The sequence below is a fragment of the Platalea leucorodia genome (assembly GCF_965183815.1).
Source record: "Platalea leucorodia genome assembly, chromosome: 2".
Classification (NCBI taxonomy): Eukaryota; Metazoa; Chordata; class Aves; order Pelecaniformes; family Threskiornithidae; genus Platalea; species Platalea leucorodia.
In genome coordinates, this window is record NC_138824.1 from 93,815,140 (window position 1) to 94,103,497 (window position 288,358).

Below are 288,358 nucleotides of genomic sequence, written 5' to 3' on the forward strand. Positions count from 1 at the left end.
GACTGTAAGAAATGAAGCATTGTTTTAAGTAATTACTGGTTATTTATACAACCAGAAAAATGAACAAACTCTGTTTTCCTATGACTTGGAACAAATCAAACCCACAGAAAAAATAAGGGGTTCTTTGTTTGTGGTGGTGGTGGTGTGTGTTTGTTAAGTTAGCAGCACCTGTGTGGGGGGAAACAAGATCACAGAGAGAGACAGCCAAGTAAGCGTGCATACAAGAGATCTGGCCAGTGGCTGTAGTGGAGAGGAATAACGTTTAAGATTATACAACATCCAGTTTAAGATTTTTTAATCCAGTTTATTAAATATTGCTTTTTGGGGACATGTTTACAACAAGCCCAAATAAATTGTTTAAGGATTCAAAGCAGTCATATTAAAATACAGCTTCAATATAAAGTTTGTCACAGTTTTACAGTATTCAAAAATGACAGACCTGCCTTAAAAAAAGACTATTACACCAAAACATAAGAAAAACAGGAAAACAAACAAGTTTGGCATTTTCATAATCTTTATAGTATAAAACAGAATATTAAATCTATTACCAGCAAGCTGATACTTCAATCTATTACCTAGTCTGAAGTGTCTCCCATTAAAACACACTATACAACAGCACTATACAAAAGTCGTGGTGATACTCATTTGATGAAAGTGCATCCCTGAAAGTTTGCCAGTTTATTATAGTTAGCTCTTAAAAAAAAAAAAAAAAAGGTAAACTCAAAACGTCCTCTTTTAACTGAAGGCTTTACTTTTTGTTTTGGTTTTTTTTTTGTTTTTGTTTTTGTTTTTTTTTGCGGTTTTGTCTCACTTTCAGCCTTCTTTTAAAAGTGTCTAGGGACGCCCACCAGGGGGCAGCGTAAGATTAACCATCAAATCACGAACGGCTGCAAATATTGTGCATTCACCTGGAACAGGGAAAAGAGACAGGTTAGCATCGCGCCGCCGCCGGGCCCTCGCGCCCAACACGCTCGCCCCGACCACGCCGCCGCGGCTACCGCCCCGCAACGGGCAGGGGGTGGCGAGACGGGGGCCACCGCCACTCGCAAATCCCAGCGACCTCCAAGGACGTCGGGATTTGGAAGGATTTTAACCCAAGTAGCTGCGGCTTTCCCAGCGGGACCGCTCTTGTTGGCCATGACGTTGCAAGCAGCTCTTAACTTTTGGTCGGTTTTGAATGTCTGATTGAATTTATACTAGAATTTATCACACATGGCACCGCGATCCGAATTTTTCTGTATGTTGTTAATTAAAAGCACTACATCTTATAAAGGAAAAAAAACCCCCAACTTTTTCAAGTTCTATTTGTATTGATTAAGAGCAGAAACGAAACATTTCAAAAGACTAAAGTCTGAAACAGCTGGAAGATGTTTTCTGTCCTAAGCCTAGTTTTGGAAACATTTCTAATTCCAAGACTGGGCAAAAGTCAGAAGTTTGCTTCTTTCAACCAAATCGCCCTGGCTCTACCCTTGACATCTAAACTGCAAAATAAAATACAGAGCAAATGGACTTTTGTTTCAAACAGCCAAGATCTAATACAGAGAGGAAAAACCACCCACAGCTGTCTCGAGTTTTGAATACCAGCATTTTTTGACAAAAACACACACACATTCTGAAAGAGCTTAAAAAAGTTAAAACCAACAGAAGCAAAAGGGTTTAATTAGAATAACAAAAGGTGAAGTATTAGGCAGCTGTGACTTTCATCTACTGTTTCCTAGTAAGAGATTAGATTAATAGCCACTATCGTACCCAGGTCGCTGTGGGTTGAATTTTTCCTGCACATTTCAAAGAACATCAATTAGAAGACATTGAATGTTGTTGCTGAAGGAGGAACAGTGTGAGCAAAGAGTAAGAGCAGAGCCTGTTGGGATGCATTAATCCTAACTGCCAAACTAGGGACTTCCAAAATTCTTTTGGGCAAGTCATTATCATATCAAAGCTATAAATCTGGGCTAAATACCATCCACTGCATCACTGAAAATCAGACACTGAAAAATGCTTAGTCATGAAGTGCTTTAAGAAATATCACGAGTCCCTTGAGCTCCTCTCTAAGGGTCACCTCCAGCATCTGTAGGGACTTTCATTTCCTTACCAGACTGATGTCCACTACGTAATGCAGGTTGTAGACTTACAGCTCAAGTTTAACCCTATTATTCCAGGGCATTGATTCCACCTCAGTTCATATAATTATTTCCCCAAAAGAAAATATTTTTCCCATGGAGGCACGGAGGTAAAGCGATCTCAGAAAGACAACGTACTCACAACGAGTCAACATTTTACTGTTAAACACAGCAGAATGTGTTTGCCCACAGATCTGAAAAGAAAACTCTTCCAGAAGAACTTACTTTTCAGGCACTACCATTTTATTAAGAGGAAAATTAAGCTGAATACAAAATACTTTCTCACAAAGAGAGAAAGGTAAAAAAGATACAGCCAAAACGAGGCAACACTGATTACGGGTTACAATGAAAGTGCCAGTAATATCATACGTGCATGATGGGAAGCCCTGGTCCTTTCTGACTGAAACAGTGAAAAATTCACTTAACCAAGCAAGTTGCAATTAGTGCAGCAGAAGAGCTAACACAGGTAGGAAAATCCAGGGTACAGCACAATAACATCAGAAGAGAAAGGATATGCAGCTGGGATGTCCCATGTACTGCTGTTCTAACAGTTGTCTCCCAACTATCTACTTTCATCTGTTGGCTCTCCTATCACCTTTCAATGGCAAAGAAAAGAAGGTATCTTGTTCTCTTTTATCACATATAATAATATAAATTTTGACAGTAAGAACACAGGAAACTGCGTTTCAAGTGTCCTCAGGGAAGATCCTACTTTGGCTGGGTGGTGGTAATAAATAAATAAATAAATCCATACCGACTCATTCTCTCTTTTAGAAGTCAGAGGAAAGACTACTAGCAATGTCCTCTGCTCAGCCAGCTACATTCTTCTTTGCCTGGATAAGGTGCTGCTTGAGGCCACAAGCTCTTTTTATACGCATTTTTTCTCTGTCTATACTCTGCTCCACGTGCTGCATTCCCAAACTACTTCAAAACTCCTGTGACAAACAAAAATTGCCTATCCTGATCTATCTAATGATCATCAGAAGACATCTCACCTGGGATACTCAAAAGCAGCTTTGACAATTACTCCCTATGCTGTGGTATTTTGTGGAGGGTTTACCTTAAAACACAACTTAGTGCATAACACACAGCAAAACAAGTATCTACCCTTTTCCACACTAGGGAAACTCAGCGGGGAAGCACCTTCCAGAAGAAACACCCGAAGTTTAGTTAGTGTCTCTTGAAATAAAAGTGCTATACAAACAACAGTTCTGTACCACATACAGAACTCTTACAGGTAGCCCCACACGCCCTCAAGGCTATTCTCTCTCCTATTTACCTACACTATTACTATATATTAAACAGAAAATGCATGTTAATTTAGATCTCATCACAATTTTCAGAAACGTATGCATATCCACACCAATTTAAGATAAACATTGCTCATGTTCTAGCAGTCGAAATAAACCATCAAGCATAGTTAAAATTACCGCATAACAACGAGATGAATAATTATACAGAATAGAAGCAGAACTCAACTGCTGGATTCACAACTTAAATCTATTCACTGAGTTATTGGAAAAAGGCTTTGTTCTTCAGCACGTAACTACAGCAGAACTGAAAGTTATTGTTCTTATGAGCCATCTGTGTATTAGGACCCCAAACCACTGCTTACAGACAACATGCTGCCCAAAGAACCTGCTACTGTTGTTCAATGTTTCAGATATCAAAAAAAAAAAAGCATGACAAACAAGAGGGAAAGCAAAGCACGATGTTGCTCACAGTGCACTACCTACGGGCCAATGAACATTCAGAACAACCTATTTAGCTCACACACTTCACAGCACATTTGGTGGACAGAACTGTATGCGCCTCTGTTAGTGTACGCACTGACAAAGGAGTATACAATTACTCAAATTACTTTTTAATCATTCACAGCACGTGGACAAGTTCTGATAGCTATTTTAACATCCCTTTATATTCTACTGTTAAGCTCAATAACTTCATAATTAACCATGAAAACTGATACTTGACCATAGCGTATTTCTTGTGACTCATTCTGGGCCCAATCGTTAAGAAGTATGACTCCTACTGTGCAGCAAGAGTTGGGCCAACAAGGGGTGCATTCTATCACTTGGGCAGAACAGCAAAATCCAGCCTGAATCATCAGCGTAACCTTCTGCTGTGTTGCCAATACTTGCTATTAAGTTATGTACTGCCTGTCACATCGGGAGTTTGTAATCACTAAAGAGGTACGATAGAAACAAAGAAGAATTCAGACTTAAGAGAAGTTTAGTTTTACACTGGAGATTTGTCACAGATGTCTGGGTGAAGAGAATATATCTACTGGACATGTACAGTACCTGGTCGTGGTGAATTCAGTTCAGCAAACCTCTTTAGAATATTGCTAACCATCATTGGAGCAGCAACAGAAGAGTTCTGCTGCCTGGGAATGTCAGCCTGTTGCGTTGTACCCGAAGCCATATCATAAATAATTGGGACAATAATACTAACAGCTTCCTGTGGGACTGTTGTTTTCTGTGTTAGCTGGAGCTGTGGGAAAAAACAAAAAGCGTGTTAAATTGAATGATCATGTACTTCAGCACAACTTCTGATACAGTTAAATACTCTAGGCCTACAGACAGCATGCACTTCCACCCCCTCAGTTTTCAGACATCAATTTTGTAACAGAGAAGTTATCAATCAAGTGTAGACTATTTTCTTCTCAAAAGCACCCTACAGTGAGAATTGCCTCAGAGATGACATTAATATAGATTTGCTCTAAACATCTGATTCCTGCTATCCTTTCCCAGCACCACTAGTATGTATATCACTTAATCTAGGTGGTTAGTGCCTCAAAGAAGAACAAAACACCCAGAAGTTGAGCACTCCAAGATACCCGCAGCCCAGGGGAACTGAACTTTATATATTGTCAACATCTCTCCAAGAACACAAAACATGGAGCATTGCTGTGCTTTTATAGGAGGGAGAATAGGAATACTAACTGAACTTATTACAGAAGAGATGCACGCAAATCTAGGCTTCCAAACGGCAGAACATTTTTAGCTATTACAGCTGTCAGATATAGCATGCTTGTGTTTTGCTACTAACCCGTGATGATTTCAAAGACACGCAGCCCACAAAATTTTAAAACAGATAGCTCTACTTACAAAAAACAACATTTTGGATTTCAGCACAACAGCAGGTGTTCCTGGAGGCGCAATTGGCGGTGCACTGGGAGGAATTGTTAAACAAAACTGCACATTCCACTTCAGCTGACTTGCCTGATCAGGGAACTGTTTAGAAAGAGCAGCACAGAGAAAGAACCGCAAAGGTCTCACGTCAGTGACATACATGGCTATGAACTAGGGAAGAGTTAGAATGTAGAATGTGCCTCTCTAGCTCAACTTGCAGATGTTGCCAGGTTTACCATAGGGCAGAATAACTCTGAAAGAATTGAGCATAGGGCAAACAAGAATACAATCAGAAAGATTCCAGCCAGCCTATGCATGTGCCTATTGTGCAGTAACGTGCCTGCAATTTCTCAAAAGTTTAAAGGAGAAATTTTGGGAGTTTCCAGGAGAGCTAGTAGTAAAATGAAAACTTCTTTGTTAACACTAAATAACATATATATAAATTGAGAGTAATTTATATGTTCATAGATAAAGATACAGCCCCCCTTTTTTTTTAATATAATAACCAAAGCTGAGTGAACTAAATAGAACGGTTAACTTACCAGCTCAAGTTTCATGATGTGTACGCAGTCCCTGAGGATATGTGTTGGAGCCCCTAGTAATTTTGTGAAGGCTATTAGGGTGTTTGCTTTAAAAGGTGGTCCTGCAACCTAAAGAAAGACACTGTTTAGTACTGCCTATTTAGATAATAGCTATATCATTTAACACGATAACCAGCATGCACAGCTGTTAATTTAATATTTTGCAGCCCTTAGACATGCAAATGAAAGTCAGCAGTACCACTCAAAACACGACCAGAGATTAAAAGCCATGCACAAAAATTTAAACATCAATAATTTGAGTACATACCCTTGTTTCAAAGAACTTCTCCAGAACTTGTAACTCTTCTGATTTCCACTGTCCTGTATTTTCAGGTGTTACTTTCAGTTGCAAGGTCTGGTTGGTTTTGGGATTGAGAGCAACCCTACACTTCAGTGCCTCCGTCTTAAACATAATTACACCTGGTTCATTGGAGTTTATTAACTGTAGCTGCATAAAAAGAAGTATCACATTCAATCAATCATTCGTTAAATAGCACACACGCGCGCGCACACACACACACACACACATATATTCAGTCCCAAGACTGTAGAGATCAATCTGCCCTCTTTCCACAAACACATGGTATTTGTATACAGGTAAAATTGCCTTGAGAATGAAGCTTATGCACGATTTGGCTTCTTCCTCTGTCACTGAATCAATGCCAAAGAAGTGAAGAGGCGCACATTGTCTGTCCCAAACCCTAAAGCAACATTCCCGACTGAGTAGTTCAGTTATTGTCAACCAGTAACTAATTTCTTGGGCAATCCTACCAAGTAGTGGCATCCACAGTAACCCTGTGGCTGTTCCAGTTAACTCCCAAAGGACACGCTAAACTCACAGAAGCCGTGGCATCTGAAAATCTGGTCATAGTCTTGCTATCATATTAGTTACCAAATTTCACCTGACCAAACAGGCTTTCCACTTTTAATTTGTGTGGAAAAGAAACAGAACTAAATGCTTTTCCTAAATTTTGACACTTTAGATGGCAAGATTCAGAAGTATAGCACAAGTCCAACAGCAAATGCTTATTATATTTGAAGCATTTCAGTTTGTGCCTGATTTGAAAGACAAGGAGTATAGAAGCATGAAAAAGAACAGTTGTGAAGTCATACTCACAGGTCAATATTAAAACAACCTAAACCGTACCGTTTCCTGTTGTATGATCCTCTGAAGATGCCTCCTCATAATAACTGATCCAAGGAATCGCTCAAGAGGGGAGCAAAGATAGCTGCCAGCCAGTCCCGGCACAAGCCCAGGGGTAGGAGAGGGCAACAGCAGAATATTCAAGGCACTGTGGGTGAGGACTGTAGGTATGGATGCAGCCCAAGAGCGCTGAGGTAGTTTACGAGGTGGAGGCATGCTAGTCGGCATTGCTTGGGAACCTATTGATAAGGAAAAAGTACTTGCAGTAAGGAAGGATTTAAAGCTGAAACATAAGGTATGTGTTCACTGTATTTGTTACCACTATACAAGCAATGAGTTCTCTGGGCCAAAGCTTAATCCTTCTTATTTAAGAATTTGGCTGCCTAGTGGTAGGCAACAGATAAAGTCAAAGAATTAGAGTTTTGACCCTCCACCCATGCAGAGTCTCAGTAACATTAAAATCCTACTCCCTTTTCTTCTTTCTGCAGCATGCCAGCAGACAGCAGGTTTGTACAACAAAGTCAATGAGATGTAAAGATGGCTAAATCAGTCGTGCAAGAGCAGCATTACAACTTTATGATGTGAAAAGTTAGTATTTGGGTAGGCAAATATGCCTATCATTGCTTTCATTCAGAAGAATTTTCTCTCAGTCGTGGAGCTCAATAGTTTAAGACTAATTTCTGCAGTGCAACAAGAGATATCAATACTGCTGAAGTTTATGCTGTATGATTTAATTCGTTTTCCAATTTGTTACAGAAGACTTGAACGAGGACAAAATAAAGGCTTCATTTCCTCTACTACACAAGGGCAGTAAGAACTGTTAGGCTGACACACAAAACTACCAAAAAGAATAGAACTAGAAATGTTAAACATGAGTGTTTCACAGTCATAACACTGATAAAAAAACCTACTTGTTCCAGCTCGTGGGGAATGAGAGGCATCTGGGACAGGTGAATGAAGGGAAGGGTTGGCTGGTGACATTCCAGGCATTCGTGCTGCTGGTGATGGACCAGAGACCTGGGGAGATCCTGGCCAGTTCCCTGCACGCTGACTGGGTGACATCATGGTGTATGGTGAGCTTGGGTCTATGGTACCTACAGATGTTACAAGACCGTTACTATTTTTTTTAAAAAGTACAAGGTTTTTCTAATCTAGAAATCTAAAAAAATGCTTACCAAAATCTGTAAGGCATGAAAGTGTCTGCCAGCTTTTAGACTACGTTTTACAACAATATAAAAAACATAATGGCTGTTGGGGAGAATCAAGGTACAGATTCAAGGGTTTTCTGGCTGTATTTTTTGGAAAAGTAAAATAAAATTGAATGTTAAGGCAAAATCAGCATGTTCAACACATAATGGGGTCTAAACTAAAAAGAGCTCTTGCCTACAGACTTGGATTTCTACTGCTCCTTAGCAAATGAAAGCCTCAGCTAGATTGTTCCTTATCTATTCAGTATCTTGCAGTTAGGTCTGCAAAAGTATCTTTGGTTTTGTACTCCACTATAAAGACTGATCAGAACATGCTTCTTAAACATTCTGTTGTATATCTATCTCACTTTGTTCATCTTGACAGTTAAATCGGTTGTGAATGGTTTCCAATGTACTGTAATTACAACAAACAATTGTTTTGGCAGCTTTCAAAAAAACTTAATAAAGGAAACAACCAAAAGACATGTTGCTCCCATATATGTATGTCAAACCAGCAAGACTCTGACAATGTTTTCAAATTGCAAATATTTGAATTTCTAACCTGTTCCAGTTATTTTTCCAGGAAATGCAAGCACTGAAAATACATTAACTAATCTAACAAGAGACAATGCTCATTAAAAGCTGGAGCCGTTGTTCTGCTACAAGACCACACGGAATTTCCCCACATTAGTAAGCAGGAAAGAGTGACTGATAGTCAATTTTTAAAATGTTAGGAACACCTCAACATGCCATGCAGCTACTTTTGACTACTGTTAAAAGTTACACCACATGTACAAAACCAGCTACTTAAGCCAATTACAAAACATGAATTTTTCTCAACTACCTTAAGTCTGCTCCAGAAGACAATTTCAAGAAGCAAATGTGCTCTCCCTGTCACTATATATCCACCTGCCAGTAAAGAACTCACCATGTGGGCTGGCAAAGTTAGCTGTTTGTCCCATTGTGATTCCAAGAGAAGAAGGTGAAGGAGTTGGACCAAAGGATGCTGGTGATGGTGCTCTTAAGGCTCCGCTAGGTGAGCTTGCAGCATGCAAATTTCCTAATCAAAGACATCATGTCACTCAACATACACATTTCCCATTTTTCTGTTATAATTCTTTCTATCAGCTGCTACAGCAATCTCCCTTTTTAGGAAGACAGCAAACAAGATTCATGATAATTTGTTTTTGCACTCAAAGGCTGTATTTTATACATGCATGAGCGTTATATTTTCCAGATTGATTCACCACACAAAGGAAACTTTCCAAGATATTTGGCTTGAAGAATGGCATTTCCCCCCTGCCCAGCCCTTCCCCAAATTTAAATATTTTCAGCTGTTGCACTATAACAGCTGGGAGCAGAAAGCAGAGCTTTGGTGATGAAAAGCTCTTCTGAAAAAGCAGGTATTTAAAATTAACAGGTTTTGATCTGAGCAAGCTGTAAGCAGTAAGAATGAAACGGTCCCAAATATTACCCAGCTAAAGACGACAGTGTCACTGAAATTTTTTTTTTTAGCTTCAAAATGTACTTTCCAAAACAGGCATGGCAGGACTTGGCTTTGCTATTTTTCCACAATATAAGGTGCATTCTCTTGGCTAACGGAGCTAAACACAGCTCATATAACAGAAAAAGCATGCACACACAAAAAGAGCTGCGTGTGTATTTCCAGTACATGATTAGCACACAAGCGCTCAGCCATCTTACCTGGTGACTGTGTGTGCATCATAGATGGAGATGGCGTCACTGTGTTGTGATAGGAGGTGGGTGGTGAAGTAAGAGGATACGCTCCCGATGCTCCTGCCTGTTTTGCAAATGGCTGAAATTGTCAACACAGGACAATGAAAATCTTTTCATTTTGTGCTAAAACTAAAGCCAAATACATGCAGGAGAATACTAATGAGAGTTTGGTCCCCACCTATGAAATCTGATAGGTCCATCAACATAGTCATTTGATTCTTTGTATCACCTTGTTCAGTGCTCACTATTTTTTTCAGGGACTTTTTGCAGTTTTTCCTCAAGACATAACACCTCTGCACCTCATTCCTTTTTATCTGCCACCCTAAAACAGAGAAGCCTGCTGACTCCCCCTCCCATCTTTTATCTTAAACAGTCTCTTTCCCTCCCTCAGTCCTTTGCTTCTAAGGCAGGAAGTCTCACGTAACCTTCCAAAGCTGCTGTTCATATGCTATGGGCTGTTTACACTGGAATGAGAAACGGCAAAATAAATTAATACATTTTGCCCCAAGGGGAATTCCACAGCAGAGCCGTTTTATAGTCTCCCTTGCCATTTTTCACTGCTAATCCTTTTAGAATGTAAGTTCTTAAAAACCTACAGTTGTGGAAGACAATAAACATTTCTTATTTTGCCTGGAGGGTACCTGTTGTTGTGGTTGCTGCGGTGGCTGCTGGGGTTGAAGCTGTGATATCAAAGAATCCATCATGTCTCCTCCAATGGGAGAAGGTGGGTTATCGTCTTCATTTACAGATCGTCTTCGTGCATCCTGATTGCTGTCAACAAACATGTTCAGGAATGTCTGGGGAAAAATCAGTTTTGTTAGCAGTTTCCCCATTTAAATTTGATTACATAAATGAGCACAGTATTTACTGAGCTCTAATACCATCTTTATTAGCTACAGCACTTAAGAAACAGGAAGGTCTCTAGAACAAACTACTAGTGGGCATTCATTATATACAGTATGAATAGTTTGCAAAATATATCAATTCATAAATAGACCTTCTCAGTGGATATTTAAGCTTAATTTCCTTTTTCTTTTAAAAAAGGGGTCTTGCATCACCACCAAACAAGAAACCTTGCTCGTTAACACGAAATAATTGAAATACCAACATTTTTCTTTTTTCCTTAAAAATAAGGAAAAGCCTTCATCTGGAAATAGCTGTTCCAGAACAACTCATCAGTGTCCAGAACCTACTGGGCTGTTGTACCACACCTACAACTACCCTGTTTGGGCAAGAACACTCAGGTCACCTCCTCCATAGCATTCTCTTGTACCCAGAGGAATCTGCCAACCCTCTTGAATAACTTCCTCCCCTACCTTCCCAATTTCATTCTCTTATACTTTTCCACTGGTATCTACAATCCCCTTACTCTTCCCATTAGCCTTTCACTTAGAATTCCTGAAAGAGGTAGATGTTTAGGATCAGCTAAATGCAGTACCAGAGAATCAGTGTTCAGTTGCAACTGTCAAAAGAAAAAAATAGCAAACTATCCTATTTCACAATGGCTGCCACTTTCCAGTATAACTAGCACTGGTACAATCTGCTCTCAGCTAAGGTATTCTGTCAGAGTGTGCACAGATTCATTTTTCAGGAACAGCAAACCAGCATTGCATTCAGAAGCAAAGCCACAAGCTCTGGCCACACACCGATGGAAACCATTTTAAAAGAGACGTTTCTGTCTAGAACCATCTGACATGGGACATTTCCTCACTTGCAACATATGAACACTGTCCTGCCACACAACATAGTTTGTGAGGAGCAGTTGTTGTTAATCCTGGAGAATACATCTAGCCTGGTCACAAAGCTTCAGCAAGTTTTAGCAAAAGGATGTCTGAAGTAGCCTCTATGTTACTTTATTACATAGATAAGACCCCCCCCCCCCGACATTTGATGCTAGTTTTCTTCAAGGAAATGTTTTAATTCAAACTAATTAACAAATCTACTTATAAATCAGAAAACTCCTTCTGTGCTCAGAATTTTGGAAGGATTGCAGCTCTTCACAAAAACAGTTTCACAAAACTCTTCACATCAGATCCATACTTCAAGTTAGAGGCTCACTTATTTACAACATGCCAGAAAAGACAGAAACAGTCACCTTTAATCCAGGCGCAGGATAAAAGCCTTCAACTATTTTGCTGTTGTCAAAGAGACTGTACGCCCCATCACGTATCGCTACAACACCACGACTCCGGCAGTAGATGTCAATGCAGTACAGATTCCTAAAAGCCAGTCTGATATGTGTGGGTGACTGTGGCAGAATTGAGAAACACTGATAGGCAGTGTTGGTGCGTTGAGTCAGACCCAGCATGGGCACAGTTGGAAGTTTGTTGATAGCATTTAATGGAGCCTGAGTGTCAAACAAAACCTGAGAGAGAACAGATAGCAAGAGATCAGGTAGCTTACCTTTAAGTAAAGGTCAGGGAAAATGGGGCATAGGGGGGATATAATCTTCCCCAAGCCACCTTCTGCCAATGAGATCCATAAACAATCATAACACATACATGTAATTTTGAAGAGAACAGTTTAATCAGAATTCAGCTCTTAATTATGTTGCACTTTTCTCGAGAGAAGTTTTTAAAACGTTACCTGTAACAACTGCACCACATTTGGTGTTTTATTAAACATCTCCTGGAGCTGGTGCAGAATTGTGTTGTGACAATTACTGCAACCTGAGTTTGGGCCAACAGTTCCCAGTGAAATGTGGAACTTCTGGAGTATGGAGTTCCACTGAATGCTGATCTGCAATATCAAGAACACAAAATGGTCTTGGAAACTAGAACAACTACGAGGTTATAACAAGAAAGCTGGTCTGCTGTCTTTTTTCAAACCTCAACAGATTCCTAACTCACCTTCCTCAAAAGTTGTTGAGGTTCTGAAAAAAAAAGTGCTGTTAGCTTTAACATCCATTTAGCTAACTGGATTGCTGGCAACCAGAAAACTGGGAAATTACTTTAGCAAGTCAATCAGAAAGAACAAAAGCCTTTTCTGCCAAAGGTCAGATAGAGAAAATTAAACGTGAGAGGTTCATGATGCAGAGAACTGATTAATGAATTGCTGGAAGTGGACTGGTTTTCTGTCATATCACACAAAACTGAGAACTGGACATGCTAATATGTAGAAAAGTAACATGCAAAATCCACACTGCTACTCTTGCTACTTATTAACTGTCTCAATAAAATGCACATAGAAATACTCTTAAAAATTCAGCTTAGAACATGAACACAAAAACCTTCCAGGAAGCAAATTTCAAGTGCATCAGCTACTTTGCACCAGTTGCACACAAAAATACATTCTTAGTCTGTAATAAATGTGCACTTACTTCCTCCTCTACCTTGTATTTAATGCAAAGGTGTGAGCAAGTACACAATTATCAAAGTAATTAATAAGCTGTAAATTCAAATACTAAAGTGTAAGCTAGAGTTCTGAACAAGGGAACAGCACTACTACAAAATAATTAAGGACCGCCTCATTTGAAAGCACAGTACTACATTTAAAACTGTTACTAAGGCAGCATTAAGCAAGCACTCAGCTTATGTATATCTATATATCCCAGTATACAACAGTGACCAGAAGCAGCACTTAAGGTAAGTTTGTCAGAAAAAGGCTGCCACACAAGCTTTCATCAATCAGGAGCACACAACCATCCTTCCCACAATTAGAAGCATCTTATACAAATTCTCAAAAATTCTGAACATCTAGTAACCTAGCAAATTAGTAATCTGGCACCCTCTGCTTCTGTCTTTTCTACATCCATGAATATTAATAATAATGCAATACAAGGAAATATTTTGTAGCACAATTTTGAGAACTCTAGGCCTGCCCATTCTGTTTTCAAATACACATTTTAAGTGCACTTAGGAGTTACTTACTGAGCTCCCCTTGGTAGTTCCATAACAAAGGATAAGTTTTCGGTAATTGTAGATACGAACTTCTGAGAAAATGTTTAAGTGGTTGGGTATGTCTTTGAAGAGAGGAGGGAAAAGAGTTAGAGTGAGAAAACCATAGCAATTCATGAACACATAATTTTAATGAAAAGGAGATGATTTCTGTACCTGGTAAGGATCGTGCAAACTCCAGGACACATTCATACAGCCGAGCAATACTGTTCCAGTCATTAAGGAACATCTCAACAACTTTGCGACCTCCAACTGGTTCAGATAACTGGTTTTCATACGTCAGGTAAACATGACGGGTTGGTCCTGCAGTGTTAGGAAATGGTAAATACTGAGTAAACTAGTGGTTCCTAAACTGTGGTTTACAGACTGAGAGAGAACTGTGGCAAGTGACCAGGAAGCATATTCAAATAATAAAAGTGCATCAACTCAGCAGTCAAAATTTTGATTCAGGTGCACTGTGGTTTATTAAAAATCTTAAGAGCAGACAGTTGTCCAGTAAAACCAAGACCTTAGAACTACTGAAACAGACAATGTAAAACTCAAAGAGACAAAATTTACCAGTCTTCCCAAATAAAACTTACCTTGCTCCCTGGATGAAGTGCTATTAAGTGGACAGTTTGCAAACACCAGCTCAGCCACCCATGTGCGATTATTTCTACCTTGTAATCGGAAAGTGCAATCAAGAAGAGATCGGTCCAGAGCCTTCTGTGTTTCCTCGTTTACACCTTTACAGGGAGGAATTCTATTCATGAAGAAAAAAGGATCTCAATTATACACAGTACAGTTCCAAAACTAAAACTACTACTTTCTAACATATCTTGAAGGACTTCCAAGTCTGGACATGAAAGAATGAACAAATCAACAGCAAAGATAGCTGGACTGCACAGTGAGATATCCTATTCCTCTTCCAGGACTGCAATAAATGCATTACAAAAGCACTCTGAGTTAAGACCAATTTTTATATGGATTCAACACCTGCAAATTACAAACTGCTAAGGGATCTGTTGAATTGCCCTGATCTCCTGGTGAAAGTAAGAGCACACCGATATAAAGCTTTTATACAGAGAAACAAACCAAAAAAGATGAAAATAAATTAAGTTCTGTGGCAACCTGAATTCATAAATTAGTTTATGTTCTAGAACAAGCTCACTCTAAATGCAATGAACAACCTGCCAGTTATCTTAGTACCCCCTAATTTATTCATATCCCAATTGGATTTGGGAATTGAGCTCAGGGAACAGACTAAATAAAGCTTAAGTAAAAACATGCCGAACTTTTTCAAATCCCTTGAGGGTCTATCCGGAAATTTCATGTACCACCCTTAACTTCAGCTCACCAGTTCTCAGTACTTCTCTGCTCATATGCAAAGTTAAAAAGGTAGGTCCTGATGCATTTAGAGACCGATGCCTTTACATGACTGTACATTTCTGCAGCATAAAAGAAGTTAAGAAGGTTTTAATCTAGAAGGTGTCTTTGGGGTTTTCTTTTTAATGTTTTAAACTGATACAATCTGTTTTACTTCATAACACAATCCAAAGTTTAACTGGTGAGACTTGAAGTAGGCTCCAAGAGGTGTGAAAAACTGTATGGACTGTCAGGTAGAAAGTACTGTAGTCGATAGTTGCAGGTCCAATTAGTGGCTGGCATTCCTTAGGGTTAACACCAAGGCCAATACTATTTAACAATTTCAATAACCTATGTGATGCAAAGGAATAGCAAGTTAGCAAGTTTGCAGGTGACACCAAACTGAAGGGAGCACTTAACATGCTGGAGGACAGGGCTGCCATTCAGAGAGACTTCAGCTGGCTGGAGGAATGAGTTAACAGGAACCTCATGAAGTTCAATGAAAACAAATGCAAAGTCCTGTGCTTGGGCATAAATAACCTCAAGCAACAGCACAGAGTGGGGACTGACTGGCTGGGTAACAGCTCTGCAGAAAAAGAACTTGGGGGCCTGGAAGACAGACCTAACAGGAGTCAGCAGCGTGCCCTTGCAGCAATGACAGACCGCTGCATCCTGGGCTGTATTAGCCAGGCAATCAAGTGACTACTCCCCTCTAGTCAGCATTTGAGATCGCTGTGCCCAGGGACGGCACAAAAACCCTTCGAGATTGGAAAATGCAGCTGATCAGCCCTGCTTTGAGCAGGAGGCTGTACCAGATGACCTCCACAGGTCCCTTCCACTCTTAAGTTACTGTACAATTCTCAGATGTTTCCTCTACAAGTTTTTTACCATGCAATTGTCTTTTCTGGGATTCCTTGCATTTTCCTCTGCAGTAAAACATACTGGTAATTGTCAAATAACACATGGAGTATGTAGGCCTCTGATCTGATCTAAAATTGCAATTACATGTTCATGCATCATCACCGTATCTTCCTTAGTGCTGCCTGGATTTTAGCATTGAGAACTGTCAGACTGTTTTCAGAGCTCCTCAGTTTAGGCCAATGAAGGAAACAAATTATAGTTGGCTCTGTGTCTAATCTTATTTTCTTCTTTCTCCAGCACTGCTTCACATGAGAATGCAAGCCACACAATAATTAAAAAAAAACCAAAAAAAACCACACCAAAAAAACCAAACCCAAACACAAACCAAAACCCAAAAAACCCAAACCCCAAAATCCCCCCCTGCCCCAATATTTTTAGTGTTACTCTCCAAACAATCCTTTTTTTCTCTCAAGCCTATATACAGTAATAAATTGGAACACAGGAGCATATCTTCTTACTTTAATAAACGTATTGCATGGCTGAAGCCATCTCCTTCTACTTGTACTCCTTGGTGAGGAATGTCCATATTAGATAACTAGGAATGAACAAGAAAAATGTTATCCCAAGCAAAAAGTCAAGCAAAATAACTGTAACTTTTTCAAGGATTTTTTTTTTTTTTCCCCCCTAACAGTGACAGATGTTTCACATCCTCGAGCACTGGAAAGCCAAAAAAAGTCTGTGCAAATCTGGTATAAAGTTGTCTCCCACCCCCTCCCACAAGCATGTCTTTCATCCTCTGATTTTTCCCTTTTCCCTCAACTTTTCAAGCTTTTTGCAGTGCTTGGTATTAGAGAACCAGCTACAACAAGACTAGAGCAACCCAGTGTAGAACATCAATCACCTGGGCTCAGCTGGCAGGGGAACTCCAAAGTGAACAAATGACCACAAGTTTGCCAAATACTCGCATCTAGCCAAGAGAATCAGTAGTAGAGGGGAAGAAGGAAACAAAATATTTCTTAATACATACCTCCAGACGAAGCCCTATAAATGGCATATTTGTATCACACATGGCTACAATATGAGCTAGCACTTTATTGAAGGCACACATTTCTCCCGACCGTTTTGGTTTCTTAGGTTCTATGGAACATGGATCACCAGATAACTAGAATTAAAATAAAGACAAAAGTACTTGCACATTTGGTGTAAACGTTTAGAAAAGATGTCAGAGAATAATCTTATTCATCCAAGTTTTAAATGAATCACACTCTGAGTACAAACTGCTGAAAGGATCTCGTCCACTTCAGGACTGAAGCAGTACAGTTAAAGTAATTTTATAATCACCTTCTTCCTTAAAACAGTATTTACATATGACTAAGCCATGTCAGCCTGACCCCAAGAAGTAACTCTTATCAGCCCCTGCAAGTCTTTCAAAGACTACATCTACGTAGCACAAAGCATATCATGCAGATACCAGTGCTCTGTGTATACCAGCTACTCTAGCTACCTCAGCACAGTGCTCTGCCTTGGCTCTTCAGAACAGCTGAGAAGGCCTGGCATGAATTAAAAGACAACTGTTACAAAACAGTTTCCCAACACCTCCCTAGGCAAGCAGTCCAGACAACCAAGCCGTAATACAAGTAAGGTGTCAGCCATACAAACTTTTGAAACAATGCTACTAAAGCTGGTATTGATGCTCAGAACGTTTGCTTAGCTTTCATGCTCTATAACTAGCCCGACAGCTTTTGAAGCACATACCTTGCGCTTGACACCACTTTTCAGTTGTTTCCCACTTTTTGTGTCTAGTACCAGCTCTTCAATGTTTGGTTTGAACTGCTGTAGTAAAAGTGCAGTAGCAGGGCTGTCATCTCCTTCAGCATAGCTCACAGAGAGAAAGTGGTACTTATACTCTAGTTCTGTGGGGTTGCCAGGAACATCAAACATCTCCACAACCTATATTTAAACAAAACAACAAATTGAGAAGACCCTTAAGCTAAGAATATGTCTACATCAGTTCCTATCCATCCCCTCCCCAAGACAAGACATTAGGCTTTTTCAAGATATTAATACTCCGGCTAGGAAAGGGATCCAAGAAGAGAAGGAAGACTAAACTTTCAGGAAACATAAAGAGAGTGGGAAGGCTGCCAAGTAATAAACCTTTAGGTCCCCTCCTCTATGCTTAACAAACCCACTGGATGAGAGAAGGGAGGGAGAGGGGAGAGCCCAGGATTACATCACTTGGTTCCTAATGTTAGAGTTAACAGTACAAACTGTCTGGTATATCCATGTCTGGGAGCAAAAGATAAGACGCATTTTTCAGTTACTTACAATGTAGTACTGTGGAAGGCGAGTGAGTTTGATAAACAGTTTGTGTTTGGAAAGGCTTCCCACTGGATGGCTAGCATAATTAGCTAGTTGAAGAGTCTCACTGCTCACTGTAGGCAGATGTTTTATAGACTGTTTGCAACGTTGCTGTCCAAGCCAGAACCTTGCATTGAAATAAAGGTATTAGTACCCTGAGACTGTTTTAAATTATTCTAGTATACTGCTGTTTAGAGCATTAGTGTCAAATTAAGAGTCAGTTGTATTACAAGTCAACATCTATCACTGCTGCACAAGTTATACACAGAAAATTACACAGAAAATTTCATGAGTTTATATTTTCTTATTACTATCTTTACATATTGTCTTCAGCTTGAGTAACAGACAGCTGTTAATTTAAGAAGAAAAGCCCTGAAATTATTTGCTGAAGGAATACATAAATAAATTTTTATACAACACAAATAAAATTACAATATAAAAGAGAAGGGACTATTTAAAAAACATGCAGATTACAGTTATTTTACAATTTGGAATCTTCAATTATTTTTCTGTATAGAAAAGAAAATCTTTGCTCCTATATGCTGGTAAGCAATACAGTAAAAAAAGTCACGAAGTTGGATTAACGTCACTCTGGATTATGTTATAAACAAACTCATTCAACTGAATAAGTTTGGACATGAAGAACCACATGCAAGACACCAAATTTATTCTAATGTTTGGAAGTAAACTTGGTCTACTCCAAGGGATTTTGGCTATACTGGCAAGGCCAGAAAGCCTGGCTAGGCTTGAATGGGGCTCAGAAACGCATGGCTTGCTTTTTCAGTCAAACTTCCACTGAAAACAGCAGTGGAAAGTGTGGGTGCTCAGCATCTCTCCATCATGACACACCACGTTTATTCTTGTAGATACATGTTAGATATAGCTGTTCTAAAAGACATTTTGTGGGACTGCCTAGCTTCCTCAAAAACCGTAGCACTACCTAAGCCATTATCTCGAGTACATTATTTATAACAAAGGGAGGTTGATTAGTTTCTCCAGGGTGCCAGCGCTTCATGCGTCATCATGCTTCTTTTAGAAGCAACATTCCTCAAATAGAGGTTTCACCCTGCAATTAGCTCAGAGTACTGGGAATTTCCAAAACGACAGAGGAGGTGGAACTTGGTTTTCATGCAGATGCAAACTGCACTTGTATTATTTGCTAAGACCTCTTATGGGAGCCAAATGTATCTTGTGCCTAAATCTCAGGGCTTTATGGAAGCAAGATTAGAGGTTTAAACCAGCAAGGGCTGAAGTGTTAGAAGATAAACAGATATCATTTAAATCATCCTAGGCCACTTCCTTGTTTTGCCTCTATTGTGAGAAGGGGGATCATTCTTGATGAGAAACAAGCAGAGTTCAGCTGTAGAAACAGAGTGGAATAAAGGACATAATGAATATGAACACAAACCGAGATCCTCAGTAAGCAAGTGGTCTGCTACTCACTTGAAGTGAAAAGACTTCATGCAGAGTGTGCACATAGCAACGCATGAGGCTACGTGTAAGGAGGCAGACTAAAGGAGGACTATGGAATCAACTCCAAGCAAAAGCAGAATTTCCTCCACCCATTTAGAGGAGATGGCAAATACTCAAACTTGCTTACAGCAGGGAGAAAGAGTATTCCCTACTGCGGTAAAACACAAAGCCATGCAAGTGTGATCACCCAAAATACAAATATGGTGATTTATTCTACGCAAACTAAGTGAATCATTCAAGTCTCTTACTTGAGCTGCTGGAGCCAAGGAATGATACGCTTCATATCATCATTAACAGACTTCTCTATGTCATCAAGCGTCAGTTGATCTACAAGAACATTACATGAGTGAATAGTCTTAACATCTGCTCTTCAAACAAAATTTTGACCTTTTAATGGAATTGTCTCATCTAATTTAACAAACAATTAATCACAGAATCATAGAACAGCCTAGGTTGGAAGGGACCTCAAAGGATCATCTGGTCCAACCTTTCATGGAAAAGGAAGCCTATATCTAATACCCTGTCCATTTGCATCTTGAAAACCTCCAGTGATGGCAACTCCACCACGTCCCTGGGGGGACTGGGGACTCCACCATGTCCCTGAGGGGTTGTTCCAGTGATTGATTGTTTTCACTGTAAAAAATTCCTTATATTGAGATGAAACCTCTCCTGGTGCAACTTGTAATTGTTGCCCCTTGTCTTCTCCATGTGGCTCATTTTGGAGAGGTTAAGATACACAACATATGATCCATAATGCTTGTAAAACCACAGCAGCATGTTATTAGGCAAATAAACTAAAGAAACTCACTTCTTTCCTTAAGTAATCTGAAACCTGAAGTTAAGACTTGAATGGTGACTCAAGATGTATAAGGTCACATAATACAATTCTCAATCAGGTCCATATGAAATGACTGCATCCATTAACATCACAACCCAGGAATCGTGAGTCATAAAGAACATGCACTGCAATGATGCCTAACAATATTTAGTCTGTTGTCCTCTTAAAATATAGCTAACTGAACTGTGACTCTTAAGCACAAAGATCCACTTCTCTGTTGCTCAAACTCAAATACCTAGATGATGACCCAAGTGCGTTGTTCGTTTGCATTACCCTTATTTACTTACAGAACTTTAAAGATTTGACAAAATTGTTCACACAAAATTACCTCATAGTGCAGGATACTTGCAAGATATTAAATACAACCTGGTTTTGCACCTACTTACCAACACCATACAGCATCAGCTGAAACATTCCAGAGTGGAGATCAACAAATACATGTAGGCACTCTGATCGACCACATGGTTCCAAAATTGGAATTACAAGTGTTGGAAGAGCCGTCTCAATGAATGCTGAACAAAAATTGATGTTAATAATTTGACACAAAACTCAAGCTCATCATATTAAAACTTAGCCCATTATAATCACAAAACCTGTTTGTTTTATAGAAGCAATCTTCACTTGCACATTATTATACTGGTAACATAAAGAGGGAACTGAATATAAAAATTTATCTGTGAAAATAGTGCTAGTAACAAGCCAATCAGAAAAGACAGACCAAATTTGAAGGAGATGATTAATCCTTGAATATCTTTTAACTCACTGCTTCACAATTATAAGCTCAATTTGAATCCCAGTAGTTTCAACAACAGCTTAAGCAAAGTCTCATCCAAAGCTAGCTCAAGACAGTGAAGGATTTGCTTTCAATTCTGAACAAATACAAGTTTTACAGTAGACACCTTTTAACCCTTCCACCCAGACTATAATATTCTACCAGCTTCATCTATTATACTGCATGAGTATTTTACAGTTATCAATGCAGAATAATTTAAGGCTAAGTCTTGTTAATTCTGAACACATCTCCCTTTATTTTTTCATATTTTTAATTTAAATTAAAGAAAACAAGAACCACCAAGAAAAAAGGACACTGTTCCTAGGCACAAATGGAAATCAACTTGAAAGAAACTTCAGTAGAGAACACATACAATTGTCATTAACATTGTAGCTCTTAAGAATGGCTTTCAGCTCCTGGAGTTTTTGATGAGATCTTGCATGGACACTGTCTATTAGGAGTTTTTCTATTGATAGGTGGTCAATCTGTAAAAAAGGAATGTACTTGAGCAAGTTCAAATTGGATGTGTAGACTTTATGCATTAGCACACTGGAACAAAGCTACGTAACTTAATAAAACAATCACTTAAGAAAGAATTTGCTCAGAACTGTGGTGAACCAAATGAACTATTAACTTAAGTATTTGGATCACTATAAAATACAACAAACTAACAAAAAATTCTGTCTGTGCAGCAGGCAGTGGGAGAGTTTTTGAGAGAAAACTGGAAGAAAATGTAAAAGAAAAGAAGTTTCACAAACGATGCCGTTACCACTCCCTGTGCAGACCTACTTGTTCTGGATCAAGGCCGGAGTATTTTCCAGCTTAGCGGGCACCCATTTATAACTAGCTTAAGCTAAGGCAAGAAGACAAACAAAAAACCAAACCAAAACCAAACCACAACCACTGCCCCCACCAACACCACTCTATTAGAATACGGTTGCCTCTACACAAACACATATGTAGCCGTAGCATGAAATACAACACACTAGTTTTAGTCCTGCTAATGGGGTAACAATGCAGTCAGTGAATATAAGCAACCCTACTGAACCCAGGAGTATCTAGAGGCTTGTTGCACTGACGGTGCTGAAGCTTATGCCACCACTTATATTAACTGTAGCTTACTTGCGCAACTTAAATTACAGCATTTGCATTTACATCCATTCACATTACAGTCATATTATTTACATACTTTGCATAAGCAAAGCTGTAGATTACCGCAAAACCTTTTTCTACTTAACCTCACATTGCTTTGAAAACTGTTCAAGGTGAATTAAATTCAAATTTTATTCTAGCATAAGAGATAAATGCAGAAGGGGTTTATATCAGAACAGAATTATACAGAATTTCAGTACATGCCTTCGTATATACCAGAATGACCTTCCCCTAATGACTAGCTTTCCAAGACAAGGCCTTAAAAATCAAATGTTTATCCATCCACAACAGCATTTCAACTCAGCAGCTGCTATGAGTCAAGTCTTCCTCACAAACAAGTGACTAAAGGTTCTACAGCTACATCCAATTTTCAGTAGGTTAATGTATAATAACCTGCTTAGACAAACATATTTGTTCATGCCGTTGTTTTATACAGTATCTTAAATAAACAGAAACACAGTGTGCTATCTACGTCATTACAGCCGAGATCATTATTCAAACACTAGAACAGCAGTGTATATACCATAGCTGATAAATTTTTTAAGCTCAGAGCAAGTAGTTATTAAGGGAGTCAGCATTAACTTTAATAAATCGCAAATGTACAGTGGCCTCATATCTTAAGCTACAGTCTGTAGACCTGATTCAGTGAGCTTAGATTGCATCAGCTCCAGTGGAACTTCAGCAGATGTTTTAGATGAAGCACGTTTTCCTGGATTTAGGCATAAATACAGTATCTTTGCTAAATTAACTGTATATTTAGTAGCCTAAATAATTTACGCTATTAAATGAATAAATTTAGTATATATTTACTATACTAATAGTAGAATTTCTACTCTAGAAATAGAGTAGAAGGCTACTATACTCCACTAAGTTTCCCACATTCCTCTGTTGCCCAAACTTTGAAGTTCTTGACATTCACCATAGAGAGACTTGTCTGTCAGACTTGGTAAACGAGATGGGCCAGGAGGCTCAAATATAAAGTATGTACAGTAGGTGAAGGCTATCATCAGTAGAAGGTTCTGTAAGACAAGTGAAGAATCTGAGCTGGAGAGTTTTTCCCTGTTGAAAAAACGGTACTGAAAGTTTGAAAACTACACCATTTACTCCAGCTTATTAACTCTCAAAACACCCAAACACAGTAAGAAATAATGACAAACACGCATCCTGGTATATCACAGCCAGACTTGCTGAGGAACTTACAGAAGACTTTTTATAAAACCTAGAGTGCAGTTTCTCTTAGATATCATTAACCAAGATCTAGAATTATCACCAGTGAAGCCTTATCCAAGTAGGAAGTCGACTGCAGTTACTCATTTCGGATCATTTCAACAATCCCACCTTTAACATATGGGAATTTGAACAATACAAAGGCACATTCAAATAGGCCACATGACATAATCTGGTTAGTGATCATGTAAAACCAAGCTTAACACTTGTAACAAGCAAACCACATTAGCTCTTTTGCACAAGATTTCCAAATCATGATGTAAGATTTTCTAAAGTGAACAGCACTGCTGGGTAGCGAACTCAAGCAACACAGGGAATCTGATTTTCAGAGGAAGTTTACACAGCACCTCCAAGACAGGAAAGGGAAGAACTGGCTCTCTATAAAGCATTTCAAGCCAAACACTAAACGTAACTGAAGATTTGCTGTTGTTTCCCCCCAGCCTCAGCATTCGGTCTCGTAAGTGGTATATAATGCAATGTAAAGTAGGTGTAATTTTTAAGATGAAGTCAAGGCCAATAATTTATAACAACAATTTTATGTCCCAACATAAATACACCACAACCTAGAGTAACTGCTGACTAGAAATCTTAGAAAAGAGCTCTTTAAATAGAATCAAAGTGAAACAAACTGACAATGCAAAGCATTTTTACGTTTTTGATTTATAAAACTAGATGCCTACTGCAAAGCAAACTTTTACCTTCATGGCTCTTTCCATCAGTTTGGAATCACAGGCTGGCAGTGGAGGCTCATGAGATATTTGTAAGGGTTTTGAGACATCAGTCTCATCAATCTTAATAGTGACCTTATGAACAGATGCGGTCCCAGTTTTCCTGCCAAGCACCTGTTGGCTTAAAATAAAGAGAACAATTAAACCATGTAACTGGAACAGCAGAAAATATGCTTTTCAGTAGCTAATCTTTGATTCTGAGAGTTCTGCATAAAAATAAGATTACGTCAGCTGAACTAAAAACCAAGCATTTGTTTTAGTTTACATTTTAATGCAGAACTGTTGGTAAATTTTAACTACATAAAGAAGTTTTAGATGGCTGCAAATTCAACACAATCAGAAGAGCATTTGGATTGCTTTTTTAAATTTTATCTAGTGCAAGTCAAGCAATAAATACAGTGAAAGACTGACAAAGAATTGTCTAATTCATTTATTGAGTTAGATATCCACATAAATACCAGCTGATTATGACTGTATCCATCGTTCTCCTGTACAATAATGTATATCCCTCACTTCTTTGCAAGTCAAGTAGCATGTTTAGGTACTTAATTACAAGAATTTAGGAATCTCACATCGAAAAGAAAGTACAATTCTGAAAATTCTGGCTCAAGCTTAGTAAATGAAAACCCTCCTATTATTTCAGTTATTGTTTGTTAACAGTCCTTTTAAAATTAACTTACTTCCAAACAGAGAGCGAGAGACATTTCCCTGCGTGATATCGTTCCACTTGCACAAGGTCACCCCAGCGCTCTCGAATCAGCATTAGTGTTTGTGAATGCAAGACTTCCAACTGAAGTGCTAAGCAGAAGGAGTCTAACGAATGGAGTTAAGAAAACATAAGACCTCCAAAGAGTCTGTACACTACGTAAATCCATTTGTCACAAAAGTCAGACAAGATGCTGTCTGAAAACACACTAATATACTAATCTAGAGATAAAGACACATGAACAGCATCAAATATTTCTCAAAGGTTTTTTGTTTTTTTTTTTTTGTTTTTTTTTTTTAAAACTCTTGTCTAGGGCAGAGTGTTAGACAGTAGTGTCACAATGGCTTTGTTTTACAGATTTTAACTCTGATCATCTTTTAGGGAAAAGAGGATTACTGACAAAGAAATTCAATTCACCCTATAGTTAACACTAACCCCATCTTCCATGGTCATCCTAAAATAACATGATTCTATTTGTTTCTGCAGAAACTGTTTAACTGAAAACTGTTTCACATTGTCAAGCAATTTGCCCTTTGCACACAGAAAGTCGCTGCACTACTTCCTGCACACGCTATGTCCCATTTTATTATTCACACAGGTGTAATACAGTTAACACACCATCATCACCTTACTGCAGTTCTTGGCAGTAAGAATTGTCAGCTCCCATACCTTCCAAGTCAACACTGTAGTCTTATCTCTGAAATTAGCACATGCAGCCAGCTGCTGCTGCACTGACTTACCACACAACCTGCTGTCTTGAGTACCTCACCTTTACCTTTGATGATTAATTGTGTAAAATCAAATTTTACATGCTGGCATGCGAGAATAACTGTTTCCAAGGCCATCGTTTTTACTCCACGTCCAGACATTTTCCTCTAGCTTAACAGGGAAACCCATTTTTCTTCACCTCCAGCTGCCTGGAAGAGCAAGGCTACATTACACAGCTTATTCAGAAGCAACTTTCAGAAGGATACGCAGACAGCTGTACATGTCCTGAAGTGGCTTTTCATCAGCAAACAGCCGTGACTGGACCAACTGATGGATGAAGTTGATCTGCATGCTGTGAACCAAGGCTCGACCATCTTACATGAATTAAAAATAATTCACATTAGACATCAGGAAAATAGGTATTTAAAATGATTAAATAAAACAATAAATTAAAAAGAAAAAAGATACAACTGTATTGAGCAATTTCCATATCAGAATTTCTAACAAAATAACAAAAACCTTGGTTTACTCTGGAAATGTCAGTCAGTCTACTACACTGTCACAGTCTACCATTGTTAAGGTATCAAATGCATATAGTGCAAGGTGAAAACAGAAGAAGTACATACAGCTTCATTATCTTAAGTTGTGATATGCAAAAGACCCTGTATAAACAAGACCTATATAGCATCAGAGATGAACATCATGTTAAAAGAAAGTGTAAAGGTTTGATTTTTTTTACCACCAGTTTCCTTGTCTTCAACCAAAATTTCCAGTTTGAGAAGGCGCCAGGGGATGTCAGGGTCATCACCCATCACTGTCAAGGTGGCCTCAAACTCACCCTCAACTCGGAACTTCACACGGCCATTGGCTAAGGAAGAAAAAAAAAAAAAAAAAAAAAAAAGTTTTATTTCACTCAGTCTCCTAAGATGCCTCAAAATATCAGTGTGGTAGCTCCTGGCACTGACAATGGATTACTTCCCTACAGCTTCTGCTCTGTTGTGTGTATTTCTGTGCAACTCACAGTTGCTTCTGCAACAGAACCAGTGTCAGTAAGCAGCATGGACAGACATCCCTGTCCCAAACTGTCCTGAACAGAGTACTTTAGTCAAGATAATTTGTTAACACTTGTGCTACTATAATACAGAGTAACACTGAGCTGACTACCCACCTGACAAGTTACACAAACAAAACGCCTAGCTTAATTTTTCCAATTCTTTGCTATGTGAACAATGAATACTTTAAGCAATATTCAAAAGAGGTTCAGAACACGATCCCAGCCCAGGCTGAAATCTAGTCCTGGAAACACATCTCACTGCAAACCATTTATTTAACATTAAAATATTAGAACTCCGTTTTCACATGAGGAAGATAATCTTTTGCATAATTCATATATATGCACACAAGAAAAGATTATGTACACTATTTATCTGATTGACATATATATTCTCACACCTTTGTGAACATTGCTATCAGTTTCAAGAACCGGGAGCAAAGACTGTCAAAACTATGTAAGCAAGGTCATAAAGAGAATGAGTGGCAGAGCAAACAATTTAGTACAAGTCCTTACTATAGACTGCGGGTCAACTTTCTTCTCAATCACTTAACAAAATATGCCATATACCGTTACAATTCTAGACATATAGAAATATTCCTACAGAAATTTTAATGACATTAACTCACAAAGTTTCATCTTCAAAAGCATCCCACACATGCTCTTAAAACAAACCAAACCCCAAACCAGAAATTAAGTCATTGAAATGTTTAGTTAACTGAAAAATCTGAAGAGCTCAGACATATATCCATTTATACTTCCATTAGATAAAAATGGCTCTAATAATGATATTGCAAGCATTCACATAGGGACCAATGAAAATTAAGATTTTTCAGAAACATCTTTGATCTAGGTCTGCAGGGTATGGTTTACAGATGGCTAACCTTGTCTTAGTTAAAAGCATGACCTAGATCCATTCCAGTCCTATTCTGTGCGATTCTGCAATAACCTAGTCCAGTTTATAGCCATCCTTCCCGTAACAAAGGTAGTCTTAATGTCTACCACTACTTGGGCTAAATGAAAACAGAGATCTGAAAACACATTAAGAGATCTGGCACCGCAGTGAGCCACAGAACAAACGGCATGCATAACTATGAACAGATTCTATGCATAAAGATGAATATCAAAACAGATTATAAAAGCAACATTAGAGTGACTTGTTTAAGCTAAAGTTCAAAGAGTTCCTATAGAAAGACCTAACAGTTTAATTAAATTACATTTTAAAATTAACTTAAGGTAAAGCAGTTACATTGTTAGGCCTAAGACTCTTTCATAACACATTTGCTGAAAGAGCAAGACAATGTCTACAACCTTTTGCCACTACCTGCACAGGATTTCTTCTTGAAAGTAAGTAATATTTCAGCAATATTATCGGTGCTTTCATTTTTCAAAAGGGGAAAGACATATTTTGATGTCATACAGAGACAGGATCCCAGTCTTAACAGATTGAGCATGCCTAGAAGTCTCACTTAAGCTATCTTTTAGCTTGGCTTTAACACCAAAGCAACAGTTTTAAATCAGCCTGCAATAACGTATTCTTCAAAAAGTAATTCCAGTTCTTACCAACTGTAAGATTTGCCAGCTGTGGAGGGAGATCTGTAGTCACTAGTCGATGTCGAAGAATCTGGTTTAGCTGATGAAGTGTGGTTTGCTTCTCACTCTTTGTTATTGGGTCAGGAGGGATTATTTTATCCTGTTAAAATAAACATGAACAAGTCTACATATCTTAAACATGTATAATACATTGACAGTAGGAACAGTGAAAATTAACCAGACTAGAAGTCTGAAAATATAAATACTAAAGGCCATTACACACAAATGAAGTTTTGTATCTTACATTCAGATTTGTTTTCTAGTCGATTACATTTTACCTGAGACTGACCACTGAATAAAATTGCTAAACTTGGAACATTTAAATAAATTCAGTGCCTTACGTCAGGCTAAACTTGTTTTTAAATACGAAGATTTGAAAGCCAATCCTTATCTGCAGCTGTAGATCTAAGTCACAGGTACTACTGTTTATATTACGTCACAAAATCCTGTTATTCTGCATTTTATCAGCAAGAAAAGGCAGCAGCATTAAAGAGAGCTGTAAGTATTTCAGTACATTTCCAAATAGAGGGAAAACCTCTAAGAACAAGAGATGTCAGTACCTCCTTTTCACACTTCATTTTTCTAGGATGGTGGCTTACCATGTGCAAATACTTAAAGAACCAGAGAAGAAGAGTTGTTACCATACTCATCCTAGATGCAGGATGCATTTAAATGGAGTGAATGTTTTACTGGGAAAGCATAACTTGTCCAAATAGGAAGGGCTCTGCATGAGAAACCGATACTACAGAGACTTGGCAGTAGGCCTGTATTAAACTACAGTTCCATTTGCACGTAGATAATCAGGTTCATTAACATGCATTTGATACTGTACTGGGGATTCCCACCCCCCCTGCCGCAGACATATGGTAGCATTATTTACCCTAATGCAGGTAGGCAGGCGCGGGTATGATCCAGTTGTCAGAACATCAATAGCATATGGGATAGCAAAACTAGGTAGACGAGCGTGAACCAAAGCATCTCTAGCTAGCGATGCCAGACGATCAGCAGTGTCCACAAACAGAATGGCCTGCTGATCCAAAAAACTTGATATCATCTGTAGAGGACAAGGAGGAAGGGAGGGGAAAAAAAAAGAAAAAAGATACGTGTCCAAAAAATGCACAAATCAATGCCCCTTTATATTTAGTTCATCTAGTACACATGACTGAGATGATTTTATCTGTCACTTCCAATTCAAGTAATCACATCTATAGAACAAAGAAAGAATGAATATTCTGGCCATTTCTTACATTCGTATGCAAGGATGCTTTAAATCTGCATGCCATTTCTGATGCTGTGGAGGATCTGTAAAGCCTCACAGCTCTTTATCTGATGATTGCTACTGGAATGCAACCATACTTGTTTGTAATCACTCAGGGCTTGTTTTTTGCAACATTCTGGACTTTATTCTTATTTAACCAAGAGCAGGATGAAAGTGATAATAAGAACTAACACACTGAGATCACCATCTTCCCTGTTCTGTCACCTAACCCCAAAGCAGTCCTGAAACTCTGTGCAGACAACCCTTTCACTTTTTGCCACTGATGAGTTTTTGGGGACATGAACTGTTAAAAGACAAGATTATACAATTTCTAAACAGGAAGAAATTGGTTATAATTTAATATTCATTTGCCTATGAAATAGTTTGGTTTTTTTTTTAACTTCTATAGTAAGGAGAAGTTAGGGTCTACCAAAATCCCACATCACTTAGAGATTATTTCATACCAAACTCTATTGCTAACTTACCGCACATTTTTCCACTTTTCCAGCATTATTAGCCCATTTGACTAAGGCTAACAAACGAACAAACAGTTGACGAGTGCGACTTGCAAACTGCACTATTTCTATTTTTCTGGAAAAAAAACAAATGTACATTAAGCCAATGCTCAGATATATAATAAAGCTGCAATTTAACTCTGTGCCAATAAAAAAAAGCTGTGAAGATAACTTCTAATGCTATTAATGAAAGCATCACTAATATATGGATTGTTTGATTAGAACATGGAAAAAAAAAAAAATAGCTCACTGTTCTGAATACCTAAATGCTAACTACATACGTAGATTCTAACCAATCAAGACTGTCTGGGGAAACAAAAAAAGCATACTCACATGAATTAATTACTGATTTTAAGAGAAACAATTCCATAGCCAACTCAACTGAATTATTTTTATACCTTTTAGAGGATTTCCCCAGGGCTTATAATTAAGTTTAAAGTAGACAAGACAATATACCTAAGGGTTACAGGACCTGGCAGTAACATTACACCGACATTCACTAAAAAAAAAAAAACCACAAAAAAACCCAAAAACAAACCACCAAACAAAAAACCCCCACAAAACCAGATACTAAATAAAATATCACTCTAGTAATTTTAAGATGTCTTTACATGGTATGTTACAATATGCTAGCATTTTGCCAGGAAATGGGGTGGTGGTGGGGAAGACCACACACCCCCCCTTTTACTTTCCTCTCCATTACTGCCTTGCAAAGAAATTAGGATAAGGAGAAATTACTGATAGTCAATATTCCTCCCACTGTGCTTTGTATGAGATACTCAAAATGAGGCAGTGTATGTTTGCATGTCTTAAGAGTCATTTTTCATAAAAGAGAACGTACTAGGGCACACCCAGATTTTCCCCGTTTATTACAGATCTACATTGTAGATGCATTAGACAAGACACGCAGATGTACAACATAGATCTGTAATACCATACACCCTGAAATACCATTTAATCTACTGTTTATAGAGGTTTTCCTCCCTTTCTACATGTTCGATTCACTAATTTCATCATGGTTTTCTAATTACTTTGAAAAAAACCCCAAATCCAAGATGTTTTCCTGATATGGTTTTCTAAAGCAACAAAAGCATTTGGACAAAATGAACATTAATCAGTGCAACAGATATTGGCCTCTACCGAACAGAAGTTGCACTTCCTTCTGATCCTAATCTGTAAAACACATACTCATAATATAGATAGAGCCTGTTTCTGCTGAAAGTGTTGGTGTAATGAGGTTAACTCTTTTGTGCAATACATAAAGCATAATCTGCTTGTAGCAGATGAACATTTAGGCCAGAAGCACAACTAATACCATCTGGTCGGGTTTCTTGCATTACATACTACAAACCTCATCCAAGAACTTGGGCATTCAGCCAATAACTTCTCTGCGTTCTAGAGCATATGTTTTAGAATGGCATTCAGCCTGATATTAAGATTTCAAGTGGTGGACAAACCGCTATATGTACATACTGCTCTAATAGTAACTACACTATGAAAACAAGATGTTGAGAATTTGGAAAGATTCAGAAAAACTTCATGGGATTTGAAAGATGTCTACAGTGAGACTTTAGAAAGCCAGTAATCTCTCAGACAAACTTCATACAAAAGTTGCTAAAATCTAGTAGTTACAACAATCAAACTTCTGTGGTGAAAACAGGACAATAGCAAGAAAAATTCAAACTGATGTTCTGTGACCAGAAATCACAGGTAGACAAATCCCTCCCCCACCCCCCCCCAAAAACAGGAAAAAGCACAGCAATTTAATAATGATAATTATTGATAAAACTAGACACACTATTCCACTAACTGTCCCATTAATACCACATGTATGAAGTTACAGAAGACTTGTTACTTCTACTTGACAGAATCCTGCTTCCAGAACCATCATCCCTGAATAACAACTGCGTTGGGAATTCAGATCCACCTACTTCTCTACTAAGAACCCGAAGTCTTTCAATTTTGCTGTGTTCCTTTGTCCCTCATTATATATACAGGACCTTATGCTGGGCTGCACAAAAAATTTTGTTCAAGGAAGGTGAAACTTAAGGAAAAAGTACATTTACAAGGCCTATAAAAGCAAAGCAAAGCACATTAAAAAGCTTTCTAGTGGCCACGGTACTCAGTTCATTCTTTACCTTCTGATCTCAGAGGTTTCAGATCCTTCAGACTAGCGGCTGAGTCTGGGGGAGTGAAGCATTAGCTACAGTAGAAGAATATCAAGTTAAGGTCCACTTAAGCAAGCTTGACATACAAGAGTCCATTGGAGTAGATGGGATGCATCCAAGGGTGCTGAGGGAGCTGACCTATGCCGCTGTAAAGTTGCTCTCTATCATTTTCAAAAGGCCATAGTGATCAAAGGTCTTGATGACTGCAAAAAGGCAAACATCATGCCCTTCGTCAAGAAGGTCAAGAAGGATCTAGGGACCTATAGGCCAACTGGCCTAAGTTCAATTAAGAAGAAAATTCATAGAACAAATCTTTCCAGAAGCTATGACCAGATAAATAATGAACATGAAAGCAGCCTGGGAACAGCCAGCACAGATTTGCCAAGGGCAAACCATCCCTGATCAATGCAATTGCCTGTGACCAAGGGGAGAACAGAAGATCCATTTAAATTGACTTTCACACAGCTTTTGACAAGATCTCCCATAGCATCCTTGAAGCCAAGCTGGTGAGATATGGCATGGGTGGAGTGGACCACGAGGTAGATGAAAAACTGGCTGCACTACCAGGAATAAAAGGCTGTGATTGGCTATCAGCTGGATTTCTTTAATGCTGGTTACTAGTGGTGTTCCTTAAGGGTCAATACTTGGGCCTATTCAATTTATCACCTGCATCAACAACCTGCATGATGTGAAGGAACGCACTCTTTGGAAGTTTGCAGGAGGGAGCAGGAGGAGAACTGGTGGGAGCAAACAGAGGGACCTCAGCTGGCTGGAGGAACTGTGTGACAGGAACCTCATGAAGTTCAGCAAAACCACAGGCAAAGTCCTGCATCTGGAATCAAACCATCTCATCTAACAGCACAGGCTGGGTACTAAGCAGCAGCTGGGCAGCAGCTCTGCAGAAGTGGACCTGGGCCTCCTGATGGACAGGTGAGCAGGCATCAGCAACATGCCCATGCAACAACGACAGGCTGTATTAGCACTGGTGCAGCCTAGGTCAAGGAAGGGGATTATTCACCTTGAGTCAGCACTTGTGAGACTGCATCTGAAGCACTATGTCCAGTTTTATACTCCCTAGCCAAGAAAGATACTGCTGTACAGAAGCGGGTCAGGGGCTGGAACACATGACAGACAAGGAGGGGCTGAGGAAGCTGTGTTTGTTTATGCTTAAGAAGAGAAGGTTATGGTGAGATCCTACTGTAGTCTTCAAATATCTAAAGGGGTGTTATAGAGAAGATGGAACCAGACTCTTCTCAAAAGTGCAAAAGGCTGAGGGATAACAGCCACCAACTAAAACAGTGAAAAAAGTAGTTAAACATTACAAGAACAAAGAAAGAAACACACAGAGAGGCGGATGAAGTAAGTTGCCCAGAAAGGTTCCAGGATTTTCATCCTTGAAGATATTTAAAACTCAACTGGATATGACCCTGAGCAACTTGAACCAACTTTGAAACTGTCTTTTACTTCAAGCAGAGGGTTGGACTAGCTATCTCCAAAGTACCATTCCAACCAAAACTATTATCTGTGTCTATGAAAGGAGTGAAATAACAGTGATTTTGTCGTTAGAAAAGAATGAAACTCAATGTTTCACAAAAATTAGGTATGTAATTGCACTGTTGTTGAAGTCACAAATAACACATTCTTACAACAGTTCTGAATGCTTTTTTTTTTTTAATCTTGTGTGATAGAGCGTTTGCTGCGAGTTTGAAAAGTAACAGTCTTGTTCACAAACTACTGCAAAACCAGTAGGAAAACTGCCTGGTTTTAGGAAAACAGTATGTTTATGTAGTTCTTGGAAGTATTTTAACAATAATTCTCTTTTAAATATTTCTCAGCAGGAACTGTTCATTCAGTAATGCAGGTTTAAGGTTTTACTTTCCATTTCCCCATAACAGAAGACAGGGCCTTGCAAAGTCATTATAATCCAAGTTCCAGTTAAATCTTATATGGCCATTACTGTATTTAGATAAAAGTTTCCCACATGTTACAGTTTATTAGAGGATAAAAAGGAAAAGATAAAAGAATACTGAGCAAAAAAAGGTCTCCGTTATAAAGAAGCAAGCCCCTGGATTTCCCCCAGAACTCATCACTATTAATTTTACACCACAGTACTAATGTTTTTTTAATCCAACCACTTCTTTCTTGTTGCAAGAGTGATTTATTGCTATCATTGATAAATAATAAATGACCCTTTACAAAGAAAAGCCATATTATACTACAATGCATAATTTTCTATCAGTTTTTCTTATCACAGCATCTTTTAGCTAGGCACTATGGTAACGATCTTAGATTTTATGTGAACTTTATTAGAGGATAATACCATCACATCTTCACCAAAGCATGTATGCCATGTCAGCAGGCTAGCTTCAAGAAACAGAGTTTGAAGCCCAACTACTGCTGCCATTACCGCTCTCAAAGTTAGGAAAAACAGAATAACCTGGATAATTAAACTACCTTCCTTAGAGATTTCCTCCAAGAGCTAGAAAGCCACTTCATCAAGAAGAGTTGTAAGTCAAAACTAACAAAGATGTGAACATTTAATTTCGAGACAATTTCAATTGCAGGACATTCTTTGTCACCGTTGAAGGCTGTCTTATTTTCTTTTATCTGTAATCCATTAGGACTTAAGATGTTGCTCCAGACCTGTGTGCTGCACAAAGTAGATTCCAGCTTTACCAAGAAATGCTAAACATCTAGATGGGAGAAGCCCCCCCCCCCCCCAGTATGAGGGAGCTCTGGACCTAAGTTGAATGTAATTTCCTCAGCAAATAGAGTGATAATTAAAAAGAAACAAACACAACTCAGATTGTTTCTCTTCATAAAATATTGTGCATAAGGAAATGGAGCACAAGGAATCATCCCAGGTTATGATTCCCTGAAAATGGGATTAATTCCACAACATGTTCTGAGAGTTTTGGAAGATTTGAGATAACTGAATTAATGATCATCCTGGTACACAGAAATCTTTGTTAACATTCTTAGGAATATCATAGCTGCTACATGTCTCCAAAGAAAATTAGGTCAATTAGCATGTCAACACAAATAACAAAGGAAATAATTTCCTGACAACTTCCATAAAATTTATTCAAAGAAACAAAAAAGTAAATCAAGTTCTTTCATCTTGGGGAGTGGGATGGGGGGGGGGGGGAAGGCCTATTCTGGTCTCTTACATTTGTTTTCTAATAATCTTCACATTTCAAAAACACATAGGACAGAAGCAGAAAACAGTGCTCATGATAAGAAAGATCAGGTAACATGGAAAAAAGCAGAAAAGAGGTTTTTACCTTGTTTTAATTGTTGAACTGCTTCTTCTGAACAAAAAGTTTCTTTATCACACTAACTAGTATCTATTTAGGTTCTCCAGTTCCCTTTCACATCAGCTTTACTGTCACTTCATTGCTTCAAGATTCATGAAGAGAAAAATGCCCTTAACAGAGTTCACCTACTATAACAGCAACATTATGTTACTGAACACTGCAACAACAAAAAAAGCCCAAACAACAACAAAACCAAAACCCAACAAAAACTAATATTGCCACTGATGCTGAGAAAAATCTTGAAACTATGTAGTGACAGCAAGAGAGACAAGGCTTATTTTCTTGCATAAAATCTAAAATTAGGAGAAAAATATTTTATTTAAACAGTTCTATATTAAACTTAACATCCTAAATAAAGTTTATGTTTTAACATGCATTACAGACTGTCTTATTGTAACTCACCTTTCCATATCAGTCTTTCTTGGTAATCTATATTAAAAAGGAGAAGGAAAAAAAAAAAAAAAAAAAAAAGCAGTGTATTATATATTGTTCTATTACATTTCAGACTACTTGAAATTGTTAGTAACCTTCAACTAAGTACAAGAAAAACTTCTATGTACCTATAAAGAGCATTTCAAAATTTCCACAACTGTAAATATTTCCTAAATACAATGAAATTACATGTTTGATAAAGCAGCCTAGTTAAGGAGGGGAAAAACCCAATAAAATCAGGTGTATAATAGCACCACAGGGCACCTGCCACTACTCTGTACCAGGTAAGCTGGAACTGGTCAAATTAATTGAAAAGCTTGATGAAGGGTGTTGAAATCCCAAGACTTCTGCTAATCTAGTGAGCCACACAGCATCACTGCCTGTGCTTTGTAATTGATGACTCTCACTAATCATCCATTACTAGAGTTAATTAATTCATAGTAGCAATCCTAGAACATCTGCAGCAGGTGTTAAAATTGGCTGTTTCCTGACTTGCCTGAAATGAGTTTCTCTTCCTTTTTTAATCAATCTAAAAGTGGAGAAATGCCACACTCCAGAACTTTATCAACAACCTGTGTTACAAATACTACCGCAGAGAAGGGACTGTATTTCTGTAATGTTCTAGAGGTATCACAGGCATCTCATTGAAAAAGTTGGGTTTTTTATTCTGGGACTAGGTTGGTGTTAGTAAAAGAATGAGAAATCATTTTTTTGGAGGGAAAGAGGATAATACTTTCCAGCTGGGCTTTCTACTAGCCAAATCCATACTTTATGGGGAAATACAGTGGAAAAATCTAGCTCACTCTGCTTTTGGAGGGGACATCACATAGCTTATAAACTACTTACTGAATCAAAGTGCCTAAAACATTCCCCATGTGTTGTTCACACCACTCATTTTGTTTTGTACTTTAATGATGTACTTAAGTCAAAAGGACCTGTTCTACACCTTAAAACAAGAATAAAAGACATCACAGGCACATGCTCCTACAAGAACGCATACAGTATCAATTGCTGTCTACACATACCATAAACATACAGGAAAGACTTCTTGACTGACATTTTAGAAGTTCTTCCAAAGCAAACTAAAGTTCTAAAACTTCTCATCCTTCCCAGAGTTTGAACACTCTTAACCCCAAGTCAAGCAAAACTCTGTTTGCATACTTACCAGATATGGTACTTTACAAGAACTATACCTATTTTTTTCCATTTGTTCTGTATGTCACTTCTTAAAACATACAGGTTCCCCACAAGAACCTCTAAGGTTAAACAAACTAAAAGGGAAACAGGTTTATTCAGAGCCCAAATGCTTTCATTGAAGTTTTTCTTGGCCCAAAAACATTCCTTTGTTTTGCCACTTCAAACACAACAACATCAGCACAGCACATCGTAAAGCAAATGTAAATAACTTATTTTCTTTCTCCAAAATAATCAAATGGTATTTGAAAAAGCAGACAGGTAACTCAAGGAGTTTCAGCATCCGAAAACATCTTAGTTTCGCATGTTTCAGTTTCGTGTATTTTGTTATCAGCACAGCCGCTACAGTTGGGTTTTTGACAGTAACTTGGGGGCAAACGTAAGCATTTACCCACACAATCTGCATTCAGCTGCTCTGCACTCCTCACCATCATTTTCTCTCTTTATGACAGATCACTCGGCAGCTTTCGCTAGGCCCCTGAACACACCCCGATGCAGAGACAAACCTGCACGAAGAGGGCATTTCCCCGGGGTGGGAGAAGGGGAAGAAGCAACCACCTCTCCCCACTCCAGCCCGGCCGGGGTCCGGGACAGACCCCCGGCGAGGCCGCCTCGTCCTCCCGGATGCTGGGAGGCGGCACTGCTAGCCCTGGCAGCGGGCCGAGGGGGAACGTGGGGCACTCACAGGTCGGCCAGCACGGTCAGCTCGGCGTAGGTCCGGTGCAGGAGGAAGTCGATGAGGGTGCTGAGCCGGTAGCCGGGGCTGGCGGCGGCTGTCACGGCCCCGGGGGCCGGCGGGGCCGGGGCTGACGCGGGGCCCCCGCCGGCCGGCACCAGCTGGTTGCTCTCCAGCTGCACCGGCGCCATGGCGGCGGCAGCAGCAGCGCCTCAACCCCGGGCAGGAACCGCTCGGCAGCCCGGGGCGGCCGGCGCTCCCGGCGGCACCGGCACCCACCCCGACTCGCCCCGCACGGAGAGAGCGGGGAGGCCGCGGGCGGGCGCGGGCCCCGGCGCGGGGGCGAGCGGGCGACGGCACCGAGGGGGGCTCGGCAGCGCTCAGAGCCCGCTTGGCGCAGGGGCCGCCGCCATGTTGGGGGCACGGAACCGGAAGCGAACAGCTGTGGCGGACCGGAAAGAGAACCTTTCCGGGAAAACCGAACTCGGGGGGAGCGGGCGGGGCCGGCAGGTGGCGGCGGCGGCGGCGGGGGGCGCGCGCCGGCTGCGGAGCCGTTAGGGCGGGGCGTCGCCGCCGCCGCCTGAGGGCCAGCGCGCGGGGCCGGGCGGCGGGCGGGCCGGCACGGCACGGCACGGCACGGCACGGCTCGGCTCGGCACACCTCTCCGGAGGCCCCGGGCGAGGTGGGAAGAAGGTGGCCTGCGGCTGGGAGGCCGGCGTTGCGCGTCCTGCGCCGGTCTGGTGCCGGGGAGGCCGGAGGGGCCGAGCCTGGCCGCCTCGTCGTGGGGCAGGGCGAGGCGGGGGAGGCGCGGCCGGGCGGGGAAATGGCGCCGCGCTGGGGAACGAGCGTGTCGGGGGAAGGGCTGGAGCCGGCTGCCTTCCCCGATGGGCTTCCCGGCAGCGCCGCGGTTGGAACATCTGTAAGAGAACGGGGAGAAAAACGAGGATGGCCCTCCCGTTGTATCTGCCCGCGTTAACGAAATACGCGGTGAAGGAGAAGCAGATTACAGACTTAGCGTCTCAGAGAGCCTTTGATGCGGTTCTTCAGGCTGTCAAGGAAGCACCGGTCTGTGCTAGGCGCTGGGCTGGCTAATCCCTTTCTAATGACTTGGGAAATGTGAAGCATTTGTGAAGGGTGCAAAGCGATGCCAGGTAATCGACGCTAGAAGTAGCTAGCTATACATCCTCCTTTAAAGCTCGGAGCAATGAGCAGCAGTGGTCGGTGGGATCTGGTGATACACACAAAACTGTGAGAACTTTTGCATATTTCCATCTTCCAGATTAACTGACACTTCTGAAGGGAGAGGGAAGGTCTGTAAAGAATTGAAGATGGTTTTTTTTATGCACTGGTTACCAAAGTGGATTTTGTAATGAAAGGAACAGTATAAATCCTGAGTGTTTTGTATGGTGATTCACTCAAGTGTTAAATCATAAACTCTTGCCTTAATGTTTACAAAGAAATCGACAAAATAGGCACGTTGTAGGCAATAAATATCCAAACCTGTCAAAGTTTAATAAAAAAGGTCCTACTTAGTCCTACTTGTTTTGTATTAAATGTAGACTTTTAAAAAACTCTTCTCTTACTCATCTTTTCCCAAGGGGAAAGTAAACAAGAAAAGGAAACGTTTTCAACATGAGAAATGTGTAATCAACGGTTTAATTAAAAAAAAGGGGGGTGGGGCATCTATGCCAGCAACAAGAATAGTCAGTTGTATTCCTAGGGGAGCAGGTTTCTCGCTCCAGGTTATGAGCTGGTTGCCAGCTGACAAGGAGCAGCTTCGCTGGCAGGCAAGCTCTCTCATAGCCTCTGTGGAGCATAAAACAGAGTACTGAGCAAGATGGACTGTTAACTTCAGGCTGGCACGCAAGTGCCTGCGTTGCTGTGCAGGCTGCCGGCTGATGCCTCAGCTCTAAGGGGAGAAGAGACACCACCACCTGTAGTGGAGTGCTGTGCTTCACCCATCCGGGTGGGAAGGGGCTGGATGGCTACCGCTGTGAGCCCTGCCAGCCTGCAATTTTGCAGGCTGCTTCAGTGGCATAGAGATGAACCTGTGAGCCTTAGAGCAGGGGGTGGGTGCTGATAGTGGTTTGGGAATTTTTTACTCCTAAAATCACTGAAATGTGTTTAGACCTAAGTTTTGCATTTGTTTCTTTTTTTTTTTTTTTTTTAGGTTAATGGAGGGTTTTATCACTAAAGGTGAAGGAAATGTCTACTTTGTGCTGTTTAAAAAATGAATCTATAAAGGATGGAATGACAAATGCTGTCTGGATCATATTTTGCTACAAAAAAGTTACTCATTTAGTGTAAGTTCTTGCCTCCCCATTGCAAAGATGCATTTTTCCAAATGTATGAAAATGATTTTTTTCCTTTATATGCACAAATAAATGCAACGTACCCATTTTATGGCCAACTAGTTGCACTGTTGAAGAAAATACCAACTTACATGCACTGGAATGCAATTAGGCTGTCTATGAGAACTATAACTTAGAAACACAGGCTTTTTTATTGTTCTTTTCCCTTCTTCCCATCTCTTCTCTTCCAATTTAGTCCGTAATAAAATTCCGATTGATTTCAGCAGCACAGGCTCAGACTTTGTTGATGGAAAGGCAGGTAGGAAATTGTCGTGATGCAATTCGACTTTGCCTCTGTTAGATCTGTTCTTGCTTGGAGAAGCTCTGGTCTTCGTGAATTTTTCAGTCTTGGCTGGGGAGGGGGGATATCCTCAGCTCGGCTGCCTTTCTCCACTTCTCTTGGAGAGGGGAGGTTAATCAGAGCTGCGGCAGGGATCACGCTGAGCTCTCCTCTCACATGGCTGCATAGGAAAGAAGCTCTTGATGCTGTTTTCAAAGAAAGGAGGAGCAGCCACAGAGAAATTTCAGAAGGTCAAGGCTTACGCTTGTGCGCGCACAACAATCATGCTACTGGAAGACTTGGCAAGATGAGTTGTTTTAGCAGTAAGCTGGAGATGAGTATTGGGAGTTCAAAAATCAGGTGACTGTAAAAAGAAATATATATGTTTGCTGCTTCTTGTTGCCTTTCTGAGGTTGGCAGCGCTACCACTCTTTGATACAAGCGCTTCTAAGAAGGATGAGCATTGTGTCTAAATTTAAAACCCCAGCTTGCAGGAATTGGAAATAGGTTTCAGAAGTCTATTGGAGTGGCAAAAGCAAAACTATAGGAGGGAGAAAGCTGGGGCAGTGGGGTTGCTGGAAAGAGTAACAGGACTTCTGGGGGACAGAGGGCTCCCTGCACAGTGCTCTCACGTGGACCTGGTGAATTGCACAGTTGTTAGGTAGACTGTAGATCACCCCTGTATAATGTATCATTCTCCCTAAGGGTGACGAACAAAGCTGGATTTTTCAAGCCATAAAAAAGGATGATGAAGCTTCAGTTCTGATCGGGGCTGTTTGTCCCTAAAATCTTACAGATCCTCAATTTCTTAACATTTAAGTGCATGGATGAAAAATGGTATATCTGATTGAGGACTGCCATTGTGGACTGCAGGTCAGGCCTCCAGTCCTTATATAGGCAAATTTGTTGCACGTAGATAATGAAATGTTTTAAATCAATACTTCAAGGTAAATAGCACTCTCTAAATGCAATTGTCCAAATAACAAACCGGACTCCAGCTACAATACAATGGTGCATTTCAGGAGAATAGTCAGGCAGAAGTAATGAATAATGCTGAAACGTAATCCAAATTGTATTCTTTCGTACAGTAGTGCGTATCACTAAATTATATGCCCTGGGAGATTCATTGTGAGTTACAGAATTTTGCAGTTTGCAAGGGTAAAAGGATAACTCAGCATAAAATATAATCTGATTTTATTTGACAGGTGTGGTTTATTTTTCTGTTTATAGTTGCTCAACCATAGTTGATCTGTTTCTATACTGTCTAGTTAGAGGGATTATGATATTTTATAAAAAATTCTGAATCTGCTGTTGAGGACTTTTTAAAAGCAGTGACATTTTAACAATCTTAATTACTGTCGCGCTTTCCTGTTGGCTCTTTGCTAAGACATAGGCAGTGCCCATTTGTGGGGCTGAGAAGGATGGCTGTGTCATGTGGGTTTTTCAGGCTACTTAAATACAGGTTTCTACTGTATTTGCATTTGTGTTCATTCTCTTAATTCAGCAGTTTTCAATCTTCTGCTGTTTAAAGCTGATGACAAATTTTCTAGTAGTAATGGGAAGAGACCAGGCTTGGTAAGTCTCATGCATGCAGTTGGCTCTCGCCTCAGGCTTTCTTGCAGACAGGCAATACCTCGGACACACATGCAGTGTGGCACTGGGACCCCTGTCCAGCTGAGTGACCTGATGTGCGGGGCCTGGCTGGCCCATATATTCAGCTTGATGACCGGCTCTACCTGGCTCATCTCGTCATGGAGAATGGGCAGGGTCTTTGAGCCGCTGGGGAACTGGGGAAGCGCCTGGCAGGAGGATGTGGTAGGCACACAGGGGAATCGGGGTGATGCCCTTGCGGGGGGCTGCCCAGCATTGCAACCCGTCTCCAGACTCAGCCTGGCCAGCTCCTGCTATGTGCATCGTGTCCTCCGCTGTGTGATAGACGTCTGTCAGGTTGCATGAGCAGCACGGCAGTCGCTACATTAGGACTGTACTGCTGTTGTAATGCACTGCTTCGTCTGGCTTAAAAGACATCTGTGCTCAAGAAAGGCTTGGGCATTCCCAGCCCAGGAGTACTGCCAAATTAGTGCAGACGGCACTGAAGAATCAGAACATCAGCTTCGCCTTCCAACATTGTTATTAATATACTTTGTGACTCCAGGCAAGCCATTTCTTCTCCATGCCTCAGCTTCCCCACTTGTGAAATAGCTATAGTAGTGATTGTACCCCTCTGTACAAGGATATTTATCCAAGCATGCAGCCAAATATTTTAAATTGGCTCCTCTTTGTTACCATAACGGGGAGCCTAGAAGCCTAGCTTCAGATAGGGATGTGTTGGTCGATCAAAACCTGTTGATATTTAGCCGAGGAGCTAACAGTGTTACAGAGCTAACGGGAAGGACAGCAGATGACTTTCTATTTCCAGAGAAGTTAAACATTTACTGTTCTTTGGAGCCGTGGGACAAATGTTCAGTGGGAGGGAGGTAGACCGTATCACACTCTACAAGACAGCCTCCTAGCTATCCTGTGTTTGTGTGGTTTAGAGCTTGGTCATTCCATTTCTCTGTCAGTTTTTTTATCAGAGAACTGTTTAATCACACAGGAACCTTCTGGACTTGACATTTAATCATTCTTTTAATAATAAAAAATAATAGCACAGAAATGTAGTGCAAAGATTTCTTGTTAATCACTTGATTTATAAAGTGTTGCGACATTTAGCAATATTATATCCAAATGCCTATATAAATTATGAGTAATAAGAGTTTGATATCTTTCATCCTTTTCAGAAGACATCGGAGAATCAGATATGGTGTGGGAGAGTTCCCACACATAATATCAGTTATTGCAATGCTGCATATTATGAACTTAGAAAGCTTCAACCTTGTATTCAATAAAAGTTAAGGTATGTATTTAAATTCTTACGAGATATCATGCATCACTATACATCAAACACATACCAATAGCCAAAAAATATTTAGACTTTTCCATTGTAGCACTTGCATGAACATAAGACTTCTTCTATGATAAAAGTTATTAGTGATTACGTTATTTGTTGACAATTCAGTACTTACTGACACAAATTGCTGGTTTGTGAATTGTACAGGGCTGTTGTACCTACAGTAGAGCATTCTTTGCAAAAGTGTGTGTGTGTGTGTTAAGAGGAAGGGGGTTTGTAGCTGGTTACTGCGCAAGTGCTCTGCTTTATTTCTTTTTATTAAAAGGGGTACAGAGGCAACCAATTCGAAAAAACAACCTATAAGTTTTGAAGTGATAAGTTATTTCTCTTTTTTGATCTATGTTGTTTATAGGATTAAGTTTGGCAACTATGTTTTGGAATGGTAGAAAACATAGTAACAGATTGAGAGTTTTCTGTCAGTCAGTCACGGTTTGTGAGACAGCATGCCACTGTAAGACAGAGAATCTCTTGTGCAGCATGTAGTAAAGTACACTACAGCTCTAATTATACGTTGTGAACGACTTAAGAAAAGAAACATTCTCCAAGTCATAAAATAGAATCTTTGATTTTATTTGAATTTACAAAGGTCCCCTTTCTTACAGTAACACAAAATGGATTATTTTTCAAATGCTGAACATAACTGTATTAGTCTGAGCTTCTTTTGGGCCTTCTTTACTAATAATGTTGATATCCACTGTAAATTTTAAATTAGTTTATCTCTGTCAGACTGGAACTAAAGCTAGCTACAGGCCTTGCTATCCTCAAGAGAGTGTATTTTCATTATTATTATAATTAAGTTAATTACAGCTCAATTTACTATTTCAACCGTACAAGCTGCATTTTTTTCTGTGGGTAAAAAATGCTTTGTTCACACGTAGTTCTAAAATAGGAGCAAAACAGTAATATCCTTTCTGGATCCCCCATCTTTGAAAAGCTAACAAAGGAGAAAGAACCCCTGATCTAGTGCATGGCAGTGAAGTGATGAATTGCACTGTTCAATCATTGATTTGAACAACTTGACAATATCATCCGTAACCTGAGATTTCTCCCTGTTTAAGACTCCCCGAGTGTTACTCACAGAATTTGAAAAAATACACGTATGCAGGAAAAATACAAAGTGAGCACTTATTTCAACATGAAAGTACTTTTGGCCAAAAGGGTTTATCTGTACAAACACCTAAAGAGATGGAGAGAATATCAGGGAAGTAGATCTGATTAGTCATACCCAGTGGGAGAAGGACTGCAGCTGTGAAGTATTCTGTCCTAAACTTAGAAGTAGACAGCTCGATTGTATTTAACTGCTGCTGGCTAATACATTCAGACAGTGCAAACTCTCACGCTCTTCGAAAGACAAGGGTGGGCACCAGAACATGCTTGATTGCAAACGCTTTGTAGATGGGCAGCTGTGGTCAGATAACATTTAAATGCTGACCCTCACTCTCAGAAGTAAGGACACACAGAATTATGCCTGAGCTGCTATTCTCCACCAGACTTCGGATGTGAAGGGAGTTGTCTTGAGTTTCTGGGCTAAGATGCTATCCAAGAAGTTTCCTTCTTGCACAGCTTCTAGAACAAGCTGATTTTTTTTCAGAAAGGATAAATCAGCATTTTTTGTAGCAGTTAGGAAAAACTTACCTAAACTCCACCTATGTCACAAAGCTCTGAGATGTCAGCTCTGGCAGAAGGGGATGCTAGAATGGGTTTGGCTCCAGGGACTGAAGAGCTGATTACAGGTTTAGCTGCGTGACTGCAAACTTGGTTGACTGTTAGTGAACTCCAGCGACTCCTCACTGTCTCTTAAAATTGAAAGAAAAGTACAGTGAAAAGGCAGAATGTTACATCTGTAGTAATGCAGGAGTAACGGTCCTCTGGTGGATTATAAGATGTTTTGCTTACGGACAAGAGGGGCAGCTTGCTCTCAGATGCCATAGGGGCATGGACACAGGCAGCAATTCGGGCCAGTGCCAGTTTTGAAAGATTAGACAATGTAGATTGAGGGTGGAATCACCTCTGTTCAAGGATCCTAGTTCTCCTGGAAACACGAACTTCTTACACCTAACTAAATACGTCATGTTGTGCCAAAGGGATATGCAGTGCTTTGTGTGGGGTCAGGCAGCACCTGGCTGAGCAGTTGTTTAGAGATTTTTGTGAGGCACAGACCACATCCTGAGATGTGCATATAGCCCACCATTCGTGCAACTTAGATTTTAGCTTAGAAGAAGAAGGTTCCCAGCCCCGCTGATTGCAAAGGTCATTGACAGCCTGGGGCTTGTTGCAGTGCTGTCCGAGTCTGCAAAAGGCTAAAAATTTTTACCTTTCTGTACAGCTTTGGGAGGCAGAAGACACAGTAGAAACTCCGTAAGTCCTAGCAACATTTTGTTAAGTTGAGGTTCAGCCAGGAAAGCTGTAGCTCCTTCTGTCTTTTGTTTGTGTGTTTTTAGGAAATTATCTGATCCCGAAAACGGGCACTTCTTGTGAGAATGTCTTCTCAACAGAAAATACAGCACTGTACAATGGTGCCGTAGCACACACTGAATAAATCACATGGGGAAATGACTGAGCCTCACCTCTCTACGTCACTTATTAAAATTGGTTCCTTCAGGCTTGAGAGCATGATTGGAAAGAAGAGCAATAGCAAAGCTATCTCTCTCCCTCTAGTGCCTACAGAGCCAGACTTTTCAGTGTGACAGCTCAAAGTAAGACTGAGAGAGATGCAGGAAAAAAAAAAAAGTGTCTTTCTGCAATGTATTTGGGACAAGCAAATGCACATTCACAGCTAATTTTAAGCAGCCTTCAGAATGCAGTATAACACCTTATTAACTCACTTGTACTTAATCCTTGCATTCTGGTATTTTTAGAAGCCGTCATGCAATTCAGCAGTACTTTCAGCCCATATCTCCTTTGTAATGGATGACACTGCTCTATTTCTCATTTTAATTTAGAATTCCCTTTCTGACAATAAGCCTTGCTCACACACAAAAGTTATACTTATTTAACTGAATTAATTTAGAAATGGAATTAGTTAAACATGCGCACTTTTCATTCTCCTCCCCCTAATGTGGCCTTCTTAATTGGGCTAAAGAGTGGCTTTTGTTGCAGTCTAGGTGGAACTGGTAAAGGCCTGCCTTCACCGCTTGGCCCTGTCTGATTCTCTGCAGCATGATGAGAGTTTGGTCTAGTTGAACGTCTTGCAATCTGAAACTGTAGGAGGGTAAAGTCACCTTCATAGATTTAGGGCTCTTTGCCAGAGCCTTGACCAATTTTGTAGTGCAAGTACCCCTGCAAGTACTGGATCGCAGCAGTTTGAATGGATGGGGTTTGAGGCTTTTGAAGACACCGCCTCTTCCTTCAATGGCTTATTATTTTTTGATCACATGGGAGCTCGGGGTACAGCTGTATCAAGTGTAAACAGCCCTATTTTGTCTGCGCCTGGTTTTATCTTGATCCAGTATCTCCCAGCCAGGAGGCTTAAGTTAGCTTTGGGCTGCCTCTAATGAGCTGCAAATGAAAACAAAGTCCTCTAAACCATGGTTTCTCTCTGTTACGTATTATCTAATCAGAGCTCTCCGGAACAGGCCTTTGGAAACTTGTTCTCTGCACAAGCATAGGAACTAGACTTATCAGGTAGTTTGTGTTAAGGCTGCTCTGGAGTAGAGAGAAACTTAGAGAAGTCTTTTTGATGATTTTTTTTTTTTTTTTCTAAATGTATAATGCGCTTACTTACAGAGACATACACAAAACCCCCTCTTTCTCTCGTAGAGCACTAGTCAGAGGTACAGTACATAAAATACCAGTACAGCAAGAGGTAAGAATTTAGAACAAGGGACAGTAATGCCCCACTGAACATTTTCTGGAGGAAAACAAGGAATGCAAAACAAAACCAGTTTCTCTTCCTTTGGCTTGCTAGAATGTAGATAAAAAGAAAACTAACATTTCTAGGAATGGGTTTATGTACATGGGAAAGCTGCTGGGAAATCAGTGAACATAGGTACTTAAAACATTATTAGTCTGCACTGTTGCCTGCGTAGATCCTTTCATTCCATATGCAGAGTGTCCTTTTGCAGTTTAGCTTAATCTGTTTCTAAAAGGTGGAAGAAAAGAGACCACATGGTCTTCTAGTGCAGAATATCTGCTGCAGAATAGCTGGTCAGACCCATTTCTCTATGCAAAGAAGCTCTATCTTAATTGCAGTTAATCCAGTCAGAAAAGAGCAACAAATCTCTATGCATAAGAGGTATTTATCAGTCTAAAATGTGACAAGAAAACAATGAAAACTTCCCCAGAGGGTGCTGAGTCTAAGCCCTCATCTGGAGCTCTCCCTTCATTTTACTCCAAAGTTTGTCTGTTAAAGAGATTCACAACTTATGTTTGTGTTATATCACTGCTTTGTTTGTAACATTACATTGCATGAGGAAATTGTTTCTAGGACTTCACTGTGCTGATAAATTGTATACCCACCTCTTGGAGAGGGAGGCAAAAGAACAAGTGAATGAAACAGCAAGTGTTTATCCACTGTAAGTATTTTGCATGGGTGCCTGAGTATGGGAGAACTTAGACTCTGTGCACGCTCTGAACTGCATCTAATCTTGAACTGCATCTAATGCCCAAAGGAGCTGATGTGAATAGAGCTCCTGTGCACATGCACAGACACGGGTAGTGGAGGTGTGTGTCTGTGTACACAGTACATAGCAGCAGGGAGGGCTGAACCTGACCATTCTCTCCTATGATAAGAGTCATAAATCACAATATTCAGAAAGTGCAGGAGAAGTAGCAAAGAGCACTGAAGATGGGGGCTGTCATCCTTCCCTCCCCCCTGCAAAGTAGGAAAGCCTGTCTTCTAGCCCAGAACAATTTCATTCGATAGTCTTAGTCCTTCCCTTCAGAGCACTGTTTCATTTTCAAACACAAAACTCTTAAACTATCTTGAAGTGATTAACTCCTAAGCAGAGCAACCTGCAAATGGTATTTCTTCCGTCTGACTCCACCGTCTCAGTATGTCAGCCGGCCTTCCCTACTCTCCTAATTTTTTTAAGGAGTCATCTGAGCCCTTTCTCTCAACTGATAATCTTCTGCAGCCCACAAATAAGTGTTCTTAAAATGGGTCCATCTCTGAACAGATGTGGTTTGCCTTAACATGTGTGATGCTGCAACAGGAAACTAACTTGCTACAGAGCCAGACTCACTATTTACAGTAGTCCTGGACCATGGGTAGAAACTTGTGACAAATTTTGACTCAGAAAAAAAATATGTTAGTCATAGGAAAAAGGGAGAAAGTTAGAGAAATGAAGAAACTGTAGGAAGTTGGAGGAAGCCAGACTGCTTTTAAATCGAGGCAGGAGAAATGTGATCCATAACTTGTCATGACTGATGGGAATGAGAGCTAACTAGGATACTGATTAGGCCACTGGAGGACTCTGGTTGAAGGAGCCTTACAAAAAGGTGCTTTTTATTGAACCTATTGCTAGGGCAGGCACCTACTGCTTCATATCTGTAGTTCAGACTATATTTTTCCATATGCATTCTGAATGTAAAAAGTTATAATGAAGATAGGAAATGAATGTATTTCTGCTTAACCCGTGAAGAGAGGCTGAGAGCCTCGCCAAAATAAAATATCTTCCACAAATTTTGTAATGAGAATAGAGATTACATTTTGCGGGACTCAAAGGTCTCCACTTAGTATGTAATCTTGCACCCTTTGGAGTGTGCACTCTGCATGTGCTTCTATCACAGCCTGAGAATAAAGGGCTGGGGCAGAGCACATAATTTCTTACTGTCACAGGAGAAGCAGAAATGACAAAAGCGTTTCCAGTACATTGCTAGGAGAATGCTGAGATGCCATGTGTACATTCAAAAATTACTCTTCTAAACAGAGAGAGGACCTGCAATTTCTGTAATTGCTGGTTTGGTGTTTGTGTCCACAGATCAAAAGAAAGGGAGCTCTCCTCCTGTTAGGTAAGGGAGGATGGTGGTATCAGTAGGGACAAACTACCAATCCAAGATGAAGGGCATAGGGAGAAGTCCTCTTTGTTTTGGAAGAAAAATGGGAATTGGTTGTGCTCATTACTCAAAAAGTCTTGCTTTAGTCTCTTCCTTTTTTCTTTGTGTAATCTGTACTTCACACATTTACAGAGTATAAGATTATCTCTTTTGGCCTCCTATGTATCACAGACCCCTCAGTTTCACTGAACTAACCCTGTTACTGAGCATAACATGTTCAATGAAGTATACCTTGTCTTTGATCTAGCGTATCTTGAAGAAAGTGTCCAGTCTTGGTCTGAAGATATCAAAAGATATCAAAAGAACTGTGCTGCTTTTGGCTTCACTTATGCACTCCTCCACTAGACTCCATAACAGGGCAGGTCATAATTGATACTTAATGGTTTTCAGTGTTTCACATATTTGCTGTAACATCCCGAGAGACAGATTTTCCTACAGGTATAGAGTGCTGTGCTTGAAGGGGCTTGCTATAACACTCTCATGCTACGCATTGTGGTAGAACATGCCAGCTGAGCATAGAAGGGAAAGAAAATGAAATATAAATTCACTACTGCATAGCTAGAACAGCGAGGATAAATTCCCTCTATTTCCAGGCATCCGTATTATATTCCCAACTAGGGATACCATTAGTGGAGGCAAACTGAGCTCTTTTGATCAGTTTCTGCTGTGAAAAGGGTCAATCCTCCTTGCTCTTCACACTCCCTCCTACATGGTCCTGACTCACCCTTGGGCTGACTTTCATGTTCACTGAGCTGATCCAGCTCATTAACCCATCAGAAAACTGTCCCTTTTTTACTTCTCTGGATTTATTTCCTGCCAGTTCAGTGAGCTGAATCAGCTCAGCAAGGGGTCAGGTGAGTGTCAAAAGTGCTGTAAGGAAGCATGAGTGGGCAACATAGAGGTGGAATTAGGGGAAGGAAGAAGAAAAAGACAGGAGAAAGCACTCAAGGTGAAGGAAGAGGAAAAAGACAGGAAAAAGCATGCAAGGTGAAGGAACAAGACTGCTTCCTTCAATGACAGAAAGCCTTAAGATCAGCTAATCTCACCATGTCGACCACATCTTTAGAAAGGTAATTTCCTTAGAGTTCCTGTGGAGGCAATGTAGAAAAGGGAGTTTCTTTAGAGGGTGGTTAAAAAGGAAATAAAGGGAAGTAATCTAATTTAGATGCATAGGTTAGGCAATGTAAACATGCCTGTTCTTTATTGCAAAGGCCCCTGTGGATTAAAGCTTTAAAACACAGTTAATGACTCAATGACTGAATGCTGAGAAAACAAAAAAAATGGTCTTTAAATGCAGAAGTAGTCTTCTGAGAGCTCTAAAAGGCATCAAGTACAATCAGAAAGACCACATATGTCCAGAGAACAGAGCATGAGCACCAGGTAAATCAGCTGTGGGAATCAGTGTTGATCAAAGGCTGATGAAGCTGATGTCACTTGGAATTTGCTCAGGCTCTGCCTGAGGAGAAAATTAGGAACGATCTTCCAGCGTACATCTTGTTTTCAGCAGTTTCCCCTCCCATTCCTTGCATGCCGCCAGCTCTTCCCCTAACTTTGTTTCTCTCTTGCTCTTTTCACTTCTGCCATTATTTGTAAAACTACTACTGAAAATGACCTACATAAATAAATAAATTGAATGAATAAATTATGAGGGAGAGAATGAATGTGTGAGTGCATGTAGGTGGATGACACAGAGAACCAGGCTGGTGGGAGCAGCAGGAGCTATCAGTTCATTTGCTGTCAGCAGCAGAGCCCCAGGGAGGGTAAGGACATTAAGTACCTGATTGTGGAGGGTGCTCCGTGCCTTCATCTTCTGTCATTTTTGGAGATAATTGAAAGCATTTCCATACCTTGCCAGTAGAGGCTTCAAGGAAGGAAGAAGAGGGCAGCAGCCTAAACCTGTGATTTTCAGCCTTTTTTTTTAGTCTGCAGATCCCTAAAAATTTCTCTCCTGTAACGAATCTTTTCAAAATTACCTTTCATGGAGCCTTTTAAAATAATCAATGGACCCTCAGGGGCCTGTGCAACTGAGTTGCTGGCTTTCAGATAATGCGACACAGGAGAAACTTCCCTCTTGCAAGAGCAAGGCTGGAAGTGTAATTTCAGAGTTGATATTGGTTGTATCCTCTCAGGTACAACCTCTTCTCCATGGAAGACACTAGCCATTATGTTAATCAAATAGCTGAGCCACTGGCCCCTTTCCATGCCACCGAACCCTGGGACATTTTTTGTCCGAGAGCATGAGGTGAACCCCGCAGTGCAGAAGGGGTGCAATGCCCCCTTGAGATTTGCCACATCTTGCCCCAGAGATGAAATGTGCCCATTGCGCTGTGTTGTAGAGCCACACATGCTGGCAGCTTTCCTCTTCAGGATAGGGTATATACAGCTGGAATTCAACTTGTTGCAGAAAGACATTTGTGTTATTAAACGGATAAATATAGGAAAAAAAAGTGGTTTAATTATCAGTGGCGTTTGCAGTAAATACTTAGCAATCCTGACCCTGCGGCAGTCCTCTCTTTTTTTTCTGAAGTAGTTAAAATTTTTGTATGATATTTCCAGAGTATAAGATTGTCTTATCGTACCTGGTAGATTGATCATCTTTTTAAAGAATGCTTGGAGATATGCATCCATATCTGAGTATTTTGTATGCATATGATTTCCTCTCACCTTCTTTAAGTATGTGGCTCTATAGCATTCTTCGTAGGAGTCTAGGTGTCCCTCACAAATGGTAAATAGTAGGGCTAGAGCTAAAGAAATGGTCTTGAATTTTCCTTGAAAACAAGTGTAGCTTGTTCCTGATCACTTCTAAAAGATCCAGTTGTTGCCCTGACACAAACTTACTCTTTACAGTTGTCCATTGGAGCTATTGTGGGATATCCAAATGACACGCTGTGCAGCCAGCCCTTAGGTAGATTATCCACTCCCTTGGAGAGCACTGGAAAGGAAAATAGTATTTTTCAATTTTTTGCAGTATTCAGGGTAGCAGCAGAGGAGAGAATAGGATATAAAGGATGAGGTATTGTTGGTTGCAGGCTGTGCCTTTGAGAAGATGTGATGTTCTGAGTTGATTTTCACTTTAAACTTGGCAATTGTATATGCAGGAATAGGGAATTACAATAATAAAGACTGGAAATCATAAATACCCTTATAACTCTGGTCAAGTGCAAATCCCTCAGATGGTAAGAAAGGTCTGCCTATCAGTCACAGGTAGAACAGTCTCTACAGATTGCTCTACAGTGATTGCTCTTTATCAACCCTTTATTCAGCTGTAAGATGCTGTTAACATATAAAGTAGGCCAGGTCGTCATCTGACTGTTATTGGCAGCCAGTCCTGCAACTGAGTCTAGGGTTTGTTGCAGATGTGTGTGTAAGTCCAAGGTTACCTAAGTTAATGCAAGAAGAAGAAGGAGAGAATTAAAAGGAAAATCTGGGCAGTTGCACCAGAAACCTCTTAAACATGAATCCAGGAGCCTCCAGAATGACTTGTGAACATCAGTACCAAGTCAAAAGACATCACCCTCCATTCCTGCAGAAAATACTGCTTTCTGTAGGACCTGATTGCTCAACATCACTTACATACCGCATGGGCTTGCTTTGTGCCAGGGTGACCGAAGGGGCTGTGCAGCAGCAGGGCCAGCCCTACCAAGGGGGTTTGAGCCTGGGACTGTGGACTGTGGCCGGTACTGATGCAGAAGCTGTGCTCCTTGCTGCCCTGGATGTGCCACAACCTTTCTGTATCTTTCCTTGCCTTGGATGTCTTCTGTTCATCCTCACAGCATAATGCCTTGAAGCAATGGAAGAGGAGGCGAGTCTTGGCCATAGACTGATATGGGCAGCAGTAAAAATGCTGCCCTGTTAGACATTATGCACGTTATCTTTGATTTGATCCCTTCTTCAGGTGTCTGAAAACAATAGAAATAATAAGAGCATCTACATGACACAGAACCTTGCATCCCATTTTCAGAGAGAACTGGGCCATACAAATACTTAAGGCCTCACTGACAGTGGGCCAGATCTTGTAGAATATTTAGGGGGGACACCAAATACTGTGCTTAGTGAGATTTCTAGGATTTCATTACTTAAGGTTCACATTGATTTAAGAGTAGGTGCCTAACGATGTAAGCACTTTTATAAATCTATCAAGTGTGCATTTGTATGTGTAGATGTCTAAATATTTATCTTTGTACGGCACTTAGTAACTCTGAAAATAAGGCTTGCTATCCAGCTCCAGTCCAGAAGCCTGTACATTCATGTAAATGCGGCACTGCTTCTCAGCGGGGGTTATTAAGTCTGGCACCACATGGAGCTAACTCAGACATATGACTTCTCAACCAGAACTGCACTTGGATGCTTTTAAAAATGCTACCTTGTTCAGCTAGAACAACAGAAGTGGAGTTAGAACACCACCCTGTCAGTGTCCTCTGCTTCTTAGGGTAAGGATTATCTTCACGTCACTGTGTTGAGTACAGCATCCATGAGAAACAACAGAGGCAATTGCTCTGCACTCTTTTCCAGGTATAAAATTGTGAGCTTCCTTGTATGTTTCTCAGTTCTTGACTCTAAAAAAAAACTATTAAAAAAGCTTAAAAGGATCAGAGATGACATGTTATTTACACATCTATATGAAGTTAAATAATTCACACTGCCTCAGCCTCCTTGCCTGATAATCAGGACAGCAATATGGAATAGTATTGCTTCTCCCTTTCACCTCCACTCTCTCCATCAGTGCTGCAATCCGGTACTCAGAGCACCATGCTGAATACAGATTTTCTTTTTCTGCTATGCTTATTTCCTTTAAGGCATTTTTTTGCCTCTTGTGGATTGACAGACTTATCAACACTGGCTAAGATTCATTTAATATGCCTAACATAAGCCTAACAGTATCCTGTCCTGTCTCTCTGTATTCTTTTCTCAGAAAGAATTGGGTTTAGCTGCAATTATTTGCATTATCTGCTTAAATATTTAGCAAATGCAATAGTTTGGTAGTCAGGCATTGCTGTATTCTATTCCGGATTTTAACTCTATAAGTCAATTCCTCAGCTGCCTCGTGGGATTTTTGTTTTGTTTTTCCTCCTGGTTATCATGAGACGATATCCCCAGGAAGCAGGAACACAGCAGCACCTGGGGCTGGATGCTGCACTCGTGTGCGTGTGGCTCTGGCAGAGATGTGGAGGGGGATCTGCACACAGCAGGCCTGCAGAATCAATCCCAGATGCCAAATGGGGAGATCACTATCACACAGCAAGGCTTTGAATTTTCGTTTTTCATTCATTAAAAGGTAGTCAGAAAGAAAGAAGCTCCATTCTCATCCTCCCAAGTGCTGCCATGCTCACCCATATGCATGCACATACACTGCTGCCTTTATAGTTAATAGCAAGGGATATAGCAGCACAGTAAGGAGAGAACGGTACCAAATACACCTGGATTATAGAGTATATTTTTATGAATCCTGTTGCAGAATGATCATTCCTATTTTTTTTAGGTTTTAGTATCTTGCAAAAAATATTTCTTCTCCTTTCTCTGTCCATTTTAAAATCTCTTCTGTCATTAGGCAAAATGTTTCCCTTACTAATCCCCACAGGTACAGTCCCAGTTTGCTGCAGATTCTCTGCTGGCTGTCCTGGCTTTTCCCCAAATCATCACAAACTGTTATTTCGAATGTGCTGACCTACGTGTAGGAGTACTCTCCCAGGCTACCACAACCGTCCTATGAGCAAGACTCGATGGAGCAGCTAGCCCTCGGGCAGCAGCATGCACAGGCGTTTGAGAGTCATCCCTTTAATCTGAGGTTACAGGCCACTTCCAAGTGCTGGTGGACAGAGTGCAGGCAAGACTGTCAAAGGTGCCAGCTGAATGCAGAGCAGTCACATGAATATCACCTCTTGGTGATAATAGCAGAGGAAAAAATGCCTTTACTCCCTGTGAAGACCATGGCAAGGCATGCCCAACTCACCCACAGTCCTGAAAACAAATGGAGAAAAGGAAAGACTTGCATTTCTTTCCCCTTCTTGCTGTTTATAAAATTGTCTCTAACACATTCCAGCGCTCCATGTTCTGTTTCCGATAGATACACAAAAGCTTGCAAAAGGTAACTTTGTCCAGCTTCCAAGCTAGTGCAAGACCGTATCTGGGACATCCTGGGTTTTATGCCCTTAATATTGACACATCAGACTATGTGACGTCAGACGATATCCTGCCTGCAGCTTCCCAAAGTTACTGGGAAAGCTTTGTGGAAGAATGCGTCTTTTTACAGAGTGTGTCACCAACAGACAGCAGTGACACTGTCACTCTTAAGGAGGTGACAGTGTTCCTAACTCAACAGCATGTTCGCCTTGGTGCATGTGTTCGGACTTAAAAGTTAAAAAACGCTGCTTAGAGTTCTCTAGAATTCTCTCAGTGTATAACTGATACTGGCACATCAGGGACACAATTAACATTCTGCTCGCGTGGAATGGAAATATTAAAAAAATGCCTTCAACTCATTCCTAGTACTTTTTATTTATCATTCACCAAATGTACACTTTTTAAATTGTAAGACTTGCCTTACTGTAGTACCATTTTTAGATTGTTTTTAAAGGTTTTTTTTTTCCCATGTCTCTGGTTAACATATCCCAATTTGCAAACAAACTTTGTTTCATTCTGGTGGACTATGCCCAAATTTAATTGGCATCACCTGGGGTGATGGAGCCATTATCAGTCCGTATACATGTACGTACTTCATTCATGAAAGCAGCAGTCTCAGCTCTTAGGAACAGCCCTTTCTCTGCCATTAGATAAATGGCTAGGGAAAGTCCCCGCACAAGGTAAGTCTCTTAGGAGCACTCCTTGAGCATTCAGAGTTACAGAGCAGCATTCGCCTTCTTTGGCAAAAGCTGTCTCTGATCTTCAGGAGAGCATGTAGAAGTGCATACAGGGCAAAAGCAACGAGCAATTGTAGTCCTTGTAGTTTGCAGGCAGATACTTGTCCCTGTAAAAAGAATATCCTTATGATACGGGAAATCTGTCCCAGGAACATAAGAACAGGCAAATCCTTGAGCTATAGACTGCTAGAGACAGGGAAATGTTGGGAATATGCTTGCCCTCTTTTTTTAAACTTTTCTAGGCGTCCAGGTTTGGCCGTTATTGGAGAAAGGGGTGCTAGGCCAGGTAGACTATAGGTCTAAGTCAGTGGGATGTTTGTTATTAGAAGTGGTTAATGCCTGAAAGAACCAGGTGATCAGGAAACCATTTTTTTCATGCATTTTTGCATCTCCATTGGCTTCAGCTGAGGTGATAGGTCTCAGATCAGAATCAAGCCAACGGCTGAGAAGTGTTTTGTCAGCACAAGCAAGTATTTTCTGTTCCTTTTTCAAATTGTATGACTCCACTGAATAGCCTCCATAAGCTATTTCACCATTAAGAAGCAAGTATAAGCCACATACTGTGGATTACATGCTCTGTCGTGGTCAAAGGGTAGCAGATGGAAATGAAAGTTGGTTAAGCAACCAATTAGGAGAAGGTGCTTGTCATATAACAAAAAGAAGTGACTCATGCAATGTTCCCTTCCCCCTCAGTCACTATATGAATCACCTCACCTGTGTCCAAGGAAAGGTTGGTTCAGTTTCTCAGTTCTTGGATGAGTTTTCAATTTAAAAGCGCTGCAGGATCAGGACATTAGTTAGCGTGAAGAGTTGTACAAGCTGTTATTCAGTTTTAGCGTGTGACTACAGTACAATTCTATTAGAACTCTGTCTCAAATATGCTTAGTGTGATAAACATACATCTTGACTAGCTCTCACTCACTGCCGACACAGATTTTCCTCTTCCAAACTCGTATGGTGCTCTCTCTTGCTCTGCCTTGCTATTTGTAATTGCTTGCCTTAAAAATGAAGAGTGAGGAAACAACATTTTTGCTGGAGGATGACGTTTGGACTAATTTTAAGAGGTCCAAGGAATTGGAATTAATAAAATATTACTCTTCATGATATCAGCTACAAACCCATCCCAATTAGGCTAAGAGGGCCATTAACTTTTTTTTGCTTCTCCTTCATATTTGGGCTGTACTGATCTCTTCCCTGTATCATTCAGAAGTTAAAGGGAGAATAAGTGCTGCTCTGGAAAACTTCAACTTGTCAGAAGTGACACGGTGTTGGTACCAGGAAGGCTTCTTTCATCCCATCGCCTGGCTTTTCCATGACTCTCCTCCTGCTCCCAGCCCCATCTATTTCCATATTACAGGCTTGTTACCAGGGACTGGAAGAGTATGGGAAGAAATTCATCCTAGTATGGATTTATTTCAAGGCACATTTCTGTCATTCCCATTTTATCTTGATCTTCTGTTAACTATCGTAAGATAAAATCCGGCAGCTTGACATTTTTATTGTGTTTTCCACAAAACAGGTTGAGTTAACCTATGTGGGATTCCCGCACGTAACTTACCCAGCTAATTTATGTGGAAAATACCAACTCTGTTGTCCTAGCTTGGATTTGAGTTTGAATTAGCTACCTCAGTGTTAGAGCAAACGTAATTTCAAAATGAAGACACGCTTTTTCCCCATCTGAAGTAGTTTGTCTTCCTGCACAGATGCAATATAAGGGAACTTATATATATATATCTTTCTGTTGTTTTATTTTCCTCTTTTCAGTTGTACACTCAAAAAGCAGGGGGTGAATGGAAAAGAAATGCCCTGGCAAATCTGGTCACTCTCATTACTATACCTGCCAAATGAATATGGAGGCAGTGAACCTTTTAAAATAAGGTGTGTAGCTTCCATACACAGGATCATGCTTGATATTTTAAAACAAAATCCACCTATTTCTGTTTGCATCTCATGCAAGACTGCACACATCCTGGAAAAATCAATTGAAGGGTTTCTGTGTTATGAAACATAGGCACTTTTATTTTAATTATTGCACTTAGCTTAAGGCTGTGCTTCTCTGTGACTGCCTAACCTGGATCTGTTAAAACTCCTTTACAACTCAGAATTCAACAGCATTAGCAGTTTTGATTGCACTAAATTGTTATTGGAAATGCTTGTGCTGAGTCTGACTTCAGATATAACTAAAGCAACCAGAATGTAGCTCTTCCTATGGATTATTTAGCCTGAATACAAATTAATAAGGATGCAATCCTCCATCTTTATGCTAAAAAATGTATTTGCTTATTCGGAGGGGCCAGAAAGTAAGTTGTGGTGAATGAAGTGGAAAGAGCACTTTTGCCCACTGGAGTATTGGTCTGAGATTGAACAAAATCATTGACAGTTTTACTAGGGAGGGTTTGAAGAAGCCCATCAAAATGTCTGCACACAGACTGGCCCTGCAGCATAGGAGCAGCAGAATGCACTGCCACAAGGGAGATCTGTCTAGGTATTTATACCATGCTCATTGCCATGGTAACAGAAAGCCTTATGAAATGTAGACATTACATACAGAAGTGTTTGTGCTTTCCTGCCTCTGTCACACTCACTCTTTCCTTCCCCCCCAACACTGGTGCTTTTATGGATGCTTTTATAGCGAGGGGGCCCAGTGTCAGAGAGTGACTTGCATTGATTCCCAAAACATTGGGATTCCTGGTCCAGACTGGTCCAGTGCCCCACTGGATCCTCCAGTCCTGCAGCCATCCACCCATCACAGATGTTCCTGAGCCCCCCAACTGTGCCTGGCAATTTCAGCATATGGTAAGAAGCCCCTCAGTGATATCTGAAGGGCATAGCTGTGGAGAAGGATCACCCAGACTGAACTCATAGCACGTCTCCTGCCTCCCCAGGGACACAGGACATGGCAGCCACAGGGCAGGATGCACTAACCTCAGTTATGTGGCGATCTGCCAGGCGTATTGAGCAGTTATGAAGGGGTGAGTACAAGAGTCATGTCCTTACTTCTATACTGTGAGGAAACACTGATGCAACACCATGCTGCTCTCTAAACATTAAAATGGTTTAGAGCTTGGATGTGCCCACCTCCACACAGCCGAGTGTGGTTTTCAAACTCTGGACCAGCACGCATTGGGGATTTCCTGCTTCTTTAGAGAAAACATTTCCTAGTTGAGCAGCTGCATCCCAGAATCATTCAAGATGGGAACCCTTCTTTCTGTGTTCATATCTGGCACTGACCATGTGAATTTTAGATAGATGTTAATCATGCTTTTGTACCTCCATACCTCACTGGCATGTTGTGAGACTTTTTTTCATTAATATCACTCTAAAAGTGCCTGGGAGCTTATCGAATGAAGCTGATACCAATAAAAGTATCCTAACTGACTTTAAAAAGAAATTAGTCTATTTCTGCTTCTGCCTATAAATGAGATCCACCCTAAGAGTTGGGGAATTGTTAAGCTTTGGCCCTCTTAACCCCTGTCTATATAATTTGCAAAGCTGGGTTTAACATGCTTCAAGTTAATATGCTGATACAACCAAATTTTCTAAAGAAAAAGGCTGACTATGGGTCTTCAGAAGGAACTATTTAGAAATGCTCTGCTTAGTTTTATGGCATTCTGTTGTACTAGCCAAGAAAAATGCAAACCCAGGTTTTGGGCATTTTGGAGCAGTTAGAGTCAGGAGTGCTGTGGAAGGAAAGTGGACATTACCTCTTGCTTACTGTGGACTTCTTCTCCATGCTATAAAATACCACTGTGATGCGTTTCAAAGTTTCATACTTCACTCTCCTTGACCAGATGGAGAGTTTATGAATGGCAGGGAAATTAGGAATCCAGGAGATTCTGGAATGGGGAATTGAGATGTCTAAAGCCAATGGAAAGGTGCATTGCAATTACAGTATATTGTTGTTTTTCTGAATCTGTTAGTCTATTGGTTTAAAAATGCTTGTATTGTTAACATAGTACTTCTTCTGCTGTAGCTACACACTTAAGTAGGCATGATACAACACCAGAAATTGCTACCTAGAGATCTGGTATTTTGTACACAGTATGATTTCTAATTGCTTGAATAATACTGCACAACAGAATAATTTCTTACTCAGTGAGAGTTGTTTCTCACTGCTTGAGATATAATAACCTCTTGGGAAGTCACGGAGCTGCAAACTATAATGATCTATATAGAGCATTTTTGCTCAGTCTGTACTCTTAAAATGCTTAGCATTCAGAAACAAATGAATCAGGAGAAACTGGTAAAGTAAGTTGCAGCAACTGAATGAGATGGCTCTTCAGAATTATATATAGAACCCTTTTTAGACGCCCACAGTCCCTATATTAAAAACAGTGATTCAGAAAATCAGCCAGCAGATTCCTCAACCAAAGTATTGTGTGTAATTTTTGCAGTCCACATTTAAAAAGACGCATTGTTTACAAGAATGAAATGAGCATTACAAGACACTTTTTCAGTAAAGCTGTTTTGTGGTGTAGTCTCTTTACTTGGATAAGAGATCTTTTTATGTTGCTATTTTTAATACACCAGTTTAATTTGTTATATGCATCCATGCATTTATAAAACCAAATTTTCTTCTCAGAAATATATATGAAACACTTCACCCATAAATGTACACAGTAGTATTAAAAAAAAACAACAGAGTGAGCCTGAAAAGAATAGCAAAACCATGTATCCAATGCCTACAGCAAAGAACCTGGGGTTGGGAAGCTATTGTGGTTAAGCCTACCAGCAAGTCAAGTATTTGCCATCCAAATCCAGAATCACCTTTTGCTTTTTAAAAGATGTGTACCACACTCACTGAGCAGGACTGAAGGGGCTGACTGCAGCCCGAACTCCGTGCATCGCTCTTCCAGCCCTCCTTACAGGTGAGGGGCCACTTGCAGCATTTCAGTTTGTCGGTCAAACCACAATAGGCAAATGTTAGTTAAATTCCCTGGAGGGACAAAGCTGTTTTTTCTCATCAGCTGAGTTGAGCTAAGGGGGAGGTCTCTCTGAAATGATACCACCTACTCCCCTGGCATAGGACCTCCCAGGGCTGGGAAAGTGCCTTAAGACCTCAGTGCCAAGGACCCAGCTGGCATCAGGACCTGGTACAGGGGCAGTGGCTGCCCTGGCCACATTCCCCAGCAAGGTTTAGGATACAGTCCGGAATAGGAGCTGTAACATTATTTAGAAAGCTGCAGCTTTTCTGTATGAAGGCATTCTCGCTTCTTGCCAAGCAGTGAGACAGGTCAGGGTAAGAAGTCTGCAATACACAAGTCTCCTGCAATACACAAGTGAACCCAAACAGGATCCCCGTCAGGGGAGACCCACAGACCCAGTCCTGAGTTCCAGGAGTCGGACTGCAGCTGCTCTTTGCACAAGGAGCCAAGAGGATTTTGCGTCCTTTCCCTTTCCTTATTCCTCATTCACGGCAGGGTGAGAGGTTGCTGATCCAGTACATGCAACGCTGATGGTGACTCTGCACGTTACGTAGGCACTTCAGTAGACTGGAAGCTAAGGCAGTCCCAAGTGCAAGCTAATACATTTTGACAGGTCACATATCCCAAAACAATTTTATATTGGTGTATATTGATGAGCCTAGGACTATTTTTTATAAAGTTCTCAGTGTTATTGACCCACCTGCCTAGGAGCGTGAGCCTAGGTTGCAAAGCTCCGAGCAGACCAATAGCTTGGTACCAACAGTGGTCACCCCACTTGCCCAGACCGAGAAGCTGTTGTGCAAGAGCTGACGGCCCTGATGGCAGCTGCCTGGAGCAAGGCGAAAATTCCCCAGAGGGGAAACCCTCCTTCTCCACCAGAGAAAAACAGCATATGACCATTCTGAATGCCCTTGCCCAGCTGAGTATTTCATTTTTGTTCTGAATTATTTTCGAGACTCAGTACGCAGCAATACTGATGGTGGCTGTGCATATCATATGTAGACTGCAAGCTGAGGAACAACTCAAAAAAAGATACACCCTAAGGAATTTTTAGGCAATTAGGGTTACCTATTTGGACTGAAGAACTGTAGCTATTTATTCCCTTCCTGGCTCCTCTGCTCAAACATCAGTGGAGGAACTTTCTAAAGCATCAGTCACTGTTTCAGTCACTGTTTCATCCACTGCTATCTATGATCTTTCTCTGGACAGAATAAATGGTGGGAAGGGCTTTTCTGGATGGAAACTAAGAGTACCTCTGGTACTTCAGAGAAACAACAAGCCTTTGTTTCCCTTCTAGTGTTAGCAAGGAAGAGAGGCCTGCCATATAGGATACGACATAACTAAAAGTAGCTGTCATGTAGGATGAAAGGGAGGTCAAGAATAAGGTACATATTCGCAATAAATTTCTTTGCTGTTTCAGACTAGAAATCAGTGCTGTGCCATCTTCTGAGTTAATGTGGAGATCAGGCTTTACTGGACACTAACACAAAGGGAGAAACCGTAGCGCAAGGGCAGTTACTGGCAGAGTTCCCATAGACGTTAAGGAAAGGCAGAACTCATACCGAAGGAATTTAAAGCAGTTGGTTATATTTTGAGTGTGGCCTCTTGTGTACTATTTCTCCAGCGCTTTTCAAAATGAAGCTGGTGCTTGCAGAAAGGGCTGTCTTGCAGGCCTCCATTCCCCTGCAGAAAATCCCCTGGCCATGCATTAGCAAGACAAGGCTCCCTATGCAGTCCCCTTCTAGTCTGTCTCAGGCCTGTGCTGGATCAACCTGCTTTTAAAGTAAGCATTAGACCCAGGCAGTGCTTGACCTCTGCAGAAATTACCAGCAAATGGAACAGCAGTTTAGATAATTTGGCCCAGTGGAAGTCACGCAGCTAAGATCTGAGATGGTCACCTGTGTATGAACAGTCCAGGGGGATTTCAGGAGGCACCGGGCTAAGTCCACACTGGTGATGAAGACAGGAGATAGCCAAGTTTTATTGTATTGCTGTCACTTGGGGAATTAAAACCCTTGGAGGTGGCACTGGGAAGAAATGAAGTGTCAGCCCTCAGAGAAAGCTGTATTTAAGGAGAAGGAAATTCCCCTAATAAATCTTTCACTTGCTCTCTCTGAGATTGTGTCAGCCTGCCACAAGTCTGCAATACTTTTCTCTAAAACTCCACATAACCCAGAGCTAGACAAACAAACAGCACTTCTGCAAAATGCACTAGGTCCTAGCAAGCGACAATTGTCTCGTTCACCCTATGCGGGATACGCGGGAGGTATCCCGCCTGTGTGTTGATTTGTGGGAAGGGCTGCGTTTAAAACTGGGCTCTGACTGTCTTAACTGCCCAGTGTGGGGCATTGTGCGGGGTTGTATAATCTGAATGAAAGACCTTATTGTAATGGGTGCTGCTTATGGCATAGAAATTTGTTGTGAGATTTTCAGGCCGAAGTCTCCTGTTAACACTATCCCAACACTATGCTATTTGTGCATAGCTTGTGCCTGGTTCCCTTAGGGAGCTATCAGAAGACAATCCAAATGAAAGATGACTATGCTGGAAAGGAAAAAAGAAAAGAAAACCAGTGCATGGATTGCAAAAGTAGAGGTGTACTGGAAACCCCACCATCTTTTACTCTAGCCTTTCTACAACGCAGGGTTACATCTACAGAGCATAGCATTTTTCTTTCTTCTATTATACGTTCTTACCCAGCAATTTTGTATTTAATGGTAAGTGCATGAAGAATATTAATGCATACATAAATTAGGACAAAAGCCCAAAGTTGATAAAGCCCGATGTAGACAGTCTGGAGCATTAAAGAAGAAACCAGGGGAATAAACGTAAAAGATCAAGACCTGAGTTGGACTAAAAATGGTTTAAACCTATGTCTGGACTACCAAAATATCTACAGTCACGTTAGATCACATTTCAGATATTTGGAAGGAATACAAAGTTTCCTCTGTTAGTAAATTATTCCCTTAACTGTCCACTACAGAGTTTCTTTCATTTCCTCTCCCAAACATCTGGCAGTTGATGCTGCAGAAGCCCACAGTCAGCAAGATACGCAAGCAGGGGCCTAACTTTAGTTCATGAGTCATCTCCGTGGCTCCAGTGGGACAGTTCAGGTGGTTAAAGTTAAGCATGTACTTAAGTACTTCGCTGAAAGGAAATGAATCTGTGCCAGCAAGAGGTTACTGCCTAGGTGGAGAACTGGTCGGCTGCCTAATGGCGTATCCTTAACTGTTTATAAAAGGGATTCGTTTAAAACGTAATTAAAAGACACACCCCTGCTATGAGAGCAGCGATTCCTAAAGAATTTAAGAAAGCGGACCGCTGTCAGCCTTTACAGCCTCTCACAGGCCCCTCGTTACTGTCGAGCTGTTAACTTTAATCAGGTTCAGCAGAGCAGGGAGCTATCGCTCACCCTCGCCTTACTGGGCTCAGTGGGTCTGCGGCTCACGGATAGAAAACCCCTGCTCCACAAGTGGGATGCCTGCTCTGTTACAAAAGTTCTGCTTTTCTGTTAGTAACAGTTCAGCTACTGATCTATAACTACGTTTCCAGGCAAAAATTTCAGTCAATAGAGTCATCATTCGCCAGCAGCCGTTTCCACTGCAGAGGCACGAAAACAGAGCCCTTCCTCTCCGTCACCCAAACATTCATGGACCTTAAAAATCCCTATTTTTTTAAATTCTGTTTGGAGCCATTTTATCGAGGCCACGGTGAGTGCATTCTCTGAAGCCCAGATCACCACAAGGCCTGCAATTTATCCTGCTCAGGCTGCGGTCCTGTCTCTGCGACACCCCGAGGGTTTGCTTTCCCTCTGGTTCTGCCACTACAAACCCAAGCGCAGGTAACCAGCTGGTGGGTTAGGTGGGCTTCGGGCTTTGCAGTAGGCATTTCTGAGCAGCGCTCACTCAGAATACAAGACTTGTATCATCATGCCTATACACGAGCTGTATGATGCTTCCAAATAACCCTTTTAATAAAATTGGATGCTTATTTGTATCTGAAAGAATGGTTTCAAAACTCTTTTTAAGAGCATCTGTGTCACCAGTAATTAATTTTTTTCTGAACATAAAAAATGAAATTTAACTTTTGCCAAATATAGAACAATTTTTCCTAAGCCCTAATATCTATGTAGTATTTCTCCTTTCACATTTTTTCCCAACCTGTCAAAATCATAAGACTGAAAATTATAAAGCCAGCAGCTTTGCTAGAAAATGTCAGGCAGCCACACATTTTTCAGAAGAACAACAGAGTCTATTTTATGCTGGGCAGCATTGTTTAAAATTGAGTTTCAGAAGTCCCCAGTTTTTCATTTCCAAGTCAAGGCTAATGGAGAAATTTCACTTCCAAAGGCAAGATATGGAGCAACTGAAAACAGGGATTTAGAAAAGAACTGCCATCTCAGCAATCATTTTGAACATTAGTATCTTCTGACATTTTAATACTGGTGGCAGTGATTCACCTAGCAGAGAGACTTAATTAGGATTTTTTTGCATGTCTTTCAAATACTAAGCATCAATCATTAGTCTTTCATGTCTCCGTTTTTTCCTCCACAGGGTCTCTATAAGCTCTCAGGGTTTCTCTCATCTATTGAATTATCATGCACTATGGACTTTCTTATTTACTCCCCATTAAGCATTAAGCAAACTTTTTCCTCCTTCAGTAGTTTTATTCTGTGCCTATTGAGCACGGCCTGAATCGGAGACATGTTCCTGGGGTGGAGGAACCCAGCTAATGCCACGTAGTGGTGTCTCCATTTCTACCCGGCTGTAAACTGCATCGCTCAGAGGCTGAGGTCATGTACAGAAAAGGCAGATTGTAGCACAACTGGTTAAGAAAATGAGTATGAAGATAAGTAACAGCATTAGAGGCAACTATAGAAGAAAACTTTGAGTTGCCATCTTTAAGAGACGTTCGCTCAGGGCACTTTTTTTCATACAGTGCATGGAAAGGTGGCTTTGGCCAGATCCTGGGGAATGGATGCAAGGGAGTATTGTCACACACTAATGCTCTCCTGCTGCTAAGCAAATATCACGGCCTTTATTTGAATACACATGCATAATAAATCCTTGGCAAACGACCCACAAAAACTACCAACAGTTTCCTTGAAATTAAGAACATCCAAGTATTTCTCCATTGCAAGAAATTTTCACTGCAATGTCTCCTTTCTAGCTGAAGAGCCCTTTCCAGTCCTGCCACACAACGAATTGCCCACCTTCCTTTTAAATTGCCGCTGGCAAAACCCCGGGTGGCAGCCTGCCATCCTGGGCTGGGGAGGTGCCTGACTTCATTTCAAGGCAGGCAGGGGGAAGACGATTCACGCTGTGGGAGAGGAGCAGCATTGAAACAGCAAATGGAAATGTCCTACCGTGGCAGAGAAGCCTAGTGGTGGAGTCAAGAAGCGAGGCCGTTCTCTCCACAAGACCATCTGCACCATTTAAATACATATATATTCCTTGCAGGTGTGTTTCCTGCGTATTTTGGCTAGAGGAAATAAGGTAGCAGGGAATACAAAAGGGTCAGGCAAAGGACTTGTGTCAAATTACAGCTTGCACAGCTGTCCCTAGAGCAAGACTAGGCTGCCCAAAGAAGACTGTGGAGGAGAGGAAGGCTGTCTAGTAGAAGAAATTCTTCTTTCTGCTCCCTTTCCCCCAGCATCTCTTTTCCATTCTCATACCTTTCCCCAGACTCCTCTGTCCTGCTTCCATTCCTTAGAGTAACTTCAAAAAAGTTCTTGTAGTTTGTCACCAATCTTGTCACTATTTCCTACACAACTGAGTGGAGAGTATAGCCTGAGTATGAATGCTGAACATCTTGCAGCACAGTCTGGATTTAGCCTTTTGCATCCCTGATTTCCCCTCTTGTCCCCACCGTGCCCCCATTCAGGTGCTTCAGACCGAATGTGTCTGTAGCATGGTCACACAGGCTGCTGCTGAGAGCTGTCAATGAGCTCTTCTTCTAGCAGACATTTATTTATGATCCAACAGGCATATATACTCCATAAAACTTCTTCTTTAAAAGCATTTTCCTTTACATTATCCAAAGTGATTGTTTAATACTAGCCTAAATTTACTCACCTGAAATGCATACCTGAACTTATGCATCTATCACATCTGCCACAGACAGAATCATAGCAATCTGCTGGATTACTGGTCTCTAGAGACATGGTTTATCACTCCAAACACTTGAAAATGTTTCTACAGGGCAAAGGCTTATATCCGGGCTAATTACTTATCTAATGCAAAATTTTCTGAGGATCGCTTCCATTTAGAGAAGAGGTCAAAAAAAAAACCAAAACCTCTCAAAAAATTAATTTTCAATTGCTCTGTGCAAAAGGAATGCAAGAGTGTTTGACGCAGTAGTCATACTAATGTGCTCCCTAAGTCTGTCTGGAATAGGAAAGGAATATAAACAAATTATTTCATACAGTGTAGTTCTGTCTCTGACGGAGAGGAAGTGAAACTGTGCAATGACACTATTTAACCCTTGGAGGATCAAATAGTAGTAGCCTGGCTTAAATGACAGCATTGTTTTGCATGTTTTCTTGTCCCAGGCAGAGGTAGAGGCAAGGGGATACACAGTCTTCTCAAGGAGAAAGAAGCTGTCAGAGTGTATGCCTACCTCCTTTCAAAAATGTTACAGGACTGCATTTTTTTTTATAAAACCAGATAAATGTCATTATGCCATGGCCAGTTGTGTCCTCTCATTTAAACTAAACAGCAGATAAAGCCCAGATTTAAGGAGGGAGAAGAACTTGTTCTTAAACATGTATTTTACACTTACTTACATAAACATCTCAGACATGTTAAGTATAAATGTAATTTGAATATACTACATACTATTTAATAAAATAATGCAAGGGAAGTTTAGCAATCTGTGATGAAGTGTGACTGTTTAAAAAACTCTCTGAAGAGTGTTTATTGCCATTAATATGCTAAGTAGCCCATCACCAACAGCCCCAGAATGAGCGAGTGGAAATCCGCAGTCAAAACCTTCGCCGAAAGAAATAAAACGTACAGACATCAAGGTCAAGCACAATAGGTACCAATGCTGGTACTGCAGCTGTACAAAAGTCCAACCTGTGCACTCTGTTGACAAAACATTCCTACTGCGGGTACTGCGAAGTCGACAAACCCTCGCTTCTCACTGCTACAGCAGAACCACCACCCCTTGGAGGAAATGAGTGCTATCGATGGAAGGGCTATGGTGCTAGTGTAACTGTGTCTGCATAAGGGGTTTCTTCTGGCAACAAGGAATACTTCGCCTCTTTTTACCCCCAGGAGACGTAGGTGTGTTGGCAGCCTCTTAGAGCTGGCAAAACACTGGAACGGAGGCCTGGGCTTCCACACTGAACAGTACAGTGCTATTTCTCAAGAATTATCACCTTGAGGATTTACGCAGCCCTAAATGTAGATTAATGTTCAGAATAAAAAACAACTAGCATCTACCTTTGGCTTTAAAGGGAGCCAAATAACACTTTTCTAAATAAAAAATACATCATAAGATGCTAATGGCAAAACAAACCAAAACAAACTTCATTACAGGTGTCAAAGCTTAGCTGTAAAGAAGCAGCTGTGTGGTCAGCATCACACTGCATAGAAATATCTGCGTCAGTCCAGAACAAAGCTGAATTTGTGGCAATTTTCTTCTTTCAAAAGCTTTTTGTTCTTTGTCTTCCGGAGAATGGAATGCAGTTCCTTCTTTCATCACTACCTTTCTCTCTGAGTCTGATGCAATTTTTAGTTATTGCTTTGCAATGAGAATGTGTTTATGATTCTGCAAACATGGAGAAATATGTTGCTCACATTTCCTCATCCTCCAGGTCTCGGGAGAGAAATGGTGGGATTCCTCTGGCCAAACGTGCGCTCCAGCAAGCCACTGAAGGCTCTCTGCAGTGTCAGCTGGAAAGAAGCAGGCCCTCGTAGGGCACAACTCTCTCATTTAAAAATAGTTGCCTATGCAGAATTTAGCCCCTTTAAAATTTCAGAGAAGTATTTATCACCTTTAGGTGTGTGTATCTACACCAGGATGGGATGAACTGCATCCTAAAAGGGCTTGCTTCTCTTCAGTTGACTACAAAGGGAGCCTTGCAAGCTACATCAGCGTAGCTGTAGAGGTCTAAAGTTAGAAGAGACCTGTCTTGTCCCAAAATGTCCTTCTACCTCGGCCTCTTCTGTAACACCGCTGCACAGGCACGCACGCTTAGCATGTGCTTTATATTTCTGTAATTCTAGTTTAGCATCCCTGACTGCATTTGACAAGAACCCAGCTGCAGGCTGGCCTACACACAGAGGTCTAAGCTCTTCAGGTCTACCCCTGCAGCTAATGGGACTCACCCCATAATGGGAACACTTCCTTTACAGCTGCAGGTAATGCTAGCCTTAAATGAGAAGGCAACTGCATTAACAGCGTGACAATAGAATGAAGCAATGGCAGATGGCCATGTTACCGCCCGTCAGGTAGCTGCTGGTAAATCGATCCCACACACTCACATAGCCAGCCTCAACGGTGGCATGGTGTAACTCAAGGTGTGGTTTGACATTACAGTGAAGCCTGTCTAACAACCTGATGCAGCTGAAAAGGCAGTCCCGCTCCCCTTCTGCTGTGCCCAGCTCCTGTTCCCACCCTTCCTCCTCCTCGCTGACACTGGGGCTCCTCCAGCGCTGTTGGGTGTCAGTTAAAACTCACCCTTCAGCAGAAGGGATTTGCTTTCTGCCGTTTTGGCTCCCTGGGCTGGCTGACATCAGCGTCAAAGCAGCACTGATGGGGAGGGCAGGAAGGCACAGACGAGGCCAGAAGGACGGGAAGGGGCAGGGACTGCCCTGGCTTGAACCTCCAGGGAGAGGTTTTCTATCAAGGCACAATACCTTTCAGTTGAAGCATGCTCAGAACAAGTCACCTTCCCTCAGGTGATGTAAAGTAACATGTTCAACTACAGTAACTTTATTGCTTTACCTTGAACTTCTGCTTCCCAGCCTCCTAAAACATTAGAGTGTTTCCTCTAAAGGAGGCCAGTGTTGCCCTTTGATGTGCTAGATGTGCTCCCACCGAGCATGGGAAGCCTTCTTCTCTGAGGTGGAAATAACAGGTAGAGTTCAAAACCTCGAGACTATTACATGCTCATCCGCTGCCTTTTCTGCTTCAGAGCTTGCACTGATGGCAGATGGAAGCCTACAAACCCTGCCTAGCCCATTGTCTCCCATTCCATCTGCCTGCAAAATGGCAATGTAGTAGAGCTAGCAGGTGAGCCATGAAACAGCAGTGACCACTAGGCCTTTCTTCTATGAAAACGGGTTGTGGTTTTCTGAGTGCCCTTAATACTAATTTACGATTAATCTGTAATCTTTTTGAGTAACTGTTGCTTTGTTACCACTTTTTCATTCTTGGCATTATAAAAGGAGATTCATTTGACTACTTTGTGTAGTTTGAAATGGTTGCCAGTCTGTCATCCCTTTTCCTGTCCTGTTACTTTGGTATCTGGAACCAATAATGGACCAGCAAAGTAGCTGGTGGGAAAACTGCACGCAAGAGCCAGAGCTTAGTTAAGTCAAGCCTAAGTCCTATCCCAGGGACCTCAAATAAAGGTTCAATAAAAAGGCAGGTATGGGACCAAAGACCATGCTGAGTCAGAGAGGTCACTGCTGTTGTCATGGTCGTTTTCATGACCATTACGACTTCTCTGCCCTGATCCAAAAAGCACCGACACAAAGCCAGGGGCTGGGGTCTTTTTTGTTCAATGATTTGGATAGCCCAATTTCTCTTGTATCTATGCTTGTGATAAAGCCAGTCTGAAAGACTTTTAACCAGATTTGCTGTGGAGGTCATTTGCCGACACTTGGTTCTCTGGCAGCCCTGAGGAAAAGAGCACGTGGCCCCAGTCTGCTTCCCGTGGGGCTGCTCTGTCTGCGCTCAGAGCAGACAGTGGTGGGGAGGCCCTTGCAAGTCTCTTCTCCCTCTGGAAAGAGATGAGACGCGGTAGATCCTGCCCCTCATCCCAGGAGGTTCCCCTCAGGTCCCAGGTTGCCTGGTAGCAGCTTCTGATCAACTCCACTCCTGAGCAACACATCCGCATCCATCTCAGGAGCAGTTACCATCCCCAAATCCTCCAGGCTGCCCTGATTTTCCTATACCACTTATTAATGTTTATAATTACAAATTAAGTGGGCCTACTGAGTTTGTAATGAAGGCAAATTTTTAAATGCTGTAATCAAAGAACTTTCAATTGGATTAAGACTTCAGTGTGCTAGTGGTTTAGTTACAGGAACATGTAAGCACAAATAAGCTTTTGGTTTACTCCTGTCTTTCAGATAGGCCACAGCAAAGTCTTTCTGCCCATTTGTTATCGCTGAATATTTGATGCTAACTGTGGGTTGAACCCCAGTGGCCGGGACTCCTACGTGGCATCCCAGGGAGTGAGAGTCAGCCCCGGACATGCTCAGCTCCCAGGGTGAGATGCCACTAGATGCACTTGGCAAACATGACAAATATCAGTGATTGTGAAGAATTCCTTAGGAGGAGGCATCATGTGAAAGAAAAGGTTGAACTGAAGGGTGTACTGTTTGACAAACACTCCAAGTCAGCACAGCCACTGAAAGATGTTGTCCTGCTCTCCCCTTGCCTCCAACCATCATACTTAGCCATGCTACCTCCTTCCCTCTGCCAGCAAAATTGGTTCTATATCCACATGGCAAAATAGCATCAGGAGATTGTTATGGTTGAAAGCAACCTGTTTTCTTTCTTTTTTTTTCCCAGCTGTATCAGTTCCTTGAGCAACTGCACAAATATTTACAATAGTGTGAAGAAACAGGGAGCCCCGGGACAGGGACAAGATGCTGGGGGTGAGCAGAACCACTTAGTGTGTTGGGAGTGCCAGCATCTGTCTGCTTAAATGTTGGTCAAGTGGAATCCTAAGGAGAAAGGTGAGAATGACTGTCAGCAGACGTTTAAAGGTGGTTATTAAGCTCAAGTCCTACAAAGACAAATTGTTGCTAGAATTTGGTAAATGTTAATTACTTCTGCACTGCTGCTCTAGAAAGGGCAATGTGTTTAAACAGCATTAGAAAATGTGGTCTATCAAACAGGCTTCAAACAGTCCCTGTTGGCAAGCCTCCTAATTTGGGGCACAGTGAGATGTCGTGCTGCAAAGGAGATCTGAGCAATAAGCAAAACACATTGGGACTTTAGTTTCAGTTCTGCTTTGTCTTGTTTGCAGCCCAATCCTTTTCTAGTTACAGTCTTTGAACTTCTCCCAAGCCCACACAAGGACTGGTTGGTAGGCAGGATGTGCTGCAACTGCCAGAGAGATTAATTGAAAGAGAAATGTAGATGAACACCATCAGCTGCACACACACACACACGTATCAATTTAACTACTTCAATTTAGAAAAGATTGAGATAAATTGGTACAGTCTTCTTTTTGGACAAGATTAGAATGTATACGTCTTTGGCTTGTCAGGTGCAAAACCAGAGAGCTTTTGAACTACACCACCACCAAAAAAGGGAAACTGCGGCTGTGGCTCTATACCAGTTATAAGACGTTGTTATAACCAAATAGGTATAAAAATAGCTAGGAGCTGCCTATATTTTTGCAGAAATTACCTCTACATACAGCATACTGAGTTTAATTGTAGTTGATAGCATTTTTCTAGTATCAAAGTAATAGTTTTATTTCGCTGTGGGGTGTTTTGCTTCATCTGTGTAGGATGTATTTGCATTGATGTCCTAGTCCCATTGAAGCCACTAAAAAGCTGTCAATGATTTCAGGATGACCAGGAATTCACATTAAATGCTCAACCACAATGCAAAAAGAATTTAACAAATGCAACTCTGTAGTCATTGAATTTTGACTGTTACAAAATTCCTGAGATTTCACGGACTTGTGTATTACATTTACTCAGTGTACAGGTAAGAGGTACAAACAGAAATGTGCTACTATTTCAAACAAAACCAAACAAATAGCCTTGACCAAGCTTAAGAAGCTATGAATGGATCCAAGTGCAATTTACCTTCATTATAAAGACTCAGCACTGAAACATGGGTTCTCTGCTGATGAGCATACTAGAAATTATTCCAGCTCCATTTTCAGATATTGATAATAATGATACTAAATTATGTTTTAGAATTATATCGATTATATAGTATTAGTACATATTACATTTAACATTAAAATTATAATCTTAATAGTTCATAATAACAACAACAACAATCATCATCATCATCATCTTTTGTCTCTCTTTGAAGGGGCAAATGGAATAAAAGCTAAAGGGTGAGAGTTATCTGTACAAACGTAGATGGTAGAATATGTGTTGCTTTCAGAGAGAGGCCCTTTGGCTGCTTTTAGGCAGTGCAGAGACAGGTGCCATGGGAGTGATTGCCCTCAGTCTAGAGCAGCTCAAACGAACCTACTTTGCCACTTTTTACACTCCTAAATGTCCACAGGGACACCACCCAATGTTTTATTTACTTAGTAAATTTGAGCAGAGATCCGACATTGGTCTTTCCAAGAGGAGAGAAAACCGCAGTTTTGTCAAGTGTGACTGAAAATAGGAAATTATGATGGCAACAGCTGCTCAGCCTGACCTCTATGTGCTGCCACAGGCATCCGTGAACACATTTAGGGGGAAAGGGAAAAGCAGCGTTTGTTAAATTGATTTATTTGTGTTAGCTATACCATATAAAAGTCCCGGCAGTCAGATTACCTCTCTTAACAGGGCGGTGAGAGTGCGCATCCCCTGAGGTGCTGAACCAAAATCATCACCTTCACCCGGGAGCCCCTGAGGGGACACGGGGAAGTTTCAAATCCATCGACAGCTGCTGGAGGGGAAGTTTAAATAAACTGTGTGCTTCCTCAGCACTAAATCCTCCCTCTTGTGAAATGCCTGCAGATGACAGCAAAGCGGATTTTTCATGAGGTTAAAGTCACTTGAAGGATTCATGTGAATCCTTTATGGGTTTTGCTTTCGTTTTAAGTATGACTGAATTTTATGGTATAATCACACCAACTCTTTCATTTTAAATTTGGTTTCAAGTCTTGCACCAAGGGATGGTTTCTGTCGCTATGTCTATAGTTAGTGAAAGGCACGTTTACCCTCTAAGCTGTGTCACAAACTGATACAACACTTTATAGACCCCCTTTTCACAATATTTAGCTCCTCAGACAATAAGCAAATACTTCACTCTTCTAGAGGAGTTTCATTTCCTTCTTATGTACATTACCTCAAGAATGATTAAACTTCGGGCTTATTTTGCAAAATGCAATTTCCGCTTCATCCAGCAGCTCTCGGTGGCTCGTCTATAGGGTTGCGTGGCATGGAGTCAGTGCTGGCAGCCCCGCTCACCCACGAGGATGCCCCTGCCACATCCCAAAGGGCGCGAGGAAGAAACTTTCTCCTTCGCCTTTCTCAGAAGGACGTGGCAGGAAAGAGGGGGCTCGGAGCTACCCTCTTTGGAAGAACAAACAAGACATCAGCTGCTCCCTGAGGTCTCCCTGGGAAACGCACAGCTTACAGGCGCTCTGGGTATCGCGGTTCCTCTCCATAAATGTTGCCTAAAAATAGAGCTGAAATGTGACTGTTCAAGATATAGCCTTGTGGTAAACAAGGAAATTGAGCACATAGCCATGCAAGGCTTTGTTTATTTTTCTATCATGGCATGTAAACTGTTAAAATCTATTGATTGTAGCTTCTTATTTCAGGGACAATTGCCAATAAGTTTAAGAAAACCTTCTGTTGTTCCACTGATCTAGCTTGCTGCAGATCTCATGGGCTATTTGCATGTTTACAAGCTTTCTTCCAGTAGGCACTTTGATTCCTTTAGCTTATAATGTAAATAAATATATTTGTAGATATATGCCAAGTAGTATAAACATTTATATTATGATTGCGTAAAATTGTCCATTATAACTTAATTTTCAGTTGCCTATGACTTGGGCAAACATTTTCCAGTTTTTACATCAGGTTAAAAGTATAAGTTAATTTTCAAGGCAAAAAAACCCCAACCCACAACCAAACAAAACCCCCACAAACAGCTCAGCCATTTCAAAATGCTGAAACACAAGCAGTCTAGCTAACATTAACCATTTCCCTCTAAATTTATGTTGCTTAAACATTTCTAAAGATAATCGGGAATCAGCAGTTGTGGACTTCACAGAAACATCTTTTGCTTTCTGTAAGAAAGCCCATTCACAGACTTGACAGACTCATAAGTCTTTGACGTGTATGATGGGTTTGCTCAGAGCCACAGGGTACATCACACACTGGACCTGCCACAAAGAACTGAGTCTCTCAGGGAGGACATACACAAAATTGATGATGCTTTTCCAGGCTTGCATCACCATCAGAACCATGATTCTGACATTTCCAAACCCGTGAACATCTGAATTTGCAACCTGAAGGATCCTTTAGCTCAGCTTGCAGCGTAGGCATTACCTGGTGTGTTTGCACGCATGCCCACAGCTGTTTGCCATCCATACCTAAAGTGTTCTATGACACTTTGGAGAAAGGCTGCTCAGGAGGGACTGGTGGGGCAGATTCTTGAGGTCCTAGCAATAACAGATCTAGAAAGCCTAATGACCAGCCTCTCTCCTTTCCCAGCTTCCTCCGGATGTGCACAGCTGCATCCTCCCACAGGAGGGGGAGGAGGGGTGAGACAGAGATGTGCGAGACAGTTGACCCCAGCTATCAAAAAAAGCTGCTGCCCTCCCTTGTTTAGAAATGAACACAGGCTGAACTTGCAAGACTTGCTTTAATGATATCTGCTGTAACCTGCCTTCCCACTTATCCATTATATATTGTGAAAGCAGCACATCCCAAGTAAGAAGACTCAAATGCTGCCGAACCTTCTTTGGGACAACTCTCTGTATCTCCTGTACACTCCTCCTTAGCCTCTACTTCTTGGGAGCTGGGATACTTTATTTTACCATATGTGCTCTTTAACCCTGGCAGCTGTTCTCCACAGCTCACCTGTGCCCCGTCAAGCTCAGGAGGTCCCCTGACATGCAGGTACCCAGTCAGAAGACCATGCAGAGATTCTCAAGAGTGCACGGAAGAAAGACTCCAGGAACCTCATTTTTTGCCACACCACCACAGTTGTTCACCATTATCGTGCCATTTCTGGCACCTCTGGCTATTGATAGCACTGACAGTTGGCACTGGGAGCAGATTAAACATGTTGAGCAGCAATACTGCAAGGTGGAAGCCATAAACTGGGCTGCTTTCCTTCTCTAATACCAAAGCATCACAGACAGCCCAGAAAAGGTAGAAAGAGGACAAAAACAAGAGTATGGAGACTTGCTCAATGAGGATTCAGCAATGTCTATGTTGAAGGATTGTAAAAGGTCATGTGAGCCTTTACAGACAGGCAATGTCTCACTCACACAAGTTTTTTTATGGAGCTTGCATCCCGTGTCTTGCTGTCCTGCCTCCTCTCAGCATGCCTGACATGTTTCCCACCTAGTGTAGTATCTTTGGTTCCCTCATCACCACTTCCCTTATGGATATCTATCAGTAGCTCAGATCCTTCCATGAAGGAGTGGTTTATTCCCTAAACCCATCCATCATACTCTCGGCTTCATCTCATTTCTCTAGCATTCTTGTTGTTTCTCCTCCCAGCTTGGGAAGACGATGCCCACACATTTGTCATGCAGCAGGAATGTCAGCCAGTCCATGAAGGTAGCCGGGAGGGCAAACTTTGTGGTTTTTCCCGTGCAACTGACTGACCCTCCCCCCCCACCGATTTGTCATGCTTTCATCTGGCTCTGAAAAATCCCGGCTGAGTATTACAGTGGGACTGCACACCAGTCTGAGATGTCTCTTCTTTTCTGTTCAGATTTTTCACGGGTATTTGTCTTTAGTGTCTCACCTGGAAAAGGATCTAGGAGCCTAACCTTAAAATTAAAGCCTTGCTAGGTACTGCCCAAAACCTGTGTTATGGACATCCAACTTTACATTTTAAAAAAATCATGGTGCCGAGTGCAGTAATGTTTACAGATGTCTTTTTACTAAATTTACACCTACAGGTTTTGCACAGCCAATCTCACAAATGACAAACACAGGCCTACTAAAAATAAGCTGAAAACTGCACAGAGGAACAAGGCTGGGACGGAAAGGATTTTGTTGCTGTTGTTGTTAAGGATGGCGTGAACGAGGGGAAGCAGTGAATGCACTGTCTTTCACTGCCTCGGCAGGACAAGAGCTGTGAAGGGGCCTAGGCATGCTCAGTGCCACAGACGAGAAAATGAGGGGGCTGCCGATGACATGCTCTCCGGCATGCAAAAGAGGAACAGAGACTACAAGAAGACGCCACAGGGAAGGAAGAAGTAAATACAGAGATGGTTGGAGAGTCCCTGGAACAGGGGAGGAGTGGGAAGGCGTGAGGCTGGGAATTCACTGAATCCTCTGTGCAGTCACTCTGGTCACAGCTTCGCCTCCCTTCTCCCTGGGGTGGACAGCAGGAAACTGGGTTATGCTCCCACAACTTCTAGCTGCATATGCGCACGCCCAGGGAAAGGCTGTAGCTAGATCAGGCAGGGAACCTATGGGATGATGCAGTGTGGATAAATGGAAATTTTGCCCAGTTCAAACTGTCAGGACAGAAGACAAGGTATGAGCATTCAATGGGGTTAGATGTACTCCTGACTATATGCAATATGTATATTTTTAGTGCCTCAGTCCTAAGAATATAGCATTCTTAAAGCATGGTATAAGGCAAGAATCAGAACAGCTATTATCCCTTGTCCTTTCAAATGGGCAGACCTTGTCAGCAAAGTCCCTCCCTAAGCAAGAGGGGCCAGAAGGACATGAGAAACTAAAGGTCCAGGGCAGCTGGAGTGAAGAAAGGGAAACCAAAGAGAGAAAAGGGATCCCCCCAGTGAACCACACATATGGAGGCAGAAGGGCACAAGGGATGGGGCAGGGGGGAGAAAGGGACATAGTTATGATGAGTGGCATGGGAGATGTAATTGTGTCATTGAAGGTCAGAGAAGAAAAGGGCATGTGCAAAAAGAGGCCAACAGGACTGCTGAAGGGGGAGACCATGCAGGAAGAATTGGGTGATGAGATCTCCTTGGAAAGACGAGTGGTGGTGTGGTACTGGCTTTCACAGCACTCTGGGCAGGAAAGCTTGATTTACAGCTCTATGACTTGCACATACATCCAGCGGCTGAAACTGCCTTAGAAGTACAAACCTATGTCTCCCAAGTAGCAATTATTTCCTCTGGACAATAAAGAAGCTCAGAAGTTGTTATTGTTCATGCTGAGGAATTTGGCACTGGCAGTAGCTGTTATCATCGCGTGCATTTACAAGGGTCCCCATCACCAGCAGTACCTGAGCGCACAAGGAAGTTGACAGAGTTGAGGCTGCCAGGTGCAAACCTGCCTACGGTGTGTAATGTTTATTGCTAACAATCTTGTAGCTCATTTGAGACAGCCTCTGCCCATACTGCTGTACGCTATGTACTGAAAAGAAAGCTTCCAGCACACACATTTAATTTGCGTTCGTAATGGGAGATTATAATTTTAAAATATTTGTCAAGAATCATCAAGAGCTATGCCGGAAATTATTTGTACATCAAAAGCATTTATAAAGTGCAGGCGGCTGCCTGGAAAAGATGATTTTTAGATTGCAAATACTGTGGTATCATGACAGCTTTTCACTGAGAGTTGTAGCACGTGCATTTGTACTTTTACTATAAATCCTTGTTCAGCTGCTGAAGGAGCTAAAGCCATTCTTAGGTTCTCTAAAAGATCTTTTCAATTCTCAGCTCTCCCTGTGGGAGACTGGAGGCCAGCTATTCTTTCCACTTGAAGAGTAGGTACCTAGAATTCTTGACAAGTAATGTTCTTTGTAAGCAGACAAAAGTAGGCTAAAAGCAAAGACGCTTGTTAGGAGTTATTTCACTACATATAGAAACTGAGAATTGTTGGTTCTTATCCTAACTTGTCATCCCATTTCTAACATATGCTAAGGACTGTTAATCTTGAAGAAAAGACCTTTTTCATAAGCAAAAAAAAATCATATTTTTATTGCTTGTAAGAGAGAATATAAAACATCACTAATGAAATTATTCAACAAAGCCAAATAATGTGTTTAAGTGCTCACCCATGAAAATTTAAAATATTCACTCATTTTATGTGTCAGTGGATGAAAAGTAACCCCTCTAGAACTATGTTTATAACAATCTTTCCCCATTTTTGTGTAGAAGGTGTTCTCAGGTGTGTTCTGGACATGGCTGGTAAATGTGATGGGCAGCGTGATCCTAATGCAGAACCCAAACCTTCGTCCTTAAGACTGTACCCAAGAAGTCACATCTGCAGGCCATGACGGATCAGAGGAGTTAAAAAGAACTCCTGAAGAGCCAGTAACTTACCTCAGTCATTGCTAAAGTGCTAAGCTTCCTACAAAGTTTTCCAAAACATCCAGCCTCCCCACAGAATAAAAAAAATCAGTAAAGCAGCAGAAAACAACCATTCTAAATCCTTATTACAAGCCCTGTTAAACTTTTAAATATGTCTGATTTTGTTTGTGTAGCCAGAGTGTGTTTCTCAGTGCCTAATTTTATCTCAGGAGACTTAGTCGCTGAAATCAGTATTTACTGCAATGATTCAGTAGAACCACTAAGACAGACATGTCTATAGAATCACAGCATCTTAATAATTTATTTTAAAAGACATCAATTCTAAGAATTGGGATGTGAGAAATATAAGCCTGAAATTGTCCACCCTAATTTATGTGCACCGGACAAAGTTTACTACCATAAATGAGCACCTGTAAAGCAACACCATCACACACACCATTTTTATCATTCCTTTAGATCGCATTAGATTAACAACAGTTTAGGAATCATTCATCACTTGTCATCTAATAATATGGTTTTTAGGTTATATGAAAAAGAGGAAAACTATCACCAACATTATCCACATGATATATTCTTTATGCCATCAGCTCTCCATTATCTAGGACAACCTGAGCCTGAGAGACCCCATGGACAGGAAAACCCGGTGGCAGTGCTGTTGCAGATCCGAGAATCACACTGGCATCTCCATACCACATTCCAGTTTCTGCAAATGCTCATTAGTCGAGCCGGCTCCTCACAGATAAGATACAGAAATATGACTGTACCAGTGACACAGTCTACTCATGGCTGAATAATTTTCCCACAGGCTTTGAGGAGTGAATGATCTTAGCAGTTAGACTCTTAGAAACTTAATTTTTTAAGCCTTAGTCAATGGTCTTGATACGGTATCTTCCTTGTCAACACAGAAGAAAGAAGTGATCCCTTTATTTTCTAATATTATTTCTTTATTTTGCTGCTTTTCTCAATGTTACATTTTAAACTGGCCTTTGAGGATGAGAAACAGCTGCATGCCATCCTAGAGGCAATTAATGAATCCAGCGCATGATTTTTTTAATTTTCATTATTGTTTGATTTTGATTTTCATGATCTGTTTGTTGTACATTTGTTGAGGACCAATTAAATTATTGTTTAAGCTGGAAGGCACTCCTAACATGGCATAAAATATTAAACATGCTTATATTTTCATAATGTAATACGAATCTCCTTTCTAAGCCAGATCCCATCTGTTAAGACAACTTCTTAGATCTTTCTAATGTACATCCACCTTCAAATCAGGATAATTGGAGATTGCTAGACCTACCATAGCACGTAGAAGCAACGAGGAGTTGTCTTCGTGTTTTAGCGTGCAATTTGTACAATAACTGAGGGAATTAATGTATGTGCTGGTTTCAGCTGGGACAGAGTTAATTTTCTTCCTAGTAGCTGGCATAGTGCTGTGGTTTGGATTTAGGATGAGAATAATGTTGATAACACACTGAGGATGTAGTTGTTGCTGAGCAGTGCTTACACCAGTCAAGGACTTTCCAGCTTCCCATGCTCTGCCCGGTGCACAAGAAGCTGGGAGGGGGCACAGCCGGGACAGCTGGCCCAGACTGGCCAAAGGGCTATGCCATACCATATGGCGTCATGCTCAGTATATAAACTGGGGGGAGTTGGCCGGGGGGCAGCGATCGCTGCTCAGGAACTGGCTGGGCATCGGTCAGCAGGTGGTGAGCAATTGCATTGTGCATCTCGTTTTGTATATTCTTTTATCATTATTATTATTTTCCCTTCCTTTTCTGTCCTATTAAATTGTCTTTCTCTCAACCGACAAGTTTTACCTTTTTTCTGATTCTCTCCCCCATCCCACTGGCAGGGGGAGAGAGCGAACAGCTGTGTGGTGTTTAGCTGCCTGCCGGCTTAAACCATGACAATGTAATTTGATTTCCTGTGTGTTTGTGTTCTTCATCTTTAGATCCTCTCTCTCATGGAGATAACCTCAGGCAGATAGTCCTCTGGTCTATACATCCTCTCCTAAAGGCACCCCTCAGCTGGGCAGCTGGCCTGGTGGTACCACGTGCCTGCCCTGAGGTACAGCATGGCCACCTCCCCACCACATGGCGCTCAGATAATAAGAGGGTTGCCATGAACATCCAGAGCAATGCTTTTGTAAAATTACACCAAAGGTACATGCTGTGCACCCTGGGTAAGGCCTGCTTGGATACAGTTAGACAGTTATGTGGGACTGCAGGGCTCAGCCTGGTAGGGTCTCACTCCTGCTGCCGGAGTGAGCAGCTCCTGAACCAGGCTACTCCTGAGCCCTACAGAGGTTTTGTCTTGGAGGAAGCTCGTTGCTCACCCCAGAAAGATTGCTCCAGAGTGGACTAAGATATGTGCTACACGGGGCAGCCGGGGTAGCAGAGCCCAGGAGCATCTGTAGAGCTGCATGACTGGATAATGCAAATGTAGCCCATGGTGCTCACCATCACACGCACAGCTCTCCCCACCACCGACACCCCATTGCTTCACCTTAAAAAAATTGCCACCCTCCCTGGCCACTGGCTGAGCAAGAGGAAGCCTGCAGTGGGCCTGGGTGCAAGCCATCACCAGCCGTCGTCCGGGCCAGGGGTGACAACCCGCTCCCCTCTCCCAGCAGGATGCTGAGCTGGTCGCTTCCTTCTACCCAGTCATTCATGATATCTGCAGGAACGAGATATCTTCCTGACCTCTTTGGGCCGTGGGTTTCAAACACATCTGAGGGAGCCAGGGACTAATAGAGCAATTGCACGTATCTCAGTTTCTTAGAAAAGTCAAATAAAATGAAGCCAAAAAAGGTGGAAATTAAGTTTGCCATCCTGATGTCCCAAACAAGAAAAATACAAGACCCCCCAACTGTCTTGAAGTGCCCCTTCTCACAAAATAAAATAACACCTTAATGAAAATCTTAATGACTCATGCTTTTCTTTCTTTTAGCTTTTCCCATGTTAGTGAGAGTCAAGGAGACTTTAGAACAAATTACTTCTTTTTTGTTTGCTTGTTTTTTATTCAGTTCCTTCCTAGTACCCTACATTTTGAGCTCTTATATTTTAAGTGAGGTAATTTTGTCATCTGCCAGTTCATCACATTAATGCTTTCATTAATAGAAAGGCAAAACCTGATGCATTTCCTTTTATGTGTTTGGAGTGAATTCTCCAGGATAAAAAAACCAACACCTTCTTGCTGGTTGCATTAGCAATATTTTACCCTTTGCATTTGTCATTTATTATAATCTTTTCTCCTGCACTCTCTCATTTCTTACTAGAAATGCGCGCTTTTTTCATGGTAGATACTGTTTCTCGTCACTGTGTTTTATCACTGGCAAAAACAGAGCAGGAGTGCAGCTGGTGGAATTTAGGGTTTTTTAAGCAAACCCTTTGTTTTTCTTTCATACTTACGTAGAAATAGCTCTTTAATAAGCCTTATTTTGCAGAGACACTCCAGCACTATGTGGGGAGCTCCCTTTGGTGATACACTGCTGACTCTCGCATACCATTCTGCCTTGCAATCTACGCAGAAAATCATGAAGTCCTTACATTCCATACAGGAGAAGATTTTACTTGGAAAGATGGACAGAGCTGTCCACCCTAGCCTTCTCCAGTCCCACCAAGCATGTGATCAGAAGCAAACTCCTTGTGGTCTAAAGTATACCAATCACCTCTAGACTGCATCTAATCAAACAATGTAAACTCGGCAACTCTTGTCCATCACAACTGCAGTGGAAGAACCAACTATAATATAATATACCAGCTATAATATAGTAATCCTGGACCCTATCCCTGAGTGTCCAGAAATGTAATACACTTCATCCAGTGCATGATAGCAAGCAAAGGAAAGTAAATAACTATTGTGCCCCGGGAAGAATTCACACAAAACACCTAGAGAGGAAGAAACACCTACTTGCCAGTGGGTGAATGTTTTTCGCAAAAGGATCATTTCATCCTAATCCTTCAGTTCTGACCCTCAGGAAAAACCTCCTGAAGATGAGCCTGGGAACTATGAGCTCATTTATAACTGCACAATCCCAGAAGCCAGAGACTTAAAAGAGATATATTTTCGACATTTTATAAACTCTCTTCTCCACTGTTAACCTCTCCGTACTCTACAGGTTATAATGTATGAGTCTCTCTTTTTTCCCCCAGGAGGCAGCAAGCCTGAAATTTCTCCATCTCTTATGCATTTTCCCCTCTCCTGCAGTATGCCCCATACTTCACAGGTACTGATCATCTTTATTTTTAAGTGATGATCTAATTGGTACGTAACCAGCTAAACTCTGAGCAATCATTCTCAGTTCATATTTATCTTATAGACTCATAGAATCATGGAATGGTTTGGGTTGAAAGGGACCTTTAAAGATCATCTAGTCCAGCCCCCAGATCTTTGAAATCTGTTGCTATTATTTCAGTCCTGAAGAATGGCTTCGTATGTTTGAAAGATTGTCTGAATTCTTCAACTATGACAGTTGGCATGTTAAAAAACTATTTTCTCTTCCTACAAGCCTCAGAGCTGCAGCAAAATAGTCTATCATCTTTATCTGATATTCATAATCAATATATTTATGCATTGTTAAGGTGCTAGAAAAGCCACACTATATAATTATTTCTTAGTTAATGATTAAGCATGCACAGCATGTAATCACTTAACAATACACAACATACACATCTATGACAGGGAAGGACTTAAGGTTGTGGATTTTCTTTTCACATTTACTCCAGCTGTGTAGTTGTACCATCGCATTATACACTTTTATATATTTATTTAATACTTCTAATAAAATTGACACTGATAACTCATATTTTGATTTCCATGGGATAAATCTTTTAACTATAATTTGCCTATGTTAAATATGTCACCCATTTTTACTGTACAAAATAACAGAATTTATACATTATTTCAACTTGCTGTGCTAGGGATATCTATGAAGTCAAAGAAAGTTCTCTGTATACACAGAAGGAATAACAAGTCAAAGCTAATTAGCGCGGTGAGAACCTGGGAGGAGAATTTGCTTACTGTCTGAAATTTTCCACGTCTTGGGTGAGCTGATCAAGCAATACATGCTTTGTGACAAGCCGCAAGGCTGATTATACTCTTGTGTTTTGTATTTGTTTTAAATAATATTTCCCTGTTAATATGCAGTAGTTTCCTAAATGAATGTGTAGTGCTTACTTACGCAGAAATAATACTTTTTTCCCTCGTTTACAAGACAGTTGGTTTTAAAATTCTACATTCATAGAAGCTGAGTATTGCACTCAATGGTAAGTAATTTTTCGCCCCTTTACTCCACAGTAGGTTTTAGTGGGAGAAACTTCCTTAAGAGATATGCGCCAAAACAGAGGAAAAGACGCTGGTGTACTACAGTTATGTGGGAAAGTTAGATAGGTAATTGTAATATTTATTAAGCTTAAGCTTTTATAAAAGCTAAAACTATTAGTTTGTATTTAATCAGACAAAGAAATAAGGGATTTAGCAAGAATAACAGAGCTTTCTAGCATGTTCAAGATTCAGCATGTTGTGTTCAGGTGTACCAAATTGGAACGTGGGATGAGAGAATCCAAGCAATATTTATCGAAAACAAGCAACTTATTCTTCCTTTATATTTTTTTTTTATCCAGCCAATATGAGAGCAAATATTCTCAATAAGAAATTTAGATGGTCTTTCATGAACACATGAAAGAAAGACGAGAAAGGCAATATGTTTCCTATTATTTCTCTGCTTCTGTTGCTGTCCCTCAGTATAACATGAAGACAATCTGAAGTCTATAAATGCACTCCAAATTAAATTTAATAGTGTTACAGTTGTAATCCTCAGTTTCTGAGCTATCTTTTTGGTCTTTAACGAAGAGATTACAGAGTTAGAAAACAACATTCCTTCCAGAAAATTAAGAAACAGAGTTTGAGAAAACTCTTTTCCAGATGGTTTTCAATTAATCGGGTACTTATCCTAGATAGTAAGAAGTACCAATATGACTTAAAATAGTTGATACTAAATTTTGCCATTAAGGGCATCTATATGGCTTTCAAGGATGACTTTTGCTCACCATTAAAAGTAAGTGAACAAAAAGGATCAGCCACATGTAGAAATTGAAAAAAACCCAAGGATAATCTTGATGAATTCTTCACCTGTATGAAACTGAGGTAGTCTATCATGTACTGGTTCTTGCAAGCACCATTGGCATCTAAATTCAGCATCCTTAAGGCAACTCCAAGACGCTACACCTGAAAAATGCATGCAGCATGATGAGCCCCACATTCCTTGAGTCTAGTTTACAATTTTAAAACAATTCTTCAAAGAATAAATTTATGTGTAGCTCCCAAGAACAATTTGGACCCAAAATTTTCAATCTACAGATGAAACAATGGTCATCTTGTAATTTCTACTCCCTGATACAATGAATTAAGCCTTTGAAGGAGGGAAATGAGGAATAATGCTTGACGGAAGTCAAACAGTGAGTATCTTCATGTGCAGGACAGATACTCACTTAGAAGATCAGCCATTTCCTGAACAGCTGACCAAAACTCGAATCGTACAAATGTCCATGAACACTAAGCAAAGGGCACAAACAGTTGAATCAAACAGCTGTTTGCTATTAGCATGAGTGTTCTCAAGTACTACGTAGGTAATATTTGGACAGTGTATCCCATTGTTTAGGATAAGTTAAAGAAACCGTTCTCTGGAAAGAATTGTTTCTGCTCAGACTCCCGTTATCGCATCTCTTTTCTCACCCTATCTTTCTCTCCCGTTAGCTGCCATGGCACCTCATCTATGTCTGGTAAAACAGATAAGTGGTTGTCATCAACCCCACTACGTGAATTACTCATTATATCTGCTCTCTGAACACTTCAGATGCTCTGAGCAGCCCATTTCTCTTCCTCTGGCCCGGGCAGTTTGTAATCCACTTGCAGTCTGCGTGCTGACTAAGGGAAACGTGAGTTGCAGGGTTCCTCCTGGCCCTGACCACAGGCGCTCGCTTGTTAGCGGGCTCCTTGCTCAGCTTGCTTACAGCTGCAAAACTCACTTCTGGGCAGACACCCGCCTTGTTGAGAACCCAAATTTCATATCACCGAACGCTGGCAGGCTGAAAGTTACGTAGCCATTCACACTTTCTCCGCAGCTATGGGAGAAAGGAAAGCAGCTCCGGAGGGCAATGGTGGAGCGGGGTGAGCCGCGCTCGGGGAGCACCTGCCTTTCCCCATGGACCGCCCAGGGACGCCAGGCAGCCGCATCCAACAAGGGGCCCCATTTGTAGTGGTTACAACCCGGCGAGATGCATCTAGCCAAAACGACTATTGCTTAATGTGTGAGGAGCCTCATTCTCCTTTGAAATAGAGACAGACTTATGATGGATTTAGTCCATTAAGTAGGGGCTAGAGCTGTGCTAAACTGCAATCGGCCGCAGTCTTTCAGCCATATGTTTTTGATACTTGTAACATGCCTTGAATTAAGGTTCAAGGAAAACTTCAAAGTCTACTACTGCTCAGTGAAATGAATACTACTAATGGCATTAATCCATGGACTTCAGTTGGACTCTCCACCTGAGAAGAGTAAGGAATTAGTCTTTTGTGATGATGTATAGTCACAAATTAAAATCCTTAAGAACTGCTGGCATTTTGGTTCATCTACTAAAAATCTCATTCAGAGAAAAGAAAAAAAAACCCAGCACAAAACATGGATGATTTAAGATTTTTTCTGTCATTTCAGAAAATAAAGGAGTAACTACTTTTGTCTCTGGGAAATTAATACGTTATTTTGTTCATTTTTGTTTTGTTCTGTATTTTCCGTTAAAGATTTTAACATTTTCTGTTACAGATTTAAAAATATAGAAGCACCCCTAAACATGTATTGCTACATGTTCACGTAAAAGTACAAACAATTAAAGGGACATTATGATCTAAAATCTGACTCTCATTTTAACTTAGGAAATAACCAGTAATAAGTTTAAAAGCAGAAGAAATACAGAGTTCTAGTAGTTAAGATTTCAAAAAGAAAAGTAACTTGTTGGTATCAGATTTGTCCATTTGGTCTCAATTTGTAACTGAGAGCAGTGCAAAAGATAGAAGTAGTGACAAGTCAATTGGACTTTTAAAGTGTGTTTTGCTTAATATGCAAAAAGGCAAAACACAAAAATAAACTTCTGTTTACAGCATAAACTTTGGCTTTTGTCCCTTGATGTTATTTCCATATATTTAGATCCTGAATTATATTTACCTTCCCAAAACAATAAAATTAAAAAAATAAATGGAAAAGAATTAGTGTGCTGAGAAAAAGCAGATTGCCTCTGGATGATAAAGGATCTACTTAGGTACTGTTTCAATAGACCAACTGATATGTCTAGTAAAAACAGACAAGCTTTGATGCATACAAGCCTGTTTTCAGATCTAATAAAAGATATTACCTCTCCTTACAAGTTCTGGCTTGCTTATTGCCTTATACCATTCTGGCTACAAAGACAGTGCTATTGCTCAAACATTATTACTACTACTAACCTCCCAGCTAAAATAACACTACTACTGCAAAAGTCCTAGTATGAGTTACTGCATATTTATAAAAAATAATTTAAATGTACGTAATCTCTCAGCAAGGCTATATGGCTACATAAAATACAATATGGTATAAAGTTTATCTGCATTATGTTCTGAAGTGACCTGTCACAGTGAGATAATGGAATCGCAATATAATTGCAGTAACAAAAATTCAGTCTTTACAAATCAGCAGTGTAAACTGACATTTGCTTACTACACTGTTTCATGAAAAGACAAGTAATGATTTTTTTAGAGAAGTTTTTGACAATGGAAATTATTTTTGCAGGTAACTGGCAATAAAATATAGATAGCCGAGAAAAACTTCTGGCAAAAAAGAAGAGTGGAGTGACAAACACGTAACTAAAGGTTCCAAAATCCTACCACTTTGCATGCTGCACTGTTAAATTCCTCTTTAGACTGGGGGAAAAAAAAAAAAATCTTCGATCCCAAGAACGAAAAAGCAAACACGTTTTACAAAATTACATACTTCCTTCCTGTACATATTTTTAGATTTAAGCCTTTCTGACAAGGTATTTTATAAAGCGTGGATAAAACTATTGATACAAGGTCTGAAATGGATCTGTGCTTTGGTTCAAAGCACGTTACCGTGTTTGTTTCAAATTTTGTCGTTTACTCTTAAATAATCTTTTTCTATTGTTTCTTTCTCCCTGATCACACCTCTGTCTTTTTTTTCCCCACTTCAAAACTGCAGTCGTAGCCTTTCTCCTATCAGACTACTCTGTTTTGAAACTTTTAATGGTTTCCTAATGATACTGGTTTCACATAATCCTGTTGTCTACTTGTCCCTCTGCCTAGCAGTGCCCCTTGAGCCTTTCAGCCCATTTCAATAAACTTTGAACGAGGGATAAGGGCTTCCAAGGAGACATTAATTCCTACAGATTTTAGGAAGACTGTTACAAGAGGAGGAAGAAAGGCAAAAGAAGTGCCCGCTGTTGGAAAGGTAAGTACAATTTAGTTACTATACCTCCTGCTTGCTATTAGCTAATTAAGCTCCTGACTAGTCCAGCGTATTTAACATAAAACAGGCACTTTAGCATGTGAGGGATGTAATTCAAGGTTGGAGGGAGATCAGGGTTGGAAGGGTGTAAGATGCTCAGCCTTAGGAAAAGAAGCCGTTTCAGTTCTACTGTGCACATGGCAACTCTTGTGTTTAGAAACCCAATGTATGCGAACATTACTATCACATAATATGTAACGGATATAATTTTGTGAACAGTCTCCTTCAAGTTTATACTGGTGCAATGACACTCCGTGTGCAGAGATGCATTCAGAAAAACTGATAAAATGGTAGTAGTTCATGAATCTACAGAATTTCTTGCAGTTTTTTGACAACGTTCTCATCTAGCACACTTAGGAATAACACTGACAAGTTTTAAGAACAATTCCCTTCTTCCCTCACTCTACTCCTAAGGCTGGAAGGAAGTCAGACTTCTTCAAGGTTCATGTGGATGAAGAGGACCATATGGTTGTCAAATCAATTTGTTGAACTCTGTCCAAATCGTATGAGACGGATGCTTTTCACGTGGACACCACATGGTTTATCTGAGGACAGGTCGGCTAGGAACCAACCAGACAGGAAAAATAAAGTGTTCTGAATTGCTCCCTCTCCGAAAGATGGATGAGATATACACTTTTGGGCCTGTAAATAGAAGTTTTCACAACCAGTCTCTGTGATATTTGGTAGACACACGCAGAATTTCTGTTTATGCTATTCATTTAACCCTTATTTGAACAACCAAATGAATAACAGGAAAATGCCACACCATATTTTTCTTATCATAAGAATTGTTCCTAATCAGACACCATTCTTTCTTCCATGTAAGAGACCACAGGTCCCTACAAAGTCTTTTTATTATCAAATTTCTATGATTTCTACATAAGCATGCATTCTTTTGTACCTGTAAGTAGTATAGTAAGGAGCATAAATGGGGTTTAACTGCTTCTATGAGTCTTTCAAGAGTGACATTACGCTCACTCCAACATCACTGTTAGCATCTTATACAACCAGAAATCAAAAGTGGAAAGATGGAAAGTTATGACTATGAAGAGAAGTCTTATATTGATGTGAGGAATGGTAATTAAAGCAGCCATCTTGGGAGAAACTAAAATGAAATGTCCATACTTGACCTTTATTTGTAACAGAAAAGAGATATAGCATCACTCCAGAACAGTTTTTGCAACTTCTTGATACATTACTTCTATGGACTTTTTTTTCCTAATTTTGAACGTTAATTGATATGTATAGTAAGTACTGTCTGATACCTCAGGGTGACACCCCCCCCTCCCCCCCCGACAGTATTAAACTCAGGATAGTATAGAAGGTAGAGATTACATCTGAGTTTTGGAATACATACACAATAGCTAAAGCTTTAAATTTACTGCATTTGGATTCTGGCTTTGTTCCATATAGAAAAGCCTAAATATATGGTGTCTAGATATAGTAATTATATGGTAAACACTTTAAACCCATCTTAATTATTTGTTATTGGAATAACTTTATTGGGTTTCACTTATCAATTTAAGGGATGCAGAGGGCAAAGTTCTCACTGAGCTGCTTGGCATTTTCCCATCAGATACACTAATCACCTGCCACGTCGGCTAGAAAATATATATGTATCAGGGCCCTGAGGGCACTAACAGGGCCCCTCGGCAGCCGCCCCTGGGACCTCCCCCTGCCCCTGCCCAGGACCCCATTTCAGCCCAGCCAAGCACAGATGCGCCCGATGCCTGGGGCTGGGGCTGCCCCGGCTGCTCCTGGCTGGGGCAGTGGGACAGGACTGGGCTGCCAGGGCCTGCTCGGACACCCTGGGGAGCCCCCGATGCTCCCAGCTCCCAGGGGAAAAGCTGGCCCCTGGGGCGCCCTGATGAAACCCGTTTCCCGCGGGGAAGATCTCTGCACATCCCTGGAACCGTCTTTCATTTTCATCGCGCCTTACCCAACCAACGGTACACCACGACACGTGCGCCGAGTGCGAGAGCATCAGCCACTGTCCACCACTCGTGTTGTATTTGGGATTCATTATTTCCAGTATGAAAATATCATTTAATCATCTATGTAATGTTCTGTTACCACTACGCTATAATTACGCTTTACATTAGAAATGACAATTGTGAAAAATAGTTCTTTTCTGAAAGGGATGACATCCTATGATCTGATGTTGCACAAAATGACATATAGCCGCACATCATCGTTGCCAAAACACTATCCAAAATATATGCTGCATAAACCAAAGACTCGGGCAAGTGCAAAGTACTCTTTTCCTTACTGGCACTCACACACAGGCTTAAATAAGTCAACAAAAAATTATGTAAACCAAGGGCACTACTTGTGCTTAAGTGATTTACTGGATTGGGCCCAAAAATACTGAAAATGGTGCAAGATTGATCACTGACGTGATCCCTTATAACAAATCTTAATGTCCACGCAGTAACTTGTTTGATTTTCAAGCAGTATTTGATTTTCTTTTTAAAAGAAACTTTCCTTATCTGCTACACTGCCTGTTTTGTTTTCTGAGAGTTGGTAGATACTATATAACGCAGCATCGAAGGGGCTGAACCAGAAGGAAAAAAAAGATCTTTCATTGGTTTGTGGTAAAATTCTGCTTTCTCTCTTCTGTTATTGCTCTTTTATGCTACCCAGTTGCAAAGCTCCATAGCATTACTCTGCATCAGCAATGTTGCAAGTTTAATTTTCGCCTACGGAGCAGCACGGTGCCAATCAGAGTTTAAGAACTGGGGATAAATGCATCTATTAACATCCAGCTCTTCTAAATTCCGAATCATTCCCTCACCAAAATGTTTTGTTTTTCACTTCTTTGAGGTTAGCCAATGAACAACATAATCAGCTAGTTTGTAACTGGTTTCACTTTTTGTTTGATAGGTTGACTGCAGCACCTGAGCTGCGAAGCTTGGAGGGAAACGCTTCCATTCCCCACATTTTCGCACTGAATTAAAAATGTTGCAAAAGCATTTCTAATCATACCAAGGGCTGTGTACAGAAGGGAATCAACCCGAAGGACCACTGAGGAATAAAGTAGTCTCTCATAGTTCTCTGCGTGGACACTTACTTCAGAACAACTAGTGAGTTTTGTGAGCGCCTACTGACTTCTGTCTTCATGCCACGGATACTCTTCAATCGGCAATCTCTCTCATAACCTTTTGTTTCCCTGGTTGCTGCAGAAAGATAAACCAGTAACATTTATTTGCAGTATCAGGGGCAGGGGGGAAGCGTCAATCTTTTCCAAAGGGAAAGCAGTGTCGTACAAGATGAGCCACGGCAATGCTCCCCAGAGAACTCCGGAAGCCCGAGCGAAGAGGGACGGGCACAGATTTTTGTTTGGGAGAACGGGAAGAATTCCCCCGTCAGAGGCCTGGTGTGCAGTTTGCTTGTTCAGTAACCACAAAATGCCATTGCCGTCCCAATATCTTCTTTTATTTGGTGCCATAAATAGCTCTGTCTGCTTCAGCCTATCGTGACCTTTGACTAGCACGGCTACAAGCCACTGCTGGTCTGTCAAAGCCCTTCAGAACATACTTTTAAAACAGGAAGGAGGTCAAATATAAAAGCAAGAGCATAAACATGCAGTTGTGTGGGGTTTTTTCCCATACAAGTGCAAAATTCCTCTCTATCTCATTACGCTTCTGCAAACTGTACATAAAGTAGAATCTAAAACTCAGAAGAATACCACCAAAGGTCCCGGAAAGCTGAAGAGGAATCGGTTCTTAGTTTGTTCCAAACCTAAGGTTTACACTTAAATTAATCAGAACTTCTACTCCTTCTCTTGGCTGAAGGAACCTTTCTTCAGAAGAGGGAATACTTGCTACAAGTCGTACCGGTATTGTTTCCACAAGTATTGTTTGTATCTTTTTTTTTTTTTTGTTGTTGACTTTTACCTGAACTGACAGTCCATTTCTTGGTGGACAATTGCCCACATTATAAAAATCCACTGATGTGTCACCGTTTGGCTCTGCCAAAAAAGCCATAGTAGTTAGAAGGAACACAGTATTTGGCCTGTCATTACAACAGGGGTCTACTTAACAATAAAAAGAAATGGACATCAATAAGCACAGCAGTTTATTTTCAAGGATAAGAAGTGTCAAAAAATATAAAACTACAATTGTTTGAGGCGCCCTTGGGCCTCTGTAAGTCATCATAAACAGCGAAGAGCTCAAGGGAGAATTGCGGCAGGCAAGGGAAGTTAAATGCATCATAGGTGCAGTAATTTTTAACGCTTTTCCAGGAGAACAAACTGGATAAATTGGAAATAGGAAGGAAAGCCCCAAGTAATTGATAAGGGACAAAAAAGGAGAAAGGAGGCCACAGTAACAGGCTCAGGGGCATGAAAATCACTGAGATAAAAGGGCTGTTCTACGATTACACATATTTCTAACCCAAACATGAACAGGCTTACACTTACACAGATTTTCACCATGGTTATGGCTTTTTTTTTATTGTTGGTGAAGAAAATGCATGTAAAACTATTCTTTCCATTGCATTTGTACAGCAATGAAGCAGCTGCATCCTCTGTTTTGTTTACTGAGTGGTTAATGCAGAGACGTACTTCAGATTTCCTTCCCAAATAATACAACCTAGTGATTAGCAGAAAAAAGGACTAACTCTAACTTTGTTAAAATAGGAAATAACAGTAGATAGCACCACTTGGTTTTGAGCTCTAGCTTTTTACAGAAAAACACCCGCCCACAGCTCCTGCAATGAGCAACTGGTATTTTAGTCTTTGTCACTGCGCGGTCCAAAAGATAAACATTTTGCACAAGAGCTAAGGCTGTTAGCCGTAGCCTCTTGAGCAAATTCCAACCCATGCGACCTAAATTCCTCCTGCGTTTTCAGCTGGATACTGTATTTTTCACTTCCTGCTCTGAAATTCTTGAACGATGTCGTTAAAAAGAGACTTTGACCTTGGAATACTGACAAACAAAACAAAAAATTAAGCACCGTTTCAGGTACTCCCCAAGTTCCCCACGTCTGCCAAATTTCTGTCCTTCCGCAAGGAATGCTTTCGCATTTTTTCCGGGTTTTAAATCCAGGTTTAAAGTCTCCCCGATTGCTATATAAAGCATCTACATGGACAGGGATTCTATGGACTTCACACTCTATGAAGCAGTCACGCACATAAATGTAAACGTATCGAAAGAAGGAACAAGAGCGACAAAAGATCCGTTCGGCTTTTTCAAACGCTGGTGTCCCCTAACCAGGTATGTGTGCTGGGGGAGGCAGCGCGTCAGTGAAGAATGAAGTCACCCCTGCGTGCACCTCTGTCGGCTCCGAGGCCTTGCCCAAAGCCCCGTGTCGGACGGCGGGGCCGAGGCCTAGAGGGGGCCGAGGCCCCGGGGAAGGCCCAGCCGTAGCTGAGCGGACCGGTGCACAGGCCGCAGCCACCGCACACGCAGCGGACAGCCGCGCCTCTCCCCGCGGCCCCGGGCGGTGAGCGGCCACGCCGCGCCGCCAGGACACACCGCAACCGCCAGCGCCGCCCGCCTCTGCCCCCCTCCCCCGGCTTTGTCCGCCCGTCCTCCCGCACGGCGACCCGAGGGCGGAGCGGAGCGGAGCGGCGCCGCCCGCCGCCGCGGAAAGGCCGCCCCCGGCCCCGCCGGGCCCAAGGGGACGCGCCGGACCAACGGCCCCAACCGCCGCCCCCGCCCCGACGGGGCCCAGCGCGGCGGCAGCAGCGGCGGGGAGGGGAGGGCCGGGCCGGGCCGGGCCCAGACGGCAGCGGCCGCGCTGACGTCATTATCCGGGCCCTCCGCGCGGTTCGCCCGGCGGGTCACAATGGAACCCGCTCGAGCCCAACCGACGTGAAACGGCCGCGCGCGCGCGCGCACACACACTCACCCCCCCCCCCCCCGCGCCTTCCTCGCGCGCGCGCGCGCTCCCCGGCCGCACACAGAGGGGTGGGGGCAGGCGGGCCGCGGCCCGGGCCTCGCCGCTGCGGCGTGAGTGACAGCCCGGGGGGCCGGGGGCGGGGAGCGCGTCACGCCGTGCGGCTGCCGGAGCCGCCGCTGCCGCCGCGCTTAGGTCGGGGCCTGCGGCGCGGAAGGCTCTGCCGGGGCCGCCATCTTGCCCAGGGCCCCGCCAGACGGAGGTGCGCTGCCGCCGCCGGGAGCGCGAGGAGCCGCCGCCGCGTCTCGCCTGGCTCCCTCCCCCCTCCCCCGCCCTCCCCTCCCCCCGCACGCACGGAGCCGTCAGCGCAGAGCGCTCCAGCCGCCCGGGCCGGCCCCTCCGCTGCCACCTTCCTTCCTGCCGCCCGCCCGCCTGCCCCCGCGCCCCGCCGCCGCTGCCGCCCAGCCGAGCCCCGGGCCCCGGCGAGAGGCGCGGGGTGCGTGTGCGCCCCCTCCCCCGCGTGCGCCCGGTCCCCGGACGGGGCGGAGCGGAGCGCGCAGGCCCCGGCCAAGCCCCAGCCGGAGCCGAAGCCCGGGGCCGCCGGGCAGGAGCTGGTGACGCAGGAAAAACGCCCCGGCGGTGCCGCCGGCGCCGGAGAGAGCGGAGCGGCCCGGGCCGGGATCCGAAGCGCGGGCAGCGGCGGCGGCTTCGCCCTCCCTCTTCTCGTCGCAGTCCACGGCGCCCGCCCGGGGGGGGGAGCGGGGAAGCGGAGCCGCCCCCTCAGCCAGCCGGCTGCACGCCCGGGATCGCGGGGCCTGGCATGAGACTCTGCCCTGCTGGCTGCCTGGGATGAGGCAGTCCCCGGCCGCGCTCCTTCGGCAGCACCCAGGAGGGCACCGGGCCGTCGCAGCAGCAGCCGCGGGACAAGGGGAAGCCGTGCGGGGGTGAGTGGCGGAGCGCCGTGCCCGGGCGGGGCCGGGGGCCGGAGCCCGGAGCCGAGGCCGAGGCCGGGAGGCGGCGAGGCGAAGCGGCTGCGCGGGGGCAGCTGTTTGTGCTGCAGCCCGGCCGCCGCCGCGCCGAGCGGAGCGGAGGGAGGCGCTCCCCGGGGATGGGGCTCCCCGGGTCGGGGTGCGGTGCGGCGCGGCGGGGAGGAGGGGGCGAGCCGGGCCCCGGCGGGGCGGGGAGCGGGGGTGGGGGGGTGGGGATAACGGGCGGCGGGCGGCGGCAGCGCCTCCCTCGCAGCCCCCGGCGTGCGGCCCTGCATCGCGGGTGTTTTGGAGGGCAAGGGAAAATGGCTGACGGCTCCTCATCCTCTCCCCGGCTGCCGGGGGGTGGAAGCGCTCTCCCCGCCCCGCGCCCCTCGGGGGGCTCTGCCAGCCGCCGGGCGGCCCCTCCCGCCCTCCCCCCCGCTGTCGCCGGGCGAGGAGGGCCCGGCGGCTCCCCGCAGCGCTGCACCCAGCTTTGCCTCCCCTGCTTCTCGCTTCCCTTCGCACCGAACGCCATTACTGAGGTGGAGTGATTGGAGCCGTGTAGGCCCGGGCGACGCCTGGAAGTAAGGCCCTGCCGAGGCGCCTTTCCTACGGGCTCAATGAAAACCGCCAGCACCAGCTCCTTCACGCCCGCTGTAAACATTATTAACGCGTAGGCCACTCCTCTGGTCTCGGCTTCCAGCAACCCTGTTTCGATGCCCAAAAAATGTTTGTGGCTTTTCGCATCTTCTTCCTCTAGTTCACCCTGCCGCTTCTCCTCAAAGTTACGTCTTGGGGCTTGTCTGTTGCGATTTATTTTGGGCGATATAACCCCCTCTCCTCGTAGTTGCGTGCAGTTTGGCCGCGGTTATTCTCTTATTGTCCCCAAGAAAACGGAGGATTTCACCAGTTGGATGGGTCGTGGGGTTTTTTTTTTTGTGTGTTGGTAGTCACTGTATTAACATGTGCTGTCCCACTTTGTGCGGCATTGTTTGTATACAGAGAGAATAGCCTTTGAAAATTATTTATGTGGTTCTTAAGTGATTTTGTTCTCATAGAAGCATCCAAAAATGTTGAGGTGGTTTTTAAGATGCCATATTTCGTTTCCAGGTTGCTCCCTCAGAAGTCCAGTTAACTATTTTGAAGATGTTACAATAACACACAACAGCACGGGGAAAAAAAAGTCTTTCAGAAAAGAATTGTTCTAATTAAATGTTCAAAGGACTTCCAGGCTCACTGTAGACATATTGTGTCTGTCTCAGCTGTCTTCATGTTGTCTGTACAACTTGATTTATATTCAGAGTTCGGCAGTTGCATTCGTATCACTGGACGTTTATATCGGCCCGAAGACCCTCTGAAGTCCCAGGCTCAAAGCTAGCACAAGGCCCACTTTTGCTGACCTAGTTGCAGAACTGGGACCTGTATTTTTAAAAAGTTGTTGAATCTAGGTATTAATATGTAGTGTTAAGTATACTAGTGGCAACACTTGTTAGGAGAGACGGCCTAGGTAACCTGTGTTTTTCAGCAGGCTTCTCCAATGCCTGACAAATGGTTATTAAAATTGTTACGTTTAGGAAGGGACTATTGATGGGTGTCTGGAGGATTGACCTTTATTGATTATGGAAGTGAAATGGTGTCTCTAGTAAGACAGATTTAGGGGTGACTGAGATCTGTAGGCAGCTAACTTTATTCTTGATATTTTAAGGTTTTACTTTGAGAAATTGTCAGAACTCATCACCATAAATGTTCCTGATCAAGTAACATGTTTATTTCAGCAAAACCCAAGTGATACATGAGGCTGTTGGGATTTTTTTTTTTCTTCTTTGTTTGCTTGGGTTTTGGTGTTTGGTTTTTTTTTAAAATAATGCTTTTAATTCTTTGAGTTGAAGTAATGTTTATTCTTTGAACCAACAAAGTACAGTAGCTAATACCAGGAATTTTGGGGAAGCGTATAAAATACATGTATTGATTATTCTGTTGCAATACCCTGGACAACGGTGATGCTTAATGACAGCTTTGAACGAAAAACATAATTATAAAGCTGCAGTGGAAGAAACTCAAGTATCAGCATGTTTTTTTTGTGGGGGGATAGGACAGGGGGAAATCTAGCTAAAAATAAATATAAGATTGTATCATAGTAACTTTTTTCTCTCTCTCTGATATCTTTTGTACTTCTCTTTCATGTAGGTTTTCTTAATAGTATTTCTTTTGGGTAGCCTCTGTCTTAATCTTTCCAGGCTGCTGCTTCATGTCTTGCAGAATTTGCCCTTGCGGTGATACTTCTGCCCATTGAATTGACAGGAAGACTACATCTGGAGGTGGTAATCAATAAGGATAGTGGTAGCAAAACTGTTTACTCTTTCTGTATCTGTGGAACACTGTCATCCTTACATAAACATTTTATTTCCCACATGATGGTGCATTTGTACTCAGAAATAGACTGGTGCAACTACTGTGTTCTAAATGCACGCTTCTAGGTTTATGCATTTTATTAATATTCTGGAATTCTTACAAGTGAGACTCAGGATAAACAAAAATAGTGTATTAGTGTCTAGTCAACAAAATTAAACAGACTTTTAAGAAAGCAGAGGTACCTGTAATACCTCTGTTTCAAGACATCTTACATTTAAAATTGAAATTAGTTTAGGACTTTTCAATATGAATAAAACTTTGGGTAAAAATGGATAAGAATTCAGTTCTTTATTAGTTTGAAGAAATTACTTTTAAATGGCTTTAAAGTTATGTTTCTGTCAGGTGTGTATTAAAAATATATTAAGTTCCATGGGAAATACTTGTGTCCTTCCTGCTCCGGTTTAGAAATCAGTTCAGAACTTACTTCAGGTATTTGAATGGCAAGTGCTTTTGTGTTAGGCAGTACTCTGAGTATATATACTTTTTTTTTTTTTTCCCCTCAGAAATACTGTTTTATATATCCTAAGAGATCTAAACACTGTAGGTATATTTTGAAAACATCCTGAGCAGGATAGCCTCATCTGTGAAGTAGATGAATGAAAGGTGCCCCGTACTGTTTTTCACTTAAAGCATGGTTTATTTATTTTTTTTAAAAACAAGTCAAACCCCGCAACCCCCCCAAAACTATTACACTTACTTTAATTGTTTTTCTTGTAATCACAAACATTGTTTAATCGAACCGGTAGTCTTGCTTATCCAGGACTTGCAGAGACCAGTGTGAAGTGGTTGTCTGAAGGTGTAAGAAACTCAGCAGAGTTTTGTGTTCGCTTGAAAAGCTGTACATGTGAATGCTGTCGTGTCCTTTAGAAAATTGTTTCCTGGATGTTAGCATTAGTATTAATCTGAACATGTGCACGTGGTTTCTTTTGTTCAGGTATCTGAAGTTTTTCTTATAACCTGGATGTGTCTCCTCTTGAAACTCTGTGTAGCTGCATCCAGTTTTATTATCCATATCGCCTTTGTTTAAAATCAGAGTTCAAAATTTAAAGCTGTACTTCAGGGTATGTTTTGGGAACGCAGCTTGATAATGTCTATCTTTTGTTGTAGTACCTTGCCTTTTGCAAAGCTAGCAATGCTGTGTGCTGTTGCTGTAGACTTGTGTTGTATCATACATGAAGTTTGTGGTAAATAAATACATAACTTTTTTTTTTTTTTTTTTACATAACTGAGCTTTGTTATGCATACTGACTCCCTGACACAAACCTAGTGAAAAAAGAATTAAAAATTAAGCTGTACTGGTATACAGGCCCTTTACCATTAGTGCAGAACATTTGCCACAATATGCATTTTGTTGATTTTTCTTAAGAGATTCTTATTCTGCAATATGCAGTAGTGACGAATGTCAGTTGCTTAGCTGTCTTGCCAAGCGGTTGGTTATGTTTAGGAAGAGCAGTTGGGTAAACCTTTGTATTGCAGAATGGTTGTTAAAAGTGTCTTTCCATAGCAGAGGCAAGGGATGGAAAGAAGGTCTTTCATAAGCATATGCTTGCATGCAGTGAGACTTGAATTTTTCTACCTGGGAAGTCTGAGCTACTTTGGATTCATGTGTTAGAAAAATGCAGTGACGTTTTTCATATTATTAAATCTAGTTTTTCTTCTCTTATTAATGTAGGAACATTTTAAAGTTCTCACACTGTTACAATGAATTACAGTTTTGTAATGAGTTATCTTTTTGAAACAGTTATGTTATATTGGCTGTCTCTGTTACGCATAAGGCTGTAGCATGACTTGAGAATATAGTTAACAGAGGTTCCCTCTGCACTTAGTGACAGAACCATGTTTTGATTTACATCTTCTTGTTAGAGTGTTGAATAGATAGACAATGGCAGAAAGCCATTCTGTCATGACTTTGCACCCTCAAAATGTCAACTACTGCATTTCAATGTCCACTTGAGCCCATTGGTGCTTTGAGGACTTTCTGTAGATATGGTTTGGTAAAATCATTTAAAATATTGAGTGTTGGTAAGGTTACAGGAGAGCGGTTAATAACTTTCCCCACAATAGAGGAGAGGAGGAAAGTAAATAAGGTCTTAAAGTAGCCAGTTGTGACTTAGTGCAAAATCTTTTTTCCTTTTTTTTTTTTTTTTTTTTTTTTTGCTTAAGGGAGCTTAACAGCACAGTCAGTTTCTTTTGCATTTTCTGTTGTGAATTTTCTGATATTTGCTTCATTTTATAAGAAGCCATTAGTTACTCGTTTTATTTGAGAGTTGAATTCAATCTGCTTGATATCAAAGCTTTTTAGTTGCCAGCTGTTGCCGTGTTTTCAAATAAAATGCTGGGAATAAAAACCATTTGGATACATGTATGTTCACAGGCTTGCTATCTAAGGGAAACATTACTGGTGTATGATTTTCTTAAAGGATTAGTTAGTATTAACTGTAAGAATGATTACTTGGTTCTGGTTAACTTCTTTGTGTTAGTACACCTCCAAGAGAGATCCACGGCATGTAGATTTAAAATCTAGTCATTTTTTGAATGCTAGTATTTTCAACTTTTTTTATGAAGTTAAAATGAAGGCTGCTTTAGCAGCTATCAGGATATATGTTATTGTGGATAGCATATATAGGATATATGGATAGCTATCAGGAATGTTATTGTGGGAAGCTTTTATTTGTAGCATCCTTGATCTGCTTACAAAAACAGTATGTAACCCTGTTCTGTGATTTAGTTTTCCTTACACATGTAACCTCCAACAGAAAAATGTGATTTTCTTGCATACAGATCGTTGCATGGACATCTTGGCAAATCATACTGTTTGGTAGTTAGCGTTTAGCCATGAATTCACTCATAAGAGGGGAATTCCACATTGCATCATTCCTTAAAGATGTACATCTGTGAATGGAGAACTCTCACAGAAGAAACCCTTTTTCCAAATTTATTTTTTTAAGCTGAGATTCAAGAATATGTTGAAGCAAGACACCAACATGTGACTCCTTAATGTTTGCTTATGTCCTGTGAAAGACTTCCCTAGTATTTTTTTTTTTTTTAACAGAAGTGTTGTTCCAATGAGTGCTTCAAAATAATGAAAAAGTACATAGAGGGAGTTTCAGGGCTAACTTTTTGTTAAGCTTTCATGTAAAATACCCAAACCCAAGTAATAGAAAATTGTCCATGGAAGAGCCTTTGTTTAAGACAAGTAACACTTTTGTAACAGCTGAGTGGCAACATGGAATGACACAAAAATGTACATTATAAATTCCATAGGCTTCAATCCTTAAGTCACTGAATTGCCGCTTAACCTTTTCTTTAGCTTCAGTGGGACTAGGTGTGGGAAGAGGAAAAGGTATTGTTTTGTGTTAGGGTGGTCTTAGCTATAATACTCTGAAATGGTGAAAGAAGAAAAAGGAGATTGCTGAGGAATGTGTTCAGTAAAAAAAAAAAAATCGTAGTGATGTGTGCCAGGTAGGATCCCTCTGTTACCAGACAGGCTTTTTGGGTTGGAGGGGAGTGTCCTTGCTAGCACTGCGGCGTGGGATGGTGGTGACAGGCCTGTATTGGCTGCGGGTGGAACTTTGGTTTTCTTGTTCAGAAATGAAAATTGACACCGAGGGGAAGAAAAGTCTCTTACTTTTCTAATGTAAGATGAGAATGAACATTGTTGTCAAAATACACTGGCATCTCAGTAAATGAGCCTTGCATCTTTTGGTGTTTGATTTTTCTGCTGTCTTAGCAATGAAGTACTTCAGTGTGTTTTTGAATAAGTTTCAACAGAACAAGTCCCTGAATTTGAAAGTTAAATAAGAAAGGTGGATCTGCTTAGCTTAATTTTTAGGTGAATAGGTTGGTGAAAGACCAAAATTTTTATAAACTAAAAGCTTAAACTATAGTTTAAACTATATTTTATATTAGACTTTGTATATTTCTAATTTAGAAATAAAATGTTAATTGTTTGGTGATTTCCAGCATTTCCTTTTAATGCATTTTTCTGAATCCTTTAGCTCTGAGGATTTCCTTTTTTTTTTTTTTTTTGATGGTAACATAAATTCTCTGGAGCTTGAAGATGAAAACTTCAGTGACTTGTTCTACAGTTTCAGGCTCCAGTTTTGCACAGCCCTCCGTATGCCTTGACCTGTCTTCCAGACAGTGCTTTATTAATCACAATGGGACTGTAAAATCCCAGGTCTTTTCCTGACTGCTTATAATTGTGTGTTTGTGCGTGCACACACAGATACAATGGGACATTTTTTTAAGGTGATGTACTGACCTTTTTTCCCTGGGTGAGATAGTAACATCAGATTTCTTAAGTGCTTTATAGCTCTCTTGGTGTGTCGGAGTTTCTTCATGATAGTTCTGGTAATTAGACAGGACGATAACCTCCAGATTGCCTGAAAATTCTTACTGTTTGTATTCTTGTATCAGTTTAGCCAGATTGCTGTGGTTGACAGTTTGTAACGTGTCTAGTGAAGATGAAACATGAATTCCCCGTATGGTATTTGAGAAGCCATTAATTCCTTTTCCTTTCCTTCCATATTTTAGGATTGGGAAAAGGGAATTTTTTTTATAAAATGAAAAGCTCTGAAGTGAAATGAAAAACTTCATTTTCGTCAGTGGCAATGGATGCAGCAAGGTTAGCATAGCGGTAGTGAAACCTTGCTGTAAGGTAATGTGTATTCAGCCATGGAACAAAACCCCATGTGATCAGTATCAGCCTCTGGTTAGCAGGTGTATGACTGAAGTTTTTCACTTACCTGCACCATCCTAAGATTTTTGAGCAGATGAAGGAGGGTTTGGTAATGCACCCTGTCATGAATTTTCCTTTTTCTTTGTATCACTTTCCTGATAATGGAATGAATATTTAGAATCAGTAACAACTCTGGATATGGTGCCTGGAGGCAACTGGATGAGGACAGTGAATGACCAACATGTTGTTAGTTTAGTTTTGTTGTTGGCAAGCAGTAGCCAAAATGAGAGTTTGATTTGGAGATGCAAATGCACTGTGTTGATTGATCCTTAGGTGGTACTTTGGAAGATCATTTTTTTCGAAAATTGAAATTGTACTCGATACCTGATAGGCTTTTTGTTTATATCTTTTATATTAGGTGCGAGTATTGCACAGGAAGAAGAATGTTGTAGAAGTTGTATACACTATCTAGACCAGCAGCAAGTAACTAACAGTTGAGAATCAAAATCTCTCCTGTGAGAGCTGCTTCACACTTTTAAGTATGTGCTTGCTGTATACTACACCTAAAATACAGTTTGAGAGGTTTTCAGTGTTGATGAGCCACTGTGGTTCTTCACGGGTCTGAAAGTATGATAAATAGTAGTATTTCACACTTACAATGAAGACTAACCCTTCAGTTTTACTTTCGATTATTCTAACAGCAAAATTTTGCTTTAAATGTGAGTTTATCATTGTATGTCATTTAACTTCTAAATGACAGTTGTCCACTAGAATTCTTTATTCCATATCTCTCTAACATAACCAGGTTCTCTAGTGTATTTGATGAATTTAAGTTCTTTTCTCAGAACTTCTGTGCCAGAAATGGGGGGCGGGGGGAGAAAGCCTTAACAACCATGTTGATGTTTAAACTGTTTAAACAGTTCAGCTGCAACAGTTTTTTCCATCTATAGGAATTATGAAGACATTATTTTTGGGGTACATTTCTGTAGACTGGTACAGTAGATATAAAAAACTTTACTTCTTTCACAAGCTCTGGAAGTGTTTGTTTTCTCTGAAGATACTTTCTTGTGATTTTTGATATGTTTTCTTTTAATAAGACATGAGGATTTTTTTAGTTTAAATTTGTGTAGTTTGCTCCTACTTGCCTGTTTGGTCTGGTGTTATTAGTCTACTTTAAAGGAAACGCTGTGGTGAGATTTTATTGATCTGATAAAATTAGTGTCTATTGTTTAACCTTTTTTTCTTTTCCTTCCTGAATATCTTCTGTTTAATTCATTATGTGTTTTCTCATGCCATTTTTCCTTGAAAATGTTACTTATGAATTCAGAGTGCCCAATTGTTTTAGTGGATATCTTCCTTTGGACTTTTTTTCCCCCCTCTCTTATACTTCTGGGTAGCTAGTGCTTCTAGGTAACTAATGTTTTGTTTCACCAAAATTGGTGAGGTTAGGTTAGGTGTTTGGAGAGACTTTCTTGCTGGGAAGAAAGTGTCTTCTTTACAGAAAACAGCTTGTCACAGGCTGTGTATAATCAGTTGTTTTTTCTTCTTTGCTGAATTTGTAAATATGAGGTTGATGTTTGAGGTACCTTATTTTTGCTCAGATGCTTTATCAAATGCAAGTCAACAGTTTGGTTTCTCCCCCCCACCCCAAGTTAAACCATAAATTGAGTTTGGATAGGAGTTATTTTTTTCTCAGCTATAGTATGTATTATTTCATCAGGACTTGGGGTTTGTAGTATTTCAGAGCAGATTCCTCAGCAGAACTAAAAGCTTGATTTTTAAAATGCTTCCATTATTCATTTTTCAGTTGAATTATCAGATGGCTCAGTGAAGTTACTTAAAAATTGTGTGTGGTGAAAAACAAATGATGCAAAGAACCTTGGAAAAAATGCATGTCATGATCTATTCAAGCATTTTACCATTTAAGGGGGATGTTTTCACTTGAGCCATGGGTAATTTAAGAAGATTCCTCTAAGTTTACATGAAAGTGGAAAATGAGGAAATACAAGAATGAAACTTGTCATTAAACCAGTGGGGTTCTCCCTCCCCCCCCAATTATGAACTCTTCCTTCCGTTGGATCTTTGACTCATTCTGTCTGGAAGATGGATTGAAATGGATTGTTGTTCAGGATTTTATCTTTCAAATTCATTCTGTAAATGCTTGTGTTACAGCAGTCTAAATCTCATGCTGAGTAGAATTATTACTCTGTTAATAAACTCGATAGGTGCTTTTCACTCTCAGCCTGTACATTTCCCAAACGGTAACGTATTATTTCTTGCATCATTCTGTAAATTAAAAGGCTTGTGTTGGTCTTTTGTTTTATTGCTGAGCCACAGAGGCTGTAAACTTAAGAAGTATCTCCTGTCATAACTTTCCAACAGAGTTTTGTTAGATGTTCAGGTGTTACAGACACAGTTTATGTTGGCTTAAGTCGCTGTTGTGCTCCCTCGCTCTTCCTCAGTTTTGCCTTTATCTCAGTACCCAGAAAAATGAGAGAAGGATGAAGAGGTTAATGTGAAAAAAATCTGTGATTTCTCCAGCAATGTATATGAACAAGACACAGACAGAATTAACTTCTTGGGGGTTCCATATAGCTGCCTTATAACCCAGAGATTTCCCTTTGACATTTGCCGTTCTGTTTATTTTCTTGTAAAACATCATTTAACTTCTGCAACAAATAAGGTATGGACAATTTTTCTTCCTGGTGCCTCAGCTGATTACTGTTTACCCAGGGGATTTAGTTTGATGGAAGCAAACTTTAGTTTGATGGAAATGAAATTACAGTGGAAACCAGATTACTCTGAAAATCCCAAATTATGTAGGAGAAAAATGACAAACTGAGCCTTTGACAAATTTAGAAAGCATATTCTCTCTGTCTCTCTCACACAGACACAAAATTTTGTTATATGAAAATTTCTTCTGCTAAAAAGTACCAAGATGTTGACTGTCACAGTGGATACAGCTGTTGTACTCAGTTACTTATACTCTGTTGTCTCTAATTCCATTTTTTTTGACCTGAATTTTCAGATAATATTTGAATTGTGCAGTCTTGTTACAGTTTCATAACTCTGGCCTTTTTTTTTTTTTTTTTGGCCAGCAGAAGTAAATTTTTTGCCAGCCTGTGTGTTTTACATCATCTGCATTACCTGCTGTAGCTTTGTCACTGATTTATATACTTGAGGTCAGATTATTCAAAGTGTTACTGCGAAGTTAATTTTTCTGACTCAGTGTGATCTGTTAAGTATTCCACTGGCTTTATCATAATTTCCAGGGCAAAGACAGTTTTTTGCCTTCACCTTCTTAGACTTCTCTCACTTAGCCTTATTTGCTCTGGCTACTTAATATTTCTTTCGTGACTGAACTTGTGCTGTTCATGAACTGACATTCCTGGCATTTATCATATACTGAACAGCTTTCTCTGTGTGCATTTTCCTGCGATATCCATTATGCTTGAGAAAAATTTTGATCTTTATGACACTTCGGTGTTGTCAAGACTCATCTCTGCTCTAATGTATGTGAACCTTGGTTGCTATCACAGCTAAATATGTGCTAACTATAATTATCCATATTCTGTTTCCTTCCTTTTTCCTCCTCTTTCAGCATGTATTTCATGGTAGATTTGCACTGATGCTAAAAGAGTTGGTTCTATCCGTGGTTATGTATTCTTCCTGCTTCTCATGCCATTGTTAGTGTTCATCTGGCGTGAGATGCAGCTGAAAACTAAAATGATTTTCATTCCTTTCCCCCAGTTACCTTTCAGCCAGATTGGCTTCTTGATCTGGCTGACTACGTAGTGATGCAAGGGCTAATACTAGTGGTGAGAAGGTGGTTAGGATGAAAGTGAGCAAGATCACCCTCCTTCTCTTCTTGTGACAGTGGAGACTTACCTGGTTTCAAACAGACTGTGAAGCTGTACCTTCAGCTAAGGCTTGTCCACAGGCAGAAATACAATGAAACTTCTGTTCTAAAATTTATCAGGATGTAATACTCTTACTGGGGAATAAGATTGCTGTTTCTCACTGAGATTCCAATGATGGAAGCAGAAAAGATCCACGTACAGGCTGTGGTGGCAAAACTACCTTATGAGAATTCTGTCGCTGTCACTTTGTGCTAGTTTAAGCACTGTCTCCCAGAAGAACAGTTACGGTATTCCTCTTGTCTTTCTTGGACTGTTGGTGGATTCAGCTGAAAACTGGTATCTTTGTAGTCTATTCTGTGTACCGAAGGGAGGTGCTCTTTAGCAAGGGGTGTTATGGGATTTAGCAATTAACCATTTTCAGTGCAGGGAGATTAGTAGTAATGTATGTTTTGTATTTTTTTGGGGGTGGGGTGGGTTGTGGTTTTTTTTTTTTTTTGAATGACTTTTTGGTTTTCAGGCAGAGCTGTAACGAGTTTTTAAACACATCCTCAGTCCTTAGGATGTGGTAGTAGTTGATCATTATCTCCTGCATTTCTCAATAAAGAACGTTATGACATGCTTTTTGATAGGTTTTATAGATAAAAGAATATTAAGTTTCTGGGACAGTGGAGTCACTTTTTGGTTCTGGGGGGGAGTGGGTGTAGTGGAAATAATTCTGCTGTTTCCAGCCCTGCTTTGTTGTTAATACACCTTCTAGGGGCTTCCTTGCTTGTTCCTATCCAACTTCCTCTGCTGTTTACCTTCTTGCATTTATATCAAACTACAGCCTTCGTTGTGTTGGCAGAAGGAGCATTAAGACAGAAGACAAAACTGCTGTTCTTGTTGCCACTTCTTATTTCCCTGCAGAGAGGCCAGGATTTTTAAGGGGAGTTGTTATACACGTTCTCTGGAGCAGAGAGATCGTTTTCGGTGATTTTTTGAGCATGCAGTCTGCTTGGGCAGATGGCTTGTATGAGTTTATTTGGAATGGAGCACGTTTAAGGCAGACAGTCTTTAAAAGAATTAGCTATCAGCTTATAACAGCTCTAGTGAGCTTGTGCAAGCTTGATTTTTTCAGAGCAAGTATCTTCTGACTGAAATGGTTGTAAGGCAACAGGAAATGGCAAAATGTTTACTTGCAGGTAGCTAGCATGGAACTGTACAAAAATCTCCAAGCTGAGTCAGGCAGTTGGTACATTGAAAACTAGTTGGAAGTTTTGGCTAAGTTTTTTAAGCAGTTACGAAGAAGCTTATTGAAACATGAATTTTAATGCTGATATCACTTTCTTTTGTATTTGAGACATTTTAAATTATGCTTGATGATGATGATGGTAGTGTTTGAGTTCCTGTGCTTAGTTTATACTTTCTGATCAAACATTACGTGAAAAGCAGAATTTAAAAAAAGGGGGGGGGATTAAAGCTAGTACAGTAATGGGAATACTTAGATTGTTTGAATTTAAAGCATTTCAAAATACCTAGATATTTCACAAAGTTAATTTTGTCATGATTCAAGGATGTAAAATGCTTCCAACTTAATATCTGTTTTAGATGTTGTACCATGCTTTAATTTTTGCAGTTAACCAAGCAGTAAGTTGTGTTAATTTTATACTTTGAGGGAAAATTTCTGTAATGTGTTGATAATGTCACAGAATATTAGGAGTATAGACTAATAATAATTATTATTATTAGTTAATTAGTTAATGAAATAATAATTTTCTTCAGTGTAACGTTTAACATAGTTTAAAGAAGCCCTTAAATTCTCCATAGAAAACATGAAGGGAGTCAGAAGGGGCTAGCCTGATTTTTGCAGGCTAACTTTAAACTTCACTTTTGTAACAGAAGCTTTATAGTATAATTGTGGTAGTGGCATTGGGTACTTCACACTATAGTGATATGTCAGGTGCTGTGTATAAGCATGATTTAACAAAGAATAGCGTGCAAGTAAAATGTAGAAATAACATTGTAGTAATATCCATAATTCATTGACTGAATGGCTTTATACAACATTTCAAATATTTATAGTGCTGAGTTTCGCAAAGCCTTAAGTGGAGTATACTATAAATAATTTCATGTTTTAAAGCCACAAGTGGAATGAACCTGGAAGATGCCATTATGCCGCCCTTCAAATACTTGAGAAAGAATGACAGTAGCGAAAGCCATTCAGCTTCTACCAGTAACCTGGTACAATGTATGAACCTCATCAGAAATAACAGAAGCCACAACGTATTTGTGTATCTCAGGGGGAAACCAAGGCTAGGGATGCCACTGAACATGAGAAATGATGATTTGGACATTTGTACGGTTCGGCAGGGTCTTCCAAGGATGGAACATTAAAGTGTTACTTCCTTTTTCGCTCTGTTCCCCAGGAAGAATTGAAGTTGTTCAAAGGGAGCGGTTTTGTTTAAACTTTTTTCATTAAGTTTTTAGATTTTTGTCTGCAGTTAATGTTACCTGTAATCCTTAGGCAGTTGGACTAGAGGATGACTCTAGGTCCCTTACAGCTGAAAAAAATAATTCTGTTCTTAAACATTCTATTCATTGGAGGAGGAGGTGGATAGTTTTAGCTTCATCAAGCCTGCCTACAAAATTGTGCTAAAAAAATCTGAGATTTCTTTGTGAGCCCTGCAGCAAAAAAAGAACACAGCTTCCAAGGAAGTTTCAAAGGTCAGCAGAGCTAGAGGATAAAGGTTCTTAACAATTATTAAGGGTTTGAGCCCAACTCCCCAAAAGAATTGAGATATTTTGTGGCTGCTTTTTGGAATTTACAAAACTCATGTTCTTCTCTAGTTAACCTCAAGACCTGATTTACAGAGAAATTGTAGAATCTAATGCAACCTAAAATAACAATAAAAAATTCCTGCATAAGTTGCAGAACTAAGGTTCTGGATATGTATTAGTGGTTTCACTGCTACCCTCACAATATCAGAATCAAACCCCAAAGCTTTTATGAAGGTAAAAGTCTAAGGATTTGATGATGAAAGAAAGGAGTGTCCATTCCTAAAGATGGAATTGAAGGAGCTTCTGAAGTGGTTAAGAAACTGGAGTTTGCAGTTTGGAGGAAAAATCTGTGTAGATGCATCAACATTTGTTTATTGTTGTCAGCCCGAATGTGAGTATTACAGACTTCTTGCAGCAAATCTGAACAAAACGAAAAAAACCCAGTCTTTCCTGTGAAATGATGTAATGTCCAAACACAGATGGAATCAAGTAGGCTTAAGGTACTGCAAAGTGTAGTATTGATGACATTCGTCTCACAAAGATGAAACAGAAGTGAGACTGTCAGTTTTTTACAAACAAAATTTGTGGCCTTGTTTTAATTTGCTTTAGTACTTCAAAGATGGGTACTGCTCAACACAAAACCATAAATGTAATAGACCATTTTCTTATGTTAGCAGAGTTGTGTAACAGGTTACATGTTAACAAAATCAGATTTGATTTTTTTGTTTTAACGTTGCCTTGTAGCTAGTACACTTCTTGGGTTGCGTGAATTGACTTTCTTGCTGAGTTCTTGCTTTCAAGAAAACTAGACTTTGGTAAAAATGGTGTTTACTGCTCTTTCTCTGGCCTGATTGAACTCCTTTTTAAGAGCCTTTTGCTGAAGTGGTTTTTTGGCTTTGTTTTTTATTGCTGAAGACTTACCAGTATTCTTTCCCGTGCATAGCTGGTAGTAATTTTTTTTACGCCCTACTATTACTGCTTTTGTTGCAAACCTATTAAATCTAGACCTTCCTCCCCGTTTAGTTCTGTATTTGGTCTACTATTTTGTATCTGCTGTCTGCTTTAATTTCCAACACAAAACCATAACAATGTCACTTAGGTACTTAGTTCCTCATGTGTTGGAAGATCAATTCCTAACCCCTTTCAGTGGGAGAATTGCAATGGATGGAAATACTGCTTCATTGTTACCCCGTGTTCTGGGAATGCATTCAGCATCTTCCCTTCTTGCTTGCTATGAAAAATAGTGTTACTGAATATATTACTCCTTATCATTTACGCTTTTATAGTTATGTTTAAAGATGGTTTCTGTGTATGGACATTATTTTTAATTGAAAGTGTAGCTATAGATAGTTGGTAGTGGTATCAGCTGGTCTTCTTAGCTCTGTGTGCTATTTCAAACAGCCAAGAAATGTTTTCTTGCATGATTAGCTGAAGATTTTGCAAAACACGCATTTTAGATGTATTGGTTCTGTTCTTGAAGTCTACTGCTTAAAAGCTCTTAGCATGAAATAATATCTTAATATCTTTATAACTTTGGGCTTCAGAACTGAAGAGGAAATACTGTGTCATGTGTAGAAAATTGTGTACCTCTTTTCAAAAGGTGTAGGTAAAAGGCAGGTCCTCACTGCTTTTTCTGATTTTGTTTACGTGCTTGATTGATTGGCAATTATTGCTTTTTTGAAAAGAAAATGTCAGTTACAAATATAATTCGTATAGTACTTGCCTGCTGCCTTCTCAGTTCTTTTCCTCCTTTGACAAGCCCAAAAGTTGAGGAGACTAGAAATAGCAGTCTGAAAAGGACATCTTTATTCCCTTACTGGAAGGTAATAAGATAAATGGCAGTTGGAAACCCCAGAACAACTAGGCTGCCTTGGAAGTGGATGGTCTCTGGTGTTCTGTCCTGTGGCCAGTCTTGTAATGGGTTCAGATATTTGATTCGGCATGTTGCACTCTCATCTCGCTGTGGCAGCTAATTGGTGTGGAGGGTATGTTTGTTGCTACTTATTTTTTTTCTAGATGTAAAAGGCTGTAATTCACAAGTTTCTTATCAGTTCTGCAGCCAAAATTATATGCTCCTGTTAAAAAGACAACAGTTGTGAGATGTATTCTTGCTACAAACATGCAATTGTGGTGTTCACATGCAGTTGCTTTTCTAGAATAATCATGCTTCTACTCATGTTTCCCAAGATACACAAAGTTTTCTGTATGTCCTTTTTTCGTAGGTGAATGACCTGACACTTCCCTATGTTAGTGCACATTTTACTGTGCCAAGCTTACCAGATGATCCAGATTACTCTGTGACATGTTCTCATTGTTATCACCCCATTAGTTTGTGTGCCATGTGCAAAATTTATTAATAATGTCATAGTTTTGTCTATGTTATTGGTAATATTGAATAGTATGGGACTGAGAATTGATATGTGAAGGGTTTGGCTAGGAATGTTGTCCCTGTTTGTTAAAATCGTGTTAATAATTCTGGTTTCAACCAGTACAGATAATTTTTTCTTCCCAACCTGTTTTGTTTACTGTAAACTTAATCAGACAAGCATGTAAAAATGTAGTACAGAAATTCAGGTAGTTTCTAACATCTTTCATGTTTATGATAAAGAAAAGTATTAAATTGATCTTACTTGTTACACTGTAGGAAGTTGCATTAATGACTATGAGTTTCACTAAAGGGGTTTGTGCCCAGAGATGGTAGTCTGATTTCTTCTCTCCATTCCCCCTATTCCTCTTCCCCTTCCTTTCTGTGCTATGTTGGACTGTATCCTGTTTTTCAAGATCTAGTAGAAGTTATGTCTGTAGATTTCTTTGGATTCTTGACCATATCATAGAACTCTTGAGTGCAGCTCATGTGGGTTTCCTGATTTTAAAATAGTTAGCATAAGTTGTTTTAATATATTACATTATAAATATTGGAAACTGAGATTTTTGTTATGACATTGATGCATCTTTTGTGTTTAGATTCAGAGCAGAAATGCTACTTAATATCATGACAGAAGAGGCTGAGATGTTTAACATTTATTTAATGATTTATATGGTGGTTGCTAGGATGTTTTAAATGTATTAATTGTGAATGATAATTGTGTGTGTGCTAGGAAATACACATTAGCTGAAAAATAAGGATAATCAGTTAGAATAAATTTGGAGACCATGTGTCAAATGAATTGCATGAAGAAAAAAAATTATTTTGGGATACATCATTCTGTTTTGTTAATATACTGCAATATGTTTACCCAAAACTAACTTTGGTTTAAGTGCAAGAAAAATGAGGTGTTGTTTTCTACCTGCATTGGTATACAAACCTCTGTGTTCTCCTGAAATGTCTTTAAAGACTCATTCCACTAGGAAACTGAACCTGTTGCTGTCACTCTCCAGTTATTTTCTGAACCACTGCTAGATATTGTTATAACTAATAAAAAGGAAAACTTTCAGTGCCAGTACAGAAACACAGTTTACGTCTGTCTGCTCTTAGGAACAATATTAATTGGCAAGAATTGCAGGCTGTATTCTGCACATCCTCATGCAGAGAAAATGTGGAGATGAGTACTGCTGTGTAAACTTAGGTGTCTGGCCTGTTGTGTCTTTCAGACTTTGTAATACATCCCATTTTGTACATTCACAAAGCTCTTAGTTCCCCTTTTATAGTGTGCTTCAGCAACTAGTAGGAAGCCATTGATACCTCAGTGCTCAGAAATTTTTAAATTCCCTCTATTCCCTAGTGCTTTGCTGTAAAAATTAATGTCTTGCTGAGAAAAGCCTTCATTACTTAAGTGAAATTAAGCCTATATTTTTTTGCTACCTGTAATACTGAGAATGTATTTTGATTTTTCCCATTGACTTTTGAGCATCCAATAATAATTCTCTTTGTAGCACAAAGGCAGAGCAGTCAATTTGAGTATGAACTAACGTGAAAAGTTAATTATCCCTTTTTTAAATGAAGTAAGATTAAATCTCTTAAAACAAAGTCTAATAGCGTAACATTTTGCAATTACTAGCATTTGGATTAATGTTTTAAGGAACAAACAGGGTTCTTAAAGTGTTCTGGACAGTGAACTTTGCTGTATAGCTTGGAGAGGTGTAACTATTACAGGCATTTTAGAACCGGATCAACAGCTTGAAGTATGTGATATGGCCATGACCAAACTATAGATTTAATAATCAGAAATAAGGAACCAAGAACATTAATTAGTCTTTGGTGCAAACTTTAGACGTGCTATTTTCTTGAAGTAGTGATAAGTAGACATGATATACTATTAATTACTCTATAGATGATAGAGTATTAGCTGCAGATGTGTGTATTCTTTGTAATCTAGAACATTATTTAAATGTAAACATTAAACCATGATTTGTCCTTGCTTATAGTGTTCTACTGCTGCCTCTAAAGGGCTGAGGTTGCAGTTGGACCCGCAATATCAACTCAATCCTAATCGGCTTTTTTGCCAAGAACACATTTTTTGGGTTGCAGAAGGGCAGCCTCCTGCATAAATAAACTGTAGCATAATTGGAAAAAAGTATAGCATTGTGTTGCTTAGCAGCATGAGCTTGAATCTGACTCTTGTCTGAAACAAATGTGCATACTGAAGTTCTTGGATCTGATTATTTTTTTTAGATTTTAGTTTTGAGGTTGTTTCCTGTTGTAGCTCATTCTTTTAATACAAGGTAAAAGGAAGCCTTGCCCACTTCTTTGCATTTTCATTGTGAATTCAAGAAAAGGGCTGCATAGTAAGTGATAGTCATAGATCTAAACATTTCACCAATTTTTAAAATAGATGTTAGCATTTTCCAGATAGAAGTAACTTACCAAGTTTGCTTTTCTTAGGTTATAGTACATGCATTTACCGGTGCTTTTTTAATTTGCTTAACTTCATTCTGTTCTTGGAAAGTCTGGTTTATTTTACTGTAGTGACCAAAATTCTCATCTCCCAGCATAAAACCCCACATAACCTAGCTACTTACCAGTGCCTCAAATGTAGTTTCTTAATCACTTGGAAATGTTTAAAACAAGAATTTAAATAATAGAATTGCAGGGGCTGTAGATTTTATGTCCCTCCTCCTTCTGCCACTGAGATATATTGAATATCATTAAGGATATAGTTTCATACCAGTTGAACCAGTGTCACTCCCACTGAAGACTCCTGAGAGTGAAGGAATGGCCGTACTGGGTGAGAGGCCCAGTCTTGCTCAGCGCTCTGTCCATGACAGCAGCCTGAAACGTGCGCATGGCAGCAAGGCCACAGCTCACTGAAGGGAACGCGGTTCATTGTCCTAACACTTGCTGGTTTTGTACCTAAGGCATTGACTGCTTGCTTTCTTGGTGCTGTATGTTTGGCATTCTTCGCTCTTTACTGTCCCACGAGCAAAACACTCCTCCTTCAGAACAGGAACTGAAATGGACATTTAGGTTCGGTAGCCAGAACTAAGTGTATGATCTGAAGACCTGACCTCTTGTTACGTTATCTGGGGAAAAAGCATCATGTACCTTAAGTAACCAGTGGTACACTATCTAACCGTTAAATGCCCCAAGAATTATTGGCAGGTGAATCTCTTTTAGAGAAAGATACCTGTTGCTGCTGTCCAGTTCCCTTGCAGGGCCTGACCTTCATCAATTATTGCCTTGAATTAAGGTAGTCCTTTGAGTGGTGTAAAGGATTTCCTTGGTTTTTTTGAAGTCTTTTGGGAAATTATTGAATTGAAGTCTTTTGGGAAATTATTCCAAACAAGAAATTAATATGTTTTGAATGTGTCAGTTTTGTTGCCTTGATGTGCAGGGCCAAATACTGGCTTCTCAGCCTTAGCTTAAACACAGTTTGCTTTGGTTAGAATTTCTTGGGCTCCACGCTTGGCATTTCAATAAGAATTTTATATCACGACTGAAACACCTTTGATGGAAGGAGGTCAGCTTTAGCCAGAGAAGCCCGAGGAGAGACTTGACTTCTAATCACCTGAAAAGGGAATCTGAGAACCGTAAACTTAGGCTACCTGTTACACCTGAAACAGTTAAATGTAGTCAGATTCTGCTCTTCAATCAGTATGTCTCAAGTCCGGTTACATGAGAAAACAGTACCATTGTCCAGTTTTCTGTTTGGAATTTTTTTTTTTTTAAAGATGAAATAATCCACATGGTTTTGCTGTAACAGAGCTATATTAAATAAAAAAAAATGCTCTTTGTATCATTAACCCTTCTATGTCTAGTTGTGTGGTTTGGGGGTTGGGTTTTGTTTGTTTGTTTGTTTGTTGGGTTTTTTTTAATAGTGATGGGAGAAATACTGAATTCTCTATCCCTGTTCTTGAATTATGCCACATACATGCGTATTTTAGTTCTCTTAACACAGGGTGTAAATATGGCATTTTCATGTCTTTGAGGTTGTTGAACTTTTTTTTCCCCAAATCTCATTCACATTAAGGCTTCAATCTTTGAATGTCCTCAGAACTTTAAATTTTCAACCAGACCTCTGCATAAGTTCCCCGGTGCTCTAAAATATGGGCGAAAGACAGTAGCATCAGGCTGTCACACCTGTAAGTCATACAGTACAGATAATATTCATATTTGTTGCTCAAGGAGGAGGAAACATCAGTGCTTAAAACTAGCATTTTCTGCAGCATTCCTCTACAGTCTCTTCAGCATAGAATGCTGTGTAGCTGGTACTTGAAGATCTGAATGCATTTAGATGACTCCTTTGAGACCATATTTACGGGGTTGAGAGTTGTGGTCCCTCTGCTTTGCCCTTGACCTGACAATAAGCTTTCTTTTGGAAGTTCACTTTCTGTGCTTGCTTAAATTCATGTTGAATGGTAGGTGTAGGAGCATCTTGTACGAAGTGAAGTCACATACCATTAAGTAGATGTAGCTTAGCTACACTTAATCTCAATGCTAAGCTTTGAAGTTTAAAAAAAAAAAAAATCCTGAAAGAGCTGAAGTATACATCCCTTTTTATTTTGTCATATGATATTGAGGGCGAATAGAATTGTACGTTTGCATGGATGTTCCCCATGTTCCAGAAGCTTAAGCTGCCAAGCGTCTTAATTTCACATGTATGATGTGGAAAGATCAACAAAAAAGGTTACTTGAAGTAACCTGTTTTTCAGTGAGAATAGTTTTAGTTCATAACAATTACTGAAAATCTTGTCTTTTACTGTATCACTTAGAAATTTATTGCTTTGAAATAATGTGTTGGAGCCTGATGCAGGTGACTAAGTCCCATGCACGCTCACTTCTTTACTAGGAGAAGGAATCTAAATTAATTGTCTTTGTAATAGAAACTATTTGAAATAACCTTTTCTCTGATTGCTGCTTATCAGGTATGTTTTAGAGATTGAAAGTTAGACACTTCTTGCTCTGCTGAATAGTAGCTTAATGACAAGTTTTTCATTAATCGTTGAATACATTTCAGTTTTAGTGCATGTCAGTGTTAATGAGCAAATTGCTGGGACCACCAGTTTTCTATTCTGGTTATATAAATAATTTTCTCCTTCCTGAAAGACACCAGGCACAGAGAAGAAAGAAAATGATAAATGTGTGGGGATGTGTATAGATTGTAACTGCTGAATTAGGTCAGTGTTACAGTTTTGGGGGAGGTGTTTCTAGATGAGAAGGCGTTTTGATTGAAATTAAGGAATAGGGTAGAAGGTTAGATTCAAGTGTAGAATTTTTAGACTAGAATCACGTTATAACCCTTGTGATGAGTCAGTATTTATTAGGATTTTAAGAAGGCAGTTCCCAGAATCTTAGATGAAACAAATCTGTGATACCTTTCAACCTAAAATTTGTATTGCTGCAGTTAAGCTTTTTTTGCAGTACAGCACTTATGATGAAAAAGCACATTTTCTGTGAGATCCCGTTAAGATAGGAACGTCATTCTATAAATATTTTTTTTTTTCTTGGCATAGTCATATGATTTTTAGAAAGCTCTGTTATTACATGTTGAATAGACTAGTATCCTGGCATATGTTGTTACCACACTGCAAAGTAGATTTTTGTGGCATATGTCCTCAGTTGTGTATAACCAGAAAGCTTTAAAGAAAGGAAGAATAGGTCTGTGTCCCTAGATAGGGCTTAGGTAATGCTCATGAATAATAAATTGTATTTTGAGGTCTGCTACTGTCACCTGTCACCTCGCATTTGCTTTTTTCTGAGACTCTCTAAGTAGCTAATTTAGGAGACAGGCTGTATGTATTGGGGTATTTCAGTTACTTTTGAGGAGATGATGTTGAGAAACTCGGATGAAAGCTGTTCTAGAAGTCAACTGTATTAGAAAATGATGTATGTTCCTTGATCATTGTGTGCTAAAATGCCGTCCTTTGTATTTGCTCTTACATGTTATCCTGTAACAGAGCAATATGTACATACTTGCTTCTTATCTAGCACTTACCCAGGAGCCTATGTCTGATGTTTTTTTCCTGCCCTTTGAAAAGATGCTTGATTTCTTTCTTCCCCAAGCAAAATTAACCTGTTCTGCCACACAGGCACGGGGTTGCTGGCTGTGGAAGCTGAGGTGAGGCTCAGATCTGCAGCTGTGCTGAATGCTTGAGCCTGGAAGCAGAGGCCTCTCCCGGAGGGCAGTGCCGTGCCCGGCGTCCTCTGCGCAGTCTGCTGGTGCTCTGTTGGAATGCTGCTTGCAGCTGGTGGCGTCTTCGAAATGGGAGCATGCGGAGGCAAAAAAATGATAGTTGTCTTTTCCTGGTGTTACTAAAATTACAAGGAGTCAGGTGAAGCAAAAGCTTGACTTATAATTTAGTGGTGAATCAGAGTGACATAAGGAGATGGCAAAAGCATGGCAAATTGGAATTTGCTCAGTTGGCAATCAAAAGCAAATGTCAGCGGGATTCATTTGACCCAGTCTTCCTAGCCTCATACATTGCTTGATTATCAATGGACTAGCTAATTTGACATATAATAGGCGTCTGTCTCCATCTTGACACTGTATCAAAACATCCATTCAAAGCTTTGGGTAAAGGTGATAGATTTTTTTTAACATGGCTTAGTGTGCTGAATCCAAAATCAAATATAGTAGAAGTGAGATGTATATAAAAATTTAATATAGAGTCTCCACTGGAATTCAGCCGGACACAGGTAGTTTAAATTGTTTCTGGTGGACTGTCCATATTCTCAAAACCAAGGTGTTGCTGCATCAGATTACATTTGTTTATAAATAATCAAATTAATTATAAATAGGTGTAAAGGCTATTCTTGAGCTGAGCCGAACTGCCTTGGTGAGTTTTAACTCTAAAAAATTGAAATTGAATAGTCTGAATTAAAGAGGTGATGAGAATTCGAAATTCCGTGGTTAATCAGTTCTAGAAAGATGAAAGCAGTAGTGTGTTCTCTGTGGGCATGCAGTTTGGTATTTTCTCTAAAACATAAATGGTTAAATCAGTGGCTGAAAACAGGACTGGTAAATTACTCTGTTCTAGTACTGTTTAAAATGCATAAACTGGATGATGATTTGTGCTTACAAAAACATGTTTGTATACTCTGTAATTAGAAGGAAAATACCTGAACAAGGATATCCTTGCAGTTTAGAATGTGCAGATACTACAAGAAGCAATTGGACCATTTATTGGAGATGGGGGTTTTTTAGTTAGCTGCAGCATAACTTGGAAGTTGCTTTTGTATCTCTGAGGACACCACACAGATGGGGGGGAGACTTGATGAACTCACTTAAGAAGTTGGCCTTGTCTTATGCACATGGCTAAGCTAAGTGAACCTTCTCTGGAGGCCTGGAAACACACTTTCCTGGGAATGCAATTTAAGTAATATACATAGAGTACCCTGATTAGAGTCTTAAGCAAACCGTCTCTAAATAAGAGGAAGAAAAAGATATGTTAGTCCTTTATGTAAATGTTCTGTATTTACTAGTGCCTACAAAATTCTGTAATTTTTGTTACACAGATTTTGTTTCACTCTGAATTTACAAGATTTTTGAATAAGTTGGTTATTTCAGTAGTAGTTTTCTTGTACCTACTAGTTAAATTATGTCACTCGCCTTGAGCAGAAAGGAATTTACAAGAATGCTTTGCCCAGACCCTTCAGTGAAGCACAGAGGCAAAATCTGAGGGTAGATCCACACTAGTGTAAGTCAGTCTAACAGGAGAGCTGCAGTTTTGTCCTGGCTCCCTGGCTGGCATTAGGATGAGTACTCTCTGGCCTTGAGGTACGCTACTTCAGGTAATTAAAGAAACTGAAAAATAATCAGTCTTTGTAAAGTGGGGGGGGCAGTGTTGTTGTTGTTTCCTTTAGTACTCTGAAGTGACTCACTTCATGATAGTTCAGCCAGAGGCATTAGAATAAGAAAGAGATGAGATTGAAGCAGCTTGCACTTGATGTAAGTTATTGTGGAACCACAGCTGACAGTGGTCACTTCTTTCTGCAGTTTAAGCCAAGCTAGACCGGGATTGCTGCTGAAAGGAGCTGTTTAACCCTTTTTTCCTGCTTCTTAGCTACCTCACTCAGTGTGCCAGCACAAGTTTTTGTGTGGTGGTATTGTTTGCCAGACTTGTTAAGGAAGAGTGGTGGTGATTAAGGAAGGTTTATTGTGGTGGTAGTTGGTTTAGGGCTTTTGAAAAGCACAGTGTATGTTGGCAGAAGTTTGATTTCATTGGTTTATGCAAGTACCTAGAAGCCTCAATCAGGTAGTGCAGGGAAACTGACTGCATTGAACTGCAGTAGACTGCAGTGTGTGTGTGTGTAGATGTGTGCGTGTGTATATATATATATATATGCGTGTGTGTGTGTGTGTGTATATATATGGCAGGAAACTTAGTCTTGCTAATACTTTCTACCTAGTGATCTTTCTAAACATCAATAGAAAACAAATAAATACTCAGGAGGGCATTTAGAAAAGAGCACCAGTTAAAGTAAGTTAATTTTTAAAATTGCATTTAAAAAATTAGTTTCTTCCTAAAGAAAATTTGAGTTGGTAATGTCTTTGTTCTGGACTTAGCAGGCTTACTAAGTCCTATGAATATGAATTCTGAAGGGTGGGGATAGGGTACCATTGACTGTATTCAAAGAATATAGCTTTGTTCAAAAGTGAACATTATTTTAATGACAATATTAGAGATCTCTAAATTTGTTGGTGCTGTTGATATTGAAGCCTGGGCAGGGGAGGAATAGTGTATTAAATCAAAATTTCTATTGTATATGTAACGGCTTGCAAATTTGCACAGTTTAGGAAAGGATTTAAAATCTTGGAGAAAGATAACAGCATTGAAAATTAATTTGAGATGTCATAATAAAACACTTACAAATATGCATAGTGTTGCAGCAGAAATTTCACTCTAACTTGTTAACTTGAAGCTTTTGCTGATTGAATAGGGAACTTAGCACTGCCAAATGAATCTTGCTGAAAGCTCATACAATTCTTTCTACCACCCTACTTGGCTTTTGAACTTTCTGAGTACTGTTGTTGATTTACGTGGTGCTTGGAAGTCTGAGTTGCTCTGGAAAATTACATTTCGTCTTCCGTGGTTATACGGTGCCCTGTGGTATAGAGTGGAATTGCTGTTATAATTTAGTGCAACTTTTTATTTCTGTGTTTGACACAATGAAGTTGAAATACATAGTGATTATTGAACTGTTGGTATATCATTATTACAAGATCAACCAGTAAATCTGATGTCAGAATTTTTTTTCATATAATCCACTGAAATACTTGGTGGGGATGTGATGGGCTTTGTAATAGGCCTGAAAGGCCAGTGGACCCAGGCTTTCATAGACACGTGCTGGAAGAAGGGAATACAGGTCCAGTGCCCTGGGTAAATACTGATGCTAATAGAAGAAGTTTGGCTGCAGGGTCTCTATCAGTCTTAGGCTGCGGTAGAATCAATTGCTAACTCCTTCTCAGACATCTGCAGTTAGCGTCAGGAGAAGCGTATTGGAAAAGATGGCAAATTTGGCTGTTCATGCTCTTAACCAGATCCTTGATCAGCACCTTGGGTTCAAATTGAAAATCTACTTCAGCAATTCAAGCACAACAGAGTCGGAGTAAACAGCTGCATTTTGGATGTGTGTCAGTTTCTCAGTGGTGTAGAGGTAATTATCAGTGTAATTTTTACTTAGAACATTAAAATCATGTTAAATATTTCAAATGTTACCTTCTTCTGATGTCAGTTGTACTCAATAAAAAGAAATACTAAGTCTAAAATAAAAGATTCTTTATAGCAGTGTATTTGGTTTTGCAGTGTTCTTTTCCAAGTATGGATTGCTTTTATATGCATGTGTCAATACAGCATATTGTCTTTTTTTTTTTCCCCCAGGTTGTGCAATGGTCTCTGCAAGATGGCATGTTCTTGAGTTGGAGCTTTTTAAGGCAAGCATATGCTGGTACTTCAACTTTACTAAGTGGACTATAATTTCTTCTCTCACAACAACTACATAAGCAGACAAAATTGCAAAGATCTGCCCTGTGTCGAGTATGACAGCCACGACTCGTGGCTCTCCGGTAGGAGGGAATGATAGCCAGGGCCAGGCTCCTGATGGACAGTCCCAGCCTCCCCTCCAGCAGAATCAGGTATGATATTAACAATCAAGTTGTCTAAAAATAAAGGGGTTAGTTCTTTAGAAATAGTGTTTCTGCATTATTTGAATTTGTATGTTCCTAGAGATGTCTAGTTAAGTTAGATGTTTTTTTATGTGTGTCTGGAAGTACAAAAAGATTTTGAGGGATGAAGGCAGTGCTATTGACAAAGTAGATACAGTTAGGGAGCACTGCGTTGCAAACGATGCTCCCTTTTCAGGCAGTGGCATAGTTCTTTTAAGCATATATGTATTTTGGATAAGAAGCCTTCTTGGGATAATATCAGAAGGTTCCTCAGAACCACGTTGTAGACTTAACCTGCTACAGACAGGTAAAACTACTCTCCGAGTTCAGTTTATGCTCAGTTCTGCAAGAGCACTTTTTGGATAAAAGACCTTACAAGCGGTATCAGCTCTTCTAAGAGCAGCTTCAGCTAGGTCTCCATTCATTGTACTAGACTGCTTGAACAGTGTAGCATGTTTCTGTTGAACAGGTTATCCTGCTTTCAAAGGACAAGCAAAAACTTTCAAATACTACATCATAATGTGATAATTCTTTTTCGTTGGGGGAAAAATACCAGAAAAGATGCTTTTAAACAGTGTGGCCGAAGCCATTTAAAAGAAAAGCCACACTTCGTTATTTAATTCAGTATGAAGATGATATTTCTCTAATACCATAAGGTTTAATGGTTGTTACTTCCTGAGAATGAATTGTTCTTTGGAACATGTGTGGTGGGCTGACTCTGGCTGCCAGGTAAGCTCCCACCCCATCACTCACTCCCTCCACCTCAGTGGGATGGGGGAGAGAATTGGAAGGGAAAAGTAAGAAATTTATGGGTTGAGATAAAGACAGTTTAATAAGTGAAGGGGGGGGAACAAGTGATGCAAACACAGTCACTCACCACCAGCTGATGGATGCCCAGCTAGTCCCCAAGCAACAGCTACCTTAGAAAAAACCTCCCCTCTGTTTTATTGCTGAGCATGGCACTATATGGTATGGAGTATCTCTTTGGTTAGTTCAGGTCAGCTGTCCCAGCTGTGTCCCCTCCCAGCCTCTTGCCTACCCCCAGCCTACTTACTGCTGGGCGGCAAAGTGAGAAACACAAGACCTTGAATCTGTGCAAGCACTGTTCAGCAAGAAGCCAAAACACTGGTGTGTTATCAGTACAGTTTTGGTCACAAATCCAAAACCCAGCACCATGCAGGCTGCTGTGAAGAAAACTAACTCCATGCCAACCAGACACAGTACAACGTGTGAAAAAGATTCTTGAGGTTTTGGTCCTCCCTTGTCCTCCTAAATCTGGCTGTTCTATCTTGAATCTTTATTATTGCCGATTCATACTATTTCTATATACAAATAAGTATGCATCTACAACCAGGGGAGGTGCCCCGCTGGACCTGCTGTTTACAGACATAGAAGGCCTGGTGGGTGATGTGGTGGTCAGAGGCTGTCTTGGGCTCAGTGACCATGACATGATAGAGTTTTCGATTCTTGGAGAAGTAAGGAAGGGGGTCAGCAAAACCGCTACCCTGAACTTTAGAAGGGCAGACTTTGGATTGTTTAGGAGTCTGGTTAACAGAGTCCCTTGGGAGACAGTCCTGAAGGGCAAAGGAGTCCAGGAAGGCTGGACGTTATTCAAGAAGAAAGTATCAAAGGCACAGGAGCAGGCCGTCCCCATGTGCTGTAAGTCAAGCAGGCGGGGGAGAAGACTGGCCTGGCTGAACAAAGAGCTTTGGCTGGAACTCAGGAAAAAAAGGAGAGCTTACCGCCTTTGGAAGAAGGGGCAGGTGACTCAGGAGGATTACAAGGATGTTGTGAGGTTATGCAGGGAAAAGATTAGAAAGGCGAAGGCCCAGCTAGAACTTAAACTGGCCACTGCCATTAAAGATAACAAAAAATGTTCTTACAAATATATCAGTGACATGAAGGAGGGCCAAGGAGAATCTCCCTCCTTTGTTGGATGCGGAGGGAAACATTGCCATGAAGGATGAGGAGAAGGCTGAGGTACTTAATGCCTTCTTTGCCTCAGTCTTTAATAGTCAGACTGGTCATCCTCGAGGTTTTCAGGCCTCTGAGCTGGGAGATGGAGATAAGAAGCAGAATGAAGCCCCAGTCGTCGAAGAGGTGGCAGTCACTGACCTGCTCCTCCACCTGGATGCCCACAAGTCCATGGGGCCAGATGGGATCCACCGGAGGATACTGAGGGAGCTGGCAGAGGAGCTTGCCAAGCCACTCTCCATAATTTATCAGCAGTCGTGGTCAACCGGGGAGGTTCCAGGTGACTGGAAGTTAGCAAATGTGACACCCATCTACAAGAAGGGTTGGAAGGAGGATCCGGGGAACTACAGGCCTGTCAGCCTGACGTCAGTGCTGGGGAAGGTCATGGAGCAGATCATACTGAGTGCCATTACACAGCACATGTGGGACAACCAGGGGATCAGGCTTAGTCAGCATGGGTTTATGAAAGGGAGGTCCTGCTTCGCTAACCTGGTCTCCTTCTATGACAAAGTGACCCACTGAGTGGATGAGGGAAAGGCTGTGGATGTTGTCTACCTGGACTTTAGTAAGGCCTTTGACACTGTCTCCCACAGCATTCTTCTGGAGAAGCTGGCTGCTCACGGCTTGGATAAGTGCACTCTGCGCTGGGTTAAAAACTGGCTGGACAGCCGAGCCCAGAGAGTGGCGGGGAATGGAGTCAAATCCAGTTGGCTCCAGTTGGTCACGAGTGGTGTTCCCCAGGGCTCAATACTGGGGCCGGTCCTGCTCAACATCTTCATTGATGATATGGATGAGGGGATTGAGTGCACCCTCAGGAAGTTTGCAGATGACACCAAGTTGGCTGGAAGTGTCGATCTGCTGGAGGGTAGGAAGGCCCTGCAGAGGGATCTGGGCAGGCTGGATCGATGGGCCAGGGCCAACTGTATGAGATTCGACAAGGCCAAGTGCTGGGTCCTGCACTTGGGTCACAACAACCCCATGCAACGCTACAGGCTTGGGGAGGAGTGGCTGGAGAGCTGCCTGGTGGAAAAGGGGGTGTTGGTTGACAGCCACCTGAACATGAGCCAGCAGTGTGCTTGGGTGGCCAAGAGGGCCAATGGCATCCCGGCTTGTATCAGGAACAGCGTGGCCAGCAGGACCAGGGAGGTGATAGTGCCCCTGTACTCGGCACTGGTGAGGCCATGCCTCAAGTACTGTGTTTAGTTTTGGGCCCCTCACTACGAGAAGGACATCGAGGTGCTGGAGGGTGTCCAAAGAAGGGCAACGAAGCTGGTGAACGGTCTAGAGCACAAGTCTTATGAGGAGCGGCTGAGGGAGCTGGGGTTGTTTAGTCTGGAGAAGAGGAGGCTGAGGGGAGACCTTATTGCTCTCTACAACTACCTGAAAGGAGGTTGTAGCAAGGTGGGTTATAGGTGGTTGTCCTATAACACGCAATAGGACGAGAGGAAACGGACTCAAGCTGCACCAGGGGAAGTTTAGATTGGATATTAGGAAGAATTTCTTCACCAAAAGGGTAGTCAGGCACTGGAACAGGCTGCCCAGGGAAGTGGTTGAGTCCCCATCCCTGGAGGTATTTAAAAGACATGTAGATGTGGTGCTTAGGGACATGGTTTAGTGGTGGAGTTGGCAGTGCTAGGTTAACGGTTGGTCTTGATGATCTTAAGGGTCTTTTCCAACCTTAACGATTCTATGATTCTATGAAAATGCATTGTATTTTGCATGGCCTGTCAAAATGGGCTTGACTAATCATGTTCTTGGAGGTTAGTTAGTAGCCAGCTGTAGTAGTGTGTTACTCATTTTTAGCAAACTTTTTTAGAAAATGTTTTTCATGATTGTTTTCTTCTGTACTGTTGCTGAAGTTTGTCTTTCTACCTAAAATAGTCATCTTTTCTGCAGAAGATTTGTAAAAACTGGAGCATCCCTATAGTCTTTATTTTCATCTTCTAGACAGGTGGTCTGCTGAAAGTGGTAGTCTGTTACAAAAAGCCCCACTTTCCTCACTGGGAAAGCAGCTTCATTTTTAAACTGTTGAGATAGAAAACATGTAGCACATTTTATGCTCTAGTTTTTGTTAATAAATCTGAAATCAAATGATTTTATTATATTTTATGATGACAGGTACTTACTTCAAGTGATTCTTTGAAACACAGTGTGAAGGAAAAATGCCAACGTAAGTGGCACGTAAGTGCAGGCAGTATTTAAAGTATTTTGCATACCAATTTTAGACTTCTTCACCTGATTCTTCCAATGAGAACTCCCCAGCTACCCCGCCTGATGAGCAGGGCCAAGGAGATGCTCCACCCCAGCTTGAAGATGAGGAGCCTGCATTTCCACACACAGACCTGGCAAAGCTGGATGACATGATCAACAGGTATTTTCACACTTTTTTCAGAGGGTGTAGATTATTCGTGCAAATATCTTGATAGTGGAATTGGGATCCTTGCATCTTTGTTTCACTGGATTTCTTGAAATACTTTTTTAATTGGGTTAGAGTTGTAAAGAGAAAGAGGCTCAAATCAGAGTTTTGTTTTTTGTTTTTGTTTTTGAAGTGGAGTGCTCATCAGGACCTCTAAAAATTTATATTCTTACCCCATATTAGAAGCATTACAAAGGGGCAAGGATTCTTTATTTTTAAGAAGCACAATTGAAATACAGGGGGGTTTGTTTTGTTTTTGAATATAGGCCTCGATGGGTTGTTCCTGTATTGCCGAAAGGGGAATTAGAAGTTCTTCTAGAAGCTGCTATCGACCTAAGTAAAAAAGGTAAGCTGAAAAGACAATTAATGATTATTGGGCCAGTGCGTAAAGTCTTTTCTTGTGCTTTTGAATCCCTGGTGGAGGCTTAAAAACTCTTAATCATTTCTGTTACAACCCTGGTCCTGAAGATTGTGTCAGAGTGGTATGCAGAACCTTTGTAGATCAGAAATTTTGGAAAGCCATCAATGTAGTTAGAAATTAGGTGCCTTAGCATGAGTAGGGAAATCGAATAAGCTCACAGCAATAAAAATCTTGTCATTCCTGTCTTCTGTATTCACTTTGATATCAGTCCTAGTGGGTTTGGTCGTTATAGCAGATACTAAGAATACTAGGTTTTTTAAAAATAAGTTACTAATCTACCTTTCCAAGTGCCTTGCCATAAATTTTTGTTCAAATCTGGCACATACGTACTTTTGAGGATGTTAAAGTTATAATTTCAAACAGCATGACTTAGACTAATAATTCTACCATATTGCTTGCTGTGTCTGACCTGATTGGAAGTAGGAGGGTTCTGCATCAGGACTCTGTATGTGTTTGCTAAATTGTACTAGTCAGATTGGCAAGTTTGTCGTGTGTTCTGGAAAGTTCTGTTCTCCTGGAAAGCTGCTTTGGTCTCCTGTTGTGGTCAGTATTTGTTGCTCCAGTATTTGAGTAATGCCAGAAGTCAGATCAAAGTATTTTTCTAGGAGATCTACACTTACCAGCTAGTTGTGTTTTAAGTATAGTGATGTACAAAGTGCCTGTTCCCTACTTTTGCATAGCTGGGCCAGGATGACTTCATTTCCATGTTAATAAAGATTATTCTTATATATTCTTATATATTGTAAAGGCAGTTTTAAGAATAAAAAGCTGATTGTGCTCATGATATTCTGGGTTATCTAGATTGTTTTCTGCAAGTCTTTTTTGCTTTGGAGCACTCTGGAGAAACAAAAGTTAGGGTGCACCCTTGTGATCCGAAATAGGATAATGATGGGCTGCCAACACTGATTTATCAGCTGTAGTTGCACTTGGAATTGGCTTCTTTGCATGTAGCTAGGTCTGGCGGGAATCCTAAGGTGAGCGTAGAATTTTCAAGTGATTGCATCTGTTCAGGAGCAAAAGAAATGCCAGCTTACAGAATGAAAATGCAGCTATCTATGTGTCTGGGCTGTTGGAACAGTGCAGTAAAAAGAAATTCTCTGCTTGTGATTTGTGAGAGAGGAGATGTATGTACTACCAGCTGTTAAGTCATCTTTTAAAAACAACAAAACCAAAAAAACTGTCAATGCAATGAAGTAATAAGAGCAGAATGAGATTTTTGGCTACTTCTAACATCAGTGTACTTTTCCAAAGCATCAGACTTAGTTGAAAGTTCCCAAACAAAAAGTCTTCTCTTTTTCCTCTTGAAGTTGTGAAAAACATTCATATGCTTTATGCACTTTGATTTTTATGAAGTTGTTGATGTCCAATTCTGAAAAGGACTTCTGCATTGCTATTTAATTATTCTTCCTCTTGCCCTCTGGATGAATTCCTATGTGTGTACGCAAGGATTATTGGCTAAGGAGAAGACAAGGAAAGCTTTTAGAAGTAGTTGGTTGTTAACTATGTTATCTTCACAGTTACATCCGAGATTTTGTTTTTTCTTGCTACTTGAAGTTACTTGATGGCTAAGATGGTTCTTTTTTAAATAACTTTCAGTGCTCAAGGAATATGATAGGGTGCTCACTTGGTGTAACTGACACTGTTTGGGTAGCTCAAAACTTGGCGGACACTGTTTCAGAGCTGCGTATATATAGAGAAGTAATATAAATGATTCTGTTGTGTACATTTTTAATAGATCAAAAATGTGTTCCATTATCTCAGATCTAAAATTGCACACCTTGCTGCCTGTCCATGAGCATTTTTCTAAATCTGAGGATTTCTCTTTCAAAAGGGAAGAACTGAAAGGAGAAACTAAAAAATAACCAGCTGTTGAATTACATAAATTTTATATTGCAGTCTGTAACTCATTTAGATTGTGAAGCAACAAAACCTAAAAAGAGCCCACTAATTATTTTTTTTTTTTATCAAGCACCATTTCCTAGTGGTTAGGGTTCTTAAGTAGCTTTTATTCCTGACATTGCCGGTGGCCATTGGCATTGGCATTCTGGAGTGACTCTGGGGTAACTGCTGTCTTTGTGACCCTGTCTATAAAATAAGAGTGATATTTGCATCCTCTTTAAATGTTTTCAGGAACTGAAATCGAAAGGGACAGAACTGAACTGAAAGTATTCATAAGAATTAAATGTCATCATTACCACCTTCAAGTGCAAGGAGCAAATTCTGAGAGTAGTATGAATCCTGTCTAGACTGTGACTTGCATTATTCCTGGCAGATGCATTTATTTATGGAAGATTATCTTTTTATGTGTAGGCATCAATGTATTATTCTTCATTAAGCAAGCCATGAGACTCTAAAATCATAGTCTGGAGTTACTTGCTAATAGAAGAAAACCTATTTGAAAAATAGTGTTTAATAGCAAGACTGATGTTTATCTTCACAGTAATTCCGGAATACTTAAGAAGTGTTTTGAGTAATGAGATTTGCTCCAGAAATAAATGTCATGGTGAGTTAGATGCTATAAATTTAAAAGTAAAAAAAAAAAATAAAAAAGTTTGTTTTGGATTTTTGGGGTTTTTATAGGCTGGAATATTCTCCACTCTTTCTTTCAAAATCCCCTCAACAACTCTGCACTGCTCCACCTTTGTTGTGGATTTTATTGCTCCTAATGTTTACATTAAATTTTTAACATGCTGCCAGAACTTTCCAATGTGACACACACAAGCAAGATACAAGGCAACTTTTAGAATTTGTAGCTTATTTAAACAGAAATGAGATTTCACTGCACAACTTAAACCTTCAACCTTGATCCCGGCTCTTTGTTTTTGATGAATTACAAAGGCTTACAGAGTGAGAAAGAGTAGAGAGGCAGGTCCTAGAGCATAAAAAAAAAAAAAAAAAAAAAGTGTGTGTGTGTATGAGCACACGTGCAGCCAAAATCTAGGCAGCCCAATAATGGGATTTGTTTCCAGCATCCTCTCTAAAGACCATCTATCTCTAGGTGATCCATCTGCATTTCTGTGGGACCACTGAAGCTGTATCTTATGCATTTTCTTGAAATGTTTTATTTTTAGCCATCTATCTAAAGCAAGGACATCAGATTGTATTGTCATGTTCCAAAGTTCCTTAGCCAGGTATTTGGGTTAGAACCAATTCAGTGAAATGAACTACAGCAGGGCCAGTGCAGTGTCTTCGTGTAGAAGGAGTCTCATACTCTTGATGATTAGAAGTTATTGAAAGTCTGCGGGAATCTGTGAGTGCCAGGTGTAGCCACCGTGCCCATGGGCAAGTGTGGGTTTCCCAAGAGCTTATTAGCTCCAGGTCGTTGTCAGTTCTGCAGGGTCTGAGCCAGCCCTTACCAAGCTGCTGAAAGGGTTCTGTGCTGCACTTCTTGGGGCTCCCGGTCTGGGGGGGCTTCGCTAGCACAGGACCACACCAGTCTGTGGAGCCAGCTCAGCTCTGGGGTTGCAGCTACGAAGTTGTGTAATCCAAAGTCCTGGAGAAGAGGAGCTGGGTGATTTTGTTTGGGGCCTTGGTGCTCCAACCCTATGCTGTTGAATACCCCTGAGATGCATCAGAGTTTGTTCAGCCACAGTTGCATCTGGAGCAGCAAGTTGTGGACCCAGAGTATTTCTGCTCTTGTGGCAGGGTTAGTACACTCTGTGTGGTTTACCTGGCAAATTGACTGCTTTTAAGTGCAGGTGCAGAAATCAAACGGCCCTCTGTTCTTCCTGTAATCCCCTAATTGCAGCTCCTGTATACTGTATGTTTCACATGACCTTTTCCTTTCATACTCACTTTTTTCTCACTGCATAATCCATTTCTCCAACTTTTCTCTAAATCTGTAGCTCAGGGCTGTGTGCACTCACTTATCTTTTGCATTCTTCCTTAGCCTTCTCTGCGCTCAGAATTTGGACAACAGGGAGAAAAATGGCTGCTTACGGTCTTACCTAAGAGTTAGTAATATTTAATCTGATTCAAGCAGTAGATGCCAGGTGTCTAGTGTAATTGCTGTTTCTCTTCGCACTCTCTTTGGATTACTCTTGCTTCCTGTCCCAACCTGCTGTCTTCCAGGGCTCCTGTACCCTGCTTTTGACGATACTCCAGTCCTTGTAGACACCTAGCCTTAGTTCCTTCCGTAAGTGTCATCAGTTTAGGTGGTATGCAGCATTGTGGAAGAAGGTAGAAGGTGATTGTATATCCAGGAGTCATACAAGTATCTTCTAAGGTTGTACGTTTTCCCTCTCTTTCCAAGTTCCATGAAGTACAGAAAGGACAATGTATTTTGAAACATACTCTGTTTTGGTATTCCTGAACTTGGTTTGAAATGTCTTGCTGACTGAAGCTAGCCAGCCATCGTGTAGGGAGATGGTCCAAGAAGTACTTGAAAGTTTGAGAGATATTTCAGTGCAGTATACTGGTACTCTAAGGAGCATTAAAATCACTTGAGTGCCTGCTTTAAATTTGTATTCAAGAGTTAAATTCACTGTTACATTTGGGTTCAGAGAGGAACGTTTCCCCTAGGTCAAGTTGACCATGTTGGATACCTTCCCTGTTCTCTGTTTTGTATAAGGTGAAGTTGTCATCTTTACCTCCTCAAGTTAATTTAACAAAGTCCTTTGTTTACTGCAAATGCCTAAGTTTTAGGCAGTGTCCGTCTCTCTTCTCTTATCGTGTTGTCATTGCTATGGCCTGTGGCCTTTTGTTACTAGTCTTAGCATGTACTATATAGTGTAGGGATGTCAGTTATTCAGCCTGCAAGCTACATAGGAAGATAACGTGGAATTTTTTATACTTGGCCGCATAGAGTATGTCATGTACCTCTGGTAGTGACAAAAAGAGGGAACATGGGAGTAGTTTTCAAGGAGGTGACGGGCACTCCAAAGACTCCTGCTTTACTCAAGTTGCTTGAGAACTGCATGTGCCATAAGAGTATAGGCTAGCAAGCCCTGTTACAGGCGTTTGGAAAGCCTTTGTGGTATGTACGAACAAGCAGGGCGGATGTTCTGTGACCGCTTTTGAAAGGAACCTCTGTTGTACAGTTGTTTGTGACTATGAGGAACTTTAATTTGATAACCCAAATCAATCCTTCCCAAACCAGTGTAAGTTACTGTCAGGATATCTCATTAAGCAGGTGGGGGAGAGGGGTGATGTGGTGGTGGTGGCAGTAGTTTTTGTGAATCTGGACACTGTAGGCTTGTGGAATGTCAAGATTCCCTGATTGAAAATTAAACTTATTCTGTAAAGAAACTGTGCAGGCAGCTCACAGTTTTCTTTTAATAATGTGCCCGATGGCTTTCATTGTTTCCAGTGTGTATGGATGCATATTCAATATATTTTTCTGTTGACTTTTAGCCCTATTTAGATTTTCTAACTGAACTTTTGAAGGGGAAATAGATTTCTTGAAATACTGGGTTATAAATAACTCCAGAGTTTTAAAACAGCTAAAAGAAAAGTACGGAGCACTGTTCTTTAATTTTAAAATTGACATATGGTGGCTGCAAAAGTTTACGGCCATATTGGGGTCTAGGTGTGTTGGGTCCTGGCAGCAGAATTACAAGAAACTGTACTTCAAGTGAGGGTGAGAGACAGAAGGATTTATGTTTATTTTTGCAGGTTAATTGTGTCTGGGAAGCTATGCAGGTCTCACCCTTTCTCTTCACTCACTGAGTTTTACTGGTAGCAGCTAAATAAGAGAAGAACATAAATGCATGTATGCCAGAAGAATGGAAGATAAAGATTGTACTTCTTGTTATTTTTGCCACTATATCTTTGAGTGTTACAAGTGTGGGGAAAAAAACCTAACCCTATCACATGTTTTTAAAATAATTTTAAAATTGTCTAAAGGAGTGCAGTTTTTGAGGTGGCTTTACTAGAACATTAATCTGTTAGTTTTTCGTGCATTTGAGCTTATGTAAGTTTGTCTTCATCCAAGGCTTCTCTTTTTAAAACAATTCTGAAACTTTGAACACCAAACCTTTGACGTCCAAATCACTACTTTCAATATTTAAAAGTTTATGGAACAACTAATGAAATTGCATATCTAACAGTTTGCTTTTTTCTGTTCTATTTTAAAATAGGCCTTGATGTCAAAAGTGAAGCATGCCAGCGATTTTTTCGAGATGGGTTAACAATATCTTTCACAAAAATCCTTACAGATGAGGCAGTGAGCGGCTGGAAGTTTGAGATTCATGTGAGTTTTTAAAGCTGTGTTTCTGAAAAGCATAGTAATTTAAATGAGGAAGAAGACTGCCTTTTTTTTATGACTATGAGGAGACTGCACCTCCCTTTTTGAAACTCATCTCAACAGAGAACTGGGAGAACTCTTGTATACATAGCTCTTGGGCGGGGGGGGAAGTTATCCTTCTATCTCTGTTTCGTCTTATTGCCTCTGGTGTTTTTGGAAGGAAATAAAACATGAGAGATGATATGGGGAGGAACTGAACTTTGTATGCTCAGTAGTGCAGCTCTTGTTAGGCAGGCTGTCTTTGGTCAGATGTCTACAGACCTGCTTATTTATATGTGCATGCTAGGATATGGAAACTTGCTTTTTTAATAAAAGCTTTTAGCAACCTGCTAACTTCTGAATGTTTGTAGCAGCTGTTTGAATGTGAAAACTACCCGTTGGACAGCTAGTCACATGCCAAATTAGAAACTGTGAAGATCTTCATAAGCAAATTAAAATCTGTGAGAGAAATGGGTGAAAGAAAGAAAAGTTAATAGTTCAGTGGTGATTCATGAATGCCTCAAATAACCAAAAATGCTTGTGTCTTTTTTCTAAACTTAATTTTTAGCAGAAAAAAGATAGTTTAAAGTTTATTTAAAGTCTTCCTTGGAGAAGTACAGATTAAAATACAATGTTGTAAAACTTATGCAACTCTGCATGCTAGGTACAAATGGTTCAGAGTTTATAGTTCATCATACAGTCACCTGCCATATTCTTGGTGGTTGTTTTTTTCTTAATAGAGATGTATTATTAACAACACTCATCGCCTAGTGGAACTCTGTGTGGCCAAGCTGTCCCAAGATTGGTTTCCCCTTCTTGAACTTCTTGCCATGGCCTTAAATCCTCACTGCAAATTCCATCTATACAATGGTACTCGTCCCTCAGAAACAGTTCCTGCAGGAGTCCAGCTCGCTGAAGATGAACTTTATGCCCGTCCTCCTGACCCACGATCACCAAAGGTATGAGAGCATTTTCAGATGTGTATTTTTAATTTTATGCAGTGTTACCTGGCGGGGGGGGGGGAAACCCCTTCATTCTCTATATCACTAAGATGTTCTGCTGCTTTTGACTTTTACATTAAATCATGATCGGTTAAATCTAACTCTTTGAGTCTTTGGTCCATAATCAGACTGTGTCATGTGTTTCTGTGGTAAGCTGGCACAACTCTGTTGGAATGCCATTCCTACTGTGCTAATTGGCTTGCTTGTATTTGCCAGTTGATGGATTTACCTTCTCACTCAACGTGATTTTTTTTAGGTGACATATTTTGAGGAGGAGATTATGTGATAAAGTAGGAATTTTCTCTCCCTTTTCTTATAGTTCCCAATGATGGGTGAAATGTTTTTAATTGGACATGGGATGCTAGTGTCAGTGGGGGTTAGGGGTTTATTTTTTATTTTTTGTTTTGGTTTTTTTTGGGTGGTGTTTTTTTGTTGGTGGGTGGTGTTTGGTTTGTTTGGGTTTTTTTGAACTGTCAGTGTAGATCAGTAATCTGTTCTGGTTCTTGGGTCTGAATTTTTCAGAATTGTGCTCTAAATGGCATTGGTACAAGTTCAGGAGCTAACCAAATTATATTTTTCTTGCTTTCTTCCTTTTTTTTTTTTTTTTTTTTTAACTACAACTGCTAGCTATTGATATGTAAGAACCAAAGATAAATAACTTGGTGTCCTTGGACTTCCTTGCATTGCTGACTGTGTTTAGGAGAATGTTATTTTGCATTCTTACTGCTTTCATATGCAACGTTATCATGTGTAGGACCAGAAAAAAATACCAGAATCGTCATGCTTTCTGTAGTAACTTAGCAGCCAAAGATGAACCTGAACTGTAGATATATTTGATAAAATTATTTGAATAACTAACATACAGCATCTGTTTTTTGACATAAGGGGAAAGATCATGTTGCCTATTTCTAAGCATTTCCTTAAAACTGAATATTTAAACTGTATAGGCAAGTTCACTGTCAGTTCTATTACCTTCTAACAGTTTATTGTGTAAGGACTTTTTTAAAGCAAGTTTTGTTACTAACAGGTACTTGAAAGTGTTTCTAGATGGTAATTTGTAAATGTCAGAAAATAACTGTTTATTATATTGCAGGGTTGGCTAGTAGATCTTATCAACAAGTTTGGCACATTAAACGGATTTCAGATCTTGCATGATCGCTTCATGAGTGGATCAGCATTGAATGTTCAGATAATTGCAGCTCTCATCAAGTAAGTTTAAAAAATAATAATTTACATATTTTGAAAAGTTGCACTAAGTATTATGTTAGCGCAAAGCTTAGTCTTTTCTTGAAGCGCTTCCCTTCACTCTGTCTCTTAACTAATTGTGTTTACCTTCAGCATTTCATGTGCTTGTAAATAGACTTGAGTTTCTTGAATGAATTGCTTCTTACTATCCTAATATTACATGACTACTGATTACAGCACTTTGATCCCTTTTTTTCTTTCTTTTTAGGCCATTTGGACAATGTTACGAATTTCTAACATTACATACAGTGAAGAAATATTTCCTTCCAATTATAGAAATGGTTCCACAATTTTTAGAAAATTTAACAGATGATGAACTGAAAAAAGAAGCAAAGAATGAAGCCAAAAATGATGCTCTGTCAATGATAATCAAATCTCTAAAGAACTTAGCTTCAAGAGTTCCAGGACAAGAAGAAACTGTAAAAAACTTAGAAATATTTAGGTTAAAAATGATACTTAGGTAAGATGCTACTCCTAATACAATATACTACTTCTGACATTTTTTTTCACACTTCTTACATTTAATTTCTCTTACAGGTTGTTACAAATTTCTTCTTTCAATGGTAAAATGAATGCACTAAATGAAGTTAACAAAGTAATATCCAGTGTGTCATATTACACTCATCGGCATGGTAATCCTGAAGAGGAAGAATGGCTTACAGCTGAAAGAATGGCCGTAAGTTCTCCTCTTCACCGAAATTCATTGAATAGATTTTCTTCCTCGTTATTACTTTACTTGTAGAAGCAGCTATATATTATGGATCTTGCACACACTGGTAATTTTCATACCTAGTCTTATAAACAGTAGGTATTACATCATAGTAATAAGTCATTTTAATAGTAGTCTTTCTGTGCCAAATTGCTGTATTTGTTTCAAAGCTGCTGTTGAGAATTATTTTCAGTGCTACTTAAAACAGGCTTTAAAAAGGGATCCTTGAATATTATGGTTTTCCTATAGTGTTTAAAAAAAAAGAAAAAACAAACCTAGATAAAATCAGTGTGATTAATTTGAAACTTTAGTGCCACTCTACCTAAAAATTGAATGTTCATTTAAATAAGGATCTAGTCTGTTTTTTGTGCTTCAAGTAACTTTTTCTCATTAGAGTTCTAAGTGACTACTCTGCTTTTCACATTTCAGAAGCTGGATTTTTTGGTACAGAAAGTTCTGGATACCACATTTTTATTTTTTTAATTTATTTAATATTTACATACTTTGACTACTGCTTCACGCTGGAGTGCATATGTAGGGAACTATTAAAATGAGCATTTATAAAGTTAAAGTAAGGACAATTTTCTCTTCATCTTTGCGAAATTTAATTGTGGAAAGTGATTTTTGCACTGTTCTGTTCCATCTTGGTGACTGGTTACCTGGTGTGAGATTTATACTCTGCAAAGGGACTGCTGACAAAAAAAGAATGCAGTTTGACTTTTTAAAGCAATAGGAGGAAATACGTCTCTTTTTTACATATTCCTTACAGTTTGGCATCTCAGACAAGACCTCTGTTTTTAAATGAAAACTTCTAGATTTAAGTATTTCATGAGACTACCTTGAGTATTGTAAGTCTGTAATCAAGGACAGTGTTGGAAGGTATGATGCTGTGTACGTTTTTCTTTTTCAGTGCTCAAAGCACTAACTGCTTTGCTCCAGTTGGAACAAAAAATACACGACCCTAGTCTGACAGTGTCAATGACACCACTGAAAAAAATTGCATCTACTTAAATAAGGCTTGAATATTTGCCTCTAATTCAATTAGAAGCATTTAAAAAAACACTACAAGTGGCAGTACTTAAATAATCTAACCTTTTTATATTTCAGTCCTTGCTTACGTCCTCCTCATTTGATATGCTGTAGGCATACCAGTAAAGCTAGAAGTGTCTTAAACAATTTGGTTTTGATGTTTAATGATTGTGAATTGGAAGAGAAAAATTTTGTTCCTTGAATTAGAAGAGTTAACTGTTCTTCCCAATGGCTTTTTATGTTTGAAGTTGTTTGAACATTTTTATGCTTTGAGTTCGTGATTTTATATGCCCGAAAAAATATTTCCCCTTAAGATACCACAGTGACTAGCACATTGGATTATTTAAAATGCTGATTTTTTTTTTTTAAAGAGGAAATGAAAGTTAAATACCTTTGTCTTGTGCTGCATCTTTCTCACTTCTCCAATTAGAATATTGTATGTAAAGTCATTAATCTGTAACAGGTTGAAATTTTTCTTTTTCGCTTAAATATCAGTGACAGCACTTCAATAATTTGAGATGGCGCTACTTTCTTTTTATATTCAGGAATGGATCCAGCAGAATAATATATTATCAATTGTGTTGAGAGACAGTCTTCATCAACCTCAATATGTAGAGAAGTTAGAGAAAATTCTTCGTTTTGTCATCAAAGAGAAAGCCCTCACTTTGCAGGATCTTGACAACATTTGGGCTGCACAGGTAAAGAATTCAACTGCTTGTCTGCTACTGCGCAGGAGGGATCTTGTTCTGTGTCACATATTGAGAAGATGACAACTTGTGTTCCTTATGTTCAGTGTTAGACAAAACTAAAGAAAATTCTGAAATCAAATGGTATTCTTGTTTGGGGTCCTGGATCTCAAAATTGTCTTCTCAAATGTCTTCAGTAGAAGGGGCCGACTACACATGTATGTAAAGTCTAAAGGAACAGTTCAGAACGTGGTGCAAAGATTATCCTTCTTAAGTATTAAGGAACCCTTCATGTTGAGTGAAGTCTAGATTATGAAAGAACATGATACATTATGACATATTCTTAATGCATTTTAAAATACTGTATTGCTAATCTCTGAGTTCACCACAGTTGTATTTTTTTTTCCTGGGTGAAGTGCTATTAATAGGGCTTATAATAATGACTGTTGTAATTGTTGTTTAACAGCAAATTCTTTCCATTTTGTTGCAATGATTATTTTTGAAAAACTATAAATTTTGCAATATTGGCTTGTTTACTTAAATGATAGGCGAAGCTGGGCTTCCTAGCTGTGGGCTGCATGAGTTTAGCACACATAAAGGGCAGCTGAAGAGACAAAATCATTAATTATTGAGTAGACAGAAAATAAAAGGTCATTTTAGGATAGAAATAAGCATGAGTACGTATATGCTTGTTCCTAAGTAATTGATAGTGACACTCTTAATTGTACAAATAAGGCCTTAGGCCAGTCTTTCAAGTGTGGGAAGGCTAAATCCAGTTTCTAAGATAGAGGGCTTTACTGGTTTTGGCAGGGATAGAGTTAAATTTCTTCGTAGTAGCTTATATGGGGCTGTGTAGGTAAAGTAAAAGATTTACCTGCAAAACTCTTCATCTCAGCCCATGAGTTTTCTCACTTTTACCCTTCTGATTCTCTCCCCCATCCCACTGTGGGGTGGGGAGTGAGTGAGCGGCTGCGTGGTGCTTAGTTACCAGTTGGGATTATACCACAACAAGGGCTAATACAGGAATTGGGTATTGTGTCCCTAGTTTACATGTGTTCACGTTCTTCTGAAACTGTAACAGTTTGGCTTAAATGGATTTATCCAGGCGTCCCTGTTCTCTGGCATGCTATTTTCAGGTTATGTTTAAAGCACTTGGGACTACAGGTGGTGTAGTGGAGGGTTGACTTGAGATCTCTGGTGTTTGAACTAACTTCATAATCTCTAGACTCCAGTTCCAGCATGATGGTAACTGCACAGGGTGAAACTCAAGAAAGTCTTTATTATCTCGTTATCCCTAAGTCCTGTTTAGTAAATTACATCATGTAACACGGATTACTTGAATTAATGTCTGATCATACCATTAGTTTTCAGCTTGTGGTCTGTAGACCTTTCCAGATTCTCTTCGTAAGAAGTCTGTGGGGAAAAAAAAGACTTTGAGAAGTTAGTTTGCTGTTAGTAGGCTTCTATTAGATATATTAGAGCCTCACCTTTTATAAGGGGGGAAAAAAACCTGAAATTTGGAAAAAAAAAGTCTTCCAAGCAATTATATTACTCATAGTGCCTGGAAACGGGACATGTGGATAAGCTAGTTTAAGCCAAACTTCTTACCCTTCCAGAAAAGTGTGAACAAGTGGTGCAACCCTTAAAAGATAGGGATAGTCCACCCCAACAATTGGGGGAAGAAAAAAAAAAAATTTAGGAATAAATCTCCCATGGTCTCAAATACCTGGCTTTCAATTAGGTAGTTGCCACAGTGCATTTGCTGCAGTTTTGCCCTGGGGTTTTTTTTTTGTGTGTGTGAAAGTTGAATTCAGTATTATTCAGGTAGATGATGTCACTGTGGCTTTGGCCATGGAATTCGAATAGACTAGAAGGTAAGAATACCAAAATCTGCTAATACAGAATGATTTTTACCAACTTCACTACTCCCTGTGTTTAATAGTTTTTAGAAGTTCTTATTAAATGACTGCTTCTAAGAGCAGCTGGAGCATGAAATTCAGTAGCGAGGCGTTGATTTACTGTGTAGCTTTATATAACAGGCAGGCTATTTTAGCTCTGGCTCAGTGCAGCAATGGTGTGGTTTTGCTTTCAGGCTAGAGTCGTTATGTTGCTGCCTGGGTTTAGAGGGTGAGCATGCAAAAATTTACAGTTGACGGTATAGAAGTGCCCTGAGAATCTCGGTATACAACTAGAATAAAAACAAGTAGTTTATGAAAAGCAGTAAAATCATGCCGCTTTTGCCTTTAGAAAGCAACATAAGTTGTAAGTTTTATTGAAGTGTTTTCATGTTTTACAAAGTGAGTGCTCACAAAATAGGAGTATATTTGATTCAAGGAATAATGTTGGAAGTCTCTGAAGGCAAGCATTAAGTTGCAGCCTGTTGAGTTGCAGGGAAAGACCTAGCTGGACAAGAAATAAAATTGCAGAGATTAGTGTTGGAGTCTCATTACTTACATTCTGGAGCATTTAACTAGAACTTGACATGTGCTTCCCTGTTTCAGCACAGCAAGCTGACAGTTCACACACCAGGTTCCTTACCTCCTCCTCCTCTCTTGTACTGCTTCCCCAGCCTTTTCTGTCCTTAAGGGCTTCCTCACGGCTGTTAAAAACCTCCCAAGACAAGATTGTTATATGCCTTAGTCTTCTTGCCCTGCCCCCCCTCCAGCAACTGTGCATACTTCTCCTTTTATTTGTTATATTGTAGATGCTTGTTCTGCCCTGTATGCTCTCAGTTTTTCTTTCTATCCAGGAAATGGTCTGGTCAGAGAAAAAAATTGTACAATGTTTTGCAAAACCAGGTGGAATAAGTGGTTTAGTAATTCCCTCTCTCATAATCTGACCCATAACATGAAAACGAACGTTATTAGTTAAATTCACTTTTTTAAAAGAAAAATTTGTGTCACACTATAAAGAATTTATGGCACAGCATGTAACAAAGCTGTTAGTCTCTTTTTTTGTTTTTAAGTGCACTACTGATGCAAGCTTTTAGAAGGAAATGAATTTCAAAACTGCTCATGCATGCATTTTTAATACTGTACAAGATTAATTACATCAGAGTTTGTTTTCTAGGTATTTGTTTTGCATTTTATATTCTACACTTACAGGAAATTTTTCTACAGTAAATCAACTATTGTTTCAGATAGTCCAAAGTGTTGGTTTTGAGTGCGGGTTTAAAGTACGGGATGCATTTTCCAGCCAGGGCATGTAGGAAGGAAATTTTCTTCTTACCCAAAGTTAAAATTGAGCTAGCTGTTTTTTCCTTATTGTCTTCCTCCTTATATGTCAACATAGTGATATACACCAAACTCATTTAAAACAGCGGCTAGTATATAACTCAGCATCTTGCCATTAGTTGTTTGATTGTTAGACTTTGTAAGTTTATAAGCTGCTGGACTTTAAAATGTTGTCTGCCAACAAGTTGTTTGTAATAGAAAGCTCTAGTTGTTCATGAATCCACTAGCACAAAGGAAGTATTTCAACCTGAGAAACTATGTGGAAATACTAAAAATTGCTTTACAGCATAAAACACCTCGATGAAATTCATTGAGGAAGTGGATTTTAAGTCCTTTCTTAAACAAACAAACAAAACCCCACCCCCATTAAATGAAAATACTAACTTGTAAGTTAAAATACCCTTTTAGATTTTATTGTCTACTGTCCCAGCATGATTTCATTAAAAAAAAAATAAATAGTGTGACACTGCAGTATTTATATTCTAAATAAATATTTGTGTGCACACACACAAAGCACACTTAGGTACTTACACATACAAGGGAAATCTAAATACTGTGACTTCCCAGTGAAATAAGTATTCAGTTTGCCGCACTGCTCCCACACCATCAGCTTTTCTTGCTGGCCACCTCAAACAGTTTTGTAAAAATGATGTAGGATGTCTTGCTGCTTGACTTAACATGGATTGCTACAAACATTGGTGGATTCTTTTTGTCTTCTTGACAGGCAGGAAAACATGAAGCCATTGTAAAAAATGTACATGATCTCCTTGCAAAATTAGCTTGGGATTTCTCTCCGGAACAGCTTGATCACCTGTTTGATTGTTTTAAGGTAACTATGCATGTTTTGACTGTATTCAGGAAACGGGTTGTGAAGTTGGATACAGATTTGTTAGTCTTTCAATGCCTGCTTTCTACTTACAAGGCAACTGCCCGTATCTAAAGTGCTAAAAGACTTCTTAATATGTATAGCAACAGTCTCTAACATTTAATATTAGAAATGCTAGATTGTGCTACTCTTCAATGAGCATTCATCATGAGATTTTTGGTTTACTACCTGTCTAAAGCAAAGACTAGTTATGTTAGTTTAAGTGGCAGTTTTGTTCTCTAGTTTGAACGCTTTTGGATAATGCACATCTGTTGAGGCCTCTAGTATTAAAGTGACATTTAGCAATCCTAGGAATATTGAATTTTTCAAATGAAATAAGTTATTTATCTTAAATACCTTTTTGCATTTGTTCCAAATTATTAAGCATTGGTGGTTTAGTAAATAATGTTTTTCTCCTAGCATTAGCATAGGTTTCATCAAGTTTACTGGGCATTGCTACTTTCTTTGCTCCTCCTCTTTAAGTAGAGGAGATCAAGGACTTCCGTTCCCCACTCCCCCAGCTTCCTCTTTATCATGTAATAATTTTTTCTCTGGTTAACGTAGATATAGAAGGAAACAGTCTCAGGAAGATAATGTTGAATGTTTATAAACGTACAATGATTTGATTGAAATCGCAAAACAACTTGTTTCTGAAAGTTTGTTACTCACTGACTTTTTATGTATGCTAACACTAACATTTGTAGCTTCCAATAGTGGTGCTATCTGGCTTGTTTTCCTGTTTCACTTCTAGGAGGTGATCTGCTGTACTGGGAAATGCAAGCCAGCTTTGTAGACTCGGTTTTCTGTTTTTAGATAAATGCGTTATAGTCACATTTCAGCTTACATGCAATTTGTGCTCCAGTTAATGGGGGTCTCCTAGTTTGGTAAATGTGGGGCTAATGTTCTGTAATCTAGATACTGAACTAAATGCTCACGAATTTGATGTGTAAACTGTCGCAAGTTGTGTCTGACCTTGAGAGATGGATACGAAGTAATGTTATATTGGAAACGTACTCAGAAAAAGGTTAACTTAATGCAGAGGATGTTTGTTTCAGTGGTACTAAAATTTTACTCGTTTAGTGATTATAAGTTATTTAAGAAGTCTTTCATGTGTAAGCACAGGAGTTTTGAGAAAGCACTTGCAAGGAACGGCTGAGTCCACTCTGTTTTGACTGTTGGTGAACTTGTCAGTGGTAATGGTAACTTTTACAAGCACATTTGTGACCTTTAAATAAAGATCCTTTTTTTTAAGTCTCAAGTTGAATACACTTTAGTTGTAAACACTAGAAGAGCTATTCAATGGTGTCTGATGTATGTGTTGATCTAATGTGCTATTTATTTTTAATGAAAGAAATTAATGTGAAAGTTTGTTATATAGTTGTGTCACTTTATTGTTGCATCGTTTGTTAACGGTGCAGGTTTTGTGTGGAATTTAATAAAAAAGAAAGACTGGTTTTCATATCAAATAAAATCTTTTCTTAGGCAAGTTGGACAAATGCAAGCAAGAAACAGCGTGAGAAACTACTCGAGTTAATTCGTCGTCTTGCTGAGGATGACAAGGATGGTGTGATGGCACACAAAGTGCTGAACCTTTTGTGGAATTTGGCTCATAGTGATGATGTACCAGTTGATATCATGGACCAGGCTCTTAGTGCCCATATTAAAATCTTAGATTACAGCTGTTCACAGGTGAGTAATTTGGTATGTTCTATTGTGAAATCAGTCACTGACAGTTTCCTTCCATCCCCCATGAAAAATTAAAGGGATTTGGTAATTTAACAAAAGTGTTCCTTATCATAGATTTGTATTATTCTACCAACATGCTGGTATTTTTAAAATGTTATGGGACATATTTTAAATAGCACAGTTGGTGCTTTAATTTGAGAGAGTGAAGTACATCAGTTTGCCTGTCTTGTTGCAGTTGGTAACATACTGTAATGACCACATTGGACGAATTGGAAAAGAGCCCTACCAAAGTAAATAGGGAGAAAGGAGAAGCAGCCCCTCTCCTGTCTTTGCTTTTTTCTGAACTCGATTATGCTAATTTGTTTGGGTGGGATTTTTTTTTCAGTGAGTCTTTATATGTCTTGTATAATGTTAGAAAGGACCTAGCAAAGGACAGTGAAAACTATGACACGTTCTCCTTCCCCACCCAAACTTCTGTAAGAGCCTACCAGAATAATAATTCATTGTGGTTCGAAATTAATCCATTATCTGTCTTGACAGCCACTGGCAGGTTTTTTTTTCTTAGTTGTTAAGAAACAGTTTCTCATTGTTTCTTGATATTTTATAGCAGTTTACTCTGAGTATCAGTGAGTAGAAATAAATAACGGAAAGAGTGAATTATGTAAACATTGATGATCCTGTCTAGCTACAGGTTTTCTTAAATACCTACTGAATGTTTGAGTGCTTGAAGACAGAGAGTTTGTAACACACTGATAGCTTCTGCCAACACGTAGTGCTGCTCAAATACTTTTCTTATGCTTGTATGCTTCAGAACTCAGTTGATCTAGTATTTGTGTGGCTTCGTATGTTCTGTTGTATCTTGGAAACAAGTCAAGTAAAGGAATGATGATAGTTTCTGCAATATACTTGATTTTGATTGTATACGCTTGTCCTTTAAGGATCGAGATACACAAAAGATCCAGTGGATAGATCGTTTTATAGAAGAGCTTCGCACAAATGACAAATGGGTCATTCCTGCACTGAAACAAATTAGAGAAATTTGCAGTTTGTTTGGTGAAGCACCACAAAACTTGAGGTAAGAATGGAATGCAAATAAAATTTTGTCTGTTAAAAGTTGAATGGGTTGGAATAAGGCAAATCTTTTAATTTTTTTTTTTTACAAGAGGCAGGGAAAGTTTAGATGAAATCATAACCAGTGTCTGAAGATGTTCTTGAGTTTGTTTTAATGTGTATAAATAACTCTAAAAATTCAAAACACCTAGGTTCAGTAAGAGAGCATTAACTGTTTCCTCAAACATGCTTTTATTAATTTTTAGAATAGTAGTCCAATTTGTGGAAAATCTGGGTTTGTTTTTCTGTTAATCTATGGACTTCCCTGCCTAAGGATGGAATTAGCTTACAAAGTATAAATATATTTTATGTGCATAGATGTATGTATACACCCACCCACCCACCCATCCCTGTTCTTTGATGATAAATTTATACAGGTCATGTAGCTTATTTACTTGAAATCAAAGATTACTTTTTTTTTTGTCTGGGAAAAATACTCTACTGCTTCTCTCTCCTGAATGGAAGAGTTTAGAAACGTGTTCGGTTTGGTTTATTGTGGGTTTTTTATTGTTTTGGGGGGGGTGTTTTTGTTTGTTTTTAAAAGGAAGAAAAAAAAAAAAAGAAAAGCCATTGTCTATTTTGACATGGTAAAATATATGTGCTTATTTTCATTATTTTAAATGTCTTCTCACTACAGACATGTCTGAAATTCTGTGCCCCTAATGTTTTTTGGTATCCACATCAGAATTTGTAAAAATGTTGTTTGATTATCAGTGTTGCATAATTGCTTTGTTTTAATTCTTGTAAGCAAATCAGTGTTGCTGTTACAGTCTGCTTACAAGAAGGATCAAGGCAGGGAAAGTGGAAGAAAATAAGCCTTCCGTTTACACAATGCTATCTTCTTACTGATACCATTCTAAGGAGCTGTCAAAATATTGCATTCCTGGATTTTGGATGTTTCTTTATTCATTTAGTTTACAAAATTGTTCTCAGTTTTCATGACATTTTAATCCTTTACAATTTCACCTTAATGATTGATTGAAGTTTTTCCAACAAGGTTACAAAGTTGCCTGCTTATTAGCACATCAGTCTATTTTCTGTGTCTTGGAGTCCTTAACCTTTTACGTGCTGTAAGATCTAGGTGAATGTAGCTACCTGGTTATTCGTGTTACTTGTTCAAGTTGGATGCTTTTTAGTACAATGCCTTAACAAAGAGGCTTTGCTTTAAGTAATTATTGAAGCAGAGCTCGTTCAAGGCACTGATTAGGTTTCTGCTCTGAATTAATCTTGGGAGGGACCTAACTTCTTATGATTGTGGAAATTTAGGTTCCCTTTATGGTATATGTATAGGCAGATGGCTTGAATATCTCTGCTTTTTTTCTGTCAGACAGTCTCTTCCATTCCTCAGATTTCAGGGAAGTCTGCGTTGCAGTATGTGATAATACCTCATTTTTATGCAGAATTTGAAAACGCATATGGCAGGAAAGTAAACTTTGAAAGGTTTTAATCAAGGGACTTATAAAGACCTCTTTCTGTGGAGAAGCCTTTGTTAGCAAGATACTGTTGAGGGAGTTTTGTTAGTCAGGTAGTATTACTGCCCAGGTGACTGGGAAACCTAGTGAGTGAGAACATCATTTTGAAGTAATCAGTGACTTTCGAGTCCTCTGAATTTTGTGATAACTCTGTTACAGTTTGGAAATTGCAATGCATGCATCCAATACCTGTTCCTATCAACTTACCTTATTTGACTTAAAACTTTACTCTAGCATCCTTCTAGAATTTGGATCGAAAATAGATCACAGCAAATGTTTGTGACAACTGCCTCAACAACACTTCACAGAGCTTCCTGTGTGCAACATTAATCCCATAATCTATATACTACTCTTTTGGGGTGGTTCAGTTGATTGGCATTGACAATTAAAAGTTTGGTCCAGAACAACTAAGGCTGCTGATTCTTGGCAAAAATAAGTCTAAATTATCTTATGCCATCGGCGCTGTAGAGACTCTTTTCAGGAGGAGGATTCAATTGTTGTTAGTTATTCGTGCAGTTGAGCAAAGTGACACATTGGTTATACGGTTGCTTTGGCAAAACTTAACTCCCTGACCACAAAGAAATGCTATATGTTTTGGGAAGATTAGCTTAACCAGAATTGCAACAGCATAAGAAAATAATTCTTAGGAGTGCAAGGATGCTTATTAGTATTAAGGAAGTATTAAGGAATGTTTATTACTCAACATACTGACCTTTAGTTTACAGATAATTAATCATCTTAATTTTCTCTGTGTTGGCTGATGGAGTTAGAGCCTCCTGTTAGACCAATTTCAAACACTTAAGTTTGACCTGTATCTACTCAATCAGTATAAGATTGGTCTCCTAAATTACTTGCCCAGACGAATTAACTGAACATTGAGAGGACCTTCTGTAAGAGCTTAGGGGTTTTGTTAGTGCTTTAGGCAACAATGATGCTGACTTCAAGTCACTTTTTAGCCTAAATAGTAGAATTTGTTGGGTCTGGTCACTGCTCTTTGGACCTTTAATGTCTGCTTTTAGTGGTACATAGCATTTGTTCGTCTAGTAGAAGAACTCTGAACTTCAAAAGCTGAGTTATGTGTGCAGTATTATGTTGGGCAAGTTCTATGTGCAGGTAAATACTTCTTTAAAAGTCCATTTAAATTGTTTTGGAATTTTGCCTTTGTCACTTTGCCAATATTTTTCTAGCAAATAAGCATGCATTCTAACTATTAAATGTCCTTTTTAGTATTTCCAAAGTACTTTGGCACCCATTTCAAAATGCTAATTTTTATTTTCTGATCAAAATAACATCTTACATGTTGCTCACAAATACTATGTAACAACTCGCAACTCATAGCTCATAACTCTAGTTCTTGCAATTATTCAACTTTGAAAGTAGTTGCTAACCAAGATGAATCCACGTGTCCAAATTTACTGTTTGTGCATGTGGTTGAGAAAGGGGAAGAATAAAAAATGTCTAGCACAGAAGATTTATTTAGTCTCCTGCCAATAATGCTTTCCTTTTGTGATACTTTGTAAGACTGATACAAATGCATAATGAGTATATAAATACACATGCCAATGGCTTGATTCAGCAAAATACCCCGTCTTGCTTCTGCTTGTTCCTTTAGTTGTTTCATCATATATACTACCCAAATAGTCAATGTTCTTGTTTACAGTTACCCTTTGTAAATGCCTTGGTCTATCTAGAGGTAACATCTCGAGGAGCCAGTAAAATAGACATCCAATCTTTTGCTGTTTTTACTGCTGGTTTATGCTGAGCAAGGAGAGTTGACGGAGATGGAATGAAGTGTCATTGGAAAATTTCTCAAAGTGAAAACAGAGGATGTTCTTTCTGGGTATATGAAGTCCTGTTATGTTTTCTTCCTTCATGCGTCCATCCATTTTGTTTTCTCTCTGACAAATGTCTGGGTCTTTTTTTAAACACAATTTGTGTTTTAAGTGCCTCTTTCCAGCTGTTTTGGAAAGCTTTGCATATTATGAAATCTAATCTTCTGAAGACCTCTGTACTTAGCAGGCCAAATTCTGTTGGTTGCAGATAACAAAATTATTGGAAGGGTGTTGATGCCTTCTGTCTTTTAAACCCGGATTGACAGTTATCTTTGGCCCAGTGAATCAGTTTATCTGTTCTTGTTACATGTATGGTGAAATGTGCTTATCAGATGCAGGGTCATTATCAGCTAATGCTGGAACTGGGATTTCTTGTATTCCCTGCTGTTCTCAAAAGATGTGGCGATACTGTAGAGTGCTGTAGGTCATCTCGTATGGAGACCCTGGTTCTAGGAAGGATACAAGTTTCTACATCTAATGCATTCAGCTAATTCTGGGATCTACTTTCTTCAGTGTTGAAGGAAAGGAGAACAGTTCTGAAATCACATTTATATTTCTTTAGGGCAGGCTATGGGATCAGCTGAGTGGCAGTACAATGAGGAACACCTCTCTTTTTCTTTCTCCACCCCCCCCCCCCTTTTTTTTCTCTCTTTACCATGGAAAAGCAGTGCAAGTTTGCATTGTTTATGCAGCCAAGATCAGTACTGATCTACAGAAGTTGATGCATTTTGAGCCTATTCTGCAGAGGTGATTAATCCCTAAGTTCTAGAATTTGATACTGTTCATGGCATATGGGTTTTGGACCCAAGCTCTGTATTTTCTCTTGCCATTTACTTTTGTAATCTAAATATGTCTGGTATTGTTTGAGACAACGTTTTTGGTCAGATCTTGATAATAGACTGAAATTATCATCTAATTATTTATTTGAGGTATTTCTTTTCTTAAACTTTTCTGTTTTTTCTTAGACTATATACTCTGCATAACTATGCTTTTTTATGTTTGTACCAACATTTTTTCAGATAGATATTGTTAGTAAACCCAAACAATGCAGAGTTGTGCAGTTTTTTTGAAGTATTGAAAGAATTGGCATGATTATTGGTTAGTATTCGTTCACTATAGTTTTAAGACCATGATCTTTAGTTTTGAAAATTGGCCTAGTTTTACTTAGTGTTTTACTATTAAATTTAGAAAAGAATATCAGATGGATGTGGAAGAAACTGTGGTTATGCATATTATAGTTATACTACAGTTGAAGGTCTCTAGCTTTACTATGCAGTTTGTGGGCAGGTGTTTCTATTCCTGTCTTGCTGTGGATATTCTCCCTGCAGCGTACTGAGCTGCTCAGATTGCTTTGATATTTTTCATACATACTGTAACTGTATAACCCTCATTAATTAACTGCTTTTAATAACTGGTAAGAACTGTTGATGCGTCAGAAGAAAAAAGAAAAATATTGTCATAGACTTAATATGCTTTCTATTAGAGCTCTTTTAGGAAAATTTGGAACTTGCATCAAAGACAAGTTACTTAAATGGATTTCTGAACTGTTAGGTGCAAGACTTCTCCACTTTTCTTATAACACTTGTATTTTAATTTCAGTCAAACTCAGCGAAGTCCCCATGTGTTTTACCGACATGACTTAATCAATCAACTTCAGCACAATCATGCCCTAGTTACATTGGTTGCAGAAAATCTCTCTGCCTATATGGAAAGCATGAGGCAGTATGCTAAAGGTAAGTCTTAAACTAAAAATTGCTTCATTAGTAGAACGTGTGAAAACTCCAGTTGAAAATTGAGTTAAAAGCAAATTCTCATAATGAAATAACTATTAAGTTTATTTGTTTAATTTTTGAGCATCTGTGGTGTTGATTGCCTTTGTGGTATCTGATTGGGCAAGAAAAGCTTAAGATGTAAACATTTTGTTTCATGGTTGAAAATGTGGTGTGTTTTACAGCAGAATATGGGGAAGTGGCAGCTCTTGTTTATCTGTGGATTGATGAACATCATCGTGTCCTACTTAGGATAGGGTGGTTATTTTTGTGGAAATTCCTAATAATAATAATCTTGGATTTTGTCCCGCTTCTAGTTCTGACTTTTTCTAGGCTCCTTTGAGAAGTTTTTTAATCACCTCTATTTGAAGCCAGTGTTTGGAATTTGTCAGGGAGAAGGACTTTAGACCACAGGGATACCGTTTCTTTTTACCATGCAACTCCATTTCTGTTTAGTTGCTTTCTTGCTGCATTTGTTATCAGCAACACTTTGGCAGCACATCATGTTAGTATTCATATATTTCAGGCTAAACTCAACCCTTTTCTGATGAATTTACACACTTACTCTGGACTAGCTTTCTAGCTGCTGAGGTAGAAGTAGGGAAGTGAAGGAGAATGATGAAGCAGGAAACTCCTTGTTACACTGGACCACAGTACTTAATATATTGAATTAAGCCAACAGAAGTGAGAGGGGGAGATTTACGCCCCCCTCACATCTACTTTACTGACTGGAACTAGGGACCATTCTACCCTGGCATCATCATGTCCTATCAGCCTTTTAGTTACATCTCAAAAACGACACAGTATGTTATGTAGGAATTCACTGTAGATTGTTCAGAGAGGACAGGATATTTGCACGTTGTAAAGCATGTGTGTGTGTGTCTTCCAATGCTTAGGTAAGTTGTCTAGACACCTCTGATTTTGGGATTAATTTAATTTTGGAGTACTTGATAAAAGATATCCAAAATATGTCCTTGAAGACTTGTTTGAATAGTGGTGCTATATGAAGATAATAGCTTCAGCAGGTATAGGTCAATGAGAATGACATTTAAGCTAAATCTGCATATTGCAGCTGTATTTCTCTGTTCAGGAATACATGAGGGGGTTTACCCTAATTTGAGTTCCTTAATTAATTATAGCATTGCATTAATTAATGTTAAAATAATACTAAATGCTTTGTTCTGTTCTCAAGCCGTACTGTCTTAGGCTTAGTCTTCTCCGGGAAGGTGGAATAGAACAAGTATTATTTCATGTAACTTCTGTAAGCTGTTGGAGTGCTCTTTAACTTTGCTGAAGTGATGCAAAAATGTTATTTCATTTATGACAAACTTTACATCTTAACTATATGGATAGCTTAGAATCCGTGATTCTATGATTCTCTCCTCCTTTTGGACTTTGGCCAGCTATGAAATATGGGGTTTGGCCTCAGGGTTATGAGGGAAGCATAGTCAACAACTATATTCTAATGCAATGTTGTCTTTGTCCAAAATTAGCCTGCACATACTATTAATGTATGAACTATTATTCATTAATTTCAATTATTTTTAAACTCTGAAGCCAAAGGTCATTTTTGACAATATTGTTTACCTATCAAATTGTTGAGGACTTAGGCAGAAAAATGAGGCTGATGTCTTGCATGATTCTTTTCTTGTGCCAAAAAACACATCCCGTTGCCCTGCCCCTCCCCAACTATAATGACTCAGTAAAGCAGTAATATAAACATCTTCAGCACGGTAGGAATTACAAGTGTGTAAAGAGTTTAAATTGAATCTAATTACAAAGCAAATAAATTACGCTTTCTTGAGAAGAAGTTGCTGCAGAACTTCTGCTCGTTTTCATCAGAGTACAAAACCAGATGAACAATGGTATGGAATTTTTTTTTTTTTATTAGATACTTTATTACATGATTAAGGGCAGCCAGAAAATAGCTCCTAATGTTCCAGATACTGTTCTAAGACTGTAATACACAGTTCCAGTGCAACTTCTCTTTCAGTTTCAGTTTTATATACTAAATAGAGCAGAACATAGAGAGAGCACTGTGAAGTTTGCCTTCCATGCCTTCATGGAGGAAAAGAAAAGATGGCAGGGGGGCAGGGAAGGGAATAAATGAAAGGAGAAGAAAGAAGATTATGATTGTGAGGACAGAAAGATAGAACTGGACAACTGTAGAATTAAGCTGAGCTGGAGAAGGTGAATGAGACAGAGGGAGAAAATTCAAGGCAAACATCCAAACAGCAGAGGTCAAACAAATGCCACAGGCAAAAAAAAGTCCAATAGCCTGCAGGTCTTTTTGGCAGTTAGTGCTACAATTACTGTGTAATTTGTGATTATTTTTTTGTATTAATTTTGAATTCACCATATTTTTATTTTCCTTGAAGGCTTCCATAGTTGTGTTCTGTGATGGAGAACAGCGTTCCTATTCTCCTGTTATTCACTAATGCATATTCTTTTCTATCATACTCCCTTTTATATGATTGCCTTTTTAAGGTTAAAGAAAAGCCTAAGCTATGTTTCAGAATTTTTCCCATGATCTATGGCTTTCTCTTCTACTGAACTCCCCCTTTCCTCCAACTCTGCAAAGAGCTCCATGAGATGAGACAACTTCTGTTGCATTGTGTAGTCCTGAAGGAGGTCACAGTTTCATCTTTTTGACTATTTATCAAAGACCTTTTGAAAATTTGAAAAGATTGCCAGCCAGTTCTTCTTTATCTTCTGTTTTTCTGAAGTAATAAAAAAATCCAAAGTGTTAATGAAATGTAATTATTTGTAGAAATCATGCTATATGATCCTCTATGTATGTTTATTACTAATTATACTTAAATTTTCAACCAGTCATTTTTTGCTCTGTGATTTCTCTGTTCATTCTTCTGCTCCTGTATGTAGAAAGAATTTTTAAGGAGATCACACTTAGTCTTGCTGTGGGATGCACAGTGTAGAAGATAAACTAGGGAAATGTAGAAAGAAGCTGAGATGGAGAATATTTAGGGAGACTGATTTTTTTTTTTTTTTGTAGTTCAGAGTTTTTTTAGAATCCTTAAATACATACATATTGCCTTTGGGCAACCGAGTGGCCTTTAATACTTGAATTCTTCTGTCATTGCCGCTATTGACACTTGTGTCTGTGAATTAATATCTATTCAGAGGAGAAAACCCCAGATAGTCCCCATAGTTAAAACAAACAAACACCACCACCTCCCTCCGATCAAAACAAAATCAAACAAAAAAACCACCCAAAACACCCAATACTTGAAGTAGTTAGTTTTAATTTCTCTGCAATACGCTTATCTACCATAATTGTTTGTTCTGCTAGATCCATAGCATATTTTTCAGGTTTTCTACTTCTAATATTTAAATAATTTTTGTTCTACTTTTATATTATTTCTCCAGAATTTTCTTCACATTTCTTCTTTCGATAATTGCCCATTTATGCTGACTTCATTAGGATTAAAATTTAAATTTTTGAAGGATTTCTGGTGAACATAATGTCTCCAGTTTTGTAGACATCAGTTAACTAGTAGTCTTCTGTTTTCCGTTTTTTTTTTTTTTTTTTTTTTTAAGCTAATGTACCCTTTCCACTTCTATACAAAGAGCAATATTTATGACAATTATTTTTCTCCTAATTTTGAAATGCTGATGATGCACTTCAGGTGTTAGGCTAGTTTGGGGTGTTTTTGTTTTTTTCCCTCCTTGATATAATAGGAGATACTGATTTTCAGTTCTGAAGATAAATTTTATGAGTCTGGATTTTGTCATGATACAGTCTCCTACAGCTGGGTCATCTTAGTTAAATGCAATCTGTATACCTTTGCAAATAAGAAATATAGCATCAATTAGTTTATAATGGAGCTTTCATAATGAACGTGTGTCATGATGAAATATTACTAGTACAGATCAAGGTAGTGCAAGTACAGATCTAGATTGTATCTTTAATTTAAAGACAAAATCAAATTCACAAAAAAACCAAAGCAAAACACAAAAAAAACCCAAGCCAAACCAAAAGCCACACCAAAACCAAGTTCCTATGAAGCAAACAGCTATTTGTTAAACAAAGTACTATGCTTTGATAAAATGCCGATAGAAGTTAGACTTCCTGCCTTACTTCCAAATTACTTAACTACTTCTGTTTCAAGCTTGTCAGTATTACAGGCATTTGTTTCTTGTACTTGGAAACTTGTAGTAAATAAAGTTTTTATATACTTTTCCTCCTCTAAGTGATGTCACGTACGTAGCTACTTATAAAGGTGTCAAACAACTGGAGTCGTGATTTCCTCTGGAGGGGAAAAACCCTAAAAATGGAAAACTGAAATTTTGGAAAAGATGCTCTGTAACAAAACTAAAGCATCCTCCGAAAAAACACTGGATAATCTGAATTATATGCTTGGTATACTTCTATTTTAACTCACATCTGACTTCAAACTGACTACTTGAAATAAGGGAAAATTGATTCGAATAAGTAGAATGCAGGTTTTTAATTCTTCTGTGATACTTTCATTATACTGAATGATGAGCATGTGTATCTGTGCACAAGTGTTTTGTTGATTTGATTATAGACCTCAGTAATCTTTGCCTATACCCATTTTAATTTAGGATGAAACACTAACTGGTAGCAGGGTGCTGAAAATTATTTTCACCGTACTGAAAATTTATTGTTCTTCGAGTGGTTTTAATTGTGTTCAGACTAACAAGTCTTCAAACACATCCTGGCTTTTAGAGTCAGCATGTCTTTTCTGAATGTATTGTCTAATAAAACTTGTTATATTTGCAGAGCATGGTGAATATGATCCTCAAACTGTAAGACCAGGAAGCAGATACAGTCATGTGCAGGAAGTACAGGAGCGACTTAACTTCTTACGGTTAGTTTTAACTTGATCACTTGTTTAACTTCTGTAAGAATTCTTTCAATACTTTAAAGAAAAAAAAAAATCCTTGGTATCTCTTTCTCTTATCTAGTTTTAAGTTGCTGTGTTAACTTCTTTCAACACTCAAATGCAAAACCACACCAAATGTTTTTGTTCTGGTTTTTTTTTTTTTTTGTTTTCTCAGAGGGCTTCTGTGCTAGTATTGGAATATTCAAATAAAGTTTATTGGAATCTTTGCAATCCAAGGCTCTGATTCTGCACTAAGATTTGTATGGGCTTTTTCTCTCTGTGTGCAGAACCCTACTGACTTGAATACAGTGTGCATGTGGATACAGTTACATACATATTGGGGTAACTTAGCTGAAAATTTAAAATAGTCCATGTAGGGATATGCCTGTGTGTCCTTATTTCTTGTATCACACAAGAGTTAAATCCACGATCATAAACTGACATATACGTGTGTCAGACACTGATGTTAGGTTGTCAGCAACTGAGCCTTAGAAAGAGGTTGGAATAAAAAAATTATTTGGGTGACTTTTGACCAGCTGCCTGTTTGAGTAAAATAAGAAAGCAAAGGATCTCTGCTCATCACAGAGCTGCAGTATGTTGATGCTTTTTAGGCTCTGTCTGGGCTTTTTCTTATTTGGTTTTAACCTTTTATAGACAACTAAAAAATACATGAACTTTCAGAATTTGTCAGTTTGATGTATTTTTTACTTGTTTTCTAACTGACTTTTTTTTTGCTTTTTAAAATTTTACCAAGAATTTTTATGAATTAAACTGAAGTGTTAAACAACTATTTAATGAAATTATACAATAGCAGACTTAATTTATCATTCCTGCATGTTAGTAATTGTAACTTCCTTTAAGTTCACTAGTTGCTAATATAAAGGAGTTAATGAAGTCACATGGCTGTCAAATGTTGAATATGTAGGTAGCAATTTCTGAAAAGCAATGCCATAACTTAGTCCCTGATTTCTTTTACAAAGAAAAGATTTTGAATCAGAAGAATGATTCTGAAGAACTTTGATTATCATTTGTTCTTCCTGAAACATTCGTAGTGTTAACTCTCAGAATTCAAGTTCTTTATTAATAACAACAAATTCAAAACTTACTTAAATAAAAGGAAAAATTTCCAGTTCATTGACTTCTCGTTCCGGTTCTATTCCATAGAATTGGTACCTTATTTTGTGATTTTTGCTAAAGTGAGTGCTAAAACATAGTGAATGATTGCAGAAGTAATTTAATCTCGTTGTGACCCGACTTCCACACTAAATAGTTTACATTAGGAGATGTGCATTTGTTTGTATATAATATGTAAACAGTGCTTGGTATTTTTGTGTAAAACATTTTTTGCCAAATTTTGCTCCTTTGTTTCGACTATAAGGTCTTGATCCATTCAAACTTACTAAGAAATCATGGGGCTAATTATGAGTGGATTGTTGATGTAAATAAACTTTTCAGGGTCGTACTTATGATATATACATGTATAATATACATACTCACCTTTTTGCCTGTACTTTTTACTGAATTGTAACTCTAGATGTCTGTTAGACAGTGCTGTTAATTGTCTCTTTGTTTTGCTCAAGATTTTTATTGAAGGATGGTCAGCTGTGGCTCTGTGCCCCTCAGGCGAAGCAAATATGGAAGTGTTTAGCTGAAAATGCGGTTTATCTTTGTGATCGCGAAGCCTGTTTTAAATGGTATTCCAAACTAATGGGGGATGAACCAGACTTAGACCCTGACATTAATAAGGACTTCTTTGAAAATAATGTGCTTCAGCTGGATCCTTCCCTATTAACAGAAAATGGAATGAAATGTTTTGAACGTTTCTTCAAAGCTGTGAACTGTCGAGAAGGAAAGCTAGTAGCAAAGAGACGAGCCTATATGATGGATGATCTGGAATTAATAGGATTAGACTACCTTTGGAGGGTAAGTGAATTGGAGGAAACATCTGAAAGGTTAACTGCTGAGTCTTCCTCAGTCTCTTTTTATATTTTTAGGAACGTGTAATTTATTAGTTGTAGACTGAAATTACATAAAGCTACTTTTTCAAACTAAATGCATGGATATTTGACTCCACTGTCTTCCCAGCAAATATGCAAGTTGGTAACTTTGCAGACTGATGTTTAATGGAAGGTTGTTTGAAACATCAAGTATATTTGTGTATGCACATGAGATTAAAAATTTGCCTATACTGTTGGAATAAGAAAGGATCATTCCAGGTGGATTATGTGTAGGTTTCTCTCTTTCACATGTGCATTAGAACTAAACTTTGTTTTGTGCACTTCATAAGCTAGTTCATGTCATTCATTCTAGTATGGTAAACTGGAGTGATTCTAGATTAGACCAAGTGATCACTGGTCTGATTCTTTCTCTTACATCCCTGAACTTTTGCCTAAACATGGTTATAGCTTTTCATAGAAAGACTGTAGCTTTCTGAAGCTTGCCAAATCTATTGGTGAAAAGCATTAGTGTCTAATTTGATACTTAATTTTTTCAGAGTATTTCTGGTTTTCAAGAGCTGCATTAGAACCCACAGTAGCACACTGTGGCGTGATTATCGTGGCTGTGTTTTGTAAAACGTGCCCTATATAAAGCAGCAGTCTTCAGTAATTTTGGTTGTGGCTTGTTGAAGGGTTAGGTATTTTAGTCACGGTGATCATAGTTAAAACCAAAGTAGATCACAATTTTTATACAAATAAGTTTTCACACAGTGTTTGTGTACACAAAATGCCCACATAATGCTAGCATGTTTTAGTTGTGGGAACTGACTTACTTGGATCTGCCCTGCCATTTGGCAGCACGACAAAACTCAGGAAGCTTCAGCTCAGTATCCTGCAGGGGTGGTCTGTAAGGGCTGCTTTCAGACCTGGTGGCTAGTAATTAAAATATAGATTGTCAGGTTAGAAACAGAACTCATTTGCCTGTCCCCCTTCCACCCACTCACAGCCATTTAAGTACTTGAAAATTCTGGTTTTAAATCTTTGGTAATGTAGATTGTTCAAGCATCTGAAAAAATAGTTGTCTTATTCTCTGAAACTAGTGAAAATGGAAATGTAATGTGAAGAGGAATATATAAGCATTACTGTCATTCTGTTTATAAAGCATCAGCTTTTTTTTGCTAACTCTGAGCTCCTTTAAACTAGTTAATTCTTAATTTTGACTCTTTAACTTTAGCATAAGTTGTATTGATTGTATTTTGTAACTAAGCACTTTAGTCACTTTCACCTCATAAAATAATTAGACATACTATTGTGTCAAGATACTTATGTAGTCGTTTTTTTTTTTAAATTTTATACCAGAAAGTTTTAAGATGTTCTAATGCTTTTTTTTATTATGCTAGGTTGTGATTCAGGGAAATGACGACATCGCAAACAGAGCAATAGATCTTCTTAAAGAGATCTACACTAATCTTGGCCCAAGGTTACAAGTTAATCAGGTAAAAAAACAAACAAGCAACAAGGAAACTGGACTATAATATGATAGAAAAACAGTGATAAAATTAAATTTGGTGATACTTTTATACTTGAAAGCTTTGAAAACAGAGAATAGTTTTCATGTTTTGGAGCGTATACTCCTGAGTCCAGCCGTCAGGTCCTGGTCAGATGCAGAATTAAGAGTTTGTTCTGATATTTACAGACTGAACTCTGATAAACCTTTTTTATTAAATTGATCTGTTGTATTTGGTCTTTATACTCAGAAAACAGTTCATGTCATATACTTAGCTAAGCCTTTTGTTGAACTTCAGTTGTGGTACTTATTTGTACTAGTATGTTCACTGGATGGGTCTGATGAGTGTTGTCACAAGCTAATCTAATCTTTTTTTATGTCGTGTCCCTTGCAAAGGGTCACAGAGTTTCCATGTAATGGTCAAGCTGAGCTCTAGCAAATCAGGTATTTTCTCCCTATGTTAATATTTGCTGGGAGCTGTGTTTCAGTGAACAGAGAGAAGAGATAATGAGTTTCTGAAAGGTCAGAAGCGAACTGTTGGGATTTCACAAATTGGAGGGGGAGGGGGGGGGGGAATACTGTCTTCCAAACAATCTCCAGTTGGTAGCTTGCTAGGTGTATTTCTTAAAACTCCAATTTTCATACTTGTCCTCAAAAACACTTCTATAATCTGCAGAGCTGCCAGTCTGCTAGGTACAGCACAGCTGCTCTAGGTAGTGCATTTACAGCCATTCAAGCTGTATCTTCCTGTAGTGGCAGATGGGCTGTATGCTTCTTTCTTGCTGTAGGTCTGGGTTTACTAAGCATGCATAGATCTGTCCATCTGCACATGGTTAGATCCGACACTTCCAGGAAGTGTTGGATTTACTTAATGTGCACACAAGTGTTTTGTGTCAGTGTGCTGGTAATTCCTCTGCTCCTGAGCTGCATCTAAGAAAAGTGGCTACTGGACAGTGGTTTACTGCCATAGCTATGACTGTTAATGTTTCTACTGCAGGCTACTACCTGGAGACACTGCAGACTTTTTACAGTGATACTATAGGTTATATGTCAGTCTAGGTCAGGAGCAAGGAGATGTTAGGTATCAGGCAGAAGAAAGAGATTTGCTGTGGCTGCCACTATACTGGATTTAGCTCAAAATCCATTTCTGAGTTTATGCAGGAAAAGAGTGTATCTGGAACTGGTTTATGTGATTGCGGGGCTGGGGCAAGGATAGTTGTTCTGGTGGTCTGTAAATGTTCTGTGTTCACTCTTAGTGTAAAGTAAGTAAACCTGTACTAGACCGTCATCTAGAGATTCAACATAGTCTGAAGAAATTAATAACAGAAAGTCCAATTTAGTATTTTCTGTGCAAACTTTCATTTTTAAGTGCAAGTTTGCACTGTAACAGGAGTTACAGCTACTGATGACATGCAATATTTTTGAAGTGCACACTAAATTGGAGCTATTTATCAATGGGAGTTTATTCTGAAGTGGAATAAAACAGCTTTATAGAGTAACTTACCTGGTTTTGGTTGGTTGGTTGTTTTTTAACTTCTACTATTGGATTATACTGCTGAAAAGATGGTTTTTAATATTTCTTGTAATTGCACCAATTTTTTTAATGTAATTAGGTAGTGATTCATGAAGACTTCATTCAGTCCTGTTTTGATCGTCTAAAAGCCTCCTATGATACATTATGTGTGTTGGATGGAGATAAAGACAGTATCAATTGTGCAAGACAAGAAGCAATACGAATGGTGAGAGTGTTGACTGTTTTAAGAGAATACATAAATGAATGTGACAGTGATTACCACGAAGAGAGAACTATTCTACCTATGTCAAGGTATGTATGAGAATGCGCTACTGTGATTTTGATTTCTGTTAACTAAAATATTACTAACATCTTTGTGATTTTTACATTCTAAAGAGTTTCTATTCAGGGAATGTATTTATAGAGTTTCAAAATTCCATTTTCTCTGCTAATACATCCAAACTCTGATCTATAGTAAAAAAAAAAAATTGAAAGATCAGGCAAATACAGGCATATATGAAAGGGACATCAGACCTGAGAATAAACTTGTTTCTGGTGTTTTGTTCTATAACTAGCACAACATACCTTGTGGCTACATGATTTTGGATGTATTTCTTTTTTTCAGATAATTATTTAAAAGCAATACCATTCTTTAAGTTAGCATGAGTAAACCTTCTCTGTTTTTCATAGTCCTGTCATACAAAAACCATGTTGTTAAATCTGTATCTTCATCTTCCAGAGTTGTTAATCTTACTTTGCAAGCTTAAATTTAGGATTATCCCTAAGTGAAATATTCTGTGTAAGAAGAGAACAGCACTTTGAAATATATTTATTTTCCGTATACCTTCACTTTTCTTATACTTGTCCTTGAGTAAAAACTTAGCTTAAGTCCTAGCTGCTCTTCTTTAACTCTTTGGTACAAAAAAAAAAAAAAAAGGAAGCATTTAAATCCAATGTTGTGTAGATATTTTCACAAAATACTTTATTTCCTGAGAGAGGAAGGTAGAACAGAAAACTGTTTAAACGTTCCAATGTTAGTAGATGCTGTGTATGGGAAGAAAGTCTCAAAAATACGTAAGGAATACACTTGAGATGCTATGGATTTATGACGCAGCTAGCATTTTTAGACGTGGTGGGAGTTTGTTGTCCCCTTATTTTAAATGCCCTTTTTGTCAAGAAAATTGAAGAGATTGCTGTTTCTTCATGATGTGTCAGTTATTTGCGGTGCTCCTACAGCATTTTTGTTGTACATATTGGTTGATAGTCCTAAGTAAGTTCTCTTTTTGATTGCAGGTGCGTCTTTTTTATATGGACTGTTTATTTGATTTGACTAACTCTTTCACAGGTCTTGTTAGCAAGGAGCTTTTATGAGGAATTCTTGCCTTCTTTTGTTGCATGGGATTAGTTGTTTGGGCTTATCTGGGCACATCTTTCTTAACGAGTTCCCTGCCATTGTGCAAAGTGTGATCACTGCTGCTATGAAGATGTTTCTTCTTTTTTTGATGTCTTTGAATTTTTTGAAATCGTTTTGATTTTTGAAATTGGAATTCTAATATAAAACTTTTAACAGCTTTTGACAGAAGTCATTAAGACTTGGTGACCTGATGGCTTTTTCTGATCTTGGTGTGTTTAAAACTGAGTTGTTTTGCTAAAAGGGCAAAACATAGTTTCCAGTCTGAGCTTTATTTACGCATTTTGATCAGGAAATCACAAGCAAGAGAAAGGATCTAAAACTTCATAAGAGACTTTTTAAAATTCTGTCAATGTTCCTAACCTGACTGTAAAGTTGACCATTTGTTTAATGCAGTTGTGCGGAGTGTGGCTTCTTGAAAGTTTCTGTGTATGTTACGTTTGCGTAATTGCTGGTGCCTTCACAAAATAATCTCGTGCTGGAGTGTACCACCATACATAAAGATTTGATGTTCAAATATCTGCAACACAAAATACAGCAGGAAAAATAATTTCTTTAATGAGGGCAAAAATAACTTTATCTGGTTTGTTTATTTTCAGAGCTTTCCGTGGTAAACATATCACGCTGGTAGTTCGTTTTCCAAACCAAGGCCGACAGGTGGAAGATCTGGATATTTGGTCTCATACAAACGACACAATTGGCCAAGTACGGCGTTGTATTCTCAATCGTATTAAAGCCAACAGTGCGCACACAAAAGTAGAACTGTTCATTGGTGGTGAGCTGGTGGACCCTGCAGATGATAGAAAATTAATTGGGCAGTTGAATCTCAAAGATAAAACGGTAAGTGGTGTTGCAGGGTGATTATTTATGTCAACTCAGATGTCGCTTTCCTTTTGTAAATGCTTGAAAAATACCATGCGTGGGATCACTTATTCTTGTGAAATATTTCTGTTCCTTCTCCTTGTATTATGCCATTAACATTATACTAATTTAGTAAAGAATTTTCATTTTTGCATAGTATTAAAACTGTGATTGTGTTTTTCAGCTAATTACAGCTAAGCTTACACAGATAAATTCTAATATGCCCTCAAGTCCAGATAGTTCTTCTGACTCTTCAACTGGTTCTCCGGGCAACCATGGCAATCACTACAGCGATGGTCCAAATCCAGAAGTTGAAAGCTGTTTGCCTGGAGTGGTAAGCATATACTTAAATTCTGAAATGAACAGTTTGAAAGAGTTTTTTTCCCTGTACTTCGTCTTTAACTAATGATTTTTATGGGTTGGTTTTTTTTGCTTATTTTAAGATCATGTCACTGCATCCTCGATACATCTCTTTTCTTTGGCAAGTTGCAGACTTGGGCAGTAGCCTAAATATGCCACCTCTTAGAGATGGAGCACGTGTTCTTATGAAGCTCATGCCACCAGGTAAAACTTAATTTTATCCTGTTTTATATTGTAATATCCTGTATAACAATTTCTCACCTGTTACATAAAAATGAAGTTAGGGGAGTATTTTCCACTCGATCGGTAATTCACCAATACTGCAATTCATGAGTGTTATCCTAGTTAGGATTGTATGCATTTCCCAAATAGTTATTTCTTGTCTGTCATATGAAGTTGCATAGTTTGCAGCTGGTACTGGGGCTCAGTGCTGCAGTGCACTGAAAATGGGGAGAAGCATTGTATTTTGAAGTGGTTCTGTAGCACTACTTCAATAGCATCCTGACAGAAATAATCATTGCAGAACATAGTCTGATTTTGTCTGTCAGTTACATTTATTTGCAACTTTTCTCATACACTTAAAATTTTTCAGATTTATAATTGTAAATACTTCTGGCTTGTTCTGGAGTAATTGTGTTATAAAATGTTTATAAGTTGTGTTTTTATTGCAGATAACACTACGGTTGAGAAACTAAGAGCTATTTGTTTAGATCATGCAAAGCTTGGGGAAAGCAGCCTTAGTCCGTCCCTTGATTCTCTATTCTTTGGTCCTTCTGCCTCACAAGTGCTGTATCTAACAGAGGTTTGTGATACTTTGCCCGTTCTTTAAAAAATCTTCAACTCTCTCTTTGGCAATCCTTTCTGTAACATTGTGGAAGCCTAAGATCAAATTCTGGTTTGAAATTAACAATTGAAAATACTTAACAATTTACCGGAATAAACTGGTGTATGGCCAATGCTGTCAAAGCATTGCTTAAGTAGTATTCCAACATAGTCTTATGTTCAATCGTCTGTAGTCAAGCTAGTGCATTTCTGTTAGTTAACTCTGTATTTTGTTCTACAGGTAGTTTATGCCTTGTTAATGCCTGCCAGTGCACCTCTGGGAGAAGATGCCAGTGACTTCCAATACAACTTCTTAAAAAGTGGTGGTTTGCCTCTTGTATTGAGCATGCTGACTAGAAATAACTTCCTTCCAAATGCAGATATGGAAACTCGAAGGGGTGCCTACCTTAATGCTCTAAAAATAGCCAAATTATTGCTAACAGCAATTGGATATGGCCACGTTCGAGCTGTGGCAGAAGCTTGTCAGCCGGTTGTGGAAGGCACAAGTACAATTTCACCGGTAATATAAATCTTCCTTGATGCAAATAGCAACGTACTCTGGTTTTTATATTGTCTGTAGCAACATCTGTCTACTCTCCATTGATAGTCTGTTTGAGTGAGTTGCGTGTCAAGAACTCGCGGTACTTTCAGATAATGTTGTCTGATGATTCTAAAAAAGGGACCAACTTAGTAAACAAATCCTGTTTCTTTCTGACTGTAGAAAAGTTAGGTGTGAGATCCTCCTGCTCTATATATGATTTTCAATGGTGTGCATGATTGTCAGTACAGGTAAATTTCCATTTTCAAGTATATCTGGTCCATAAATGCAAATTCTGATTCTTTTGAGCTGTTGAGTCTATTGAAGGATGTGCCTCTGACTTTCTTGTATCTCCTATTTATGATTAGAGCATAAAACAACAGAACTGACGTTGAGTCATGCCAGCCCTTTTTCTACACAAAAATAAGTCCTTGGCTTGCTAGATACCTAATCCTGTCCATTGCTTGTAGAAAATTCTTGCAGAGAATAACTAGGTACGTTGCAAAGTGTTGATAGTTGAAAGGTGTCCTACCCTAAGATTCCTCAGAGTTGGAAAGGGAAAGTGTAACACAGGTGTTCTGAACTGTGATGTCACACGTCTATAGTAGTAGATTTTGTGCATGTTTAATATGGCTAGTTAGTTTTTCTACATCTGGAAAAATATGTTGTGGGTCAAGATTTTATTTCTGCCCTCTTAGAGTAGGCGTACAGCATAGAGCCCAAAAATTAAAATTTGCTGCTGTCCTTCTTGGGCATTTGCTTCCAGGTATTCCAGCTTTTTTTTTTTGTTTGTTTGTTTTTGTGAAATACTGTCCCAAATAGTTGCTTGAGCTATCAACCTATACTCAATAATACATAGAGGGCCCCACTTCAGAGCACTTTCTTCCAGAATATTTACTAAGATCCATCTCTGAAGCAGAGAAGTATATTCCCCTTAAGTCTGAAAAATAAATATCTGTTCTAGTTAGCTCCATCTGTTCGAAGATACCAGATCCATTCTTTTTCAAGGAAATCAAAAGTCTTGACGATTACAAAGAGGTGAAGATCCCTTTTCATGTCTCATGTTAGAGTTAGAATATAATAGAAACATCTTAAAGCAAACATGTTTGCCACCCTATCCTTCGTCTGTTTAAATAGAGTAAATTTTACTGTCCTGTTTTCTAATGACGACTATTCAAAAGGCAGTTTGGAACACAGATAACATCAGTTGAGTCTTCAAGTGCTGTTTGAAACGACAATCTTGAAGTACTGTTTGAAACAGATTCATGCTGGCCACTTAGGAGGTAGTAACATTTGTCCGTGACTACTGACATTGACTGTGAAGTGTTGCAAACATCTAACTTTATTCTTAACTGATTTGTTGGAAACAACACGGTTATTCTTGCTGTCACCGTCATCCTGTTTGAAGGGCTTTGGTCTTGATACTTTTTATTGCTGCAGCACCAATAAGCTTACACCTTGGGATGGAGGTGGGATTTGTAAATACCTTTCATCTATCGTATCTAAAGCATAAGCAGGATAGCATAACTTCCTGTCTTGGCTTTCCCCCTGTCTGCAGTCTTCCAGTTACCAGTCTGCTGCTGTCACTAGGACCTTTTAAATTTTTATTTTCTTCTGCGCTTTCATAGAAAGTTGAATCAATAAAGTTGTTAAACATGGTATTCTGGTACATAGATCCTGATTTGCCCCCATATATATTGTTTGATCCATTTACAGCCCACTTCTGAAAGCTAATTGACTGTGTAAGCTCTATTATAGCCTTCCGTGGGAGTTCTGTAATTTTCCTCCCCGAATCAAGTGTCTTAGTGAAGCTGACAAAGTAAAGGAATATGGCCAGCGCCAGGTGTTACAGACCAACTTCACAGCGTGTCTTTTGAGCAGCATTTGAGACAGGTTTTTTGGATGAAATGGTGCTAGAAAATGAAGAAACTCTTTTGTAGAAGAAGCTTTAACTTCTAACCACAGCACACAGAGTCTTTTCAAGCAAGTTTGTCTATGAGAAGGAAACAACCATTTCAGATTTGAACTGTCAAAACTATGGAGCTCTGTCAGCCCAAGGAGAAGGAACTCGATGCTCAAACCAATACAGAAAAGATAAAAACTTGTCTTGCTGCTATTTCTGTTGTGAAAGTATGATAGAGAACAGGAGGGATAATCCAGAACAGAATTCTTCAATAGTGCTCTAACTCAGATGTTCAAAATGTACTTAACTATCATGAACACTGCAACCATGTTCTGTCTGGACACTATTAGCTAATCCAGAGGGAGAGCCATTGTTTTAGCAAACCCTTTTTTTCTTACATCAACAGAAAGGGAAGGAAGCATTGCAATTCTGAACATTCTGTTAACTTGAAATAGTCTGATCAATAAACAAACCCCCAAACATAAGTAGTTTTGAGCAAGTGCCTCTCCTCTTACCTGCTTGTACTGTATGATAGTGCACTGTAGTGACGGTATCTATTTGAAAATGAGGAGGTTTATTTTTCTTGGTGTTTGCAGTTTCTGTAAGTAGTTTTCCTTTCAAGATCTTATCTACTTCTACCAAACCTTTCCAAGTAACTTCATATTTTCATATCTTCTTGCTTTCTTTTTTCCATGTAAAAATAAGTATAAGAAATACTTTCTTCCAGATAAACCAGGCTACGCATGACCAGGCAGTGGTGCTACAAAATGCCCTACAAAACATTCCTAATCCAACTTCAGAATGCATGCTAAGAAATGTAGCAATACGTCTTGCACAGCAAATATCTGATGAGGTCAGTGAATTCCTTTCTGTATCACCTTTTTTCCTATAGTATCTTTTTTTTTTTTTTTTTAAATCCTTAAATTTATTGCTTTGTAAGACATGGATTTTCCTTCTAAAATGTCATGAAACACTTTAGGTAATGTTCATATGGTTCTTAAGCTGTTAACTGTGTTCGGTTTTGGGCCCCTTGCTACAAGAATGACTTTGAGGTGCTGGAGCATGTTGAAAGAAGGGCAACGAAGCTGGTGCAGGGTCTAGAGCACAAGTCTTAGGAGGAGCGGCTGAGGGAGCTGGGGTTGTTTAGCCTGGAGAAGAGGAGGCTGAGGGGAGACCTTATCGCTCTCTACAGCTACCTGAAAGGAGGTTGTAGTGAGGTGGGGGTCGGTCTCTTCTCCCAAGTAACAAGCGATAGGACGTGAAGAAATGGCCTCAAGTTGTGCCAGGAGAGGTTTAGATTGGATATTAGGAAAAATATCTTCACAGAGACAGTGGTTAGGCACTGGAAGAGACTGCCCAGGGAAGTGGTTGAGTCCCCATCCCTGGAGGTATTTAAAAGATATGTGGATGTGGTGCTTAGGGACATGGTTTAGTGGTGGACTTGGCAGTGCTAGGTTAATGATTGGATTTGATGATTTTAAGGGTCTTTTCCAACCTAAATGATTCTATGATTCTAACTAATTAAAAGTATTTAATTAATTGTTTCCATATGCAATTATGAAATTCAGTGTCTAATAGCATAAATAGGCTTAAGTGAACTAGGCAGGTTCTGTACAAGCTCTTTAATGGATTGTGAATATTGTTACTCTTAAATCAGAACTTAAGAAACTTGATGTAATAAAGAAGTTAATGGGTGTTTTGAAAACATCTTTGTGATACTTCTTTTTTTGGTCTTTAATGTTTTGGTTTCTGAGTAACATTCTCTTCTTGAAGAGAAACACAGAAAAGGGAAGGGAGTTTTTAAATATTGAGCATGATTTTTAAATGCTTAAAGATAAAAGTCTCAGATTGTTGCCAGTGTATCTTTATATATTGAAAATGCATTAATGATACGAGTGAAAAATTGGATTGTGAAGCTTGGTAAGGTTAAACAACGTGCTTTGCAAATACAATAGTCTTATCTGCATGGTATGACCAAACCCCATTTGGATTTGGAATTATGAGTCGTGTTAGTGAATACATTAGTGAATTCTGCTGAATTCAGCAGAAGCTAAAATCAAAACTATTGCAACTTCCACAGTGAATCAGGATCCCTCAGTTTCCGTTGTGGAAGCAGTGAATATTGTTTTTCTGTACTGTATAGAATCTCTGCAAAGCTATCGCCAAAACAGTTCTGAGTTATCTAAATAAAAGTAGTCTTGTATTATCATCTTGGTGTTGAAAAGCACACTACTTCTTCTGAACAAGAGCAGTGTCTAAAGAAAGCACAATGTACTAGCCTGCAAGACTGAACCATCTGCCTTCCATTAGTGGTGGTATTGCATCCATAGGTGATTTTATGTGTAAAATCAGCCAGTTGAACTCTGTTTTACTTAACTTCCTTCCACAGAAGAAATGTCTTTTGAGGTGAGGTATGAAGAAAGGTTTTTAATTGTGCCTTTGTCCTTTTTGGAGGACTTCTAAGAAAGAAATATTTTTTCTTTCACCGGGCACATCAAAGCAAACAAAATCTGAATCTCTTTTACAAGAGTCTACACAGTATTGCTGTTAAAGTATTGTCTATAATTTTCTGAAATTATGAAAACTGCTGTAGATCTAGATTTCATATGTATTGTAGTTTGCCTTTGAAATACTTTTTTTTTTTTCTTTTAATGTTTTGATAGTCAAAGACTCTTTCAACTGACCTCACAATTTTTAAAAAAAGAAATCTGACATGGTTTCTATAAGCCAGAGAGAAGACTACAGCACGAAAAGAAATCTTTCAGCTTTTTAAAAAAATTTGGTGCTTCAGGATTTTAAAACTACAATGAGATTAAAAAAAGAAAATTATGTTCTTCTATGCGACAAATTTTTCTTGTGGCGCTGTTACTGTAAGGTTGCTTTCCTTGTGGCAAAAGTGAAATACCTATTATTTTTCTTGTAACTACTGTTAATGTCCATATCAGTAGCAAGAATGCACATTGTTCAGGTTTCCTGATGCAGCTAGCTTATTAGTTAAGCTTCTTAGAGTCTCCTTATTTTTACTAAGTCTGACTATTAGAAAAATGAAATTTGAAATTTGAAATTTTTGAGAACTGTCTACCATATGCTTTTAAAGATTGCCTATTTTTTGGACAGTTCTACTTTGAATATAGACTCCAGATAGCTTTGGGGTTTTTTTTGGAAGTTCATGCAAACTATAAATAATGGCCGTTGTAGTATGTTTTGTAATGTTTGTATACCAGTAGAAACTATGGGATGTTAACTCCGACCATGCAGAAAATACTGAAGAGTGAGTCTGCATTCATAAGATACATGATCTGTGTTCTTATTAATTTTAAACCCTGTATAACTTGAATATAGAACAATCTCTTTATATATTAATCACATACTTGGTAAGTGTTAGTTTATCTAGCTATCAGCTAGCACAATAAATATCATGGTGGGGATAAACCCTAAAATAACTTCAACTTGTTGCATTACTTCAGAGGCTAGCTGCCTTCCAGATGCATGCTTGGTGGTTTGTAGGTTTTTTTTTTTTCTCCACAAAACAAGAACGTTCTGGCATTGAAGTTGGTAGTTTCTGTGAAATCTTACTCAGAATCAGAGAGTTGCTGGTTATTTACCAAAAATGTTCACTTTCTTGTAATTCCTGGTACTGGTAGCATTACAATTTAAGATTCTGTAATATATGTAAAATACATGCTTCTTTCTATTAAAAAATGAAATATTACATAAGTGAAGTATAAATGCTTTTCAAGATACAACATCTTTTTTTCTCTATTTAAGGACAAATTCTCTGTTAAATTTTAAATTTTTAAGTTTTAAACTTTCTATAAATACATTTGTGAGAATTAGAATCCATTGTAATGTTATTTGCAACTGCATTTTAATGTTGCTTTGGTTTATTTCTCTTTTTTTCAGGCTTCAAAATACATCCCTGATATCTGTGTCATTAGGGCAGTACAAAAAATTGTTTGGGCATCAGGTTGTGGGTCAGTTCAGCTGGTTTTCAGCTCGAATGAGGAAATTAGTAAAATCTATGAGAAGGTAAGAATTCCTAAGCAACTTCTTTTCTATATAACTGTTCCTTTGTTTACAAAAGGGACAGTGTCAATCAGGTCAGGCTTAGAATGCGATGAGCTTTTAGGTAGTTATCTTGGTGATGATGTATTTCAGAGTCTAGTATGATATGTCAGTTGTCCTACCACGGTTTAATTTTCTATTCCAAGTTCCTTTTCTTGGTAGCCATTTAATTGTAACTTGAATCTGGTGCCAGTTCAAAAATGCACCAGTTCCGTAAGCTGCTGTAACATGTTTTCAGCCCAGTTAGATTCTGTATTTAAATAAGAAATAAGCAGTTCTTTGCAATGCTAATTTTTCTAGTCTTTCAAATTTAAAAGGTCTATTCTACAGAAGTTAATTTAAAGCATATGTGCAGTCTAGAATGAGAAATGAGCCAATTGATCTGAAATTAGCACTGAAACACTGGTAAAACAAAATAATTGCTAATCCTGTATGGCTTTTTCCCTTTTATTCTGTAGATATGTAGACCATCTTCATGGTTTCACATGTAGTTTACACAAACAAGTTTGGAGTAGGGGGTTATATATTAGTATGTTATTACACATCTTGTATTTTAACGACTGTTGCTTACAGTTACAGGAAATAGTCATCTGTATTTTGGTAGTGATTAAAAAAATATTTTTGTTCTATGAACACCTTCACCTATTTGCCTTATAAAATCAAGTTTAGTACTCACCAATACTTGCCTGGGAGTGAAAGGGAAAGGAATATATAGGGAAGTTTTATTCTTGGTGTATTAGCTGTTATGCTTAAGTGATCAATTAGAGGAAAAATATTTACTTCAGCAAATGCAACGCCTTTCCATTTAGCTTATGTAGTGGTATAATGGCATCTGCTTCTATTGCTGTGAGTATGGCGACTTCATGAAATAAGTTGGGGTTTTTCTGGTTGGGGGGGGGAGGTGATATAACTTGCATGTAAAAAGTGGTTTAGTTAGCGTGACAGTCCAGGCACATGAAGATGTGCTCTTATATCTATACATTTGATGTTGTAAGAGCAGTAGTGCACTAGAGAAAATAGGCCTGAAGGAAGACATACCTATATGTTCTTTTCTCACATTTTTCTGGGTGAAAATAGTACAGTTAAGTTCTGCAAAAATTTTTTCAAACAATTGAAGTTTTAAAATAGGTGAAACTTAAGCTGTGTGTTATCCATCATCCTTCAAAATTTTTTTGTGTGTGTGGATTTGGGTTTTTTATTTTTATTGACACTTACATGGACATTTGTAATAAATGGCAGCTGCATTTGGTTTATCCTAAGCAAAAGGGAAATAAAAATTGAAGGGAAAAATTGAAGACTAAAAAGAAGAAGAAATTTCAGAAGTAATAAGAAGGGGGAATAAAGTACACTTTGTTAAAATAACATTAAAAGAGACGAAAGTATCACAGAAATAGAGTGATATGATGCAAGAAAAGACACATTCTTAAAAGAATTGCATTTGGTTATAGATGAGAGGAAGTAACTCCTATGGTAGTTTTATAAAGATTGAATATACCAGTGACTGGCAAACAGTGGCTTAGAGGAAAAAGTATTTCAAGAAAAATGCTTTCAGTTTTCTAAGTTGACCACTAAACCTTACACTTTTAACTCATAGGTCATGGGAGCATTTTGTGAAGTCTGTGGGGTAGAGATTTATCATTAGTGTTAGTTTAAGAACAAAAGCAGACTGATTTTTGTGGAATCAGGAATGACATGTCAGGATTCCTAAAAAGATCAAAGGCAGCTATGGTAAATGTTTTTTTAAGAGGCACTTCAGAGTAGTTCCATCAAGTATGACTTCTGAAAGAATGTTCTGAGCACTTTAAGAAGCTTTTGAACTTAACTGGTGAATTCAATTAAACTTTACAGTCAAGATAAATTATTTTGAGAGCATAATTTTTATGGAGTCTCTTCTGCCTCCTGCCTCAAAAAATTCTGGTATGGGAAGTCCTCCCAGTTTTTGAAGAAGCCTGACACCACTGGAAGTCGCACAAACCGCCATTTCCTTATTAGCTGAGAGAAGGCCCGTACCCATCTGAAACACTGCAAGTATGCTGCTTGTACAGACCCCTCAGCTCTTGGTGCCTGAGTATAGGGAGGTACTTCACTGAGTATGAAATACACTTTGCCTTTCTACTAGGTCCCTGCACTCACACAGAAATAACTTTCTCTTCTAAACAGGGCTTCAGTGCAGAGCAGGTGCAGTCCTGAACTTGTTGAAAGTATTCTGCTTTTACTTTCATATCTTGAGATGTGTCAGAATTACCACATCCTCCCGCTGCAGTGGTAGTGGCTGTCTCTGATTTGTAGCTGTTCTGTAAAGACAAATAGTGTCTGTTGCCAGAGTGAGACATACTTTGTCATCTGCTGCTGCTGTTTACAATTGGTTATCTCTTCTGCATTGTAATCCCTTCTTTCTGCCTACTTAATCTTGATAACCTTTCCGTATATAAAACAAATACTTATTTTATGTCTCTGGTTAATATTGCTAACCTGCAGCCATGATTACTGACGAATTAAGATTGAAACCTGCTTACAGTTAGTTTCTTCAGAATTTCTTCAAGCTAATTAATTTTGGCTTAGATGGAGGAGAGGGCTTGCCTTTTTTTCTCAAAGTATTTATTTTGGGAAAATGCACCAAAATCAACTCACTTGATTCAAGTGTTTAATTGAAAGAATAACCTGTGTACCAATTAGAAATACTACTCTTTCTTATTTCAAAAGTCACCACAGCAACAGTGTTTGAAATTTGGTTCGGCTGTTTCTGGTTCGTGTTTCTAAAAAAATAGTGAAGTGCTGAATAAATTCTAGCAGTGTTAAGAAGCTTTTGGTCAAATAAGTTGTGAGTATCAAAGCTTTGTAAAACTGGACTTCTTGACGAGTTATACAGCACTACAGCCTTCCTCTGTTTAAATAGTAACTGTTTCCAAAGCTTTAAACTGAAGGTTCTGAGTAGTGAAGAAAAGCATCTTATTTAAAAATCAAAAAAACAAGCAAACAAAACCCAAATACAAGCCAACAAAGAAACCCAAGAGTACTAACTGATGTAACTTTTGCCTACAAGCTTCCTATTTGACTTCTGGCTCCTTAAGTTTGTACTTGGAATCCTCCTCCAAGAAGCACAGTAGTGGAAGTTCAGGTCATCCCGCATAGTGCTTTGAATCACATCTGAGTGGAGTGCATAAAATACTTGGCACTGATAATCACTTAGTATACAAATTCGTGGTTTGTGTTTGTATTTAGTATATATACCTTGGAGCCAGTTGGGTTTCTCAGGATTTTTTTCTATACCCACTTTGTGCTGTCTTGTTTATTTTCACAGACAAATGCAGGAAACGAACCAGACATGGAAGATGAACAAGTTTGCTGTGAAGCATTGGAGGTGATGACCCTGTGTTTTGCTTTGATTCCAACGGCACTGGATGCACTCAGTAAAGAAAAGGCATGGCAGACATTTATCATTGATTTGCTATTGCACTGTCACAGCAGGTAAGTTTTCATGGTGGTTTTTTTTTTTTATCACATATATTATTTTGCAATTCAAAATTAATATAAAGCCTAAATACAGAGCAGTGACTCATTTAGGTGATTTTTCTGCAGTTGTCTTAATTTATTTTTTTAGCAATATAATTCTGTAATTTGGATACCTGTCCTAAAGTGGTAGCTATATCAGTCCCATCTTCTTTGTTCTCATAAGGAGGATATTGTGAAGCCAGATGGACGCCTGGTAATGTGCTACTGATGGCTTTAGAACAACTTATTTAGAATAAAATAATAGGTACTTTATGTTTTGTGGAAATTACGTGAATATTCGCTACATTAGAATATTTAAGCGACTTAGGTATAGAAGATATTTCCTATACTTTTTTTCTGTTAAGTAAAGACAAGATACAGTGCTAGCAGTTTGAGGAGGGGGGGAAGTTAAGATTTAGTCCTCTGGTTTTCTTGCACTGGAGTGGTACACTTGTGACTCTTCACGTGATTCACATGTTTTATGTAGAGCTGTCATCTGGTGCAGTAGCAGCGTCTTGGTGGAATCCTTAGCACTGTTGGGGGACAGATGGGACAGGGAAAACCAGCAGGAGCTGCCAAGAGTGATGTGGTACGGTTGCCCTGCAGTCCTGCTGTAGAGTTCAGGGATCTCTTGTTATCTCAAAGCTATTCCTACAGTTCTCCTTAGACAGCATCTGCACGATACAGCAGTCTGTATGATGTGTGTCTTGTGACTTTTAGTCCATCTGAAATTGTGATGTGAAGTATTGGGGTGTGTATCTGTAGAAGCCATGCAAGTGGGAAGTTTTTGTATGTTGTTATTAAAGTTAAAAGTGCTTTGAACTGTTACTAAAGATTTAATTCTAGATATCTCTAGATATTGTTCCATGAGTATTTTAACTTTTCTTTGAGAAATGTCAGAGATCAGAAATTAGTGAAGCTGTCTAAGCCTTTCAGTACATTTTAAATGGAGTCAGATTGTGGTGCTCTGAGATGACTGGGGTCAGAATTTCAGAACCATGTTTTGGGTTTTTTACTTTTCTAGATAAAACAGGTTGAAAAATCCTATGTTCAGGAATATTCACCATAACAGAAGGATTAATAGTATCATCAGAGTATGTCTTTACAATAAACCACTTGCACACATTGGTGAAACTGTGGAGTGTTATTATCAGAACCCCACAAGCTTTGTTAGTTTGCAAGCTGTGATATAGGATGTTGAATTTTCAGGTTCCCTGAAGCTTGTTATTATCACTTAAGTTAGATAAGTTTAACAAACATGCTGACAAATGTATGTTGTAATTTTACACATTAAATGAAACAAGCTGTCTTTCACTATTTTTGGTAACTTTCAAGGCTGATGAGTAAGAAATCACTAAATTTTATTTTTAAAACTGTCAACAGTTGATATTAAGTTACTATTTTGACAGTAAGTGTATGTTGGCCACATGTCAAATTTGGAGTACCAGTACAGCTGAATAGCATAGGCAAGTGTTAGTGTTGCCCTATCCTTTGATTTTTTTTTTTTTTTTTTTTTTTTGGGGTGGGGGTGGGGTCCAAAGATTTCAGATTCATGGCTTTTTTAACATGGTCTTAATTGTACAAATATAAGTAATGGGTGATAATTTTTATAATAAATTTTATTGTAGTTATCTGACGTTTCTCAAGTGTTTACCAACATTTGTTTATATTTCAGTTAGTGTTTGGTATCAACACTTTGCAGACGGAAGTATTTCTTTGCATATTAAGTTCAGTGAGCAGTTCTCAGGTTTAGTTTGTAAATAAGAAGTGTGTTTGCACAAATAGTAACTTCGGAGAACTTAAACATTATTATCTAATACAGTGACCAAATCTGTGTGATCCCTGTGCTTATTTATTGGCAGTATTACAACATTAAAACTTCTGGGGCTGCTTCTGGTGTGACATGTCTCATGAAATGGTCTTAAAACCTTTATTTAAGCTTTGAATATCACAGACTGAGATTCTTGTCACTTTACGTGGGCTGGAAAGCTGTCACCACAGCTAGGTATCTCTCCTGTTTTGTTTTATCTCTGCCACCATTTATCAGGTGTCAGGGTTAAAAGTTTCTTATTTGCTATCACTTTCGCTGGTTTGGATTAATAGGCCAGGATTTTGTTATCAAGAATAACTGAAAGAAGAAAGTACTGGGATATTTTTTTGTTACTATGAATCTGTTTTGTGATCCTTCCCACTCTAGCCCATAACGCCTTTTTCTCTGCAAGAACTCACAGAATAGCTGTGTTAATGTTTACTTTAAAAAAAAAACAAACAAAAAAGAATGAGTACATTTAACTGTTAATTGGTTACAAAAAGAATTAGTCTGCTTTGTTTTACATTTACAGCACAATGTAAAATATTAAAGTAGTTACTAGCAAGATAGCAACGTTCTGTTTTTACAAACAGAATAGTGCCAATGACAAATGTACACCAAAGATGATTTGTTCCCACTTTTTCAGTATTTGAAAACTGCAGATGCTCTTTGCAAGGATTTTTCTGTTCTGGTTGTATTTCCCTAAGGAAGACAACTATTGGTTCAAATTGGGAACTTTGAAATCTATAAGTCTTCAACAATTTAGTCTCTGAATTTCATTGCGCAGGTTCTACGTAACACAGTTTGTGATGGAAGTAGAAGGTCTTTTTAGCAAAACCTAGAGTCTTGATTTACAGATGGGAATATCTGTCATGGTTTTGCCAGTCTCTTCCAGTGGTTACTCTTCTTGTTGTTGATTTGAGCTTTGTTGACTGAATTTGAATCCCAACTATTTCATATTGTTATGCCTAGGGAATAGTTGACGGTTATACTTCTCTTCCTAAAACACTGGAAGAAACTAGATGTGTCCCTAAGCTGGGGCTTCTCTTTCCACATGTTTTATTGGCACGTCAGCCCATGTCTGAACAACAGTGGCTTAATTCCCCAGGTTTGCTAGCTTTTCACCCATTAAAAATAAGAGTAGTATTAATGGATGGGGTTTGTTTGGGTTTTTTGTCAGAGGGGATAAAATCTTTAAAGGCGTATCTTATCCAAGTGGACTGCTGCTCAGCTCCTTATCTCTGCTTTCTCCACCAGAATGGGAAATGAGCTGAATTTATTGTATGGAAAAATGGTTCATACTGGTCAGTACAAGAAGCTAACCTTTGAGCTCTTTTCTCTCATATGCTTGTAAAATTTCTGAAATATGTGATGATCTCACTTAGAATACAACTGTTCATTATTACATGATGGTTAGAACAGCATAAACATGAGTAGAAATGGAAGACCGCTTTGAAAATGACGACAGTGAAGTTGAACTAAGCTAAAATAAATTTCCTTTTCTGAATTAATGTGGAAACAAATTCAGTGTTTGCAGTGCAGAGAAAGTTTAGCAAATACCAGACAGAATTCTGAATATACTTCCATTTTCAACTATTGTTCTCTAATCTCCTGTCCTCGGTCAGAGAACAATGTGAGCAAAAATATGCATGTGAGAAAATGTTTCTGGTGCACCATAAAAGACAAGGAAGATGATCAAGTTCAGATCTCACAAATATGATCATTTTGGAAAAGATCAGATGGACTAGTGGGTCTTGTTTGTTTCTTTCAGAGGTTGAGATTGTATGGGACTTCTGCTGTTTCCTCCTAGCATAACCGTGGTACCTATACATTGAGAAACAGAATGCGAAATGTTTAATACTAAATGCTAGAGCAGTCTTTACTCTCCAAAGTAATTGATTTTATAGTCGTGACCACTGAATACAAGACTGGCTTAGTCAGCAGTAGATGGCTGAACAGTTAGTCCTAAATGATCCTGGAACCCAGAAGTTTTCCAGTGATGGCTGCGAAGTGTTTGGTGGTCATATATATGATCTTAAGGGTCTTTTCCAACCTTGACGATTCTATGATTCTATGTGGCCCAAATAAATAACAATTCTTACTGCCCGTGTAAAGCACTGGCGCTTATACCCATTGAAGAGGCTGACTTCTGTTAAATAAACAGAAATCTGTATCCTGGAGCTATCAGTAGGATAGGATTCAGGTTGCCTGTCTTAACGGAGGCATTTGGCCTCCAGCTGTTCCACTGGGTGAGTGTACATTCATCATGCAACTCGTGTCCTATCTGCCAGCTCTACGCTGTTGTCATGGTGTCTAACATGGCACTAGATGCCTGTGTTTGGGCAGCTGCATCCCTCCCATGGTTCCTTAAGAGCTCTTAGATTGTTATAGCCTCATGAAAATACAATACTTGTGTTCAAATACCGCATGCTCCTTAGAGACCTAACAGCGTGAAGCATGTGTTTCCTTGGTCAGATTTCTCACTTTAGGAGAATACCACCTTTATCTGTTACATTCTGCTTTTAAGTGCGTGAACCTGAGGAGTGTCTGTGTGATGTGTACCAAGCAGTTGAGGGGTTGCATCTTAAAAGAAATTTCTGTGAGAAGTTTTATGAAAACGTCAGCTCAGCAATCAGATCCCATAAAATGTCAATTATTATTAAGAACAAAACAGACCTCCTCCACCCCACGGTCTTCTGCAACTCAAAGCAATGTAGTAGAACTTGCAAAGATCAGAGAAGGGTGACAAGGGAGATCAAAGCTCTGAAATGACTTCCATCTGAGGAACAGCTGAATAGCTTGGGGCACTTCATACTGGAGAAGAGATAAATGGTGGGAGGAGAATACCACAGAGACCTTTAAAATCAGAAGTAGCAAAGGGAGAATAAATAGAGAACAGTGTTTCTTTGTATAAGAACTTCTTGAGCATAACATTTAAGCAGTGTCAACCTCCAGTTTGGAAATACTTTGAGGGGTTCTTTGATGAATTTGTCCAGTGAGGGCTATGAAATACTGCTTTTGGTAGTCTTCCTGAACCACAAATTGTTAGAAGCTGACAGAACGTTCTGGAGAAGTGTCACTGTGTGCTTCCCTTTTCTTGTGCACTTTCCTAGGTGTATGCCAGAGACGCAATGCTCAGCTAGGTGCATCTTTGCTCTGACATCATGGTCATTCTTTCATGTCTTTGAAGCACAGTTAACCGCACAGGAAAGACCTCTGAAGGAAATAATATTCTTTTGTGTGCTTTCCACAGTGACCTTATGGGCAGAAAACAATGACAGCCACATCAAAAAGACACTGTAAAATTCAGTTTCTCATACATTGAGATACTTTAATAAAGCACAGCATTCATTTGTATTCTCTCCCCACCCAAGCAGAGTTGTTTCTAACAGTTTTTACAAGCTATAATGCTCAGGCAATTAATCTTACAACTTGGAAGACTAGAGTTTGCCTTAAATTTTTTTTTTCCCTTAAGCTTATCCATTCCCACATTATTCCAGTGGTTAGATTAAGTTATTAAATGAAAAAATTCCTTTAATTCTAGCCACTTGAATTTTCAAGGGGTCATTTTTTCTTATTTCTTACTAGTGATAAATTTTGATCACTTCATGGATGCTCAGCAAACTGCTGTAGTGATACATAAGAGCGGTTTTACTAGGATAGTTTTATTTTGTCTTTCAGGCACAACTGGTGCTTGATTAGAAAAAATTATTTGTTTAGGGTTGCAAATTGCTTGTGTTATGCAATATTTGTTGGCAGTTGCAAAGATTTAGTGGTTAGGTGATGATAAGGTTTTGGTTGTTTTGTTTGTTTGTTTTTTTTACCTTTAAATATTTGATTTGTGGAACAGGTTTTGTAATAGTAATTCACATGTCTAAAATTTCACTGCAAGGAGAAACAATATGATGGGTAGTGAATAATTAAAGTATTCTTGTTTCTTACATTATGTGCAGTTTTAGAAAATGGCATTAAGCAGATAAGCACAGATTTAATTGGGTTTTTTTAAATGTCCTGTTTGGATAGGGAGATTGTATTTAATGTTTCTATTAAATGATTTCCAGAACTGTTCGTCAGATGGCACAGGAACAATTCTTTTTAATGGCTACCAGGTGTTGCATGGGACAGAGACCTCTCCTTTTCTTCATTACTCTGCTGTTTACTGTTCTAGGGGTAAGTTTTTAGACGTAAAGGCTTCAGTACAATGTGAATTTCTATAAAAAGTAATAAGAGAAAATATCTGCAAGAAAAGGCAAATTGCTATTAACAACAGTCACTAAAATACAGATTCCTTTTGACCTATAGGCAAGCAGCACAGTCTGTTTCCATTTGAGTTAGATGAGGAGGGAGGGGACTTTTTTGCATTTTCTGATAAGAATATGATCAATGAACTTTAATATATGCATTTGATCTTCAGTGAATGATAACCTTCAAGTAAAAATCATTAGCAGATTAGATAGTTACCTACAGTTGTTGCCTTCTTTTACTGGGCCTGCCAGGGCTTTTCGATTCTACGTGCTCATGGCTTGCTTGATCACTTCATTGTTTGTTTCCCATTCAGGTATAGAAATTGCTACTAAAATAGTCCAGAAGTCATTCATTAACAGCTAAATACAACTGCAAACTTCTAAAAGGTTAAAAATTACCTTATGCTTCTTCTCTTTTATATTTAGTGCCAGTTTTAGGGAAGATACGTCAGTGTTGCGCTGTAAGTAGAAGTGTGTATGAATTCTGTATCATTTGTTTTTGGTTTACGTAGAGTACTGCAAGAGAGAGAGCTAAGCATTCTGGAGACTACTTCACTCTCTTAAGACATCTTCTTAACTATGCTTACAACAGTAATATTAATGTACCCAATGCTGAAGTTCTTCTCAACAATGAAATTGACTGGCTTAAGAGGATTAGGGTAAGTTTTAGGATCAATTTATTTCTGATAATCAGCTTTTTGCTGCTTTGTTGTAAAGTGCAGTTTTAAGGTTGGTAGATGTATATTATTTAGAATATCCTAACTTTCTCTTAAATGGCAGGATGAAGTAAAAAGAACAGGGGAAACAGGTGTCGAAGAAACTATCTTAGAGGGTCACCTTGGAGTAACAAAAGAGTTGTTAGCATTCCAGACACCTGAGAAGAAATACCACATTGGTTGTGAAAAAGGAGGTGCTAATCTCATTAAAGTAAGTTCAAGTTTTTTGACCTACGGAGGTGAGGGGTTTTTTGTTTGTTTACTATAAATAGGTAAAAAGAAGCTTTGCATCTTGTGGTCTGTAACCATAAAAGGTCCCAATTTAACTGTTTGACAACTGCTTCTAATTGGAGTTTAATGTTCTCTTTAAAAATAATTTTTAAAAAAATTTACGTTTCACTCATAAGGGTGCTTAACATTGTCATTCCTCGGAACCACTGTGTATGGAGTCGTAACCTCGTGAGCTGTTAGTCCAAGACTTGGCAAACATCACACAAGGATAGTGAGCTAGATACAGGATAGTCCTGTATAGGACTGCTTTATTATATATATTATTATTTATAATAATAATATTACCTCTGTATTGTCTTTTCTCCGCATGTTGTTGATGAGTGGTATTAATGTTTATGTCAGGTTTGAACAAATGCATGACATCTGAGTGTCTCTCTAATCAGACAGGTTTTCTCTGTACCTCTGATATTATACAGCAGCAATGTTGTTTTCAGCACTAATTGATAAAGAGCTTTGTAGATAATACTGGTTTGGCAAAAGAAAATTTTTACCAATCAAGAAGAATACAGATTTATTTTTAACTTGCAGTGGAGGGGGGTGGGTTTGCAGGGAACCACTTTAGAATGGAGTTACTCTGTTCTAAATTTAAAAGCTCGTTATAGTGTTGGTCTCAATTTTAACTCGTGGTTTTTTAAAGTACTCCTCTGTTTCTCAGACATTCATTTATATAATAATTCTTATTCTGTCATAAACTAGTGCACATTTCTATGGTAACAGGAGATTTATTTTCTTTTGTTTTTTTCAGGAGTTGATAGATGATTTCATCTTTCCGGCATCCAATGTTTATCTACAATACATGAGAAATGGAGAATTGCCTGCTGAGCAGGCCATACCAGTCTGTAGTTCACCAGCCACTATTAATGCTGGCTTTGAGCTACTAGTTGCACTAGCAGTTGGATGTGTCCGAAATCTCAAACAGATAGTAGACACCTTGACTGAAATGTATTACATAGGTACAGCAATCACTAGTATGTAATATTTTTAATTACCTATTTTCTACTTCTTAACGTATATATTATGCATAGGTTTTGTTTATATTATCAACTGAACTAGATGCTGAGTTTTTCTAGTTTGTGTTTTGTTTGTGGCTGCTTTTAATGTTGCAAAATCAGGCTGTCAAAATCTAGAAAAGTTTGTCAGTGTAGCCTTTATTTGTTCTTCTTTATGCAGTGAATGTACTGACTTGCATTACATGGTTGCATCCAAGTTCCAGCCCCAGTCACTTACACAGTCTGACCCTTCCTACCCTGATCTCTGGCTACTCCCCTTTGTCCCTAGCAGCTCCCAGGAACCTCATTCTGTCTGTATCTTCTACTTCTGTCTCATCGTTTCAGGCTCTGCCTAACCAATCCCAGAACCTCATCAGGTACCTTCGGCTTAGTTTTAGTGCCAGTCTCTCGGTTGCTCACCTAATTTGTCATCATTGTCCACACACAGACACAGGTCCACTATCCTGTTGCCCTTTTTAGTTCTGTACGCATTCTCTGCTTGTCATAGGCCTTTCTCAGACGTTCTCTCAGTTTTGGACTTGACTCAGCACAGCTCTGCACTTAAATTAACTTTCTCCTCACTGGAGAAAGATTATAGCAATTGCAGTACGTACAAAAACTTAGAAATGTTAGTGTTTCAAAAGCTGATAGTCAAATGAAACTTGGGCTAATTTTCACAAGGATGACAAAAGGCTCGTACTTAACACAGATTTTTGTCATCAATAAAAAGCATGTAAGACTTTCTTAAAAACAAATGAGCGTATTTTCTGCAGCCCTAAATGGGGTAGCTAAACCATTTTGGCTATCATTAAGAGGGGAAGCTTAAAAAACAAACAAACAAACAAACAAAAAAAACCAAAAAAAACCCCACACAAAACCAAAACAAACCCCAAGCAAACGCAAACTCGTATGGGAAGAAGGGGTGGGAGAGTTGGGGTTGTTCAGCCTGGAGAAGAGGTCTCCAGGGAGACCTTAATTGCGGCCTTTCAATACTTAAATGGGGCTTATGAGAAAGATGTAGAGAGACTTTTTACCAGGGCCTGTAGTGGCAGGACAAGGGGCAATGATTTTCAACTGAAAGAGGGTAGATTTAGGTTGGACATAAGGAAGAAATTCTTTATGATAAGGCTGGTGAGGCACTGGAACAGGCTGCCCAGAGAAGTTGTGCATGCCCCCTTGTTGGAAGTGTTCAATGCCAGCTCGGATGGGGCTTTGAGCAACCTGGTCTAGTGAAAGATATCCCTGCCTGTGGCAGGGGTTTGGACTAGATGATCTTTAAAGGTCCCTTCCACCCCAAACCATTCTGTGATTTAACAGAATGTTTAAACTTGTAGAGTTTAGCAAAGCTATAAGCAACTAGAAATAGTATCCCATAGTGGGTATTGTCCACTGCCTCTCACAGTAGCAGTGCTACTTGCCCAGTTGGTGGTATCAGTGAGTCATTGGAGGTTTTGCAATCCCGTCCTGTTTGGTTCCATCTCAACAAATGAAAAGGGCAGCTTTATGATTTCCCTCCCCCCCCGCCTCATCCTTTTTTCTTCACTCCTTTCTGTTGGGAAATAGTGTATTTCTTATCACCTCACAATTAGAAGGATTTTATGGCATTTCCTTCCACTTAAATATTTGATAAGCACGATAGAATGCCAGATCTCCATGGTATGTCAGACAGAAGAGAGAACACGTGTATGAACTGTGCATGCTGGGGGTTTCACATACCAAGTAAAGCTTGCTTGTAAACATGCATGCTCTCTTACTTTCTGTTACATCAGAATTTTTTGTGTTAAAACCAACAAGTTAGCATAGGAAACCTGTGATTGTAAATGTACTCTGAAGAGATGTGAGAGGTCTGAGGGAGAAGGCTCAGGAGAAAAAAAATCTATCACAAGTCACATAGATACCATTATCTAAAACTGTTTCCTGTCCTGGCAAGGAAAAGTGAGGCATAAGTGAAATACTGTAATTTTAAAAGGATTATAAATTTGTGAAAGGCTTATAAATTGATGATATACTCTAGATTCATTCAGCTGAATTCTTCAGCTAAGAAACTTGCTGGTATTGAGGGAAGACTTCTGTTTGATACATAAATAGACTGAATTTTTGTCTGGCCACCTTTTTAGTTATGCAATAGAAGAAAATTGTGTAATGTTAAGATTACAGATAGAACTATCATTCATAGAAGCTGTGTTAATTTTAGCAATGAAGTTTTCTGGTGGAACATTTGTTTTCTTAAACAACAATGTGATACAGACTTACACTAATTTTATGCCACCGCCCTTTGTACTCCATTGATGGTCTAATTCTTTTATAACAAAATCGTTTCCTAATCACATTCTGCTATTTTCTTACAGCTTGTGAAGCACTTACAGAATGGGAGTATCTACCACCTGTTGGGCCTCGACCACCAAAGGGATTTGTAGGACTAAAAAATGCTGGTGCCACTTGTTACATGAATTCTGTCATTCAGCAGCTGTACATGATTCCAGCCATCAGGAATGGGATTCTTGCAATTGAAGGCACAGGCAGTGATGTAGATGATGACATGTCTGGGGATGAAAAGCAGGACAACGAGGTAAATTTAATTACAGAGGACTTGCTTATCTTTAAAATAGAACTCTCTTTAATGAAAAGGTTATAACAAATATAAGTTGCTAATCACTTTGCTTTCTACTGCTAGCAGTGAGGACAATAGCATAGTATTTCTTAATTGAATAGGCTCACTGCCAGAGAGGCAGTTAAAAAGATCCAAGTAGCAGGGTTTGCAGACTTCCTCCTCATGGATTTGTACTTAAAAGTACTGTACACCACTTCTGCCACCAGGACTCCGTTGATGCATACAAAGACATGATTTGTTTCTTCAGATGAGAATATGAAACACCTTAGATTGTTAAATGAAACAAGGGATACAACTAGCTATGAGATAGCTACATATCAAAGTTAATTGCACAAATTTTCTTCTGCTTTTCAGAGCAATGTTGACCCGCGAGATGATGTGTTTGGCTATCCACATCAGTATGAAGACAAACCAGCGCTGAGTAAAACAGAAGATAGAAAAGAGTACAACATTGGAGTTCTGAGGCATCTCCAAGTAATTTTTGGTCATTTAGCAGCTTCCAGGCTACAGTACTATGTACCAAGAGGGTTTTGGAAACAATTTAGGTAAATAGAAAATTTAGTATTGATGTCTGTTCACTGGAACGCTGAAATGCAACAAAACTAATCATAGTAGAAGAAATTATAGTGATGTTAAGTGTAAATTAGCAGAACTTGTGCAGCATTCTATCTGTTACCCTACCTGTTCACCATTCTGTAGAAGTCTGTTAATAAACCAAAGTTTACAACGAGATGGTTATTCTGAATTGTAGCAGTTCTCGACCTTGATATCGAGACTTTCAATTAAGTATGACGTTATACACAAAAGCTTGTTTTTACTTAGCAGTAAGTAAGTGTCAGGGATAGAGTAACAGTTGATATATTACATCACAAGCCAATAAATAGTTTTGCCCAGTAAGAAGGAGAGATTAATAGCTTGAATAATGTTTTTTTAGAAAAGAAATTGTTGGAAAAAATATTTGACAAGAATGTGCTTTTGTTTTCAGACTTTGGGGTGAACCTGTAAATCTACGTGAACAACATGATGCTTTAGAATTTTTTAATTCCTTGGTGGACAGTTTAGATGAAGCTTTAAAAGCTTTGGGCCATCCAGCAATGTTAAGTAAAGTTTTAGGAGGGTCCTTCGCTGATCAGAAGATTTGTCAAGGATGCCCACATCGGTAAGTGTTTGGGATTCTCCTTTCTTAGAGAAAAAGAACCTGTGTTTGTATCCTTATAAAAGTGACTAAAGAGTCAAAAGTGGGGTTTTGTGTGGTTTTTAGGCTGTTTTTTTTAAAGCTAATAGAATTTGCTACCTTGTTTTTCTACAGCCTTAACATTAATTTGTCTTCAAGTGCCTTGAAATACTTGATTATTACTGCTTCTACTTAGCAGATTGTATATGAAGCATTGTGTATTGATCGGGGAGGAAAAGATACAGCTTTTTCATGTTGAAAGTGAAAACAACTTAGGGTCCAAATGCAGTGTATAAAATTTTAAGACACAACCAACAGCTGTTGCTGTCTTCTGTCTTCCATAGTGTATGGATAGAGCTGACCCAAGTATGAATCTTTAATTCCAATGAGTAAAACTCCATTCATACTCACTGTGTAAGCTGTAATTAAAGAGAATGGTGTAGAAAGTTTATCTTTTTCTTAAGATGTTTGCTGTATTTTTAATTAACTTAAAATGTGAATACTGAAATTCAGCTTCATATAGGGTATGTAAAAAACCACCCATACCAAATCAGGCTGAAAGTCTAGCCCACTATCTTGATGATGGTGATCAATGACAAATGCTTAGTGAAGGAATTGAACAGTTATACTTCTCTAGACTTTTTCTTCTATATCCCTTTTGAGGTGGATGATTAGAATTGTCTGCAGGATTCAAGATGGCCTAATGATGGGCTTGTTCTTTTTCAACAGCTGGCTGCTTTTATTATTTTGTTCAATTCTGTATCACTAGCAGTTGGCCTTCTTACTATTCACTACATCTTTCAGATCATGGGTGATTCTTAAATGATATAGATCTCTCTGCACATTACCATTGCAAATTCTCTTCATTGTGAAAGTTGGCCATTTACTGTTATCCTTCAGTTAGCAATTATAATACAGGAGAAAACACTGATACAAACTGATTTTATTGTGGTAATCTTTCAACTTCATTTGAGCTCATGTGTGAATTAGAAGAACTTATAAGTGGAACATCTTAAGTTTCATGGGTTAAAATGTGTGACTAGAAGTAAATTGAAAAATTGCAAGATAAAATGAAAACAGTGATTTTATTTTATACGCAATGGGTAATTAAATGGAAGATACAGATGCGAAGCAATGTGAGTTACCATTCATTCCTGATATTACGTACTGCTGTGTAGTATTACCTGTCTTTTTGGAACTCTACTGGATTTGCATAATTGTATTTCTTAATAAAAGTGTTACCCTGATTGTAGTTTAGGGAGGAGAAAACTGATGATAAACTACTGGATTGGGGTATGACAGATTAACAGCCTTTCTAAATTTGTAAGTTATTTAATAGATGAATGAATGTTACTGTTTTACTTGATATGTTTCTAAATATTAATTTATTCACTGTTACAAAAACCTTTGTATGCTTGATTGCATATCAGAGAAACAAGCCCTGCAGGGTTATGTTGGAATAGATGCAACTTTTAAAATTTATTCATCACTTCTTTATCTTTAAAAAAAAAAAAAAGAAATTATTTCCAAGGTGTCTTAACTGATTGTCTCTCAAGCATTGCTGGGTTGTTGCTAGGAATTTGAAGGTCATATGAGAACAGAGTTAGTCAAAGCCAGTCATAAATATGCAAAGTGGTTTTATGAAGACAGCTATTCATTTTTTTCAGATAGAGAAAATTAAAAGGCCTTTTTTTTTTTTTTTTTTTTAACTGTTGTCTTTAGGTATGATACAATGTTTGTGTTTATCAGTCTAATTCCTGACAGTGAAGGTCAGCAATGGAAAAAGTACTCTACTTTGCTATCTGTGCTTCTCTACTAGCTTAAGTAGTCTGTCACACTACTTTAGCTGCTTTAAAAACAAGATGTGCTAAAAGATTCAACTTCCATGATCTTTTCAGTGAACTCGACACATACAAGTCATTTCTATGACCTTCATAAAATAACTACAGTTAGTGCAGATCAAAAAACACAATGTGCAGATACTGTAATGTAATTGTAGGAAGACTACAATAAAAAAGAGTTCAGTTCTTTCTTTTAATTGCTTAACTCCTTTTGCCAGAAGTTGACATTAAACGCTGAATACAGCTTTTGCAGTAAGGTGCTGTGTAGCACCTGTAAAACATAAAAGTTGAACACATTTCTACCTTTCTCTTACATCTGTCTGTTCATTGGTAGGTACGAATGCGAGGAATCCTTCACAACTCTGAATGTAGATATAAGAAATCACCAAAACCTTCTTGATTCTTTGGAACAGTATGTCAAAGGAGATTTATTGGAAGGTGCAAATGCATATCATTGTGAAAAATGCAACAAAAAGGTAATGATTCCTTATATATTAAATTTGTGTACAACTGTGATGTTATATAGCCGTACTAAGTTCAGTCTTAGTTCATGTTCAGGGAAAAAAAGTTATGCTTTAATTACTGAATTTGGTTGTAGGTAGGAGTATATGAATGGAAACTTAAGAGTGATAACTGTTCATGTCCTTTTTTAGGTTGATACAGTGAAACGCTTGTTGATAAAGAAGTTGCCTCCAGTTCTTGCAATCCAGTTGAAACGATTTGATTATGACTGGGAAAGGGAATGTGCAATCAAGTTCAATGATTATTTTGAATTTCCACGAGAGCTGGACATGGAGCCTTACACGGTGGCAGGTGTAGCTAAATTGGAAGGAGATGATGTAAATCCTGAAAATCAGATAATACAAAATGAACAGTCAGAAAATGAACACTCTGGGAGCACGAAATACAGGCTTGTTGGTGTACTGGTACACAGTGGCCAGGCCAGTGGTGGACATTATTACTCTTATATTATCCAGAGGAATGGTGGAGATGGTGAGAAAAATCGGTGGTATAAATTTGATGATGGAGATGTGACAGAGTGTAAAATGGATGATGATGAAGAAATGAAAAACCAGTGTTTTGGTGGAGAATACATGGGAGAAGTGTTTGATCATATGATGAAGCGTATGTCCTACAGGCGCCAGAAGAGATGGTGGAATGCTTATATTCTTTTTTACGAACGTATGGACACAATAGACAAAGACAATGAACTAATAAAATATATTTCAGAACTTGCCATCACCACTAAACCCCATCAGATTAAAATGCCATCAGCCATTGAACGAAGTGTACGGAAGCAGAATGTGCAGTTCATGCATAATCGTATGCAGTACAGTCTAGAATATTTCCAGTTCATAAAGAAGTTGCTTACTTGTAATAGTGTCTACTTAAATCCTCCTCCAGGTTAGTATGTTAGTGCAATAATTATGGATTAATTTCTTGCAAGAAGAATTTTGATTTGTGTTGTCAAGAATTTGTCTAGCCAGTGAAAATTTTGTGCATTCTGCTTTGAATACTCTGTCTTTCTGGACTTCTGCAGTTAAACATCTGTTGTTGAGTTGTTCATCAGTGATAACGTGTCAGAATATTTAGCAAAAAATACTTTGATAAACTATCAACTATTATTCAGCTTTTATACTAAGTCATGTTAAAATATTTATTCTTGTGAGCTGTTCTGCTGAAAACCGTTCTCCAAGGTGAGATGCTGAATTTCTAAAAATCAGACTTATATTAGCCTCCAGGTACTTGTTACTGTCTTAAAGCTTACATTTTCAAATGATACATTACGGAAGCTAGAGGCTGTTTTGATCAAGTTTCCTGTTAAAATTGGAACACAATGTCAGGCAAAATAGTAATCTGGAATCAGTTAAATTATTGAAAGTAAATTGCTTTTACTTTGTCTACATGTGAGTATTTTGATTTTTCTTTAGGACAAGATCATCTGTTGCCTGAAGCAGAAGAAATAACTATGATTAGTATTCAGCTTGCTGCTAGATTTCTCTTCACCACAGGATTTCATACAAAGAAAATAGTCCGTGGCCCTGCTAGTGATTGGTATCTTGTCTTTTAAAAACAATTATAGTTTTGAAAGTTCAATGTCTGTTAGAGATCCCAGTTATACACATATGACAGTAAAAGGTGTTAGTGGTCTGTCCCATTTTCACCCCTCCCCCAAATACATGGTCAAGGTGCACATGAAAAGGGGGGAAAATTTGAACAGAAGATGCTGGGAAGAAACAGAGCCTTAAAATAAGCTGCTGAGATGAACAGCTTCAAAATTCATTTTCAAACAGAGCTTAAATCTGCCTTTCGTCTGTCTTTTAAAAAGAATAAAGGAGTAGAATCTATTGCTAGTGCAAAACTAATAGGTCATGCATTCTGACTTTAATTCAGAATGGTTTGTTCATAGTTTGAGTAGTTTAAACAAAGGTCTTTACAACCCGTTTTTGCAGCTTATATTTGTATTCTGTTTCTGAAACATGTATGTAATCTTTTAGAGTCTGTTAGCAGAGTGCTTTATGTACATTGCTATGGGGCCTGTAATTCAAATCTGTAGTATAACAAACACTACAATATTACTCATAGCACCACAGCATTTTAGTCTTTAAGCTAGGTCATTCTGTGTTGAGGAGAGGAGTGTGGGTTACTACTGGTAGAATTAGAAGAATATCGAGTATTCATGATGACCAGTAGTTTACCAGCTACTAGTAAGTAGTTGTGTAATACGTGGCAAATATGTATTTTCTCCAATAGCAACTTTCAGAGTAGCTGAGTTACTTCTGTTATTTTAAGAGATTATGAGGAGTTCAAATATTGCTGCAGGAAGGAGGACAGTCACACAAAGACCCTCTCTGGAACAGATATTTTACTCTTTGGGGTTTTGGGTTGGTTTAGATCTGTAAATAAGAATATAAATTCCTGATAGGTTACCTGTTTAGTTACCTGTCTTACACACAGCTCATGAAATCCACCTCACATGTTCTCCACTCCTCGCCTTCTCCCCCAGTTCCAATACAGAGGGAATCATGGCTGCCAATTTAGGACCTGTGTTGAGTAGTAGTTTGGGAGTTAGGGCATGTAATCCTGTCTTAGTTCTTATTGGTGATAGAAGTAAAATGCTACAGTTAAATGTTAGGTCTTTAATTGAAGTATCTTTTTGATTTGTGATTGCTAGTAACAGAGAGTATCACTGTAGGAACTACAATTTATCTGATTGTAAGCATTTTATGAGCAAAAACGTTTAGGGATCTTCAGACCTTTTACATGTATTTTCTTCAAATTCTGCAAAAGAATACATCTGCCAAAATTCGTTAATGTCTACATTTGGTCATAATCGCTCAATCGTATCATCTTCTGTTTCAGGTATGATGCATTATGCATCCTCCTTCGTCACAGCAAGAATGTACGCTTTTGGTTTGCACACAACGTCCTTTTTAATGTTTCAAACCGCTTCTCTGAGTATCTTTTGGAATGCCCTAGTGCTGAAGTGAGGGGTGCATTTGCAAAACTTATAGTATTTATTGCACATTTTTCATTGCAAGATGGACCATGTCCTTCACCTTTTGCCTCTCCTGGACCTTCCAGTCAGGTATTTAATTTTCTAACAAAAAACTTTGAAACTTATTCTTACTTCTTCATAACAAACATTTAATGTAAAGTAAATTCTGGAGTAGATGCATCAGTGTTTACAGGAAAGCTGTACAGTCTATTTTGCACTACATACGTCATGTTAACTCGACCAGTGTGTGTGAGAGCTGTTGTCAGAGCGGTTCAGTTTCCCCTCATTTGTAAATCTCTGTGAAGACTAAGCAGTGAGAACTTTGAGTTGAGTTGCAAGTGTGAAATCTGCAAAATAAGTCATGGCTTGTAATGTGTAGGGGAGTGAACCCTTGTTTTTAATTTAGAATTTAAAAAAAAAAAACCAACCAACCAAACAAAAAAACGCCAAAACCAGTCAAACAAAAAACAAACAAACAAAAAAAACCCAAACAAAAACTACAAAAATATGCAGCAGTTCCCTAAGTTCTCTTCTCCTGTATCCTGCAACATTGAAATTGTCAAGAATTGTAACTTTGCATAGGAGTAGACAGTGACTTGTCTAATTTTATACACCTAGAACTGACAAACAAAAGCCAAAATCTTAATGTAATACTTGTCATAACAATGTTTTTGTTTGGACTATATTAAAATTTAAAAGATAACCTTTTTGAGCCTTTGCTTTGTCATGTTTTTAATGTTTACAGTAAGACACTTTTTATTTGTATTGTTCTACTTACCTTCTCAGAATGTTTTCGTTACTGTATCCAGCAAAAGAATTTGTATTAAGTTTAAAGCCACATACGCTTTGACGGTGTTTTGTTTCATGAGGTATTTGAGATACGGCTGTAGAGATGATTTCGTTGTCTGTCTCAGTCTATGAAGTTCACAGTGGAACTGCGTATGCTTTTCTGAGTATTTCAGCCTAGCTGCTATTGGGGAAAAAGTTCAATTAAAAGCTTCTATACTTGCATAATTTATTGGACTTCTGTGGTATTTAGTGATGGGAGTCTTATTCCCTGTCTGTCTGTCTGTCTTTGTGTAAGATACAGAAGACTAACCAGCTGCTAGTATTTTGGAGCTTGTATGAATCCCATACCTCTTAACCAATTCTGTTTTCTGCCATAGTAGAAAGTATAATTAAATAAAGATTTTATAGGTTCAACCACTGATATTATTTTTTTTTTAATAGGCTTATGATAATTTAAGTTTAAGTGATCACTTACTGAGAGCGGTACTAAATCTTCTAAGAAGAGAAGTGTCTGAACATGGGCGCCATTTGCAGCAGTATTTCAATCTGTTTGTGATGTATGCCAACCTAGGTAAGCAAATTACACACACTTTTACTGATGACACTGTAATAAACTGTTTTTTATTGATGAACCAGTTACACAGGTAACAGCAGGAGAATTCAGTTTTTCACCCTCAGGCAGATTGTTGTTATTAAATGCTATATAAATGCTCTCTAGAGCATCTGTGTTCCTCCAGTTTGGAGTTTGGGGCTTTAGTCTTCCTGCCATCCTTGGAAGATTAACATGAGAAGCTTGGAGCAATAAGAATGTGTCATTCTGAGAGGATGTGGGGGTAAAAAAAATGGCAAGCGAGATGACACTTTGTTCAGGGCTCCTTTGCAGGGAGGTCATGAGACCCAAGAAGCATGTAGGGCTGTCATCTGCTTTGAGCCTGAAGAAGTTGAGGAAGATAAAAGTTCAAAAAAGAGAGAGATGCATGATTCTCCTTTATGGAAACATAAATACTTTGTCTATATATTCCAACTGTGCCCTTTCAATATTAATTTCTTTAGTTGACCTTTGAAGTTCACACCTATGAATGCGAAACACTGACTCTGTATCTGTCTTCCCTTTAAAGACTCTTTGGGAGGCTGAGGAAATAGCTCAGTCTGTGTTTGTTCTTAGACATCATTACTTGCCAGAGTGCTTTCACCATAGGTATCACATGAGGTAAAAGAATGAAAGAATCAGGAAATTCCACTATAAATTTATCAGGTATTGTAGTTCCTCCAAGATAACCAGGGAAGAAAAGCCAGTGTTTTTGCAATGTAAGAAGGCTTAAGTATAGTTCTCCCAGGCTTGAGACAGTGATTCTTTTCATAAAGACTACAGTCGTAAATTTTCTGATGAAAGATTAAATTAGCGATTCAATATGATCACAAATGATTTTTTTTTTAACACCTTTGAATGCAAGACTAGTAGGACTACCTGTATTATTGATGATTGATTGAATAAACTGTTTCTCAGGTGAGTTAGTCCGTTGCTGCTTTACATATTTGCCCTGAGGAAGAGCAATTAAGAGTAACAAAATGCAAGTCAAATGATTAAAGGACTGCTTTTGCACTCTCAGGTTGACGCAGGTAGTCACAGGTTCATATCTAGTGAATTGTCACAGAACTCTACATTCTTACTTGCCACAGTTACTAGGGTCTTCTGTCAGCGGCCCATTCCTCTTTCACATGTGGTAGCATAAGTGACAAAGCATCTTTCTCTACGGCAAGTTCTAAACAAGACACGATATTCTATAGTGGAAGAATGCTCGCTCTCTCTCTCTTGCTCTAATACAAGATATTTTCATCCTTTTATGTAAAGTAGTATGAAGCTAGGAGATCCAGTTCCCTTGGAAATTTTACAAAATGCCCATAATACTGAGCAGCTCAGCCATTGCTGGTTATCAGCTCATGCAGGCAAGTTATAAATGTGAGTTTCTGTTCAATTACTTTGTGGCTAAAGTGTTAAGCAGGTGTATCAGTCCAAATGGAGTTATTTCAGTATTTCCACATAGAAGTGACACACACACACGCAGAGTTCTGGAAGCTCTTTAAAATTGCCTACCCACATGAGAGGGATTTAATTTCCTATCTGTAAAATTAATCTAGGCAATTGTGTTAATTTAATTTCACTTATAATGTATGTTCCTTCCATATACTTTATCTCCCAAAGCATTCTCTGTCAGGCAGGGTTCCGTCATGACCCCCAGAGTGGACTTAATGTCATTACAGTGAAGAGAGATGCAGTTGTTCTGCTCTAACTTACCTTTTCTTCTTTACTAGCTTTTCATAGTCAGTCAGTGCAGTTGAAGCCTCTGACTTCGTAAGCACTCAGAAGCCAGGCAGGAAAGGATAACTAAAAGTTTATTTCTGGGCCTGATCGTTATCACAATCTGCCCCACAAAGATAAACATGGAAATATTAAGCCGTTGTGCTTGTCTTACTACTGTTAACTGAAGGCTTCTGTATGGATGTAGAGTGTTTGTTCAGCAAAAGCCATGATACGTCATCCCTGCAACACCCCAAGTTCTGTGAAAAAGATAAAATTGTCTGACATTTTGAGAAATCAAATAATATATTGTTCACGTCAAAGCAAGCAAGAGATCAGTTCTACAAAGGATGTAACTACAAAACTAACATAATCAAAAAGATACTATAAAAGAGCTCTAATAAGGTGCTATCTGGATTCCTCCTTGTCAGAAAAATGGTAGGTAAGGTCCAGTTGTATTTCAGAATAAGAAAAAACTTGGAAATGTATGAAAAATCATGACTTTTAACCAAATTGAGAAACAGAATCCAACATCAGAAGGGCCATAATGAATTTACTGGTAAGTCTTTGTGTAGTATGTGTAAGGTATTCTTGCAGTGAAACTAGCTGCATGTTTGGATTTTTTTGGTTGGTTGGGTTTTTGGTTGGTTTTGGAGGTTTTCTCATTTTGTGTTTTGTTTTTTCTTAAATTGGTTTTGTCACTCTTATTTACACTTACTGCATAGTATGGCACAGTTGGAAATGTCTTAAATTTGTAATTGATGTGTGTAGGACATGACAGAAAAATAACGAAATACACTGTGGGGGGTGTTCATCCTATCCTGGACCTCACAATAAAAAGATTAATTCTTTGTCCAAAAGCCTTCTCTGAGGCTTTGCTATTAACACAGATACTTAAGTGCTAATGAGCACCGTTAAGAAATTGTAGTCATTTACAACTCTCCTTCAATGTGATTTTTCAGCTGAACATAATTTTCTTGTGCATCTTTATGGATTTGATTGTTTTTTCCCCACAAACGGTAAATGATGGTTATAATAAAACCCAGCAACTGAAAAGTTACGAATCATATAAACAGTAGTTATTTTTCTTTAAAAAAAAAATTGTCAGTGCCAGAAGCAAGTTGTTTTTTTTTTCTTTTTTTCCTTTCCCACCCCCCCCCGCCCCGTAAAGGTGTAGCAGAGAAGACACAACTTCTGAAACTAAATGTTCCTGCAACCTTCATGCTTGTGGCTCTGGATGAAGGTCCAGGTCCTCCAATTAAATACCAGTATGCTGAACTGGGGAAGCTATACACTGTTGTGTCACAACTGATCCGTTGTTGCAATGTGTCATCGCGGATGCAGTCTTCTATCAATGGTATAGTGAATTTTAAGTTTTCCTTAGATTAATTGAATGTATCGGTAAATGTCTTTTGTGCCTATTTAGCTGTTATGTGTAAACTGGATTAGCTGGAAAAATGTTTGCCTTTTATGTTTAGCAACTCCTTTTGTTTAAAGACAGAATCTCTGTCATAAGCAAAACTGATTTGCTATACCAACATACTAAAAAGCACAAGACAGAAATCTGTTCTCTATTTTATGCTTCTTGGCTTATTCCTTAAAGGTAAACAACTGAGTAGTAAAGTAGTAGTTTGTTGATTACAGAATAGTAATGATTTTAGAATAGTTTAAGCTCATTGTAAAGAGTTGCATAAAGATCTTTTGCTTCTAAGTAGGCAATAAAATAATAGATTACTTTCATGTTACCAGTACAAAAGTGATTTGTACAGGAAAAAACACTATAGCAGGCTCTGAAATAGCTAATACTGCTTATCAGTAAAGAGATCTTGCATTGTTGTGGATAGCTCTTGAAAATGATTTGGTGCTTGTTCGCAGTCAAGAAGACAAACAGAAGCCAGCACTTGAATTTATAAAAGATAAAGAATCAGCTAGAAATTGGTCGACCACAGTATAAATCATTAATATATCTAGTAGTTGAATAAAGTGCAGTTATTTTTGAGAAATGGTGACAGAATATTGGGCTACGTGGAATTTATAGCCTGCATATATACACATTCTATTAAGCATATTTTAGAAAACCTAATTAGGAATCTGTAGAGAAGCTATTTAATGGCAAACCCATTACAGCTTGATGTGTCAGGCTATAAAGTCAATAGGCTAGAATGTGCTACAGTAAGATTAACGGACTGAAAATTTTACTGTGCTATAATAAGCTTCAGAACCATTTGGCAATTTTGATTTGGTTTTGTTTCCAGTGCGTTATTTGAGGCTTACACTGAAAAGATATACCCTGCCTATGAAAAATAATTGTGTATTCACTGTATTCGTAATGTTGTAGTAAAAAAAATTACTTTGTATGAATATACTCTGTAAATAGTAATCATAATTAGTGGTCAGAGTAAAAGTTGTTTTTCGCTTCAGCGTATTAAGCTAGAAAAGTTCTTCCTTGGACTTCCGGCTATATTCAGACAATAACTAAAAACACTGCTGAATTTAGAAACTTTAGGAGCAAATCAACAGTCTGACTTACACAAAATGATGCTTACTTAAATAAGATACATGAATTTTTATTCTTTCAAGACTGTATTCTGTCAACAGATGCAGACGGGACTGTTCTGACAGTTATTCCTCTGAACCCTTTCCCATTGCCTAGTGAAGTAAATAGACCTTGTGTCCAAAAATATGATAGATTTGGGCTGTGTTACACAAGCAGTGAAGCAGATAAATTCAGGAGATAAGAGGATTTCACTGAGGAAACTGTCAGTACTCTTCTTGCATATGAACGTGTCTCCAGCTGTTCTGCTTTGATTGTCACTGCATAATCTTATCTGAGAGGCAGAAGTAGCTCTCTCAGGCAGCAAGCGTCAGTCTTCACAATCGGAAAACTTAGTTCATACCGTAGTATTTTTCAAAGGAAATCAACTGTTAGGGAGGGGTTGGATTTTCTCTCAATCTATTGTTTTTTGATGAGTTACACCAATTTATATTTTGTTGTGTCTACACTGAAAGTACTTCAGTACCTTTTCATCTGTAATCACTGTTTGTTCTAGGTAATCCCCCACTTGCCAACCCTTATGGTGATCCTAATTTATCTCAACCTATAATGGCACTTCAGCAGAACGTAGCAGACATTTTGTTTGTGAGAACTAGTTATGTGAAGAAAATTATTGAAGATTGCAGCAACTCTGAAGAGACCATCAAGTTGCTTCGTTTCTGCTGTTGGGAGAATCCTCAGTTCTCTTCCACTGTCCTCAGTGAACTTCTTTGGCAGGTAAAAATTAAAAGCTAGGAGAAAGATGGGAATATAAATGTGTATGATGCAAGATTCTGTATTTATATATAGGAATGCTGTATTAAATACTGAAATGTTTATATAAATATATATATATTTATATATAAATATAAATACAGGTGCTTGATAAATAAACTTTCCTTAAGGTGGCATCCTCTGTCAGCATTTACACTCTTAGATCTATACATGATGTTGGAGTACTATGAGAAGTCCTTTTATGAGTTTAGGAAAGCAATTGACCTTTTATGAGTTAGGAACGCTACGTTAAGGATGGAGAATAAGTAGACTGAGGTGGTCTTTTATGTATTGCAAGAGCATTTCCTTCAGCTTACAAGTCTGCAGAACATACTTGGCTTCAGAATCAGGAAAGAATCTTTGGGACTGTCTTGTTTTTCCTTTGTAATCTCTGTAAGGTTAGTCACACTTTTCCACTCCGCATGAAATTTTTTACTTCTGTTAGCTCATCTTCATAGTCACCTTCCCCCCCCCCGTCATGTAAACATCACATTTTTCTGTGTCCTTTTGTTTGGCACTTGAAAGAATCATAATAAAAATCACTTTACTGATATTTTGCTAGCTGTGTATTTCACATTTTAGGATAACCTTTGAATGTACTGTCTAAAAGTAGCAACACTAGTGAAAAATACCGTTTTGTAATTTTGCTTTTCTAAAGGTATTTTTTAAGGTAGCTTCTTCAGCGTTTCATGCTTGGGGCTTCAGATTGATTGTGTTAGAAACTCCTGAGGAAACATTTTGTCCTTTACAAAACCTGCTATATTTAAAAACAAAACAAACCCCAAAAAAACAACGAACAAAAAAAACCAAAACAAAAACGCAACAAAACCACAACCCCCCAAAACCCCTGACAGAATCAGCGTTTTTAAAAAAAAAAAAGTATGCCATGTATCTTGAAATATCCTTTAAATTACAGTAAACCACTTCAAATTAATTGTGTTCTTGTATTGCACAGTGTAATCTGCACGCTTCAAGGAATGCTTTCTTATGTTCTCTGCATTTTTACTTTTTAAGGTTGCATATTCATATACATACGAGCTTCGACCTTATTTGGATCTGCTTCTGCAAATCCTATTAATTGAGGACTCTTGGCAAACTCACAGGTTAGTATTTACCTGTCTTTTTATAATTCAAGATTATTATGCTTTGTACAGCTTGTTTTCCCACTGGTTCTGTTGCTAATCCTTCCAAGAGGTTTGTTTTAAATATATATTAAATCAAATACAGGAATAAAGCAGTTTCTTTGCACTTTTATCTCAATTTTTGAGACAAATCAATTGTCAATTGTACAATTTTTCACCTTGACCTTCCTTACTGTTGATAAGTTTGCTTCTTAGCCCTATAAAGCCAAGATTTTTCACGTACAAGAGAATGTGCCATTTAGGCTAAACTCATTGCTATTTACTGTGAGGTGCTTAGATTGATTCTTAGAAACATCTCATTCAAGAGGGTCCAATGATTGCCTGGTCTTACTAAGAAGCACGTCAGCCGTAGTAGTGATACCAAGACATAGATAAAGTGTGAACTTGGGAGAAAAGCATATTTCATACGTAAATATTCTCTATGTGATCACATTTCAATAGAATTTTAACTTCAATGTATCAAATATTTATCCAGTTGCAAGCCTAATTTTCATATGTCTACAGAACAAGGCTTTTGAAAGTTGAGATTAAAAAAATGTAATTGCAAATACTGACTATTTGAGAGAATAGTCAGTTCCTCAGAGATTTTATTAGCGGTAGATGAGGTAACACAAAATAAATGTAATCGACATGCTACCTGTCAATATTTCAAAATGTCACTGTTTCGTAGTAAGTGGATATAGGTAGTGTTGGATTTACTAAATCATTTCCAACCATGTCTCATATGACATTTAAAATACTTCGAATAAAAGCACACTTGCCATGTGCAATAAGGGTATTGGAGTGAACTCATGTACTTAACCTGTAGAAGTAGACTGCACTCTTAGGATTTTATCAGTTGCCTAGCCTTACTTTAGAAGATACTCTAAGAGAAGATGGTGGTCTGGCTTACCACACTCCAAAAGATCAAGACTGAGTTGCAGGGATTTCTTCATTTTCTTTATAGGAATTACAGCTTAGGTAAGGGACGAGGATACCCTTTAAACATAGGCTTTTCAGTTTTGCATGTATATGTATGAGTCATGCATATATAATGCAGTTTGTTTATGTTTTCTTCCTGATAAACAAATACTTCCATAAGATGTCTTTAAGTCCACAGAATGCTGGACGATGGGCATACTTTAGTACATCTGAAGTAAAATAATGTATTTTAAGGTGGAAACGCAGGTGAGAAATCACAAAGTGTTTTTTTGGGATAGTGCTATGTTTGAAATAATGGGGTGTGACAGAGGCTGAATGTTGTAGTATGGCTTTCACTATACTTGGAGATGTACATCACTTCGTATTCAAGAGTGCAGTCTTAGGAATAGCAGTGTTCATTGGAATTGTGTTAGGCTTCAGCAGAGGGCTGTTAAGTGGCCAGCTGCAGTCATCCTCTGATTTCTTGCTGCCACTTCTGGCAGTAGCTTGAAGTACTGGTCTGTGTCCTGTTCTTGGTTTTGCTGTGACAATCATAGAGTTTTTATGATCTTTGTCTTCTCTTTCAAAAAAAAAAAAAAAAACCAAACCAAACCAAAAAACACCAAATAGTGTAACTGTCCCTAGTAAATGATAATATCTTCTAACTCTTAGAAAACAAACATCATGTGATCTTAGGCAGTGTGCATCCTTTGGTGCTCCTTGTATTCTTGTACTGTTCTTTGGCATCAGACCCGCTCTCATAAATTTCTCTTGATTTGACAAGTTCAAGTGCCAAGTTTGGGATAATAGTGTTACAAGTACCATTAAGTTAAATCAGCTGAAGTAAAGCTCATCATCACTTTACACATGGAGTCTAGGTTGCCAACTGCCTGGAGTCTATTCGCTGACTGTTGCCAGGGATATGAGGAAAGAGGGCAATTGCTTTTCCTCCAGTGAGCATAGCTCTTTGAAACGTCAGTGTAGGTTCCATGTGTTCCTCTGACTTTTTTTCCAAAGCCAAAAAGTATGTCAATTCTCAGTTCTTGCACAGTTTCAGGGTGGCCATTAATTCCTCTACCCCTTGTTCGAGAGCAGAAGGCACAGAAAGTGGGCTTAAATGCCCCTGTCCCTTATCCCCGTGCACAAATACGTACCGTTCGTTCCTCTTTAGAGGAACTCCATCTAAAAGAGTGTATCTTTGAGAGGCGTAACTATAACGTAAGTAACCATTCTGTTGAGGATTTAACTATTTCAATTCTGTAAGGACCTATTGGGTTAACAGGTCTATTTTGTAAAAGCAGTTGATTTTAAAAATAAGTAATAAAAATTAACCAGTTAAAGTTGATTGCTGTGATTAGAATTAATCATACCTACATGTTTTATATATCTTATTCAGAGAGTTTTAGTATTACCAAATGTGCTAAAATTATGTTACAGATGTGATGTGTCAAGTTAGTTTTCTGATTAAAAAAAAAACAACTCTACTAAAACCAAAAGTCAGAATGTGAGCTATCCCTTTTATAATTACATTGTAAGTAAAGCCTTAATTCAAATACTAATACTCTTAACACTTGAAGTTTTGGCATTTGTTTTTTTTGTTTTTGTTTGTAGGATTCACAATGCACTTAAGGGAATCCCAGATGACAGGGATGGACTATTTGACACCATTCAGCGCTCTAAGAACCATTATCAGAAAAGAGCTTACCAGTGTATAAAGTGCATGGTAGCTCTCTTCAGCAACTGTCCTGTAGCCTACCAGATCCTTCAGGTGATGCCTTTCATTCTGTTTCTTGCTGCTTTTTTTTCCTGTTCTGTGTAAAAAACCAAAAATGACCACCATTATTCAGTTTTCATAGCCTTGATGAAATTACAACTTCCAAGTACAACTCATTTGAACCTTCCTATATCAGAAGGTCAATGTATGGGATTGGGAGCAATTTGGTTAAACTTGTTCTCATGATTCAGCTGCAAATCCGCAGACTTCATGTCAAATTTGAAGTTTTCTTTGTGCAAAAAAAGAGTATTTGAGGGAGTCTTTTAAACAGCAGCATATGTGTTGGTGGTCTGTTCTCTGATAACTGATGTATAGGAAGGGAAAAATATTTCTGTTTTGAAGAATAGAGAAAATAATTCTGAATTGTTAATTTTCCATCTGCAGAGCAATGGAGATTTGAAGAGAAAATGGACCTGGGCAGTAGAATGGCTTGGAGACGAGCTTGAGCGTAGACCATACACTGGCAATCCCCAATACACCTATAATAATTGGTCTCCACCAATACAAAGCAATGAAACATCAAATGGCTACTTCCTAGAGAGATCGCACAGTGCTAGAATGACTCTTGCAAAAGCTTGTGAACTTTGCCCAGAGGAGGTAAAGAATTAATTTGACTTCCAGTAAAAAATTTGAGTAAAGTGCTTCTATAAATAATTAATCTTAGCAACAGTCTCTGGTCATTATAGAGGTAACACATTTTAGAAGTATTTTATAAATATAGATTTCTGTTTTTGTTGGCTTCAGTTACATACTCGTGTGCATTTTATTACTGTTTCTATAGACATCTGTCACTTAAAGAATTAGCAATATAGAATTGAAATTGACCATTTAAAGTAGATTATGAATGGGTCTGGTTTTCCAATAATATGTCAATAGTGAGAATTTTTATGTAGTACACTACAAGCTATGGGTGATGTGGTGCGGTGGAATTTTTCTCCAAGCATGTCTGAAACAATCGCTTGCATGTAGGATTGGTTCTGGATAGAATAATCATAGTATGTTTTACCTAAGTAAATTCAATGTTTTTTCAAACTTCAGGAACCAGATGATCCTGATGCCCCAGATGAACATGAGTCTTCTCCACCTGAAGATGCCCCACTGTATCCCCATTCACCTGGTTCCCAGTATCAACAGGTAAAAGCTCAGAGTTGAACCATTTATTCAGAGTTCTAAGTTAGCTTTTTTTAGCATTTATGGTAACTTAAATTATAGGCATTTAGCCAGAAGCATGTTATTGTCAAATATCGCACTTGGAGGAATAAAGATAAAGGTACACCTCCATTTTGCCAGAAACAGTTTCACCATCAGAGTTTCAGGTGAGAATTGTAATGTTATCAGATCAGGGATTAATCATCCATAGAAAGAGCAGGGGGACAGATGTCATCACAGTCTAGTGCATACTGAATTTGATTCTGTCATGTTTGTTGACATTGATAATATTGTGTGAGTTGCTTTCTTGTTTTTAGATACAAAATCAAGCCTCAAGGCCTGAATTTCAGTTTGGGTAATTGGAAGGCTTTCAGAAAAATGCAGATGGCTTTGTTACGTATAATTTGTACTATGAACACTAATCTCTAAATCTTAAGTACATATAAAATCTAAATCTGTTTTTATGTCAAGTGGCTGCTTTGTTAATATCTTTTAGTGGAAAGCCAGATCTGAAAGAAATCATAACCAGTTTTTTTACTGAATTGACTGAATTAGTAGATCCCCCACTTAGCTGCCATTTTTTGTTCCAATTCATTTAATATATTCCAAATCTGCTAATTTCGTTTCCTTTCCTGCCCAAACCCATTTTCCTTCCATCTTGCTTTCCTTACTTGATGTTCTCAGCAGAGCAGTTGGTAAGTCATGCAGATTTTCCCACTCCTTTCTGAGCTCCTGAGTTTAGACACATACTGTAACCTCACCATTACTGTGTGATGTTTTCACTTTCCTGCAAGAGATGGCATTTCTCACTAACACACACAATCCTCATATTCCTAGTTTCTCCAAAGTTGGTTAAATTCTGCAAAACAGTAGATAGATGAGATGTTTTCATTTGCCAGATGTGTGTATGACTTTTTAAATTGGGACAGAGCATCTGGAGAAAACCGCTGGTCTAGATTTCCTTCAGTTCTGTAAGGTAGAAGTTTTCCCTCTTAAAAATTAAAGTATGCTGCATAAATACAGGTATGCTTCTTCCATTGTCTTTGGAAAAAAACTCAAGCTGGTTGAATCTGTTGATAAAATATGTGCACAGTTTAATGTCCACAGCACATAGGCAGCCTCTTTTCATCTTCCTTTATTTCTTTCTTGCTGCTCTTGCTTTGCATGTGAATGTTTGTTATTCAAAAGCTGAGATTACTATTTTACCTAATCCCTTTATCTTTACAAGTTGAAAGTTTGTTTACTTTCTGTGTAAAATAAAAAGGTAAGTGAAAGATGCGGTTCAGAGGAATGAAGAAACTGATGTGTGTTCATATAGGTATTACTGCTCAAGAAGTTCAGTGTGCTTGAGGATACTTTTCAATAGTCTGAATGTGAAGGGATAAAGCAAGTAACAGGTTAGGAAATGGTCCACAAGTTTAATGTCTCTTTAAAATGTTTATGCTTTATTACAGAATAACCACGTGCATGGACAGCCATATACAGGCCCGGCAGCACATCATATGAACAACCCTCAGCGAACTGGCCAACGAGCACAAGAAAATTATGAAGGCAGTGAAGAAGTTTCCCCGCCTCAGACAAAAGATTAGTGAAATGCACATAATCAATTAACTTGCTCCATCAAGACTGTGCACCCAGGCCTTACAGTCCAACCTTTCTCTGTGTCTGGCTAATATTTAAAACTAGAAAAACTATTCCTAATCAACATGGAGTGGAGAGTCTATTCACTGTCTTATCTGCAGAAAATTGCTGTCAATATATAACCCGCCTGCAGTGGAAAGTGTATAGTGTTTTGTAATAAATGGCCTGATGCTAATGTGTAAATGGCAAAGGTGTATATAGTATATTAATGTTTGACTGTTAATTCTTGAGCAAGAAACATTTTTTTTGTCTTGATGAGACTCACAGATCTACAAAAAACAAAAAAATAATTTCTTGATATATCTGCTGCGCTCTGCAACCAGTGTTGCCTGCCTCATGGCAGTCGGATCAGTTCCTTTACGAAAAAGCCTATCCATGTCAACCACAAAAATAGTTTCATGTTAATTCTTTGCCACTGGAGTCGATTTTACTATGAGCAACGTAATGGCTGGTAACCTTTTAATTATTTGGTTGATGTGGAAAATTGGTGATGTAACATTGTTTCTAGATCTTTTTTCATTGCCTTTTTCATTCTGGTATTAGGTTAATCACTTTGAAGCTATAGTTATGCTGTAACATTTAGCATGGCTTCACACCAAGTTAGTGTAGCCAATGAGGGGGAAAAAAAACCGTGACAGCAGTTGTCCCAATGTGACAACTGTATTGCTCAGAACTTTTTCTTCTTACACCTAGACTATAAAATGGGGAGGGAAAATGTGACAAACAAGTGGTTTTCAGTTTCACATATGTTCCTCACATCTGATGTTTGACAGTTCTGTCTCTGGGTGGGATAAAGAACACTTAGTTTTCAGTAATAGGAATTTAAAAGATTTAAAACAAATATGCAAAAATTTGCTATGCCAGGATGCCTGGAGCATAATAGACTGTATTTGGTGTGCTTGTTTTGTTTCTTTGGTAGAGCTTATTAGATAAACTTCTAACACTTTCCTTCTACTGCATCCCAGTGAAGTGGAAGTCAACAAAATCACACAGTACTTGTGAGTGCCACTGCACCAAGTTAACTTGCTGGTTTTCTGCTCGTTCACAGTTCTACTTGAAAGCGAGAATTGTCTTAGCTCTTTATCCATTATACAGGAAATCTTAACATTAGAAGCAGGGTTTAATTATAAAAGAAACTACTGGTTAGTCAAATACAATTCTGAGGTATCTCTATTCCAGAATAAACATTTGTTTAAAGACTTCAAGAAACGCATCAGTAAATACTGTATTTAAATGAAAATTGGTAACTTGAATGTGTGTAATTTTTTTGGAACCTGTCTAAAAACCAAATACCCCTGCAAAACAGATACAGCCCACCCTATACTATTTAAATATTTTGCTGTTTTATTTTATAGAAATTATTTTGCTGAATTCACAAATAGAATTTGATTTAAGAAGAATGTTTTGTCCTGTGGTGTGTGTTGTTTGGTTTTTTGGGTTTTTTTGTTGTTTTTTTTTTTTTTTTTTTAATTGGACTGCACAGAAAGGTGAATTCTGTGCAGTGGCACTATGCTGAATTCTGGAACAACAGTCACATTGAGATTCTGTGCACAAAAAAAAATTGGCCCTTAAGAATAAAATAATCAGGACAGTTACACTGTAAAAGTTTCTTAATGTGATTTATCTTGTACTTTTTGTATGTTTTTATATATACATATATATATTTAATGAGCACAAGCTTGATGGTGTTTTTTACAAATGAGTTGATAGAAACAAAGCTGCTTATCAAATTAAAAGTCTGTAGTTTTGAAATGAACAAAGGAAAATTCGGTCGCAAGTGCATTCTTATGCATTTTAGTATAATAAGGAAGGGACACGGAAGATTTTTGGATATGCTGTGTAGCGATGATCACTTTTATGCTTCCATGTTCTCCCTAGTGCTCAAGTTAATTCAGATTTTTTCATAGTTTTTTAGTAATACCATTTTACCTGGACTTAGTAAGTTTGGATAAAGTGTTCCCATTTGTTTGGGAATGCTCATTGGAGGTTTTAACTCAAAAATTCTACCCTGAGTACTCAAGTTGAAATAGTTCATATTTATTTGGACCAGTAATTGTTAAGCAAGCTATCTCAGAGGTGATTATTATGTATTTTTTACTATGTAGGTAAAATGTAGTTCACCCTTGCCAAATATGTTTGCTTTTAATAGTGCAATGATTGTAGAGACATGTCAAACCTGTGACACTTTAAGGCTGTGACTCTCTTCAGTCATACACACCCCTGTCCCTGAATCAAGAGTGACTGCAGTGGCACCTGTTTTTCAGGCGGCAAATTGAGAACATTGTGCGTCTTTGTGACTTGGAAGAAGGATAGCCTGTATTGTTTGTTGCAGCTGCTGCTTTTAAACAGATAGCTACAGGAAAAGGTGCAATGCTTTCTTCACTCTGGGCAAAACAATTTTGAATTGTACTTAACAAATATTGTACAAGCAAAAAGTTTCATATGCACGTTACTGTCACAGCGTTTTGGCAGTGGTCGTTTTCAGGCGATACGCAGTACCTCGTTGTTGATGGCACACTTTAAAATAGCAGTACTGAAAGTGCCTAAAGATTTCATTCCCCCATCACTAATTTCAGTCCTCTTTTCTGTTTAGAACGGTTACTGGGGAATCTCTGGTCTTCCATAAAATGAGCCAATAAATAGTAAAGCAATTACTCATGTTCCTGACAATGTCACATCAAATACATAGAAACTGAAAATTCGTAGGTGATGTTATATGGTGGGTTAATGTGTAGTTTGACCTAGGGGGAAATCCATAACCTTACTAGGCAGGATTTCTCCCTCTTGTACATTTGGATTGTGGTTGTTCAGTGACTAAAATAAGCTTTTGACACTTGCTACTGTTAGTGTTAAAAAATCAGTACAGCCATATATAAAAGGAATTCAGTTACTGTTTTTTGTGTCAGTAAATGTACTAAGTTTCGGTCACACAGTTGGTCACCTACACCTGTGTTATCCTGTTGACAGTGATGAGATTGCACAGAGTTCAGTCAAAGCTTGTTTGCCGTGCAGAACCTGATTTTCTGGTGATGCGCAAGCAGAAAAGGACTCTGCTTGACGTGGAATTTTTTCAGATTATTTTCCCTGCTATCTACCAGCTCTGAAGATTTAAGTTCTCTATTTTTAAAGCTAGTGTATCTTGCTGAAATTGAGCCAGAAAGAAATGAAATTCCACAATGCCATTTCATTTTTTTTTTCAGAGTGAAACTTCACTTTATATGACATGAGAAACTTCTGTCATGGTAATTGCTATTACGCCTTCTCAGCCACTTTGTTGTGCCTAGGTTGTGTGTTTTAGCATATGTATCATGATAAAGTGCTTACGGTTCCAAAACTTTATATATATTTCCTAAGTTCGAGGAGAGAACGACATTAGCCATTCTGCCAAAGCTAAAATAGGCAAAAATTGGCTGCTGTAGCAATTTACTTCATTTTTGGTTTCAATACATTTTGTCTACCTCCGAGTCTTTTGCCAGAAATGAATAGGCTGATAAACTGTGTCAAGGCAAAGTGGCTCAACGTTTTTGTTGGCATGTGTTTCAGTTACTAGGCATTGCAGTGAGGTTTTCAATGCAATGAATTTAACTTCAAATGAAACTTAAAGACTAACTATATAAATTAGAGGAAAAAGTGGCATGGTAGGAAATTTGCAGAGTAACCCATTAAACGTTTAAGTATCTTAGTTAAACCTTGCTAGTCCACACTTGCAAATCCACATTGGAAGGAAATTTACCCCTGTGGTGAAAGACATACACCTTAATTTTTGGGAGGGTGAGATGCTGATGCTGACCTCGCATTTCTTAAGACAGGCGTGGGAGTTTCCCGTTTGTGGCCCTGCTGCAGCACAGGGTAATCAGGACAACCGTAATTTTGGCTCCCCATCTTCTTACCTCCTGTGCTCTCCGTCGTGTTCATGATAACCACTTTTCTCACAGCCGAGAGGTCTTGGGAATAAAGTCTAAACCTGCCTTCTATCTAGAGCAAGACGAGGCTTTCTGGGGGAGAAGTAGGAACCATCTTGTAAATACCGCATGCTGCAGAGTGGTACTACAATAAACACAGCAAGGTGAAAGAAACCCAGCTACATCCTTCTGCATGATTTCTGTTCCCCTTGCGAGTGGTCTCACGAGGAAGAAGACAGCAAACAGCTCTTTAAAGCTCAGTCCGTTTTCTTTCTGGCTTGGAGCTAGGATGAGTCTACACTAGTGCAGTGAAGATGGCTGCGCAGCAGCAGCACAAGCAATGCTCCCTATATATGCCCTCCATACTGTTCCAGAGCGTTCATTGTACCTTCCTTCTGTTGGTCTATGGGGTTTGTCATGTTAATACATTCATTTACGCCGAGACATGCCCTCCGATACAGACTAGGCGGCTCTACTGCACTAGAAGGGCTTTAACCCGATCTGAGCACTGTCACTTTTACACTCTCTAACTTCTTCAGGTTCGTACTATAAACGTCCTTTTATTTCTAAGGTATAAAAATTTCCCTTGGACTAAGTATTTTAAAATGTCAAATAGCCATTCTTTTGTCTTTTTTTTTTACAAGAGCAAGTGTTCAGCCCTGCCCCTGTAGTGCCTGTTACGGTAGGCTGTTCACAGAAGCGTGTTGACGTAGATTCCAGCACTTAAATTCAGAGATCCTCATCCTGTGATCTGATTTTCCAATGCAAGCTGTGGTGGATCCATGGATTTCAATGGCATTTGTATGAGTCCTGTTGATCTCAGCTCCGTGAGAGTTGAAGTTGGTGGTGTGTTGCAGGGATCGAGCCAGATAAGTGGCACAAAAGGCGGCTGTCTTACTTGCTTTATTTACGCTAATTTGCAGACAATGAGATCAAAATAAGCACAGGAGAACCAGTTTCTGAAGGAGAAAAACACTCTCCTGAATAAGGGCTAACTTTTCATCAGATTTTAAATACCCAACTCTTTTTTTTTTTTTAGCTTTAGAATTCCTTAAAGCCACTTTTTGATAATAAAACTGACCTACAGGCTGTTTCCATAGAATTTAATATAGCCTTAATTACATCAGCACAATTCTGAAATGACAGTGTCATTCTTCAGTGGTCAAAATAATGTGCAAATGTTTTCTAGTTTTTAACAATGAGCTAACCTTCAGTAATGAAAATAGGAGGAAAAAAGGAAAACAGGTTCTGTGAATTCATCCAAAATCTAACCATAGAAAAACATCCAGTGCAGGAAAATAAGATCATTCCCTTCTTTTCTGTCTCTATACTATTTAAAATGTCTGATCATGTTAATTTTTATTCTTAATTTGCGACTGCTATTCCAGTAACTTGGTTTATATTGCCCTAAGCAGTGTCAGCTGCACAGTTTGCAGCTCCCTGATCCATTTGCAGTTGTGTCCCCTTTAGTCCTTACCAGAGCAAAATCTTTAAATGTTTGTCTTTCCCATATAAACCAGTTCCCTACTCTGCATTTCCATTCTCATTGTCGTGATGCTCTGTTTCTGTTTTCATGCAATGACCGGGACTGGATGAATGCTTTCCAAGTGTGATTTCACCTGAGCCATTAAGCAAGCAGTTATGTTCCTTTTCTGTAATGATACCTCTGTGGATGCAGCTTTTAAAGGTATTGGCCTTTTTTGTAGCTTTATTTATTGAAATGCTGCTCAGTTCTTGTCCATCGCTCCTAAATTCCTGTCCATCATTCCTTATGATTCTTTCGTACCAAGCTTCTCGCTCTGGATTGCCAGGATCATTTTCTATTTAATATTGTTGTATTTTCTTGGAATCAAGTCCCTTTACTTCCCATGGTGTTTTTGCCTCCTTTTCTACCTACACCTGCTGTTTTGCTGTTAGCTGCTACAGAAGAACCACGTTCGCCAGGCAGCCTGGCTCTCCGAACAGGAGCCTTTTACAGTGCAGTAGCAGCAGCCACAACCTTGACCAGGTGAACTTTGTCATCCCTTAAATCCTCTCAGAATTTATGTGGGATATGAAAGCTTCATGCTACTGATGGCAGTCTTGAATTCAAATAGCTTGTAGCTTATTGGGGTTTGTTTGTGGTCTGTCCCCCCCCCCTTCATTTTCTATCTTAGAGTTTCTACAGGTGAACAAAAATGGTAGGTCATGCTGGAATCTACTTTGAAAGAGAAGCCTGATTGAAAACTTGGACACTTCTTAATATACTTGATTGTATTTAAATACCTGGTAGGTGCTTTAGAGTCCTTAGAAAGTCTTCTGGAAGAAAATTCAAAAGCTTAGAAACACGAAGGCTAGATCTTAAAGATTTACCGAAACTCGCAAACCCTCTCTACCTGTCCTGCTGCGTGATTAAGACAGGTGGAACAGCAGAAATGGAAATGCTTCGCTGAAGGGAGAGGTCATGCTATGTGAAATCCCTCAGGAGCTGGAAACGCTGAGCGTGCTTTGCCTGGTAGCAGCCGAGTGTGAGCCCTCCCGGCGTGAACTCGCCTGCGCCATGGCTTCCCCAGGCACCGAAGAACTGATTTCTAGCTCTTCAGTTGATGAAGTAGCATATAAAGTATTTTGTATTTTTTTTTTTTTCTTTAAGATCTGTACTGAGTTGAATCCTCTGAGCAAATACAGGGCGTGGGCTGAGCGAGAGGCTTCGCAAGCTTGTTCTGGTAATACTTTCTACCTCTTGACGTTCATTGCCGAGCCGCTGCGGGCCGAGGTGCTGGGAAGTGGCTTTAGCAGCGTGACAGTTTCTTTTGGGTCAGGCCAGTACGGGTGCAGAAATACCTGGTCAGGCTGTCTGCTGGGCAGGCGCAGGGCAGTCCCTGCCTCCCCTAGGGATGCATGAAATCCTTTGGAACGTGACTCCAGGAGCGGGTACGTATGTTTGCGTCAAAATGAAGGATCCCGCATTTTTTCAGGTGGCACCACGTGGACTCGCAAACACTTCTACTCAGTCTCTCATGCTACCTCCTTACCCACGCGAAGTAGCATAAAATCCTTTCGCAACTCATATTGTTCAAACAACGCAGCCACAGGGAGGTATGTCGGTGTCTAGCTCTGCTGATGGGGCGAGGGGTTAGAGAGGGAGGGATGTCAGAATGTGAAAAGCCAGTGGTCTGCAGATCAACCCAGGTGTCCTTCTAGAAAGAAATGTTACCGATTGCTGCCGTGGTTGTGTGTAAGACTGAAATGCTGAAAGAGAACTGTGTAACCCTCCCACTCCGAGTCTGAGAGAGACCTGGCATTGGCTTTCTGAACACTTCTGCAACCTGAACCAAAAAACTGCTATGGGAATGTAGACTTACCATATAGCTGTGGAAGAAAACTTCAATCGTGTCTCTTCTCTCGCTCTTCAGAGCAGTCAACATGATTTTGATGTAGGTTTTAGATTATGTATATATAAATCTGATTGAAGTACCAACAGCAAACCGTAAATAAAATGTGGACTTAACTGAAGAATGGGCTAGTGGAGGACTCTTGTGTTGAATTTATTAAAATACAATATAACAAAGTTGTTGATGGAAGAGACTCGCTGTGATGAAGACAGGGAAATAAAGCTGGGGTGTCCTCAACTCGGGAAAGTAGCCAGGTTCGCTGTTGCTTTTGAATCTATTACAGCAGATAAGGACCGACTTGGCTGCGCCGTAGTCGCTGGAGAAGAGCTGGCCGCCTGGGAGCGGGGCCGGGGGTCGCTCCGCCTTCCTGCCGGCGGAGGGCCAAGGCCGCGGTGAATTTTGCTTGCCCCTCCTCCTTACTGGGGGGTTATTCCAGGGACGGGCGTCCTTTCTCAGGTCTCCTGGTTGGTAAAAGCCGACACAGGCTGCTGGATGGCTGCTGTTACCCCTGTGTTGCCCTAACGTGCCGGTTACCCAGTTGCTTTGCTCTACCAGAGCAAGGGCCGTCACCTAAAATGAATTTGAAGTGAGTGTAATGGAGAGCTAATGGAAACCTCTGGTTTACTCTGTTCGCTCTCGGCACTGGCTTCGAAGACATGTAAATGAAAACACAAAATGGCAAATTACTGGGAATTTGTAGTACTGACATTAAATAAAAAAACAATTTAAACAAGGCATCTGCGGAAGCAGGTAACAGCCGAGTTTATCACAGCTCTGTTCAGTTGACGTAACCCATCTGAGTGGACGCGCGTGTGAATTCTCTGGACATCGACATGTTAGCAAAAATAAGAATTCAAGATAAATTTTGGATGTATCCCAATAGTTCATTGCCAGTTGGGGGGTTGCTATAAACTGGGAGAAGAAAGCTTTTGATGAAGACAGCAAAAATGTAAAGCAACTCCCACGAATATGTTCTGTTCTCGCATTTCTCCCTCAGAATTCATTAATGCCACAGGACAAAACCAGCCAATTTTTAATTTAACTTCTGCGGAGACTGTGAAATAGGTAATGATTTATCGATCACCCAGCTCCCTGAAACCTTTTAGAATTTGGGCTCCTGTGGTTTTTACATTAGCTGAAAATATGGCCTAAAGCATTTCTCCTGGTTTTGATACTCACTTACCTGGTAACTTCAACATAACAAAGTCAGCATTATAATTTTGTTGCTGAAGCTTGTTTCCCTCTCTCCTTTTTGCAAAACCGCGCTGGGTGGCTTTGCTCTGACCCTTTTCTACCTTACACGGTTTCCTTGCATCTCCCTTTGTATTTCCTCCCTCCCCGCGCTGGTGCGTAGCAGGCTGCGGGTCCTCCAGAAACGCACCCCCCTTCTGCTGTATCGAGGGCGGGCAGCGCGTTTGCGGGGGTCCCGGTAGGACTGGGAGATGGGTGGTGGCGTGGGAAGCACCGGAGAGGTGAGCCTTGCCCGGTTCTGGATGAAGTCCTGCTTCTGCTGTGCGGGTCTCGGCGCCAGTTAGGGTTGCGTGCTGGCTGTGCAACAGCCATCGGGCTGCCGGGATCTCGGCGGAGCAGTCGATCGGAAAGGGATAATAATGTTAATGAGGGTGTTACATTACGATGAAAGAATTTGTAATACATGTCGATGCTTAGGTAAGGCTTGGTGCTTCTCAATACACGCTTAAGAAAGTATAAAAAAAACGCTGTTTGGTCTTTCGGTAGGTGGAAATTTGAAGCCCTTCTAAAGGAAGACTTTTTAGTGCTTCGCTGGTAGGTATCTTTTTTTTCTTTTATTTTTTTTTCTCTTTTAGCAAATAAAGCCTTACACTGGAAATAACCACTGAAATTCCTGCATGAACACTTCACATCTTTCTTTAAAACAGAGTTTGCTTCATTTCAAGATTTCTGATGTCCTTGTAGCCATGCTAATCTTTATGGGATATTTCTTTTATTGTTATTTTAATAATAAGCATGGTTGTAGGTTTTGAAGTTTGACTATATGTACAGTAGCTCATGTCCCTCTGTGCAGCATTAGGGCTGGGAATAGAGACATGAAGTAAGTGTCCCGGACATAAGCTATATAAGCAAATCAGCTGTGTAGTCATCATGCTGCTAAGAACAGCTGGTTTGAGCAAGAGGTCACTGAATATGGTACACATTTAAAATATAATTACTAGGAATGAATATAAAAGCATACAATGAGTTATGGGGGTAGGAGAAGCACAAGACCATGCAAGGATGCCATGTGTTTTCTATGGAACACGGTTTGCGTTTATTTTGCTAACTTACATTCAAAAGTGGTTTTGTATTTAAGTTTCTTCAGTAAAGCTCGAAAGTCCGTCCACCTCCCCGCCGGGTTAGCAGTTCTCTTTCCTGCTCTCTGTGGTCAGCAGCTTCTCAACAGAAAGGGGGTTTAGAGCCGTGGGTGGAGGCTGCGGGGGGGGACTGGTGCCTCGTGCAGAGGCAGGGGAAGGAGGAGGCTTGAGCTTTAATTTCTTCTATTGGCACTTTATGGCTTTAGCAGCACCCGAGCTGCGTAACACCGGAGTGCAGCAGGCGTCTGCGTACTGCGCGATGGAGGCGATACCAACCAAGGCGGGAAATAAGCGGGGCTATCTGCAATCCGTTTACTTCACTGTATGGTAAATCTCTCACCTGTGAATCCCAGGCCCAGCCATAGATCATGGTTCAATACACCAGATCCTGGTGTATTTATCATGACAAAACGCTCCTGATTTATCCGAATGCTGTCCCACTTGATACTGCTGTGTCTGCACCGCATTTTTGTTGTTTGAAAGTAGTCAGCCTACACCGAGGATCTTGCCAGCCAAGGTGGCGGGGGACGGCGCCCTCCTTCTTTGCAGTGTCCCTGTCTTGTTGAATTTCCGATTTCTACAGCGTAACTTCAGAAGGAGCCGCTGCCCTGTTCAGCTGCTCCTCCTGCCTGCCGCAGGTGCCGGGCTCCGTTCAGCCCTCGCAGAGGCCAGCGACTGACGCTAACTTCAGTCCCACTTTCATTTTCCATTTGGTGCTTGCACAGATCCTCCCAGGCTGAAGTAAGCTTGTTAGTAACTCAATGGTATATTTTTACATTTTGTTTTTTGTTTTTTTATTCTTTCCTTGTCACATTGTTAGTTCTCTTAATTTCCACTACGATGTAATCTGCTGGAGTTCACTCTCTATTCTACAGCTTGTCTTAAGTTCAGCCTTCGGTTTGGAAAACATATTTCAGTTCATTGAAATTTTTCATTTTAGATTAGATTGGTTTCTTTAAAGCCTCTGATTTTTTAGTCATTCACTTTGTTTAACTCCCTCTTCCCTCCCATTTCTTTTCATAAATTTGTAGCACCTGCGGAGGTAGTGCTGGGGGGAGCTTTTTCCCCTGGAGAATGTTTGCCTGTGCTGTGCTCACTTGCTAATATCACTGGGGCTTTTTTGATTTCAGTTACGTGTTACTGGACTTCGAGTCTCTGGAGTAATTTCCCCTCTGAAAGAGTGAAAAGTTCTGATGCTGCTCTCCTATATTTTGTCCTGTCAGATCCTTTGGCAGCCTGGCTGTCGGTACCCACTGTTCCAGTAAGAAGCTGCTCCCTTCGCACCGCCCCGTCAAGCGCCGAGGGGCTCGGCGCAGCGCCGTCGAGGCTGAGGACTCCCGCGGGTGTCAGTGGCCGTCGGGCCACCTTCAGCAAGACTCGTACTGCGCTTCCACCAGGCCAGGGGGTCCCTGCAGCCTGATGCTTGCAATCATAAATTCCACTCAGCGTGTACGCACACATGGGCCCCTCGCTATTTTTTCAAGCACCGTCTTGCATAAAGTTCCACCGCTGGCTTCATCTGCTTCTCCAGTTCGGTTTGTGCGAGTAGGCCTGTCCTACCGCTCTGAAGTCTGCTGCCCCAGCAACCACTTCATTACTGATTCACGTGCCCAAAGCTTTCATGTGTTAACAAATGGACGTATCTAACGCTTCCTTGGTCGACTGGCATTAACTCCGTTTAGCACAGTTAAGAGGTAATGTTTGGAACATACTCTAGGGTTTTTCACAACCCTGGCTTTCGTTTCCAGGTGGTCTTTCCGAAGGAGCAGGTAGAATGTGGTGTGCGCGTTCAGGCCCAGTGGATGCAAACATTAACGATAAGCCTCCAATTCGTAGCAAAATTTATAACAAGGGACTGCACTTTATTAATAATAGTTACTTGCAACAAGAGCAGTTATTCCTCAGTTTGGAGAATGGACTCAAATCTTCACAATCCTCATACTACCCTGTGACTTTAACGTTGACGTTGCATCCTGTATATTTACATGCGATGTGTTTGCAGCTACCTTCAGCAATGCGGTACTTATTTATTTGTGCAGTTATGCCATACCTGTAGATGTAGCGTGCCGATATTCCAGCTGTTGGCTGCGAGTGGCCTGTCAGAGCCTGGGATCAGCAACAAAGGCGGCAAGCGCTGTCAGTAAGCATCTCCCCCTTCGCTAGAAAATGCACGGAGTCAACAGATCCAAGTATGGTTGGAAAGCGTGGTTTCTGCAAGTCCTTTTTGGTGCATTTAATGCAAATTGTTCTGGAAGTCCTTTGCACTAATGCCCAGCCTGAAAGAATGGCTCTCATGCAAGGAAACATCTACTGTATTTGACATATTGTGAAGTCTTTCTTAACTACTCCCTCGTCAAGGCAGCCATTTGAATGTGAAATACTTCAACCGGGGTTTTTTTCTCATGCTGTGTGGGAGAAGGAGTGTTAGATTTAGATCCGCATCAGAATACGGGCACATGAGCAAGAGCTTCTGACCTCATGACAAAAACAAGACACGAACCTTCAAACACTTTGATGGTATTCGTCGTATAGAAAAGAAACAAAACTTGCCAAATGGCTTTTTAGATTTTTCCCCAAATGTGATCTGGTGCCTTTCTTTAAGGTGTGTGGTTGGTTTTTTGAATCACCTTTTGCTCCCTAGACACGTGTGGCCAGCTACTGTATTATTTTTGCAGGTAGATAGAGAAAATAAATAACTTTTCCTCTTGCTTTGCATTCCACTGGATTCCTATCCCTATAAGGCCACACTCATATGTGGAGGTCTGGCACAGGCATTTCGGGATCAGTGGCATTCTTTTGCTTGCTGTATGTCAACTACCCTGTACCTTATGGGAAAGAATCTTGATGATAGATTTTTTTTTTTTTTCCTTTTTCCTCTAAGGGCCAGTTCAGGAAGGCTGTGAATTAAGCCATTTTGCAATAAAACCCACAACTTTTCTCTCATTCCCCACCCCTCCAACACGTTGCCTTTTCACAGGACAGCTCCTCTTAGGAGCATACAGCTTCCTAGTGTGGAGCATTAGTGCTTATTGCCTGTGTTGTTACAGTACCCAGGAACAGCCAGTCATGAAAAGCTGGGCCCCACTCTGCTGAACGGCCTGCAAAGGAGAATTTTGAAGATGTTTGCCCTTTTTCTTTGATTTGGTTCAAGCTTGATGGTTCAAAAAGGAGGCCCAAACCTGACAGTACAAGTAGCTGAAACACTTCCTCTCTAAGTGGACAAACTCTCACAGGCTTTTCTTCCAAAGAAACAGCAGATAAAAATGGAAAACCATTACGTTAAGAGTCTATGAACTTAGAAAACTGAGCACCCTTTAACCATTTCAGCTAGATTCCTAAGGTAAACCAGGTAACCAAGGGATTACTTGATCAGCCTGTAATGCTTTGTCAGGTTTAGCAACCACGTAACTAGGCCGGTGTTAACCTCACGCCTGGGCACAAGAGCACCTACACCGAGTGTTATCCCAGCCTGCAGCACCAGCCTGCGGGCTGAAAAAATTCCTGCTCTCAAAGGCAGGGAAAACCCCCTCATCTCCACTCACAACTTACTTCCCCTGTTGAAGCTGAGCATTATCCCTATTTTAGCCACACTTCAGCAACAGGCAGACAACTTGAACATCACACAAGCTACGTTTTAAAAATTTATTCTGTAAACTCCACGCTGGGTCTTTAGTTCTCCTTTTCCTGGACAGTCTTTGTTCCACGCAGCCTACCCGTACGACGGGCAGCAATGAGACCAACTTTGCGCCCAGCAGGAGCATCTCTCCTGATGGTTGAAGGCTTGCCAATGTGCTGATGGTTACCACCACCAAAGGGATGTTCTACAGGCTGTGGAAAAGGAAAGCGAGTCGTCAGTATAATTAACAACAAAAACGAGTAATGATGTTTAACAGCAATAAACTGATCTAAGGGAACAAAAATATTTAACTGCTTCATTTTTCATACAGTGCAGGAACTACCGAGTGCTGCTAACTACCCTAACGAAACGTGCAATTACGTAGTCTGTGAAGCTTTCTTTCCAGATACATGCCAGACTCCTCCCCACATCAAACAAATCCTTTCTAAACCATAAAAAAGGGAAAGTGAAAACTCTAATTGAAAATGGACTCACGTTCATGGCCACACCACGGACACGTGGCCAGCAGTTTCTCTTCGCCTTGTATTTGTGATAGGCACGGCCAGCCTTCAGGATGGGCTTGTCAATACGACCTCCACCAGCAACGATTCCTGAAAAAAAAAATTACAGGAACGGTAACATGCAAATGTAACAGACAAGAGTGCAAAAGAAACAGTTTAAGAACAAGACAAATTCCTAATAATATTCAAAGTCTAAGAATAAGCTTGCAAAGACCAATCTCAAACAATCCCAACTGTGCACTCAAACTAGTATTTTCCAGCCAGCACACGCAATGAGATTAAGCTCAAGCTACTAGCCCCACATTAAGTGATCTGCAAGGAGACGCATACTTTAATTACCATTTTTCAATCCACACATGTAGGGCTGATCTTAGCATTTTTTCTAAAGCATTACCAGTTTTATTGCTAGGATCTCTTGGGGGAAAAAAAGTTTTGTTAGTGTTACAACTAGAAAAAGTATGAATTGAAAGAGCTCCGTGGACTTTACAGCCCTTTGAAATTTAATAGCTAGTTATTCCTTATTTAGTCAATTTTACTAGAGTAACAGAACAGAGACTATTAATTTTGATGTGTTCTATTTGGATGCGGGGACATTTGGTAACTTCTGTCTCATCAAGACAAGTAAAACTGCTTCAATCCCAACAGTGTGCGCTCTCGCTCTCTCCCTCCCTCCCTGCACCTTTAACGCTTGCCTGGGACTACACTGAGTGCCAAAACCCAAGTACAGCTGTCAGTCAAGTGTATAACAAACCTGGTAAGACATCTCCTTCTTGACAATGGTATTTTAATTCTTTGTCAGACCTTCCAGAATACTTCACCCAACTGACGACACCTACAGCGGCTAAGCACCTTCAGCACCACCCTACAGGCTCCGTCACTTTATCAAAAGCAGGGAATCATCAACACCGTTGTCTGCAGAAGTTCTTCCCCTAGGACTGCAGATTTTATAGGCTGCGCGATTCCATTACAGCTTGAGGACAACCAGCGTCTACTTCTCTGTCCTCTCACTAGGTCAAACTATCTCCAAGTTTAAGTTCCCATTACCAAAAGTAATGCAGGCATAATGCACAAGTTAGGCACCTGTGTACAGACTGTATCTGTGCATAATCCTGGGTCCAGCCTGTAATTTATGCTATTTTCTAGACAGCATTGGGAACTGGGGCCCTGTTTGAAAGCTTGCTTAGCAGTACAGACACTCAGTAACAAGACCAGCTCATAGTTGTCACTCCTTACCAACAACAGCTCTGTTTGCAGAAGAAATCACTTTCTTGGAGCCAGAGGGCAGCTTCACTCTGGTTTTCTTTGTTTCAGGGTTATGGGAGATAACGGTGGCGTAGTTTCCAGAAGCACGGGCCAGCTTTCCACGGTCACCAGGTTTCTCCTCGAGGCAGCACACGATGGTGCCTTCCGGCATGGTGCCAACAGGCAGAACATTGCCAATGTTCAGCTGAGCTGGAAAGAGCAATCAGAGCATCAACAGCTTCGTTCAGGCTCCCGTACTTCAATTACAATTCTATTTAACGCGGGCCTCTGTGCATAGAAGGGCACCGCACAAACGCTGCGGTAGCGACAGCCAGGGGCACTTTTTACTGTTTGGCTCAAAACAAGTTTCACGTTCAGTGTAACAAAAAGGCAGGCAAAACAGGACTCTGGGTAGAGCAATCCAAACACTTGACAAGAACCGTGGTTAGGCTTGTTAATCCAAACAGGTTGTGTGAGGAGGCCACAATCTCCAAGAAGGAAATCTAGATTTGCTTGAAGCTAGTGGAAGTTGGGATGGCTCACAACTGCACTTAAATATCCTGAACTTCACGTATTCAGGTGACATCTGCTTTAGCCTTCTGAAACCGCCCAGGCAACACCTTTTCCATCTTAACTCACCTTTCTTACCGCAGTAAACAAACTGACCGGTATGAATACCCTCAGCAGCAATGAAAAGCTCGGTCCTTTTCTTAAACCTGTACGGGTCACGGAAGGCGATCTTGGCAAGGGGAGCGCCTCGGCCAGGATCATGAATGATGTCCTGTTGGAACGTAGATGTGCTTTAGGACAGGATACAGCACTTGTCACGGGTTCTGCACAAATCAAAGAACTAGAAAAACTAGAGATGATTACTACTGAGGTCATTCCCACGAGGATCCCCTTTTCTCAGAGGGATCTTGATTTCTCCTGACGTGAATGAGTTGAAGATTCACATTTGTAAGAATATAACCTCAAGTATCTGTATCACAAAATAATGACTCTGGTTAAGTGTGCTGCTCCAAACTAATTGTGTCTGAACTGTTTTACTTCTGACATCCTGCAGGTATCAGATCTCTCTATACTAAGAGGTTCACTTTCACTAGTTGCCCAATCACCTTTGGGCAGAGACAAAGCTGGACGCAAGCAGCAACGTCTCTTAGAATGGAAGTGCTTCTAACCTTCTGATATTAAGTACACTGGAGTTATCCAAGTCCCTAAATGAGGAAGCACGGACTTACTGTTTCTTTTTCTCTTGGAAAAATATGTCAATTCTGCTCCTGAAATACACTGAGATTCCAACACACCACCACATATTCAGACTACAGCTAAGGAATTAAAGCTCTTTAAGATGCGTCTATTTTCTAGGAAAGCTCAGATGTTGCTGGTGTCCAGTATTAATGTTTTTTTCCTGCTGTTTTCAACCCTGTTGTGCAAAACCCGCCCTGTGTATTACATAAGTTTAAGTCAAACCTACCTACCTACTTTTTATCATCAAACTCAAGTACGGTGAGTGTGAAGAAAGTTCTTTCTGCAGCCTGAAGAGGACCTTGCTCTAAAAGGCTGAAAAGACAGCTGGATGTTCAGGGCATCTAGCTACGTTCCCAGTGGCTCCGTTTGCAGCCTAAGTCACTGACACCCAAAAAATACCTCAGCGCACCTGAAACACTGCATCATAGCCCAAATAAAAGTACCGCCTTGCCCCCACTGCTCAGGACTAAGATGGTGGGTACTAGTTAGCGTGTATGAAGATTGATTTTTTTTTTTTTTTTTTTAAAAAAAGATGCAATCAACTATGGGGACAACTCTCCCCACCCGTGTTTCGTGAGGTACTGGGAGTTCTGAGGTGACACAAAGGCGCATTGGTATCCCCACGTTAGCAGAGCTCTGACAGAAAACGGCCCTGCTGCCCACGTGCTGCCAGCTGCTTTATGTAAACGCCGTCACAAACCCAAAGCAGCCGAGCGTTTCAAGGAGCGTGACTTATTTAACAGAACACGAGAGGCCTGAGCCGGGACCAGCCGGGCGGCTCTCGGCCCGGCTGACAGCCCCTCAGGTCGCCCACGCAGGCGGGGCGCGGCGGGACGGGCGCCCCGGGGCTGCCGAGGGCCCTGCCCGCCGCCCGCAGCCCCCGCCGCCCCTACCTTGACGATGCCCTTGATGTAGCCGTGCCTCTCGGCGAAGTCGACGGCGCGGAGCTTGGCCGGGCCCTTCCTGTGCTTCACGTGGGCGCGGAAGACGGAGCCCGCGCCCTTCCTCTGGCCCCGGATGACGCGGCCCATGGCGCCCTGCGGGCAGAGCGCGGCGCGCCGCCAACCGCCGTCAGCGCCGCCGCCGGCGAGGGCACCCCTCCTCCTCCTCCTCCTCCCCCCCCACCGCACCCCCCGGCCGTTAACGCCGGGCCGCCGCCCCCGCGCCCCCGCCCCCAGCGGCCCGGCGCCCCCCGCGCGGCGGCAGAGCCGGGGCAGAGCCGGGGCGGGCGGCAGCGGCGGCCCCGCCGCGGGCGAGGGGCGGATGGCGGCGGATGGGGGGGACGCGGCGGCCGTGCTCCTACCTCTGCTCCGGCCTCGCTGGGAAAGAAGGAAGCGCCGACGTCACCGCGGCGCCAAGACCCTTCCGGGGCGGAGGTGGGCGGCCGGCAGTCGCGCCGCCGTGACGTCACGCCGCGCCGCTGCCAGGCAACCGCGGTCTCGCCGTTCCTGCGGGGGGGCGGGGCAGAGCGCGGGAGCAGCCCCGCCCCGCCAGTGACGTCAGGGCGGGGCAGCTGACGCGGGCAGAGGAGGAGGCGGCGGCGTCCCCCGCGCCAGCGCGGGGCCGGGGCTTCCTCGCTTCCCCCCTGGGCCCACGCGGGTGGGGCCTGGGGCGGCCCGGCCCAGGGCGGCCGCGGCAACGGGGCGCCGGGCGGTTTGCCCGACCCGCCCGGGGGGCGCCGCCTGGGCCGCGGCAGAGGGGCCCCGTGGCGGCCGGGGTCGGCAGCCCCCCGCGGGGCCCGGTCCAGGCGGGAGCCCGGGGCAGCTGGGCGGGCCGGCGGCCGGCCAGGGCAGCTCTCGGTAGCTCCTGACGCCGTTTGACGCAGCTGTGACGGGCTGGGGAGGAACTGCCCCCGCGCTCCGGTCTCAAGAGTTCACCGCCCCGCTTCTGTGGGGTATTCTTGAGGCAATTGCTGTTTAAAAATCGGGAGGGCCGACAGCCTGTTGCCTGGAGGCCTCGGGCAAACAGCCAAGTTCCCAGAGCCAGGAGCCATTCCCGAAATAATCCCTTATGCCAAAACCTTTCTTAATTAGCTGGACCAAAGATGCTGTTTGCAGGAAGAGGCTCCTTGACTGATTTTTTTTCCCCCACTGTTTCTGTATTGTGAAGTTTAACAGCTGTGGATTTCAGGCTAGGAAGTGACTGAAGATAAAAACCCTGCAGCTGCTTTAAGCTGCCTTTGCCAGATTTTTATCAATATTAATTAGGGCATAATTGAGAGATACTGCAAAGCAGAGGTAATCGTCTTAGTGTTCCTAATCAACTTGTTCTACGCCCTGGAAGGGGAAATGAAAAGTGCCTTAACTTCTTTAACAGTCGGCTAGGTTTCCAGCATCAGAGGCCCTTCTTCCCGAAGAGGTCACTGCTGGTGGCCCAATTCACCAGAGGTGGACTATCTGACTTCAGATTGACTCGCTGGAAATTAGGACAAGTTCATCAGCGTAGGCCCATATGTGCAATTGTCCTCCTTGCCTTGAACTGCGAAGAGCCTCAGCAGCCACCATTTCTTGATAGATAAGCTTTCCCGCATCAGTCTTCCCAGAACAGATGGAAGTTACACCCCTCGTCACAGGCAAAAAATCCTACCACTGAGGGCTCGGAGTCACGGTCCCTGTCAGATTCGGCCACCACAGGCAGAGAGATCAGCACAGCCCGTTGGCCGCTTGGCCGGTCTGCAGGAGGTTACCGTCCCTCTGTCAAACAGCTGGTGCGTCAGCTTCTCAGCCTGTGCCCCGTCTGACATGTTACAGCGCGATGTATTAGGACAAACTGCCGCTTGCTTCGGTTTATGTTGATACGCTGAGTGTGAATATCTAGAGACTTTGATTTATGGTTCTTGTTGGCTTCAGTTGTGGGGGCAGGAGCGTTTTAAATTTTTGCCACTAAATCTGACAAGAATCCGCCTTAAGGAACTATCTGAATTTCCAGATAACGCCCATATACGCAGCAAATGACATTGGTCACTCCTCTTTCATGTTCTTAGTAAGGACTTAGTAATCAATTATATAAGAAAAGTAGTTGTGTAATGATTTAGTACACTCATTCATGTTATTATCCTGTATCAACTATACTTTGTATTCATTTTATTATTATTTAATTCATGGTGCAGTCTTGCATACTGCTATCACCATCTGTGAAGCTGCAACCTCTCAGTTATATTGTGGCCTTGGCCAGCTGCCTCGCTGCTACGGTATTGCTGCAACACGGAGGGTAAGGCTGAAACCGGAATAATCCCTTGCTCCTCCCTACCAGCCTTTTGGATTTTCTGAATATTGTTAAAAATGTCCCTGCCGTAACAGCGTGAAGAGTTCTGAGTTCACCATCGCAACAGATGCTGTTTCAGCCTTTCCTCCCAGTAATGCTGAGTGGTTAATACCTATTTGAATCACCTCAGGCCGTGTTTACGCGTACCTCTGGATCAGAGCATGCTGCGTGCACAGGGTTCCAGTGCCGGTGTCGTCCAAGCTGGCTCTGAAGTGTTTTTCCACCAGAGAAAACCAGGAGGAGGCTGGGAATAGTATGCATCTAGGTCTCATCTCTATATACGCCCATAATTTCCTTAGGGTACACACATGGACGCAAAACCCTGAAGGCCTCCCAAGTTTTCTAGCCTTGACGGAGTTTGGGAATCAGAGACGACATGCAGATAGATGACAGAACTGCATCAATGGTGATGTAAGTTCATAACTGATTTCCCCTGCCATAAGAGACAACGTTAGCTAAACACTTTCATCATCACGGAATAACAGCATTGTGTTACCTGACCCAGCCAAGCACGGACTGAACTCACAATAAGGTTAAATATTTTGTTTAGCTGTGCCTTCAAAATTTCATGAATCTGAAGAAATGTAAGGAAGTAGTTTACACCTGATTGCAATTAAAAAATACTGTCCAGGGTTTGTCAGAACGGTGTTGCTATGGGTCATGCCCTTCGAATCTTGGTGCTGAAGAAATACAAGTGTTGGGCACTACCAGTGATCACTGTTCAGTTAAGCTTTTCGGAGGTGGAGGCGGTGCCGTGGTTTGAAACGAGGCTGTTTGCCTCCTCACTAAGCCCCCATTCCTTGGGCTGGCGTCGTCTCCCCAGAACCCACCCGCGGGGGATTTCGCTGTGTGGGGAGGAGGCGGCAGTGGCAGAGCTACAGCAGGACAAGCCCACGCTGGACAACCCAGCGTGAGACACGGCGCTACTGAGAGCACAACAAAAGCATCGCCCACCAACGCAGGGATTGCCTGGCATTGCCTAACAACAGCACTGCTGCGCAGCGGCTGTTCTCTGGTGCAGCTTCGAGTCCTGAGACTTTGGCCTTCAGGACATCATCTCTGGTGACTGCAGCTGCTTTGGCTTAAGACGTTACTGCCTTTACCGGCCTCTCTGCCAGGACTTACAGCCGCGTGGGAAGAGAAGTGGAGGCAGGGCCAGTGTGCTGGATTTCGCCGGCCAAGGAAATCTTTTTCCACCAGAACTCAGGCTGTGCTGGAGCCGGGGGAACTGGCTCATCTGCCCGAGGGTTCTCCGAGGCCTGGCAGCAAGCACAGGGATGCCCAGATAACCCGGGCACAGCCTGCACACCCGCACAGATCAACTCTGCTCTACGAGGGCCAGAGGTCTAAGGCTCTTGGGAAACCGTGGCCTCATCGTGCATGCGTTATGCCTCCTAGACACGCGCACAGAAATATGGATGGAAGTCTGACGGTGCTAGGCAAAATAGGGTGAGTTTCCAAAGCACAGCTGCTGCACGTCACAGCCCGATATTTTGGCAGCAACTTCGTTCTTTGGCTGCTTAAACTATAACACTCGCCTGAGGTGGCCGAGGCACGGCCCCACATCCTTGCTACCAGGGCAGTGACATTCAGCAGCGGGGAAGCACCCACACTGCTGGGGGAGGCCAGGTCTTGTATCACCATAACTGCTTCCATGGGACTGCGTCTGTCGGAGCCCTTCCTCACGCATCTCCTTGTGGCTGGCAACTTTGCTGGGATAACGCAGAAAGGATACAAACTACCCCCGTGACTCCGGAAGGTTTTTGGTGGAGTCCTGGCTACGTTGCTGCAAACGCAGCACACTACGTGCATGGCGGGAACAAGTCAAGGGTGTGTTGCCTTAATTAATCCTTTCATGACAGTCACAGGCTAATTTGCTAAAGGTTAATCGCACTGTAAATAGCAAAAGGGGTGGTGTTCTGCTTGTGACAGATGGCAGCCACTGAGAAATTATGATGAGATTGCTGTTTGGAGAGGGGGAAGAAGCAGCAAGGTTTCTCTAGGACCCCACCTTGAGAAGGGAACTGAGGGGAAGCCCCTAACTCTGTGCATCTTTTGAAAGGGAAAGAAATAAAGGATGGCTATAAGATTCACATGAGTGTTTCCTCTCTGGGAGTGGTATGCTACAATGCAAATAATCCTGATGTCCTTCAGGTGGGCACATACCTCTGTTTATGGTCTTTCTGACCTCTCTGGGGCTTTGCATGGGATTAGGAACTGATACGTGGACTCCAGCCAGGCTGCAGCGTCACAGTTCCAGTCCGCAAAAATAACATACCTGCTAATCCCCAGCCAACACACTCTGGGCGATCCTATTAGCGTGCGCTGCTGCTCCCAGAGCAGGGCACAAGGGTGCAAGCCACCTGCTGCCACTGAAGCAAAGGAAGGGCCATGGAGAGGAGCACGGACTGTTGAAGGGGCAAAGCCTCGCCTCCCGCTGTGCCTCCAGAAAAACTCCCTGGACTCAGAGGAAACGTCCCGGGCCTGCAGTATCCCATATATAAAAGCAAAGGAGCCTGTTGTGAGGATCCCCTCACAGCAGCCCCCCCATACCTCCCTCAGCATCCTGGTGGGGCACAGGCCACTCGTCTGTATTCAACTCTTCTGGCTTTTCAGAGGAGACAAAAATTCCTCTGCTGAGACCCCACAGGCCTCCGTTCCAGTGACTGCTTGCAAAATAAATACCTTTGCTCTCTTCAGAGGAACTTCTCCTGAAAGGACCAGCTTCTGTTTGCTGTCTTGAAATAAATATTCTTCCTCAGCTGTACCCAGCTCCCTCCTCCCCAGCCTGTCTCATTCCTAAACCCTGGAGGGAGTTCCAGGAAAATTACTTGAGCTTTCCCTTCTGCTCTTGCATGAAGCAGATGAGGTCTCTGGCCTCATGACAACCACTTAATCATAATTAAATTGTAGCTCCTCTCTAAACCTTCCCTGTAGATATAGCACTGGGTGACCTGGAAGGAAACCTTACTCTTTACAGGGTTTCCTGTGTTCCCAGATCATAATTTGCAAGGCAAAAATGTACCTGGAAAAATCCTTGCCAATTACCTAATCTGCACGCTCGGTCTGTGATCCCTTTTGAGTTATTGCTTTCATGCATCAGCACAAGAGAAAGAACTGGCACCCCTCTCACTTGGGTAATAGTCATGGCATTCACTGGGCTTGCAAAAGCCTGGCGAAGACGTTGCCCCTGGGGCACAAGAGACTCCGGCTGTGCCAGGGCAGGTTTTATCACAGGAGCAGGCAGGTAGGATTGGAACCCTGCGCAGAGGACGAGATGCCAGCTGGGCGACTCCGCTTCCTTACCCAAAGGGGAGCTGACTTCTCTATAGCCAAGCCTCTCCAGGAGGGCAGGGGTTTGCGAGCGTTTCACGTTATTCGCCATCTAATGACAGTCTGGATTCCTTGCGAGAGGGGAGACCCAGAGCTGCAGAGGTGGAAAGTCCCGATCAAAACAAAGCAATTTATACTTCACAGATGGGTTTAGCAATGCTTATTAATTAGGTTCTGGTGACCTCTAGAGGCCTTTAGCCCAAAGCACCTGATTTCTGAGGATCTTTCCTGTTCCAGAACAACGAGCAAGACAAGAGTTCTCCTTTATTTTAGTTTCAAACCAAGATTAATTTTAGCCTTAACGGGGAAGGTATTGGAGAATAGTAATTGATGGTTATTCTTTTCCTCCCACTAAACAAGGTAGCAATAATTCCCTGCGTGCAGCAACCTCCAAGTCTGCACGGTAACTGTTGTAGGTGTTCTGGAGATTCCCATTTTGGAAGAAATTTGCTTTGTGCATTGTCAAGTAAGAGCGGAACTACTTCTCTTCCTTCATTATCTCTAACGATATATTCAAATAGTCACCGATCCTGGAAAAACTGCCCACCTACCTGGTGAGATAATCCCGTTGCTTACATGCATGTAAGTGATGTGGGCTTAAGATACAGGCGTTACGCATGCATTAAGATGTCTTTGCAGAACACAGCCTTTGTGGACTAGTCCTTGCAAGGGAGCGCTCAAAGACTGTGCTAGTCCTCTCAGGTTGGAGTATGACCATGTTTTCTGAAAAATTATTTTCAGCTGCAAACAGGGAAGAATTGACAACCCACCAGATTCAGGGCCAAGCAGCATTGTATGTGGGAAAATTACCTTCTACCGGTATTGTAAAACAGCAATAACATTACCGGCAGGGAAGAGCGATGCAAGAAAATGTCTAAGAAAAATTGTATTGTTTTAGTTATACATCTGGATCGGCTTTTTTTCTTAATGAGATAAATAATAGGCGCAGCTGATGGAGAAGGGGAGAAATCCACTGAGCTAATTTTCTTTCCTCTTGAGCAGCTGAGATATGGGATTGAAACCGTACTGAGGAACTAAGAGAACTGGCAGGAGAGACGAAGAGCAGTGAGACCCTGCCCAGAGAGACACTGGGGAGTTAACCAAGAGAGGCTTAGCAAGAAACGGAGAGAAAAGCTGGAGGAGGTGAAGCATATCTGCAGCAATGCACAGCTCAAAAAACTCTTTAGCAAACTTGCAATCTTACAGGGGTGTGTGGGAGACCTCCTAAAGATTTCTAATTTAAGAGCACCCAGCTGTACTTCCAGATTTAGTTATTAGTTGCTTTTCCTACCCAACCCCCCCTCAAACTGTTTTTCTCTTTGCATTTCCTAATGGACCTCCTACCAACACTTTAATGGCAGCATTTGTTTGGTGACAACACCCCTGGAGGCTACAGCCAGGGCAGTCTGTGCATCCCGCTTAGAAACCAAATACGATAGCACAGGATTTTCTCTTGCTTGATAGATGTGACCCATAAGAGAGGAAAAAAGTGTATGTTTTGGTATTTGTTGTTTTCTTATGGCATAATCATGGATGAACTTTTTTTAAAAGAAAATTTCATTATTTTCTTGGGTTTTTTTTCCCCATAATCTCTTGCTTTGTTCTTGCTCTTTTTGCCATGCAGGCAATGGAGCTGAAGGGTTTTCATGCCTCAAAACAGAAAGGAATCCTGAGCTACTGAGAGGAATTAAAAATGGAGTAAGAGGGAAAGATTTAAAAAAGGATTTACAAAGAATTTTTATTCAGACTGTGTAAAAACTCTTCTAAGATTGTTTGAATCAAAACTCCTGAGAAACACATGGGAGAAAAGCTCATTTGTTAAAGATCTGCATTCTCCCGTATCTTCTATGTGCAACCTACAAAACTAATTTGATTTTGTTGGTCCTCTGAGGAGTCCTCTAGCAAAAGAAAGCTGGGGGTGGGGGGAACCTCTCTTTTTTGATATTTGTGAGATAAAAAGAAAACCAAGCTCTAAAGCCACTTGCATAAGCTTTGTAAAGCACTATGAAGTAAAAAAAGAAAAAAAAAAAAAAAAAAAGGCATTTCTTTTGTAGTTACCAAGAAATGCTGGCTCCATATAGTGCACAAGCATTTTTAATTTACACAGGTCTGTTGGCTGGATACTTTTGATCAATAGTACAACAGCGCTAATCAGAAAATGACAGGTACTTTTAATGTGGACTTTTTCTGGGTAAAACCTTTTGAACTTTTCTAATTTCTTAACCAAAAATAAGAAAAAAATAATGCTCCTGCCTTTTCTGCAGATACTGTTTTTCCTTCCTTTTTCAGAGATAAAATAGGAGATAGAGTAAAAGGAAAGGTGGGAGAAAGAAAACAAACATAAAATGGGAAAATAGAGAAGTGAAACTCCTCCTCCCTCCAAGTAACTGTTCTTTTTTTTCATTAAATGCCGTTACATTTAAGATTTCCATTTCCAAATGGAAAAAAATATGACTGGCTCCAAATATAAGAACAATGCTTGAGGGCAGGCCTAAAGAGAGCAATAAATCAGAGCAGAAAATATTTTGCTTGGGGAACACATCATGATTAGAACATAAATAATCTTCTTTTCTTCTATATGCAACATAAAATAAACACAGCTGTGTGCACAGGCGCACGCACGTACACATGCTCGCACACATACACACGTCTCAGCCCCGTTTCCCCAGGGCAGTTCTCTGACGGCACCAGAGGTGAAGGGTTATGACAGAGGGGTCGGTCATGGTGTCTGCTGAAAATCTCAATAAAGTAAAGCAGTGGAGCCAAGCATGCCGAGAGCCCTCAGAGGTGTCACCAGGAGGAAGCAACCCCTTGGCTGCTGCCCAACAGGAAACTCTGTGTACCAGTCCCCGCAATACAACACTACTTATTTCTTAGTAATCGTGACAGTCCCAAAATATTTGCTTCTCTGCGGCAGGATCATATGATGGAGGGTGGCCTTAAGTTGGGGCTGTGCTGAGAGAGAGGCTTGCCAGGGTATGTGTCTACTCTGAGCTCTACTCGAGAGCTCAGGATCACTGCACAGATCATGCATAGCTTGCCTGTGTAGGTTAGATTCTCGTATGGGGCTGATTTCAAGCACAATATCTGGGGCTCCAGAGCCTTCTACCTGACCTGGGCTCTCAGGAACTTGTTGCTAGCACACAGCAAATTTGAGGCTCACGCTGCTGAATCTGGCCTTGCTGCATGGGCTATGCACAGACCCATCTCATGGCAATTGGGAGAGAGGTTGCTCGCTGGGTTGAGCAAATCCAAAGCACTGAAGGTGCTGCAGATGTGCTTGTGCACCTCCACAGCACCCTGTGCCTTCCCAATTCTCAACCCAGCCTCAAGAACAAGATTTGTTTTCTCCATTTTGGGCCCTCTCGCTGGCCCTCTGTTTGTCCTCCCAACAGGCATGGTATCATTCTTCCTTGTCCACTTGAACATTTCTTTAGTAATTTTTAGCACCAGAAATAAAAAGAGAGTTTTTTTCATTAAAGACCCCTGAGGAAAGGTAGCTTCAGTGTCTTCAGGGATGCTTCCAAAATCCAGCACAGGTAGACCTGGGGTGAGTCACACAAGTGGGAATGATGCTGGGGCAACTGCTTTTCTTTCCAGTCCTGAGGAACTTCCAAGATGAAAACAATTCAATTCAAAGCGAGTCTGAGGCATCTAGAGGGATCCTGGGTGGGCCAAAGCTCTTTTGCAGGGAGAAAAGCAAATTCATATACCTTCCAGCAGAACTTGCTGGGATCTGTGTGGCAATTTCCTCCCTTTTAGATCTTCCAGTGAATTTTTCCATGACAGGGATAATCCAACCTAATCACTTCCATTTGACCCAGTTCAGTCAGCACCTTCCTGAAATGGAGTTAATAGGCCCTTAATGCTAACCAGCAAAGCGAGGAGGATGGTTCATAAAAGATCTTGGAAAATCACTCTGCAGTTCCTAATGCACTCAATTTTTGTCTTTTTAATTCGTTAACCAGAGTTGGTAACTTCTGAGGCCTAAACCACAATATATCTTGAGCTCACTAAGCTAAGAATACTGACTTGCCAATGACAGAATGCTCACGAATCCTCCACAGGAAAACTAATCCGTCATTTCCCTCCCCACAGGAACACACACAAGTGGTTAAATATCTGAAGATTTTGTACAGCCTCTCTGCCTGTAACATGGTACACTGAGATCTTGATTCAGGTACTGTAGGCATTTATTTTCCTTCTTTCAAGATTTGTTTTTGGCTTATTATTCCACGTCTGTCATCCTGCAATAGCACTAATTTTAATTTTGTTTTGCAACCATGACAGCATTCATAAATAGAGCCTTTGCTTTTGAGATGGTTTTGGTTTTACTCTTAGATATACATCAGGGAGCAGCAGGAGTGGGCCTGCTCCATGCGGGAGGACGAGCCGGGACCCGCAGGTACCCCTGGGGCAGGCAGTGCCCTCACGGCCACAGGGCAGACCTAGGTGTGGTGCTCCTGGACCAGCGGGTGCTGGGGCGGGGGTCCCAGGTCGGGCTCCTCAGGGCGGCTCAGGCCTGTCACTACACTCGGGGCTCCAGCGATCCCACAGCAGGACAGCAGTACCGTCCTAGTTAAAGCTGAAGACTGCGTCTTGGTTTAGACTACTCTATGTTCTCTAAAATTCACATCTGTCATGTTGTCTTGAAATCTCCTGTAGGCGAGGGAATAATGTTCATACGTCATTTGAGCTGGGGTTGTCAAGTTACAGCCACCTCCTCCTCCTTCTCCCCTCCTCCTTCCTGCAAAAAGGTAATTTTACACATATTTCCTTGTTCTCCTTTGAGTGACAACATTTGTAACCGTTGCGCTGTGGTGACACATGCACTCCGGGTGTGTGAGCTTGTCCGGCTGTATGCGTATGGTACCCCACGCTCGCTGCGAAGAGCACAAGGGGCAATGTGCACTGAGTTCACTGCAGTTCACCTCCACTCCTTCTGGATGTGAGATGGAGTTTCTTGCTGAAGCAAAACCCCTGCTTCCTAGCAACTTTATGCATTTATCACCTAATTAGACCAAATATCGTTTTTCTCCCTTCCCTGCTACCTGTTGGCACCCCTTTTTTTGGCTTGTGGATTTTCTTTTCTATTTCATTACTGCTTGTTTTTTATGTAATTGTTTGTTTGTTTAGGCTTTAATCATGGATCTTTGAAACAGCAAAGACATTTTATGTCTGGAAAAATCTCACGTCCCAGGGTTGGGGCCCTAGTGGACTTACACTGCAACACTCTCAATTGCCTGTTGTCATCTCATCTCTCACTGATGATACCATCACCCTCTCTGCCTTCAACACCAGGCTCACCTGCTATTCTTCTACTGAGAAAAGGACCTTGGCATCATCTGTGGATAGAGCGCATTTGGTCTGTTCAGGCTTGTCATCAGCATCAGGGGTGAGCGGGATTCAGTGTTCACACAGATACCATACCAGGGGGACTTTGCTCATGCCCCAGTCAGAGGCGAGTATCACAGAAGAGCTGGCAGTCTTCCTGTCGAGTACAGTTCCTGGCTTCTTGCTGCTGGAAACTTATTCATTCATGGCAATGTGGTAGTTTAAGGCAGAGGCTCAAATAGCAGATGCTTATCTTGACACCCTAAGACCCCTTGTGTAATACTACTGTGTTGCCAAAACCCAGTGAGACTGAAGATGAGGAGGGATTCAGGGGCAGCTCGAGGACTTGTGCTGGCTGTGCATTCTCACCGAGAGGACCGTTGCCAAGGAGTGGGAGGCAGTGGAGGTGCATGGCTGGGCTCTGATAGATGTCAGTCCTGAAAAATGACTATTTAATAAATAAACAAGACGTTATATCCCCACAAGCATTGTTAGCAGAGAAGCGGGTTGCTTGCGAAGCCTCACTGCCATGGAGCATGTGAAGATGGCCTATATTTAATCCTTTGAAACTTCCCAAATAAGAATTCTTTTAACATGAACTGAAACCTCTGACCACCATAAAATACACGGTAAGGTTACATGTCCCCGCTTCCTCCCTGTTGCTGCAATACAGCCTTCATACTTCTGTGTTTGAATCATCAGGTTTCCAATGCGAACACCCAGTCTCCAGCAGCATTACTGCACAGCAGGGAAACAGAACATGTGTCAGACAAAACCTGACAAAGCAACACTTGGATTTAGGTCAGGCACAGCAAACAGGAGTTACTTGTACGCTATACCTGGCTCCCATTCAAACATGGAGCCTGATGAATTCACACTAGCCCAGGCATGCAGGACGGTATCTCTCTTTTTCCTTTCCACAGAGATTTCTTTTCAGACAGTACCTCCGGCTCCTCATTTCCGTGCCCCCACAACTCCCATTCACCCAGACTGCCGGACTGCCGGCCACCTCCATGGCAAGCAGACACACTTGTGTCGCTCCTACTATTAACACAAACTGCAGAACTCACTGCCGGCGCGGGGCATGTTTCAACCATCAAGATACACGTGCACCTCTCTTCCTACTGCAACCGCAGTGCTGCCAGCATGCTGCTACTCGCTTACCCATTACCATTCAATACTGCTACAACTACTGTCATAAAGCAGGCAGCAGCCAGTGCTGAAACTCCAACTGCACATCCTGAACCATCCAGATTGTCTCGCTTGGCCTCCTTCATAACTCTGACCAAGAAATCTTCTGCTGGACCTAATACCTTCTGATGGACTATCAAGACTCACAGGGCATGCAGCCTTCATTTGATGATGCCTAAGATGGCAAATTCACCTTCCATCCTCATGGTCTTTTAGCTTTTTTCTCTCACCCCACTGTTTCTCTATCCCTTCCCATTTCCCCCGGTGGCTATCGCTTCCTGGTGGTAGAAGCAGGCTTTAGTTTCTGTTCCAGAACTGGGAGAGGCTTTTATCTCTGCATTTTAGTCTGGTTTAGCAGAGGCTGCGGTTTGTAATACCTTAACTCTGCATTCGCTGGTTGTTGGAGTTGAATTTTGTCCTGTCCTGTCTCCTGGACCAGCTCAAGGCTCCTTAGCGCAGCTCGCTCTGCAATAATGAAGTTACGGACAAAAGTTACAAATCTTCTGATTAATATAAGTATTATTATTCCATAATAAATGCATGATGAGCTTACACATTTATAGGGATTATTTTTACTTCTGTTTTATGTTTGTTGTGGTTTAACCCCAGTCAGCAACTAAGCACCACACAGCCGCTTGCACACCCTCCCCCTGCCAGTAGGATGGGGGAAGAGAATCGGGGAAAAAAAAGTAAAACCTGTGGGTTGAGATAAAGACAGCAAAGGAAGAGGAAAAAAAAATATAAAAGAATATACAAAACAAGTGATGCACAATCTAATTGCTCACCACCCACTGACCGATGCCCATCCCATCCCCGAGCAGTGATTGCTGCCCCCCAGCCAGTTTCCCCAGTTTATATACTGAGCATGATGCCGTACGGTATGGAATGGCCCTGTGGCCAGTCTGGGTCAGCCCCCCTGGCTGTGCCCCCTCCCAGCTTCTTGTGCACCGGGCAGAGCATGGGAAGCTGGAAAGTCCTTGACTGGTGTAAGCACTGCTCAGCAACAACTACAACCTCAGTGTGTTATCAACATTATTCTCATCCTAAATCCAAACCACAGCACTATGCCAGCTACTAGGAAGAAAATTAACTCTTTCCAGCTGAAACCAGGATGATGTTCAAAATAGAAAAGTACAAATATTATAAACACATAAAATACACTGAATTTAGCCATAAAGTATTTCTCAGCTTTGCCAGTTTCTGGTGGAAAAGAGATTAAATCAGACTGAGAATTTAGTAACCTCACCTACAAATTTAAGACTGATTTGGTGGTAGGAGATCACATAGATACTGGTGGTTTCTATGGGATCACTTGGATTAGGTTGCATCTTGAGTATTTTTCAGGCTGTACTAGAAACCAGTGTAGCACGGCTCTATTTGTTCTTCAGCTTATACTGAAGTTTAACATTTATATGCCTCAATCTTGAAACAATTTTCAGTGTTTCTATTGAAAACATATGCGAGCTAGGCACAGTCAACCGTTGTATAATTTCTCTGAGACGTATCTTAAGTGTTGGGATTCCTGAAAAGCTTTCAGGCTGTTCTGAAGGGAAACACACAGCTCCTCTCTATGGCACATGTCCCCCCCAGCTTCTGCACCTGCGTGTGGGTCTGGAAGGCCAAGTTCATAGAACGCAATAACTCTCGTCCTCCCAATTTCTCTCTACTCGGTGCTTCAAAACAGTTAACTAGCGCGGGTTTTCTTCACATTGCTAATTCTATGTGGGCTCTCACATGCTGGGGCAGCCAGAGTAACTTTCCAACCCTGGTATTTCCAGAGCACGTCTAGAAACCTGGAATGGGGCAGTGAATTTGAACCCTAATGGTTCCTGTGTGCTGTAATCGTTGGTTTGGACATATTCACTACTTTCCTTTTCTACCTTAATTGTGTATTCGTATAAAAATTAAGAATCCTGGTGGATATTTTTAGTGCAGGTTTCAGGTACTTCGTCTTTTTCTTAAGGGTTTATATGGAGGACTCTGAGTTCTTTGTTAGCCAGTGCGTTGTCTGTACTGTTGCCATACGTTAAAGGAGCTGGCATAAAATGGGCGCAATATCCAGTTTCACCCAAATGAGGTTGTTGAGCAGGATCCAGAAGATCTGTATCCACAGAGGGCAAACACAGTATTTAAACAGAAACAAAGCCTGTGATTTATTTCATTATTTACTAAGTGCTGTCATGGTGCTCAGAACTATATAAACATTCTCTGCCCCGGGTTATTAATACTACCAGGCACGAGCAGGTTCAACACTCAAAATGAAATATTCCCAGAACAAAAGCTTTAAGGACAAGTTAAAAGGACAAGTTATCCGTAGAGGAATCATGTTAATGAAACTTCAGACTTCAAAAATAGCTACGTGTTCCAGTAAGAAGAAATGTGGATTTGGGGACCTAACTTTGTACCTATCCCCGTATAACTACCCCTCACTGACTATTGCTATAATACATTTCTGCCCTGTTGAGTGTGTGAGTGATGCCAGTCTGGTCTTTTTGTTATATGATAAAGAACATCCACCCCTCCAACAAATATGGAGAACTAGTAGGAGATCAGATTTTGGGGGTTACACTACGTAATGATCCCATATTTAAGAAGAAGAAGAAGGTGGTTTTGGTGTTTAGACTGCTCAGCTCTGGGAATGCTAGGGAGTCACTGCAGGGTCCCCAGCCTGTGTCGTGAGTGGGTGGACAGTAAAATGCAAAATGTCGTGCTGGAGGAAAGACGGTATGAAGGGACTGTTAAAGTGCATGTCTTTAACTCTTATAGAAGGACTAAAAGAGCTATTGGGAGACATACTGGCAGAAGAAAAAGGAGCGTTTTACTTAAAGATAACTTAAACACATTATAAAATCTTGACAAAGGCTGGGAAAATTGTACTTTTACCTAAACATACCAGGTTGAAATAACCCTAAAGGTATACGATTCCTTGATGAAAACAACAGTGAGTACAAAAAAATGTGTCTGTGTGCTTAGGTCAGTGAAAATTATATCTTATGTAAGGCCACTTAAAAGACATAGCTCTCACAAGAATTACAAATTATTCTGGGCCCATGAAAATCATCCTGGTTTTAATTACAGCATTAAAGACAAATCCACAAAGTTATAAGTTCTGCTGGCATGGCAAGCAATTATTATAAATCTGGACAAGGGATCACACAGAAATTGTAAATAATGACTGTGAGAGATTTCAGTACTAGCTATTTTTGTCTTTAGAGATGTTTTTCATTTCAAAAAAGTCATTAGCACTTGTGCTCAGCCAGAACTTGCTCATAAGACTAACCAGGATTTCTTAACATAAACTGTTCTTAAAAGGATACTGTCAACTCCCAACTAGTCAGTTTTCCAGAAGAATTTTAAAGATTATTCAGTACATGAATCCCTGGGCCAATGCTGTCCTTTTGTCACAGCACTTTACCTTTTTTTTCAGTGCTTTACCTTGCCCTCTTGCAGCATCAAAGGCTCCACACAAGCTCAGGGAACCAGAGAACAGGGAGGAAGCAGTGAAACTGAGAGCCTGGAAGGCACTGTCAAAAGCTGAAAATAAGCCAGGGGAGCTAAACAAAGACCTGAAAAGGTATATTTCTTTTTATTAATTTTCTGTGCCAGGAATTGTTGGGAAAAGAGAGAAAACTGACAGGTAATGATGTCCCTGTATTTTAACGTTAAATTACAGCTAATACTGCAATAAAAAGAGGAAAGACGGACAAAATGAAAATTCTCTTCTGATATTAAGATGACTTCTAAAAAAGAAAAAGATTTTTAAAAAGAGAAAAATTCAGCCAAAGCAAGAGCGCAGCATGTTGTGGAAGAGCCCTACAATACAGTTCCTCTGTCTTGGCACTTCAAAACAAAAGTTTGTTACGAATATCGTGATCCAATGCCAGGATGAGTTGCTGGAGATGACAGTTACACTGGCTTCAGTGGGTACTGCGGGCCAGACTGCGAGAGGAGTCCCTCAGATCATCACACAAGAGTTTTACAAGTCTGTAATGCATTTTATTATATTACATTTGTTTCAGCAGCCCTATCCTGACAGTGGGATAGGGCCCACTATAGGGCCCACTGTAGCTGGGCCCTTCTTCTTGCAGGGACCCTAAATGGCAGCAACAAAAATCTTTCAGTAAGGATGAGACTATGAGGTTGTGGCCTGAGATGGTGGAACAAGGTAGCAGTTGGACAGGATGGAAAGTCCTCTAAAGCTAAAGCTGTTAAACTACACTGCTTCTGCCAGGTTTATCTCAGTACTAGTCATATAATTAGTACAACATCAGAAGAAAAGCCTCTGACTTTCTGACTCTAGCTATATTGTCATTTTGCCTGGAATGTGACAAGGATAACTGCGTGTTTATCCAACTTCTGGTGATGACTTCTTGGAAAGTTATTTGCAAAGACGGAAAAACCCTAACTCTTCCTGTTTGTTGGAACAGAGTCTAGATGCCTGGAAATCTGTGACTGACTAGACAGAACCTTGCACAGCTAGACCTGTGTAAATAAGGAGCACTAACTATTACCATGTCCTGGTAAGTGGGAATTCACACCATTAAAATACCACCCAAGAATCAGTTCCTATGCAAGTGGAACGCAGAGGTGGGTGAAGAGGTAGAGCTGCTGACAGTGGGGCGGATACATCTGCTGTGTAATCCTTTCCCTTCTCCTGGCCCCTTTTCAGCAACTTCCTTGTCAGAATTCAAACACTGCTGCCCCGCTTCTGGCACTGGATTTGCATGAACATGAATCCTACCGGGACCTTCGTTTGGCCTTTTCTCACCTTCTGCATTTGCTTGAGAAGGGCTGCAAGGAGAGCCCTAGAAAGCAGCCACTGCAATCCCCTGCCCAGTCCAACATCAGCTTTACTCCAGATGAAGAGGTTTGGACCTGGTAATCCAGATCATCCATGCAAGATTAATTTTATGCATAAATGAGCATGCATATGAGCCTATCATTATAGGCTCATACCACATAACTTTAGCTGTCTAACGTTAGATGACAAGTAGGCAGAAGCGCCCTTTGGAGGTGCTTGTGTCTCCTGTTGACTCAGCAGGATGACTAACCTCCTCACTGGTGCCTACAGCCAGGCTTGGCATGTTCCCCCTCCCACTGTGCCAGACCCTCGCTAGGCAGTTTTCCATATACAGCAGGCAACTCACATGCTACACATACATCATTCGTGGTGTCTGCTGGTATCTTAAGACACAATTATAAAATAGTTATTTGGAAATGGCAGAGTTTCTTAAAAAGACAGCCTAAGTTAAAGCTTGGGATAGAACTCTTCTCCTCTGCTTTCTTCTTCCCATTTGTCTTCTCAGCTGCTCTCGTTGTCTAACATTTGGCACTGCTGTAAAAGCTGTCGTGCCAGAGTGTTTAAAAAAATAAGATAACCTTCTGCTGTGTTTTATACTGGGTCTGTTCATGAAGACCAGAACTTTCTGTCCTGCAATGGCAAAGAGTTAATATCCCTGAGATATTCTACTATTCTATAGCTGTAAAAAGGAAGCCAAATCAAACCTAAAAGAATTTGGTATGGAAAACATATTCCAGCTTTAACGACACACTGGGATTTTGTTTAGGTTTCTTTATTACGATGAGTCATAGTATGTAAACTTGACACGCAGTTACTGAAGTCACGTGTCTGCCTTATTTTAGCTTGGAAACAGCAGCAATGCCGACATCCTTTGCTGCCTTTGAGGGAGGACTTGAGAAGTCACGAAAGTCAACAATATTTTGGTACCCTAATAAGCAATGTGTTGCTTTTCCACCCTTTGGCTAGAAAATAAAGGGGTAGATTCCCTAGATGAGCCCTCTCCACATTAAGTCCTCCTATAAACACCTTGGCATTGCTAATGGTGGCTCAAGTCTGCTGGTGTCAGCAACGATGGGATTCCCGTTTGGGATGGTCTGACAAAAGGATGTCTTGTTCTCTCTCTCTCTGGCCTGCCTTAAACAGAAGTGAGCCATACACAAGTAAAATCAGCAGAGCTCTGTTAGTACTGGTAGTTCCACTGCTACTTTTATTACTGGAGCTGAACTGATGAGAAATTCCTTCAGAAGAGCTAGGGTGAACGGAGTCCAAAAGCACCTCCCCGCCCCTCTCCTTACCTCTCAGCTAGGCCCTACAGAGGACTTAAACTAAGCAGAGAGATTTCCACTGTTCTCATTCATCAGGTGAGTGTCCTGCAGAGCACCTCTGCAGTCCTGCAAATAGACTCCCAGAGAGAGAGGGGTGGAAAGGAGACAGAAGACTTCCGTGGTTCAGTAAGCGCAACGCCCATTCTTGCAGGTGTAAAAGGGCAGCATGCAGTCATCTATATAAAGAATGTTCTTCAGAGGGGTTATGTATAACTCTCTGATAGCAAGGGTATCAAATGAAGGTTGAACATCAGAGACCTTTAGGCTATTACGAAATATGACTCATGGATTAGTTAACTGCCTGTCAGATTTTCCATTACGAAACTTTAACCACAGCCCGTATCTGCACAGCACCAACACCTGTAGAAGTACAAACAAACAAAGTGGTTATGTATGCATTTGCACTGAAGTGGGTCAGGAGATGTGGTGTGGTATCAAGAGAACCTTTTTCCTTAATTACAAACTATTAACTAAGGAATAAAAATTAGGGACGGGGGAAGGGGAGAAAATTCTATGGTAGTAAAAAAGATTGTTTTGAAGTACCTATTTTCCAAAGATTCTGCAAGATAAAACTTTACAGTTCAAATGTATCAGATGTCTAAAAATCAGTGCTTCCTAATCCAAGCATTTGCTTTTCCAACTCCACATGCTGGCATGAGCAGAAGTGAAAAAGCAACTATTCCTGTTCTGAAAAATGATTATTTAAATACTAAACTAAAAAAAGAAGGATTTTTTAATTTTGAAAATCAGCAAGAGGATTCAGCCATTTGGTGGAAGACCCTCATAGGTCTCAGCAGCCATTACACCTGGCTGTTTTGAGATGGCTGTAAATTCAAACAGGCAGAAGGTGCGCTCTGAAAATTCACCACAGGAAGTCGGGCTTCTGACCTGTGCGTCACCATTTTAATGGACTCCACAGGTGACATTCAGCTCACCTGATTTTAGATGTCTACAGTGTTTATCCCTACATCTGAGCCTGTTGCCCCATAGGCACTTTAAAGGTATGTCTTATCTGATCTCTTTTAAATATCTACCTTAGGATGAGATGATTCATGACCTCAGAGTCTCTTTTTCTCCTCTGCGGCTGTAATAGGTGCCTGAGGTGAGTGGCTTGGCTGGAGAGCCTTCCATGTAGCCATCTACAGCTGATTAGATGAACCCTGCCTGAATGCTCTGCCTCCACAAGGCTCGTAATTTATGTGAAATGAGTTGGTTAACACTGTTCGTTGCTATTGCAGTGTTTTGTCTGTATCACAAAACCACTACCACATCTGGCACAAATGAATCCTAGCAGGCTGAAACAGCCTAGAGGCTATTGATTAAAGAGGAAATCTGAATCACTTAGATAAATTTCATCACTACATTATCTTCTTCCCTCTAGAGATGTTCCATATCACAACTTAAGTATGGAGTTCTCACTACACCTACCACTGTGGTATCTAATCTGTGAAGACAGAAGTCTCCGTTTCCGTGCCTGTTAGTCCAGCTCATTTAAAAAACACTATATTCATTTAAATGTTAAACTGCTGCTCTACTGGAAGTTCAGAAGATATGAACTGCAAGGCACAATGAAAAACAATTTAGTCTCAAGAAGAGAAGTCTGAAGAGAGGGAAAATAGCAGTACACAGATATATAAAAAGTAACTTCAAAGAGGAAGGAAATAAACTACTCTTCCTGTTTACTATGAATAGGCTAAAAAGCGATGAGCTCGTAGTACAAGACTTAAGTTACTCCAAAGTGAGGTGGCATGCAACAACAAGCCACGTAGCCGCTTCTTGGAGCTGAACAGAAGAAGCATCGTGCCACTATTTAGACAAAGGGGAACCCAACAGGAGCTGCTGTCTGACAGAGAGGCAGCAGCAGCTCCTGCTTGCCTGCAGGCACTGAGCCGGCTGCCTCTGAAAGGGGTGGGAGGGTTACAGCTCCACCGCGCCCCTGGGCCTCTGAAAGGAGCTGGGAGCCCTTGGCTCACTAAGCAGCTTTTCAGTCTCAGCATGGAGCAGGGGTTCCTGGCTCGCGGCTGAGGAGCGGTGGCTGTGGTGACATGATGGCAGCCTGGTGCCCTGCCTCTTAGGAGAGGCCAGTTGCTACTGGGGTTGGGAACCCTCTCCCGGTTTGGGGATGCGGCTAATGTTCTGGAGATCCAGTCCGGTGAACCCATCTAGAAAAAAGACTCTTTTCTCTTGACATAATTTTTTTAATGGTTCTTTCTCTGCTGCCATCACAAGAGATATGACAGTAAGATTATGCAGCTGGGTGCTCCTATTTACTACTCCTTGTTCCTCTGTAGGAAATACCGTTGCGACACTGTATCAACAATGTAGAAAACATCTGGGGGCGGGTGGTGGTGGTGGTGGGAAGGGGGACCTTAAGGAGGAGAAAGTGATTTTATTTAAAATAAAAACTGAAACAAACCAGGTTTCGCTCACCCACATTCACAGTCTCCCTCTCACAAGTGCAGCCACCAGGCGCCAGGTCAGCATGTTCAAGCCATCCATCCAAAATCCAGGCAACATGAAGATTGTGCCCAGATCATAGGTCCAGGATCTGTTGTGATGCCATGGAGAACAAGGGATGCCCGCTATCAAGTCCTCCTCATGTATCCTGGGTTATTCTTAGGTTGGTGACCATGCATGGGGCTTGGATATCTTTTTGTATCTTTTTGGAGCTGTCAGTAGCTCCATCCTGTCCCAACTCTGGCAGTCATCAGGACTAATCACTTTGTCTACAGATCTGAATGTCTTGTGAAACAGCAGGTAGATGCCCTGCAGTCTTGATGATCTGCTAATCCAGGTGTCATTAACACAGGCTGTTCAGAGAGCCCTTCCCCTGCTGAGTGCTCCTGCCGGTGCCTCCACACCCAGGCCTTCCCACTCCTCCTCTGTTCACACCTATATGAACCTTTGTATTACAAATCTCTACACCCCTTCCATTCCCTTGCGGTTGCTGGAGATCCTTCACTGGCCAAGGGACAGACCTAATGAATACTCAGCAGCAACAGTGAGGGAACTAGGAAGGCAGGCCTTTCTCTTGAAGCCCAGTATTGTGTTTGGTTCATTTGCCGCTCAGGCTTCATGACTTAGGTCTTTTAGTTCCTGGCAGGACACAGCAAGGGCAGTGAGGACAGTGGCTCCTGCCACTGTGGCATCGCTGGGGCAGGGGCTGATGGCCTCGGGGGGTTGACATGGGGTCCTGAGCTGTAGGCAGGGTGGGGGGAGCCCTGGAGGGCTGACATGGGGTCCTGGGCCATGGGCAGGTGGGGGGAGCAGTCCTGGTAGCGTCTTCAGGCCCTGACAATCCCATGGGCATTTCTGAGCTGTCATCACCCTAGTATTTGGTCAGTGACCCCCTAGAGGTTTTTCAAGGAAGGCTCTAATGTGACATAAAAGTTGCACTTGGTACTTAGAAATGGTAATTGGAAGAGAAAAGGTTTACAGAAACCAAAGTGAGAAGCATTAGTACCTTCTTCAAAGTATAATACTAATGCTGCTTAATATAGCAGCCATCTTGACTAGGCACCTATTTGGATTTAGGCAATTAGTAGCTTACCAGTTCAAACCAGTTCGCAATGAGAATGTACAGCACCCAAGATTTACTGATGTGCCTCTTTCATTTATTCTTGCTGCTGTAAGTCTCTCTTCTTTTGTCTTCACCTTCTGTCTGAGCTTGCCTACAAGAGGAAGACACACTCATAAAATTGCAATCCGCTTGTAAACCAATAGAGTTAACTCCAGGCATTCATGCAGTGTTCAAAGAGGGGCCGGAGATGGATACGCATGGCTTTTTCCTATTGAGCAAGATCATACTATATTTTTTTTTGCAACAGGCTACATTTTCAATATCTGTAGGAATGCGGTGGCAGCCAATACCTTGCACAGAGGCAGCAGTGCCTACTCCTGCTCTATGAGTGCTGCGGACCAGGCTGCCTTGGGTAGGAAAAAGGCAGTTGCTGCAGTGTGAAGCAGCCTGCTTCACAGCACGTGCCAGAACTTAACGGCAGCAGAGGCTGCTGCTTTGGTGGGACTAGCTGACTGGTGGTATGTTACCTCTGTCCAGTGGATTGTGGCCCCTGCTGAGGTCCAGACCATGCCCCCAGCCTTTCTTCCCATTTGGAGGACACAATCTGCAGAAGAAGCTTCTGGACTCTCTTTGTTCTGGTGTAGGAAAATTTATTGCTTTGCAAGTTCTTCCTGTTCCTAATCGACCTGATCTAACCTGAAATAAGCCATTTGTATTCCTGCAAAGGAATACCAGGGTATCCACATGGCCTTCTGCCCAGGTTTAACATAATTTCTTTAAAGCAAACTGCAAATTAATAGTAGCGCAACTTTCCTGTGCAGGCAAGCCCGTAATCTAATTGGAACATGGAAAACAGCATTTGGGAAGACACAGCAGTGCTTAAGCTTGAAGAGTGAGAGAGGGAGGCAATGTAATTTGGAGTCCAGTGGGGAGGATGCAGAGATCTGAATGCAGAGAGATAAAAGTGATTAACGTTTTTTAAATCCAAGCTAGCAAGGAATCTAGGGATATGAAAAACAGAGCCTGACTCAGAAATTTTCAGTGTTCATTGAACTGCCATGTTCCTTCCGTTTGTTCTTCCACTTGGGACAACAACCCTCACCATTTTAGTCAAAAGCCACTCTCCCTTCCATCCCCTACAACCTTGAGCCACGGAAAAAGCCCAGCATGGTTCTGACAGTGCACAAGCTGAGGCATACAGTTAGTAACAGTATTTACTACCTCAAAATCTCTCTCTCAGTTAATAAGGAGTACTAGCAATGTTGGGCATTCCTCAGACAGCTGAGGCCACTGCTGCTTAACCTGAACACTCCTGGCAGTCGCACCGTGTTGCACAACCACCACCTGCAAAGGTCAAACCCGGCAGCAGGAGTCAAACCCGTTCACACAAGAGGGGAGAGCGCTGGCAAGGCCCTTCCTTGAAACCCCAGGACCTATCTGCCCCATCCCTTATGTGCAGTGTGGCCAGGGCAAATCCTCCACAGCCAAGAGGCACACGGCAGAGTGAAGGACTCGCTGGCATAGCAGGGATATTGAGCTGGGACATGGGCCAGAGGCTGGGAGTGAGGGGCTGGATATTTCATCAGGCTCGGCTCTGGGTAGTAGCTAGTATCAGCAATCCCTGCTAGGCTGGGCCAAGGACAGCTTTCCTCAGATCACAGGGCAGTGACTCCAGTAGCCTGTCGGCTGTGCACAGGGCGGGCTCAGGGAGGAGAAAGGGCGAGCGAGGCAAGCCTCTCCTGCGGCAGTACTACACTCGCTCTGGACCCAGGCAAGTGAGGCAGCCCCAGTAAGACACCAGGCCAGTCCTTTCTTGGGTCAGGCACATGACGTTGCAGGCTCGGAGCAAGCAACATGGGTGTATCTTTTCTAGTCTGCTTACTCTTGCCTCGAAAGGGGACTTACGCCAAGACCCAAGCAAGAGACACAGAGGAAGGGAATGCCATTAGGAACTATTCACCTACAGCAGACAGCTAAAACTAACTAGTTCTTGTCTTGTTTCCCATCCCTTTGCCCATATTCTTGTTCCCCTCTGCTGCCATTTCAGGGGCAGCCTTGTCACCGGCTCGTGGGCCCTGACCCCAGCTCAAGAAGTATCTCCTGTGTGAAATTTGTGGACTCATTCTTCCCTGTGTCTGATCCCATTGTAACAGAAGAAATAAGGACAAAACTACGCTTGTATTTCCTCAGTTCCCACAGAAGCCTGTGAGTACTTCATCTTGTCACTAAACCATTACAGAAAAGAAAAAGAGGACTTCATTAAAGGAAAAAAAAAAAAGAAAAAAGAAGAGAAGCCTTGAGTGCTGCCTCAGGTAAGGACTAGCATATGTTTGAAATGGCCAAATCCTCTCTGTGTACCCCTATTCTAGAGTCATAGCTTATAAAACTTTCGGATTCTCTCTCTCCTTTCTGTAGAGTCTCTGCTTTCTGTAAACAGTCTTTTGTGGCTTTTCAGGACAAGATGTGAATGTCTTTGAAGTTTTCAAACACGCTCCAGGCATCTTTTCAGAGAATCATCATGAATCTGCTCTTCATCAAGGCCTCCCCAATCAATTATGCACATTCTGTCAGCCTCTACCAGTCTGGGAGTGCGGAGAAACAAGGGAAGGGGAACTGGCAAGGCCTGGGTGGCAATACACCAGCCAAAGAACAGAGGAGCTCTTAATCAGATTGCCTTTTAATTCTTCATCTAAGTTAAAGGCATAATGTCCTCTCCGAGGCTTAGGGTAGAGGTGTACTCAGCATAGGCAATGTTAGAACAAAGTGTTGCAGCATAGCGGAAAAGCTTGTAAATATTCTGTCAAATGCTATCCAGGCACAGTTTAATAGTCATATTTTTATTATTAGCAACTTCCTTTATTCCTTAGAGTAAGATTTTGTATCAAAACAGAGACAAAAGGACCCAAACCAGAAAACCAACTGTGCACATTTTGGCTAAAATACCTACTGTAATTCTACTTGCAACAGACAACTCTGCCCTGATTTTCCTGCGATTCCCCGCTGACTCCCATGGTTTGTGTAACGAGCACCCCAGTGCATTCCCTCCCTGAGAAACTGTGGGTGTGCATCCCGTGCTCTCCCCTCTGCCCCTGCCGACCCGGAGAAGGGGGCTGCGGCTCTGCACAGGCTTCAGCAGCGGTGCTGGCTGCAGCAGCTCCCGGCCCCCGTCTTCCCTGCCTGGGGCTCGTTACCCCTGCTCTTGTTGGACCCCCACAGGCGTTTGTGTAGCCACCCCAAACAGACTAAAGGACTGATCCGGGTGAAAAATAACACCCTCTCCCCACTGGTTTATTTGAGAGGCTGAAATGAGCTCAGGGTGCAGAGTGAGGAAAGGGACTGTGTAAACTGGCAATGCCAGTGAAAGAAACGCCTGGTTTAAGCGCACCGGCTTTGCCCGGCACACGGAGATAAAGCAGGTATGGCGGGAAATAGTCACTCAGTTGAAGAAACTCACTGACTACGAACCAATATTCCACAGGCAGTGGGATTTCTCTGGGCAGAGAGTTGACTTCGGCAGGGTTTTTTTCTACCCCTACGAACAGGCAGAGTTATTTTAAACTCAGATCAGTTCCTCCATTCACTGCACGGACTGGCATCACTAACAGCTATCGGGGACAGCCGAGAGGACACCTTGAGGACAGGAACAAATGGCAAGTGCTGGGAACTGCCGACACCAGTACTGCCGCTGAGGGAATTGTCTCGAGAACGACAGCCTCCCAGACGTGAGGAACCTGGGAAGGCCATCCAATGCAACAGGCCTGGTTTTGTTTTGAAGTTAAGAGGAAGGGTGCCAGCTTTAAAAATGCTTTTTCATTTTATTCTGCCACATAAAATTGCTTTTACATACATGATTTTAAAGCTTATCCATCGGTTCAAAGAGTTTTGTAGTCGCTGCTGTAGGGAAATGCAGACTTTGTAGTGAAGGCTTCACTAACAGTATATCAATGGTTGCACGTGGTTCTTCTTTTCATGTTATTCCTCCAAAATGGTAAGACTCTGCCTTTTGATGCCTAAAGGTGTCCCCAGAAATTTGGGAACTGATCAGATGCAGCATTTAAAAATTATGCTGTTAAAGACAGATGTCTGGTATTACGCAGAGATATACACCATTGACTAAAGACCGTCGCTCAGTCCCCTTGCTAATTTGTGGCTGGACAACATTAACTTTATAATTTTTATTGCCCTGCCAGCTTGCAATATGAAAGACTCACAAAAATATGGTGTGTGGTCTTAGTCTCATAGGTAGCTCTGTAGAACAAGAAACAAGTTTTCAGTACTGCAACCTGAGAATTACATCCATGGTTGGATTTATTTTTTATCACACTCTGGATTTCAGGGCCTAAGTCTGAGTTGCCTTACCATTAGTAAAACACCTCCTTCCCTCAGAAGTAAGCCCACAGTTCTGCAAGAAACAGAAAGGGAAATCTGCTTGTTGAGATGTCTAGTACCATATGACCTGTTGATAGTCTCAAAACAGATAAGGAAACTCGTGTACCCAAGGCCAGCATCTATCAGCTTTGGGTCAAAATATTCTAAAAGGCAGCTACAACTTCATAAACGGTGTTGACACTACAGCCCATGCTGCTTGGTGGCAATCAGGGATACTGCTTTCCTAATGCACAGCGACGATCTCCTCAATACTCAGAAAGCTGTATCTCTAGCTGTTTTGAGGCTGTGTAGCCTTTCAGAACGCCTACCAGATGAGGCTCTGCAGGTAAGGGAATAGCAAATTCGGGAATCCTGCTAGGATTTAAGAACTGAGTGTCCAAGCACCCAGCAGTGTCAGGTTTTAAGCAGTTTTGTTTGAGTCCATCGGCAAAAACTTACTGAGTTTAACAGACAGCGAGCAGGATTTGTGAGGACTCTAGTGCTAGCTTAATGCTTGACTCAAGTACTCATTAGCTGCTCAACTTCCTCCAGCGAATTGTCTCTGAGTCAGCTGCAGGAGAATAAAAAGCGAAACTGAGAATACGTAGTCCTGCCTAATGCAGATGGTAACTTAATAACAAAGGGAAAACTGACTTCCCTAAGCAAGGGGAGCACTTCTGTGCCTGCAGCAGAAGACTCCAACTTTCTAATTTGCCCTGCCTTGGGTGGGCTGCGTGGAAGCACACTGCCAGCGCGCCGCAGTATGACACACACCCGCCCCTCTGCTAACCCGTCACGGAGGCGAGTGGGCTCACCTGCCTTCCTGACCACAGGACCAGGAATTAAATTACTGTGATACTTCTAAAACCTGTACAGTGAGGAAGGATTAATTAACGTCATTTTCTAGTGCATACGAATTATATCAAACAATGCTCTTGTTTACAGGAGCTTTGCAGACATTGTAGGGATGTAAACATTGCAGAATTGTTTAGAATTTAGAATTGTCCGCCAAGTTGTAAGAAGAAAAGGAGTTAAAAGATTTATTTGAGATTTGCTTTCAAAAAAACACAATTTGGGCCTAAGTCCAATAACAGCTTTTTTAAAAATATAGAATCTTCTTTTTCCTTTAACTGTCAGGCAGCCTTGGTGAACACACCTGCAAGTATTTAAATGATATAAATAGGTGCACCTGGGGAAGACAGACAAGTATAAACCTTTAACTCTGGAGCTGTAGCTGGCTAAAAGAAGCATTATGGAAGACCAAAGCAGGAGAATGGTAAATGTTTTGTTTAAGTAAAGACCCTGTCCTATAGAGGATTGGCTGGTTTGTCTGTGAGGAGTATGTGCTGCTCATTTAAGGATTTGTTTGTGGGTGTTTAAATCTGGTAGGGCTTAATTTCTGGAATGGAAGGATTTTGGCTCTAGAGCTCCAGCTTGAAGGGCAGCTATGTGAAAGAACTCTGTGTTCAGGAAAAACTAGGTAAAGATAGATGTTTTTATGTGCAAGTACCATGGAAAAGTTTTGTCTTGCTTTTAAATCCCTACACTGAATCTAGCCATCCTTCTGGAGTACTAATCTCCTTTGTACTTTCTCGTTGGAAGAGGCAGGAGCCCAAGGAGGAGGGAAATGGAGGTATAATTGCTGTGTGTGGATCAAGGACAAGCAAGCCCCGTGTCCTTTTCCTTGTGACTGAATAGCCTCAGAGGCATCCTCATCCTGTAAGCATGTTTGTCAGTACTTTTACTGACCCCAATTCAAGGAAATGGCTCCAGTATTTTCTGTGTCAGCAGGCTGTGATGTGATGGGAGGGTATGAGGCCGTTTCTCTTTTTTGAAAAGTGACAGGTAGCGTAATGCCTATTATTTGACTGGCATTTTACAGGCTAACAGTAAACATGAGTCCTACTGAGTCCAAGGTGTAGCTTTTTGTGGATATAATGGGATAGCTTGGTAAAACTGTTGCTACAGGGAAAATAGGGGTGACCTTTGGCATCTCAGTAGATTTGATGGCTAAAGAAGGTTTTGAGAAAAAGGTGATCGATGTCTCTAATTGGTGTTTGTGGTCAACACTAGCTGTGTCGGGGTGAGTGGCTCACAGTGATGTGCCACTGGACACTACGCACAGTGCATCATTCTGTAGGCACAGCCAGGGCCACTAGTTCATGTGTCTGTATCCGTGCTGAGGGCAGCTTAGCTGTGCTGGTCCAGTGTGGGTGAGAGGGTCTGCCTGGAACAAGCCGAGGTGACAGAACCTCTCAGGAAGCATGCAGAAACTACTACCAGGGTGCACAGTGGAGCCTGTAAAGGGAAGGAGCCCGAGTTCCTGCCCTGCAAAGGCACCGTGTAGGCACCTCTGCGTGTGTGTGTGGCGGGGGGGAGGCGAAGCAGGAGGCTTCGGTGGATTTGTGGGTGAAGCACCCCCAGCCCCTCCCCCACGGACGACAGCCCCAGCTCCCGCTCTAGGTGACACTCAAGCCGGGCGGGCCCCACAGCGCGCCACCGCTAGCACCCTCCTCCTTCCCTCGCCGCGCTCCATCGCCGCGCCGCGGGCTCGCCGCACCTCCATTAGGACCTACGCCACTGCGCGGGGGGAAGCGCACAAGATGGCGGCGGGCGCCGGCCGGGCCGCCCACGTGACCTAGCATCCGACTCCTTCTAGAGACATCTCAGCCGCGCGCGCGGCGGGGCGCTCTCGCGAGCGCGCCGAACAAAAGGAGACGGGCGTCGAGGGGGTCGTGAGATCTCGCGAGACCTCGGGGCCGTTCTCCCCCCGCGGGGGAGGAGAGCGGCCGCCAGAGGCGGGGGGGGGGGGGAAACCTCGCGGTATCGCCAGCCAAGCGCGCCGGCCCGGCGCCCCCAAGTCTCGCGACACCTCCGGAGCGCCCTTCACCGAGGGGGCCGAGCGGCGGGGGCCAGCGCAGATCTCGCGATAGCTCTCGCTTCCCCGCCGGCGCAGCGCGGTCGGTTCCTCTCGCGATAGCGCTGGGCGGGGGGAGAGGGGGGGAAGGGAGCGCCCGGGCAGGGGCGGTAGCGTGCGCGCTGAAGTCAGCGCGCGCCGGCGGGCAGGCGGGGGGCGGGGACTGTATAAAGGCCGGGGCCGAGGCGGGGGGGGCTCAGTCAGGAAAGCGATTCGCGGCGGACGAGCGGCAGCAGCGGCGAGTTCCCAGCCCGGCGAATCTGAATTTCTCGAGGCGGAGCGGGACACCCCGAGACGATCTCTCGTTATGAGTCATGTGGCGGTGGAAAATGCCCTCAGTCTAGACCAGCAGGTGAGGGACGGGCCCCGGAGTGCGCCCGCGGGGGGGGGGGGGGGGGGGGCGGCCTGCAGGCCGCTCCGTTAACCGGAGCGGGGCGGCGGACGGGGCGGGAGGAGAAGCGCGGGGGAGGCCCTAAGTGCGTGGGGCAGGGATGGCGGGAGGGACGTTCGTGGGACTTGCTTCGCTTCTCGGTCCCCGGCGGTTGCGTCGTGATTTCTTTCCCCCCCCCGCGTGTTTTTGCCGGCAACCCCACCCTTCCCCCCGCCCCCCTCCCCCGAACGCGGCCGGTTTGTGGCGTATTCGGTTGTTGCGCAGTTTCCGCCGCGCGGCGGCTCCGCGCCGGGTTTCCTCCCGCGGGGGCGCGCGCCATCGCCGCGGCGGGGAGGGGGGTGGGGGGGGGACCGGCGCGGGAAGGACGGGACCGCCGCTGCCGCCCGAGCGGCCGAGCCCGGGATCTGCGCCTGCCCCCGCGGCCTCCTCGCCACGCTCCAGGCCCGGCTTTTGTGTGGCGGCGAGCGACGATGGTAACGCTGGCTGCCGGGACCCCTGGCGGCGGCGGCGGGGAATGGCCGCGCTGGGGGGGGGCGGGGGGAGGAGGAGGAGGAGGGAGCCCGGGGGGGGGGGGGGGGGGCAGGGAGAAAGACACGATAAATGGCGGCCATTGTGCCTCTGACGGGGCGAGGCGGGGGGTGGGGGAGGACGGCGCTTTGTGTCGGCGCCCCCTTCCCCGGGGAAGGGGCTGGGGGAGGGGGCGCTGGCGGCTGCCTTTGTTCGAGCCGCCTCCGCGGGGCCCGGCGGCGGCTTTTCCCGCTCTTTCCTCCGGTGCCGGTGGGCCCCGGTGACGCAGTTGGGCCTGGGCGAGGAGCGCCCCGGCCGGCGTGTGTCGGGGCGCCTCCCGGGCCCGCGACGTTGTTGTTCTCGCTTTTTTCCTTTTTTTTTTTTTTTTTTCCTTCTTTCCCTCCTCTTTCCTCCTGCTCCCTACGTCTTCCACCCCCCCGCCTCTGCTGGGCGGAGTCGGGCGCAGGCCCCTGCCCAGTGTGGAGGGGATGGATGGTTATCTAATCCCTGGAGAAAGGGGGGGGGGCGGGCGGGAAGAGGCCCCTGTGCTGTAGCGAGACCCAGGGCGGGCAGCTGGCGTGGCGGGGCAGCGCTCGTCCCCGGCTGCTCGCGGGCTGAGGGCGGCCGCTGCTCGGGAGTCTTGGGCGAAGTAGGTCAGGGAGCCGGTCCTCCCCCCCCTCTTCTGCTCCCCCCCAACCCCCCCTTCCCCCCCCGCTAGCACGTGACGGGTGCCGGCTGCCGGATTAGCTGGGCGGCTGCGGCTGCTCCCTGCTGCGCCGAAAATCCCAACCCGCAGTGCCGGCTGCACCGCCGCACTGAGATGGCGGCCGCGCCGGCCTTCCTCGCTGCGCCATCTCCGAGATCGATTTTTTTGGCAAGTGTTGCCCCCACGGCGGAGGCGGTGAGGGTCCAGTGCGAGAAGATTGATGCATCATTTCTGTTTGCTGCTTGTGGAGAGCCTCTTTTACCTAGTGGAGAGTCGTTGTTTACTGTTTAAATAAGAATCATTCTTTAGTCTCGTGTTGATGCTCAGATCAGCTAAAGAGATCAGATTTTAAGTAGGAGCTTTAAAGAGGATGATAGGAGGCCTGCCATGGGAGGATTTTCCAAGAATCTGAATGTTCTAAATGGCACCACGCACAACTGAACATCTAGGACCGTATGTTGGAATCTTTGCTTTGGATTGGTTCAGATCATACTGGAAGACACTTCTGTGCAATTGGTCTTGCATAAAACTTAATTGTATTTAAACATGTCTTGTTATTCCCAAATAAGTTTCTAATCTTGCTGTGCAGGCAAACAACTGTAACAAGGTGATGTGTAAGCTTTATGAGTTGCCCACTGCCTTCTGCTGAAATGAGTCCATATTGTGTTTGACCTAAAACGTTTGGGTTACGTGCTAGTAGTGCCTGAACTGAAATACCTTTTGGTAGAATTTATTGGGAGACTGAAGGCTGCAAATGACGTTTTAGAAAAGCAAACTAGAAATTGTATTTGCCGAAGTCATTGTAGGAAGAAGTCACCTGATGTTTTGTGAACAGTGGCTGCCTCAGACATGAAGACTAGAATGTCTCAGTAGTGTTAATGTGGTGTAAAGAATTAGCTGAGTCTCTGCAAGTGAGGTGCCCAACTGAATTGGTATTATTTGGGCTGTGGTCTCTTGTAGACCTAAAAAAAAAAAAATTGCCATTGATCTCAATCAGAATGCATTTGAGTGGACTGAAAGACTGTTTTAAATGGATGTTCAGCTTGCATATAGTGTGTGAAGCAGAAGTCTGTGCTATTTGATTTGCTGGACGTAAGAGACTTCTGGCCTTGCTGCCTGTGGTGCGTGTTTATTGGTGGATATGGAGACACTGGAAGATGGTATAGCCTTGAGAGCTAACTCTGGTTTTGGTTCTTCTCCTTTACAGGAGAGGTAACTGACACTACAAATAAATTTCTTTGCAGCAATAACTTGTTGGAATAGTGATTGCTCTTAATAAGCAAAAGAGCTTTCTGTATCTTAGCATAAATTCATGATATAACATGTTGATACTTGTTTTATTTCTTCTAGTTTTCTGGTCTAGACTTGAATTCCTCAGACTCTCAGAGTGAAGGAAGCTCTTCAAGCAGTAAGTACATGCAAGTCCTCGAGTTTACCAACACAGATTTAGAAATAAGGGTTTTGTAGCTGTGAAAAGTAATTTCTGAAGCAAAGACTCACAGAGGCTTATGGGGAAATTGAGGAGGTTGCTAGTTAATGCCTGCTTTGAAAATGCTACATACTTTAGGTAGGAGCACTTCATTTAGCAGTGATATGGTATGTGTAAGTTTCTTAAGTAGTTAACTGACTTGAGAGAATTTGGTGTTCCAGTTTTATCCCAGATTTTCTGTTGCCTCTAGTCAAACAGATGAGGTCACTGATGGTAGTAGTAATGTGATGATTTGTCTTCTCAAAACATCCAGCTAGAGTTGGAATGTTTGAAGGTAAAAGTTTTCATAGTTAACTGTACTAATCCTAATTCATTGAGTAGAAACTGCATTCTCTGCCATGCAAGGCTTAAGTACGTTAGGAAGAGAGGGGAATCTTCCAGGAACTCACATTCAGCTTGTGCCTGGTACATTCTGATTCATGTTGCTTAGCAGACAGATGCTTCTGGATTGTAAATGAAGAATGCTATTCAGAGGCAATTATGTCTGGCTTCTGGTTTGATCTGAGCTGAACTGGTAGATAGGGATGGTTGAATTTAAGAGGAAGGAAAAATACTGGTAGTATTAATACTGTGAGCACCAGTACTTGAATGACACAGTGAAAATCTTAAGCTGCTCAAGTATCTGGCACCAGGTTAAGCCTTAATGAGTTCTAGGAAGACAGGCTGTCATCGCAGATACTGTAACATCCATAAAGGGCATGTACGACTTAGTCAAAGAAATAGCAAGACATCTTGTGCCTTAAAAAAAGGTACCTAAATGAGTATGCAAGAACTTAATCTTCACTGCGTTGGTCCTCTGAGAGAAGTATTATTAAGTGTGCTGTAGTGAAGGACTCTTGTTAAAGATGCTGTAAGAGGCCTTAAAGCTTGTGAGGTAAACATCTTTTTTTCTAACCAGAAGCTGTTGTTGGAAAGGCTAATATCTCAAAAGGTGCTAATGCTGCAGTCTTGTAACGCTACCTTTCTTTTGTCCTTTAGAAGGCCGATACATTCCTCCTCACTTGCGGAACAGGGAAGCTTCAAAACAGGGTATGTATCAGAAATACAGTGGCAACACTTGTAACTGGTTCTTAGCCTACTTCTGAGTCTCTAGGAACAGACTGTTAAAGGCTTTGACAGTACCGTTAAAGGCAGTTATACAGACTGCTTAACTATTCTGTGCAAAACACTGCAACTTAATCTTCTGCTTTTAGCGTGCAATTCTTGGTTCCTTCACCAGGTTATATTCTAAGCTCAAGTTCAAGTATCTGACTGGGAAAATCTCTCCCATATCATTAAGCAATCAACTGTGACTGAAGTAAGACAGGATCTCCCATCTTAACTTGACTAGCTATCTCTGTACTCTTGAGTATCACTTCTAATGGATTTTGGGAGTACCAGTTTTTGTGCTTCTAGTGGCTGTGATGTGGAACTTGTAGTAACCAGTTGTTTAATAAGAACAGTAGCACAGTTTCACTTTGTAAATGGATGCTTTACACCACTTGCTATTAACTAGGGAGCATGAGAAGCAAAACAGTTAAGAGATGTTGTCATTGTTTAGCTTCTTGTAGTTTTTATGGAAGTCCACAAGAGTACTTGCAGAAGGAAACATGGGCTGCTGGTGCATGAAACATGAAATACATGACCGGTGTTGGTCACGTGTACAGAGGGGGGTTTCTGCTGAGACGTGGCCATTATATCTTGCACCTGATTTTTCTAAACAAAACATAAAGAAGAAAAATTTTGTGGACTTCTTCAGTGAAGTAAATCACGACCTTTATTTGTAAGACATAAAAATTGCAGATACTGCAGCATGCATTATCATGTCTAATGACTTGTGCAGATACAAGAGAAACACTTCCTCTAATACGTACTGAAATAGAGGAACTAAAATACTTTCTGCTACGCTACAACTTAAGGAAGAATTAAATCTCCTCTGTTTCTAAAGCAGTGGACTTCCACAATTCTCTTTTTCAATACTGCAAGAGGAGTCCTTCCATCAGGAGTGGGTGGCAGGAGAATATTGAAGTATATGCTAATATATCTCAGTAGTACTACTGGAGCTATGTAATTTTAAATTTGACTAGATGAAAAATGCTCCACTTCAGTTTTATGCCATTTGAAGAAACAGATCAGTCTGTTTTTGTCTTGCCTTTGCCTGTGTCCAAGCTAGTGGTTTTCTTCTTAGCTAAAGGAAGCATAGCCTGAAGCACGGAATAATGAAGAGCCTGTCACAAGAGCTGAATGTTTTGGGGAAAGTAGAGGAACTGGTTGGCAGCTCTTGAGGTTCCTGATCACATTAATCTCAGGTGTGAGCAGTCTTTCAAGAAATCGACTAGCTAACCCCGGGAGGAAAGTGCAAGTTTCTCAAAAGCAGGAAACAACTTAAAGTTGGCTTGTGGATATTTGCTCTTTATGGATTTCCTTTCCCTATATGGTAATTTGTAACAAACTCCAGTTTAATCTTTGGGGATATTGGATATGGAGGGATACTTTAGTCTTGACCTTGAGTTCATGTAATGACCTGTACAGGACTGTCACTGTCGTCTTTTCTGTGTAAGACCAGAGTTCAAACACTGCAATATATATATGTGATGTGTGCCTTTTCTGGGGGCTTCAGGCTTTGCCTTGCAAAAAGGTAAACAAGCCATGAAACTTAAGTTTGACACATGGCTTTTTCAGTTAAAAGAATATAGGCTGCCAGCTTTCCTTGGTAAACCTAACATTTCAAAAGTTTCTTTGAACCTGTTTGAGTACTGTATCACTAGACTCCTCATGGCTTCCTGTGACAAGGTTCATGATGGCTACCTGGAAAAGCTATGATTCTGGTTCAGGCCCCCTACTGAGAAGGAAAGTGGATATCAGTACAGTGGTGTAAAGCTGAGCTGTTTCATATGTTTGATTTGAAGTCTGTTACACAGTTGTACTTTCATAAAAGTGATGTTTGCTTCTGTTATTTATGACTAAATTAACGATTGTTGCTTTGGCTGTGTTGAAGCTGCCCTGTATATTGGCTGCTCCTTGGAATCTTTAGCAACAGATTTTTCAAGGTGTAGACATTAGCAAGCAACAGGCAAAAGAGACCTTGGATAATAGTGGCATTTGACCATGTAACAAAACTTGATGCAGCCTACAAGCGTAGTAACCTCATAACATTTTTATTGATGTAAAAATCAGTTAAACTGCTTGGTAGAACTGTGTTTCAGTAATCCAGTAGAATTGTCTTGCTCACATACCATGACCTTATGGACTTCTGTGAAAGTGTTAATTAACTACTACTGCATTCAAAAACTTGAAAAAAGGGAAAGAATTGCTTTTCTCCTGTGCGTTGTTCCCTTAGACATGCTCTAGAAACAAAGAGTGTATAGTTTCTAGCTTGGGGTTCTCACTTTCCTCTGTAGCTGATGATGGTATAGTAATTCATAGACACTATTAAAGTTGCACAACGGACTTACTTGCAGCTAAGTAAGAAATTGCTGAAGGCAGTGGATTTAATACTTTAAAAATAGCTGTTCTTTGTGTTCGTGAAAATCCAAGCATCTTTGTGATTTCAATAGGTATTGACAGGGGAAGCGCACTAAGGGATCTAGAGTATTTCTGTTTAAAACTACAGTGCTTTCTTCAGCTTACTTTTTCCATACATCTGCAGATCTGTCCCTGTTAGTAATCTGTTGGCTTTGTACATGGGAACAAGACGATACAGAACTTCAGGAATAAGAGCACACTTAAAAATATGTCCGTAGGTTACTTAATGGCAGTTCTGTTTTGCAGCTGTTGAAGCTACAGTGTATGGAGCTCAGTATCCAGGTTTGCCTGGTCTAAAGTATCTTGCTACCATGAACTTGAGTTGGTAACACTAAAGCTTGTTGTCATGTCACTTTCTTGTTCAACTTCCTGGAAGCTGGTCTCGGATATTTATAGTCTAATCTGATCTATAGTAGATGAAGGAGTAAATGTTAGAACTTATCTTAAGGGTCTTTTCCAGCCTAAAGGCTTCTATGATTCTAACTATTTTTCCCATCTTTAAAAAACTGATGATTGCTGCTGCATGTGGCAGCTTTTCAAGTAAGCTGACAATGATTTGTGTTAGAGCATTATAAAATGTGAATTAAAATGCTGATTGAGGAGAAGCATTGACAATTCTACCACTCTTCAGGTGCAAAAACTACAAAATTGCTCTGGAGGTTCATTAACTTACTGAGCTCCAAACTTATCCATTTGGTGAGAAATGTGCTGGATGGAATCTATATGGGTTTTTGCTTTTTTTTTTTTTTTTTTTAAAAAAAAGTCTTGATTTTTTTAAGGAATTTCCTGATAATTCTTGCATGGTCTCATGATGATTCTCTTGAGTTTAGAGAAGTCAATCTATGGTCTGTTACGGGTTGTCTCAGTGTATTAGCTTTTGATTTTAATTTGCTATGTGTTGTTCTAAATAGCGATGATGCCTTCTGCTAGCTGGTTGCTTAGAATTTACTTGTATAGCATGGACCTCTGTTGTTCTATGTTGATCCACAAGTACAATAAAACTAGGAATGCCAAACTGAAAGTGGAATTAATGGCTCTAATTGTCAGTCAGGAGATATATATATATATATATATATATATATATGTATGTATGTATGTATGTATGTATGTATGTTTGTTAGACTTGGCCTAGAAGTTACTGTACTACCTTAAAGAAAAATTATGGCAGGGTACCAGCTTCAGTAACTAGTGTAGTAATGAGCTAGATGAGTAAGCTTACTTTGTATGCTATTTGGAGTATAAAATTTTGACTCCTTTCTGGAACTTTTCAGACTTGGTAGAAGATCTTAATGTAGTACAATCAGCCCAGTTTTTTCACTAATGAGAAACTACATCTGTATCTTTGAAGGTTGCTCTGTCAGTACCACTGCTGTTGGATCTCTTGGCAGGATAACATACCTCAATATTTTTAGTGTGGTTTGAAAGCTTCTCCTAGTAAAATCTGGATTTACATGCCCTCTAAACAAGCTACAAGTAGCTTTCTCATGTGTTAATGAAGTGATTATGGTATTCCTGTGTCCTTAATTTATCCTTAAGGACTAAAGTTACTTCTTAAAGCACTTTGGAGGTATTGAAGCATTCCATGATCTTGTGTGCTAATAAACTTCATGCATGGATTATTTTTGCTGTCTGCTTCAGTTAGCCGGACAAAATGAGTTCTAGTGACCACACTAGTTTTTAAAGTTGCCTTGTGACTAGCACATGTCTGGATTCTGGGGAGTAGAATTTCTTACTTTAAAAACAAGGTGGGGGGAGGGGAATGATGCTCTCCAGAGAACAGGGTAGGGTAATTGTTGTAACAAAGCTTTTTTGGAGAGATAGGGTCTAGAACAACCCCTTTCTTTTGGAGTAATTTTGTTTCGCGGTTGCTTTTATTGTCTGGTGCATAGGTCTTGACTGGTTTTGTGCTGTAGAGCTGGCAAAAGCATGCTCACTAATCGGAGTGACATTATTTGTTTACCTGTTTAATTATTTCACTTATTCTCTGTCAGAATCCCATAGCTGAGACTCTGGTTGGGTCATGGTTTCAAACTTGCAAAGGTTGGAACTCAGAATTCTTAAGCTCTTAGTCTAGTACCAAAGCACTGTTTAATGCTCTGTTTCTGCCTACCTCCCAGCCCCTGGTAGTTGAATACAGATGAGGCTTTATGTCATGGCAAGCTGATGTACTTTGTATTCTACTTAGTCCTCTTTAAGTTAACATACCAAAGCAGGCATCTACCCTAGGTAGGTGTGAAAGTGCTGTGAAACAATTCAATGTGGTCATTCATTGTGAAGAACTCCATGTTTCTTGTTTCTGCCTGGTGCTGTTAATTTGTTTTAGTCTTTGTAGATCAGATTGCCCTGTGTACGTACAGTATGACAAAACATTCTGACTTCTCTATGGATTTCTAATACAAGGGCTAATACCATTTATTGATCTTCATCAGAGGCCTTGTTAACCTCACAAAAATTAAATGCATCGTCAAGGATTTGTGTTGAAGTTGGAGAGATAATGTAGGCTTGGCAAGAGTTGCTGTCTTAATGTTTCTTCTGATACCCATCTTTCCAGAGTAGGCAACTTAAATACTAGCACTAAGGCAAGTGCAGTGTTTTAAAGAAATAACATACTAGTACATGAGTGGAGGGGTTTCAGCAAGTTCTGATAGGCAATGAGAAATGCTTAATCCCTATTTGAGAAAGTCTGAACATCTGTACATCTTCCATTCTTGAAGGACTGCCTGTCTTTCAATTCTGTAGACCTTCCAGTGAAGACTTACTGGACAGAACTTAGTTTTTTCTTTTAAAAGCATAGGCTGTGTAATATATGGCTATATCTTTGTCTACTAGGTTTTGATAGTGGTGGCTGGAGTTCTAGCAGAGACAAGGATGCATACAGCAGCTTTGGTGCACGGTCTGACCGTGGAGCAAAATCAAGCTTCTTTGACCGTGGAAATGGATCAAGAGGAGGAAGGCAAGTACTTATTTGTCTGGGTGGTGCATACGAGGTCTGTCTCAGTTCTAGTAGTGCACCTGTAACTTTGATGTTAAAATCTGAGTTCTAGGTGTGAACAACAGGATGATGTAGGAGGAACATGGGAGGGGAGGAGAGGAGAGAGTGAGAGAACCTTGCTTTTAAAGCTACATGAGTTCAAGGATGGGGAAACTTGCATGTGTTGAAAAATGTGGCCTGTAATCCACCACCAGCCACTCACTGCAGCTATGATGACTTGCTGACTTAACCATTTCAATAAAAAAGTGCTAGATGGGTGGCTTCTTCCAGAAGAATCATGAAAAGCTGTTGGGAGCACATCAAATACGTCAAAATGGATTATCGTTTTTTAATTTCGATTTTTTTCTTGTTTAAAAAGTGTAGTTAATAAAACTGGGTGAGACTCTTGCAGGTTCTCTACCTTACTTGATCAGTCTTACACACATCATGCGTTGTATGCACAAGTGTGGTGAGAGTGACCTTTATCGACTAGTAAAGCTGGCGCTAGTCCTGTGTCCAGACTTTTCTCAAACATGCTTTACCAGACCAAAAACTAAACAGTTGAGGTAAGGACTTTTTCCACCTTCTTTCCAAGTCAGTAATACAGGTGAGCTCCCTCTTTATAAAATAATGTGACATGTCATTGAGGTGTTTGGTCACATATGTGGTGGGGGAATAAAGGAACAAATTGCAGCACTGGAGGGTTTTGTCTGGATGTGGGAGACCTATGTAAAATGAGGCACAGAGAAAGGGGGGAGTACCAAACAATGTCTCCTAAGAGGTTTCAGGAGAGCTCCCTACAAAAAATGGCAAAGACTGAGCAGCTGGAATTGCAGCTCTACTGGCAGGTGACTGATTCTTTACGGCTGTTAAACTTAACCAAATAAAAAATCTTGATACAAGGTTCAGTGTGTTAAGCTAAACTGAGCTGTGAACTCATGACTAACTCTTCTGTCTACGACACAGAAAAACATGACGTAGTCTGATGGCTGGGACTAAAGTAATTTCAGTTTGTAGGTCAAGAAGCAAGTACAGATAATCTGATGACTTTGAATTGTTCTACAGTTGTATGGCTAATGCAGAGAGCATACACTGCTAGATTATTATAGCTTTAATTTTGCATGTCAAAAAATCCTGTTGCCCAGGAATGGTGGCCTGATATTCTTGCTCTATTTAGATATGAAGAGCGTGGAAGAGGTGGCGACTATGATAGAAGTGGCTTTGGTAGATTTGACCGTGGTGGGAATAGCCGCTGGTGCGACAAATCGGATGAAGATGACTGGTCAAAGCCTCTTCCCCCAAGTGAACGCCTGGAACAGTAAGTGATGGAGTAGTGTAAATTCTCATGACAGGGTCAGTTGATATGTCTAGCAAGTAACATACTTTCTCTTCTGTGTTCAGAGAGCTCTTCTCAGGAAGCAATACTGGCATTAACTTTGAGAAATATGATGACATTCCTGTTGAAGCAACAGGCAGCAACTGTCCTCCACATATTGAAAGTGTAAGTTTTTTTTTAAATCTGGTTTGCTGATGTATCTTAATAGTGACTGTTCTGCATGTGAAACTTGATGTCATGCTTGTGTAAAGTTCAGGGAGAAAATACTATCTTGCCTTCCTTACAGCTAAGCTGTTTTGCAGAACAGGGTTTCATATGATGAACTAAGACACAGGAAAAGTTGTGTAAGCTTGTTCAGTTAACACTTGTAGCTCACTTTTAACTATGTGACTTGTCTTTAAACAGTAAACATGTAAAGAAGTGCTCGGAGGTGCTGGTTTGTTGGAGCAACTGCTTAAGCCTGAGCATTGTGTTGTGCTAAGTATAGTATGCTAGCGTAGTCTGCACTTGAAGCTTGGCTGGCTTTTTAAGAATTGCTTATGTGACTGGACCAGGTAGATAGCAGACTCAGTAACTAGCTCCTGAGTATCTGTAAACTTAATAGGCAAGTTCTATAGGAAGAGATGAAACAAAAGCTACTTAACAAATGACTTGTTAGACTGAGTGATGTGTTCCATGGTGGCTGAAGGGAAGGATTCCCATCTTACTCATTTTAAATGTCTTAACAGTTCAGCGATGTTGACATGGGAGAAATTATTATGGGAAACATTGAGCTCACACGCTACACCCGTCCTACTCCAGTCCAGAAACATGCAATACCTATTATTAAAGAAAAGAGAGACTTGATGGCCTGTGCTCAGACAGGTAGGTTACTAACTCTTTACTGCTTGGTCTCTGTCAATATAGGGAGTAGGGTCTTGTATTCCTCAAGCTGCAGGCCAGGGGTTAGTAAGGTAGTACAACTTTCTGTTCAGAGTATACTGAAATACCTGCAGTGTTGTAAACTAATTAGCTTTAGAGTCTTGCAGCTGCTTTAGATGTGGCTTGACTGGATTTACTGTGTTTGTCCTGAGAAAAATTTTCATGGCTTAAATTGCATTTACTTCAGGGTTTTGTGGTGCTGAGTGATAAGTCTTTTGTAGATAACCTCTACGGGCTAAGTAGTGCACTCCAATAGCATAGGTAGTATCCATATGCTAGTGCAGATGTTACTGGGAATATGGATATGCTAATGATAGAGGAGTATCTGCTGTAGTTGACAGTACAGTAGCTTAGAAAATAACTATAATACTACTGAATTGTGTCCTAATAGGGTCTGGGAAAACGGCTGCATTTCTTCTACCGATATTGAGCCAGATCTATGCAGATGGCCCTGGTGATGCCTTGAGAGCTATGAAGGCAAGTATTTAAATACCCAGTCCTGGAAAAGCTATGACCAATGTGTGTTTTTTGCCCCCTATGCTGATGTATGCTACTGAACACAATAGCTGTGCCTAAATGTCGTCATTATTTTGGGTATGATAGGCAAGCTTCTCAACTTCTAGAAGACTTTAGCTATTTCCCTTGAAAAATAGAGGCTGTGGAACACTTTTTCCTACCTAAAGAGTTCATATGCATAACTGTCTAGAGAAAAGATTGTTTACGAGTGTTTTTGTTGCATAAGCTTTGAAGAGGTTTCCCTTGCTACAAAACAGCTTCTTGGTCACATGTGTCTATGTTGTAGTGACTTCAGGATAGGAAGTAGCAGGTTTTATGGCTATTTTTTCTCTGCTGCTTAAGTTACAGATCACAGTGCAGGTTGTAGAGACCAAGCTTGTGCAGCTGTATTGCTGCTTAACATATTAACCAACAGCTGAATCTCAGGTCCTGTAGTAGGGCAGAGTCTTCAGATGCAGTGCTTAAAACAAGCTGGCTTTCAGCCGTAATTTTTCTTTCTTGTTAAGACAAACTTGGTGACCTGTCTTCAATATCGCCTGTAGTAGCTTTTTTAATTCCCCTCATATTTGGGGTATTCATGCCAAATACTTTTTTTTTTCTTCAGGAGAATGGAAGGTATGGACGCCGTAAGCAATATCCAATCTCACTGGTCTTGGCTCCCACTAGAGAACTGGCTGTGCAGATCTATGAGGAAGCCAGAAAGGTACATCTAGGAGTTCATAATTATAAAATAGCATAGGTACAGTTTTTCTTGGAGCTAATTTACCTTGTTTTATAGTTTGCCTACCGTTCCAGAGTTCGTCCCTGTGTTGTGTACGGTGGTGCAGACATTGGTCAGCAGATACGTGACTTAGAACGTGGATGTCACTTGCTTGTAGCAACGCCAGGACGACTGGTTGATATGATGGAGAGGGGAAAGATTGGATTGGATTTCTGCAAGTAAGTAAAGTGTTCTTGTCCATATGCTAATGACTTGACAAGTAGAAGCTGTACTTTTTTTAAAGTGAGATCTAGAGTTAATGACACTTAAATTCTAGCTTTCAAACTTTTATCTAGTTGAGAAATTGTAGTCCAGTGTCTGTGCTGGGTTACAGCTTAAAGAAAAAAAGCTGTGAAGAGTAACCTTCTTATTACTATTTAGGTACCTGGTGCTTGATGAAGCTGACAGAATGCTTGATATGGGGTTTGAACCTCAAATTCGTCGAATTGTTGAACAAGATACTATGCCACCAAAGGGGGTTCGTCACACCATGATGTTCAGTGCTACTTTCCCCAAGGAAATCCAGGTACTTCACAAAAGTTCAAATATTTTAACAGTTCGTAGGCCCAAATTGCATCTGTGGAAGGGGGGAGGAAATACTGTTTTAATTTTTTTCTTCCATTTTTTTAGATGCTTGCTCGTGACTTCCTTGATGAATATATCTTTCTGGCTGTTGGCAGAGTAGGTTCTACATCTGAGAATATCACGCAGAAAGTAGTATGGGTGGAAGAGTCAGACAAACGATCGTTTCTGCTTGACCTGCTAAATGCCACAGGTAAAGACCACTTTCAGATAAGCAAATAAGGCAAAATTCAGATGAGGCAAATCTAATGACTCAATAACTTCTATTGAGTAGGTGAACGAAAGGGTATTTCCTTAACATGCATTTAATGTATTCCACTGACTAAATATCACTTTTAAGTTGATTTAAGCTCTTCTGGTACTGCATAAAATGGGGAGGGAGGTCTCCAGTGTCTTCAGTTTAGAATAAACAGGAACAGAGAACTGAAACTGCCTTTTACCAGGTGGTGGAGTCATGTATTTTTCTGTGCAGCTCTTCTGCTAACCTGTGCTTTAATTATTGTTAGGCAAGGATTCCTTGACTCTGGTGTTCGTGGAAACTAAAAAGGGGGCAGATGCTCTTGAGGACTTCCTGTACCATGAAGGATATGCCTGCACAAGTATACACGGAGATCGCTCTCAAAGAGACAGAGAGGAAGCACTGCACCAGTTCCGTTCGGGCAAGAGCCCAATTCTTGTTGCCACAGCAGTAAGTGAAATCTATGAAGTTTGACCCAGTAAGTGTATTACTTGGCCTGTGGGATTTTACTAAGATTTTATTTAATCCTTTAACCACTAGGTAGCAGCAAGAGGACTGGATATCTCAAATGTAAAGCATGTCATAAACTTTGACTTGCCAAGTGACATTGAAGAGTATGTACATCGTATTGGTCGTACAGGCCGAGTAGGAAACCTTGGTAAGTATGATCTAGAATTTTCATAGACAGCACTTCATACCCAGGTTGCTAGGTGTAGTAGTATTGACTAAGTAGCAAATTGCAACTACGTACTTGAGAGAAGCCGTTGCGCTGCCTCCTGTGACCAGAAGATGGTCCCTGCTGTCCAGACAGCATGGAAAGTAACCAGTTGCTTTAGCTAGTGCTTTTGTTGCTGTTAAAAAGCTCTGATGCCATATGTAAGCTTGGTGTCTTCTGTGTCTTGTCAGTAAATAGCCAGGGTTTTTGTGACTAGCTGTGGTAGAATAATGTTTTTAAACTAGTTTCTCTTCAGGTAATTCTAGTGTTCTCAAGCTCAGCTATAAGGAATCTGGTATTGTCACAGCTGCAAAGGGGTGTGTGGAATGAGTTTAAGTGCTGTAGTGTATTTGCTTTGTGTGGGGCTAAAACTGAATTTTTACTTCAGGTCTTGCCACCTCATTCTTCAATGAGAGGAACATAAACATCACCAAGGACTTGCTTGATCTTCTTGTTGAGGCTAAGCAAGAAGTACCATCTTGGCTGGAAAACATGGCTTATGAACAGCATCATAAAGGAGGTGGCAGCCGTGGGCGATCCAAGAGGTAATGGTCACAACTTTGGCTAAAGGTGTACTTAACCCATTGTGAGAGGCAGTTCTGTGACTTGTTTTCAGTCTAAAAATACAGTTAGAGGAAATCAAACCAGTGCAGAATAAACTGTGAGTTAGGCGCGTTAGAAGCGACAGCTTAATGTCGGGTTTTGTTCTATCTTATCATAAGGCAATTAACCTGTAAGACTTTTTTCCTCTTAAGCAGACAACTAGATAGAGTTGAGGTAGAATGACATTGGCAAAAATGGCTTTAGAACTCTGTGAAAGTGCTTACAAAACACTTACTAGAAATGCATACCCGCATGTGCCAGAGATGTACTTTAAGCAGCTATTTTGATGTTTAGGAGAAGGTAATGCATGCCTCCTGACATAAAACAAGAAAGGTATGAGAGTTACACTGCAGGGGTGAGGCCACTTGTAAAACAGTTTTGCTATGGAAACCTAAAATGCTTTTAAGCTGGTAATACAAAGCTATGTTTAATGGGTTAAAGGGGTGGGAGGAGAAACAACCCTTCCTCTTAATGTATTTAACATATGACCACATGAATTCTAGGGTTTTTTTTTTGCTTCAGAAGTATACTTGTAGAAAAGGACAGTAATTTTTACAATATGAAAGGTGGTCATAAATACATCACTTAACACTAAGATAGGTTTGGAAATTCTGTGGAGCAGAGGCTGCACTGAATCAAATCTTACCAGGACCTGTGAAAGTAATTCTTGGTGTAACATGGCAAGTTCAACATGACCTTGCTTGAATAGTAAATTTCCCTTTGCCATCTTGAGTTCCCTTTTCAGATAGCATTGGGATGCTTATAAAGTGTGCTGAACTTACCACTTCTACTGGTTGTTGGCTGGCTGTAGTTGGTAACTAGAGTTGAAGAAATTTAGTACTTGAACCTCTATGTCTGCAGTGCTTAAGATATCACTGACTTTACTCAAGCGTTTGTTTTCTTCCTTTATACAGCAGTAGGTTCAGTGGAGGATTTGGTGCCAGAGACTACCGAACAAGTAGCGGTTCTGGTAGCAGTAGCTTTAGTAGCAGTCGATCAACCAGCAGCCGCAGCGGAGGAAGTGGCAGCAGAGGATTTGGAGGTAAGAAAAACTGGGCAGGTAGTGCTGGCAAATACAAACCCAGATCTAAAATGCTTGCTATAGTAAAACTTCTGGAGGTAATGTTTAAATATGAGGTCAGCTGGTGCTTGTTATGCAAAGTCTCAGCATCCTTCTTGGATCTAGGCTAGTGCAAGTTACCTGTCTTTGATTGGTTTGATGCTGCCTGTCTCTCTAGTGTTTTAGTTCAGTGTGTGCATTTGCCAGTACTTCTGGGGTGGGTTTCCTTTAATAGATAATAGACATCTTGTCTGTGCCCTGGGCTTTTTTCTTGTTGTGAAGGCGCAAGTCTTTAGCGGGTTAATTAAGCATCACTTTCTCTTGCCTTTCATAGGTGGTGGTTATGGAGGCTTCTACAACAGTGATGGATATGGAGGAAACTATAACTCCCAGGGGGTTGACTGGTGGGGCAACTGAATCTGCTTGCAGCAGATATCCTACCAAACAAGCTAATATGGAAACCACATGTAACTTAGCCAGACTATACCTTGTGTAGCTTCAAGAACTCGCAGTACATTACCAGCTGTGATTCTCCACTGAAATTTTTTTTAAGGGAGCTCAAGGTCACAAGATGGAAACAAAGGAACAAGTAGCCCTATCTTGAAGGTGGTTTTGAAGACTCTATTGCTGTAGTCAGGATTAACTCCCCTCCCACCCATCCCCACCCAGAAACTGCATTTATAATTTTGTGACTGAGGATCATTTGTTTGTTAATGTACTGTGCCTTTAACTTTAGACAACTTTTATTTTGATGTCCTGTTGGCTCAGTAATGCTCAAGATATCAATTGTTTTGACAAAATAAAAATTACTGAACTTGGGCTAAAATCAAACCTTGGCACACAGGTGTGATACAACTTAAACAGGAATCACTGATTCATCCATAATATTACAAAGAAAAACTTATGCGGTAGCCTGCATTAGGGCTTTTGGTATTTGCAGATTTGAAAAATAAAACATCTTGAAGCATATCAATGCAATTAGTTTCTAATGTGGCAAAACTGTACTAAGTTAAAGTTCTGATTTGCTCACTCTATCCTGGATAGGTACTTAGAACCTGATAGCCTTTAATAAGCCATTCCAGTCATGATGAGATGATGTATGGATACATGCATACATTAAAAGCACTGTTTTTGAAGTTAATGCAAGTAAATACAGCAATTCCTTTTTCAATATTTAGGCAGATCATTAATGTGAGCTAGCCAAACGTGGGCAGAACATTACAGGGAACGTTTAAAGGTCTGATAACTTGAAATAGTTTTTAGGAGAATTCATCTATTTAGACTTTTTAAAAATGCCTGCCATATGAAATTGAAATGGTAGAATGGCTGACCATGGCAGTGATTGGTCCTCCTCAAGGGCCTGACTGAATTTTTGGTCTAATAACGCATGCTAGTGTTGATGTTTTTTGGTCAAGAGGGTATGAACAGGAAGAATTATGCAGCAGGCTTTATTTTAATGCAGATTCACATTACTCTGTTCAAGCTGCGTGGAGATGTTAAACTGGCTTACTGTAGACTTTGTAAAATGGCTCCAGAAGAGTAACAAGCAAACCTGAGATCACAGAGGTTGGAAATGTACATAAACTGCACAAGGTTTCAATTCTGCTATTAAAGTGCAGTTTTAGTCAGTTTTAGTTGCATAGGTTTCCATTGTATTTATAGTCTGTTTATGCTAAATCTGGCCAAAGATAAGTATTGTCCACCAGAAAAATGCCTCTGCCACTTGGAATTTCTGTGCTAACTTTGTGGCCAGAGCAGTTAACAACTAATCTACAGTGGCATAGGAAAATGGCAAAAATCTCCTAAAGTGCAATAGATTTTTTCAAGTGTATTGTGCCTTGTTCTAAAACTTTTATTAAGTAGGTGCACTTGACAGTATTGAGGTCATTTGTTATGGTGCTATTTCAAGTCTAGGTTTAGGCCCTTGTACATTTTGCCCATAACTTTTTACAAAATACTTCTTTTATTGCACATTCAGAGAATTTTATATATGTCTTGTGTGCGTGTCCTTAACTTCCAATCTTATTTTGTCTCTTGGAGATTGAACGCAGCTTGTTTAAGGAGAAGGAAATAGATTCTAAAACTTATTTGGGACCATGGGAATGATAGCTGGGAAGAAAACTATTTGCACACGACAGATTTCTAGATACTTTTTGCTGCTAGTTTTGTGTAATATTTATTGAACATTTTTGACAAATATTTATTTTTGTAAGCCTAAAAGTGATTCTTTGAAAGTTTAAAGAAACTTGACCAAAAGACAGTACAAAAACACTGGCACTTGAATGTTGAATGTCACCGTATGCGTGAAATTATATATTTCGGGGTAGTGTGAGCTTTTAATGTTTAAGTCATATTAAACTCTTAAGTCAAATTAAGCAGACCCGGCATTGGCAGTGTAGCCATAACTTTCTGATAGTAAAACAAAAATTGGCAACTTAAAATTAAACATGCCAAGGTTTTGATACACTTGTCTTAAGATATTAATGAAACACTTCTAAACACTGATGTGAAGTGTCCAGATTCTCAGATGTTTGTTGCGTGAGTTTTGTTTAGTTGTGTGTTTTTTTTTTTTTTTCAGTGAATGTCTGGCACATTGCAATCCTCAAACATGTGGTTATCTTTGTTGTATTGGCATAATCAGTGACTTGTGCATTTTAGCAAGTTTTATCAGCCAGCAATATTTTCAGTTCAGATACAAGGATTCAAAACAATATGCAAGAATGGATTTAAACTTGCTGAATGTGAAAATTGAACTTCAAGTCACTGTAGGTTTAGAATTGCTTATTGTATTAGTTTAGATGCTAGCACTGCATGTGCTGTGCATATTCTTGATTTTATTAAAATAAAAAAGTTGAACTGCACAGTCTACTCATTTGTGAAGCGTCACTCTTCTGGTTTACAAGATCTGTAGCCCAAGTAGCCTCATTCACGTGCAACTCTGGAAGCAGGTGAATCTAGTGTGGTACACATCAGCGTGATTATAAATGGCAGCTAGGCTTAGGGTTATAGCTCTAGCAGCCTTAAAACAACCTGTGCCCCACAATGTTGATACTTGTGCAGGTTTTCTAGAGAAGCTAACAAAGATGTGGAACAGATGAGGAGACAATGTTCTTGTTGTCTTTTTTCCTTGGGGTACCAAGTTTGGTTGTAACAACATAATTAAAATATATTGAACTCGCACTCAGACGTGATTCCTCAGCCATTTAATGTTAAGGACTTCATTTCACAGTTGTGCCTCTGAACTTAGCAAAGGTGCCTTCTACTAGACAGCTTTTAATGTTGACATCTTCCCTGTTGATTGTTGCTAGGCAGCCTCGCTGAAAACAAGCACGTGCAGTTCTGTGGGAAAAGTGCAGTACACACCTGCTTCCCTCTCCTCCAAAAAAGTCTGCCTCCTCTCCCCCCCAGCTAGCAAATGTAGACCCATACTCCAGTTTGGAATTAGTTTTCTAAAACTAAGCTATGGGATTAAGCTGTAACTAGGCTGGAATGAGGTTAAGTACTGGACTATGTAAGGGGATACAGTGGAAGGAATAAGTTCAGATGTTTCCAGTCTTTTTGAAGCTAGACAGAAGTCTTGCTTCATTTAGAAAATCAGGATTTAGAAAGAACCTGGGCTTAAAGTTCTGCGCTGAAATGACTGTGGCAACTGGTGAATTCCCGGTGAGTAAGGGAGAGGGGAGAACGTAACGCCAGGGAACTCTGATCCCCAAAAGCGTGGTGCAGACGCATGGGATGGGTTGAGGACTGGTGAAGGTGTGATGTGGACTTGGGGCAATCCTGGCTCTAGATAGCGCGCATCTGTAAAAGGAACCTTCCCTGCTTGGTATGCCGCCAGTCAGTAAGGTGTACAGGCTTTGAAGAACCATGGAAAGGAAAAAAATTCAGCATGCTTACCAGGATAGCTTGCTGGAGGATCTGCTTTGAGCACACTGACTGTGGACCACACTAAATTTACCTGCTTTAGACTTGTACTAATTGCCAACCTCATCGTGCAGGGCTTTGTGTTGTCATGCCATGTCCCTGGATGTGCAACATGCACTTAGTATCTTCCAAAAGCTCTAACCTGGCAGGTTTTCCCACCTGTGTATCCTGTAGCTAGTGGTGCAAATACGGAACCGCAGTTAGGAGAGGGTGAAGCGTTGTGCGCTGTGGAGGTGGCCCGTGGCATCTGGAAGTCAAGCCTCAAATGTAAAGGTTTGCACTCGATGCTCGAGTATGAGGTTTGTTCCTGGCAAAGGCTGTTGCAGGCGCGGCGGAAGTCGTGGAGCGGCCGAAACCGCAGGAGCACAGCGAAGCAGCTGTAGGCCAGACCTGTGAGCAGTGCTCTCTGGGCCAGGGATCATGGAGGTAGCAGCAGGGTTAGTGTAAAGCAAGGGAAGCTCCGAGTACAAAGTGAGTGAAAGCTGAAGGAGGCAGTCTGGTACTGGTGTGCGGTAGAAATGCTTAGGAGGATTCTCTCGTTGAGGCTGGAGGAAGCAGTTTGCCTCTGGTGGTATGAGGTTGAAACTAGGCTGCTGGGGGAATGACAGGTATGAGGAGTGTTAGGACACTTAAGGTACTGTGGTAAGGGAAGCAGAGAGCATGTTTCCACAGAGGTGGGACTTAGAAGTTCTTGGCATACGGTAGCATAATTTTTCCCATGATAAACAGGAAAAGACTTGGGAATGGGTGGAGGAAACTAATCCTAAATCGTAAGGTGAAGAAAAGGGCTGTGAAGTTAAACAGTGAAAACGGTTACTGATTTGTCTTTGACTGTGAAGCTGCATTGTACCAGGCCTTCAAAATGTGCAGTAAAGTCAGTCCTTGCATGATAAATGGTTGCATATGCTAACGGTGGCAGAGGTTACAGTAAAAAAGCTGTAGTAAAACCTACTCTTGTTTCTGCCAGTGAGGTTACTGCGACCTGTGCATATAAGCGGTCTTGAAACAAGATCCATTTGACTACAGCAACAAGGGGTGGGAGGGATTTAGATTAATGTCCTGTTGTGGATTTTCACAAAGCTTGAGAGAGCAGTGGGGTTACTAGAGGGATTTGGTTACTGTTTTGTTAGGTGCAAGCACGAAATCTAGGCAATGATTGAGTACAGGAAAGACGACTTGCGCAAGCAGGATACCGCTGAGGCTTTCACCGTGGCAATCAAGCAAAAGTTGCGCTGTATACCTCATTAAAACTGTGTGTCTGTAGCCTTCTGAGTTTGTGAACCCTCATCAAGTGCAGTGTTCGCTGTTGCTCATATTGATCAATGTGTTCATGAAAATAACCTGCAGTTAGTTATTATAGTCTACGTTGAATTACAAATCTTAAGTGTTAGCTTGCATTCTTTGAAGGAGGGGGGAGTAAAGAAGTCTGAGGTTTCACTCCTGCTTTGTTGTGAGCTCTTCCACCTTAGTGAACGTGGCTAGATCTGTTGTGCTAGCACACAAGCCAGCCTCGCAGGACAGTCATAACTGGATTATTTTTGAGGGGAAGAAGATTACCAAGGCTATAGAGATGACATAATATATTGCATGAAACCGTCTTGGTTACCACTTTGTGTCAGAAAATATACCTGTATGGATTCTACCTGGTTTTCCCGGCCTCCTAGTTGGTTGGTTGCTTCACTGAATCATTTGCCTTGTACATAGCATTGCTCATATGTAGCACTCACGTAAATAGTCCTCGGACAGCGATCTGTATAATTATTCCCCCTTCACAGAAATATTGCTTGCCAAGCTGAAGCAACTTGCTGATGGTTAACAAAGTAGGCCTGGACCAGAGCCAAGACGAGGAGAGGCATAAGTGGTGGTAGGGCCTGTGTCTGCTCATTGATCTACCATAATGTGGTCACCTACTGCTACCCTCCGTTCGTTCTCGGCATTACTTAGGGGAGGTCTGGAAAGGCTGTCAGTGCTACGGATCTCTTAAGTCTTGGCTGCCATTTCGGGTAAGGGTGGAAGGAAACGGTTGTATATTTAGTCATTAGGGGTGCCGCGTCTCTGCAGAGAGTTTTTGTAAGCAGTTGAAATCCTGCTCTAAACTTTGTATTTTATCAAGAATGGCTTCACTCTTAGTCCTGCCACTTCAGGGGAAATTTACCATGCATATCATCTGATTTGTTAGCAAAAAATACTGCTGCTAAAGGAATTACTTTGTTCAAATAGATGGTCAGTATGTTCAGAGCACAGATTGCACGGTGCTGAATCTGATTCATGATCTGTACAGATTTCAGTACAGCGACAGCGTCAAATTACATATTCGGTGTGATGAAAACTTTGTTCCCACTGATGTTTTATCCAAACTAGATGTCTCAGGTAAAGTGTTTATCATCAAGGGGCATACTCTGATAGGCTAGGGCTATCGGCTTTGCAGGGAAGGCTGAAGTACAATCTGGAGTAAATTGATAGAAATCTGTTGGTAGTATGTACTTAGATATTCAGTGCAGAAAACACAATGGTGTTGCTTCAAGGAGGGGCTTGAGTACCAGAGTTTTTTTCAGTGGCCTAGGAGTTTATCTAATCTTCAGTTAATGACTCAGTGGGAGAGAAGTAGTAGTGATAAATTTGAAGGGGAAACGGAATAAAGGGTTCAGCAAAGACACAAGGCGTCTGTTCCCAGCTGTGCTGCTGATCTGGGTTACCTGGGGCCAGTCACATCGTCATGCTGCAGCTGTTCTCCTTGTCTCTTGTTCATCCTGTCAGTGTAAGACATCAACTTCTTCAAGCAAGGACTGCTGTGCCTTCTCCTGTCTCATCTGTCATCTCACCTATCTCATCTGTCATCTCACCTGAGACTTCTAGGTTCTACTTAAAAACAATAATATGCAGGTAGATTCAGCTTAAAAAAAATCAATGCCCAGGAAGAGTATGGAACACCTTAGCATATTCCTTGATTATTCTACTATAACAAGACAGATAAATGAGATTTCTGGTAGCATTTCTCAATTACTTTTGTGGTTCTTTCTAATCCAGCTTCCATTGTTTACTTTGTTTTCTGGTTTTGGTTTTTTTTGTTTTTTTTTTTTTTTTTGGTAAACATTTGTTCTTGCAGTCGAAACAAACATTGCTTCTGGTGGTGCTTGAGATCTTGGAGGTTCATGTGATTGCAAGCATTTCTTGTGAAGCAAGGGAAACGGACTCTTAGGGCTATTTACAAAGAAGGAACGGCCAGAAATTAAGTGGACCAGGAGTCATAATTGAAGCTGCTTGTTAAATACCACTTGTGTGCTGAGCTTAGTCAGAGATTAGATTCAGGTTATGGGAAGTGTTTTCTGAAGAAATGTAAAAACACTTGAAAGCTGAGGACTGGCTTACGGAAACACAGTACCTCACTGTTGATCTTTTCCAGCTCTCTCCTCTTCATCTGTGTATGAAGATATGCTAAGGACTCTCTGGGTGAAAAGACTCTATATGTACTTAATTATTTTATTTGTGTGAGTCTAAGAATATAATGGGATCACATACTTGAAAGGTTGCCTGAGTTTTCTAACAATGAGGAATCTGATAATGAGACCACTGTTGAATCACAATGTACTTTATGAACAAAATGGATTCATTCCCACAGGGACTCAAGTGCTTGCCTATTTTATGTGGATAAATTAAAATGATAGGCCCACCGCAACCGCTGGTGCTTCTGCAGTGCTTCTCATGAGTAAGTCTCAGCATGCTTTACGAAGGAGGTCAGCCATTCCAGGAAACTGAGACACAAAGCAGCCAAGCAAGAGGCCAGTGGCCGAGTTAGAATCCAGAAGCCCAGCTCTCCTCTAGGAGTGACCCCATGCTGCTCTTGTCGTGCAAACATCAGCTTCCCTTCATGATAACCTGGGGAGCTGGGAGCAGTGTGGGGCACTCTGTCTTAGCATGGGAACTAACACTCAGACTGCAGCCATTGCACTTGCCTAAGAGTACTTGCACTAAGAGTCATTACTCTTAGTAGTAGTTCCCTCGGAATCAAAGTTCTCCATGCAAGATAGTAAGTCTTACGGTGGTCATCAGGGTTTTAGGAGGTGTTTTCTGCTACTGCTGGTCTGGTCGTCAGTTTAGCACCAGAGGTGATGCACCCTTGCTACCCTTGCTGTAAAACTCTGAAGTAACCTTTAAAGGAGTTAATCGTGACTTTGAAATACACTTGATAGGAACCACTCATGAAATGGAGGCAGGTTTCTGTGTACAAGACAGCATTCTGCAGTACAAGACAGCATTCCCATAACTAGTAGCAAATAAAGAGTTGAACCCTGCAGCGTGATGCTGAATTTTCTGGCATGGGCTATGCCGTAGGATTATGAATGTCTTAACAAGATGGAAGTGTCAGGACACCTCTGGGTCCTTGTTGATGTCTGCTTAAGCAAGTGTGCTCAAAGAACATCTACCTGATAACCACACCGCTAGTCACTTTTCTGGGGCTTTTGCTAATTTGGTGGAGACTCTCCTCAGGATGCACTAGGGGTCAAATTACTTCATGCTTTTTAGTTCCGATACCAGAATCTCACTCCCATGTAAGGAAAGGATCATACTGCTTTGACCAGTTCTAATATTAATATTTGGTTTAGAAATCTGATCGTCTTTTCAAGCTCACATGGACAGGCTGTAGGCACCACATAAATGTTCACCCCTACCTCAGGTTCAGTTCTTCAGCTGAAGGCATTGGATCAGAGGTGGAAATTGGAGCAATGGAAACCTTTAAGAGCAGGTTAGATGAAGACTTGTCAAGAATTACATGAATGTCATAGATCGTGCTTAGGGACAAGGAATGAGTTGCAACATGGATGGTTCAATTGGAAATGTAAATTTTTTTTGTGGTGCATAGTTTCCTAGTTACCCTGGCTGTTGAGTGGTTTTCCTTCTGCAATCACCAGATGCTCTGTGATGAGGGATTACTTCTGTGCTAGGTTTTGCCTCCATCAGTGTTTAGGTGGGGTGTTAAATTGCCAGCCATGAAGTCAGGGACCAACAGCCATTTATTGCTGTTTATATTTGTGCAATTTGTCCCACTGGCTTAAAATCATGTTGTTTTCCTTCCATCTTCCCTGATTCTTTCTATTAAGCCCAGAAACCTATACCTTCCTCTGAGTCCCAAAGATCTGCCCTCACCCTTCTGAACCAGGTAACCCACCCTTTTTCCCCAAGCTCTTCAGCCACCATCTGCAACCTCTACTTGGTCTGGGTACTTTCAGAGATCTACCTGCTTTCTCAAAAGTCAGAAACTTCCTACTCTTTTTTCCCTTGATGTTCCTGCTCCCGGAGGCCTATTTCTACTGGACAACATTTTGCCTCAAGTAGACTCCTCAGAGTGTGAAGGCCTCCTTTTAGGGGCTGATGTGACTACAGCTGCAGTGCCATTCAGGGTGGCAAATCCATGCCTCCAGATGAAGAGTTTGCAGGGCTGCTCAGGCAGGACCTCATAAGTAATAGGTCCTGTCTGAGCCGCAGGAAAATAGCTGTTGAAGGTTTTTCTCAGCAGAATTATTACTGTAGGTTATTTAAATATAGCTCCTCCAGGTCATTGAATTCTTTTAACCCAGAGCAGTAGCTGGCAGAACTATAAATGGATATGGCTGTCAAATTTGCATGTAGTCCTCAAAAATTGCTTTATGAACAACTCGATATCTGAATTCTCATCAGTTCAGAAGATACAGCTGTATGTTGAGAAGGATTTTTTTTTCCAGTAGTATAAAAATACCAGAATGCAGTGTTGGAATAACCTCCAAAATGAGGAAGAAGCTAGTTTATATTTGCATGCTGTGTTTAATTTTGCTTACTGGAGCATGCTGTATTATTAAAATTAGACCTGGATGGGATGATTTTTCCTTTTCCATGGAATCTTTCAACTTCAAAATTAATTTTTTTTGTCCTACCTACCAAGACAGAGCATAGGATCAAAATAGCAGTGTCTTTGATGTAACGTTAACTCTGGGTTGTTTGATAACGTAAGACTATTTGCTGTACTGCTCCCTTTATTAAAAATTACATTAAAATGGCTTTAGTTTCTAAATCCAATTCTCAAAATACACTTTTTTTAAAGAATTGCCCAAGATTGACATTATGACAGTTCTGAACCACTTTTCACAATGGCCCCACCTTACAAATGTTTTTTGAAGTATCAGCATTTTCTGATAGCCACAAAACAGTTTTGCTGAAGAGTTTCTGACCAGCTCTATCGTCATTTCATATCAGTGTGTGACACCATTTTCTTTGTCGCGGCGTGACTCAAAATTTTCCCGCGTGTCGCCAATTCAGCCTTCGGTGCTCTAGGCTCAAGGGCTTGTGTGTGGGTGCCATCTGACGATAAAATCGTGGGGGTGAGCTGCTTCACTCCAGTGAGCAGCAGGGACCCTTGGGCTGCCAGTGGTTTTGCCTTGTTATTCACTGTATTATATCATATGTTCATTTTACAAAGTTGGCACCAATTTATGAAAGTACAATCTCAGCAGCCTATGTGTTCAGTATATGGATTGTAGAGTATATTTGATTTATAGCCTCATCCTGCTCTCAGAAATGTTGTAGAGAAAATGTCTGTTGGATTTTTGAGAACAAAAGCGGACCTTTAAACTCCAGGTTCACTTGTCTCCTTTTGTGTAGTATGGAGGACTGATTCTGCTGAGGCCTACACTGAAGTTATTTCAATTAATGCTCTTGCAAAGCAATTTTTCAAGCTCGGAGGAGACAGTCGAGGCAGTATTTCCAAAGCATCCTGGCTCTTGGTGTACCTTCACTGCTGTTTTCTTGAAAGTTTCCTGCTGATGCTAAGTGGGAAGAAAGTTCAGCAGCTCTCTCTCACCTCTGATTTGGTGTTCCCGCTGGGCAGTTGAGGACAGTCCTTCCTCCGCTGCTTCATGGAGCTTAGTTGAAGGACAGGTCTTTTTTAAGCCTTGAAGGCAGCGAGTGGTTAGTAGTAGTGTTGTTACTTGCTACTGTAAATGAGGCTTTTAGTGGGTCTGCCACCAGTGGGGGGAACTGTGTTTTACTGACTGAAAAACAGGGCAACTCAGCCTTGCTGCTGTGGCGTAGGCTTTGCCCTCCGACGTCAGTAGCAAAGTGGGAATGGGATCAAAGCTTTGGATCTTCCTGCTTTAAAGACATGGGAAGAGCATAACAGATCACAGTCTGCATCCCGATCTGCGAGGCCGTGTGCTGTGGGGGGCTAGGCTGGGAACAGCGGAGACGCTGGCTTGTGGGGGAGTAGGAGAGATGGCAGCTGCGTGTGTGCATTGGCACTGGTGCAAGCTGGCTGCTGACGCTCGCAGCCTGGCAGGAGGATATGCTCGATCAGCTTTGCGGGTAGAGAAAATGTCCTGGATTAGTTAGTGCTGGCAAGAGCCGAAGTGAGAAAAATACTGTGAGACTGAAGCGATGGATGTGAAGTCTTTCCTGGGCTTTCCAGGCAGAGCTTCCCAGAGCCCCCCCTGCTCACAAGCTACATACCACATTTTTCCTTAGAACATCTTTATATGTCACTGAATTGATCCTCTCTTGCTACAGAAATGTCTTGGTTTCCTTCCCAATACGGGGGTTATTTAGTTGTTTAACTTGTGGGTGGCTGGTGTTACCCTTCATTCCTGTTGTCCCTCCTGAATGTCAGGTTTGTGTTCCCTCTTCTTGAGAGGTGAGGGAAAGCTTATGGCTGTGGGGTGGGTGACGCCTCTGACCCAGCTTGATTCTGCTGCTCTCGGAAGTAGGTCTGGGGCAGGTTGTGTTTTTCTCCCAGTGGAAAGTTCCCACCGTGTCACTGTTTCGCTGGGATCACTGAGAGATCCTTGGAGTGCTGGCCTGGAATAGCGCTGGGCACAGGAGGGCAAGCAAAGCAGCAGCTAAAATGAAAGTGTTGATGGGTTTGATTTCTGTTCTTGTATGTTGTGTCACCAGTGACTTTCAGAGCACATTTTCAAGTGTGTTGGGCAGCTTGCCTGTAAGACAGTATTATGGTGTTAATAAAGGAGCAGGCAGGAAGGAAAAATGTCCAGGTTTTTCCAGATCAAACTGGAAAAGAAGCAGATAGGGAGTAAGGAAATAGTGATTTCAGTGCAGTAGAGAGAGAAGGCTGTCAGGCTTAGCGGGGTGATTGCTGATTGGCAAGAGCCATTAAGAGCGGAGTATATTAGTGTCAGAATATTTCCATCCCATGTTGCTTCAAGTCTCTATAGCCCAGCTGGTACAGGATGCACGTTTGCATTGTGAAGTGCCAGTAAACTAGGCTGGAGAGGAGCCAGGCTTATCCTAGCTGACTTAAATAATGTAAAACTACTGTCCTTTAGTGGGAAACACTAAAAATCCCAGAGATAGTGCTCAAGCCCCTTTCATGTGATGAGAAATTAATTCAATTTCTAACCCAGTATAGCCAATAGTGAGATAAATTTATGCTTCAAGTTCTAACATTAATCTTTAATTTAGCTCAATGCCTCTTCATCTAGCTCAGAGCGCTCAGTATCTCCTGACTGTACTGTGTTGATCAAAGATGCTGTTCTTCCAAGAGCTGTAACCCCCCCGCCCCACAATCCAGTGTCGCAGTCCTAGATAGACCTATACTTCCTTGCATGAACAGGCTTGCTAGTAAAAAATATTTGCTGTGAGTAGCCCTTCTTCCTTTTACAGGCAGGGCATGTGTGCGGGAGGGCTGGGAAGCATTTACCTACCCTCTCTTTTAGGCACTTGACTCCTGTGTGCAGTCCGTCCCTTGGGCAGCACCTGCTGCCCATCACATGAAAGCTCCTCTGCAGAGCCCCCGCCGCGGCCGGGGCTGCAGACAGCCCTCGGGTATTTCTGTTCAGCCCACTGCTCAGAGAGCTGAGCCTGTTCGATCTTGATGACTTGCAGATGGAGAGTGCATATGCTATTAGTTTTGGAACTGGATACTTAAACAGTGTAGGAGTCTTTCCTTTTTAACTGGTGATAATTCAGTTTGCCTTGGACAAGAATTTTGCACGTTCAGATACAACCTTTCACTCTTCTGTTCCAGCTTCCGTGTTTTGGGTGTATAGTTGTGTGTCGTGTGTATTACAGCTGCTCATGTGTTCCTGTGTATTTTGATGGACTGAAGCAAGTTCAGAGGAAATCCGAGGCCTCTGAGCACACAGGGGTGGAAGGCAGAGGACAGCACAGGTCCCGGGCTCCAGACTTCTTCCATCTGTTTCATCACGTCTCATTTATCTTGTTCCCAGGTACTTTGAATTTAACACCACAGGACTCCTGCCTCAGCTCTTTCTGGACCATCTTATTATACCTCATCCCACCTTGACAGTTGTGGGATATGTTTTCTTTCCGTTATTGATTTCCTTTACCCAAATGGGATCGTCCCTTCCAAGGGTGTCATGGTGTGGCAGTGCACATGCCAGCCACCTCTAGCAATGGACTTGTGGAATAACAGGAAACCTGTGTGGGGACACAGATGCTATCTGTGATGTCCTGTAGCTTTTCGTTCCATGTTTGTATAGCATCTAGCGGAATAGCATCTTACCTGAATTGCCATGCAAATACATAGGATTACTCATGAGAGTAGGGAGGATTAACTCTATAATTCATAGATATTGATGCTAACGAGAGCTTCTTAGGGAGGATGCTTCATAGTGGTCTCTTAGGTCTGCTTTTCTTCTGATGTCCCCAAAGTATCACCTGTGGGCTTTGAGAGAGTGGTTGGCAAACTGTAATCAGATGTTACAGACCTCATCTGATGAAATTCCTGCCTGGGGGGAATAAACAAGCAGTGTTATATGTTTTGCTTTAAGAAATTCAGAGGTTAGCTAAGTCTGTGTTTTAAACCTCCATAAACAGACTCCAGCTGTGACAGTCCTGGGATCTGTACCCTCTTGCTCCAAGCTGCAGTGCCAAAATAGAAACAGTTTTTTTCCCGGACAGGCTTTGCCCTGAGATGATCTCCTGGTTTGTGAATGTGTTCTGACTTGGCAAAAAAACAGTCATTTAAAATGTTCAGCGTGACAGCTGTGAAACTGTGCACACCATGGTCTGGTGACTGACCGGAGGAGTAACAAGTGCCCTCTGCTCAATGACACAGTCAACGCTGGCATCAGTTTTGACAGCTTCAGCCTCGCTGGTTTGTGAACACATCACCCCTCGTCTTTCATAACTGAGAGATGGAGGTGCAGCTTTTGCCATGAGTTAGAGAAGCAGGAGATGCAAGACAAAAAGCAAAGGTCATAAAATCCATCAGCAGCCTGGGAATGCATTGGTGTTTGCATTGCAGTCTTCTATGTGCAAGGCTAAAATAGGATACGTCTACGTGTAGCTTTATAGGGGCAGAGTGCTCCAGTGACCTTCCTAGGCTGTAAACTGTAGAGATTTGATCATGCTGTCTATTTACAGGTAAAGAATGAAATATTTGGGCTGCAAAGGCTTGTTACCAATTTTCCATGCAGCCCATTTGTATAAATCTCAATATAAGACATGCCTTTTGATGGAAAAGAAAGGCCAGCACTTACAACAAACCCCATGATAGTGCATTTATGACAGTACAAGTTAGATGAATAACAGTATTTGGAGGAAATTTCTGGAAGCTTCTTGGTGGTTACTGTAAACAGTACTGCACTGTAGAATTACATGTATCGTTTGTCCAAGTGGAAGTCACTGCTGTGCCCCCAGTAACAATGCCTCTTCTCTTCTTCAGAGATGCTTACCTGCAACTTTCACTTATCCTTTCATGTGGACATGTAAGTCCCAGGTGAAAGCACTGAATTTTCCAGGCTTATCAGTGGATTAAAGTTGGCAAGAAAGTCGAAAACCCAGTATAGGGACGCTGCCCGGTTGTGTAGGGATGGGGGGTCAGGAAGGTCAAGGCGCGGATGGAGCTGAATTTGGCAAGGGATGCAAAGAATAAGAAGGGCTTCTACAGGTATGTCAGCCAGAAAAGGAAGGTCAAAGAAAGCGTACCCCCCCCGATGAGCAAGACTGGCAAACTGGTAACAACGGACGAGGAGAAGGCCGAGGTACTCAACAACTTTTTTGCCTCAGTCTTCACTGGCAACCTCTCTTCCCACACCTCTCGAGTGGATGGACCGCAAGACAGGGACTGGGGGAGGAAGGTCCCTGCGACTGGAAGAGAAGATCAGGTTCATGACCACCTGAGGAACCTGAATACACATAAGTCTGTGGGACCTGATGAGATGCATCCCAGAGTCCTGAGGGAATTGGCTGATGTAGTTGCCAAGCCACTCTCCATGATATTTGAAAAGTCATGGCAGTCAGGTGAAGTCCCTGGGGACTGGAGAAAGGGGAACATTGCACCCATTTTTAAAAAGGGTAGAAAGGAGGACCCTGGGAACTACCGACCTGTCAGCCTCACCTCTGTGCCTGGGAAGATCCTGGAACAGATCCTCCTAGAAGCTATGTGAAGGCACATGGAGGACAGGGAGGTGATTCAAGACAGCCAGCACGGCTTCACCAAGGGCAGGTCCTGCCTGACCAACCTAGTGGCCTTCTATGATGGAGCGACTACATCAGTGGACAAGGGAAGAGCTACAGATGTCATCTATCTGGGCTTCTGTAAGGCCTTTGACGCGGTCCCCCACAACATCCTTCTCTCTAAATTGGAGAGATATGGATTTGATGGGTGGACTGTTCGGTGGATGAGGAATTGGTTGGATGGTCGCATCCGGAGGGTAGTGGTCAATGGCTCAATGTCCAGATGGAGATCAGTGACAAGTGATGTCCCTCAGGGGTCCATATTGGGACCACTAGTGTTTAATATCTTCATCAGTGACATAGTGGGATCGAGTGCACCCTCAGCAAGTTTGCAGATGACACCAAGCTGAGTGGTGCAGTTGGCACACCTGAGGGACGGGATGCCATCCAGAGGGACCTGGACAAGCTTGAAAAGTGGGCCTGTGTGAACCTCATGAGGTTCAACAAGGCCAAGTGCAGGGTCCTGCACCTGGGTCAGGGCAATCCCAGGTATCAGTACAGGCTGGGGGATGAAAGGATTGAGAGCAGCCCTGAGGAGAAGGACTTGGGGGTACTGGTGGATGAAAAGCTGGACACAAGCTGGCAATGTGCTCTCACAGCCCAGAAAGCCAACCGTATCCTGGGCTGCATCAAAAGAAGCGTGGCCAGCAGGTCGAGGGAGGTGATTCTGCCCCTCTGCTCTGCTCTGGTGAGACCCCACCTGCAGTGCTGCGTCCAGCTCTGGGGTCCTCAGCACAGGAAGGACACGGACCTGTGGGAGCGGGTCCAGAGGAGGGCCACAAAAATGATCAGAGGGATGGAGCACCTCTCCTGTGAGGAAAGGCTGAGAGAGATGGGCTTGTTCAGCCTGGAGAAGAGAAGGCTGCAGGGAGACCTTATTGCAGCCTTTCAGTACTTAAAGGGGGCTTATAAGAAAGATAGGGACAAACTTTTTAGCAGGGCCTGTTGTGATAGGACAAGGGGTAATGGTTTTAAACTAAAAGAGGGTAGATTTAGACTAGATATAAGGAAGAAATTTTTTACAGTGAGGGTGGTGAAACACTGGACCAGGTTGCCCAGAGAGGTGGTAGATGCCCCATCCCTGGAAACATTCAAGGTCAGGTTGGACGGAGCTCTGAGCAACCTGATCGAGTTGAAGATGTCTCTGCTAATTGCAGGGGGGTTGGACTAGATGACCTTTAAAGGTCCCTTCCAACCCAAACTATTCTATGATTCTATGATATAAAGGTACCCTGAAGTGTTTCTTTTTCTCCCCAAATAAGGAATGTCAGATAGACTATTTCCTGCCTTTCCTCTTAAGAATACAGCGTGGGAGGTCTCAGAAGTATAAAATTGCTTTTCCTTAATCAAAAAGACAAGAGTCTTGGAGCTTTAATAGAGACATATTTTCTTCTCAACAGTTCTCAAACATTTGTGCTACATTGGATTTAATGATGCAGGAGTTTTAAAGAAGCTGGATAAATCGCTTCTTTTGCAGCTCATCAAGTGACACACTGGTGGTACAGCCTCCGTTAGAGCTCTGGTAGACCTCTCAGGAAAAAACAGTATTAAAACCAGATTGAATTTACTGTGTTTAAAAAACGGCAGTGGAAAAACATGCCTCAAATGCATAAATGTTACTGTTAAACACAAAAATGTCAAATGTGCATGAGGTCTCCTCTATTCTTGGATACCTCGGTTATATTCAGTAAATATATTCAGTTACTAGTGGTAACTTGGAAGACATTTAAGTGCAGGGAAGAGAAGGAGGGATAGCTAAACAGAAGGCTGAGAAAGGGGTGCAGCTGTGCAAGCAGGCGTTAGCTGGCTGAAGCTGCAGCGCAGCAGCCGAGGGATAAGTTAAAGCTCTGGTGGGTCACAGCACAGTTTGTTCTTTCTGATTTATGAATCCCATACTTCACGTATGTCTTTGCTTTGCTATGTTAATGGCTTCAGTACCCAGGAGTGTGTGCGTATCTTAATCAGGCACTGGTATATCGTCTATGTCAATCATCAGGCAGCAACAATATGCAAACACACGGCTACATTCTCATCCGCTTGAAGAGGCTTTTGCTTTGCAAAATGTAAGGTCAGGGGTATGTCACTGCATCTTCCAAACTGGACCCTAAAGAGATGCAGATGTTTGTAACCAGTAAGGACACAAATAGCTCTTACTTGCCTTACAGTTAGATCAAGCTTATGGTTCATTACCGTGTGAACATTACAACCCGTATTTCCAGCACACTCAGCTCTCATGCATAGATGCCATCAAGCCAGGGAGAAGGAAAATCAACGATGCCAAACATAAATAAAACAATACGCTTCCATGCACGGCAAATACATCTCCTCTTATTTATTACATACAGCTCTTCTGCAACTCCTCCCACTCTATTAATAAAATGTCCTTAAGGTTTCAAAGTGGAAAGCTCAGCAGTTGCTGATGCAAAATGACAGCAGCAGAGCGATGATGATTTACGCCACCTACAGATCAAGTCTGAAGGCTTTATTTATATGCTGCAAGACTGTTTGCACAAGGCTTTGCCCAGTTTGGTGCATGGGAAGTCTGGTGGTGAAACAATTTAGTTGCGTTATGAAATTAAAAAGCATTCTAAAGCCTTAATGCATTAAGTGCTCTTTGTGTGCTGCTGCATTACATTCATAAAGTACCCAAGCCTGGCTCTAACGGGCTGTAAACAAACTCTTGGTAAAAAATACATCAAACTAAAACTACAGACAGCCTGAGAGAATGCCTTCCAGGTTCCCCATAAGGGCTTCATACCAATTAGCAAAGCTAGTCCCAGAGAGCACGTAACAGGCTTTACGCTAGACCTTGCAGATGCTGGGACAGGACTTTGTTTTTTACAATACCAGTGTTTACACCGACTATGGGCTTGAGTGATAGGAAACGCAAGATTTGCAGTGAGAGTGAGGCAAATGGTATAATTTAGAAGGGAAGATAAACAGAATTGTTACTACCAAGAAAGTGGGAAAGTCAGAGCTGTGTGGGCTGAGTTCTGTCCTTATTTGGCTTCAAGGAATTACGTGATTTTATTCTATGACTCAGAGTTGTTTTTACAGCATTTGCGTCACCCAGAAAAGTTGAATCTGCATAAGACCCAGCATGTTCCCGGAGAGAATATTTTGTTCTGTAATGTGAACTCACTAACAGACACTGACAGCTTTCATGTTTTGCTTTTTTTATTATTATTGTCATTCAGGCATGAACTGCAAAATGTCTCAGAGCTATCAGGTTGTGTTACCACAGCAAGCACATGCGGTATCAGGGAAAATCCTAACGCTTGGAGAATCATTTTACAAATCAGCAAGAGTGAATTTCATTTCTTGAGAGAGCCAGAAGCTTTTAGTTTGCCTCCTTCGGCCTCTGTTCACATGTGGAAAAACACAGCCTGTGTATGAATTAGATAATGTAACTGCCCCCCTCCATTCCACCCGGATCTGACCGTATTATTTCACTTGCACAGCCTCACCCATTGTAGGTGCCACAAATTAGTCACTGCCCTGAAGTGTAAATGCTTGTATTTTTCCATCTAGGAGGGCTGTTAGAGGATTTGGCACATAATGCTGTAAGGAGATGGCAGAACTGAAAGTAGGTGAGCTCGGGCATTGGTTTGAAGATGCAGCAAATCCAAGCAAATCCAAATTTAGGGCTTTGAAGGCTGGATCGCAAATGCTGCAGCCCTGTGATGCAAATTGCTGATCCAATATTGGCTCGCTCTGCTTGTTCAGACGTGTTCAAGTGTTTCTGAGAAGTTATTTTTGTGCTGGCAGGCTTTATGAGAGATCAGGTGGTGTCTGCCCATGCGGCTCTGCGCTTCTACAAGGCTGGAGATCATTTCTCTTCCTGCAAGTGGCACGGAGCTGTTGTAAAAGTATGATGCTGACATAAACACCGCTCTGGCTAATTAGACAGAAATGAGGTTGTGTGCCTGCACCCAGCCTGGAGTGTGTCAGTGGCACCCTGCGGATTGGGTTTTATTAACGGCTGTGGAAGCGCCTCAACCTCCCATCCATTGCTCGGGACCAAGTAACAGCCCGGACATAACTGAAATGCCAAGCAAAATGAGTTTTATCTTGTTCCAGGTGACTTGCATGTGTCTGAGGGAGGGACGCTCACCTTTTACCCTCCCTCTTTGCTGGAGAGTGCTGGCGCCAGACTTTGACTGTAGTTCACTGCGTTGCTTGTTTGGCACTGAGCTCAGGCTGGAGGGTGCGTCGTGACTCTGCGAGATGTTTATGTAAAGGAAACTTCCTTCTCTTTTCACCTACTAATTTTTTTTAAATTTTTCTTTAAAACAACTGCATTTTGCCAGAGGTCTACTTTTGGCTTTTGCTTTTCATTCGCTGAAGTTCTGCCAAGAAAAAAGGCTGAGGCTGAGTAAGGTGCAGTCATCTCAGGCTGCAGCCTGGGAGGGGGAGGCACTGCACTCATCTCCTGCTCTCTGTCTCTCTTCTTGTGTCCAGAGGAGAAGAAAATGAAGCTGACATGATTATCAGATAGCTCATTACCTGAATCCCATCAGAACTGGTCACTCCACAAATTCTTGGTGATTTAATTCCCCCATTTAATTAATTCCTCCCCTAGAAATAATTAGCTCACATTAGAGACGAATTATCTGTTAACTTTCTATTTGATAATTAGTGCTCTTTTAGGCCCTGGTTAAGCTTTCTTGCCTTATGTCAGATTTATTCAAAAGCAGACACTTAAGTCTTTTGATTTGGGTTTCTGTTAATCTTGCCGTTTCCCATTTTATGTATGGGAAGGCAGGCTGCCTTGTAGTGAAGGCAGGGGTCTGATAATGCCAAAGGGGCCTCCTGGAGAGGTGGTTCCTTCCCCATCTCTGTTGTGGACTTCCCATGTCCCTGGCAGAGAGGAAAGACAAAAAAACCCACCATCCCAAAATTAATTACAGTCCAAAACTTCGACCTTTGCAGCTTCTGCTCTGCTGGTGCCCAAAGTCTCTGTGCCTTGTGCTTTTTTATCTGCGTGAGTGTTTGTCAGGCACAGGGCCACGGGCAGTGTCCTCACGGGGGGTTGCAGCAGCGAGGGCTGCCTGTGAGGGCTTTCATGGCGGATGGGGGAATTTTCTTGGGGTCTGGTATCTGCTCCTGAGGCTGCTTCTGCATTTTATCTACAGATTGGTTCAGTGCAAAATGCAGAAGCTGTCCAGGAAACAGAAGGCAATGCTTCCCCTCTGCTGCCCCCCCGGATGTGTTTGCAAATCCCGGTCTCCTCTGGCAGTATGTTTCTGCCAGACGGAAGCCTGCTGGCATTACTTATTAGTTTTGCTGCACACAGTGTCATGGTTTCGACAGGAGGGGGGGATAGTCCCCTTTTGATCCATGCTGGCCCATTGCTTCTGTTGCTAGGGCGTTTCTGTAGGGGAGGGGGTGCTGTGGGTTTTGCTCTCCCCATATGGTGGAAAGCAGAGAGCTCGGATCTGCCATTTGTCAGGCGAGCACTCAAAAACCTGCTGGTTGTACAAACCTTGGGTAGTGTTGCTTGTGTTAACTATTGCTGTATGCCGCGGAGCACAGTTTGTCCCTGCATGCTCCCAGGGGAATGGTGGCAAATGCTCTCTTCAGCCTCACCTGGGAAGGAGGTCGGAGCACTTGCCGGAGAGGCTGCCCTCCTCGTGAGCACTGCGGGGCTGGGGTCCCTACGAGAAATCAGGTGGAGGAGTACAAGGTCTGTGAGCAGTGCCCCAGTGACACCTGATGGAGTATATTTGGACGGGGCTGGTTGGTCATGGGCAGGCGTGATGGAGGAAAGCCAAACGCCCAGCTGACTTTTTTATGGAAAGGTAGGCACGTTCAATGCTTAAATAAATACAATGTTTAGAGCTCCCTCAGTTGTTGCCTAAACCTCAAGACTCCCAAAGCACTTCTGTTCCTAGGTGGATCAAACATTCAGGCCTGGAGCCTCAAGGGTATTTCAGCATCTGTGCTGCTGACATCCCCTGGCTAACGCCTAATCCTTTTTAGGTCTCTCGAGTGTGAACAGAGCCACCTAAACACAGGTGGTACTGCCCGTCACAGCCCCAAAGCTATGGGGGGACCTCAGACAAGGCTGCCCGTCCTGTTCCCCTGCGATGCTACTGCCCCTCGAGTGGGGAAGGACCTACACATGCTCTTTTCCATACCCTGTGGTGAGGCCCGATGCTGTAGCCCTTCAGCCGGAGACCCTTGGGCAACATGCAGCCAACCTGTAGCACTGGTAGGGTCCCTCAGACCCGATGAGATGCTCTGTGAAAGGCACCTACCAAGCATCTACCCAAAATAATTGGATGGAGGGTGTCCTGGCTTGGTGGTTTAATTCATCACTTCCACAGTCTGCTCTTTGTTTTGCAATTTTTAAATTGCACTGCTGAAAATCATAGCAGCAGCACCAAGCAGCGAGGTTTCCCTATCCCATTTAAGGGCAAGGCAAGCATTTCTGTTACACCAGTGAGCCCATCGCGCTGGTAGGAGAGAGAGATCGTGAACAGGCTCTCACCGAGTGTGCCTGAGCGGCTGCTGCGAACACTCACCGAGCGCCAAGGAGGGAGAGGATGTGTTTTGGGTGCCCCAGAGGTGCTGCCAGGCACCAGGGTGAAGGGAGGTGCAGCCAGCCCTGCACGGCCAGGCACGCTGCCTCGCCTGTCCCACACCCTCACGTGCCAAATGTGTGTCTGCAGCACAACACAGTAAGTCTCCGAGGAGAAGCGTGAAAGCTCTGCCTGAATCAAAGGGAAATAATAACGGTAGTGAGAAATTCTGGCTAGAACACATTTT

General features: G+C 40.9%; 4 protein-coding genes across 17 annotated transcripts; 2 read left to right on the forward strand and 2 right to left on the reverse strand.

Annotated features, from left to right (window-relative positions):
- Positions 1-283: 283 nt before the first annotated feature.
- MED14 (mediator complex subunit 14) lies at positions 284-52,618 on the reverse strand. Of its 5 annotated transcripts, none has more exons than XM_082304185.1 (31): positions 52,587-52,618; positions 36,271-36,297; positions 30,354-30,459; positions 29,491-29,664; positions 28,581-28,710; positions 26,706-26,834; positions 26,233-26,340; positions 25,233-25,365; positions 24,523-24,673; positions 21,819-21,930; positions 21,060-21,185; positions 20,084-20,162; positions 18,330-18,489; positions 17,760-17,954; positions 17,032-17,166; positions 16,523-16,599; positions 14,381-14,541; positions 13,956-14,102; positions 13,773-13,864; positions 12,490-12,642; positions 11,999-12,268; positions 10,545-10,700; positions 9,871-9,982; positions 9,095-9,226; positions 7,891-8,073; positions 6,983-7,218; positions 6,104-6,283; positions 5,797-5,904; positions 5,231-5,356; positions 4,424-4,613; positions 284-908 (listed from the first exon to the last, which is right to left on the reverse strand). In XM_082304185.1, exons 1-31 carry the CDS (start codon positions 52,601-52,603, stop codon positions 835-837), a joined length of 4,179 nt encoding a protein of 1,392 aa, XP_082160311.1. In that variant the 5' UTR covers positions 52,604-52,618; the 3' UTR covers positions 284-834. The 5 variants fall into 5 exon arrangements, with proteins under 5 accessions (XP_082160311.1, XP_082160310.1, XP_082160309.1 ...); XM_082304184.1 differs by lacking the exon at positions 52,587-52,618 and adding an exon at positions 38,180-38,462 and having other exon boundaries at positions 7,891-8,064; XM_082304183.1 differs by lacking the exon at positions 52,587-52,618 and adding an exon at positions 38,180-38,461.
- Positions 52,619-95,744: 43,126 nt separating this feature from the next.
- Positions 95,745-205,015, forward strand: USP9X (ubiquitin specific peptidase 9 X-linked). Of its 5 annotated transcripts, none has more exons than XM_082304813.1 (45): positions 95,745-96,215; positions 122,208-122,461; positions 126,691-126,836; positions 127,148-127,227; positions 133,380-133,492; positions 134,266-134,484; positions 135,620-135,735; positions 135,980-136,231; positions 136,309-136,447; positions 138,055-138,207; positions 142,153-142,257; positions 143,776-143,982; positions 144,918-145,054; positions 149,993-150,126; positions 154,928-155,015; positions 156,611-156,953; positions 158,368-158,463; positions 160,088-160,299; positions 161,998-162,238; positions 162,444-162,593; positions 162,703-162,823; positions 163,291-163,421; positions 163,683-163,961; positions 166,610-166,735; positions 169,786-169,911; positions 173,249-173,415; positions 179,311-179,419; positions 180,006-180,152; positions 180,274-180,420; positions 181,246-181,468; positions 183,838-184,058; positions 184,455-184,645; positions 185,086-185,259; positions 187,450-187,591; positions 187,769-188,519; positions 189,047-189,170; positions 190,479-190,704; positions 191,845-191,974; positions 194,874-195,059; positions 196,753-196,973; positions 198,024-198,112; positions 200,663-200,819; positions 201,210-201,422; positions 201,864-201,959; positions 203,429-205,015. In XM_082304813.1, the coding sequence occupies exons 2-45, from the start codon at positions 122,366-122,368 to the stop codon at positions 203,561-203,563; spliced, it is 7,659 nt and encodes a 2,552-aa protein (XP_082160939.1). In that variant the 5' UTR covers positions 95,745-96,215; positions 122,208-122,365; the 3' UTR covers positions 203,564-205,015. The 5 variants fall into 5 exon arrangements, 4 of the variants coding, with proteins under 4 accessions (XP_082160939.1, XP_082160940.1, XP_082160942.1 ...); XM_082304814.1 differs by having other exon boundaries at positions 181,246-181,453; XM_082304815.1 differs by lacking the exon at positions 95,745-96,215 and adding an exon at positions 122,961-123,220 and having other exon boundaries at positions 122,374-122,461.
- Positions 205,016-216,849: 11,834 nt separating this feature from the next.
- Positions 216,850-221,259, reverse strand: RPL8 (ribosomal protein L8). The gene is made up of 6 exons (XM_082304351.1): positions 221,152-221,259; positions 220,742-220,885; positions 219,240-219,381; positions 218,592-218,810; positions 217,333-217,448; positions 216,850-217,049 (listed from the first exon to the last, which is right to left on the reverse strand). Exons 2-6 carry the CDS (start codon positions 220,877-220,879, stop codon positions 216,891-216,893), a joined length of 774 nt encoding a protein of 257 aa, XP_082160477.1. The 5' UTR covers positions 220,880-220,885; positions 221,152-221,259; the 3' UTR covers positions 216,850-216,890.
- Positions 221,260-250,064: 28,805 nt separating this feature from the next.
- Positions 250,065-269,068, forward strand: DDX3X (DEAD-box helicase 3 X-linked). Of its 6 annotated transcripts, none has more exons than XM_082335188.1 (17): positions 250,066-250,253; positions 252,856-252,913; positions 253,973-254,023; positions 259,328-259,451; positions 260,647-260,787; positions 260,871-260,970; positions 261,534-261,669; positions 262,118-262,203; positions 262,847-262,945; positions 263,021-263,181; positions 263,384-263,528; positions 263,633-263,777; positions 264,091-264,272; positions 264,363-264,480; positions 264,926-265,082; positions 266,058-266,182; positions 266,535-269,068. In XM_082335188.1, exons 1-17 carry the CDS (start codon positions 250,209-250,211, stop codon positions 266,615-266,617), a joined length of 1,956 nt encoding a protein of 651 aa, XP_082191314.1. In that variant the 5' UTR covers positions 250,066-250,208; the 3' UTR covers positions 266,618-269,068. The 6 variants fall into 6 exon arrangements, with proteins under 6 accessions (XP_082191317.1, XP_082191314.1, XP_082191313.1 ...); XM_082335187.1 differs by having other exon boundaries at positions 250,067-250,253; positions 266,055-266,182; XM_082335192.1 differs by lacking the exon at positions 250,066-250,253 and adding an exon at positions 250,644-250,765 and having other exon boundaries at positions 266,055-266,182.
- The last annotated feature ends 19,290 nt before the right edge of the window (positions 269,069-288,358 follow it).

Coding starts and splice junctions, on each gene's coding strand:
- MED14 (XM_082304183.1), bottom strand. CDS start 38,361: ATGGCGCCGGTGCAGCTGGAGAGCAACCAGCTGGTGCCGGCCGGCGGG. Junction 17,167..17,759: donor AAAGTGGTGTCAAGCGCAAG/GTATGTGCTTCA, acceptor TTTTAATTCTAG/TTATCTGGTGATCCATGTTC. Junction 5,357..5,796: donor ACATCATGAAACTTGAGCTG/GTAAGTTAACCG, acceptor CTTTCTAAACAG/TTCCCTGATCAGGCAAGTCA.
- USP9X (XM_082304813.1), top strand. CDS start 122,366: ATGACAGCCACGACTCGTGGCTCTCCGGTAGGAGGGAATGATAGCCAG. Junction 184,646..185,085: donor GGGTTTTGGAAACAATTTAG/GTAAATAGAAAA, acceptor TTTTGTTTTCAG/ACTTTGGGGTGAACCTGTAA. Junction 200,820..201,209: donor TAGCCTACCAGATCCTTCAG/GTGATGCCTTTC, acceptor TTCCATCTGCAG/AGCAATGGAGATTTGAAGAG.
- RPL8 (XM_082304351.1), bottom strand. CDS start 220,879: ATGGGCCGCGTCATCCGGGGCCAGAGGAAGGGCGCGGGCTCCGTCTTC. Junction 217,449..218,591: donor TGCAAACAGAGCTGTTGTTG/GTAAGGAGTGAC, acceptor TTTTTTTTTCAG/GAATCGTTGCTGGTGGAGGT. Junction 217,050..217,332: donor TCCGTGGTGTGGCCATGAAC/GTGAGTCCATTT, acceptor CCTTTTCCACAG/CCTGTAGAACATCCCTTTGG.
- DDX3X (XM_082335187.1), top strand. CDS start 250,209: ATGAGTCATGTGGCGGTGGAAAATGCCCTCAGTCTAGACCAGCAG. Junction 250,254..252,855: donor CCCTCAGTCTAGACCAGCAG/GTGAGGGACGGG, acceptor TATTTCTTCTAG/TTTTCTGGTCTAGACTTGAA. Junction 260,971..261,533: donor GTCCTCCACATATTGAAAGT/GTAAGTTTTTTT, acceptor ATGTCTTAACAG/TTCAGCGATGTTGACATGGG.